Here is a 288358-nt window from a genome sequence, read left to right as displayed (position 1 = left end):
TGCATCGAGAAATGGCTTAACCGTTTTCCTCTCCGGTGCCGGCATTTCTCAATATCAGTTCCAAACAAGCATGCAGTTTGATTTTATTACTTTCCTTAAAACCACAGTCCTCGACATAGTTATCCCCACATATATGCACAATTGCAGAAGACAAACCCCTCGCCAAGCGCAACGTGCACTTTGGAAACTATAGGAAGACATTTTCCGGCGAACGGCAGAATCTCTTCGGTCGAGGCTAACGGAAAATTCTCACAAAACCACAAACATTCTTGCCCTCACCGATCTCATTCTTGGCTCATTTCCCAAGGAAAGTGCGCTCTTGAAAGTCGTCTTTAAACGTCGTCGTCGAGTAGGTATGGCGTACCGGTATCAACGATGACGACACCGACCAATAGCCAGTCGTACACGTGTCGCGTCCTCATCCTTACTGGTCTTACAGCCGTATTCCCGTGGCGAATGATTTCCATGCTCGACAGGGGCAGCAGCCATGGGCGGAGCCAGGATTCTCATCAGATGGGACTAATTCTCGCAAAACGATAAACTTTTGCACTCTATTTGTACGAAACATTGAACTGTAATGGACATTAACCCTTCTTTTTCTCTTTGATTCAAGTGAGGAAACAAAGAGTGCCGCCAATCGTGGTCAGCTGTTCCGAGTTTTGAGAATTTAGGCAAGAGATCTTGAACTCCATTAGGGAACATTTCCAGAAACTTGGAGAAAAATTCCAGAACCCCACTCAGTGGCGTCGGTGCCAAAAGTGGGGTCATGGTGCAAAACATTGCCGCATGGATGCTAAATGCATGATTTACGGAGTTTCTTCTCACGCTAAGGACGTCTGTGCTGTCCTATTTAAAGTAGAACTCTAAGAATTACTCAAAGAAAATATAATGACGCCCCCCTGACTACGCTTATGGCAGCAGCAGCGTGCATTGCTTTTGCGGTCCTCCCAGTGACCCTTGAGACAAAGCTGTGCGAAGGTACGATAACGATTTGCATTCAACACTGCTAGAATCGAGGGAGCTTTCTAAGGATGCACTGCTTTTCCTTACCACTCTTTATCAGTTGATGCTATTAGTACATAAAGGCATAATCTGCTACTAGCGATGTCACAGTTTACGGAATCGTAAACTGTTTCATCTTTATACTGCTTAAAAGTTCTCTAATCTAAATCATAAGCGAACATCCCTCTAACCGCACAATGCCAATGCAATAAACCAGAAGTTTCGGAATACTCCCAGCACATTATCTCTAGGTTCAGAATATCAGAACAATCGTGTTCGCTCTGGAACCCAACTTAACTGTTATCGAAATCCAATATTTTTTGCTAAAACGTACAACGGGAACAGTCATAAAGACGTTCTAACCAGGAAGTGCATCTTCTCATGGAAATCGCATTAAATAAGACTGTGATTCAGTTGGTAAATATGCGAAGCGGAATGGCTGAAATAGAATTATGCTGCCTACGTGACCAACTGGTTGGTGAGACAAATGTGGAAAATCAATAAGAAATGAATATGAATGAGAGATGAACATAACATAATAAACCGTCATTTTGATGGGCAGACATGACTGCTAATACACTTTCATAGCTGCCTATTTGCCTTTTAAATGCACTGGACAGCTAGTACATCTGCTTCAAATTAACTTGCGGAATTATACTCGTAATAAACCACCTTTTTTATTGGAGACTTTTTTATTCCTTTATTTTAGAATCACATTCATATCTTATATCTAGGCGTTCTGAGATAGGCAACACAAATGTGTAGGAAAACGTGATTTTCATTGATTATCATAGTCTGTATATGAAAAAATAGCTAAAAAGTGGAAAAAAATCATAATTTTACCGATGGGATATTTTAAAACCTTCCTACAGTTAAATCTCCCTTACTCGATATCGTATCTCGATATCGACTCAGAGAACCATAGTAAAAGTTCATGGCTAACTCGATGGTCCCTTAGATCGCAGTTGCACTGGTTTTGTGTTCTGTAACTCGATACCTCCCTAACTCGATGGTCCCTTCAATATCGAGTTAGGGAGAGTTGACTGTATTATGACAATATAACCCAATTACTTAACTCTAGCGGAAAAAACGAGGTACATTCGATTTGCATAATCTAGACGCCAGACATAGCGTGCCTCGTAGATCAGCAGAAGGCTTAACTGTTACAATCGTCTAGGAAATTATAGACGAGAGTGTCCATCCCGGGACATCCCGGTACAAAAAATCCTGGGATTTGACCAATTTCGGGATTTCCCGTTTCCCGGAATTTTATTTCTGATATCCCGGGAATCAAGGAATTTCCGAAGTGTACGTAGAATTTGATGAAAACCACTAAATTCCGATAAAAACAATAAAATTTTTACTCACTATTAACCCATATCCGCCCAGCGTCCTAAAAATAGGACAGAAGCCCCGAACGCCCAGCGTCCTATAAATAGGACAGTACTTGTAGTGCAAATATCTTGAAAATAAAGAGGTTTAGGAGAAAACTGTCTTCTGCAAAGTTGATCCCAGGACTACTGACTTCCACTTGGTAACTATTTTAATTCAGAATTAACTCACCAGGTGGCGCACAGACGCCAACAAATGTCGCATTTATAAGCAACATATGAAACAACTTTCCAGCGTACAAATATTTGCTTCGTTTATATCTCAGTCCAGCGATGAGATACAAAAATGGTGTCTTCGACAAAGTTGAACAACTAAATAATACCTATTCGCATAGAACCTTACAAATTCGGAAAACACTCCTAAGATGGCGCTAGTGAGCCAAAACTTTATTTGCTTATATCTTAGCCCAGTTATGAGATACAAAAATGGTGTCTTCGACAATGTTGAACAACTAAATAATACCTATTCGCATAGAACCTTACAAATTCGGAAAACACTCCTAAGATGGCGCTAGTGAGCCAAAACTTTATTTGCTTATATCTTAGCCCAGTTATGAGATACAAAAATGGTGTCTTCGACAATGTTGAACAACTAAATAATACCTGTTCGCATAGAACCTTATAAATTCGGAAAACACTCCCAAGATGGCGCTAGTGAGCCAAAATTTTATTTGCTTATATCTTAGCCCAGTTATGAGATACAAAAATGGTGTCTTCGACAATGTTGAACAACTAAATAATACCTATTCGCAAAGAACCTTACAAATTCGGAAAACACTCCCAAGATGGCGCTAGTGAGCTAAAACTTTATTTGCTTATATCTTAGCCCAGTTATGAGATACAAAAATGGTGTCTCCGACAATGTTGAACAACTAGATAATACCTATTCGCATCGAACCTTATAAATTCGGGAAACACTCCCAAGATGGCGCTAGTGAGCCAAAACTTTATTTGCTTGTATCTTAGTTCAGTTATGAGATACAAAAATGGTGTCTTCGATAAAGTTGATCAACTAAATGAAAACTATTCGCCCAAAACCTTATTTGTTCGGAAAACACTCAGAAGATGGCGCTAATGGTCGAACATTTTGATTGTTTATATCTCAGTTCAGTGATGAGATACAACATTAGTGTCTTCAACGAATGTGTTCAACTGAATGAGATCTATTCGCCCGAAAACTTATTAGTTCGGAAAACATTCACTGGGTTGCGCTAGTGGGCAAATATTGTATTTGCTTGCATCTAAGTTTTGTTATGAAATACAAAATTGTTGTCTTCGACAATGTTGAACAACTAAATGATACTTAGTCACATAAACCCTTATAACACTCACAAGATGGTTGGTTGGTTGGTTTGACTTTATTAACGAGATTTTTAGCCCTGGGCTAGTTCATCTCGGGACCAACGGCTTTACTTCTCTTCCGAAGGAAGTCGTCACTATAACTTTTTACGTCATAAGTGACTATGTCGGGGATGGGATTCGATCTCAGGTCCTCGGCGTGAGAGGCGAGTGTTCTAACCACTACATCAGGTCCGTCCCCCCACTCACAAGATGGCGCTAGTGGGCAAAGATTTTATTTGCTAATATCTCAGTCAAGTGATTAGATACAAAGTTTATGTCATGGACAATGTTGAACAATTAAATGATTCCTATTCGCCTAAAACCATATTAGTTCGGAAAAAACTCACAAGTTGGCGCTAGTGGTCAAATATTTTATTTTTTTATATCAGTCCAGCGATGAGACTGAAAAATATCGAACTCTCGAAATTGGTATCTTTGACATAAAAGGAGATATTTTGGCAAAAAAACATACTAGCTGGGTATTGTATTATGTGCGAAACATCAAGGAAACAACCAATAAGAAATTGGTCAGCCTAGATAAAAACAATGGATACTTACTATCGATCCGAACAACAATCGCTCATTTCGGATGCAATGCTCCTTACATTTTTAGATGAACCTTGACACCATTTAGATCTTTTGATCTTTTGAAGGGAGTATTGAACGAAAAAAATGACAAATTGACTTATCCATCCATGAACTGAACTCCAAGGGTGAAGGGCGGCTGTCAAATGAGAGTAAAATTGAATAGCCGCCAACCTAAGTCCAGAACCAGTTTTATGACTTAAACGTGGAAAAGTAAAAATTATTTTTCGCAAAATTACAGGTAATAAATGCACTTGAAAGATATTGTTTACAAGCAGTTATTTACTACGCGCTACTGCAGTGCGTTGTTGCCAATTTAATCAGAAAATTCTACTTAATTCCCAAAATGAATGTTTTCGAGAAAATTGATTACGCCTTCACCATTGTTTGATCGTAGTTTTGTATGGTTGTTTCTTTTTAGAACCAGCGACGCATTGAGGTAGCAGTAAAGAGCCTTCCTTGCTGAACTCACTAAGACCAAGAACTGTGACATTTGAGCGGGCACGCTTCAGTATGGTATTCAGGCCAGCTCTAGTGTCAAAAATCTTGGACCACGTGGATTCGGTTCTATCGGTATATATGTGAATATATGCATCAGTGATGCAGTAACTTTAACGTTATAGCCGAATAATGTTGGCTTCAAGTATTCACATCTGTAAAGCATGTAATAGTTGGAGTCCAATATTTGACTGTCATTGAACTGAAGAACTAACTTTTGATCAGCACTAACGAAATTCTGATATTGCCAAATATATATTTCAATCACTGTCAGATCCGAGTCACATTGTATACTAATAACTTGACCCAGAAAAACATATTTTGATAGTTATGTTTCCATTATCAGCTGGCAAGTTTTATATAATCTTTTTGAAGACTATTCTGAAACATCTGTAGGTTTTTTTCTAAATCAAAGTATTTGATGTAAGATTTTATTTTGTTTTGGTATAAATGGTTTAAGTGTGCATAGTTGTACATGTACATGTATGGAAGTGTATGTATATCTGTATCTTTCTTACGTGGTAGAGCAGAAATTGAATCGAAGTCACTAAATGATTTAGTTCTGGCATGAACCTTTCGCCTCTGAAATTTTTATTCTTTATGGTGCAATTTCTTTATCAAGGTACGTCCATAAATTACGCCACGCAATGTTTTGCCATATTCATCCTCCTCAATTTTCCTCTGTTTCACACTTTTTGTATAGATTTCAATTTTTATACGGGTAGTCACGTTTCATTGTAACCCCCTCCTTCCTCTTCTGTACGTGACGTAATTTATGAATTACCCCTCACCAGCAGTTTTTTCCAACTTGTTTGCATTGTAATGGGTCGAACTGCATGAAAATATATTTGATTATTCTCGAAAATAAACTTATAGAACAGCTAGATATGGAGGACACACTTTCAAGAATTTTTTTGGATCTCCACCATAGACTTGATTTTTTTTGGTGAATTTAGGTTTAATTTATGGGAATACGACTATGAATAACAAAAACGGAGCTGAATTCCAATTGTGAGATACCTTGGGCGTTAACGGGTTAATCTTATTTGATAAAGTAGTAAAGCATAACGAAAAAGCAAATAAACAAGTAATTATTTTCTTGTTAATATCAAGTGAGAAACACATATTTTTATATGTCTAGTTGCAAAGTTTTATTGCTTTTCTTTTCAACATTAGCCGTTTTTATAAGCCTATGCTGAGATAACAAATTTGCAAGTACACCAAAACTGTCGCAAATCGCAAGTCAGTACCATCTGTGAAAATTAGGAATTGAGAAAATTTACTGAGAAGTTTTCAATCTCGTTTTCCATAAAAATATTAAAAAAAAAATCCAGAATATTGAAACATGTTTCAATCTCAATGAAACTGATGGGACTGACTTGCGATTCACAACAGTAAACTTCAGTCAATAATTTTCAGTAATTAGATTTTAGCATAATCTACAATACCTTCAATGATCTTTGATCGTTTCTTTTTTTCTAAAGTTTTTATGCCTTTTCAAATGTTTGAAGCAAATTGCTTTAAAATTATGAATTGAGTTTTTATCATACTTCCATTCATAAGTGTTAAAGAGAATTTGAAAAAATCCGTAGCAAACCCGTAATTAGTCGAGCTAAGTTTTAATTTTTGTTAGGGCATTTCATCAGAATAAGAAAGTCTTATCTGAAATTTTATTTACTATAATTAACATATTATTTTGAAAAGTTACATTATCTGTTTATTTCATTGAAAAAAATGTGTTGTTAAATATGTATTTCCATTTCAACCGAAATTCTAGTTTTATTGAAAATTTGATAAATCCCGGGGTTTCCCGGGACCACCATAGATATTTTGTCCCGAATCCCGGGACGAGCAAAATGGCCGGGAAATGGACCCAGTGAACCACGTATCGTATAAGAATGTGCATTCAAAATCACATATTCTTGCGTCCAAAATCAGAATCACACAACATGCCATATTAAGCGATATCAATGTCAATACAAGTTGTATATAAATCCCCAAAACGATTCATATACGACAATCTGTGTTGACAACAAAACATGTCGTAAATAGTGCAACATAGGGTTCATTCAAATATTACGTAACGCAAAATTTGTCAATTTGAGACTCCCTCCCACCCCCACGTAACAGCTTTTGTATGGAAAATTTTAAATTTTTGTATGGACCGTAACACTATGTAAGACCCCCTCCCTCCCCCTGTTGCGTTACGTAATATTTGAACGGACCCATAGAATCGCATTATGTTATATAAACTGACAGATCAAATATGAATCCAGAAAGCATCGTATGAAATCGCAATAACTTAGCAAAAATTGCCATCCAAACTTTGTCTATCTGCTGACGATGGGCCTCAAAGAACAACAAAGTATGTGTCGCTGTACATGAAACATGTATTAATATTCGCAAATAATCACCCATCGGATATGTAACCCTTGGTGGTACAGTGAGACCAGGTGCCTGATTTCTGATCCAGAGGTCCCGCGTTCGAGACTCGCTGGAAACCTTTATTTTCATCCAAATTTTGTGGCATCGTATATCTGATCGCGAAAAGTCCGAAAAAGTCGTGCCAAGTACGCATATAGCCTCCACTTTGGTAGGTATATAGCCTTTTCGTGCATTCTATACGATTGAATTGATTCATATAGAATGATGTATAACAAGAGTTATACCAACCAAAATGTTGACTGGGGACACACTATTATAGACCAAAGACTGATATCTAGCCGGAAAAAACCGAGGTACATTCAATCTTTATAATCTGTTGGTTTAGACATAGCGTGCGAGGGTATCAGCAGAAGCAAACCTCCTTTCCCTAAATATCAAGACGTGCGGCAGATACGGCATATGTGTCCCGTGGTCAGGTGAGCATTCAAAAAAGTCCAACCAATCAGTGAGCCAACTTACAGTGAGGAATCCCGATCGATCTACCCCATGAGCTACTATTCGCCAAGAGCTTTGACACCCTCCATGGATGAGATACAGAAACTTATCCATCTACGCGGCCAAGTCACCCACAATGTCACGTACATCATTCGTAGCCTGGAGGAGGCGAAGGATGACCTATCCAAGACGAGATCCTCCCTGCTACGAGCGTACGAGAAGGAGCTGGATATGTACTATCGAGAGTACATCAACCTTCATCAGGAGATCCTGAAATGTATTCCAACGACGAAGTACGATGAGCATGATGAGCAACATCTAAGGTTCGACCAGCTGCACACCGAAGCCCTGCTGAGGATCACGTAGCTATCCGCGAGTTTAGCTGGTAAGTTAGTAATAGGTGAGAGTGAACGCCTAGTTTTGGAAAGCTTCCAAAATAGGCAGCGGTCAAAGTACGGCCATGAGAAGTGCTCTGACATGTCCAGCGTGAAAACGCCAAATCACGTTGCGACTTCCTAAAATCAAATGGAGTCCAAGCACTCTCATCAGTCCAACAGGAAGCAACCGTACCCCACTGGAATTCCTAGCAAGCCACCAGCCGAATCACGAGATAGACTGCTGTCAGAGTCCGCTCAGAGAGAGCTCTCTGACACACCAAGAGCAAAGACGCCGTACATTGCTGCGAAACCTGAGATCCTGTCGGAGTATAATCCACAGCAACTCAACAAGCCGTCCAGCGTGCGCACGTTCGTCGAGTCTACAGCAAGCGAAAATCGATTTTCGGGGCCCAGATAGCTGTAGCGGTAAACGCGCAGCTATTCAGCAAGACCAAGCTGAGGGTCGTGGATTCGAATCCCACCGGTCGAGGATCTTTTCGGGTTGGAAATTTTCTCGATTTCCCAGGGCATAAAGTATCATCGTACCTGCCACACGATATACACATGCAAAAAAAAGGTCATTGGCATAGTAAGCTCTCAGTTGATAACTGTGGAAGTGCTCATAAGAACACTAAGCTGAGAAGCAGGCTCTGTCCCAGTGGAGACGTAACGCCAGAAAGAAGAAGAAGATCGATTTTCGGATAGGATCCGGAATTGTGACAAGACGAACTCTGCTCAGAGAGAGTGCTCCAACACGTCTTGCGCAGATGTGCTGAGGAAAGCAGTGCCACCTGCTGGAGTAGCCAAGTCTCATGCTAGTGAAGTATCCCGACTTCCGAAGGCATCCCGGATTTATCGTCTGCCAGTACCCACCGAAGAGGTCTCCGAGTCATGCAGGGTCGACTCACTCGAAGGCATCCCGACCAACATCCAATCAAAGAACGCTTATGAGGAGCAAGTACTCTCCGATTCGCCCAGTATGGATACACCGAAACGTACAATGACGTACATGCCAGCTATCACGGAATCTCAGCTAAGAGATTGCCACCGTCAGGAGTCGACTCGAGAGGAGGCATCCGAGCAGCCAGATGTGGATTCATCAATCGTTGGAGTGACATGTGCCAACCAATTGGGACCCGCTGCCAAGGAGCAGTCCGCGCATTCCAGAAAAGAGCAGTCACACCAATCAGCCACTGAGACTGTGAAATCTGCAACCATGATGAATCAAGAGTCCACATTGGATGACTGCTCTGGCTCGTCCTGAGTAAATGAAGCATTCCTCATAGAGACTAACGCAGACTTTTCTACCATTAAGCATAGTCAGCCATCTGAGGAGGTGGAGGAGGATTCAGAGTCCGTTTAAGAGGAACTCTCTGATCAGTCCTGTGCAACTCATGTTCTTCACGAGGTGACATCTGTTGTACAACAGGAGTTTTCTTCACGGTCAAACTTCCATATAGTGGAAATCCGTGGTTTGGTTAATCCCAACCAAGTGAAGCTAATTGCAGAGGAGCACGGCAGACTGTCGTTTGTAAAGCCCCCAACTAGGTGTTCCGACAGTTACGGTGCTACGACAGTTACGAACCAAACGGAACTCACTAAGAAGGAGGCTTCGGAGCAACCAGCGAATGTGACATTACCAAGTATGCTCTTCACTCATCCGGGATTCGATGTAGAGGCCCGTATTTCTCAAACCGGAAAGAAGTGTCCTACTTCAGGAAATGTGGATTTGCATGCTGACACATCCAAATCTGTTGAGTTTTTTCAAAAAAAAAATTGCGATGCTTCGGATGAGATTCCATAGCTCTATCACCTGAAGGGAACGCAGAAATGGCACACAAAACCAGCCAACCACCTGCTGTGACTTTTGCGAGCCATCCGAGATCTGCAGAGCACACTGGATTGTTCAACTGGCTAATGCAGATTTCTCAACCTGTGTCTCCCTGAACTGGTCAAGCAGTGGAGCAACCCGCCGTTTGAACTGAGTCTGCTGAACAACGATGCGACTTCTTCCAAGAAAATGAGTCCAACTGACGAGAAGGATGCCAACTCAGAAAGCCCGACATCGAGTAGCAATGGTCATCGTACTAATGCTCCCGATCAGCGTCAGTCTGGCGACCGGAGACACCGCAGGACATAGCTCGACGTGTCATCCAGCGATGAATTTTGTGCTATAAACCTGATTCTATACGTGCTACAGTCCAGTGAAGTGGAGAGATCCTACAACGGCGCAGCCGTTAGACTAGCTGTGTTGCACTTTCCAGCTTCATAGAGAACTCTGAGAATCCTTACTGTACCTCGAAGACGGACAAACCTGGTGTGTAGCTCACCGAATCCTCGTGGAAAAATTTCAGGAGACCTCCGAATGGTCGATGGGGAATCTTCCATCATCGGAACTGAGTAATGGAACTTGCTGTTTTGTGATGGACATAGACATTGCAACCAGGATAACTCCTCCATTGGTCTTGTACCGCTTTCTGTCCTTCAAACGACGAAGTATGCCAGTGCTTCGATACGAGTTCTTGCCAGCCCGAGGGGAATATGTTCGCGCCCGAATCGACAGCTCTGGTGGAAAAATTGTCCCACTGTCCCCTACAGCAAGAAGCATGAAGAAAAACATGACTGCGAGATGATCAACATACATATCAGGTTTCTCGTTGAGCACGATTTACCATCCACTAACCACGCACCAAACGTGAACAACAGTCAGCAGTAACGATACCGACCGACGACTCGCCCAACTGGTATTTACAGCTGTCAGTCACTGAACATCATAGGCCAGGGGAAGTGGTTCACCCAGAGTAAATTTATGTCAGAGAAAAAGTAGATTTTGTATGAGAATTGACAGAAAAATGAATGACAAGTTCATCCACTTCTCCTGGCCTATCCAGATGGCACTCAGCAGGGGTGTACACGGAGCTACAAATTAACCCAATTTCAACTTCTTTTGACGCAATTCGGCTCTTCCGTGGGATAACCAAAATTTGGGTTAACTGGTAATACCTATTATTAGGTAGTTTTTATTTGACAACTGCGAAGAAACAACTCAGCGCAAAAATAATCTACCCAGCGTTGGCTTTCGAAGGCTCCGTAGTGCGTAAAAACTACTTAACATTAGATAAACTCGAAAAAACCCAAATTTGGCTTATTCCATTGAACTTTGACGCTGCGTTGGTGCGTCTCTATCTGTTTTTGACAACATTGCTATTGCGGGAGAGGCAAAACAACCCAACCGTGGGTAATAAACAGCATTAATTGTTTACCCAAGTTTGAGTTTAAAGAACTTATTTTTTGGGTAGTCCGATTTCTCCGTGTACATCGACTGATAGAGTGAGTGACTCGTGAGTTACTCTGCTTGGCAGTGCAGACAGACATACGCATTATTCTGGAACATTCTAGTGTAGAAAGATTTGGAATGTTCTAGAATCAGATCTGAATGGTATAAAAGCAGTGCAACTAAGACCAAAAGAACAGTATCATCTGACCCGGCAAACGGTCAAGTTGTGTGAAGTAAAGTGAGATGTAAAATAGTGAAGTGAAATAAAGTGTTAGTGGAACAGTAGTTCCATCTGTGTGTTTCTTTCCTGCGAGAAAGAAAAATTCCCGTTTGAGGCACTACGGCGCCACAACTTTTGGTCTCTCGAATCGGATCCCGTGTGTTCTTTCTTGCGAGAAAGAAATTCCCGCTTGAGGCATTGCGGCGCCTCAACACTTCTCATAGTGACAACATGTCTACTTGAAGGTTTCAAATGAAGAGCTTTTGGTTTATGTATAAATATTATTAGTTGAGTTATGGAAGCATTAGGAGAAATATTTCATTTTCGCAAGTATGAAGAAAAAATATCCGTACGTTTTTGCAATCTACTACAGATGACAAGCAGGCTTCGTCCTTTGACTGAGAAGCCTATGTCATCCGCAAACAAGGATTTTTGAAATCTCTGAGGTAACTCAGGTAAGTCAAATGTGAAAATGATGTGAAAATAATATTGTCCCCAAAATCCTGCATTGAGGAACACCAGCTCTTAGAGGAAGTCTTTCAGACCTGGAGTTTTTAATTTTATAATCAAGTCTTCATGCCAAGCACTGTTATACGTAAAAGTTGATGAGTGGTCGAATGTCCATGTGGGAATCCGAAGTGTTCAATGGGAAAAATTTAATTTTAGTTGATGTGGGCCATCATTCTGTTCAAAATGACTTTTCAAAAAGATTACTGATTGGAGAAAAGCAAGAAAAGATTACTGATTGGACGATAGCTAGAAGCTTCTGCAGGATTTTTCTCCGGTTTTACAATTGGTACATCCTTGGCATTTTTCCATTTATCATAGACTTTCATATGATACATGATATGATTGAAATATAATCATACAAAATCAATAGGTAAGTGTACCAGTTATGGACATAGTGGTTCCCTATTTCGCCATACGTGATTCCTTCAATGTCTTCAATTTTTTTGAATGTTTGTGTGTTGCAGTAGTAAGATGAAATATATTTGTTGATGTTAAAGCATTCAAAAAAACTTAAAATGTGAAAGTTATCAAAATGTTACATATGGCCAAATAGGGAGCCATTATGACCATAACTGGTACACTTTCCCTATATATATATATTTTCAAATTGTACCAGTTATTGACATAATGGTTTGGTATCGAATATATCTTGATGTGAAAACATTCAAAAATGTTCAAAATGCGAAAGCTTCCGAAAATCCTCATATGTCCAAAAAGGGAACCACTATAGTCATAACTGGTACACTTGCCTTATTTCCAAATATAAATAATTAACATGGTCGCATAAAGGCAATAATTTGAGAATTGTGAATTTATCGGCCAAGGTGTCCTGTACCATGCAGTGAATAACGCATTCCTAATAATAGTGTTAACCAAAACGCAAAATTTAAGTAAGGGAAAAGCTATTAAAACAAAATTTTGTATTTTAATAATCGAGTTTTAAATAAAATTCATGCAACGACTTTACCTTCACCACCAAGCAGCGATGGAATCATATTCCGATCACAACACTCACCCACCGCGAATTTGGGATTAACTACAAGCCCACGCACCGAACCGTATTGTTGTTTGGCTAAGCCGGATCTGTTGGCGTTGGTTGGCAGAGAGACGACTTTTGTGTGTCCTCCTAGCCTAGCGCTCTGGATGGCGTGACATGATTTACTAAAATATGCGAATAAATTTGCTCTTTATTTTTAACGGTCATGCTCTCTACTCTTCTCCGGCATGGCATTATTCGTGGTTGGCATAAGCCAGGTAAAGGCTTGCCCGCCGTCGTGGCTTTCCAATGACCTTTCATGTTGGATTGGTTCTCGCACACGGTGTTATCCCTGCTTCATCGTTGTCGGCTGACCGCCACCGTTAGTCCCTACGAAGACGACTAGTCACTAAGGTGGCCCACTTTTATATGGAACAAAAATTGAACTGTAAAAATATTAAGTGTCATAGCCATATTCAAGCCTATTTCATCATCTACCCGATGGGAAAGCAGAAGGGAGAGAATGATGGGATGAAATAGGAGTGGGGTCCCTTGAAGAGGGAAAATCGCATAGGCAAAGCGAGAGCATATAGCTTCATACTACAATGTGTCCCAACAGCGCCATGTATAGGGCACTGTAAAACGCATGAGCGTAAAGAGAGCCTATAGCTCATTACCACAGCGGGTTAAGAACAACAGAATGTCCTGAAGATTCAGGCTTCTGAATTCAGTTTCACTTAATAAGTGTTTTCCAAGTTATTTCTATTCATTTGCGCAAAAACTGGACAGTTACATATAAGATGATACGCAGTTCCATAATAAGAATCACAACTATCACACAAAAATGAGTCAGCACGCTAAATATTTGCATGTGATACTTGAGTCGGCAGTGATTAGTCAACGCTCTGACCATATGACTGCAATTCTGTTTTGACAGATTTGTTAAATACTTCGGCACCCTTGGAGATAGTTCAGTAATGTACAATTTTGCTTGATGACACGATTCGGAACTATTCCAATATTGGAGCAAGGACAATTTTGTCCCAGTTCACCAAAAGTGGAAACAACGAAGCGTGTGTTGTGTAGATTAACTACGAATTACTGGATTTTTCTCCAGTAGATCCAGTAGCCATAAACGGTAAGAGCAAGAAAAGGCTTCTTGTTCAATATGTATGTGTTGTGGCGTAACGTCGAAAAGAGTCTCGAGTGCTGCCGTAGTCTTAGAGAACGCACCACCCAAGTAACAATTTCACAGCAATTTGGCATTCATGTGGATTTATTAATGTTTTATGACAGTTACGTGAATGCTATGATTGCTAGAGGCGACATTTATCGTTGCTAGAAGATGATATTTTGTAAGTCAGCTCTTAGTTGTTTTCAAAACCTTTCAGAGACAAACCATAAAGTTAAAATTTTGTGGCTACAAATCCAGCTTTATAGCAGCATATAATACATCATTTAAACTGCATATGGTGGCTGCATGAAACTTATTTGTGACAGCTATGATAAAAGATTGATATAATACACCTTGTTCTATTCTACTCTATTCTAAGCGCTTGCAGAGCCAATATTGAAAAGCATCCTGGAAACACCGGAAATCTTTCGGGTATTTTCTTGTCAGTATTAATATTTGTAGCACATCAGCAATATGATACAAATATTAAAATGGCCAGGCCCACTGTGCAGACTTCAGTATGAAAACAACTCAAAAATTAACGGCTATCAGATTATTCACTTGTGAATAGCATGATAGATGGAAGTTTTCAAATTTGCATTAGGAAGAAACGGAGACAACCGTACCAACTGTTTCATTAAGGGTCGATAGACAATATCGTTGGGAGTGGCGTTGCTAAAAATGTTAATGCTCACTCCATTGTTGTTTCCTCCGCCTTTCCTGGGATGAGACACAGGTATTTCTTCCTCATGTCCTGGCTCTTGAGCCTAGGCTTAAGCGCCCTTACTCGCTCTCTGAAACGATACACACTTAATCTCAGAATTTTATTTCGGTAAAGTGAAATGACGAATACACTCGGTAGAGCTAATTTTTACTGAAATCTCGTTGAATTTAGACAGATAAATACAATTTCAAAATTCAAATTGACGAACTTCGGCAATTTACACATAGAACCGAAACTCGGCAATTTAATTTTCCATAATTATCAGTAAAAGATTGATTTCTCCGAAATTCGGCAAAGCACATGTGTCAAAATCGAAAACAACGCTGTCCCTGTTGAAAACACATTAACATGTGCTACTCAAAGTTCAATGTGTAAATGAGAGCATCTGATATTGGAAGATGTCAACAAGTAAGTAATTTACTAATAATAATCATAATTATTCGTGCGTATAAATGATCTATCCAGTTCCTTAGACATTCATAGCTTTATTTTATTTTCAGGTAATGTGCTGGAGCATCTCTTTGCCTAGGAGAAGAACGGCAAACATGAATGTTTAACAGACGTCTGAAATTTGGTTTCCCGTGACCCGTGCATCAATTACCCGAAGATCTGTGTACTTGAAATCTAGGATATATTATGACTTCCTGTGACAAATTGCAAAATAAATGTATTATTCAACCATCATGTTTACTTTCAGTTCTGCTTCTTATTTTTCTTCCATCAAATAAACACGAAAATGTTTTGCTGAATTTCGGTAATAACTGCCGAGATTTTCGGCAACGGATTACCGATCTCTTCGTAAAATTTTGACAGCTGAGCTGATCTTCTCATTTTGCAGTTTAGTCGGCACTTCGAACTTTTACCGAAATTTTCGCCGAGATCTCAGCTGTTGGGTTCTCGGCAAACTATTTCGCCGGCCTCGGCGAGATAAATTAAGTGTGTACGAAAGCATATTTGGCCTCAACCCTATATGTAGTTCCCAGCAAAATAACATAATTCAATAAATTCTGTACACGGAACATACTCAAATTAAATATAACATGAAACGAGCCTACGAAGTATAAACTTGAATGTGATCCTTTCCTCATCTCGAGCGTTTTCGAATATCAGGTCAATAATCAACGCAGTTTTTTGCCAATAGCTTATCGCCCAAGAAGGTCAAAAGCTGCGCAACAGAATTCCACATAAATAATTTCTCTGAACGATACAAAATTAACTATCTGGCTTTCTCTTTTTTCACATACATCTGGCTGTTTTGTCCTCATTGCACGCGGAATCGAAACAAACACGTCAAAAAATAGATTGATATAATACACCTTGTTGTCATAAAAGCTGCTTTTAAACTGATTGACTTGTACTTGAATCTCGATAACTTCCCAAGTAACAATTTTAGTTTTACGAATTACTTCCAGGGTATACGCCCATAAAGCCACGGTTGCGTCACGTGTAAAGAGGAAACGCCCAGAAGCTGGCAGCAGGAATGGGATAACTCCACTAATGGTAGATGGACCCATCGGCTAATACTAATTGTGTCAGATTGCTATGGTGAAAGCCATGAGGAAAAGAACTTTCACCTGACGCAGTTTTTGTCAGGACATGGTTGCTATAGACAGTACCTGCATAGATTCGGGCACTCAAAATCTTCTGCGTGCCCCAATTGTGCTGGTGTGGAGGAAACAGCGGAGCATGTCGTGTTCGATTGCCCCCGTTTCATTGTTGTGAGAGGTCGCATGCTCGTTACATGCGGAGGCGACACGTCCTCCGACAGTATAATAGAGAGAATGTGTGCGGACGCCGAGTGCTGGATTGCAGTAAAAGATGGTACACAAATTATGTCACGCTAAATTTCAACTTTTTCGATCGCCCCCCCCCCCCTTTGTCACACTTTTTGTATGGGTTCTCCGAAAATTTTGTAAGGCTTGTCACGCTTGGCTTGACCCCCTCCCCCCCTCGGAGCGTGACATAATTTGTGCATGACCTTTAACTATGGATGTCACTCACATTATGCTAAAATTGCAGCGTCTAAACAAAAGCAGTTAATCGACTACTGCGCACCTTATAGCCAAACAATTTTCCCAAATATTTTGGGTGGTTTAGCCACCCTCTTAGAGTTGACCAATCCCGCTAAATTTTTCACAATAGCTTCTAGGGTTCCAAATGTGCTAATTATTGTGGGGAACTTAAGATTTTAGTAGTTTGATCATTATGGGCCACCCTACTAGCCTCTTTTGGGCTTACTATAGCGACTGAGTTTTATGATTATGAGTGTGTGAGTTGGTTTTTGGATTGCACCCTTCATACGGGAAACTCACTTTTCGCAATTTACAGGAGGCATTCCTTGCGTAACGGTTACGCTTTGGTCCGGTGCCTGTTGAGTTCTACGGTTTGGATGGACGATACCTGGGGACCTTTGGACAACGTCTGGGTGCAACGGTGCAATGTTACGAACGGAGTGCAGAATATGTGTGTGCTAAATAGTGGTTACCTTTCTAACTCGCAAACACGTCACAACACACAAGCTGCGGCAGCATGATAGCAGAAGACTGCAACCCTTCGGTGCATTAATTATGGAAACTCTAAAAGCTATTCGGTGATGTATAGTTTCAAACGATTCTATTGAGTGAAACCCAAATTTGCGATCCTCTTTGAAGGCACGAAAGGTTCGCCACATTATTCAGTTTGTGGCCGATAAAGAAGCTGAATCATCTTATTGGAGAAAATTGGGATCGAAAGACCTACCTAGAAAAATAACAAATAACAATAATAGCAGTGTGCATTGTACACACATTTCTTTCTTTTGACTTAATGTTTGATATTATCTAATATTGAAAAATAGTACTTTTCAGTATTTTTTTTATATTTATTGATACCTTTTCTATACTTGATATGACTAATTATGGAAACAGGTGCCACCCAAGTAACCACTAAGCACTAGGACCAGCATTCATACTTCATTATATGCGTCCGAACAGCAACGAAATTAATGCTTATTCAACGTATATCTGCATTTAGTGCTCCTCCGGAGCAGGTTTTAGCGAAATAACGTGCTGCTTTAATGCTAGACCTTCATGAACGTTGCATTTGACTGTCAAAAAATGTAACGCCTAAGGTAAGAGCAGAACAAAACAAAAATATGTTTACCCTCTTTTTCTCCCCCACGACGCTGCTTGATTTGGATGTTTTTTTCTGGTGGAGTATACTTTGCTTTTGGTATTCGTATTCGGACTCGAACAGATGACCTGGAGATTGATAACAGAGTTTGGATGATGGTTTTCCGCGCTACAGGATAAGCTAGAGACGTTGTATGCTGCAAGAAGATTTTTTCCCTATTTAAGGTGCGTGCGGTTTGCCTAGGTTCACGATGCTGCTAATTATATACGAGCATATTATTAATGTTTCTGGTGCAGAATATTACAAAATGAGGTTCGTTTGAGATCAGCTGGTAAACCAAATTTGTCCTTAGAGAACTAACGCATTCCCTCTTATGAAAAGCAAATTAGAGAGGTTTGTACTGGCTAATTTTCCAATCAAATCAATATCAATGGCAACAATTCGGGAGTTCGAAGTTGCTGTATGTTGTCCTGGGTTTTGTGCGACAAAAACAGAGTGAAGTGTTTATTTGTGTTTTTTACACACTTGTTGACAGTTCCTTGCGTGATTTTTCATTGGTGCGAGTGCGATTCAATATCTCTTTCATCGTCGAAGTCGCCTAAAGCATCATTCTATGGGTATGAGAGGGACAAAAATAGTGTCAAAGCAGTAACATATTATATGTACTTCTCTTACGTGGAATTAACACAGCAACAAAAAAACATTCCAAGTGTTCCGTACCGAAGACACCTCGTGCAGTTGAAATGCTTCACACTTAGTTTTGATTACCGAAGTCGGTAATTTTTTACTGGGTTTTTGAACAGCAGAGTTAACTCGGTAATCTTTTTTACTACCGAACACTCCGCAAATGCGAAAGCTCCTGTCAATTTCAAAATGCCGATTTAGTCAGTAATCATTTTTTCTCCTTTTTACTGATTTACTCAGTAATTTAAGTTTTTGTTTACTTTGGATTTGCTGATCTTTTCAGTTCTAGTAAAGATTCGGTTTCTCCCTCATTATTGTTCCATAACCCCTGAATTATTATTTCATACAAATCTAACATTTTCTTTCAGTCCTTTTCCCACATCCATCATTTTCGATAATTGCATTTCGGATGAGTTCTTGTCATTAAAGGAAAGTTGAATATCTTTGACGCTTCTTCTGCTCTCAGCCTTTTCAACTCGCAAAGTAGGATCGGCCACCAAAAGTAGTTGTTGAACTTGCTGTAGATCCGCAACAACAAGTGCATTTCCAACCTCCATCTACTGTTGAAACCGCAGCTCAACACAAAACGGCAGGTCGGTCAAGCTCCTCAATGTCTGAACTAGGAACTGTTCGTCGGAGGAAATACTTACTTATATCAACCGAAACGAAATGATTCAAAATGGAAAATGGATATTTCCTTCCAACTAGGAGCAAACCACCATCGTCATGAAGGTCGATCGTAGAATATTTTCGTTCTATCTTGTTTTCTGGAAATCTCAGTAAAAAATATTTATTACTGAAGATTCGGTACTTTCTCTTTACTGACTTTTAATTATTACTGAACGTTTACGGTAAATTTCAAATTTTGCAGTAAATCAGTACTTATAATTACCGACTTCAGTTCAAACAAGACAACCATAACTGAACATCAGTAGTTTCAAATTAGTTAACTGAAATATCGGTATTTTTGTAAGTTTGCGGTGTGAACTCCGTAATAAAAATTACCGAACAGAGAAACCGCGATTAAGTGTGTTGTAATTGACCAAGTGTCTTTGAGTAGAATTGTTTTTGCTAACCAACAACAGCTATGCAATCAAACTGCTAGACTAGGACAACAAGCAGTTCAAATGCTGACAGGGGTCAGCTGTAGAGCCTATTTAAATGCTTATTGGTTACCTGGACAAGCTATCTCGAATAACAATCGTTGGATCTGGACTCGTCAGGCAGGTCCAAAACCATTGCAGAAAGTTACATTAATGCCAAATCTTTTAAACTTAGCAAATGCGATCTCATGGTTCAATTAATCAAAGGTGGCAATTAGGTCAATATTTTTGGGATGATAGCAATGATTTTTTTTTTAATAAAGGACGTTCATTAATAGAGGGAAATCATACTCCAATAGTGATAATAAAATGAAAGTTTTACCATAATTTCAACATCTTAACAGTTCAGTTCGAATCAAAGAAATCTGATATTTTTGCATTTAACTGTTAAATATTTGAAAAATCAAACTTAATTTATAACTTTTGCTCAATTTATCGTAATCCGTTAAATTAACTTAAATTTTAAACATTAAAGCAGCAAACTCGCCACGGACGAAAATGAAAAAAAGATTAATAATAATAATATAATAGTGACACAATCATTGTGAATTATCCCATAATTCAAAAGATCTTTTATTCCTTACATTTTGAACTGTTAGTAATATTTGCTTTTTCGTATTGTCATCATCAATACACTCTTCAATTAGTATTCAGTAGAGTTCTGATCGGATTCACCAAAAAAAAGTTTCCTCTGTCAGATTCGTATTCGTATGCCATGTTTGATTCCGTGCCTGTGTCTACGTCCCGGTGAGGTTCTGTGTTTGCCATTATGAATGCACATTAGTTTTAGTTTTAGTAGCTCTACTAGAGTATTCTTTTTTTTGTGCTGCTATTTCCCCCAACCGGTACGAAGCCATGAGTTTGTACTGGCTCGTTCGCTTTTCCATTTCAATTGAACCAAAATGGATTATTTCCTGCACACATTGGGCCATCATCGAGAGCGTATCCTGTTTCGCTACGCTTCCATTCATATTCACAGTCACACACACGCCCGCTTCCCACGAAGGTATCAATGTGCATTTTGGTTCCAGTTCGTGGTTTAGCTGCATCTGTTGCAGTCTCGGGTGGAAATGGGTTTCCGCAGCTTTTTATTTTCCAATCGTTTTCTATCCTCCAGGAAGAGCCGGTCGCACACAACAAACGGTACGGTGGGTCGAATGCAATGAAATTATTCGAATTCGTTACGCTTTACAATATTCACAAGAATGTTTTTTTTTTAATTTCTTTATTAGTATCATTCCAAACATTACATTCATTTCTTATATCTAGGTGTTCTGTGTTATTAGACAACACTATCATCCTAATTTGGTGAAACAAATTTAAGATTTAATTAACATTTTGTTGACAATATTTAACATTTCATTTGCCGTAGCAGTTCAGATTTTTTACAGGTGAGTTGATTTCACCTGCTTATAAAAGAAAAGATAAACGCTTTGAATATACTTAACCTAACTTAACCTAAACATATAACGCATTAATCGTGGCAATAGAAGATTGTAACGATTTTTGCCTGAAATTATTAATAATTTTATTTGACATTTGTTCCAATGTTTCAACATTGGATATTATATGTAACTCATTGGTACTATACCAGGGAGGAAGTCTCAGAATCATTTTCAAATTTTTATTTTGAATTCTCTACAGGAGCGGTTCCACGCGAAATCGTCCATAAAATGCTGAAATCTGACATGTACCATTCCGATTTGGATGAAACTGCGCAGATGTATTAAGTATATGAGACGAAAATTATCTCATATAATTGGGAATCGTTTAGAATCGAGAGTAACTTCTGATAAGGGCGTATGTATTTTTGGCACCACCATTTAAAAAAAATTGTACCTCGGAAATCGTTTGTTATAGAGAAATAGTGTCTGAGGAGGGATGGTAGACAATCAAATAGGCTTTGTAAAAAAAAAATATACACTGAAAAAAAAATACTTTTATTTTCATGAAAAAATCGAAATTAAATCTTAAAACACAAATTGCAAAAATAGGTATCTTCGATTTTTTTCAAATTTTTTCTGTAAAATTTCAAAGTAAAACCAGATGTTTTGAGCACAATTTCAACATGGTGCAATATAAAATAAAAAAGTTTTTCTAAGAGCAACTTGTGGTGCATTTCTGAAAATTCAATTTCTGGCCGTAGAAAAGACGTTTGATGCTGTAATATGATTCTTCATCCAAAAACAATTCAAAATGCTAATAACAATGATCTTCCTAAAACTAGCCGTTTTCTAGATATTTAGGATTCAATTGTATTAATATCATAAAACTTAAGAAAATATGCCCGTTTCATAAGTTACTCCAGATACTCCACCAACAATGTTACGTTTATCTCTTTCCACATTAATATCCCATGTTTTAAGGGCAGTTTCAACATGGTGCAATTTAAAATATTTTTTTTTTTTTCATTATCAAAACACACCCAAGCCGCTCCCATAGGGGACGTTAGCCACAAGGAAGTGACGTTTCAAGTAATACTGTTTCATATGGTATGCCCTCTTCAACATCTAATCCAATTTCTCTCGCCGTTCCCTTACGGTAACTATCTATCTAGTATTCATTGCTTTCTTCTCCATGCTCCCTCTTACTTAGAGCAAAATAGACCGATATGCCGATAAACAAATTCAAAATCTAAGGGCAACTTTTGGTGTATTTCTGAAAATTCAATTTCTGGTTATAGAAAAGGCGTTTTGATGCTGAAATATGATTCTTTATCCAAAAACAATTCAAAATTCTAAGATCAATGATCTTCCTATAAGTAACCGCTTCAAGATATTTGGGATTGAATTATATTAATATCATAAAACTTAAGAAAATACGCTCGTTTCTTGCATTATTACAGATGCTCCATCAACAATGTTACGTTAATCTCTTCCCACATTAATATCCCATCTACTTTTTCTTTGGCATTTAGACGGTTGGATGAACTGTCCAAAAGATACAGGATGATTGTTGGAATATTGTTGAGAATTAATATAAGTATTACCACAGACAAACAGACGTAACACTGGATAAATTTCCATCGCCCACGAATTTAACGATCAGTTTAAAATACAACAGTTGTCAAGTTCAACGTTTCGATGATAAACATTTTTTGTTACTCTTCGGAAACGGTCTACAGCACTTGTACACTTTTGTGAGATCCATTTTGCTCTAATATTGAACGTTAACTGTTTATCTGTTTAACTGTTAATCGCTTCTATATGCTATAACTAGGTACCTAGTGTAGGGAATATTTGTAAATTTGTACGGTCATGATTTGCCAGCATGGCCAGGTATACGCTTGTACGGGTTAGCAAAATGGGAGGTACTTCGAGTAAGAGAAAATTGAGAGTGGGTAGATAGAAAAGTTCGATAGAATCCGCTATAAAAGGCAGGGAACGATCAGGCTCTGGGCATTATTGTGTAGATTGTGGTCGATATGTGACGTACGGTCACGACACCTAGATAGGAAACGCATATAAAAAATCTAGTTCAAGCACTAAGAGAACAAAGAATTCGTTGAAGTATGTATGTATCGTTATGTATCCGCTAGTGTTTCGAGCGAAACAGAGAATGTGCCCGAGCGAGCCGAGCGCTTGATCAACTATTGTTTTCATTGGATATTATTGCGCATTTCATTCGCCACTGGACTCCGCAGTTAGTTTTTATAAGTGAGGGAAGGAAAATAAAAGTGCGATTCTGCATCCAATCTTGTTGATGTCTTCAGCGCACTCATTATAAATTGTAGAATAAGTGCGCTGAAGATGCAGGATCGCACTTTTATGCATATTCTCGCACTTATGAAAACTGACTGCGCAGTCCAGTGGTGAACGAAATACCCAATAATGTGGGAAGAGATTAACGTAACATTGTTGATGGAGCATCTGGAATAATGCAAGAAACGGGCGTAGTTTCTTAAGTTTTATGATATTAATATAATTCAATCCCAAATATCTTGAAGCGGTAACTTATAGGAAGATCATTGATATTAGAATTTTGAATTGTTTTTGGATAAAGAATCAGCATTAAAACGCCATATTTTCTTAAGTTTAACGATATTAATATAATTGAATCCTAAATATCTTGAAAAAGGCTAGTTTTAAGAAGATCATTGTTATTAGCATTTTGAATTGTTTTTGGGTGAAGAATCATATTATAGCATCAAAACATCTTTTCTACGGCCATTAATTGAATTTTCAGAAATGCACCACAAGTTGCTCTTAGAAAAACTTTTTTATTTTAGATTGCACCATGTTGAAACTGTGCTTAACACATCTGTTTTTACATTTAAATTTTACAGAAAAAATTTGAAAAAAATCAAAGATACCTATTTTTTGCAATTTATGTTTTAAGGGTTAATTTCGATTTTTTCATGAAAATAAAAGTATTTTTTTTTTCAGTGTATATTTTTTTACAAAGCCTATTTGATTGTCTACCATCCCTCCTCAGACACTTTTTCTCTATAACAAACGGTACCCGAGGTACACTTTTTTAAAATGGTGATGCTAAAAATACTTACGCCCTTATCAGAAGTTACTATTGATTTTAAATGGTCTCTCCACCAGTGGAAAAAAACTTATTCTATTATATCGAAACTATGTGCAAAATTCCATTTGAATCCAAGGAAGTTGAGTTTCATCGTTTACCGATTTGGCGTGGAACCGCTCTGCAGAGCTTTCTTCCTGGTATTACAGCTAGTCCATATTGGTACAACATGGCTGGCCTGAAAATTTGTTTGAATATCAAAAGCTTGTTCTTAAGACAAAGTTTTGATTTTCTATTAATAAGGGGATAGAGACATTTTACATATTTATTACATTTTGCCCTCAATGTGATTTTTGAAAATTAAATTCTTATCTTGTATGAGCCCTAGATACCAGGGATTGAATCCTGAGAAAATTGAGAGAATCTCTCACGTATCGCTCTCTGTAACTATCATAACATGCTGCACATTATGAGAGACTGTTTATCGTATACTGCTACAAGTTTGATCAGATTGGGGGGATAGTAGTGCATGATAAAACCCCTCTAAATATGCTCCAAGCCTGGGGGACACTGATGTTATTGGAAGTTCGTGGATTGTTTATCGTGCCAGTAAAGAAAAACACCTATCCCCAACGGTAAACAAGCGAGAAAAAGGGATTTTATCATCGTTCTCTCGTTGGGGCTCTCGCTCGCTGCTTCCATTTATCAGACTTGTTACACCTTGCGATACAATGACGATCGTGGACCGCAACAGATGGGATGTTTTTCTTTGCTTGCTTTGATCGTGCTTCATTCTCAAATGAGAGCGAATTCTGGAACGCCTGCTAGATACTTAACTTCATCTGACCAATTTATTGGAACCCCTCTCATCGTGACAACATGTCTACTAGAAGGTTTCAAATAAAGAGCTTTTGGTGTATGTGGGAATATTATTAGTTGAGTTTTGGAAGCATTAGGAGAAATCTTCCATTTTTGCAAGTATGAAGAAAAAATATCCAAACTTTTTTGCAATCGACTACAGATGACACGCAGACTTCGTCCTTTAGCGGAGAGGCCTGTGTCATCCGCAAACAAGGATTTTTGACATCCCTGAGGTAACTCAGGTAAGTCAGATGTGAAAATATTGTATAATAATGGTCCCAAAATGCTGCCTTGAGGAACACCAGCTCTTACAGGAAGTCTTTTAGATCTGGAGTTCTGATAATTAACCTGAAGTGTACGATTTGACAGATAACTTTGAATTATTCAACAATGTGTGTTGGAAAATTAAAGTTTTTTTTTAATTTTACGATCAAACCTTCATGCCAAACACTGTCGAATGCTTTTTCTATGTCTAGAAGAGCAAGACTAGTAGAATAGCTTCCTCACTTGAATCAAAGAGCCTGGGCTAGAGGCTGCTTCGATTTGGTGTTCGGAAAATTTGTCTAGAGCATCGAACTGATTGCTCATTTCGATACAATTATTCATTTCACCCTTGGAAGAAAGTTCGCATTCCGGGGAAACGTCCTTTCTTCCATTCTTGCCACGTGTAGTGACAGTTTTGAAACCCACTTTTTTGGAAGGAAGTAGTGAATTCAGAGATTCACCCTTCCTTTTGTTTGTTGTTGATACCATCACAGACAAACAGACGTCACACTCTCATCACTGTCCATCGATCACCCTTTTAACGGTCGAATCAAAAATATGGTAGGTGGCCAATCCGCCACCCGCAGCGCTCGCATCATTTTTGTTCGTGTTTGACGTTTACACACTACCGCCATCTGTTGGCCTGTCGGCCAAACACACCGATTTTAGCATTGGGCGTACATGTCCTCGTGACTATGATTTTGATCGGGATTTGTTCTAAGTGTTACGTCTGTTTGTCTGTGATACCATGTTTAATTAATAAACGAAAGAAGAGGTGACCTTCGAGAGGTTTTTTTTCCCAAGACGGTGTCCAAGAAGGATTACCACCGCTAGCTTTCGCCAACGGGTCCAACGAAAAATCGAAGGCACGGGTCCTAACAAGGATCGTAAAGGGATCAATAGTAGAAAAAGTACTGTTTTAGTAGCACTGAAAAGTACCGGTTTTAATTTTAGCACTGGAAAGTACTGTGTATGTAGCACTGAAAAGTACTGTTTTATTGCTTTAAGTAGTTTTTAAGAAAACTTCCAAGAGCAGAGAGAATTCGTGTGCGCACAGCACGAAGGTACGATGCGCACTGATTCACAAGAATGTTTTTTCATATCATTTCCTTTTATCGAGAGTTTTTGCGTTAGGCAACACTATTTTTTCTATTTGGTTAAACTAATTTAGGCTTCTTTCTTTTCTTTTTTACAATGATTGCTTGTACTGGGGAAAATCTAAGTGAATCATATATTCCATTTTTGATCTCTTCAGGTCACTTGAGAGTAAAAACATGTTGCTTCTTCTCTTCAAGATGTTTGAGAAGAAGTTCGCGATCTTTAAAAGTTTCCGGCAAAACGCGACAGTCTCCTTTCTTTGCGATTTAGAAGAAGACCTTGATTACGCTAAATCAAATCCTCCAAATTCGGAACAACTGACCACGATTGGCGGCACTTTTTGTTTCCTCACTTGAATCGAAGAGCCTGGGTTAGAGGCTGTTCCGATTTGATGTTCAGAAAATGTGTCTAAACCATTGAACTGATTGCTCATTTCGATAATGTTGGAATTGATACACGTCGTGATAGGTTAAGTTACAATAGTGGAGTGAAATTTTCTTAAACGTCTAAAACGTGTTTGATCCTAATACTTCTCTCTAATCCTTGATGCCAATTTGTATCTTAATCGCCTTCAAGTTCGGGTGCGGCAAAGGTGTGGTCAAACCGTCGGCAGCTTGTTCTGGTGCTGACGAATCTATGTCAAAAGGTCGAAAATCTATTTTCAAAGAAGTATAAATTTCCCACCAAGCAAATCTTTTGCGACCTTTTATCCTTTCGACCTTTTGTCCATAAACCGGTGTTGACGTACTTCAGCTCGACCACACCATTCTCCAGCGAATCGGGCACGAAATCGCAGCGATGCTGGAGAAGTTCTGAATGTCGAATTACTAGGGACAAGTCGATGTGTCAGAAAATGCAGCAAGAAGAAGATGCCCCAGCTCAAAAACTGCGTACATCTAACTTCCGATGGCTTACCTGTAAGGACCATCCTTCATGCCATCTTCTTATTGCTGCATTTTCTGACACATCACGTCGTATGAATAAAACTGAGTACTTGCTCATGCTTAACCCGATTTAAGCAAAGTAAAGTATCTGAGCATTTACTCGGAACCGTATGAATAAAACAAAACATGGCTCAGAGTAAGTTCGAATTTCGAACTAAGCTTTTACTCTGTCAAAAAGTTGTTTTTGTTATGGGTATCAGATTTTTGGGAAACAGAATCATGCAATTAGTAGTTATTTGTGCGGATCTTTATTCGTATTAGGAATAGATTTTAAGCTGTATAGTTTGCTGCCGGCCACATACCCCGGAGAAACCTATGTCGACATCTCGTCTGCCTTGGATGCCGCCGGTGAGCACAATAAAACCCACCCTGTGCCGCATGCAACTTGTTGTTGTTGTTTGAGAGGGACTTTAACCCGAAGGTCATTCGTCCCTTCCCCCATGCAACGACAACAATCGGTACGTTCGGAATACGGTAACCGGTCCACCAGCAATAGTAAGTGTTTTTCATTTGTCTTGTGTTATTTTGTATTTAAAAAAATGATTTCTGTCCCTCTATAGCAAGGTGAATAGCAAGGTGACATCCAACGGAATCGGTGTCTAATCGATAGTTCGCGTCGATTATTGATAAGCTGAGCCATACTGGACAACAAAAAACTGGGACAAGGATCAAACTGATGAGAACATTCGAGAATAATTCAGCTGCCATGTTCTCCACCCTCCTGGCTGTTGAAGAATTACATAAACTAAGCTACAAAACTCAATCAGATGTTCAAATTAAGTTATTAGTTGTACTCCAGTGAAGCAGATAGAGTTCGTTTATTTAAAGATATTACAAGATTTTTTCTAGGGCAGGCCTGTCCAACGTATGGCCCACCGCCTCATTTTGTGCGGCCCGCGAACATATTAGAAACCCTTCTTATGTCTTGCCGTTTTCCTACTCAACCAACGTGTTGTATGATTTTTCCAAGGATAACTGTTACAATTTTTTATTCTTCAATATTAAGCTGGTTTACTTTGAAGATTCTTTATAATTTGTATATCTTTCAAAATTTGCTTCATTTTTTGGATGATTTATTGAGGGTTATATACAAGAAATTTCTCCATCAAATGGGCAAAACTTGTCTAACAAATACTGTAAAAAAATGTGTAAGGCACTTCAGAAAATACTTCAAGATTTTCAAGCTAATTTCTTGAAAAATATCTCCCGGAATTCCGTTAAAAATGCTGAAAATTGTTTAAAATTTCTAGAATGTAGAAATGGTGAATCTAGAAATTCAAAGGTGTGCTTTGAAGGAATCTCCTTCAGAATTCATTGATATTCTGTGAGAAGGAAGTAATGTGGATTGATTTTGGTTTAATCCGTAAAAGTAGTGTATCTTTCTGGTAGAACAAGTATCTGGAGGAGAACCTGCAGAAATTTGTTGGCGAACTCTTGGGATGGTTATAAAGTCATCCCCACGGGAATTCTAGGATAAATTATAGATAAAAGTTTGTCGTATCTCCAGAGTATTTTTTTGTTTGGGGAATTCTTTATGAAATATCTGCCAGATTTTTTTAGGGACCAAGCACGACCAAGTGTTCATTTGTGACACCAACCCAACCCTTCGTAATTCATTTTGTAAGTATATATTTTTATGATTACAAAGTGTTATTTAGAAAGCCGGATTCTATTAGCATTTTTGATTCACTTCGGCAGCAGGAACTTTCAAAAGCTAATGATTTCATATTTAGCCACAAAAATAAAACACCGACACGTTAATGCTTCCAGTGGACAATTTGCCCTTTGAAGGAGGCACCACACTAGGCAACGGACTAGCATGCATCGCCCAGTAACACAGTCGATGTCCATTCCTGACGAAAAGTTTTCTGGGCTGAAGCGGGAATCGAACCCGCTGCTTGAGTCGATGCTGCTAATTGCTTGGTAACACTAATCACACGACCACGAAGCTCACTCCCATTCTTAAGAATGCTTCAAATATTACATAACGTTAAATTTGACAATTGGGGGTCTTACGTGGGATAAAGATGGGTCCGGAAAGGCTGGCCATTTGTCTGCACCGGATGATAGGCACAATCTGGGAAACAGAACAGCTACCGGAGGAGTGGAAGGAAGGGGTAATCTGCCCCATCTACAAGAAAGGCGACAAGTTAGATTGTGAGAACTTTCGAGCGATCACCATTCTAAATGCGGCCTACAAAGTATTATCCCAGATCATCTTCCGTCGTCTGTCACCCGTAGTAAACGAGTTCGTGGAAAGTTATCAAGCCGGCTTCGTTGACGGCCGATCGACAACGGACCAGATCTTTACTGTACGGCGAATCCTCCAAAAATGTCGTGAATACCAGGTCCCAACGCATCGCCTTTTCATCGATTTCAAGGCGGCATACGACAGTATCGACCGCGTAGAGCTATGGAAAATCATGGACGAGAACAGCTTTCCCGGGAAGCTCACGAGACTGATAAGAGCGACGATGGAAGGTGTGCAAAATTGTGTGAAGGTTTCAGGCGAACACTCCAGTTCGTTTGGATCCCACCGGGGACTACGACAAGGTGATGGACTTTCGTGCCTGTTGTTCAATATTGCGCTAGAAGGTGTTATGCGGAGAGCCGGGCTTAAGAGCCGGGGTACGATTTTTACGAGATCCAGTCAATTTGTTTGCTTCGCGGATGATATGGACATCGTCGGCCGAACATTTGAAAAGGTGGCAGACCTGTACACCTGCCTAAAACGCGAGGCAGCAAAAGTTGGACTGGTGGTGAATGCGGCCAAGACAAAGTACATGCTAGCTGGTGGGGCCGAGCGCGACAGGGCACGCCTAGGTAGCAGTGTTACGATAGACGGGGATACGTTCGAGGTGGTCGACGAGTTCGTCTACCTTGGATCCTTGATGACGGCTGACAATAACGTTAGCCGTGAAATACGGAGGCGCATCATCAGTGGAAGTCGGGCCTACTATGGCCTCCAGAAGAAGCTGCGGTCAAAAAAGATTCACGCCCGCACCAAACGTACTATGTACAAAACGCTCATAAGGCCGGTAGTCCTCTACGGGCATGAAACGTGGACGATGCTCGAGGAGGACCTGTAAGCACTTGGAGTCTTCGAACGTCGGGTGCTAAGGACGATCTTCGGCGGTGTGCAGGAGAACGGTGTGTGGCGGCGAAGGATGAACCACGAGCTTGCCTAACTCTACGGCGAACCCAGTATCCAGAAGGTGGCCAAAGCTGGAAGGATACGATGGGCAGGGCATGTTGCAAGAATGCCGGACAGCAACCCTGCAAAGATGGTATTCGCTTCGGATCCGGTTGGTACAAGAAGGCGTGGAGCGCAGCGAGCTAGGTGGGCGGATCAAGTGCGTATCGATTTGGCGAGCGTGGGGCAGAACCGAGGATGGAGAGATGCGGCCACGAACCGAGTATTGTGGCGTGAAATTGTTGATTCAGTGTTATCTGTGTAGATGTTAACTAAATAAATGAAATGGGTCTTACGTGGGGTAGTAACAACTTTTGTATGGACATTTTTTTTATGAATAGTAATACTATGGAAGACCCCCTCCCTTCCCCTAATGTGATACGTAATATTTGAACGATCTCTAATACATACTTCCAGGAAATTGATAAAAAGAGAGATAATTACAAGAATGGTTTTTGAGATTTCTCCAGAGTGTGTGAAAATATTACTCAGCTAGTTAAAATACGTCCTAAAAGTATCCCAACCTTTCTTTTTAAAGTATAAAACATGACTTCTTCACTTATTAATTTTCAAGTGAGCATGGTCAGTAGGTGACTCAAGATTTCCTGAGCATCTACTCAGCTTTTGCCGCTTTATTCATACGAAATAGGATGTTCGAAAAGTAAATGCTCAAGTGCTAAGTTTTATCATACCAACTTGAGTAAATGCTCAAGAAAATAATCAGACAGGTGGATTTGAGTAAAGCAAAAGCTTTTGCTCAGTTTATTCATACGACCTATCATCGACTTGTCCTAGTAATTCGCCATTTAGAACTCCAGCATCGCTTCTGTATAATTTTCCTGATCCTGAGACACAACTCACCTTTAACTCGATCCCTTCTAATCCGCAGGCCCAAGCAGTACTTCGCCTCGCTAAGACGGTTTTCAGCTTCTTGTTATTGCTGAACAGCAAACAATTTTCCACGTATACAGTCAAGAATAGTATTTTGTCGCCTTGAACCTTGAAGTAAAGGCATGCATTCACTTTCCGCCGTTCCAAATCGAAATCTCGAATGGCCGATTCCAGCTGCTGGTTTCATAGCCGAGTCATAGTTGTTTTTGCTCCTTCGATTATTCGGTCATCACCTCTGACTTAACTGGATTGTGTTCGACAACCATCGCTGGTGCCTCTTCGATCCACTCTGGAAACTCGATATCAACAAATTCAACTGGATCCGCTTGGGCACCAAATTCGCTGCGTTTCTCATTGACAATGATAACTTCACGGCTGATGATAATCTTGTCTCTCTTCAAATGGTCCAGGTAAGGTTTCTTTCCTGTTCATGCTTCCCAAGAAGTAATTTCTCTTTCTAACGCTCGTGTTGAACTGCGGTTGATTAGGTAAACCCTTGGGTAAACTGCCGTGTTGATCGCCTCGGCCTAAAATCTTTTGGTCGCGTCGTATCCAGCTTTTTACGCTAGCCATGCTATAGAATCTTTGACAGAAGCTAACTGTCACCACTGAACTGAAACTCGAAAATAAATCCTTGGTAACTAATCACTCACTGAAATAATTTTCGTTGCTTTTCTGTCACTCAAACTTCTATTCTAATTCCAATTTGCATAGATAACACTGCGGAACACGTTTTTGTCTCCAGCACCAAAATACCGCTATTCACTTAATTAAGGGTTGCTGAATCCATTGCCGTTTCCAGAAATATCATAGCACGTCTAGTTTTTGAGATATTGACTGTTGAAAATGCAAAAAATGACTATTTCAGCCAACTTGCATGCAAGTTTGCCAGCTTGTAAGGTAATATATTGGCTTAATTTGCCACAGAATTCAAACTTTATGTGTATAACAATACTTATTATCAAAGTTTGTAATACTTTCGATGCGGAAAGGTTATTTTTTGATGGTTTAGAGAATAGTTGTATTTTGCCATATAGAAGAAACGAAGAATTTTGTATGGAGACTGCAAGCATGTTAAAAAAATCGGTTTTATCGAAATTTAATCGCGCAATTTCAATCAAATTATGTCTGAAATGAAAGTTCAAGTTCTATTTTGCATGTTTGGCGGATTAGGTCACAAAAAATTTGACAAATCGTACTTTAAATTTCATGTAAACATGAATAAAACCAGTGTTTTATACAACTTTGACGACCTGTAGCTAAAAATTGTGACGTGCTGGAACATTTCTGAGAATGGCACCAGATTCAGCAACCCCAAATATACTAGAGACACATAATTTGATCCTTGAGACACGCAAAAATGTCATTTTTGTTACGCTGTGTAATGGTTTAATCGCTTAAAAATCATTCTCTTTTGTTTTTAGAAGGTTTCATTTAGATTGTGGTGATGCATTAACCGAACTGCATTCGCGTGAATTCGAAGAGTCAGAACGGAGTTATAACGGCCGTCTTCGAAATATCCTCCTCTTCAACCGGAATCTGATGGTACGCCCTCTCCAGATCAAGTGTGGTGAAAAATGGCACAGTCACCTGGTTTGGGTATTGATAATCTCCTACGAATCTAAGCCAACTGTCTCCTATCTCTCAGGTCCGCATGACCCGGCAATCCAAAGCCGCTTCGCTTGATCCCGATCTTGTTCCGCTTCCAGCCTCTGCGCCTTCGGGATTCTTCATCTTGGAAAGAGCTTCTCTGCTTCTTCAGAAAATCTTCGGTTAAAGAAAAACTGCTTGAAAATCTTCTGGCTATGTCCCGTTTTGCTGGGCTCACAACTTATCGGAATTGAAACACGTCTTGGAAGGTTGATTAATGATAGTGAAATGAAAATTTATTAAACTTCTAGTCATCATGACATACTACAATTGGTTTAGTTCATCGTGGACTACATTGATTCCAAGAGATATTACAATTACCAACATTATCTGGGAAGAGGGGCCCAGAAAGCCATAGCGGTAAACGCGTAGCTATTCAGCAAGACCAAGCTGAGGATCGTGGGTTCGGATCCCTCTGGTCGAGGATCTTTTCGTAAAGGAAATTTTCTCGATTTCCCAGGGCATAGAGTATCTTCGTACCTGCCATGCAAAAATGGTCAATTGGCACAGAAAGCTCTCAGTTAATAACTGTGGAAGTGCTCATAAGAACACTAAGCTGAGAAGCAGACTCTGTCCCAGTTGGGACGTAACGCCAGAAAGAAGCAGAACCTTGGAAGATAGCGCGCATTCCAGAGAAGTCCTTTCTTCCATTTTTGCCATGTTAAATTACAATTTTAAACCCCATTTTTTACGGAATTTGTGAATTCAAAGATTCACTCTTCCTTTTGTGCGTAATTACAATCATGTTTAGTGAATAAACGAAAGAAGAAGTGACCTTCTAAGAGTTTTTTTTTTCCAAGACCAAGCATGGGAAAATTCATTCACTCATCCGAACGCTACCGAAGAAAATAGCAAAGTATCTGCTGCCACCGAAAGTTCAGTGACAGTCGAACGCTACTAGGGTAAGCGCATTCCCGACGAATCGCAAACGATTGAGATAACCAGAAAATCAAGAGATTCATGGAGCGGAGAGAGAACCAATCCGCTCTTGACTGGGAGGCATGTAAGAACGCGTTCAGAATCCAGTCACTCAATGTATGCAACCAGGCTCGAGAACTGTGATCACAATGGATCATTGAAGGTAGTTTTTGTGAGTGCTCACCGCATCAAAACAAAGGCGCCACTGTATATGGGATTTAAGGTGAAGATGAATCGAAGCCAAAGCTCAAATTTTCAAGAGCACGGATTTGGAGAACCAAACATCTGTTTGAGTTGAAAACCTAATCAATTGGTCACCACCAGCTAGTGACCAATCGATTCGGTTTTCAGCTTAAACGGGAGTTTTGTTCTCCAGATCCGTGCTCTCAAAAATTTGAACTTTGGCTTCAATTCATCTTCATCTTAACATTGTGACAGCATTGCTGTTCTGTCAAACACAAAAGGCTACGGTGACGCTATCTATGCTTTCCATAGCGGCCGTTTTGGCTATTTTAATGATCCATTTGCCACAGTTCATCGATTCTGCCAGTCAACCAAAACACAACGCAGCAGCAGCATCAATTCGCGATGACGGAGGCAATTACCACAGTTGACCCTATGCGTGAAGCTCCGATTTCTTTACATGGCAAAGCATAGGAAGTCAATTTTCAAATGCTTCTAAAAAATTCAAAACTAAATTTAATCAAATTCTGTTAAGTGTACGGGATTAGATTTATGAAAAGCTATAGAATCCGTATACCGTGCACCCCCGCTAATTTGAACGGTACCTCATGCAAACCATCGGGGTTCATTTTTAATTTGAACATCTAGTCACCCTAGAAACGTATTTCTGGTTACCTCTTTCACTGTTTTGTTTTGATTCTGCGTTCCGTTCCACAGCGTTCCATCTCACTTCACTCCGTTCCATGAGCTGAATGACGTTTGAACCATTTTTAATCTGAACGATGTGCAAATTAGCGGGGTACAGATTAAAAAGTGTTCAGATTAAATGTGGTCAAACCAACGGGGGTACCCGGTAATATTGAGGAAAAAATATAAAAATCAAAATAATGTGTCTATAATGTAGCCCATGAATAGTATATCAACATGTACTGAAAAGAATTTAAATAGCTATTGTAATTAATTTTATACAAGCATTTGAAATTTCACTTCCTATACCTTGCCGGGTTAAATTTTCGACGCTTCACGCATAGAGTAAACTTTTTCCAGATGGCAGCACCGTATCTTCGTTAGAGCGAATACCATCAGGCGTTGCGCTGCCAACGGTTCACACACTGTTTGACTGTTTTTGTCTCTCCACTATGACCGTTTCGGGGAGCCATCTCGAGGTGAATGATTGAAAATAAATGTTAAATGATTCAATCGCTAATATTTCGCGTGTGTTCTCAATTAATTGAAATCTTTTAGCGCTAATAGCAAGAGCACAATCATTCCGTTGCGATACATATAAACAAGTTCAATTTCATGCTGCCTTTATCGAGCAAAAATGCAAAACCCCGAAAAGCGGAAAAATCGTGTTACCACTGTGCTTGAGTCATTTCGCATTCCGGTTTGAAAAAACGTTAGGAAGAAGAAGATTACAGTTTTGAAGAGCCGTCACATTTTTTTGTTTTGAACGGTCATGGTTTGCTTTGGATTTTGATGGTCGTGTAGAAAAATGTGAATGTCGAGGTGGTAAATGTTAGCGACAGTACATTTCCCATCACTGTATGCAACTGAATGAACGGATTTCGCGTTCACTGAATCATTTCGCCGAGTGTATTTCCATTCAGTGAGCGCTCATCGCTCGGCGAAAAAGTAGAAAGCGCATTGGAAATCGAAACACTCAGCTTGGTAGGAGAAACGGCAACCTCGATCTTGACTGTGTGTGGAAGTGAGCGAGGAGAACGCAACAATCGAGTGAGTGTTTCTCAAGCCTGCCCAAGACCCCAAGTTCCCAAGGATTACCACCGCTAGCTTTCGCTAACATGTCCATCGAAGGCGCGGGTCCAAACAAGGATCGAAAAGGGCTCAATAAGTAAAAAAGTAGCACTGAAAAGTACCGTTTTTGTAGCTATGAGAAGTACTATTTTATTGCGTTAGGTAGGATTTAAAACTTCCAAAAGTAAGTTAAAACTGATGAATAACTCATGACGTACCCAACAGCCAACAAAACACACACAATACAGTGGGTGAGATCTATTAAACCGTTTTTTTTTTTTAATTTTAGATGTATTCTCACAAAGTTAGTCTAGTCCAGATAATTACTGAATCTGTTTGTTTCTATATTTAGAATATTTTCTTATGCCAATCCCACCGTGAAAACTTGAAAAATACTTACAGAACAGCATCCAAGTTTCATTGCGCTCTGTTATGCTGTATGGTAGAGCACGTTGCCTCGTACGGGGTCTGCTATTTCCCAGTCGCACAGCCACACGACTAGTAGCTACCCCCTCTTTTCAGTACAGAATGGACACTCAGTCGATCTGTTTCGTCCAGATTAAATTGCATTTTTATTGATATTTTACTGTGCTTATCATCGGGTCTTATAATTAACTGTCGCCACGATTGCGCCATTTGTGTTAATGCCAGCATCCGAATAAACCCCAACCGCAATCCGCCAGTTACCGGACAGTATCTCCAGTTGGTTGACGATGATGGTGATGGGTATCAATGTGATCGTATTATGCCACGCTTTGTTAGCTAAGCTAAAACGTCATTTCCACGCAAAACAGTGTATCAATTTGCACACATAAAGCCAGCAAAGGCAAACGCATCTATCGAAGTCATCGCCACGGAAGCGCCCACCACACACAGCCAAGCAAAGGCGGTTAATTGAGTTTCCGGGTGTGCATTTCCGCTTCGCTGCGCCTAGGCAAATATCAATTAACGCTAATAGTGTGTGCAGATTGACAGGTGCTCGCTAGGTGGCGCACTATCAACGTCCTCTAATGGGACATACCTTGCAACAATAGTCACTACAATGATAATGCAGATTTTCGGTCACACCTCGCAAGGAGCCCTTCAGTAATTGTGTTAGACGTTTTGCAATAATTTTGAGTCAACTTTGAAAAAATTGGAAAATTCAACAATTTTGGTATTACGCGCAAACTTTTAGATTTTTCTTCACATTGAACTTTTGACGTAATTTATAAACGACCCCAGGCGCTAAACTGCAGTGAAGGAAGTACAGCTAAGGTTTATCATTATTGATGGTGTTATTAAACGGGTTCGCAACTAGCCATTCGGAAAAGTGGAATATATTTTAAAGAAGAACATTCATGTTCATATTGCGTTAATGTTGAGAGACAATTTTTCCATACATAAATAAATAAGAGCAATTCTGTTCTGCTGAATACAAATATTCTTGTAGCTATTCATAAAACCCGTTCACTCATAGAAAGCAAGGCTTCTATTCTGAGAAAATAGTTCGCTAATTTTATAATCTGCATGTTTTCTCATAACGTATGGTCGAATTAATTCAAAATATTTTTAGAAGAATCACATACGAACAGAGCATTTTAACGTTTCGGTCGTCGTGCGAATTTTTGTAACGCGAGTAGTCGCGCGTTGTACTTTGTATAACACCCTTGGTTTTGCGAATATCCCAGCAGTATGAACACTTAGAAAGATGACATCTTCTCGGCAAATTGTTCAGTAGCTCAAAGTCTACCATTATTTGAACCATGAAATTCGGGATCTTGCCACTAGGCGGTGCTAGTGAGCATGAAGCTTTTGTTTCGCATATCTCAGGATCCTGACCACTTAGAAAGATGGCGTCTTCGGCAAAGTTGTTAGATAACTCAAAAACTATCATCGTTTGAGCTAGTTGATTCAAATTGTTGCCACTAGGCAGCGCTAGTGAGCATAAAACATTTGTTTCGCAAACATCTCAGGAGCCTGATCACTTAGAAAGATGGCGTCTTCGACAGAGTTGTTCAGTAGCTCAAATTCTTTCTTTGTTTAATCCTTAAAGTTCGAGATTTTGTAAAATAATGATAGCCCCTGAGCTTCTGAACAACTTTGCCGAAGATACTGCAATATCCGAAAAACAAAAATTTCATGCTCACTAGCGCCGCCTAGAGGCAAAATATCCTATTTGTTGGTTCAAATAATGATAGCCCTTAAGCTACTGAACTACTTTGCCGAAGACACTATCTTTCTAAGTGGTCAGGCTCCTGAGATATCTGCAAACATAAGTTTCATGCTCACTAGCGCCGCTTAGTGGCAAAACTTTGAATCAAATAGCTCGAAAAATGATAGTCCTTAACTTATTGAACAACTTTAAACAACAACGAAAACACCATCTTTCTAAACGAACAGGCTCCTGAGATATCTGCAAAACAAAAGTAAAACTTCCATGTCGAATTGCGAATTAAATAAGATACCATCAGATAGCACTTCACCTCCAGAACAACTTTACTAAAGACCCCAACTTTCTATACTGTCTGGATTTTGAGATATAATGATTTCAAACTGTGGTTTCCTTGAACCGTATATAGTGCGTTCATTATTATGCGACTTCCATGTATATTTGTTGATTTTACCGTATTATAAAGGGCCAAACTGTAAATATAAACTGTCGAGTATTGTTCTTAAGAAGATTCTTGAGGAATACATTTTGGTTTGGTGTCGATAGATATCTTTGTTGTAAAATGATAGCATATAAATCACAACTGTCGTACAAAGTACAACAGCGCGACAGCCCGAAGGTTAAGAGCGTTTTTTGGAAGAAGCTCGGAGAAAATATATGCAAAACAAAGCTACTTTACCGGCAGCACTCTAACGAAAGAAGATTGTGAAGTCGAAAAGCCGTTCCTATTTTGCGAGTGGGCTTCGTGGCCTTGCGGTTAGCGGCGTTAGTCGTCTTGTGCCACGAAGTGTGTGGGTTCGATTCCCGCTCCAGTCGGTGAAAAATTTTCGTCAAACGATGATTTACAAGTCATGAAATTCATAAATTGGTTAGACCATGATATCAGGACGACAAATCATGGTTCCTGGAGTCATAATCATGATTCTTCATAAACGCGACAACACAAAGCGGTGCACTTTGCTTCAAGTCATTCGCATCGATCACCCATCATTCATCACGATAGATTAGTATCGTGGTTAAGTACATGGCTCTCAATCAGAAGGTTCTTGTTTCGAATCTTGCTCTTCCAAATTATGTTTTTTTTTTGTTTTCATTTTATCGGGTTGACTGACAGAAATATAAATAGATCCGAAATGGATGCGCGAACCATGATTTTCGAGCATTCGATGCATGATTTCGAGCACTCAGCTGCATTGTCGCATTACGACAATCTGACTCATGATATCGTGAGTCCAAATCATGGTGTATTTTCATAAGATGAAAACACACTGGAATCATGATATCCGGGTGCATAATCATGATTTTGGATTCTGATTTCTACCCGTGCGTTAACGTTCCTGTGCTGATGTGTTTTTACAGTTGGCTTGCAGGGCCTGACACCAACCCTCTAGATTTCCGGAGGACCATTCCTCCTAAATGTTCGGAGGGCCATAGTGCGTAGTTTAGCTTAGAGCCCTTCTCTGGCACTCAGACGATGATCAGCCGCCCCTGACATGGGGAACAGACGCTGTTGTGAGCCGCTCCTAACATGGAGTACAGACGCTCCAGGTTTGCAAAAGCAAATATGGTATGGAGCTACATGCTCTCATATCGCTTATGCGATCTTCCCTCTTCAAGGGACCCCACTCCTATTTCCTCCCATCTTTCCCTTCCCTTTCCTCTCCCACCGGGTAGATGATGAAATAGGCTCAAATATGGCGATGGCACAAATCTCCCAACTTCTGATACCTGATACAAAGACGCATCATTTGTGAAAGTTGAGGCTAATACGGGTTTCAGAAGAAGCTGCGGTCGACAAGGATTCTAGATTATCTACGGGTACGAAACGTGCACTATGCTTACGGTGGACTTGCAAGAGACCGTTTTCAATGGGATTCAGGAAAATGGCGTATGCCAGCGAAGGATGAGTCACTGGCTCGTTTTTTTTTTTTTTTTGAATACATCGAAAGCAGAAAAGATACAATTGACAAGACGAATTTGTTATTTTAGGTGAGGATAATATCATGATTTCCCTCAATGATATTACGGAAATTATGTAATGGTCAGGTTCAACTGCTTAATGATTTGAAACAATTAACCCGTAACAGAGAAGTTTAAAAGTTATCAATTCCCAAACAATTAAAATGGTATGATATTATTTGAAAGGTACACTTCGTGATACTTTTTTCAATACTCTGTAAGCTCTACTTTTTTTTCTAGAAATTCTTCTACTATTGATGTGGTCTCAACCAAATAGTCAATTTTTTAACCAACTGGTATCTCACGCTGACTTTTTTAAATCTCTTTATTAGTATAATTACTAACGCAACGCGTGGTTTATCACGTGATATATCTAGAATGTGACCGCTGTAAACCGGTGATATGGTTCTACCAAAAAAACATATCTTTCATTCTCCGCATGTAACCCCCAACTGACTGTCTGTTGACACGATGCGGTTCACAACTGATCGGTGCTATGATAAGTACATGTTTTTAATTATTATTTATCACACAAACGGAAAATTACTACAAACGGCGTAATATCGATAGTGCTCAGCCACGGAATGGCACCCGGGGTGGAACATATTAAATTTTACTGTTGAATGCACTGTGGATGTGGCCGTTTGATACACACAGTTGGTAAGTGTGTTGTTTGAAAAAAAAATGTTGTTAGTATGTATCATATAATTAAAGTTACATAATTGTTCGATTATGGGCTGCACTAGTTTCTGATGAAAATGTAATTACTGAGTAACATCTCTTTATTTTAAGCATAAAGCTCTACTAATAACAAAATTTCACCGTTGACTACAAGAGTGACTAGAGTTGATTAATTTTTTGCATTTTTGCGAGTCAATTTTTGCAAGTCAGTTTGTAGCAAATTAACTTGCTGCCCAGTGCATTGTAAAGGCAAATAAGTTGCTATGAAAGTATATTTGAAGAGCTGTGTTTCAACAGAAGCACCCAAAGTTTGAAAAAGTTTGGTTTCAAATGACAAAAAAAGTTGATATTCTATGCGCCTATGAATGATGATTGCAACTCCACCAAATGCTACATCCACTCGATTATTATGATATTACGATAAAAAATGAGCTGACATAAATGCTGATATGAACATTAACATCACTACTTACAATTAGCGAAAGGCCTTTTGTAACAGTGTTCGACAACTCCGATAAAATCATGAACAAGAGATGGTTGATTTCTTTTCCTTCCTTTTTCTTCATTTTCTTTTATTTCCTTTTCCTTTGGGTGGATAATGGTAACATCAATCTCTCAATTATCACGCCTCTGTGGCCGGCTTTCTGGCATCAAAGCGTTCTTAAAAGTACAAAAATGATAAGAAAAAGGAAATTACTGGATCATCAACGTTCATCAAAGCTGTTTTTGAATTCAATGACCATATTTCAAAATTGTATTATAAATTTACTGGATGGCTGTTGCGTTCGTGTCGAACCTAAAAGTGTATCATTTTCAACAGCAGTACAAGCACTCATCAATGCCGTGCACCATGACGAAGGAGTTATTTTTCCGTGACATGTCACATGATGCAATCTAATTTCCCTAATTGTAGGCCAAAGGTCATCACTGCACCATCAGCATTGCAAACAGCAGTAACCCATATTTAATAATAATACGACCTGCTTAATACATGGATCATTACCACTGAACACCACCGTTTATCCCCGATGCGATCCCATACTTGGTCTGGTCGCGGTTCGAAATGAGCTTTCGATGTTGTGTGCACTCCTTGTATCTTCCGCAGTCTCGATTACCATCATCATCACAACCGACTTTCCCACACGAAACCGATCCATATCCACATTCGGGTACCGTAAAATGGGATAACTTTGATAGTATATTTATGAATTCTATTTTGAAGATTCTCATTCTATATTTTTAAAACAAAACATTGCTATTGAAGCTGAATTGGGGAATGGTAATAGAGAACGTGGATTAAATTTTATTATTTTAAGTAGGGTAGGTGTACCAGTTATGGCCATAGTGGTTCCCTATTTCGCCATAGGTGATATCTTGAATGCCTTCACATTTTGAAAAATCTTTTGTGTTGTAGCAGTAAGATAAAGGATAAATCTTGATGTTAAAACATTCAGATAGATTTTTTAATCTTCTAAAAGTTATCCATATTTTGCATATGGCCAAATAGGGAACCACTATGGCCATAACTGGTACACTTTGAGTATACCCCATTAGGCATAAAGACGTTAGGCATAAGGACGTTAGGCATAAGTATGTTAGGCATAATGGACGTTAGGCATAAAGACATTAGGCATAATGGATGTTAGGCATAAAATACGTTAGGCATAATAGACGTTTGGCATAAAATAATTCTTATCATATCGAAAATTGTTCGGGTCTAATTACAAATTCCATTACATTGATGGGGGTGGGTGGGTGTCCTTAAGATGTAACAGTTCGTAAACAATAGTGGAAAATTCATACAAAAAACGTTACGAGGGGTGGGTTAATTGGTTGATTAGAAATTACTATTTCCGGTGGTATGAAATTGACAATGCATCCATTATCGCAAGATATGGAAGAAGATTGTTATCATGGTCATTGTTATCATTCTAAAGTCCAGTTCAATCCATTTTTGTAAGTGTCCATTTATATTGGCGATGTGCAAGTGTTATTTACTTCTAGCGAAGTTTAGTTTGGTGAGCATATGACATTTTTTGTTATATTTCTCTTACATAATTGTGTTAATTCTGAAGAAGGGAAATCTTCCATGAGTATACCCCATTAGGCATAAAGACGTTAGGTATAAGGACGTTAGGCATAAGTATGTTAAGCATAATGGACGTTAGGCATAAAGACATTAGGGATAATGGATGTTAAGCATAAAATACGTTAGGCATAATGGACGTTTTGGCATAAAATAACTTGCGAGTGTCTCTTCTCGTATAGAAAATTGTTCGGGTCTATCTACAAATTCCATTACGTTGATGGGGGTGGGTGGATGTTCTTAAGATGTAACGGCTCATAAAAGATAGTGGAAAATTCATACAAAATGCGTCACAAGAGGTGGGTTGATTGGATGGTTAAAAATTACTATTTCGATAGATATGGAAGTGATCGCGCCGCGGTTAGGACCCGTGTTGCGTTGTGTGATATTGCGATTATGGAATAAAATACGATCAATTAATTGGCCATCCTGCCATGGCGGAGGCATGTGAAATACTGATTTATTTTCTTTTATTTATTGTGGTGCTACTCATATGCGGTAGTAGTAGTTTAGCGTAGTTGTACATATTCATACCATTTTGCACAAACAGGAAGATATGGAAGAAGATTGTTATCATGATCATTGTTACCATTCTAAAGTCCAGTTCAATCCATTTTTGTAAGTATCCATTTATATTTGCGATGAGCAATTGTTATTTATTTCTAGAGATGTTTAGTTTGGTGAGTATACTTATGGCATTTTTTGTTATATTTCTCTTACATAATTGCGTTATTTCTAAAGAAGGAAAATCATCCATATAATAATTAGTACTTAAAATGCAAATAATAAACTTGAAGACAACAATCTAGAGTCAAGTCAAAAATTCATGACATGATAGGTGATATAATCTTCAACAATAATAAGTATGCTGATAGTGTGACGCCAATAAAAGTCAATGAAAACAGTTCCTTTGCCCCTTCTTCCAACAATTTTCGATGATTTTCAAACAATTTTGATCATATGAGAGCATTGCCGAAAGCACTTTGAAAATATTTGAAATTCGTCGAGTTTGAAAAGTAAAATTTGATTTCAAAATCAATTTAACAGTCAAGTTCAAATTTAACATAGCATAGCACTCAGCATTTAGCATTGCTTGCATTTTTGAAGGGAATATTTACATCTACAATTCCAATAACTATTAGAGCAGCAAGAATGCACAAAACAGCATATTATTAGAAGAAGGTTCCTTTCTTACAGTTATTAAATCGACCGTATAAGTATAAAGAATAGCCAATGATTTAAAGAAGGGAAAATGTATGATGGAAGTATTAAGAGCAATAGTGACATTATGTTTTGAATAAGTTTGTCTCGAAAGAGCAGTTTTATTATAAAAGAAGAAAAATTTTCGAATTAAGCATTAGCAGCACTAATTCCAATAATTTATAACGACAGTATAACTATAAAGAACAGCCTTCAATTTAAAGAAGGGATAATATCTGATTGGAAAATTTGCCAATAGGTGTACAACCATACTCAAAAGATGAGCAGCAGTTACAGCGTCGTTCATGTTCTTGGCATTACGCTCCAACCCAAGCTCTTAGCTTAGTGTTCCAGAAGCCTTCCACAGTTATAATCCAAATGTTTGCTTTGCCAAAGTGGCCATTTTGCATTCTTATTTGTGCATGATACATGAATACGTTTGTACTTCATAGCCAAGGATCATTTATTTATTTATTTATTTATTTATTTATTCAACTTTCATTCATCTGACGCAACATTGGTCTTAATGAAAACCTTAACTAATTAAACTACTACAAAACTTAAATCACGTATGAAAAACAAACATTAATGAACAATTGAATAACATTTAACGCCTCTGACACAATTGAAATCTAAAACTATCACAAGACACATTAAAATCGAAAAGATCAAATACTGCATTAAAAGAAGAGCACATATATCTAACAGGATCATATTGACCGTACTGGGCATTACGCGCACCAAGCTGAAGAAAATCACGTTGTCGAAGTCTTCTTTCTGGTGCGTACAAATTGATTTCCTGAAGAATCGGTGGAGAATCGATTTCACCCTTCAATATTTTAGCGACAAAAATTGCTTGAGCATTAAAACGTCTTCGTTCCAGTGTGACTAGCCCAAGAAGGCGACAGCGATCTTCATATGAGGGCAGGTTCAATGGGTCGAGCCATGGAAGACCACGGAGGGCGAACTTCACAAACTTCTTTTGTACTGCTTCCATACGCGTAATCCAATTTGCATGATGAGGGCACCACACCACGACGCTGAATTCCAAAATAGGACGAACAAGTGAGCAAAATAATGAGCGTAGGCAAGTTGGGTCGCGAAATTCGTCAGAGATCTTGAAAATGAACCCAAGCTGTTTATTGGCTCTACTGATAATGTCGTTGTAGTGAGTGCGAAACGTAAGAGCACTATCTAGAGTAACGCCCAAATCTCGAACTTGTTCCACTCGCTGAAGAAGATGGCCATCAAGATGGTAATCGAACATTATTGGTTTGAGCTTCCGATGAAATGAAATCACCAGACATTTACCAATACTTAGTGTGAGGTTGTTTCGTATGCACCACGTTTGAAAACAACTCAGCCGACTCTGTAATTCCATGCATTCGATGAGAGATTTGATCACCATGTAAATTTTTACATCATCTGCATAAAAGATCCGACATCCTGGCGGAAGGATCATCGCAATTTCGTTGATAAAAATAACAAAGAGCAGAGGCCCGAGGTTGCTACCTTGAGGGACGCCTGAGAGGTTGCTGAATTTCATCGATTTTTCTGATCCAATCTTCACGTAAAGTTCCCGATTCGTGAGGTAGGATTTAAACCAGCAGACGAAAGGTGCTGACATTCCAATTTTCTCCAGTCTGCCTAACAAAATGGCTAGATCCACCCGATCAAATGCAGCTTTCAGGTCGGTATATACAGCGTCAATTTGATTACCGGAATCCATGTTCCGTAGGCAGTCAGAAACGAAGCTCACCAAATTAGTAGAGACAGATCGTCTGGGGAAAAAACCGTGTTGATCCGGTGAAATGTAGTTTTTGCAACTGGCGAATAACGCGTCGTTGATAATAATCTCAAAGACTTTTGATGTAGAGCATAATGAGGTAATACCTCGGTAGTTCTCGATGTTTGTTTTATCCCCTTTTTTATAGACAGGGAACATTTCTGACAACTTCCAAGCCGTGGGAAATTTACGTTGCTGCAAGGAGGCATTGTACAGTAATACAAGCGGTTTGACGAATGCATTAAAACATTTCTTCAGGATGCAAGATGGAATCTGATCCGAGCCAGCAGAATAGGAAAATTTCAGCTTATCAATGGCGTCCTTGACGTTGATTTCAGATATTCTGAACATATTGAAATCGATAACGTCTCTTGGCGTGTTGGTGAGTGCTTCAGTGACATGTGATTCGGATGCGGAATCGGTGTTAAATGTGCGCTTGAAGTGGTTGGCAAATAAGTTGCACTTATGCAGCACCGTAGATGCGGTTTCACTTTCAAGATACATTTCAGCAGGTAGACCATTTTCTTTCCTCTTGGTTTTTACAAAAGACCAGAACTGCTTTGGGTTGCGGCGAAGATTATCTTGAGTGCGTAATACATACCGTTTATACAGCAAACGATTGTAAAGCCTGTATCGGTTGCTAGCATAGTTGAACAATCGTTTCTGGGAAGGACATCGCGATCTACTGTACTTTCGAAGAGCCTTTGCTCTCAGACTCTTCAATTTGCGCAAATGAGGGTCGGACCATATTGGTTTACAGGGAGGTCTTCCAATAGGAACATTATCAGCAATTATCCGTTTCACAACGTCGGTGTAGTATTCCACTGAATAATCAATGTCGGTAGCATTCTCAAGGAATTCCCAGTTGGCTGCGGCAATTGCATCATTCAACGCTTCGTAATCCGCTCGCCGGAAGTTCAGGTTAGGCGATTCCGGAATATCTTCGAAAATAATTGGTTTGATCAACTTGATCGACACTTCTAGAGCAGGATGAACAGGTTCTAGTGCAATCAGTGGTTCAATAGCTTCAGAAACAGAACAGATTTCTAAACCTGGTTCATTGGTTAGCACCAGGTCAAGTAGTTTTCCATTGCGATTGATTACAGTGTTGATTTGTGTCAATCCATGTAAACTAAAACCATCCAAAAGAATTGAGCAAGGTTCGTTTACGTTGGATTTTTGAGCATCGATTAAGGGATAATTGCATAAGTGCGTGGACCACACGATGCCGGATTGGTTATAGTCGCCAAATTGAAGAAAAATGTCTGCAGACTTCAATGTGGAAGCAACCAAACCAATAGATCGTACATGAGCTTCAATGTCCATACAGTTTGACTTTCGGTTTGGTGGAAGGTACAGTACTCCTACTATAATGTTTCTTCTTGGAGTTTTAATTCTAATCCATAACTGCTCCAGTGTTTCGCAGATAGGAGACGGGTCAATGCTGCATGATAAACGCGTAGAAACAGCAATTAAGACGCCTCCTCCTCGAGATTTTGCACTATTAATCTGATTGCGATCATTTCGAAACACCGTGTACTTGTCGCCAAAAAGCTGAGCTGAATAAATTTTGTCATCCAGCCACGTTTCGGTCAAAACTACTATGTCGTACGAAGATTCAGTGGCGTCCAGAAGAAAGTTGTCGATCTTGGTACGGAGTCCTCTAACGTTTTGGTAATACACCAACAGACGATGATCATCTCGACATGTTTTTATTGTTTCAGGAATAGCCAGTTTGCTGTGGGGATAAGATCCATCAGAGCGGAAATCGTTCTCAGCAAGATTGTACTTGCCTAGTAGTGGACGTTGGAACCTTCACTCACCCCAAGCACAGGACCGGGACGACTGAGGAACGCAGGCTGGAAGGTCTGGACTGTGATGGGGGGCTTTGGGGCTTCCATGGTGCCAAGTGTCGTGCGTCCCGGATGAGAATCGGATTCATTGATTGCAACAGTTTGAACGGGTCGATTGAACCCTGATGACTGAATAAACCGGTCGGAGTCATCACAGAAGCTGTTGGACGGAACATCATCAGAGCAGATAAAATTCTTACACATTGTGTACTTGCCTGATAGCACAGGCTGGAAGACCCCTCTACCTGTTCCCAACACAGGACCGGGACGTCTGTTGAGCGCTGGCAGGAGGGTCTGGACTGTGTGGGTAGGCATAGAGGCTTCCATAGTGCTTAAGGTGGTGCGTCCCGGGTAGAAATGGCCGGTGGTGAAAGCTTGCTGGGCTTGTTGTGCAAGCGAATCGATACTTTCCCCCGAGCTGTTGGAAGTAGTATCATCAGAGCCAGTAATGTTCTTATTTGATGCATACTTGCCTGACAAGAAGGGTTGGAAGACCCCTCCACCGGACCCAAGCACAGGACCGGGACGTCTGATGAGCGCTGGCTGGCCGATCTCGACTGTGAGGGTGGGCTTTGGGGCTTCCATAGAGCTAGTCGTCGTGCGTCCCGGATGTAGAAGAGTGGACTGTTTTACTGTGTGTTCGGAAGAAGTACAGCAGATCCGTTTTTTTGGTTGGGTTCGAACAATCTCACAGAAATTCCCTCCGGCCAATACCAAGAGTCTCCAACAACGGCTGAAGCTGATTGGCAAACAGTGACTTTAAATGATACAAATGAAAGATCCTCAATACGCCTGCCGCGAGGAACTAGCTTGGACACTTTTACGAGAGATGCATGAAGATTAGAAATGTCCATAACATAATTTTTCACATCGTCTTCACTTTGATTCGGCTCAAATGGAGTGACGTAGAACGATTCGCTGTCAGCAGTTGCTTGAAGATTAGTTGCTACTTTCAATTTGGTACGATTGGGTTCGGAGTAGATGTTTGAATTATTTCCATTTGTGGTAGAACTAGAACCGTGGATAGCTGGAGGGTGACGTTTAGTGGTGCATTCTTCGATACTATTGCTGTTGCCATGAGAAGTGCTAGCTTCAACATTTTCATCAAAGTAGTGTCGTTTAGCAGCAGGTGTTGAAACATCGATGCGTGCCTTATTGGTTGAACTTTTGGAGGCTTTCTGGCGGCTAGCAACGATTTGGACACGTTTGTCGGATCCAACAACAAATTTGTCCGGAACATTTGCAATTTAGTTATCTATTTCATCAAGGACCTCGAAGAAAGAAGTTTCTTCACACGATCTAGAACAATTTGTTGTGTCATCTAGGGTGTCGTCTAGATTAAGGTCATCAATACTATGACGAAACGTAGTCTGCTTCGTGTGATTTGGCGTTTTTGAGTTCAAGAGCATACCAGAAAGGGTCTTGTAACCCAAATAACATACCTTCTGCTGGACTTTACTCTACGGTCACTGAAGTTACCACAAGGCTAATGAAGGCAATTAACAGCATTTTCATGCTAATCTTGTCCTAGAAAGTTTTGTCCTAGAAATTGACCTCGAAGGATTCACAACTATGAGACGACCGCTTTTGATCTTTGAAGCCCTCCACTTTTCACACAAACATTTTAATTTTTTTTTTTTGGGAATTATGCCTATCGTCCATTATGCCTAATGTCCATTATGCCAAACATCCATTATGCCAAACGTCCATTATGCCTATCGTATTTATGCCTATTGTCGTGCACCCGTACACTTTCCCTACATAATTTATGTAAAAAAAACTCACAACGTTGCATACATCTAGGCGTGTAACGTTATTTGAGAATTTCTGACTTTGATTGCAAAAATAGCCCCAGTTTGTAAACATGTTTTTTTTTGCTGAGAGATTTGAGACCGACTTTATGGTCCACTATAACTAGGCTATGATGGATAAGTGACGAACTCTTTGAAACTTCATCAAGTAATGATTGTTCTACGATTGTTTGTAAGTATTTCAAAAATGCTAAAATTCCCTCAATTGAATTTTTGACTTTTGACGTAACTGATTAACAGAAATTATGTAATTTCGTTTAGTATGCTATGGATCCAGCATTATCAAAGATACCCCCTTTAACGGTACGCCAACCGAGCCAATGCTGGTTTTCCATTACTAAAATTACAGATAAAACATTCTTGTCTGTTGGTTTATGCTCGAATCCCATGGCTGCTCTTTGCGCGCTGCAGGCCCACAGAAGGTGGGACTGTTGATGATGGGTGCGAGCTAGTGCTGTTTTTACTGTTTTATGTCACATGCAACCGAAATTCGTTGGAAGACGCTAATTAGAACAGTTCATTGATATGAAGATTAGTTTTTCATGGAAAAACAACTCTTGAGACCATTCATCGGAATTTGCATTCCATCGAAGAAATTGACAAAAGAGCATGCATATTAGACTGGCCCTTAAACAAAAAAGTTGTAAAATTCAACGGGGCACCCCCTAGATATGTGCCTTAGGGTAAGAAAAAAGCTCTCTCAAAATTTCAACTCATTTGGTTGCTCCCCCAGCTGGCGCATTCAATTCAAAATTTGTATGGAATATTCGTCTCAAATATATTGAAAATTGACCCTATGTCACTGTTTCGTCGCATTCAATTGAGCCCAGAATGACAAATTCACTAGTTGATACGCTAATGAACATAGTTGCCGAAGGTTGTATCTGGATTTAAGCTCATTTTCATTAAGCTTTCAGTTGTTGAAAGTTAGGCTTAGATCAGCACTCCCGTACAATCACACATGTGCATGCACCTTGTGTCGCAGCTCGCCCAGCGTCATAGGTGGCTATGATGCGCTTAGTGGCTACCACCCAGCTAAGTTGAAGGAATACTATGCAATATTGCAAATCTACTTCAGATAGTTAAAACACCAACTTTATCAAGTTCAATCATCATACAACCTTCTACAATATTGTTTGCTATAGTATCAAGTAGTGTTTTTGACATTCTGGGTTCAATTGAACGCGATCAAGAATTTTCCTGACTCAAACAGGAGATGATGTGCTGTTTCCTATATGTTGGAGCTGAAAATCCCATATTAACTTCAATTCAATTGCGCCAGCTCATGGAACGACCAAATGAGCTGAAATTTTCAGGAAGTCTTCCTCTAACTCTAAAGAATAATCCTGGTGGGTGCCCCGTGGAATTATACAACTTTATTTTTCTCCCATACTAAGGTGGGCCAGTCTAATGCATATTATTTTGCGTGATCTGAAAATGTCTTTACCGAGGAAGGCATAACTCTTGGAATTGAAGCTTTGCGTACTTTTATTGTATTGAAACCCAATTTTCTTATAATCTTATTTTGTCTTAAAAAATTATATGTCCTAGCAAGATGTGAGATGCAAGATATCCTAAAAGATATAATTATTTTTGGATCATCAGTACGTAGTGTACCAGTTCATATTTGAAAAAAAGTCTCCCTCAAACTAGTGATTTTCAAGAACCTTGAAGCACAGACCTCAACCAAACTATGTTTAAACGTGTTCAATCATAAAGTCGTGTCCGACAAAAGTTCGTAGAATTGACTAACTACTATGTAGAGGTATTTCCGATAAGTTTTAATGTTCTGTTCAGTAGTTTTGAATTTTCAAAGCTTGAAAATAGTCCAAAAACACATGATTGGTTTGAAGCACATCTAAATTTTCTCCAAATTGACTGAAATTTTGACCAGAAGTTCATTTTGACATGAAAAATCAAAATATTGGGTGGCTGAGGAACTTCCAGACATTTGAATAGGTCTAGTACGTAGTCATCATGATTGTACCCCGTTTGGCATAAAGTCGTTTGGCATAAAGCCGTTTGGCATAAAGTCGTTTGGCATAATGGTTGTTTGGCATAATTGCTGTTTGGCAAATGACCGTTTGGCATAATGGCCGTTTGGCATAATGGCCGTTTGGCATAATGATTGACTTAGAATGGATATCGGCATTTTCGAGCTTTTACCGAGATCAACACCACCGTGCCCATATCAAATAAGCGTGGTGGTTGTTCAGAGGTATTCCAAGCTATGAATGTCAAAAATTGTAGTGAAATTAGAGAGCATAACTAAACAAAACTCGTAACGGGTCTGGTGGAAGGTCTTTTTGGAATAATAGTTTACTCCACATCCCAGAACATAGAATATCTTTGAGCTTGTTGCGATATACATATTTGAAAATAGTAAATTGGCAAAGAAAGTTCTCAGTTATTAATAAAGGGAACGCTCATGAAATATTTCGCTGCAGATGAAGCTCTGTCTCGTGTCATCGGAGCGTTTTTTTTTTTTGCGTGCAAAGCAAAAATGTTACAGGTAAACCTTGATTTAAGGGACACTTTGATTTCGAAATTGTTCAGAAAATCGAATTGTAGATAAAATCGAAGCATTTTTTTCTCACTTTTTGTTTTTGAAAGTTCATTAAAAAGTATTTGTTGTATCATTATCGCTCAAAGGCTTATTTTTGACACAAGGCACAGTTTTTCGAAGCTGACTAGAGCTATTTTTTTTTATGAAAGCTGATCGCCATTGTACTACTTTAATGACAGTCAGCCTTCATAAAAAATGTGTACACGTTTTCAGTGAAATACCGTAAAACAAAAACAACGAATTGCTTTGATTTTGTTTAACTGATGTAGGGGAAGGGGTGGTATAGTGAACACCTTAAGGATATCATCTTGTTTCTAATAGAAAACGAGGATGAATAATCATCTAATAGAAAATTTGGGATGTTATCTAAAGCAACGACACGAACTCAGACTAAAATAGCTAATTTTTCACATATTTTTATCGCTAGAAATAAAACGAGGCAAATGTTCATTTTACCTGCACTAGGTGAGTAAAATGAATAGCTGTTGGTGGTAAAATGAACATCATGCAAAAAACGTGAGCAAAACACATATTTTTTAAAATTTGCATTGCATTTCCGAAAATATTTCCATTAAAGATTGTAACCCATTCAAAAAGAAATATAAAGGTATCAGATTTGACATTATATCACAACGATATTCACCTCACTGAAACACCTCATGAACTCCGAGCGAAAACTTACGTCAGTTCTTATTTTCAAACGTGATTTTCTAAATTCTTAGGTGGGGAATTGGTGGGGAACGTGCCTTTGGAGCCGGCCTTCTGATGGTTTAAATCATCCGCACGTGATAAAAATTAATTGAAATTTGTTTTTTCTCGGTAAAAGGCAAGGTGTTCATTAGTATGGGACAACATTTTGATTCTCGCTCCAGTCCACTTTTTGGATTGCATTTAGGTCCAATAACAACTGCTCGATCCGTGAAACTATATTTACGCGCCAGCCATTCAAAGTTTGTATGGGATTTACTATGGGAAAACTTACTTTTGCAAAGAAAAATCGCCAGTGGTCGCTCATTGACATCTATAAAAATGATGAATACAGACCTCGACAGGTATATCTACGATGAAGAATATTGCCGTCGACCGAGAAACAATCAGACACTTGTGCAAAAAGTTATTCAGATGAAGCTCTGTCTCAGTTTGGACGTAACACTTGATGAAAATAACTTGGTAAAAAAAGGGAAAATTTATTTGCAAAATATTAAAAGCTCTTATCCAAAGATCTATTATTGCAACATAATGCAAAAATAGCCTATATACGAGAGCAGATTATTTTTCGTTTAAAATGTTTGAAGCTCTAACGCAAAAAGTCTTCTCACGGCATAACTCAAATGAACAATACATTTTTATAAGAAAATATTTGTGGCAAAACCTATTTTTTTTAAGTGTACGTAAAAACACTGTCTATCGACAGTATGCACCGAAAGAAGGCGTTTGTGATTGAAATAATATGTTTTCGAATGGAGATTATGTGTTTGCAAAACAAAAATATGTGGAATATTGGCAAGTTCTAAAGTAATTATCATTCAAACAACCCAAGAATTAATAAATCTGCAAAATATAAAAATACTTCACATTTGGCTTAACTAAATAATACAATTTAAAACAGTATAAATATAAAGAAAATCCTATTTTTGAAAAAAAGGCAAAATTAATGGTTAAACCAATAAAAGATTGGACGCCAAAAACTATTGCGGCATTATTATAAAACTAAAAGTTGATGTCTTTTGCGTTCAGAATCATCGAAGTGATTGTGCTATTTTTTCCGCGAATGTCGTTTCTCCGAATGTCAGTTCCCCGAATGATCCTTTTACCCGAAAAGTGGTGCAGTAATGCTATAATAGTCTTCAGTAGCTGGATGGTAAACGAGAATGAACGATAAGCAATCAAAAGAAGGAGGTATTCTGTCATTCTCGGCTATTCACATGTTGGCAAAAATGCTGAGGATGGTAAAACTCGAATGATCCGCCAATTAAACTAAGAAGGGTGCATACCAGATGGCCAGTTCGTTCATCACCCTGAAATGTATGAAGTTACGACAATTATGAATGCCAAAAACTTTTCGGGGAAGTGGGTTATTCTGAGAAGCGGGATATTGGGGGACTGGCGTTCGGGGTAACGACATTGGGGGAAAAGTAGCACAACCCATCGAAATAACTGCAGTAATCAATTTCACTTTTCGCTGACATCTTGAGCAGATCGATGTTATCGTTTACCACCCTTTTGTCGGTTGGAAACAAAAATATATCTTAAACATATAGCCCCAATGAACAGCCTAGGTATAAAAGAAGGTGAAATTCATTTAAATTTCAAATCAACAGTGTTTATACCTATAATTATGGTTACATAATATTTAGAAAAAAAAACATTGAATGTTTGAAAGAAGGGTAAATTTGTGCTAAATATATAAAAATCTTCAGTGCACAAAATTTATTCCAATAGCGGAACTCAAAAGAAGAATTAGTATTTGAAAGAAGGGTAATTTCTGGATAAATAATAAAATACTATCGGCAATAACTTTCCTAATATGCTTCAGTTTATTCAGCATATGATTGTGGAGAGTGACATATCAATTGGCTTCACAACAAGCCTGTTATCAACAGAAAGATTCAATAGAAACGTAAAAACGAATGTCATATTAAGAAACTCTTGGTTTCAGTCTCATTATGCCAAACGACTATTATGCCAAACGACCATTATGCCAAACGGCTTTATGCCAAACGACTTTATGCCAAATGACCTACCACCGTCATCATTCTTATATTTAAAACCAGTACCCGTGCATGGGACCCAAATAGCCGTAGCGATAAACACGCAGCTATACAGCATGACCAAGCTGAGGGTCGTGGGTTCTAAGACTGCCCCGTTGTTTTTCAGGCGATAACCTTGACGATACAAAAGCCAGTGCTACCGTATCCTTTTTAAGCAAATCTTGTAAACAAATTCAAATATAAAGGCTGATTGGTTTGTATTTTTCACAATTCATTCATTCAGTGCAATAGAAAATTTAAGAAAAAACAGATTTATATTCAAATTCAGCGATATTTTTAGAGAAAATTGACACAATTTCCATTATATTGCACTTAATTAAATAATCTTAATTTATTTCAGCATTGTAGGAGTACATGAGGTGAAGAATATTAATAGATTTTAAACAATATGATTCCACGAAAAATTTCCAAACTTTTGATGAAAACTCTTATTTATGCACTAGCAACAAAGTGCCCTGTTGCAATTCAACCCTTTGATGTGAAAGTAAGCTTTTGCCAAAACGACCAATGAGAAGTACCGTTTTGACTCATATTCCGAACACTTAAGACTGACAGTGACTTCAAATGCATCTGAAAGGCATAAATTTCCTGATACTTGTGAAAATTTCAATTTCTTCGCAAAGTCTAACTGTTAGCTGTTGGATGTACCGATAAAATTATATAATTAACTTGTTTAGTATTGTTTGAACGTTAAAGTAGAGGACAACATTTTGATTCAAATGCCGAACACTGTGTTAATTCTGTCTCGTATTCCGAACACCTTGATTCAAATTCCGAACAGCACGAATAAATCGTATTCAAATGAATAATTTCACAAATAAATTTATCTGAGCTAGTTTCACTGGTCTCAAACTGGATAATCATCACTACTCCAAGGGTATAAAATAGATTAGAAGATGTTTAAATTTAATTTCAATTGACTGCCATTTCCTTGTAGATTGATGACATACTTCTGCGAAACATTTCAACCAAATCACCATACATAAACCGAGTGTTCGGATTATGAGTTTGTTCGGAATTTGAGACAAAACGGTAGTCTTTTTTGACAGGCAATTGGTTTCGTTTTTGTCTTTTGACCTGACACGTCTTATTTCAGAGCAAAAGCAAGCCAGATTATTTCTCTAATTACCGGAGTAAAAATTTTGTTTTTCGTTTCGCGCGTTTTCCTTTGCAGCTTTGCACGAGCTCTATTGGGCAGTGTTTCGTGCAAGTCATAGCAATCGTGTTGTTTTCGTGTCATCGGAGCGTTTATTTTTTGCGTGCAAAGCAAAAATGTTACAGGTAAACCTTGATTTAAGGGACACTTTGATTTCGAAATTGTTCATAAAATCGAATTGTACATAAAATCGAAGCATTTTTTCTCACTTTTTGTTTTTTAAAGTTCATTAAAAAGTATTTGTTGTATCATTATCTCTGAAAGGCTAATTTTTGACACAAGGCACAGTTTTTCGAAGCTGACTACACGGAGAAAATGAAGTACTCAAAAGTGAGTTCATTCCACTCAATTCCGGGGGTTCGTGCGTTAACCTAATTTTGAGTTGATGGGGTATAAGTTGTTTGCATTTACAGCCATGCGAAAAAATACTTACTGGCTAAGTTGTTTTCACTCAATCGGCAGATCAAATAACTCAACTTCCAGTACTGTGCCACTTACTCAAATTTGAGGTAACGCACTAAGGTTCGGTTTTTGGGTTGTTTTGCTCTTCGCTCTCTGACAACAATAGAAGGAGCGAATGAAATGGGGAGAGAAAAATAACTCAAAAGTGAGTTAAAAAATACTCAAATATGGGTTTTCCGTTTTCTCCGTGTAGAGCTAAATTTTTTTTTATGAAAGCTCACCGCCATTGTATTACTTCAATGACAGCCAGCTTTCATAAAATAAATGTGTACACGTTTTCTGTGAAATACCGTAAAACAAAAACAACGAATTGCTTTGAACTGATGTGGGGGAAGAGGTGGTATGATGAACACCTTAAGGATATCATCTTGTTTCTAATAGAAAAACGAAGATGAATAATAATCTACTAGAAAATTAGGGATGTTATCTAAAGCAGCGACACGAACTCAGACTAAAATAGCTAATTTTTCACATATTTTTATTGCTAGAAATAAAACGAGGCAAACGTTCATTTTACCTGCACTATGAATAGCTGTTGGTGGTAAAATGAACATCATGCAAAAAACGTGAGCAAACACATAGTTTTTAAAAATTTGCATTGCATTTCCAAAAATATATCCATTAAAGATTGTAATTCATTCAAAAAGAAATATAAAGGTATCAGATTTGACATTATATCATAACGAAATTCACCTCACTGAAACACCTCAAGAACTCCGAGCGAAAAGTTACGTCAGTTCTTATTTTCAAACGTGATTTTCTAATTTCTTAGATTTCGTTGATATTTTCACATCAATTGACCCCCGTATTAACCCGAACGCTCCGATTTATGGTTCAAATCATCCGCACGTGATAAAAAATCATTGAAGTTTGTTTTTTCTCGGTAAAAGGCAAGGTGTTCATTAGGGTGGGACAACATTTAGATTCTCGCTCCAGTCCACTTTTTGGATTGCATTTAGGTCTCATAATCAGGGTTGGTAAAAAATCTGAAACTCACTCTACAGTAGCCAAACAAAGCCAATCACAGTCAGCGAAGCCAGTGAAACTCACGCCCATCGCTGCTGTAGGCAAATGCCTTGGAAATTGCAAAACACCCGTTGCTAAGGGCAACCCGAAATTACTGTAGAAAAATGTTCTATTTCCCGCTGCATTTCCCGCATTTAGAGCCTTCAATGACACTCATGATTTAGAAAATTCGTGCACCCAACAGAGGCTACTTGATGAGATTCACGTTTTTGAACTACTGTACTGGGAGAGCCACGTGATTTTCGCGAAAAGTCAAGCCTACTACTATTACCATTCCCAGCACTGCTCATAACAACTGTGCAAAATTTCAGTCCGATCCGTGAAACTATATTTACTATATTTACGCTCATTGACATCTATAAAAATGATTAATACAGACCTCGATAGGTATATCTACGATGAAGAATATTGCCGAAGACCGCGAAACAATCAGACACTTGTGCAAAAAGTTCCACGAGTTCCTTTTGAAATTGTTCCAAAGATTCTCTCATGAATTCCTGCAGGAATTTCGTCAGAAATTATCCTACCAATTTCGCTAGAGATTACATTAGGCAAATACCTACCAAAAATTCTCTGGTAAAATCTCTGCATTGATTCCTACTGGAAAATCTTTTTATGGATTTCTACAGAAATTTCTCCAAAGATAATTCCAAGCAAATCTTCAGAATAAATTCGAAAGGGGATTTATCCAGCTTTTTTCATAAATTCCTCCAAGGATTGCTCCAGAAGATCTCTAATAGTTTCCTGATTAAATTGTTTCAGAGATGCGCTGGAAGAAAATCGTCTGTATATTTTGCTTTTCGTCGACATAGCCGTTGGAAAAAATAAAAATGCGTAAGCGTTAGCGTAGTTATGGTATACTTCGTAAATTGGATACTAGTAACATCCAATCTTAAACAAGAGTACCAAAACCATGAATATTGCTAGTCCCGGCCACGCCCATCTTTACCGTAACTTGGGATAGAGGGAGGAAATGTTGATGTAGCACTTACTTAATGAGAGGCCACCGACTCAGCGACACCCTCATAGGTGCTAAGGAGTTGGGATGGGAAAAGGTATTTGGTCAGGATTCGCCTGAAAAGCTGACGATAGACACAGAGCATTTGATGTTTAGGGTAAGTGTTCCCTTAGTTGTGGGTGTTCCTATAGTTGCGGTAGTGCCGTTTTCACTGATTTTATTACACTAGCCGCAGAACCGGCACTGCCAATCGACGTATTGGCTTGTTGATATACGGAATAGTCGAAAAGAGCGTTCAGATTGCTTTAAAACTGCTGAAATATCACTAAAATTGCTAAAACTTTTCTTGCTTGTACCAATAGTTGCGGTAAAGTGTTCCTATATTGGAGGATCCCATATGAAAACAACGGATACCGCAACTATAGGAACACAAATTAACAATATACCGCAACTAAAGGAACAGTATACCAATAGTGGAGGTATTATTTTTAACTGACATGCCATGGATTACTGCGATGAAATATTTTTTCTCATTAAAACAACGGTCGTTACTTCCCGTTATAACATTAACATGTACATTAATTGCGCTTCTTGAATTTATGCGGTTAAATGAAGTTCAATCGTGCGTAGTACCTCCACTATTGGTACATCTACCCTAATGGATTTAAATTTAATCTTTTGAATGCCGGCAATCAAAAGAGCTAAACAATGCTTTATTTACAGGATGGACCATATTGTTTCCGATGAAAAAAAAATGGAATGAATGATCGCGCGTTTGGTTGTGACATTCTGCTTGGTAAAAAGCAGAACCGATCCCTCCAGGGTCATGGGATATATGCAAAAAATGATAGAATATACAATCCTGTCTAAATCACAAGAAACGAGCGGCTGTCTACAACGCATGAACCAAGCAATAAAAAAAGGCCAACTTTGCGACAAGCGACTGATTCATCATTGATTACGTCTCCCGCCTCCATAGGAGCAAGCAACACAATCGAATGACAAACACTACTACGCACTTCGCGATACTTTTCCGTATCCGTACAACGCAAAAAAAAAACGAACACGATCGATCACGATTCCAGCTCTTGCCCTCCCGCAGGAGCAAGCAACACAGTCGAATGACACTATACCCACAGCCGATTTTTTTTTCAACCGTCTGGCCGAAACGCGTGAACTGAATAAACATGGATTCCGACCATGCAAATGCATTCCGTAACACCGCTGAACACGTTTTTGTCTCAAGCACCAAAATACCTCAATTAACTTAATTCAGAGTTGCTGAATACATTGCCGTTTTCAAAAATATCATAGCAAAATTTTACTATTTCAGCCAACTTGCATGCAAGTTTGCCAACTTGTATGGCAAATTATTTGCTTAATTTGCCACCTAATTCAAACTTCATGTGTATAACAATACTTATCAACAAAGTTCATAATACATTTGATGCTCGAAATTAATTTTTTGGTGGTTCAGAAAAGTATTGTATTTTGCCATACAAGAGAGAGTCTCTCTCTCTGAGAGACCAATAATTTTGTATGGAGACTGTAAGCATGTTGAAAAAATCGATTTAATCTAAATTTTATCGTGCAATTTCAACGAAACTACATCTAAAATGAAAGTTTAAGTCCTATTTAGCATGCTTGGTGGATTCAGTCACAAAAAATAATGATGAATCACACTTAAATTATTATGTAAACATCGATGAAACTAGTGTTTTATACAACTTTGACGACCTATTGTTAAAAATTGTGACGTGCTGGAATATTTCTGCGAATGGTATCAGATTCAGCAATCCCAAATCTACTTGAGACACATAATTTGATTCTTGAGACACGCAAAAATGTCATTTTTGTTACGCTGTGTAAATAAAAACACGAAAAAAACCACCCGTGGAACTTTTGCCATGGTAAAATGGAATAAACTGGATTGCCTGTAACATACGCAATCTTCTCGTCATCCGAATCCCAATGGCCGAAAAAAATAAAATAAAATAAAAATGCGTAGCCGAAAACCATGTTTTATGCTCCATTCAGGAATTCCTGAAGAGATTTCCTCGGGAATCCCACTATAAGCGCCTACAAGAATTTCTCCAGGATTTTTTGTTCAGAAATTTCACCGGAGATTCCTCCAGATTTTTTCAAGAGGTTCCTCCAGGGATTGCTCCAGGAATCCATACAGGAGCTTATCCAGGGATTTCTTAAAAAAAAAAACTTCAAGAATCTAACAAAATTCGGCGTGGAAACCTTAGTGGACTTATTATTTATGACGAAATCCCTAGAGGAAATCATGAGCGAATCTCTGTAGGAATTTATAGAGGAATTTCCCGGAGGACTTTTTTTTTGAGGCATACAGAATTTTTCATGCCTTCTACAAAGTTGTTTAACATCTTAAAACGCGTGTTTTTGCTGAAAATTGTACCTCTCTATTTCTTAAAGTAAAGGAATTATCGGTCGAATTCGTTTTAATAAGTAAATTCGAGTAATTCATCAATAACTTTGTTACTTCAATAGATGGCGTGATGATATATTCTGCAAAAACATGGGTTTCTACAAACAACTTTATAGAAAACGCAAAAAATGTTAAAAATCTTGGAAAAAAGTTATGATAAGAAGTATGATTTTTAGGGGCCATTCACATACAACGGCATATATCTCCAAAAGTATAAGGGATAGAAAAATCGTGTCTTCGACAAAGTTGTTTCAAATTGCCAATTCTACAACTTTATTCAAGACACCATATGTCTATCTAAATGTTTTGAAAAAATAGTTTTTCTATCTCACTGCTAGGTGGATTGGTCACAAAACTTTTTGCGTCAAAAGTTGCACTTTAATATACCAAGAAACTTCTCCGAACAAACTATATCACTAAAATCAACGGTTTGGGCGCTATTCAAAAAGCGCATGAAATCGAGAAAATAAAACACAGTACACCGGTTGAAAAGGCCTGAAATAGTTATGAAAACGGTCGTTTTATATGAATTTTGGTCGTAAGAAATGGAACCGTCTCAAGATTAACGGTTGCAAAATTAGTTGAATTGTACTGCATATACCTAATATTAGATAAATGAGAGTGTAAAAATTCGACCCAATAAATGCATGAAATCACTAAGACGATCTTCCGTCTTCAGAGGTGTGTCACTAGGGCGATTCAAAATTAAAAAATGTTTGGAAATCCAATCTCCCACACCTTCTTTACAATCGCCCTAGTGTGTCACCCATGTTCCGAAGCATCTTCCTTAGTACTGAAGGAACCCTCTACGAAAAATTACCCTGAAATCATGCAAAAATTAAATTGCTGTGAAATAATCTAACAAGCTTTAATAGAGTCCATTTCAAAAAGACGTTACAACAGCCAGTGTTTCCAAATAGAGACTTCACAAAGAACTCCGGTCAAACACGGTGTTGAAGAGTATTCATTTCCAGTCTCAGTGAGATGATAGTGTAATTCTACGGCACATTTACGACAGATCAACTGGAAGAGGCGGGGTTGGAAAAGGAGCTTGCTTCTACAGCAACCATTACGTGGCTTGGTACATCCCGAGATAGACACTGCATGCCCTTCTTCGCAACGCTGTATTTGCGGTACTGGAGTGGAAAAAGAACACTTCCGATTTGTTCCGCAGGCGAGCATAAGGACTGTTCATTAGCCTGGTACACGGTTATATGAAAAATTTAGATTCTCGCTCCAGTCCACTTTTTGGATTACATTTAGGTCCCATAACAACTGTGCAAAATTTGAGCTCGATTGGTGAAACTATATTTACGCGCCAGCCGTTCAAAGTTTGTATGGGATTTACTATGGGAAAACTTACTTTTGCAAAGGAAAATCGCCAAAGGTCACCCCAGTTTTGCACAGTTGTTATGGGACCTAAATGCAATCCAAAAAGTGGACTGGAGCGAGATTCTAAATTTTATATATAGTACATACAAGGCGACCACTTTATAAAATGAACAGTCCTTATGTCCGCTACTTAGATAACGGTAGGTGATGGCACCAACAGGCAAAGGAAGCAATTGTCTCCGTGAAAAGTACAGGGGTGGGTACGAGATTTGAAAACATGGCAGCGATGGCAACTCGCTCGGCGTTCCATTAGAGAGCAGAATCTATCGGTATGACTTTGGTGACCTTACTTTTACTATTGTGTGATAGAATTGAGACACTCGGAAAATGAATTACGTCACTAGATTGTTCATTTCACACGTGAAGCATTCTTTGTTTTCCGCTTTTTCTCTCATTATGTTCTTATATTATACCTAATGAAATACCATGAACAAATGACTTGTTTCACTAAAACGTGGAATCGAAATCATTAGCTGGAATGATTATGGCTACAATTATCGATAAAAATCAACCAACAACAAGCACACTGTTAAATACACAAGTTGAACACGCTCCAAGTCGTACGTAGAAGTTCTTCAATGAAATTCAGAATGTTTCCTCCTTCCAATCGTCAAGGTATTTTTTCTCCGATTTGTATTCAGCACTAGTGTATACAATCATCTGTTTCGAATCAGCATGTACCCACAGTCGCAGTCTTATCAAAGCGAGAAAAATATGGGCTGCAAATCGGTTCTGCCATCGTTAACGTGAAGATATTTTGCATTTTCCGTTCCACAGTGGTAGAGGCGCGTTCATGAAATGTTTTACATAGCTAGGTTTAGCGCTTTCATAGGCAACGTCTAGACAGGGGCTGATGCCTACACATTGTATAGTTGAGGAGCACATGAAAAATGTTAAATTTGATAGTTATATAGTTATATAGAGTGCAAATGCTATTAAAGAACCCAGATCCATATTCACGAGAATGTTTTTTTGTTTTCTAAGCAACTTTGCCGAAGACAATATCATTCAATATGGTTTCAATTTCTAAATATAACACATCCACCAACAACAAAAAGTATAGAGCTACGCCAACGCCATGTTAATTTTTACCACATTTATCATACCTTCATCTCTCTCTACCAGCGAATTGATTGAAATGAATTTCATTTCGCAAATGCTTCATTCCAACGAGTGTTCAATTGGAAGATCATGGACGAGAACAGCTTTCCCGGGAAGCTCACAAGACTGATTAGAGCAACGGTGGACGGTGTACAAAACTGTACTCCAGTTCGTTCGAGTCTCGGCGGGGACTACGACAGGGCGATGGACTTTCGTACCTGTTGTTCAAAATTGGGCTTGAAGGTGTCATGCGGAGTGCCGGACTTAACAGTCGAGGCACAATTTTCACGAGATCCGGACAATTTGTTCGAGCGAATTTCAAAAGCTATAAAATTTGGCGCTTAGGATACTTTTGCATATAACGCGTCTTGTCCAGACAAACAAACGTTCAGAAGACACCAATCATCCTACCTCTTATATTTTTCAAGTTATTAATTTATTCCACTTAATTTCGTTTCTTGGAGCAATGTGCAATGTAAACAAAAACATAAAATATCTTGGCAAGAATATGCGTCGAACGCGACTCTCACTCGCTAGATCAGAGTTCAAATCCTGGTCAAACTTTCACATCTCTTCCGTTGACTTCCCAAACTGGTTCTATCGATTGTTAGACCTACACGCAATCGCTAACTGGTTTCATACGTTTAAAATATGTAATTGTACACCATCTATGCGACCGAAGTGATGTGCAGCTAAAATGACGTGATACAGTCAACTCTCCCTTACTCGATATTGAAGGGGCCATCGAGTTAGGGAGGTATCGAGTTACAGAACACAAAACCAATGCAAATGCGACCCAAGGGACCATCGAGTTAGCCATAAAAACCAACTTTTACTATGGTTCTCTAACTCGATATGGAGATACGGAATATCGAGTGAGGGGGAGTTAACTGTATTACAATTTATTGTTTTGCTGTGTAAATTGCTTACAGTAGGTCTGTTCCCTATTAGAATCCTAAAAGAATTTATTTGCCTTGTCTGAGGCCATTAAGAAGATTTCACCATCACGCTAAAAACGAAATTTTTAAAGAACAATACAACACATTTTGACAATTTCTCAAACCAGCAACTGTGTTTCGTGCGCAGCAACATCGTAAGTTTTTATCAAAAGGGTGTTTTTTTCTAAATTTGATTATTTATTAGTGTTTTCATATTATAGAAACATCTCACGGAAGTATATATGAGTTGGATCGCTGAAATACTGGGATTATGACGTCAACTTCTGCCTGAAATTAATTGATCGTGGAATGTCGCACCGAAATTTAACTATTTGCGAAGGTTTAAAATAATCATTGTTTCAGTACACCTTTGGGGAAACTGAATGGGCTTTATAGCAATGGGGATGAGACTTTGAAGACAATTTGAGGGAAAAACCAAGAAAATTTATGTAAACTTGACGATAAATGTTGGGTTTACATATTTTTTCTCATAGCTCTTCAATTTTCAGTATAATCTTTCTTTTAAGTGGATTTATCATACTTGTGAAACATCTTAGATATCTTTTTGTCTTGTTTGCATCGTTTTTTGTCAATATTTTTCAGTTCCGAATGGTTTTGAAATCATGTTCTTAAAAACAAGTTATTTCAATTACAGTGACCCAATGTCACCCCCTCTATGGGGTGAGATTGGGTCATTTTTCATTCACTTGTGGTGCCGCGGTGAATAAATATTTGTCTTTAATTTTTTGAACAGTTGTTTATGTACCATCAAAGTACATACACACCAAATTTGAAGTTTATTGGAGTTAAATTGCGATAGTTATTCAAAAAATAAATCGCACATATCCCTTTTTGACCCATTGTCACCCCCAACGACGGTATATAGAAGGCTGAATAAAGGTCTAGCATGCGCTTATTCAGGCCTCTTTCAATAACCATAATTCTATTTTTAGAACAGATGGCAACCTTCGAAAGCTTAACGATCGCTTATTCATCCATTATTCAACAATTAATAAAAAAAAATTAAAAGTATTTACAGGTTTATAGTTTTGGGTTTTATCAACGCAACTAACAATTTCAAACACATAGTGTAGAAAAGTGCCGGAATTTAAAGATGAAGATTAGTAAATATGTGCCATTGAGATTTGAACTGGGAATCGCTGATTTATAATCGCTTACCTTGACATCTGCTCCACATGAGACTGTGTGAACATCATCAACAGCAAGGGACTAACATATTGTTTTGTCTGAATAAGGGCTATTTTAAAGGCTGCATTGAGGCTGAAGAAGTGATAACAGCGCTATGCAAAAACACTTGAGTTAGCTGTCAAAGTGTGTTGTGATGTGATTTTTGTTTAAAAATAGAATCCTCGGTAATTTTTAATTTCTGCTATTCAATTGTTGTCAATGCAAGTTGATAATGATTTCGATTTCGTACAGTTGATTAAAAATGCTACGACGAAATCTGCGTCATCGAGTGTATTGTTCTATCTTGTTGTTACACAAGGTCATCGATGCTGGATTCAGGATTTTTTTCGACAAATGATAGGCCCGTGTGCGTTTACAGCATGTCTGCTTCGGGATGTGAAAACTTTGTTGTTCGATGAAACAGTTTTATAATAATTAATTTAGTATTCGACCCAATGTAGGTATATATTTCGGTATGTATATTTTTATCAACATACAGGTGAACAATTTTTCGATAATGGCTGTTGATTTGATTAAAGCTTTAAATAACCTTTAATCAATATCATTCAGGTTGGTTGAACAAAAGTTAAAACTGTAGATGAAAAATAGTTTGTTCAACTCAATATTCAGCTTTGAGTATACTGCTGAATAAGAGTGTTTAATAAGCTTTTCTTCAAATTATTGTTCAGCTGTCACGGTGTTCAGCCTTGTACACCATTGATCAGCCAATATTCAGCAAATACTCTTGCTGTTCAGCTTTCATTGTTACTTGGGTAAAAGCGACTGAGTGCCTTAAAAATAGGAAATCAGAGGCCTCTTGCCTGAAGAAAGAGGACGAAAAGAGACCTAAAAGTAATCAGAAACATGACGAAAAGAGACCAAACTGGAACAAAGAAATCAAAACGATTCCAAATAGGAGCCAAAAAATAAGAGTTTGATTCTTCATCAGAGAAGACATTTCAAGCACTTAGACTTTTTGGATCAACGTATTACTGTATGTGTTTTTTATGATTTTCTCAAGGAATTCCAGCAATTGCTCCAGAGATTCTTTTTAAGATTTCTACAAAAATTTGTCCTGTATTTCTTTGACATTTTCTCAAGTAAGTCTTGAAAGTTTTTTTTTAGTGGAATGTTTCCAGGGATGCTTCTTAAGAAAACCCTGAAATAACCTCATATAAAACTAATGGAAGTTTCAAAGTCACTCTCAATTAACAATGATTTCTGAAATAATGCCTGGCCTCTTGAGAAAGTTTTCAAATATTTCCTAGATAATTTGCTAAGATAATCAAAAAACAAATCAATCGAATATCGGGATAGTATTTTGCAGGACATACTAAAAGAATTTATCGAAAAACATTGAACAGAATCTCTACAAAAATTTGTATTGAAATGATTGGGAAAATAGCTGTTGTATTAGATAGTGTGAAAAGTTAAATAATCTTTTGAAGATAAAATTTGGTTTTTTGAGAAACTTTTTAAAAAATATTTGGAAAAACTGCAGAAGTAATACTTTGACGAAATGCTGGAGAAATTTCTAGAAAAAAATGCATATTTTAGAAGAATCCCTCAAGGAATTTTAGATTTCTAGGATAAATTCATGAAGGAATCCACATGAACGGGTGGAGGAATTCTGGCAGGGTTTCTTAAAAACTACACAGCTTTTATTTTTCGAAAACTCTGAAATAAACCTTTAGGGATTTCTTCGGGGGAACAACTGGAAAATTCAGTAGAAGTATTAGTGAACACATATCTGGTGAAAATTCTATAAAAAGTAATACCTGAAGAAATTTGTGGAGGTAGTAGCTTTGGAGTTCTCAAAGACATCCTGAAACAATTTCTGCCTGGATTCTTCTAATCACCTTTTGAAAAATCTCTGAAAGAATTGATAGAGAAATCTTTCATCTAAAGAGAATTCTTTCTCCTGGAGAGATCTCTAGGGAAGAACCTGAAAAAAAAACTAAATAAAATCACCATGATAATTTCTAAAGATTTTCCTCTGAGAATCTGAGACAAAATTCTTGAAGAGCTTATGGACCCGTTATAGTCTTTCAAAGTTCCTCTGGAGCGTGTACAATTTTGCATTTTTTTTTTATGCAAGCAGAATAAAGACAACACTATCATCCTAATTTGGTAAAACAAATTTAAGATTTTTTTTTACATTTTGTTAACAACATTTTTCATTTCATTTGCCGTAGCAGTTCAGATTTTTTACAGGTGAGTTGATTTCACCTGCTTATAAGAGAAAAAAAACCGTTTTCAATATACTTAACCTAACTTAAACTAAACACATTAATCGTGGCAATAGAAGATTGTAACGATTTTTGCCTCAAATTATTGATTATTTTATTTTTATTGTTTCAATGTTTCAACATTAGATATTCTATGTAACTCATTGGTACTATACCAGGGAGGAAGCTTCAGAATCATTTTCAAAATTTAATTTTAAATTCTCTGCAGAGCTAAAAATGAATTGCGCTGCAAAACTATAAATGTCTTCCGGGTATTACAACAGCTAGTCCATATTGGTACAGCATAAAATATGGCTGGCCTGAAAATTTGTTTGAATATCAAAAGCTTGCTCTTAAGACAAAGTTTTGATTTTCCATTAATAAGGGGATAGAGATATTTTACATATTTATTACATTTGGCTTGCATGCCCTCAATATGATTTTTGAAAGTAAAATTCTTATCTAGCATGAGCCCTAGATACTTAACTTCATCTGACCAATTTAATCCAAAAAGCTTTATTCAGGATTTATAATCAACATTTTAGCTGAACAAGGTGTTGTTCAGCTACCAATGTTACTTCGATAGTGTCCACTTCAAAGGACAAATCGTCCACTGGAAGCATTAAAAAGAAGATACCCCTGACAATTTATTATCGACAGAGTCCAAAATTTCTTAAAAAATCGATTAGAATTTTTCTGATGAATCAGTAAAATAAATTTCCTGAGGAATTCCTGGAATCAAATAATAGAGAGATTTTCATGATCAATCTCAATTTTGGGAGAACTTTTCGGGTTAATTCTAGAAAGAAACTCATTGTTGCATACCCTGAAGTTTTATTGTGTAAAAATCCAGAATAGGGTACTATTGTTTTGTTTGATAACACCATAGAACGTGTTCTTGCAAACTATCCCGCTCATAAACGGCTAATTTACAGTGGCTCAATCTCATTTTCGTACGGGGCACTGTTTTCATATCAAGTTGGTAAAAATCTATTAAATGGTGCATGGACTTCGATATACTTTATCAATAATGAAGGTTATAGGTGTCATCTATTGTTTGGCAATGACAAACTATATTCATTTGCATAAATCTTTGGAATAATGGAAAAGTATTGAGATTGTGTCTATAATTGACCCAATTCCATATTCGTACACCTAACAAAACAGATATATACAGCATTCAAAACTAATTTTTAATGGACTAGATGATTACTTAAGCTCTTCGTTGTGTTGTTCAGATGCAGTAGAATACATTTGGAAAATTTAAAAGCGGACATATTTTAAACTTAAGTAAATTTAAGAAAAATACCAGTTTTCCCATGTTTTTTGCTAAAATATTCGGTAAGTCGAACAATAAATTGCATTTTTTTCAACATCACTTCCTTAATAATGATAACTGCGAATATTGAACAAGTTTCAAAAAAGTATAATCAGTTTTAGAGTAGCTAGGAGTGGATATCGACAACTTATACTTTTGAATCTTAGGTAGTATAACATTTATAACAAATCCAAAACCAAAAATTTTAGTCAATTTCTTTATGTTTGGCTCCTAAATGTATATACATAATCCATAGTTAATGTTCCTATCAAAACATTGCGTAATTATCATTTTTAATTTACATTTTACTACCAAACATGATTATAGAGATTTAAAGAATAAATATTATTGCCATAACCGCAACACAAACGTTTTTTAAAATGATGAAAACAACAGGATATATTCTATTAAATAGTATATCAATGCTCTCTGCTCATTCAAGTTATTTTGTATTTTTCTTATAAAATCAATAAATTGCAAAATAGGGTGCTATTTTGAATATAATTTGAATATTATTTCTAAGATAATTGAATATTACGATGACATCAATTATGTGGAGGTATGTACAGCGTAGTTTAGGGTACTTTATTGTAAAACGAAGTTCGTAGTTCAAATTATTTTTACAGGCAAATTCAAAATTAACATTTACCTGTTGTTTAGAATGAAAATTTGGTTTACATTGATTAAAAATATCATTTTAGAAGAGTTTTGAACTTATGGCACAACAATTTTCTGAACTCAAAAGGGATAAAAACTGTTTATGATTTCTGTAAACTATATATATTTCAACTAAATTTCTATCAGAGCTTACGAGTATAATCTATAGATTGGATCCAATGACAAAAATAAACGTTATTGTTCGAATTGTAGGATTTAATAGCAAAAATCATTCGAAAACTGGCATTTTTCATAACTTTACCTAAATTTCATATATGTCCACTAATAAATTGTCCAAATGTATTTCACTACATCTGAACATTATAATAAAGCATTTCAGTAATCAAGTAGAGCTTCTAAATTTAGTTTTGAACGTTGTGCGTATGAATTTTGGTAGGTGTACGAATATGGAATTTGGTGAATTTTAGACATCAATTCAATACTTTTCTATTAATCCAAAGATGAATGTAAATGGAAACATTTTGTGATTGGCAAACAATAGATAACACCTGTTACCTTCAATGTGGATAAAGTATTTGTAGCTCAATACTTTATTTAATAGTTTTTTACTAACTTGATGTGGAAGCAGTATCCTGTACGAATATGAAATTGGACCACTGTATAATAAACTTTAATTAAAACAATACCATAGCATGAACACTTGCACAAATCGTAGGTGATGTAGCAAAGATGAGCATATTCACTATACTGCATATTTCGCCAAAATGTGCAATGTAGTAGACTCCTGCTCTTCACATAACTGGTCACGTCCTTATAAGTGCTTTTATTTTATAATAGCCCTTACGCCTACTTACGAAAGCGCCCAGAAAAATAAGTGCAAAATAAAAGAGAATATGATTATAATATCAAGATTATGGATGTTTGTGGGCCTCGTGGTCGTGCGTTTAGTGTCGTCAGGCATTTAAGCGCAACGTGTCATGGGGTGTGGGTTCGATTCTCGCTTCAGCCATTGAAACTTTTCGTCAGGAATGTTCCTCGACTGTGCCACTGGAGCAAGCTTGTCCTTTGTCTACTGTTAAGTTTTACAGTCTGTGCATCTAAATGGCTGAAATCGGTGTCCGACGGTGTGTTTTTTAATATAGGAAAGATCTCTCCAAATTCTTGATCCATCATTCGGTATTTCCTTGCATCATTGAGTAGCTGTTATCACTTATAATCCTGCACACTGAATACTGGAATTAAAATTTACCAGCAAATGTAATCCTCACTTTCTCTTGGGCAACTGCGCGCAAAACGAGTTCATGAAGTATACAATAATTCACCAATCCTTTCACAAATGCACTATTCATAGTAACATAATTGGGCAGTTGATAATTTTTCATGTTCACTTCGTCAACAAAAGACCGACTAAAATTTTGATTTTGCCATAAACTATCTTACATTTCTAAAGGTGCATGGGAAATAAATCCACAAAAAACTTGAGTTCAAATCTAAAAGTATCGCATGAATAAAAAAAAAACAAAATAATGTTGTAATCTGTAAATATCAGTGGAAAAATTTCTTAACATTAGTATCAAATACTATAGTAATTCGATCAAATAAATTTGCAAACAAGTTCGAACACTGTTGCATGTCATACGTTGGTCATTGGGGCCATGCACAAATTATGTCACGCTCCAAGGGGGAAGGGGGTCGAGCCAAGCGTGACAAGCCTTACAAAAAATTCGGAGGATTCATACAAAAAGCGTGACAAAGGGGGGGAGGGGGTCAAAAAAGTTGAAATTTAGCGTGACATAATTTGTGTACCATCCCTATTGTAAAATAATATATTTCTAGATATTTCTTTATATTCTATATGAATTCAATCAATTATATGTTCAATACATCTCGTGTCTCGCAAGAGATATAAGATAAATTTATTATTTTCTATGCGGTGTTAAAAACATGAGGCACCTATGCCCAACCCCAACTACGCCTAGGCAAACATGATGCCATCGCAAATAAGATTTCGACAGAATCACAGGAATCACTATTTCTTGAACACTGCCTTCGTTAGTGATTTGAAAGGTATACATACTGACGAAGGAAAAATCCTCATGAAGATACACAGGAAAGAAACCAAGTCCATTCACCTTCCTGCATTTGCAGTCGTCGTCTTCGTCATCATAGTCGTCTTGTGAAGTCCGTAGCCCTATAGGGCCCTAACGAGCGCGTCTGTTTACGATAACTCCCAGGTTCATTCGCTTCGGAATGCATTCTTGCCTGGCAGCGAATGCGGCCAAGATGGCTTCTCTGAGCTGCTTTTTCTTTTCCCGTAAGTAAGACCCTTCTAGCTGAGTTGTTCGAAGCTACACATATCGATGAAGATCCACCACAGCGTACAGGCACTAACAAGAAGGTGGGAATCAATTTAGTAAGGGAAATTTATTGCTGTTGTGATTGCATCTACTGAGTTCTGCCAGCAAACCGACAGAAGACCAGCGGCTGCTGATTCTATGGTATTGTGTGTTATAAATTAAGATTAATCAGCGCACAACGAACGGTCTTGTCCATGGTAAAAGTAAAAAATGTCTACATTTAAAATCGAGTTTCCAGACAAGGATCCTCCTTCGGCAACGATTTGTCGTTGATTTCAGCGGTGATAGTAATTTCTTCTAATGATAGAATCTCGAAAACAACATGTAAGTTATGTATCTAGTTGTGGAGACGCGTGGTATTCCGTAATACCTGTACAGGTCGGACTCGATTATCCGGAGTATCGATTTTTTTTCACTCCGGATAATCGAATCCTCCGATTAATCGAATCACTAGAAAAAACTTGAAATCTTCGATAAAAGAAGTTAAATATTATCCTTTTTTTTTTGTTGTTTTATTTATATGATGCGGTGCCGTAGCCAGAAATTATTGCTAGGAACAGTAGGGGTCTTTAAAAAAAAATTGGACCAGCATACACAAAAAAAAACACTTTTTTAAACATAAAAACGTTCTTAGATCTCACCAAAATAGATTTTTTTGCAAAAATTTGCTGGTTCTCAAGTTTTAGTTAGGCTGATACAAATATTAAATTTCTTTTATGTCACCCATTTCATTTTTTTGACATCAGAAAGGTTTTTTTTCCAATTTTTAAAGTACAAAACAAGTGAAATAATGATCCAGAGGACGTTTGAAAAAAGTTAAACAATTATCGTTAAAAATAAATTTTCGAAAAAAATACTTTTTTTCTATTTTAATTTTTTTGTTCCTGTCGTGTCTTGGGGTTTGGGTTTTGGCTTCGTTTCCTCGTCACTAAAAAAATCGTTTTTTTTTTTTGCGTCGTCACGTCGCTGATGTTTTTTATTCCCGTTTTAGTTTGCACGCGTTCTGAGTGCAATCGAGTTTAGGTTCTCGCGTCGCCGAAGTGATATTTTCATTTTGTGTAACGAGCATGCAGATTAAAGTAGCCACAGCTCCTCAATCAAGGATGGATGATGATCAATTTGGTGAGCTCGTTCCATGCTTTTATTTTAAATGTAAAATATATTATGGAACATCTGTTTATTATGACAACGGTGGCAATGTTACTTAAATGAATCGACTGAACAAAACATGAACATTTTGTCACTATAAGTGTTGACATAGACTATTGTACATTAACATTGAAAAGCCTATACCTTTCCTTTTACCTGATTTTTATCATTTTAAAAAATAACCTTTGAATGGTTCGGCGCTAAATGAGTGATGGTGATTTTTTGAACTGAGTTTGCATGCATCGCATCACTTATCAAGGTGAATCCTGATTGTTCGGACCAGCACCTCTGGTACCACTGCCGGCCGACGAAGGAAACTTGAAGGAAGAATAAATGTGATGGAAGGGAAAGGCAAAACGTCAAACAAGATTACGGGCAAAAAATCAAGAGCCGCGTGATCAAGATAGTTTGAATTTATTAGCAGTTAACTATTTTATTTGAAATTTGAGAAGTTTAAGTTAGAAGTGGGCGATATAACAACTACTGATTAGAGCTAGAACACATATGTTGAGTTGATTAAAGCTACGACACCACATTAAAATTACATGCAAACAGAAAAGGGAGCTAAGAGCTGTAAATCGTGAAGTAAAAAGAAGAAAGTGAAAGTCATTGACAGGAGGGAAACGAAGAAACTAATCCTCTGATCTGCTTTGAAGTGGCAGATTTCACGGATTTTTTCTTCAACTTCGACGGTTTCCGAACAAAATCAAAGAGTTACGCAAACCTAACCTCAAAGCATGGCTGTTCAGGCTCCAGAAGATGGTAACGAATGACTGGCGACTTGTTTGATGTGTGGTGGACCAGAGGATGATGATTTCAACATGGTGAGTTGCAATGAATGCAAGATGTGGACTCATTTCAAATTCGAAGTAACGAATGAAGTTAAAGATGCCGATTGGTTCTGCCAAGACTGCACCAAATCTCACGAGACATATTTGCGGGTCTCGAAGAAAAGGACCTCGAGGAAAGGCAGTTTCTGAAGGGAATGAGTGCTATAGAGTGAAACAAAAGGTGGCTGCAGTTACGTTGGCTTATAAGTGATGCTGGAGTCTTTCTAAAATCAAGTCCCAAGGCAGTTCATCATATATAGTGAAAGTTTGATCTTCATCAACTAAAGTTTTCCGCCTACAATTACATTCCGCAGTGAATTCGTTGAATAATTACTGCTAAGCACTACTACGTCAAGTCCCCTTCAGAATTGTATGCCAATTGGTTACTCTCTTCAGTTTGTCTTTTGTTCTTTGACAAAATGAATCAAAACAAACCACTCACTCGCTCCACATCTTCATCGTCCTCTTCGTTGAACGCAATCGGTAAACAGCAAACACTTCAACATAACAATAATGTGGAATCGTTAACTGACCTATGGGATAAGATTCAGGAAATGTTTGCGCAGTCGAAAAACGATATTGAAGCCAAAATCGATTCTTGCAAGACGGACCTGGAGAAAAAGATCGATGCTCTTGAACAAAAACTATCTGATCTCAGACTGGATTGCGGTGCAGAAATAGAAAAAATTGCTAATGTTGTTTCGGATGTGGAAAACGATCTAGCTTGTACTAAACGAAATGTTGTTCGGCTGGAGTCTTCTCATGAGCTAATCGTTTCTGGAGTACCGTACACGAACGATGAAAATCCAATGTTAATCTTCCAGAACATTGCTAAGGCTCTATCCTACTGTGCGACAGCTATACCAATGGTGCATGTCAAACGGCTTGCAAAACTTCCAATCAGCGTTGGATCATCACCGCCTTTACTTATTCAATTTGCGCTACGGAATCTACGTGATGAATTTTACGGGAGGTATCTACGTGAGAGATCGCTCAACCTTCGGCACATTGGATTCAACAATGACAACAGAATCTACATGAATGAAAACCTAAGCCAGGCTGACAGGGAGATCAGGACGCAAGCAATCAAACTTAAAAGACAAGGACGGATTCATCAAGTATATACACGAAGTGGAATGGTTTATGCACGGATAAAAAACCAGGATGATGCAGTACCGTTACAATCTTTGGAACAACTTTTTTCGTACGTCAACTAACCTATCCTATGAATTTCTTATTCCTGCTCATATTATCCATGTTTCACTTCCATGTTAATCCATGAAACCCAGTCCGCTCCTAAAAGTCACTGAATCGAACTGAATTGCCGAATTTTCCCTTCCTTGTTATATACACTTTTTTCCTACCAAGCAAATCCATCAATCCGATCCCAAGTTGTCCTTGTCTCCATCCTTCCTGAAAGTTAATGGAAGAACATCGAGGAGATCACATCGTCGAATTTAATTATGGTAATGCTGCTGCTGGTGCTGAATGGATGCTGCTGTTGACGGATTGCTGATGCTGTTGCTGTGATTTTTTTTTGCTACTCAATTGAAGATGACACTGATGATCTATTGTATATGGCCTACTTGAAACTCGATACTGTTGTTTGCGATACTGCTGTTATTTTTGTGCTTTACTATTGAATTAGCTTCATAAGCCAATTAGACTGCAACTATTGTTTATTGAATTCATGTCCAGAAACTTAATTAGGTTAGGATACTTCATTGCTGATACTGTTTCATATCTGCTGCGACTGTTATATGGGTTTCTTTTGAAGTTCGTTCTGTTTTTCGTATACGATAATGGCTAATTCACATAACAATACCTCTGCGTCTATGTTGATTCCAAGAGCAGTTTTTAACACAGTTTTAGACAAAAATGCAATAAATATTTGCCATATAAACGTACAAAGCTTATGTGCTAGAAATTTTTCCAAGTTTCATGAACTCAAAGCTAATTTTTTCAACAGTAAAATGGATATAGTATGCATGACGGAAACTTGGCTTGGTAATGTCGTTATAGATCAGATGATTTCTATTGAAGGATACAACTTATTGCGAAATGACCGTGATCGACATGGTGGAGGTTTGTGCATATATATTAGAAACAATTTGTCTTTCAAAATACTACAATCGTCCATTCCATGCAATCCAATGAATTCTACATCAACAACTGAGTTTCTGGTGATTGAAGTGCGGAGTGGCTTAGAGCCATTCTTGTTATCTTTGTATTACAATCCTCCCGATAATGACTGCTCTGAACTCTTAAGAGTGCATTTCGAACAGTATACCGTCAAATACAATCATACATTTTTTATCGGAGACTTCAATACAGATCTTTTAAAAAATAATTCTAGATCTCATCGTTTTCGGGACACGTTGTCTTCCATGTCGTACACATGTCTCAATAGTGAACCAACGTTTTTCTATACAAGTGGTTGCTCTTTACTAGATCTTATCATAACTGATTCTCTCAGCATAGTCTCAAGTTTTAACCAGGTTTCAATACCATTTGCTTCCAGGCATGATCTTATTTTTGCTTCGTTAAACATCGCCAAGGCTGATGATAAGATAGATATTTACAGAGATTACAAAAATTACAATGAACGGAGCTTGCATGACGCATTTCATAATATGAATTGGGATTCCTTTTATAGCATCACAGATAGTAACATTCTTCTTAATGTATTAAATAATCGTTTAAAATTCTTACATGATGAATTCATTCCTTTACGGAAGCAAAAACATAAAACCAATCCTTGGTTTAACCGGGATATCGAGCTTGCTATTGTAGACAGAAATATTGCTTATTCTAACTGGATACGCAGTAGGGATGCTTCTGATGAGCTCCATTTTAAACGACAAAGGAATAGAGTAAATCTGTTGATACGTGATGCCAAACGACGATATGATTCCAATAAGTTTAACGCAAGTTTGCCTTGTAAGCAATTATGGTCTAATATAAAGAAATTAGGAGTTTCAAAAACTAATTCTTTGGAAAATAATCTTGACTTTTGTGGAGATGATATTAATAGATATTTTACAGAGAATTTCACAGTAGATGATTTATCTACACCGACTGTAAGTTATAGATCTGAAGGATTCAGATTTCGCTTGGTGGATGACACTGAAATAATTTACGCCATCAATACAATAAAATCGGGTGCTGTAGGTTTAGATGGAATTCCTATAATATTTATCAAAATAATGCTACCACTTATGTTGCCGTATTTTAAGCATTTGTTCAATACTATAATTTCTAGTTCAAAATTTCCGAGTGGTTGGAAAGCAGTGAAAATTATTACTATTAAAAAGAAACCTAGACAAATCTCGATCAGTAACCTTCGGCCTATCAGTATTCTGTGTGCTCTTTCCAAAGTTTTTGAAAAACTGTTAAAAACGCAAATTTCTGCCTTCGTTTCTGAGATGGAATTCCTACACCCATTTCAATCAGGATTCAGACAACATCATGGTACAAATACAGCCTTAATGAAAGTTCATGATGATATTGCCAAAGTTTTAGATAAAAAAGGAATCGCTATTTTGCTGCTGATTGATTTTGCAAAAGCATTTGATCGAGTGTCGCATCGAAAGCTTCTATTGAAATTAGGAGAAGTGTTCCAGTTCTCTCATGCGGCAACTAAGTTAATGCATTCATACCTAACTGATCGATATCAGGCTGTTTTCTGCAATGACAAGTTATCTCGCTTTGAGGGTATTATATCTGGAGTTCCCCAAGGATCAGTACTAGGGCCATTGCTTTTTTCATTATTTATTAATGATTTGCCCTCCACCTTACGCTACTGTTCAGTTCATCTCTTTGCTGATGATGTCCAGATATATTTGTGTGAATTGGAGCCAAGTAATTATGGTTCCTTGGGAGAAAAGGTTAATTATGATCTACAAAGAATTTTAGATTGGTCACAGCGAAATTTGTTACCAATCAATCCAAAAACTAAAGCAATGCTGATAAATAGAGGTAGGAATATTTTTGAGTGTCCGGATTTGGTAATGGATGGAGAAAACATAGAATTTGTTGATCGTGTAGAGAGTCTAGGAATAATCATAACGTCTAAACTTAATTGGGATGATCAGATAAACTCACAATGTGGTAAAATATATGGTTGCCTAAAAAGATTAAATTTAGTTACCAGACATTTTAGTATCCCTATCAAACTTAAACTTTTTAAAACTTTACTTCTCCCTCATTTCATTTATGGTGATTTTATTAATTTGAATGCGTCGGTTGCTTCGCTAGATAAGTTGAGACTTGCTCTAAATTCTTGTGTAAGATACGTTTATAATTTGTCGAGATTTTCAAGAGTGTCTCATCTCCACAAAGAACTCATTGGTTGCAGTTTTTCAAACCTTTATAGATATAGGTCATGCATAACAATATTCAAAATTCTATTGTTGAAAAAGCCAGAATATTTGTTTACAAAACTTTCTCCTATGCGATCCGATAGAAATAGAAGCCTTTTAATTCCTCAACATCGTTCTGCATATTACAGTCAATCTTTGTTCGCAAGAGGTATTGTCTTCTGGAACCAATTGCCACTACATATTAAAACAAATGTCTCAATGGTGAATTTTAAAAGGGACCTAAAACAGTTGTTGGCAGCATGATTCAGGGATTTTATGAAGTATAGTTTGAATTAACATTGAAAATTAAATATTAGAATATCTTTGGCGTATTATTTTCTTATCAAGTGTAATGATTTACAAGGCTTTTAGCCTTATATTACATGAATTCACAAATAAATAAATAAATAAATAAATAAATAAATAAAGGGTCTACAAAGACCGTCGCTGCACATGTCGCTGAAATAGAAGAAGAACTACGTGCGAGGGAGAGTGCTCTATCGGATCAAATGGCTCTCATATCGAAACACGCTAAACTTGTCACGCTCAGAAATGAGTGCTGAGTACACAAAATCAGCCCCTCTTCATGCAGCACAGATTCTGTGCACTGTACACAGTTTTGAGCAAACGGTTGTAAACAAACCGAATGAGTGAAATGCGCACAGAGGAGGAACGCTTGGAATGCGGAATTCGCTTCCATTTTTGTTTTGCTTCTGAAAACATAAAAAAAAACATTCAAATTTTGTAGCTTTGGGCAAAGAGGACAGCGAAATCATGCTCTTGTGTTGACGGAGAAACCAACCTCAGTTCATCCCAAAAGCAATGATGATGTGTTTGCAGAGCCTCGCAGTAAGCTAGAGCTGTCAAATGGAAGATGTGCGTTTGGATAGAGCCAACGTTTCTCTCCACTCTCTCAGCCACGGATTATTCAACCAACAGCGAATGCTGATTCATAATTGTTGTGAGCGTACGAGATCGCTTCATCTATCAGATCAAGATGAGCAGAATAAAGCCTGCTTATCATTCGTTGAGGTCCTATCAGTTCCGGTTTCAGGAACTGGTCCTTTTGCATACGCTCCACGGAAATACTTTTTCGGTGACGAAGCCGACTGCTTTCGATGCGAGAGCCAATTTTGAACCTTATCTTTACTGAATTGTACCTCCTGTCTAATTGAGTCTCTTTTCTTAATAAACTCTTGCTCGGCCGCCAGCTGACAATCCAACAGCTCTCTTCCCTGTTTCAGCTGAAGCTCGTGTATTTGTTTCCTCAACTCAAGTTCCTTCTCACGCATTTCCTTCTCCATTCGTAACTGCTTCTCATTCCAAATACGGGTAATCTCCAAACACGCTAAACTTGTCACGCTCAGAAATGAGTGCCGAGTACACAAAATCAGCCTCTCTTCATGCAGCACAGATTCTGTGCAAAGGGGGCTGTACACAGTTTTGTGCAAACGGTGGTAAACAAACCGAATGAGTGAAATGCGCACAGAGGAGGAACGCTTGGAATGCGGAATTTGCTTCCATTTTTGTTTTGCTTCTGAAAACATTAAAAAAAAAACATTCAAATTTTCAAATTTTCAATTCCGCACAGCCGAAGGCCAACACATCGGCTACACACAGCATGAGTGCGACTTACACAGAATTTTCACTCAGCCAGAGAGTCCTGCATTGGTTGCCTCATTCTGTGTAGTTTTAACACATGGGCTGCGTTGAGTAGGCTTAGCGTGTAGCTTTGAGTATACTACACTGAGGCAAAAAAACTTAATAATTTCTCAAGGAACAATGATGATTTGGCGCCACAACGATTATTGTTGAAATTTTTAAGTTTTACTTATGATTTTGGTGAAGAATTTCACTACTAAATTTCATAAGTAAATCAATGGAAAACAGAAATAAACGCAATGATAAATGCTCACTTTAAATTATCAATCACTACTAACGATTGCCTTCTATATCAGGCAAGCTCAAAAATTGACATGTTGATAACATGTGAACTACAGTGGGATTCCGTTTTTGGCAACAAAGTTGAAATTTTCAGTTGCCAAAAACGGAACCGTGCCAAAATCGGAACCCATATTTCAAATTTTATTTTTCAAATATTGGTTTTGATAACATCATTACAATGTTAATACATCATTTTTATGGAATCATAAGGCGTTGAGACTTCGAAAAGGTTCACTTCGAAGCATTTTCCCGGAGGGTTATACTATGATATGAATCTATAGCTCCGTAATATTAAATCTGGCAAACGATTTTCTGGTCGCGTTTTTACGCCTCAACGTCTTCAATTTTTTTAGAAGCCTAATGCATAATTTTTGTATAAGAGGGCCTTGTAAAACCAATAATCGCATAAGTGACTTTTATTGAAGAACTGGACATTTTCTTAAAACTATGAGAGAAAACGAAAAAAATGTTTTCTTTTAAAGACGTATTTGCGAATCAAAAGCGCTGGGTATTGCAAAACGGCATAACCTTTTTTTCTAATTAAATAAACATTTAAAATCAGTTCAACTTTTGGACTTAAGCGTAAAATTTGAAAAATTCGGTGAGTTTAGAATTGCTCCTTCAATTTAAAAGTGAAGCATTTTATAATGAATGGTTGACAGTATCAAAAGGGCAAACATAAACATAAGAAGATGCATAAATGTCTTGTAATTGTGTAGAATTTAAGGTGAAGATGAATCGAAGCCAAAGTTCAAATTTTCAAGAGCACGGTTCTGAAGAAGCAAACATCCGTTTGAGCTGAAAACCTAATCGAATGCTTATCACCAGCTAGTGATCAATCGATTGAGTTTTCAGCTTAAACGGATTTTTGGTTCTTCAGATCCGTGCTCTTGAAAATTTGAAGTTTGGCTTCGATTCATCTTCACCTTAATTTTTACTTGAAATAATTTTTAATTCAGCTAGATATATGTTTTACACCTGCCTTATGAAATCAATTGAAATTTACAGAATCTTGTTATGAAACCTCAAGAACCTTATAGGAATCTTCAGGTTCTCATAAGAAATCTACAGAAAAAACGCTTGAGCTCTGAAGCATCTTGCCAAGCATCCGTAGGAACTCGCAGAGCGTTCTCAGGATCTTGCTAAAGATTTTGCTATGAGTTAACATCTTGGAATTCCGCTGCGATGTTGCCGAAAATTCTCAAGTCTCCGATGAAGAAATTTAAAAGTTTATTATTATTAGGCTACCACTAGCACACCTCAAATTCCTCTGAGAACCTTTTCAAAATCCTCAAGCTTTCGCCGAAAATATTAAAAAAAACAACTAAAAATTCACATTATCCCGCTTAAAATTTACAGGACGCCCTAGAGTTTATTAGGAATCACCAAATTTTGGACATAATCCTTCATAACCAGTTATACACTCTAAAGATCCCTCAAGAAGCTCTCAGTGTCCACTTGGAATCTGCAGATATCCTCATGAATTCGTTAAAATTTCTGAAAAGTCCCACAAGAACGAAGAATCACTTAAGGATTCTCCAGGATACAGTTAGGAAACTCATAGACTCAGCTCGTGATGATGTTGAGACCCGTATCCTTGATTAAAAAACTTGTACAGAATTCTGGATAGTCTCTTAACAAATCTAACGCCTTATAGAGTCTATAGAAATGAGAGAACGTAGCTTTAAATAGTTGACGCAGAAAGATCAATATACACACCAATACCTCAGACAAAAAGTAAAAACACTCTCAGTCGTATTTATCGCACGCTTCAATGGTATTATTGAAAATAAATTGTAGTTTGGACTGTATTCGCATTTGTCATATTATTTAATGAAATTTAAAAAAAAGTTATGATACACGACATTTTGCTGTACATATCTGTATCTATTATTGCGGTGTGTTTTCACATACGCAATGTATGTAAATCCTTAATAATAAAGACAGCGAGACAAAATTTATGATTGTAACTCTGTGTAAGTCATAGATTTTTCGTTGCTCTTATGTGTGCTTTGTTCGAACAAGCTGTTCCAAATCTGAAGAACAGTGTTTTTTTTATTGTATCACCTACTGGCAGACTCAAGTGGGCTGGTCACTTAATATGAATGCCTATGAAAAAAGGGTGGTCTTAAGTTGAGATACTGGTGGAGATTATTGGTGTCATGAAACGTTGCCTATGTATGACCAATGACCATTCTGAAGTAAATAAGCGCGTACGCGAGTCCTTAGTAGTTGGTGAGATTTGAGGAAACATCGACGAAAATGGAGATCTGGAATGTAATCGGTGTGGAGATGACATGCTTTTCAAGTGACTAAAGCAACAGACACGATAATATTTACAAAAATTTACAAATTTTAATGGTATTGAAAAATGTTGCCAAAAACGGATCCATTTTGTTGCCAAAATCGGGGGGTGCCAAAATCGGAGCATGCCAAAAACGGAGCATGCCAAAAACGGAATCCCACTGTACTTTCGATTAACTTGTACCCAACATCGAAAGCGGAGTAGTTTTTCTAGCGATTGCTATGAAAATTATTTCAAGTTATGGTTCTTAAATATTTCAAAGCTCTCACTTATGAAACTTATGATCCTATTTTCGAAATGGTTAAGCGTTCAATGAAACCATAATTTGGTTGATTCATAAGTCTTGATTTATGAAAAATCTAAGTATTTTTTCCTCAGTGTACTCAAGCCTGTGGGTTCTCGAATATCGACAATCTCAAAAGACTGCAAGACAATTTACAAGGAGACGCCTTGGAAGCGGTAAGAAGCCGGTTGGTTCTCCCAAAAGCGGTACCGGATGTTATACAAGATTTGTGAAATCTATTCGGTAAACCGGAAAAACTTTTGAAAACGTTGATGATGAAAATGCGCAATGCATCACCACCTAAGGTCGATCGCTTAGAGTCGTTCGTCAACTTCGGGATAACGGTAAAACAGCATTGCGACCATTTTGAAGCTGCTCAATTGAAAGATCACCCGAACAGCCCAATGTTAGTTCAGGAACTTTGAGAAAAACTTAGATTGGGTAAGATTCAAACGAGGTAAAAATGACACCCCGCTCAGAATGTTCACCGACTTTATGACGGACATCGTTTCTGATGTGTCGGAAGTTTACGATTTTACTGATTGGTCGCATAATGATGTAGCTCAATCTGGAAAAGAAAAATCCCGGAAAAAAGAGTTCATTCATCTGCATAATTCAGGTAAATCATGCTGGATTTGCAACGGTAGCGACAATAAGATTCGGTACTGCGACGATTTCAAGCGTATGAATCAGTTGACAACCATCAGTCGTAGACAACAGACGTGTGCAAAACTTCTCTGCTCGATTTCAAAGTGCTTTGTGCTATGGCGAATGTACGCAAAAATACACTCGTTGTTGACTTCAGCGTTCTCCCTGTGCGACCGGAGGCGGCGACAATACAAAAGTTCTTGTATGAAAATATCAAACTGCAGCTGAAGGACGTTGCATCCATCCAGTTGCATAGCATTCGAAACTGCGTGTTTGTCGAATTGACTAGCGCAGAGTTGGCCTCGAAGTATCAGAATGGGAATAATTTGAAGCATGTCATCAATCACGAAGGGAGAGCTTTTAAAATCCCAGTTTACGTAGACGATGCTGCTGTGACTGTCAGGATTCACGATCTCTCTACGGACATCCCCCATACTGTGGTGAAAAAGCATATGGAGGACCGATATGGTTTTGTGCTCTCTATTGGAAGAGAGCGATGGAAGCATTATTTCCCTGGTATCCCGAATGGAGTACGATTGCTGAGAATGCATCTTACTAAACCGATACCCTCGTTCATCGAGATAGAAAACCAACTGACGACTGTGACTTACGAAAATCAGGTTAAAAGTTGCCGTTACTGCCAAAAACCTGTACATCCAAAACGTAAGTGTACCGAGCTTCCCAAGGAAACAGCATTTCCTCACCAAAACGAGACTGTAACGGCAACACCAACATCTCTGTTCAACGAGAATGACTTCCCCGCACTTGCTTCGGTGGCAGTTTCAACCCCAAACCAGTCATCGCAAACAATAGTACCTACTGCATCTATCCAACATGAATCGAATCAAACGAAAAACAACTACGCTGATGCCGACTACGAGAAAGCAGAGACAGCCAACAACGAAGACGAAACGACCAGCAGTTCATGTGAGGAAACCGAAACAAACAAACGTCGATTGTCAACTCGCCGCCAAATGATACGAAGAAGATGTGTATTCCTCAGGGTTGCCAGAACGAGGGCGAAACCGTTCGTACCGGTGTGAGAACTCGTTCACATGTTGTTAATTTTTCATCTAAATTGAAAGATCGTTCAGCATCCAAATAAATTTGCGATTGTAGTTATGTTTATTATATAAGCCATTATGTAATTAACAAAAAACAACGGCTCCGTAATGCCTTCAGGGCGGATGAGCCTCTTAAATAAACAAATAATTAAAAAAAAAAAGCGTATGAATGTGGCTGAGCATATCAAGACAGTAGATAAACTAAAGCTATGCAATCTCTGCTTGAATTCGCATGGAAATAGTCGGTGTACTACTGCGTTGTTCCGTGAAGGACTGTGGAGGAAATCATCATTATCTGTTTCATCGAAGGGAAGAATCTGTTCAGCTGACTGAAGTTGGCTGTAATGCACACAATAACTTGTCACGTGGAGTGATATTCGCATTGTGCCGGTAACATTGTTCGCCGGAAACTTGAGCTTACAAACACTAGCTTTCCTAGACAAGGGCTCTTGTAGCACACTAGTGGACGAAGTTGTCGCTAAGCGATTGAAGCTGACCGGTGAACTCGAACCATTGATAGTAACCTGGACTGGTGGAATAAAGCAATATGAAAATTGTTCACGCAGAATTAGATTTATGCTGTCTGCCGACGGTTGCGAAAAACAATTCACACTGGATGATGCCCGTACAATGTCCGAACTAATGCTGCCGAAGCAATGCGTGCGATTTTCTGAAATAACAGCTTGTTATCCACATCTCTCTGACCTGCCAGTGGCCGACCATTCATTAGAAGATCCGAAAATATTACTAAGGCTAGATAATTTGCACCTATTCGCGCCCCTAGAATCACGTGTTGGCAATCCTGGTGAACCCTTAGCTTCAAGATGGACAGTATATGGACCGGAGATACATCGATCAACCACTGAAACGTTTGTCAACCTACATTCAATCAAACCAGCAAGTAATCAAGAACTTCACGAAGTTGGTGTCACTTCGTTTGGAGTACCGGAATCTGCTGAGGATCAACGGGCACGAACAATACTGCAGGAGACAACAGTGCGAATCGGGGATCGCTTCCAAACAGGGCTGCTTTGGCGACAATTTCCCGATAGTTTCCCAATGGTCTTCCGTAGGCTAAAAGCCCTGGAGCGTAAACTAGAGAACAACTCGTTGCTGAAAGAAAATGGCCTTGTGCAGATCGAAGAATATCAAGCCAAAGGCTAAGCACATCAGGCCACAACCAACCCCCCGCGAAGTGACAGATAACGCAATTTTCACGTACCTACTTTCAACGTAAACAATGGGGCCATCCAGCGCTTCCGGCACAATTTTTCACTATGGCACAACAGAGGAAATTGCAGAAATACAGTCTTCTAATGTTTGGTACTTGCCGTTAAATGTGGTTTTGAACCCTCGAAAGCCTGACAAAATCGTTTAGTGTGGGATGCAGCCGCATCCGTTGATGGCGTGTCGCTAAATTCAGAATTGCTAAAAGGACCAGACATGTTGGTTTCACTTCCTCAAACCAGCGATCAAACGAGCAAAGGAAGTACAATACATTCACGCCAAAGGCAGGTTTTGTATCCGAAATTAGGTCTCCAATTCCAGAGCTTTTCTGGATGATATGGGCGAGAAAGAAGCATGCCGGAAAGTGCACTTCAGCCACGATAACGACAACGAATATGAACGAGTTTTGGGCATTGTTTGGGAACCCCTACACGATGTATTTTCCTTTGCTGCTTCATCTGTTGCAGGCATCCAGCAAAGAGATGAAGAAAGTGATCATCCTACAAAAAGAATGGTTCTAAGTCGTGTAATGGCTCTTTTACGTTGGTACGACGGAGAAATTCGGGCGCAGTTTAACCATCATCAGATAGTGGTCAGAGTGATCACTACGATAGGTCCTGATGTCGATAATGTCGGAGAAGTGCAGTCAATCAATCAAAACGTGATCGATTTGTGATTATGTCTGCCGTGATGATCTCCAAGTTTATCGGTATGCAAGGCTGTGCTGGAAGTAGGTGCCACGAATGGCCATATTCTTGGAGGTGGCGAAACCAATTATTCCTAAGCCATTTTAGTTAGTCAGTCGGTGGACGCTGAACTTTCCTATAGTCCATTCAGAAACTCTCCTGGCCAACCTGCGCGTTTAGATCTCCTATGATGATTTTGACGTCGTGGCTTGGGTAGCTGTCGTATTCGCGTTTGAGCTGCGCGTTAGGAGCGTCTTTATCATAATCAGTGCTTCCGGAGTGAGTGCTGTGCACGTTTATTATGCTGAAGTTGAAGAACCGGCTTTTGAGCCTCAACTTGCACATTCTCTCATAGCCCAGGAGAAGTGGTTCACCTAGAGTGAGTTTATAGCAGAGAAGAAGTAGATTTTGTATGAAAATTGACAGGAAAATCAATTACAAGTTCATCCACTTCTCCTGGCCTATTGATCACCATCCGATCGCGCGCCTTTGTATATCACCCATCACTATGAAAGCTGTTCCCAGCTCGTTTGTGTTGCCACAGTTCTGGTAGATGGTATGGTTACCTCTAAACGTTCGCACCATTGATCCCTTCCAACACACTTCCTGCAACGCTACTATGCAGAATCTTCGGTACTTCAACACACCGGCGAGTATGCGTGTGCTCCCTATGAAGTTGAGAGATATACAGTTCCACGTACCGAGCTTCCAATCGCTAGTCCCTTCACGTCGCTGTGTTCTTCGCCTATTGTCCCGGTTCGTATTATCTCGTTGATTATTCGTTTCTTCAAGGCCTGACACCAATCCCCTAGATTTCCGAAGGACCATTTCCCCTAAATGTTCGGAGGGCCATAGTAAACAGTTTAACTTAGAGTCCCTCTCTGGCACTCGGAACGAAGATCAGCCACATGGGGAACATACGCTGTTGTGAGCCGCTCCTAACATGGAGTACATACACTCCAGGTTTGCAGAAGCAAATCACCTCTTCCCTGTCAAAGTTTCCACCGGGGTTGATTACCCGATTTTACCTAAGGTTGCTCGTCTCCCGGCCAGTACCGAGAGGAAGTAGGAAAAGATGTTGCTGGGCAAGGGGCTAAGGACCACACAAGGGGGTATATGTTATTCCTTCAGGTACGTGAGGTACACCATGCCCAACATTTACCAACCAAAATCAAACCATGTGTATTCAATAAAATCCGAGCTAAGATTTTGAAAGGTATAATTAAGATTTACAGTTGAAACAAGTCTATTTGTTTAAAAATATGAAAATATTTATTTTCATACAATTTGTCATTTTTCTTCAATCATTTCATGAGTAGCATTTAATTCATCTAGATGTGGAAAGTAAAAAGCTCCATCAATTCCCCTTCAGTAACAGGCTCATCTCCTTTGCAAAGTTCAATATTAATTTATTCGATTCATTCACGATTCAGATTATTCAAATTTCTCGCCCACATTTTCACTTTGCCTTCCGTGGCCAACGTGATGACGTGTTACCGGAATCGATTTTGACGAAGAAAACCGCCTGTGTATATATACGGCATTAGGTATATTCGAACTTATTCGAACGGGTTGTAGAGGCCAGGCAACGCGAGCTAAGGACTAAAATTCAAGAAGGCATCCAGAAAAGCTGTGGGAAACAACCACCCTTAATAGGAGGAGAGTAAAAGGTAGCGCAAACATTTTTCCAGACTGGCGGAGCAAAAATCTCATCAGCTACTTATTCTAATTAGCTGAATGCAAATTTACTGCCATACTTACATTAGCATGATTTTGAGCGCCGTAAGAGCGTTATCTTGTGTTCGGATCGGGTAGACCTGTAACCACCGATGATTGAAGAGAATGGAAGCAACGAATTGAAGCATAATGTCAAATTAACTATATCTTACTGATCTGATATGATTTTTTGTTTGTTTTACTTACACATTATACGACACTTTGAGTTGGTTTATTGACAGAATGTCGTGAGTTCGATTCTCACCGAGAAGACGTGTAATTTTCGCAAATTTCACATCAATTTGTCCATTTAATCCAATTGCAAAGTACAGTACTGGACAGAATAAAGTACGCATTGGCCGTTTTCCCATACAAAATGGTCAAGTTTGAAGATCTGAATCTCAGCTTTTAGTGTTCCGATTGATATGAAATTTGCACCACAGCCTAGATATAATATAGATTTTACTCAATTAAAATATCACTGCATTTGAAACACAATCTTTTAAATTATTAAAAATCTCTCAATTTGCAAAAAATTGCAAAAATTAATTTTGAAAATATTTTGAAAACAATCAGTTTTACCGAAAAATGATGTTCCGCAAATTTGTGTGTCTTATCAAATTGTACATTTTTGCAGAAGGACATATTGCTCTAAATATTTTCATTTGAAAATTATTTTTACTTTAAAATTTTGTCATTTTTATCAAAATTTGAGATTTGCGATAACTTAAAAGTTCGTTAATGAAAAACTATGAATTTCTAGCCTAGCAAATTTGAGGTTACTTTCAAGCTGCGGTGAAAATTTCAGGTCAATCGGACAACTATAAACCGAGATATAAGACTCCAAACTTGATCATTTTGTATGAAAAAACGGCCAATACGTACTTTATTCTGTCCAGTACTGTATATGTAATGTTTAGTTTTTCGGTAGTTGTCAAACTTCCACTCGGCTGGTTAGCCGTAAACCACGAATCACAATTAATTAAAACAAGTAACATTTTTTGCCAATTGGGTCTATTGTAGTAGTTCAGCTAAGTATGCTGTTTCGCTCAAGAAAAGTAAAAATTTCTTTTCAAGAAATGGCCAAGGAATTTTCTACAGCGAGCTCTATTTGAAATGACTTTTCTTTTCAACTACGTAGTGCAATCGAAGACAAGTGCTTTTCTTGAACATTTCTGGAAAGAAATTTCTCACGCATCGAGATCGAGGCGCTTTCTTTTCTGTTGAAGGGTGTACTTCCTATTACAACATAAAGTAATATCTTCAATTTATTGAAAAACAAAAACTTTAATACTCTTCGTTTATTAATATTCAAAATTTAACTTGATATTACTGTAATTACAAATAATTTCCCACCTAGGGGTACAACTATTGTAAATTATTACAAAACAAAGTCATTCACATAATAAAGATATTAAATTAAACAGCGGGAATAATCCAATATAAATCACCTAGGTTGCACTGCTACTACACGCTGGGATATAATTTTGTATTGTCTCTATACAGTCGTTGACCACAAAATCTGTTAATATGACCTGCTCAGTTTGAGCCAGCAAAAATAATCCACGCAAAAAAAAGTCCTATGGCTACCTATCAATACCGCACTATAGCCAACCCCATCTCTTTCCACGCAATCTGCTCTTGTCGCGGTCTTTGGCTGGCATTCGCAAAAGCACAGGAGTTAAACCTAATTTAATTAGCATTCGGTGCGTGCTGTGCACAACTATACCTACATGTATACTTACCCGGACTTCATTTGAAACCACCAAACATGGGGATAATTAAAAGTTCGAATTGATTAAAAAATCAGCCGTCATGATAATGAGCTTTGGAAAAAGCGCCAACGCGGCCGAACAAATCAACGGAACGCACCCGGTACAGACCTGCAACGAGAACACAGATTCCGGGATTCAGTGCTTTATATTTTATATGAATGGGATCGAGGGTTGGGCTGATGGCACCACTATGCACGGTTTCTATATAATCTGGTGGACAAAAATATGTTTGCCGTCTTATGGTAATGAGGTTCGTGATACGAATTTAAAAATCAAATTTCGAGATACACTTTTGAAAAATACCTATAGTGAAATAATTAGTTTTTTACTAATGGTGAACATTACGAAAATTACTACACATATTAGAATTTATATTGAAATTTTAAACTGTTAAAACAGATTTTTTTAATAATGTTTCAATAAAAAAAGAGCAAATGTTTGTAGCTAAGTTGTTCGTAAACTTAAGTTTAGATCTAAAACCACCATTATAAACACAGCTCGGAGCAACAAAACTAACAACGATCTTACTCTGATGTTCCCGGAATACCTATCTCAACAGAAGTATTTACTATGATAATGATAAACAAGATAGTCCTATCAGGGCAGTTAATTTTCTTCGATTTTTTGCCACCTGATCGCCCATAGTGTGCCGCGGCAGTTGAAAATGCTTTCGGGATTACGTTGTCGTCGTCACAGTTGTTGAATATTGTAAGCTCTCGGGAACAAAAAATGAGCGTTGGTATTGGCGTGTTCCCTGAAAATAGCGTTCTCGAAGCGATTTCTCTTGAAGGATTCTTCCCGAGAAGATTGCATTTCGGAACGCACGACCCCATTGATAAATGACCGAAATATTATTCATGCAGAGTAGCAACGCGTAGCGCGTCTTTTCAATTGAAAAGTTGTGTGAGCTTTTGGGAAAATATGCCAATAACATCAAATAGGAGAAGGTGATGTTTTTTGTCATAGCGCTAGTCTATCAGTCTATCAATACGAAACACGGTTTGAATTAAACTGTATGGCTACCGCAGAGCATAGTCATTTAGTTCAATTCGAAATGGAAAATGGAAATGTCTCCTCAATGATTTTCGCGGATGATAGTAGGCAAATTTGTATGTTTCGTGGTTTCCTGTTCTTTTAAATATACATTTCATTTTGAGCGAATCTTTTGATAAAAAAAACTATTATCATTTGAATGGTTCATTTTCATTCATTTAGTTAACATTGTTAACCTGCCCTGCCCATCGTATGTTTCCAGCTTTGGTCACCTTCGGAATACTGGGTTCGCCGTAGAGTTGGGCGAGCTCGGGGTTCATCCTTCGCCGCCACACACCGTATTGCTACACACCGCCAAAGATCGTCTTGAGCACCCGGAGTTAAAAGACTCCAAGTGCTTGCAGATCCTCTTCGAGCATCGCCCATGTGTCATGCCCGTAGAGGGCTACCGGCCTTATGAGAGTTTTGTAAATGGTACATGGCATAATAGAAATATAAGTAGTAGAACTCTAGTGGCGCTGTTATCATTATTGAAACTTTCGATTGTTGGTTTAGTGCCCTGCTGTAGAGAAAGTTTTATTTTGAATAAGAAGTCGATACTATCGTATGCCGGTGAAGAGGTGATGCGTTGGGACCTGGTTTTCACGATATTTTTGGAGGATTTGCCGTACAGTAAAGATCTGGTCGGTTGTCAATCGGCCGTCAACGGCTTGATAACTTCCTACGAACTCGTTTACAAAAGGTGACAGACGACGGAAGATGATCTGGGATAATACTTTGTAGGCCGCATGGAATCGCTCGAAATCTAACTTGTCGCCTTTTTTGTAGATGGGGCATATTACCCCTTCCTTCCACTCCTCCGGTAGCTGTTCTGTTTCCTAGATTGTGCATATCAGCCGGTGCAGACAAATGGCCAGCCTCTCCGGGCCCATCTTTATAAGTTCAGCTCCGATACCATCCTTTATTATTATTTATTTGGTTTTGCATCAATTATCTTGATAAAACCTCGCCAACAATATTTCGCCAATTCACTCGGTTCATGGCCGCTTCTCTCCATCCTCGACTACGACCCACGCTTTCCAAGTCCTGGTGCTCCTGGTCCATCCACCTAGCTCGCTGCGCCGCACGCCTTTTTGTTCCGACCGGATTCGTAGCGAACAACATCTTTACAGGGCTGTTGACCGGCATTCTTACAACATGCCCTGCGCAACGTATCCTGCCAGCTTTAGCTACCTTCACGATACTGGGTTCGCCGTAGAGTTGAGCGAGCTCGTGGATCATCCTTCGCCGCCATACGCCGCCGATGATCGTCCTTAGCACTCGGCGTTCGAAAACCCCAAGAGCTTGCAAGTCCTCCTCGAGTCCACGTCTCATGCACGTAGAGGATTACCAGTCTTATGAGCGTTTTGTACATCGTGCATTTGCTGCGGGAGTGAATCTTTCTTCACCGCAGTTTCTTCTGGAGCCCATAGTAGGTACGACTTCCGCTGATGATGCGCCTTCGTATTTCCCGACTAACATTGTTGTCAGCCGTCAACAAGGATCCGAAGTAGACGAACTCGTCCACCACCTCAAAGGTATCCTCGTCTATCGCGACACTGCTTCCAAAGCGGACCCTGTCGCGCTCAGTTCCACCAACCAGCATGTAGTTTGTTTTCAACGTATTCACCATTGTTGCTTCGCGTTTAAGGCGGGAGAACAAATCTGCCACCGTTTCAAAATTTCTCCCAATAATATCCATGTCGTCCGCGAAGCAAACAAATTGTCCAGATCTCGTGAAAATCGTGCCATGACTGTTAAGTCCGACTCTCCGCATGACACCTTCAAGCGCAATATTGAACAACAGGCACGTAAGTCCTTCGCCCTGTCGTAGTCCCCGCCGAGACTCGAACGAACTGGAGTGTTCGCCCGAGATCTTCACACAGTTTTGCACACCATCCATCATTGCTCTAATCAATCTTGTGAGCTTCCCGGGAAAGCTGTTCTCGTCCATGATCTTTCATAGCTCTACAGGTCAATACTGTCGTATGCCGCCTTGAAATCGATGAACAAATGGTGCGTAGGGACCTAGTACTCACGGCATTTCTGGAAGATTTCCCGCACGGAAAAGATCTGGTCCTTTGTCGAGCGGCCTTCGATGAAACCTGCTTGATAAGTTCCCACGAACTCCCATGCTGCAGCATTGCAGCCCGCGCTGCATTCTGCTCCATCAAAAACCTCATGGCACTCTTCGTCTAACCAATCGTTTCTTGAGTTCCGTTCCACATATCCGATACCATCCTTACCAACAGCTTTATTGTTCTTGAGCTGATGAAAGGCATCCTTAACCTCCCTCAAAGTGGGGGCTGGTTGGTTTGCATCGTCCGCATTACTGACGAAAGCATTTCCTCCGTTGCCCCGTCCTTCATTGCCTGTGCTCTCAGCGCCATTCAGGTGTCTTCGACGAACACCTGCTGCTTCCACCTTTCGATCATCTCACGCTCGTCCGTCAAAATGCTCCCATTATTATCCCTGCACATCTCGACTCGCGGCACGAAGCCGTTGCAGGATACGTTGAGCTTCTGATAGAACTTACGTATTTCTTGAGACCGGCACAGCTGTTCCATCTCCTCGCACTCCGTCTCCTCCAGGCGGAGTTTTTTCTCCCGAAAGAGGCGGGTCTGCTGTTGCCGTTTCCGTCTATAACGTTCAACGTTTTGTCGGGTCCCTTGCTGCAGCATGATCGCACGCGCCGCATTCTTATCCTCAAGAACCTGCCTGCATTCCTCGTCGAACCAATCGTTCCGTCGACTCCATCCCACGTACCCGACATTGCTCTCAGCTGCATTGTTGATGGCTGCTTTCACTGTTCTCCAGCAGTCTTCAAAAGGGGATTTATCCATATATTTTCGGCTAGCTTGCAGGGCCTGACACCAATCCCCTAGATTTCCGAAAGATCAATGCTCGGAGGACCACATTGCGCAATTTAGCTTAGAGCCCTTCTCTGGCACTCGGACGATGATCAGCTGCCCCTGACATGGGGAACGACGCTGTTGTGAGCCGCTCCTAACATGGAGTACAGGCGCTCAAGGTTTGCAGAAGCAAACTACAACACACCACCTCCCCCCCCCCCCCCTTCCATACAACTAAAGATCCCACCGGGGGTGGTTACCCGAGGTTCCCTAAGGTTACTCGTACCCCGGCTGGTACCACGAGAAGCTAGGGATAGGAGTTGCTGGGCAAGAGGCTAAGGACCACACAAAGGAGTATATTTTATTCCTGTAGGTACGCGAGGTACCAATGGTACGCCATGCCCAGCCATTTACCGTGCCACAGGTGTTACACGACCTGGGGTGCCCAGGACTAAAGGTAATGAGTAAGGAAGGACCGTATAATGACAACTATTTTATTCATTCAAGTCTTGGCTATCATTTTGCGACGCAAATGGTGAAATCCAATAACGGATTTTTCGCGAAATTGAACATTTTGAAATAAGCGATTAATTACGTGCATACGGTAATCTATTGCAGTTAAGTTCTGCGTTAGTGATAAACTACATCAAGAAATTGATTTAATACGTGTTTGCATATCACAAACAAACATCCTCAACACTTTTTTTTTGCTAAAATAAAACAAGAAACAACAATTTAATTCCGTGTCCTATAAGTGCTAAATCGATTCGACTGAAAAACATAATTCCCATTAATCAACTGTGTATGAGCAATTCCAACTCACCCGCCAAACCGACCGCTTCGCCATCTGGTGCATAATGATAGACCAAAAACGGCGTATGTTTCCCGGAATTAATTTGTCGCCATTCGATCGATAGATTAGATTTGCTAAACCACACCTCATACCCGACGGTGCACCTGAAACGGTGAAAATCGAATTCGGTTGAATTTACACGTGTCCAATGCGTCACCGTCATCCCTCAGCCCGCTCGTTCTTACCTCACATCTGTTGGCTTTTCGTGCCAGAAAATAATAATTTCGTTCGCGTTGATGTTCCTAACACTGATGTTTAGGACTTCGGTAGGCTTCGAAGACTGCAGGCTGCACATTCGAACGGTTGCTATCCAAGGTGTTCGTAGATTCAGCAGCAGGCTGAATTTCTTCCAGGCAGGGGGTAGAATGGCGGGACCTTCGATAATACTTGGAAATTGGACGGATCGCATTTCTTCAAATTGCGATGCAGTGGGATATGGTGGTTTTCCATCATAATTCCAGACATTAACTGGGCTGTTCAGGCCACCTTGGAGCCCCTCAACAACGTATCCAATAGTTTGGCCTGATAACTGGTTATTCGTGGTAAAATGTAAAGCTAGTTTTTGTCGCTTTTCCATCGATTCAAATGTATCGTTCGATGATATTAATAGAGTACATAAGTAGAACGGATTCACTTGATATGATACCACATGACTGATATTTTCGCTGTTAGAGTTGATATCGATTGCCATCGATCCTAAGCTGGCAAGAATTCCTAGCGTTGAAAAAACTGGCTTAGCTACATACTGAACATGTCGCGGATGAGTGAGATTCATTTGAAAACGTGCCAGCAGAGTCCTCTGATCAAACTCATATGGATGATAGCTGAGAAATCCATTATCGTGGGAAATCGACTCCAAATTTGTAAAACGTCCGTTAAATAAGGCAGACCAGTGCTGCAACACTGTTGACGCCAACACTGCTCCATACCTTAGGTCAGAATAAAACTCACGTGGCGTTGACCACCCGGAAATTGGGTCTGCTTCACTGTAAAAGAATGTTCCAATATTTGATGTCTAATTAAATGTCACTAGTTTATACTCATTTGAAAACGAAAGTTGGCTTATTTTGGGAAACCTATCCTTGAAGTGCTCCATTAGCTCCAAACCACCTTGCAGAATTTCATCTGCACGTAAGCCACTACCTTTACGATGGAATGTTATAGTTTCAAAAGGACACTTTTTAGGTGAATCATTACACAGCTCAATGATCTTCCAGCAAAATGGATGGTGGTCCTTCGATTTGAACAAACCGGCTGGGCCCCGTAGTGGCAAATGAATGTTGTTTAGAAGACGACCTGCTGCATCAAGGCCGAATCGGATCGAATGAACATGGGTGATATAGTCTAAAATTTGAGAAGAAAATTAAAAAAAAAAACTCGTTCGAATGATTTATAATTCCTGGCTTACCATCAATCGTGAAATTCAGAACATTGTAGTTTTTGAGATCTGGTTCATTCCATGTTTCTAATCGCCAGTTTGAAACATACTGTATCCCGTATCGACCTATACGAAAGTTTATTAATTAACAGCTATCTCACTACAACAACTGCTCCGAGGCACTTACGCAAATAGTGAGACGCAACTTGCATTGCCAGATCGGACCAAAAGTATGCGAAGCGATGTTTCCGTTCATTGTCGTAAACGCCAGCCGGTACTCCCATGAATTCAAATCCGGGATACAGTCCGAATTCACGTATTTTGTCCAAAAATGCATCAAGGCGAGAGAAATCATAGGATATTGCCTTTCGTTGGTCATAGTGCCTGAAATCAGTGTTACAAATTACAATAACGCTGTTTTAAGAATGTTGAATTGTCTTTTTTATTTCATTTGAGATATTTGCAGTAAAGACTGTTAAGATTTTTTTTTCAAAAGGTTTAGCGATCCTTGAAGTCATCCAAATCACTAAAGTGTAAAATTCTTGGAGAATCCTTCCAAATATGTATCTGAAGCAGGCTACAGAAATTTTTTCAAAGGTTCATCAGGGATTCTCGGAAGATTGCTCAAGCAAGAGTTTCTCCAACATTCTGTAAAATTTCTTTAGCGATTCCTCAAGGAATACTCCAATAGTTCCTAGGTACTCGAAGTTCTTAAAAAATCATTCATGCCCCTACGATGAATACTCTAGTAATTTCTATTGACGTGGGTTCAAAAATTCTTCTCGAAAAACAAGAAAAAGTTCTCTTTAGGACGTTTGAAGGATCCATGGACACAACGAGCTTCTACATAAATTCTTGCAGGTATTCCTCGATATATTTTTCAAAAAAAAAAAAATATCCGGGTAGCATTACTTTACTATTAATTTCTGCAAGACGTTTTTCAAGAATTCGTAACCTACGGCAATTCTTCCAATAATTAATTCCTATGATGTAACTTCCGTAATATATTTTAGTAAAGAAATTCTCCATAATAACTTATTATCCAGATTTTTTTCAGAAACATTCTTGAGCAGCTCCATTTTTTAAAGTGTTCCCAGGTATTTCTTTAGAAGATCCGGGATTTGTTCTTGAAGCTCCTCCGGGATTTGTTCTTGAAATCATCTTGGAATACTACTACCACGAAATCTTCCACTTTTTGCAAGTATGAAGAAAAAATATCCAAACTTTTTTGCAATCGACTACAGATACACGCAGGTTTCGTCCTTTGGAGGAGAGGCCTGTGTCATCTACAAACAAGGATTTTTGACATCCCTGAGGTACTCAGGTAAGTCAGATGTGAAAATATTATATAATATTGGTCCCAAAATGCTACGTTGAGGAACACCAGCTCTTACAGGAAGTCTTTCAGATCTGGAGTTCTGATAATTAACCTGAAGTGTATGATTTGACAGATAACTTTGAATTATTCTAACAATGTATGTTGAAAAACTAAAGTTTTTTAATTTTACGATCAAACCTTCATGCCAAACACTGTCGAATGCTTTATCTATGTCTAGAAGAGCAAGACCAGTAGAATTGTCTTCAGATTTGTTGGAACGGATCAAATTTGTTACACGTAAAAGCAGTGTTGCTCAGACTCATTTCCCCAAAAATAACATTTTCCGAACTACGAAGCCACGAACTACTACAACCATGATCTATCCTCCTAAGATAGAAAAGCAGATGGTTAAGCTTGAGTACTGCACACAAAATCGATCAATTTTGATCCCAGAGAGCCACAATTCAAGTTTCGGTGAAATGAAATGAGTGAGTGAGTGAGTGCGAATCATTTCACCGAAACTTGAATTGCGGCCCACCGAGATCGAAACTGTCGGATCCCATGTGCAACACTCAAGCCCAACCACCTCCCCCTTCATCTCAGGAATACACCGCACAGTTATAACAGTTCATGGCTTCACAATTCGAATTTCGGGGAAATGAGTCTGGTCAACACTGCGTAAAAGTTGATAAGTGGTCGAATGTCCATGGCGGAATCCGAACTGTTCATTGGCAAAAATTGAATTTTCGTTGATGTGGGCCATCATTCTGTTCAAAATAACCTTTTCAAAAAGTTTACTGATGGAGGAAAGCTAACTGATTGGACGATAGCTATAAGCTTCTGCAGGATTTTTGTCTGGTTTTAAAATTGGAACAACCTTAGCATTTTTCCGTTTGTCAGGAAAATATGCTAATTGGGAACATTTGTTAAATATATCAACTAAGAATGATAAGCTTCTTTCTGGAAGTTTCTTGATAAGGATGTAGAAAATTCCATCATCGCCAGGAGCATTCATATTTGTAACTTGCAGGCCGTGTTACTCCCAGCCTAGATGAGACCCCCGTCTCCAAGCCTCAGGGTCGGCGCTACGCTCGTGACACTCCGCGAAAGAAAACACTTACAGATCGGCTCTAGTAAAACTCCCTCTATTTCGTGGTCTATGTGCACACTTATATTTCCACTTCCTTGACGTCCTACTTCCTGTTCTACTCCTGACCCTCTCCTAATATTTCCTTCTCTTTACTTGCGTCCGTCCTTAACACCGTACGACGCCTCCCACTTTCTTATCCTACTCCTACCTTACAATTCCTTCACTTCTTCGGGGCCCCGTTCACTGCAGCACCTTCTCCACTCCTCCTTCACCGTTGCTCCTTCACCGACCGCTCAGACGTCTCCTTCTCTTCTGGCCAGGGGTGACGATGCTTCCTTCTCTATTCTTCTTCGGCTGCAGCCTCTCGTGGACCTCCTGCCTGTCCCGTGCGCCCCTCGAGTGTGGTGACGGACTCGAGGCTTCAGTGATCCGTGGATTCACTGGAAAGCCTGGGTTTCCAAGCGCACTTGGTTGTCGTTCTGGGGTACAGGTCTTCACAGATTCACTCCTGAATTAGCCACCTAGGGTCAACGCAGGTAGGCTACGGTGGAACGGCTCAAACGACAATGGCGATTTTAAATAAAAACCGCGAGGTCCTGGATGTCCAGTTCAACTTCACTTCCTTTCTCCTCTTCAAAATATCTAGTTTCTTAAACTTCTTCAAACTTTCTCTTATAACTTTATAACTTTTTGGAAAGCACTTCTGCTGTCTTCAACGATCACCAGGCTTATGATGTTTCGTTTTGGTGATCGTTGACCCCGAACCTCTGGCCGTTGACCCATGTCCATCTACGTCATCGATGATCCGCCTCATCATGGCCACCCATTTCGCCACCCCCATGGCCGCCCATTCGTGTGGTTTAGCGCAGCCCTGGTGGTAACTAGCGGTACTATCGTCGTCCTGATATAGGGTGGAGCTGTGTTGGCTGCGTTCGTGGGAGCTTTCGGGACATCTTACTTAAACCTATCTACAAACGTTTTCTTTTTATTTACAAAACATTTACGAAAATGAACGCGACAAATCTCATCAACACTAGACATCACACTGACACTGGTTACATATTTTTGATTTTTTTTAATAATAGTTCTCACACTTCTCAACACCGCTAGCGCATGACGGCTCACCATAGTAGCATGTCCGAAAGAACTTGAAACTATTGAGAACCAGAGCTACAGGTCCAAAGCCCTGATAAAGGTGGATGGTTGTGATGGCTATGACCGTGGTCATCATGTAAAGAACAAGCGGACGATGCTGTATCGTGTCAGCATCGAGGAGGCAGCCCCTCTAGCACGATGTAGGTAGCGCAACCCTGGTTAGGTGGCCTATCGAAGACTCTTCACCAACCAAGAAAGGCAAAAGTAGAGCAAACGGATTGATTTTACGGCAACAGACGCGGCAACGAATAAAGGACAACGATTGGAAAGTTGGATCTTGGAACGTGAGAACTTTGAAAGAACCCGCGCGTGTTGGGCTCCTGGCTCGTGAACTGCGGAATGTCGGCGTGAACGTGGCAGCTATCCAGGAAATACGCTGGCCGAGAACCGGAGAACGCGAATTCCGAGCGGTGGACCCCATCGCCAACACTTCATTCAAGTACCACATCTACTACAGCGGTGGCAACAGAACAGAACGTGGGGTTGGCTTCATAGTGATTGGGAAGCAGATGAAGCGAATTATTCGGTGGACACCGGTAAGCGACCGAATTTGTGTGTTGAGAATGAAGGGCAAGTTCTTCAACTACAGCCTGATCAGCATATATGCGCCAACGAACGATAAGCCCGATGACATGAAGGATGAGTTCTATGAGAGCCTGGATAAGGCCTACGGAGAGTGCCCAAAACAAGACGTCAAGATAGTCATCGGCGACGCAAATGCGCAGATCGGGAAAGAAGATTTCTTCCAACCCGTCATTGGAACGGAAAGCCTTCATTCCGTTACCAATGATAATGGCCTGCGGCTAGTGTGCTATGCACGCATTGATGCAAAGCATACTTCTTCATTAATTAGTCACAGACCCACATGGGCACAAACGAATACCACGGCGAAGCACGCATTAGCAGCTTGTACCGAGGCACTCGAACGGTGCGCATGTTTTGCTGATTCTACTGTTTGAGTCCGTTTATGTTTACATACAAAAGCGGCAATTGCCAAAATATCGTCACCGCCGTCCCAGGCGTCTTTATCTATCCATTAAGTTCAATTCTCGCGGAACATTACTAAAGGACCTATCTAACATTGAGAGGCTCTCTTTGTTTACTTTCTCTTTCATTAATAACTGTGTCACATTAACCTCTTCTGTTGAGTTTTTTGTATGAAACGCTAGTCAAGAAAATTGACTTTTGATCTATACTGAAAAACTTCCCAAAATTTTTAGTATTCCACTGTTATAATCGAAAGAGAACGAGAGAGGAGAGAATCTCTCATTTGTACATAGGTCCTTTAGTAATGTTCCGCGAGAATTAATTGACATTTTCCAAATAAAAGGGACAGAGGTTCCACCACCAGGGCAGTCTTGTTCTGGCCTTCGACTCACTTGTTTCACTGCATTCTAAATGCATACTGAACGTCCCTGTAGCACTCTGGTTCCCAGATACTGCTTATGATCTGAGGTTGGCAACAAGAAAGCAACTCTAAGGGCTAAAAGACCGAAGTCTTTAACCCCCTACTGTTAGTCCCCGGACGGACTTTCAGATGGCGACCGGACTTTCGAACACGCAATGTTCGGATAGTTTTGTGAATTTCTTGTGAAGAATTAAGGTGAAGTGAAAACACGTAGAAGCCCGAACTGAACCGAAACCAAGTGAAAATGTGGTTGTGTGCAGTGACCATAGTGATCCTACTACTGGTAGCATATCAGTTGTTTCTGTTTATAAAACAGGAATTCACAGGAATAGTCCTGTTGAAATAATAACCCAGTGACCACCTGAAAAATAAAGTGAAATTGACACATGTGAACTTGGTGAAAAATATTTAAAAATGGGGTCAGAAGAATCGAAGGCTCATGTCGAGCATAACGGAGATAGCCGTATCGAAATAGTGAATGTGCAAAGCGAACACACTACAAAATTTAACGAACAAAAAGTGATATTACAAATCATACTAGTAGTGGTAGCAATCCAACTCTGTATGACGACATACCGCGAAATTAAAGGGTATATGAACAGGAAGGCCTCGAAAAAGGCAGAAGAACTACTTAGTGTTGTCTCCAAAAAGTGAACAATAAAAACAAACAGTGCATCCAACGGCTGATTATAAAGCTAAAGTGAAGAAGGCGTCTACCTCGCCATAAGAAGGTATACAGTGAAGAAAAAAAACAATATGTCAGAAATAGCAACTATCATCATAACCCTCAGGAGAGGCATAGCAGAGAAGAAACCTGTGAAGATAACAACTCATACGAAGGCAGGAAAACAATTTGTAAACATTTTACAACGTGAGCAAAGAATAAAAAACGTGAACAAAAAACAAGCACTTTTCCAATCTTCAATGTGTGACATCACCAGCGTGGACCGAACACCGGTAGGAGTTAACGAAATTCTATTTTACGCAAGTGAACAGCTACCTAGTGTTACGGGCAGCCTAGTTATATCAACACACCGAGGAATAATGACGCACTTAAGCGCAGTGGAGAAAAATTTGGGTGGACGTATAATCGCCCGAATCTTCTGAAAATCCAGCAGCGAAGTAAAAATCCAGCAGTTCTACCTAAGGATTACGACATCAGCAGAATCATCGAGATAATCTACGGTGAAGTGGTGAGAGATTTTTTTTTAACGGATGTGAATGTCTTTTTTTTTATAAACTGTATATTCTTTAAGCTTACTATGTCATTCTTGGTGTTATAGACAAATGAATACAATAACTACAGTCAATACAGAATATGAACATCTTGGACCTTGAAGAAAAGTTAAAAGAATTATTAATTCTAGAATCAAACTTAAAAAAATCCATCTATAAAAAATTTCTGCATAAAACTTTGCTCGAGAAGCAAAGGTTAAACAACCAACTATATGATTATGTACAAACAGGATTAATAAACTTAGAAGATTCTCTATCAGAATCAAAATTGACTTATTTTGAAAAGGCTTCAAGACAGGCTTTTCTGTGTGTCCAACAAATCTTGAACACCAAATTGGCGCACACAAAACGAACCATTCCTTTTAAAACATTAGTATCTACCATTATCATTTTAAGACGCTTAAAACCCGAACCAATCGTACTAAATATACAAGAAAACATGGCAAATGCCACGGAAATAATAAAAATTGCCTCGTCCCTCATACCCCAGTATGATGGGAACGGCGAGAAGCTTAACAACATAACCGCGGCGTTAAAAGCGTTAAAAACTGTTGTTACAGCCGCAACGGAACCTGTTACAATACAGATTATCTTATCAAAATTAGAGGGAAAAGCAAGATCAGCGGTTGGAGATTCACCCGTTGATATCGAGGCGATCATCAATAATTTGACTCGGAAATGCAAACAGTCTATGTCATCAGATGTAGTGCTAGCAAAACTAAACGCAACCCGACAAAGTGGGGCGCTGAATAAGTTCACTAGTGAGATAGAGGAACTCACTAGCCAACTTGAGGCAGCCTACATAGGAGATAATATCCCATTGGACACAGCAACGAAGATGGCAAATAAGGCTGGAATCAAAGCCTTATCCAACGGCTTGAAAAGTTTGAACACTCAATTAATTGTGAAAGCAGGCACATTTAGTACACTAAATGAGGCCATAGGAAGAGCAGCGGAAAACGACCAGGAGGAAACACCGTCAATGAAAGTTTTGCATTACGGACAAAGAGGAGGAATGTACTCCTTTAATCATGACCAACGGTATAGATCCTTCTACCAGAACAATCATCGAACAAATTCAGAACAAAGAGATAACACCTCGCGGTTTGGAGGTTACAACCAAAATTTTCGAGGAAATAACAACTCGAATTCAGAACAAAGAGACAATACCTCGCGGTTTCGAGGATACAACTCAAATTCCCGAGGTGGTAACAACTCAAATTGGTACAGAGGTAATAACAATTCCAATCGAGGAAATGGCAGAAACTATAGTTTAAACTATAGCAATGGCCATCGAGATCAACATCAGGAACGATACAACAGTAACAGACATAACCCAAGTCATGGTAGGATCTATCATGCTACGACACAAGAGAACGATTCTCCTCTTCAAAACAATCGCAATAATGAATGCGATGACAGACGCGTTGTACACGCTCAAGAAATCCAAACTGGAATTTTTGTTGGTAATACAATCATTTCCAAGGACGAACCATATGCAAAATTTATCAACACTACAAATGAACCAGCTTTTATAAACTATGATCAGATTAATCCTATTATAGAGCCTTTTGACAATTATCATGTCCTGAAAACTATGCAGAATACACTTACAAGCACCAATCGTCAAGAACAAATTTTTAATGAAATTGATCTTTCGGATATACCTAGCTTTGTACAACAAGATTTTAAAAATTTGATCACGAACTATGCAGACATCTTTAGTTTAAAGGATGATAAACTCTCTTCAAATAATTTTTATAGTCAAGACATTCATCTTACCGATAATGCCCCTGTATATATACCAAATTACAAGCAAATTCACTCACAAACAGATGAAATTAAAAAACAAATTGATAAAATGCTTGAAGAAAATATAATTGAACCTTCTATTTCGTCATATAATTCACCAATTTTACTAGTCCCGAAAAAATCAAATAATGACAATAAAAAATGGAGATTGGTTGTCGATTTTCGGCAACTGAACAAAAAAATTTTGACAGATAAATTCCCCTTGCCAAGAATTGATTCAATTCTGGATCAACTTGGTCGAGCAAAATACTTCAGTACTCTTGACCTCATGTCAGGATTTCACCAAATTCCTCTTACACCAGAGTCCAAAAAATACACAGCTTTTTCAACACAATCAGGTCATTATCAGTATACGCGAATGCCATTTGGACTAAATATCAGCCCAAATAGTTTTCAGCGTATGATGACAATAGCCATGGCAGGGTTAACCCCTGAACACGCATTTATTTATATTGATGACATTATTGTGATAGGATGTTCTGTAAAACATCACATTTCAAATTTAGCAAACGTTTTTAATCGCCTCAAATACTACAACTTAAAATTAAATCCAAGTAAATGTAAATTTTTCCAGACCGAAGTTACATATTTAGGTCATAAAATTACCGCTAAGGGTATCTACCCTGATGATTCAAAGTTTATAGCAGTGGAAAAATTTCCAGTTTCAACAAATGTTGATGACGTTCGCAGATTTGTCGCCTTTTGCAATTACTATAGGAAATTCGTACCAAAATTCGCAGGCATAGCAAAGCCATTAAACGATCTACTTAAAAAGAATGTTAAGTTCGAATGGTCTGATAAATGTCAAAAAGCCTTTGAAGAATTAAAAGCTCATCTATTATCACCACAAATTTTAAGATATCCAGATTTCTCGAAAGAATTTACCATTACAACGGATGCTTCTAATGTAGCGTGCGGTGCAGTGTTATCTCAAAACTTCGATGGTAATGACTTACCAATCGCTTACGCCAGTAAGACGTTCAACAGCGCTGAGTCAAGAAAACATACTATTTATCAGGAAATGATTGCCATTCATTGGGCGATTAACTATTTTAAAGCTTACGTATACGGCAGAAAATTCAAAATTAAAACAGATCACAGACCGCTCGTCTATCTCTTTGGAATGAAAGAACCTACAAAAAAGCTTACACAAATGCGTCTGGATCTAGAAGATTACAATTTTGAAATTGAATACATCAAAGGCAGAAACAACGTTGGAGCTGATGCACTCTCCAGAATAGCAATCACGTCAGACGAATTGAAGCAGATGTCAATTTTAAAGGTAAACACTAGATCAATGACTGGAACGAAGACGAAGGAACCAAAATCAGATGATTTGACAGGTGCGCAACTGTCAATCTACGAAACGGATTCACCTTCAAAAACCTACAAGTTACCAAAAATACGCACAACGATAAATTCATTCAAAGAAATCACAATTATCATAACGGATCCAAAAGAAAGTAAAGAAATATATGCAATCACAGCCGATGGAACTCAGACGCTAGAGTCAGTTTGTCTAAGGTTGAATGATATGCTTCAGAAAATGAAAATAAACAAGCTTGCAATGTCGACACAAAATGAAATATTCACAATTCTACCAGTAGAATTGTTTAAAAGGATCGCGATAAAAACGCTAAAGAACGTGGAAATATTATTACATAAACCACGCAGAAAAATTGAAAATTCAGAGGATATTCAGAAAATACTGCATGATTATCATGTAACACCTATCGGAGGGCATATTGGGCAAACCCGATTATACAAAAAACTACGAGACAAATATGATTGGAAGGGTATGAAAAAAACAGTTAACCGATTCATCGAGAACTGCAGATATTGTAGAATCAACAAAGTGTACAAGCATACCAAGGAACCAAACATAGTAACCACTACCCCAGCTAAACCATTTGATGTGATATCAATTGATACAGTAGGACCTTTACCAAGAACCAACAGTAGCAATCGATATTGCATAACTATACAGTGTGATTTAACAAAATATGTTGTCATAATACCTGTATCAAATAAAGAAGCTTCGACCATAGCAAAAGCTTTGGTTGAACATTTCATACTTATTTATGGAAACTTTCTTGAACTCAAATCGGACCAAGGAACAGAATATAAGAACGAAGTACTGAATCAAATTGGAAAAATACTAAAATTCAAGCAGAACTTTGCTACGGCATATCATCCGCAAACAATAGGTGCGTTAGAAAGAAATCATAGATGTCTCAATGAGTATCTACGATCTTTTTCAAACGAACACCATGATGATTGGGATGAATGGATAAAATTTTATTCATTCGTTTATAACACCACCACACATACCGATACTGATTATACACCTTTTGAGCTTGTATTCGGGAGAAAACCTAACTTACCACAAGATATTTTTAAACCCAAAATTGATCCAGTATATAATTTAGAGCAATATTGTAATGAGTTAAAATATAAACTCCAAAAATCCCATCTGGTAGCAAAAGAAAACCTAATTAGAGAAAAACAAAAAAGATTGCAAAGTTCAAATAAATATACAAACTCGATCAAATTATCCGAAGGAGATTTAGTATACATAACGAATGAAAATAGGAAAAAGTTGGACCCTCACTATATTGGACCATTTAAAGTAAAGAATGTACAGGCACAAAATTGTAAGTTGCAAGAATTGAATTCGAGAAAGTTGATTATTGTACATAAAAACAGAATAATAAAGATGTAAAATTTGTTTTTAACTTATAAATGTAGACTAAGTTAATGTAGCGCCGGAGCATTCAACAGGCAGCGTTTGAAATTTGGATGTTTTAGACTTTTAAGTTAAGGCTATGAAATAAAATACGTAAAAAAAAAAATATACCGAACAAAAAAAAAAAATTTTTTTAAGCTGCTTATATGCATTATAAAATATTGTAAAACCCGAAATATTGTAAAATTTTATCTCAAAGGCATCTGGGACAGGCAACCGCAAGAATGATTCCATTTCATTTTCTTTTCCATTACATCATTCTCTCAAAGGGGGAAGGTGTGCTATGCACGCATTGATGCAAAGCATACTTCTTCATTAATTAGTCACAGACCCACATGGGCACAAACGAATACCACGGCGAAGCACGCATTAGCAGCTTGTACCGAGGCACTCGAACGGTGCGCATGTTTTGCTGATTCTACTGTTTGAGTCCGTTTATGTTTACATACAAAAGCGGCAATTGCCAAAATATCGTCACCGCCGTCCCAGGCGTCTTTATCTATCCATTAAGTTCAATTAATTGACATTTTCCAAATAAAAGGGACAGAGGTTCCACCACCAGGGCAGTCTTGTTCTGGCCTTCGACTCACTTGTTTCACTGCATTCTAAATGCATACTGAACGTCCCTTTAGCACTCTGGTTCCCAGATACTGCTTATGATCTGAGGTTGGCAACAAGAAAGCAACTCTAAGGGCTAAAAGACCGAAGTCTTTAACCCCCTACTGTTAGTCCCCGGACGGACTTTCAGACTAGTAACCTTCGCTGCTGCTAGAGGGATGGCAATCAGCAGTACATACTTCGCGCGAAAGAATATCCGCAAACACACCTGGCGAAACCCGAGTGGAGATGCCTGCTCCCAAATAGACCACGTGCTGGTTGATGGGCGACATTTCTCAGATGTCATTGATGTCAGGACCTTCCGAGGCCCTAATATCAACTCGGACCATTATCTCGTTGTAGCTAAAATTCGGGCGCGGTTATCCAGCGTTACGAGTTCCGCAACACTCAGAACGCTACGCTTCAATATACAACGCTTGTCGACTGATGAGGTAGCTGCGCAGTACCGTCAGCAACTAGACGAGAAGTTGGGAAGAGTCAACGTTGCTGGAGACGTCGACAGCCTGTGGGACCCTATCCACGAAGCTGTGACAACAACGGCGCGGGAAGTGATCGGCACTGGTTTCGTCGTTGACCAGTGCCGATCACTTCCCGCGCCGTTGTTGTCACAGCTTCGTGGATAGGGTCCCACAGGAACGGAACGACTGGTTCGATGAAGAGTGCCAGAGGGTGACAGACATGAAGAATGTCGCCAGAAGTCGTATGCTTGTGGCTGGTACCCGACAGAACAGAGAGCGGTACAGGGCAGCGAGAGCCGAAGAAAAGCGAATCCACCGCAGAAAGAAAAGGCAGCACGAAGAAAGTGTGGTAGCTGACGCACAAGAAAGCATGAACCGGAATGATATGCGGAGATTTTATGCAATGGTCAATGGTGCGCGGCACAATACCGTACCAGTGCCCGCCATGTGCAATGACCGAGAAGGGAATTTGCTGACCGATAAAACGGCGGTGGCTGCCAGGTGGAAGGAGCACTTTCAGCAATTGTTGAACGGTGAGAATGGAAATGTAGCGAGGAACAGGATGAACATACATGATGACGATCAAGCTGTGGACCCACCGAGCTGAAGAACTGTAAGGCTGCTGGGAAGGACGAGATCCCGGTCGAGCTTCTCAAGCACGGAAGCGAGCAGCTTTACCAGTCGATCCACCGAGTACTTCTGAAGGTATGGGAGGACGAAGAATTGCCCACCGGCTGGTTGCCCAGACAACCGGAAATCGCATGAAAGTTCACGTTACAACTCGTTTATTCATACTAATTACATCAAACCCGCAAAACACCGTGGATAAACTCGTCAGTTTGATAAGTTTCCTCGCATAAAACACTTCTTTTCTGAGTTCTTTTATACATTTTGTTTCGTCTCGTACACTCGAACAAAGTAAGTCGCATCAATCCGTAGCAGCTGTCAAATCAACATTTGTTATCATAAGTTAAGTCGCATAAGATCAGGCTCCTACACAGCTCCCGTCAAATTTTTCAGATTTCGATTTTGAATTTCTTAATTGATTCAAATTTAAATTCTGTTGTTTAGTGAAAAGGTGTGAGAAAGTGACTAGCCTTGCTAAGAAACATCATTTTCCGGAAGGATTTGGAGTTCGCACAGGAGAAAGGATTTGGCTGTTGTGTACACCAAAAAGAAGTGCAAAGTGCCCTCCAGCAAAACATCCAATCACTGGCAATAAAACACAGGCGGAAGCCAATATCCAGGAGGGGATTCAAATGATGGTAGACGACTGTAATATGGTGAGATCATTCATTATTAGTATAGTCTTATGTTTTGTTAATTTTCGAAATCTCCTTCATTTATGAAAGCTGTTTCTGTTCCGAGCGCTTTCTCAAGCATTTGAAAGGACTATTATTATATGAATTAAATTTTACATTAATCGATGCATCAATGCGCTGAATGCATATATTTAAATATTTATGGGCGTTGAAGACCTGACCTAACAAAACTATTGTTTTCAAACTATCGTAATGTTTGAATTCTATATACGATTTGCGATTATATATGTTCTGCAAATAAAAAAGGGGTGGGATAGTCAACCTTAATGTTTTCTTCTCGTTTCAGAGAGCGAGTAACGGCGCTTTAGCCTAGGCTTCCGAGCCAGGATATAAGGAAGAAATACCTGTGTCCCATCCCTGAAAGAAGAGCATCGACAACAATGGAGTGTGCATTAACTTTCTTAGCAACGCCACTCCCAACAATTTGAACTTTTCCCCTGAAATGAGACGGTTGGTACGGTTGTCCCCGTTTCTTCATTAAAACAATTCAAACATTTACGTCTATCACATTATTCATAAGTGGATAATCTGATCGCCGTGAACTTTAGAGTTATCTTCAAGACCAAGTCTGCACAGTGGGCCTGGCCATTTTAATATTTGTGTAGTATCACCGATATTCCACAAACATTAATGCTGACAAGAAAATACTAGAAGAAATTCCAGTATTTCCAGGATGCAATTCAATATTGACTGTGCAAGCGCTTAGATTAGATTAGATTAGATTAGATAAGTTAAGTCGCATAAGATCACAGGTTGGTTCGGTAGAATATTTATACACTCGCATTGTATGTTATTATTCATCACATAATATATGCACGCATATCGCCTCCACTTTTGTACGTAGAAGGCCTTTTCGCGACATCTTATAAGTGAAATTTTGTACATATAAAGCTTCCAGGTGATTTCGTTATACGTACATTTTGGTTGTCTGGGTGGATGGCCTCATCCGCCCTATCTACAAGAAAGGGCACAGACTGGAGTGTGCCAATTACAGAGGAATTACCCTGCTGAATTTGGCGTACAAAATTCTGTCACGCATCCTGTTTAACAGACTGAGACCGCTCGAGGAGTCCTTCGTCGGCGAATACCAAGCTGGTTTTCGTGAGGGCCACTCGACAACGGACCAGATGTTAAGCTTGCGAATGATCCTAGACAAATTCCGGGAGTATAACTTGCAGACTCACCATCTGTTTATTGATTTCAAGGCGGCGTACGACTCAGTGAAAAGAAATGAGCTTTGGCAAATAATGTCTGAAAATGTTTTTCCGGCGAAACTAATTAGGCTGATACGTGCTACGCTGGATGGTTCGAAATCAAGTGTTCGGATCGCAGACGAGGTGTCAACCTCGTTCGTGACGTTAGACGGATTGAAGCAGGGAGACGCACTTTCGAATTTACTGTTCAACATTGCACTTGAGGGTGCTATTGGGAGATCTGGCGTGCAAAGAAATGGCACTATTATCACAAGGTCGCACAGGCTCCTTGGCTTTGCGGACTATATAGACCTGATTGGAATCGATCGCAGGTCAGTGGAAAAGGCCTTCGTGCCTCTGAAGAGGGAGACAGCGAGGATAGGCCTGACCATCAATTCTACCAAGACGAAGTACTTGGTTGCAGGTAGAGATAGAGTCAGGCATGGTGGTGTAAGTGCTGAGGTAGTGTTTGATGGGGATGTGTTTGAAGTTGTTGAAGAATTTGTTTACCTTGGAACACTTGTGACATGTGACAACGACGTTTCCCGCGAAGTGAAAAGACGTGTTGCGGCTGCGAATAGGGCCTTTTATGGACTACGTAACCAGCTTAGGTCCCACAGCTTGCAAACCGAAACAAAATTCGCCCTGTATAAAACATTGATTCTTCCGGTGGCTCTCTACGGGCACGAAGCGTGGACGTTGAAAGAGTCAGACCGGAAAGCTCTCGGTGCTTTCGAGCGTAAAGTGCTGCGGACAATACTCGGTGGGAAACTCGAAAATGGTGTGTGGCGCAGACGCATGAATCACGAGTTGTATCAAGTGTACAAAGATGCGAATATTATCAATCGTGTAAAATACGGCAGACTTCAGTGGGCTGGTCACTTAGTGCGAATGTCGGAAGAAAAAATTGCGAAAATAATATTCAGCAGAGAACCAGGTAGAGGTCGGCGGCTTCGGGGAAGACCACGAATACACTGGCTGTACGCAGTGGAAGAGGAGCTGGCGACCCTAAACGTTCGGGGTAACTGGAGAAGTTTCGCCCAAGACCGACGAAGATGGAGCTCTACAATACGCCCGGCAATGGCGTGATGCTACGCTGTAGCCATCAAGGTATCAAGGTAAGTTAGGTATCTCACACTTCTCACTCCCAGAAATTTTCGAAAACATTCTCTTGATTGAGAATATTTTCGAAGTCCTGAGTAACTTGGTTTTCAATTGGACTAGTAAGTCCTAAATTAAAATTGTGCGTGCTTTCAAACTGCATAGCAAGTTTTTGAGCTTTTTCGCAATTAGTTAGTAATAATTTGTATTCCTCTTTCAAAACCGGTAAAGGCTTCTGAGGTTTTTTCAAAATTTTAGATAATTTCCAAAATGGCGTAGAGCCAGGGTCCAATTGAGAAATTTTATTTTCGAAATTTTTGTTTCTTAATTGTGAAAAACGTTTTTTTGATTTCTTTCTGCAAATCCTGCCAAATAATATTCATAGCAGGATCGCGAGTGAGTTGAAATTGCCTTCTCCTCACGTTTTTAAGACGGATCAAGAGTTTAAGATCATCGTCTATAATCACGGATACAAATTTTACTTCACATTTTGGAATTGCAATGCTCCTGGCTTCAACAATGGAATTTGTTAAAGTTTCAAGAGCATTGTCAACATTAGGTTTTGTTTGTAAAGAAATGTTAACATCAAGATTAGAGTCAATATATGTTTTATGTGTTCCTGTCGGCTCGAAAATAATTGAAAGTGGAGCTGATAGAACTGAAAATCGCTTCATGTGATATTTGAAAGTAATAGGTACATGATCAGAATCAAACTCAGCATGAGTAACTAATTGGCTATAAAGATGAATGGAGTCGGTTAAGACCAAATCAATCGCAGATGGATTTCTAGAGGAGGAAAAACACGTAGGGCTATCAGGGTATTGAATTCAGAAATATCCTGAAGAGCACTCATCAAAAAAAATCCTGCCGTTGGAATTACTTTGAGAATTATTCCATGACCGATGTTTGGCATTAAAGTCACCAATGACAAAAAATTTGACTTATTGCGAGTCAATTTTCGCAAGTCAGTTTGGATCAAATTAACTTGCTGCCCAGAGCATTTAAAAGGCAAATGGGCAGCTATGAAAATTTATTTAGCATGCTGTGTTTCAACAGAAACACCTAAAGTTTCAAAAACTTTAGTTTCAAATGACGAAAACAGTTGATGTTTTATACGCCTATGAATGATGATTGCAACTCCCCCACATGCCCCATCAAGTTGATCATTACGATAAACAAACAAGTTAGGAACTCTTTTGAGTTGGGATGCAGGTTTCAAATACGTTTCAGTAATAACTGCTATATGCACGTTATTAGCTGTAAGAAAATTAAACATCTCATCCTCTTTACCATTCAAGGAACGAGCATTACAATTTAAAATATTTTAAGTATTAATTGGATCCATTAGAAATTAATAACAATTTGATTAGTAAATTTTACACCAAGTTGGACTGCTTCAGTCATAGTGGTGGCTTTGAACATTGCATCAATCATTAGATTCAATTGTTCAGTTAGAAAATTAAAATCAGAGGCAGACATATCACTTGAAGTGGGTACATTTGGTGATTTTCCGTTAGAATTTTCGGTAGACAAAGAGGCGGAGTAGGAGTTACCTGTGGCGGTAAGGTTTTTTTTCCATTTGATTTGAAACAAGTAGAATAGGTACTCATAGTACGAACAGGGGAGGAGTTCAAATTACCTGCTACGATATCGGCAAAGGATTTACCGTGGGTAGATACATTCGAAATTGAAAAATTCAAACGGCTACCCGACGGATTAAAATTAGTTTGTGAATGAGCATGATTATGATCGTCCTGATGTGCATGATTCATGAACAAGCGATCGTTAACTGAAAAATGAATATTGTTCGATACTCTACCAGGCAAACTCCGGAAACGATTGTTATCGTAACGGATATTATCTTTTATCTGCCTGGCACGAGCATCAACGTCTCTCTTGCGCGATGGGCAATCCCAAAAATTGGACTTATGATTGCCCTTGCAATTGGCGCATAAGAACTTATCGGTATCTTCCTTCACTGGACAGACGTCCTTGGCGTGAGAAGAACCTCCGCAAATCATGCATTTAGCATCCATGCGACAAGTTTTTGTACCACGACCCAACTTTTGGCACCGACGGCACTGAGTGGGGTTCTGGTAATTTCCACCAGGTTTCTGGAAATGTTCCCACGTCACACGGACATCGAACAAAAGTTTTGCTTTTTCTAAAGCTTTAATATTATTTAGTTCTTTTTTGTTAAAGTGAACTAAATAAAATTCTTGAGAAAGCCCTTTCCGAACAATGCCAGATTGGGTTCTCTTTTTCATAATGATTACTTGGACTGGGGAAAATCCAAGTAAATCATTTATTCCATTTTTGATCTCTTCAGGTGACTTATAGTCACTTGAGAGACCTTTCAAGACAACTTTGAACAAACATTCAGTATTGTCGTCATAAGTAGAAAATTTGTGCTTATTCGCTTCAAGATGTTTGAAAAAAAGTTCGCGATCTTTAGGTGTTTCCGGCAAAACGCGACAGTCTTCTTTCTTTGCGATTTGGAAAGAGACCTTGATTCCCCTAATGGAGTTCAAGATCTCCTGCCTAAATCCCGCAAATTCGGAACAACTGATCACGATAGGCGGCACTCATTGGCAATTTGGCAATCTTTGCTTCCTCACTTGAATCAAAGAACCTGGGCTAGAGACTGCTTCGATTTGGTGTTCGGAAAATTTGTCTAGAGCATCCAACTGGGGGGGGGGGGGCAGATAGCCGTAGCGGTAAACGCGCAGCTATTCAGCAAGACCAAGCTGAGGGTCGTGGGTTCGAATCCCACCGGTCGAGGATCTTTTCGGGTTGGAAATTTTCTCGACTTCCCAGGGCATAGAGTATCTTCGTACCTGCCACACGATATACACATGCAAAAGTGGTCATTGGCATAGTAAGCTCTCAGATAATAACTGTGGAAGTGCTCATAAGAACACTAAGCTGAGAAGCAGGCTCTGTCCCAGTGGGGACGTAACGCCAGAAAGAAGAAGATCCAACTGATTGCTCATTACGATGCAAATATCAACATTATCCATTTCACCCTTGGAAGAAAGTTCGCATTCCGGAGAAACGTTTTTTCTTCCATTCTTGCCACGTTTAGTGACACTTTTAAATCCCACTTTTTGGAAGGAAGTTGTGAATTCAGAGATTCACCCTTCCTTTTGTTTGTTGTTTCAACCATGTTTAGGGAATAAACGTGACCTGACGTGACGTGACCTTCGAGAGGTTTTTTCCCAAAACGGTGTCCAAGAAGGATTACCACCGCTAGCTTTCGCCAGCGGGTCCAACGAAAAATCGAAGGCACGGGTCCAAACAAGGGTCGTAAAGGGATCAATAGTAGAAAAAAATAGTACTGAAAAGTACTGTTCAAGTAGCACTGAAAAGTACTGGTTTATTGCTTTAGGTAGTTTTTAAGAAAACTTCCAAGAGCAGAGAGAATTCGTGTACGCACAGCACGAAGGTACTATGCGCACTGAACCTCGAATTCATATTGACGATGATATCAAGGCGGTTGAAGAATTCGTATAGATGGACTAGATACGCATCGTGGCTGGAAATCGTGTATACTTTGGACACCGCAGAACTCTTCGTTCGAGCGAAGTTCGCAATCGAAGTTAACATCTACAAGATGTTGATTAGAACGGTAGTCCTCAATGAGAACGAAACATATACCGACCTGTGGGGTGACACTGGGTCTAGGAGGTAACTTTGACCCCCTCTTTATAGTCACCCTTATGGACCAATGTCAACCCACACGACGGTACCATACGTGCAGAGGAACAAAGCGCCCTTTGTACTTCCGAAAGGAAAGTGTTGCGGATCATCTACGGCGGAGTGCAGATAGAATATGGAACGTAGAAAAGGCAATTGAACCATGAATTGCACCAGCTGCTGGGAGAACCAACTATCGACCACTTCGTAAAAAATGGGTGGTTGCGGTGGGTTGGGTATGTCACCAGAATGTCGTATAACTAGGCTCACTCTACGAGTGGTGTGGGGTCCTAAAATTTTTAATGAATTCTTGTTTTTATTTGATAACACGAAAGAGCATGTTACTGCAACTCCTTTAGCAATTTTTCCCGCTGAAATAAGGACTATATCATGTTTAAACTTTAATTTAAAAATTTGGTCCATGAATGAACCTTGACACTTTTGATCATGTTTGACGTTCGCTTAGTCGTCAAAACACCACAGGGCTTTTAGTTTTAACACTGGGGTTGTTCCTATCTGACATTTCGGAAGGAACACGGAAAACAAAATATACCCAAAAATTTGAGTTTAAGCCAAGGGGTGTGACAAAATCTAAAGAAACATAAAAAATGGTTTTCGGGCTTAAACCAACGGAGAACATTAAAAAATTGAGTAAACATGTGATTTTGGCCTAAACTTAAGCGTTTAGCACTAAAATTGGGACAGGGCTTTAGAACCCTATGGTCTGTCTCGTATAGCGAGGTGACAATTCTCGACTCGAGTGAAGTGACTCTCCATTTGGTTTACACGGCGAGTCACTTCACTAGAGTTGAGAATTGTCACCTCGTTATACGAGACCGACAATTCTCATCTCACGCTACTCGTAGAATAAACACAAACAACCCGGTGAAAATGGTTCCCGAAAACAATCCGACCGGCACAGGACGGCGTGGCGTGGTGCGCAACGAGTAAGATGGGTCGACCAAGTTGAAAATGCTCTGAAGCTCCCTTGGTAGAATGTGTGGCTGGCAACGGGCAGCCATAGACCGATTCGAATGGAGACGTCTCATATATGTATGAGAAGACACCCAGACCTTAGCCTGACTGGTAAGGTATGGTATGTGGTAACATCAATGCTAAAAGATTTTATGATACACTTGAGCCCACAATATTCTAGCCTGCCCATGGTCGACGTAAACACCAGCACTATCTTTGCTGTGAAAATGCGTTTTGTTTTCCCAGCTGCATTCTTGGATCTTTCAAAAATTTCGGTCAAATGATCTGTGCATTTGCTAAGGATTGAAATTAAAAGTTGACTGGGGAAGACTTTTTGATTAATTTCTTACTTTTGTCATCTCCAAACGCATACGTCGTTTTATCTGCCTAATCAGTGAGTTTGATGAACGATTATATTGAAGAATTGACGTAAACACCAGGTCACTGTCATAGCAACCTCGTTTATACGCTAAAATATCCGATTTTTTTTTCGGATAAGTTGGTGTATGTAATCATGTCAATCCGTTTTCTTTTTACAGTTCAAATATTTCAGAACAACCAAGCTTTGTTCGTATGTCAAACCAATGTATTATTAGGTAAAGAATGCATATCAATGAAACAATGCATTCTGGTCATATTGGCACTTAAGTCGACAATGCAAATATGGACAGTAGCATCTCCAAGCTTCATGATCATTTTAGAATTTTAGTCCAATATATATCCTACTACATATACCATCTCACTATCTGCCGGCAATGACTCTAGTTCGTAAAACCAGGCATTGCAGAATTCGCTCTCATTTGAGTATGAAGCACGATCAAAGCAAGCAAAGAAGAACATCCCATCTGTTGCGGTCTACGATCGTCAATGTATCGCAAGTTGTAATAAGTCTGATAAATGGAAGCAGCGAACGAGAGCCCCAAAGAGAGAGAGAGCGATGATAAAATCCATTTTTCTCGCTTGTTTACCGTTGGGAGTAGGTGTTTTTCTTTACTGGCACGATAAACAATGCAAGAACTTCCAATAGCAATAGTGTCCCCCAGGTTTGGAGCACGTTTAGAGGAGTTTTATCATTCACTACTATTCCCCCAATCTGATCAAAGTTGTAGCAGTATACGATAAACAGTCTCTCATAATTTGCAGCATATTATGATAGTTGCAGAGAGCAATACGTGAGAGATTCTCTCAATTTTCTCAGGATTCAATCCCTGAACTGAAGCTTTGAGTGGTTCACGATAATTTAGCCCAAATTTGTCATAAAAATTTGACTCACGTCGTGGTGTTTTTAGTCTTAGCTTATAAGTTCGATAAAACTTTGTTGCTTAGGGCCCTATTTTATAAGTCGAGTCGATCAAAATGACTCGACTGGAGTCACTGTCGACCGATAAATTCGCTCAACTCAGCTCTGTCACTCGAGTTTTTCGACAGTTGTCACTCTATGTGACTGGATTACTATGGGAGTCGACGGGTGACATCTGAAATATGCTGCTTACTTTGATCGACAATGACTACAGACGAGTCACGTGAATTCGCTCGAGTTACAAAATAGGCCCCTTAGTTAAATAATTTGCGTCCAAAAGGTTGGAATATTAGCATAATTGAGAATTTGCTACGTTTCAAAAATTAGACAATAAAATATCCATAACCAAAGTTCTGATATGCAACGTTTCGTGGAGAACCTGAGAAAGTACGATGATGATATAGTCGTTACAAAATATACTTACGAAAAGTTGATCATGTCAAGCAACCAATGAATCCTGACGTATTTTAGCCCTTGATTTGGCAGCGATCCAATGATTTCCAAATTCAGTAAACTATCCTCCGATAGCAAGAATTCGGAGGTTTTCTCCCGCGGTGCAGGAGGGCACAATCCTGTACTAGTCCAAAATCTTGGCAAAGGTTTACCTTGTTGAAAAACTTGTTCTAAATCAACTTCGACTTCATAAAACTTGAATGGTTCTGAAACGTATATAGTCGAAACAAATAGCACTAGTAAAACAAACATTTTTGTGTTCAGCTTCTACAGTAAGTTTATTGCAATTGTCGTTTTTGTTGTTGCTTATCGTTCCTTGTTTCTCACAGCATGACTAGAAAATTAGTCTCTTTAACAACATCCATAAATTAATACCGTTTATTGTTTAGTTTTTTTTTCGAAGAGAGTATCACACTGGGACTTTGATCTCACTAACACACGGAATGGTGAAATATTTGTTCGTTATTCTAACACAAGCTGCAACTTTCCGCTGACTACCACTGCAACCACGGTGGCTGGTTGATCTCATGCGGCGCAACGAAAGTCAAGTTCACCGGCAAATTGATAAGCGCGTAGCGAAGATGTAGCTTGGCAAGCGTTTTCCGAATGATTAGTCCGTTTTTGCCCAGCAGGAAAGCAGCCGGTATGTTGGTGTCTCGATCGGTTTTGTCGTGGATCATCTCAATATAGTAATCATAATCGTCCGAGCCGGAATCGACCTCCGTGATGATGACCGCACGACCGCCGACCTGCTCGACGTTTATTGCTTTGGTCAGGAATGAGCATTCTCTGAAAGAAATAGAGTTAGGTTTATCATTACTAAAAAGTATTAGGGAGTTCTCAACAGTATCGCGTGTTAACATTCCACACAAAATTTGAATGTTCATCACACAAAATAAATGCACATTTGTGTTGACTTGCTTCAACAGGGCAGGGCAATCTATGTGTTCTTGCAGAATATCGGCAGTAAACAAAGCGCTAGCTGTATCTCTGTGGACGGACAGGGGTTCCAGGCGAATAAGTTGGCAACGGCTTTCATAGCTTTGCAGTAGGCCGTCCCTTATTTTTCGAAAATTCAAAATGTTATAAGTTCGTCATTGTCAAGTGCTCGTTTTGGTAAGAAAAAAAAATTAAGTAAACATTTGAAGTACGTACGTGTACGCTATGTGGTCCCCCAACGGCCCTGAAGGTTTTAGGCGTAGATGACCCAGTGCGCAAAGTCGAGCTCGCTGCACTAGTGCACGCAGCATGAGTACGAAAAGCCACCATTAACAAATTGTCCTGCGCGCGTTGATAAACAGCATAGAAATTTGTTTTCTTTGGGATGATTCAAATATGAAATTTGCCAATTTTAGACCCCCACGTAACAGCTTTTGTATGAAAAATTTAAAAATTTTGTATGGACCGTAACACTACGGAAGAACCCCCCCCCCCCCCACCTCCCCCTTTTGCGTTACGTAATATTTGAACGATCCTCTTGTAGTTCTGAATTTTAAATTTTATATCAGCATGCAGTGTTATGAAGATATCCACAGTATAAAATATAATTTAACCACAGACAAACAGACGTAACACTTAGAACAAATTTCTTCAAAATCCATCGCCCAGTTTACACTATCATCATCTGGTGAGCATGTTGCATGAAAAGGTGTTTCATGCAACAAGACCGGCAGATGGCGGTAGTGTGAAACGTCAAACGCGAAGAAAAACGATGCGCGCGCCTCTGGTTGTCAGATTTGTAACACAGCGAATTTGAAATGATCGTTAACTGAGTGGTCGATGGAATTTCGTCAGTGTTACGTCTGTTTGTCTGTGATTTAACTTAGAATTCTATGCTGATTATCAATTTGTTACCAATAGCTTTTCGTACTTATGTTGCGTACACTAGAGCAGCGAGCTCGATTTGGCGCACAGGGGTCATCTACACCTAATACCTTTACGATCGTTAGGGGAGCACTTAGCGTTCACGTACGGACTTCAAATTTTTACCTGATTTTTTTTAAACCAAAACGAGCTCTTTACAATGACGAACTTATTTATAACATTTCCATTTTCGAAAAATAAGGGACGGCCTACTTTGTAGCCGATAGGGGTCCACACAGTAGTCTTCGTAGTGAAAATCTCCTTTAAACGGATTCAACTCTCTAAACTTTCTCGCGAATTGCGATTTCCCTAGTGTCTCGTATCATAAAATGGTTTGAAAAACGTCTGGTTGTTGATCGGAAGCGAAGATCCCAAAAAAAAAAAAAATCGTCGAGTCAACAAGAACGACCACAAACGCGTAATTGGGACCTTTAAATGGATACCGAACGCCTCAGTTCAACATGAGGCTAAAAAGTTACATATGAGCAAGACTTTTGTGCAGTATACCAAACCTCGAACCTGCAACATAGGCTTCAGGTTCAGAGGTCTCCAGGCCAAGACGAGAAACAGAATACGGTAGAAAAATGCCGTGCCAGAAGTTGTACGACCAGAAATTAACGAGCAAAAGAAAATGAAACGATCTCGATTAAAACATTTGTAGATCTTCTTATCACATATTTTGTGGATTAGTGTAAGATGAGCTAACACAGTGCGAGACAAACGAAAGGCATTACGACTGAACGCAAACGTTTCACCGTATTATATCGATTTAGGGTGCCGGTGCCATTAGTGGACTACCTAAGCTATAAAAATCATAACAAAATAACGAAAAGCCCTAACAGAGATCTTTTGGCGTCAACAGAAAGATTTCAAGCTCTATTATATGGGAAAAATATAAAAAGAGTGATAAAACTATTTTTTCAACATAAAATCGCTTGAGCCACTATTGGTACACGTGTTCCAGTAGTTGCGCTAGTGCTCCAGTAGTAGACGTTCGGGAACGATACAAGGAATTTTTAACAAAATGATAAATTTTTACATTGGTTTAACATTTTTCCCTCGGAACAACAACTAATATCTTTCGAATGAATCATAAAGATCATCTCTGGGACTTTTCTTCATTTTTATACATCCATTTTAAAAACTGCTTCCAACCGTTGATCCATTACTGGAACAGGACGGCAACTATTGGTGCAAGGGAGCCAATTTTTTACGTAAACTTTATTATTTATATGACTTTTTGATAAAATAAAAAGCTGAAATTTGGCACATCAACTAAACTAGAGGCGATCTATCCACCAAAAATAGCGCATGCCGTTTTTATCGAAAAATGTACGTTTTATTCCATAGTCCAATCTACTGGTACATTACAACCATTGGTACCGGCACCCTATAGCTTATATTTCCCACGACCTTATCGACGAATAAACATCTATAGCAATGTCTGTAATAATTAAACATGAAATCAATAGCTATACTTGTAGTACTGCTATTTCCTCGCATACAACAAAGTATTCATAAGTTAAAATAGTCTTTCTACTCACCCACGTTCCACCAGGACGATATTTCCCTTCAGGTCCTTCTCGTTGACAAAATCTGGCTCACAGGCATCGGATGGAATCGCAGGAACTAGTTTACCTTCCTTAACTCCGAAGGAAGCCGACTCGAACGATGTCCCAAAGTCTTTCGCTGGCCTTATGCGATAGGTGTACTCTAGCTCCGGTGGATCGACAATTTCAAAGAACACGTCACCAGCTATGATATCCTGCGTACGAATCCCATCGTACATGTGAAGATTGTTCGCTGCGAAGCAAAATAATTTTACAAAAAAAATCTCTAATACGAAACTAGCTTTACAAACCTCCACTATGGACTATCACAATTGTACTAAGTAGCAAAACTAGAGCGATCAAAGCTACTATCCTGGCCGAAATCTTCACAGATAGGAACATTGTTTTGTACCATCACCAGCAGACCCGACTGTTGTTGTGATATTCATAGCTATCTCAACACCCGGTCAAGTAACACTATGCCAGCAAGGCTGCAAAAATGATAAGAATATTATCTTACCAAAACGGTAGCGAGAAAATTCATAGATTGTTAGAGCAAAATGCTCCAGTTTAGCAACATACGATTTCGATGACCACTGCCAATCAGATCAAAACACACCGTCAATTAAAAAGAAGAGAGAGTGTGTCAAAAAAGAAAATGACGGAAACAATTCAGAATGGAATATTTCCGGCTGAAATGTTGCATGAAATATGTCAATCAGACGAATGAAATTCCAATTGGAATTTTTTACGAATACATACACTGAAGAATACTGTTATGTTGAGAAAAAAATGGAATCAGTTTGTTTTTATCCGTTTTACCATCTAATTTTCAAACTAATATTTGATTTATCATAGCAAATTAATATTGCAATTAAACCACAAAACACAGCTTCGATTTTCTTCTATTCCCTCCTATCTCTTCACCACTTCTTCAACATGTCTTATAATCTATAGAGGTAATCGTTGGAAATTAGTGTTCCGAATAGTTAAATAAATTTCTTTTTCAAATGATATTCACCGTACCACCGTTTTTTCTCGATCGAACAGCGTATTTAGCTTAAGGTAAAGATGAATCGAAGCTACTCCTCAAATTTTCAAGAGCACAAATCTGGAAAACTTGGCCGATTAGTCACTCGCTGATGGTGACCGAACCATCAAATTTTTGAGCGTGATCGATTGTCTCGTTTTTCAGATATCTGTCTAAAGCCAACGGCAAGCTACGGCGTGGATGCACAAGGCCTCTTTTGGTCATCGAGTCCCAGGGTCGTTGATGCTTATGGTGAGGTTTTCGGACCTTGCTAGTGGTCACAGTTCAGAAGTTAATTTAGACACCTTATTACTCACGGATTTTGGATGCTCTAGACTTAGACTTAGGTTGGTGGAACGTTGCGTGAACCGGACTTTGGGTTGAAGCTTCAGAGATAGATCCGCGATGAACACCGGTTTTCCTGCTCCATGCGACTCTCTCAACAGACGAGTGTAGGTCATTCGGTGCATAGTGTACGACACTCGCCTCCAAGTCAGTTGGGCTTACTCTACGAGTGGGATGAGGTGAGAATTGTCGGTATCGTATAACGAGGTGACAATCGTGCCTATTCTGCGCGGCGTGTGAGGTGACACGAGTCGAATGAGGTGACAATTGTCGACTCGCTCCCATTTGATTAACATTAGTCGTCTCACGTCACTCGCGGTGAGAGCGAGTCGTCTCGACTCACACGCCGCGCAGAATAAGCACGAATACTCGACTCGAGTGAAGTAACTTTTCATTTGATTTACACGACGAGTCACTTCACTCGAGTCGAGAATAGAGTTGTTTAGTGAAGAAAAAATCGTACTTTTTTGTAACTTGATCGAAAGAGCACATTTTTCTAAGTATAACACCATTTATCACACTTCAATATTTTAATGTTGATATTGTAAATGATTAAAAAAGATTTCAATCCGTCAACTCAATGACATTTCAATTTACATAGTGACAGCTCGTTCCGAAGTAAAATTTACCGAGGGATGATTCAAAAGTGATTTCCATACTAGCTTCAAACGTGTTTTAAAAATAGTTCCTGGTCACGAAAAATTTTGAAACTTTGGATTCTTGTTCAATTTTTAATTAAGATTCAGGATATGTGAAAAACTGGACACCCTTAAGGTGATTATAAAACGAAGCCAAACTTCGAATTTTCAAGTGCTCAAAACTGGAGAATCTGACAACAGTTCGCGTTGAAAACCAATCAAATTGCTTGCTTGCTGGTCGTGACCAATGGGATGAATTTTCAACGCGGAGCGCTTTTTGGTTCTCAAGTCTTGTGCTCTTGAAAATTTAAGGCGTGGCTTCGTTCTATAATCACCTTAAACAAGCCAATTGTCACCTCGCTATACGAGACCGACAATTCTCACTTCACCCCACTCTTAGAATAAACCCAAGTGTTAGCCCAATCCGCCACTCCGCAACTATACGGCAATAGGGACACACAAACGTGTTGTTCGCATTCATCATTCAAAATACAGTCGAAACGACACATAAACTCTCCCTGCAGCCCCTTCTTGATCATTGTGTGATTTTTTTTTTTTTTTTTTCATTGGTATCATTCCATATCTTATATCTATGTGATCTATGTGATATGTGACAACACTATCAGACTAATTTGGTTAAACAAATATAAGATTTTATTAACATTATGTTAACAACATATTACAATTCATTTGCCGTAGCAGTTCAGATTTTTTACAGGTTAATTGAATTCATCTGCTTATAATAGAAAAAAACACGTTTTCAACTTACTTAATCTAACTTAACCTAAATATATAACGCATTAATCGTGGCAATGGAAGATTGCATAGCCCTCACTCTGGAAGTACTGATGATGACATTTTACGCGCAGCTTGAATACGAGTACGACCGGTGCCCAAGCCAGACGTGAAGATCATTATAGGTGATTTAAACGCTCAGATTGATCAGGAGGAGGAGTTCAGATCGACTACTGGAAAGTTCAGCGCCCACCGGCTGACGAACGAGAACGGCCTACGACTGATAGATTTTGCCGCCTCCAAGAACATGGCCATTCGTAGCTCCTATTTCTAGCACAACCTCCCGTATCGGTACACCTGGAGATCACCTTAGCAGACAGAATCCCAAATCGACCACGTTTTGATCGATGGACGGCACTTCTCCGACATTACCGACGTCAGAACCTATCGTGGCGCTAACATTGACTCCGACCACTACCTGGTGATGGTGAAACTGCGCCCAAAACTATCCGTCATCAATTATGTACGGTATCGACGCCCGCCCTGGTACAATCTCGAGCGGCTGAAACAACCGGATGTCGCCAATGCGTACGCGCAGCATTTTGAGGCAGCGTTGCCGGATGAGGGCGAGCTCGATAGGGCCCCTCTTGAGGATTGCGGGAGGACAGTCAAAGCAGCCATTAACGAAGCTGCCGAAAGCATTGTCGGATATGTGGAACGGAGCTCAAGAAACGGTTAGTTCGTCGAAGAGTGCCATGAGGTTTTAGAGGAGAAGAATGCAGCGCGGGCTGCAATGCTGCAGCATGGTACGCGACAAAACGTGGAAAGATACAGACTGAAGCGGAAACAGCAAACCCGCCTATTCCGGGACAAAAAGCGCCGCCTGGAAGAGGTGGAATGCCAAGAGATGGAGTTTCTGTACCGTTCTAAAGAAACGCGGAAGTGCTATCAGAAGCTCAACACATCCCGCAAAGTCTTCGTGCCGCGAGCTGAGATGTGCCGGGATAAGGATGGGAGCATCTTGACGGACGGACGGGAGGTGAACGAAAGGTGGAAACAGCACTACGATGAACACCTGAATGGCACAGAGAATACAGGCACAGAAAGTCAGGACAGCGAAAGCGATGGCTACGTCAGCACAGCGGAGAGTGGAAACCAACCAGCTCCCACGATGGGGGAAGTTAAGGATGCCATTCAACAGCTCAAGAACAACAAGGCCACTGGCAAGGATGGTATGGGAGCCGAACTCATCAAGATGGGCCCGGACAGGTTGGCCGCTTGTCTGCATCGGCTGACAGTCAGAATCTGGGAAAAACGGAACAGCTACCGGAGGCGTTATATGCCCTATCTACAAAAAGGGCGACAAACTGCGAAAATTATCGTGCAATCACTATCCTAAACACCACCTAAAAAATGATATCTCAGATTCTCTTCCGTCGTCTATCACCTATAGCAAACGAGCTCGTGGGAACTTATCAAGCAGGTTTCATCGACGGCCGCTCGACAACGGACCAGATCTTTTCCGTGCGGCAAATCCTCCAGAAATGCCGTGAGTACCAGGTCCCTACGCACCATTTGTTCGTCGATTTCAAGGCGGCATACGACAGTATTGACCGTGTAGAGCTATGGAAATTCATGGACGAGAACAATTTTCCCGGGAAGCTCACAAGGTTGATTAGAGCAACGATGAACGGTGTACAAAACTGCGTGAAGATCTCGGGCGAACACTCCAGTTCGTTCGAGTCACGACGGGGACTGCGACAGAGCGATGGACTTCCGTGCCTGTTGTTCAATATTGCGCTTGAAGGTGTCATGCGGAGAGCCGGACTTATTTGTTTGCTTCGCGGACGACATGGACATTGTTGGGAGAAAATTTGAAACGGTGGCAGATTTGTTCACCCGCCTTAAACGCGAAGCAACAAGAGTCGGGCTAATGGTGAATGCGTCGAAAACAAAGTACATGCTGGTAGGCGGAACTGAGCGCGACAGGCCCGCCTAGGAAGCAGTGTCACGATAGACGGGGATACCTTCGAGTTGGTGGACGAGTTCGTCTACCTCGAATCCTTGTTGACGGCTGAGAACAACGTTAGTCGGTAAATACGAAGGCACATCATCAGTGGAAGTCGTGCCTACTATGGGCTCCAGAAGAAACTGCGGTCAAGAAAGATTCATCCCCGCACCAAAAGCACGATGGACAAAACGCTCACAAGACCGGTAGTCCTCTACGGGCATGAGGCGTGGACTATGCTCGAGGAGGACTTACAAGCTATTGGGGTTTTCGAACGCCGAGCGCTAAGGATGATCTTCGGCGGCGTGCAGGAGAACGGCGTATGGCGGCGAAGGATGAACCACGAGCTCTCTCAACTCTACGGCGAACCCAGTATCGTGGGAAGGATACGCTGGGTTGGGCATGTTGCAAGAATGAAGAAAGGTTTTATCAAGCTAATTGATGTAAAACCAAATAAATAATAATAAATAACAGAAGATTGTAACGATTTTTGTTTGAAATTATTAATTATTTCATTTGACATTTCTCGCGTTCAGTATCATAAGGGCGTAACTGCAATGATCGATTTCTCTTCATCGATTTTCTCTTTAGTTAATTGCTCGGCCGGGCGACTGCTTTTGATCGCTTTTTTCAAGTCAGTAGCAAGTACTCATCGCCCTTCGTCATGTTACATCGAAAAATGTTAACAAAATCGATTGAATTTCCTGTACTAGTCCAAAGAGAAAATCGACGAAGAGAAATCGATCAATGCAGATACGCCTGTATGATACTGAACGCGAGATTTCTTCTAATGTTTCAACATTGGATATTCTATGTAACTCATTGGTACTACACCAGGGAGGAAGCTTCAGAATCATTTTCAAAATTTTATTTTGAATTCTCTGTAGAGCCTTCTTTCTGGTATTACAACAGCTAGTCCATATTTGTAGAGCATACAACATGGCTGGCTAGAAAAATTGTTTGAATATCAAAAGCTTGTTCTTAAGACAAAGTTTTTGTTTTCTATTAATTATGGGTATAGAGAAATTTTACATATTTATTACATTTGGCTTGAATGCCCTCAGTGTGATTTTTGAAAGTAAAATTTTTATCTAGCAAGAACCCTAGATACTTAACTTCATCTGACCAATTTATTGGAATGCCTCTCATGATCAATGTGTGATGAATACCTCTAAGTTGCAGGAATCTGTGGTATTTTTAGGTTTCGCCTTCAACCATATTCCAAATCTTCATCTGCTCGATAACGGTAACTCCGGCGTAGATGGATTAATCGGCATCTGTCAACTCTGAACTCCATCTGAATGTCTTGAAATCTGCAACAGCTGATGCAGCCTCTCCAATGATTCCGCAAATAATTTCAGGTCATCCATAAAGATGGTGAAGGTGAATTTTGAACTTTTTGCCCCCACTCGTTCTTTGGTAGCCATAGTTGTATTACTTAAGTATTCTGTTAAGTGGGTTCATGGCCAGGCAAAACTTCAGTGGACTAAAAGTATCGCCTTGAAAAATCCTCCAACTGATGCTGAGAGTCCGGAACCGTAGCACAGCTGTACTGTCGGTAATGTGCAGGGATACACGTATTACATTGGCTTGATGACGTTCCCATCTACCTTATACAACTGCAGTACTTGAAGAGGGTACGAGTGCGGTAATAAGTCGTATGTCTGTTTTTAGTTGATTGTAAAGCTTTTCTTGTGTCATATACTTCGCGATAAAAGAAATCAACTCAGAGTAGTTTTTCAGATTGTGTTAAAACTATACACATGATGTGTAGGTCCAGAAGAGATTGATTTTGTGCGAATCGTACTCTATGTTGTGTAGCTTCGTTTAAGCTTGTACATTTCATGACCTGAACTTTGCAGCATTGCGTATTTCTGCGGCACCCTTTAGGTTCCTCATTCATCACGTTGTTGGCGTCACAATGGTCTTGAACCCTGCTCGTTATTATCGACGATTGCACTTTGTAAAGGTTTATATGATTTTGTATTTGCATCTACTTTTTTGCTTATTCGAAATAAAAGTATAAAACGGACTCACCCATTGGCAATCCATCGTCGATTGTGCATCTACCAATCACTTTCACAATTCCCAGGAATTTCGGATACAATACAATCAAAAAGCGGAATTAATGAATAAAATATTGTTTTCTTCATTATCTATGTATATGTATACTGTTATATATTTTTATCAACCATCTACTTCTCTATACTTCCATCAGTTGCCTCAGTTTGATCATCTAATAAACTGTTTCTCTCAATCTATCATTAAGTCTGTCTCTCGTAAATGTTACCAATCGAGATGGATTCGATTGGCTATATCGCTGATTGAGTTGCATTCAAAATTGATTCAAGTTTGTGTTTCTTGTTGTTTTGTCAACCTTATGTACTGGTAATGAACCTAGAAACAGGGACTTTCGCTATTGCTACTAATCAAAGGACCTATGTACAAATTCACAATACTTTGCGTTTGTGGTTGTGATTTTTAATTTAAATTCATAGAAATAACTAAACTATGCCTATCGAATCAGTGTTTAAACGATTAACAAAAACCGGATAAATTGAAAGTTTGCAATCGTAGGAAGTTCGCCTCTCAAGCCATGCGTTGATTTTATCGAGACCGAATCGTTGAATAATGGCATTTAGGGGACTCGTTCCGACGTCCATTTCACGCTTCCATATTCACTTTGTTTGAAACCCAGGTGATTAAAACTCGGAATGATCATGTTTGTTCTATTGGGTGCTAACGATTAACAAAAATACAATAAAAAGGAATAACTGCTTCGAGCTTTAATTATAGTGTTTCAAGTTGCATTAACATGGAAGCTTGAAATGAATTGTAGAAACGGTAACCTTATTTTAACTCAATTATTTATAATTGACGAAAAAGCAACTGGGATGCACATTGTGCTCGAAAATCCGATTTGAAGATGAAACACGTTGGGCGTGAAGTTAAAAATCGAAACTTTTTTATATTAAAAGTTAAAATAATGTTAACTATTAAAATGAAACTCTAAAAACATGGTTCAAAAGAAAATACATATGTACAAATGCCAGGAAAGTAATAACATTAATCGGTAGGCTAAAATGGGCGATATTATCCTAAATGCTGCGCTTTCGGAGAATGCTAAGTTAGGAGAGGCGTCGGCAGACTTGTCGTTTATTGTTTTGATTGGAAGATATTGCGTTTATTTGCATGTGTGTAATAAATATTTAAAACACAAACAGTTGGCGAACCATATTTAGATTTACTTACATTGGTACCATCGGGATTTATTCTGCATAGTTTCTCAGCTAAAATATGTTTCGCTGTTTGATTTGAATGAAGTATAAATTAGGTTTTGGTTAAGTAGATCCCTAACGTATGATATTTAAACGCTACTTTGAACTTAACCCTATGAAAAAAACAAAACTATATGCAATCGGATAACGAATTTTTGTATAGCTGCACTTGATCAATTTTGACACATTGATTACTATCGCTGCCTACTCCAGCATCCGACCGAACAAGCTATCGGCCCTAATTGCACAGAGTGCTTCACTCACAGTTGATAGATTGCGTATCTCATCGATTCTCTTTTTATAACCCTGACTATCTACACAGCTTTTCTGATATTTTTTTACATTTCCTATTAGTTATGTGAGGGAGCCATAGAATTCACTTTCTATCGTAGGGTTTCCCTAGAACATGGACCGACATCGGCTTATCCTCACCTCACCGTTTGAGACGACTGTTGACACTGGTGGTGCTGTAGCCGCCGTTCCCCCTCTGTCATGCCCCCAGGCCGTCCGAGTAGGAGGAAATACTGCTTCGGGTCGATCCAATTTGCAGCAGATCATGCGCCTGTGGAGACTGCGGTGGCATCGGTACCACACTGTTGCCGTACAGTTGTTCCATTTCCTCGTGCTGCTGAGCGAAGGTTTCCTCGAGGCGCTACGTGGATCAGAGCGAGATAAAGTTAATTATTATAAATTATGGCTCGATTGTAAGTTGTACATCGGTGTCACATTGATAACATAAGATTGCTCTGGGAGCATCCCATATATTTTAGTTTCTGTCACCGCCCGCCACCCAAAGCATCCTTGTTAGTTAAATGTTAGAAATTAACTATGTTTATCTACCTATGCAAATCCGATTCTCAGTTATTTTTAACTAAGTAATACTACTGTGTTCACTGATGTGTGAGATTAGATTCACTGCATGTAAAATCACAATTCAAAGTTCATCAACAGTTTAATTATTTTATTGCTGCGCAATTGAACGTCGCCATAGAATCCACTAAAAGCTAAAAAACGCCATGGGATTCGCATACATACATGAAGTACATATCTTTTAGGAGTTTCAGACAGAAGTGCAAGAAGTGAATAGGATAACTAGGACAATGTCTAATGTACGAAAATACCAGGCAACTGGCGATTGAGTGTCTATGAGACCAAATGTTTGAAAATAAAAAAGGTATTTAATAAGAATACTCGAAGAGGTCAACTATGAAAATAAAAATGGAATGGTGTTTGTATGTCACGAGTTGGCTTGAGAATGGGTCAACGGGTCAACTTTTACTGATGCAAAAAGTTTCGAAATTATCCAAAATACTCATTAAAACGGAAGAAAACTAATTTATAAGTTTGAATATGAGATAGCATTCCATTTTTTAACAGTCTACTTCAGGGGGTTTCAGCCTTTTTGGCTCTCGGAGCAGTTTTTGAAAAAAATTGAGGCACGGAGCACCTGTTATTCATATCCGTTTGAAATCAGATCGAGACTGTAATTCCAACTAAAATCATTAAGTGAGATTCACAGTCAGTGACAAAAGTTAAGCAATCAAATGCTGATTTTCCATACAAAATGCCCATACTGGTGCTCTGTATCTCAGTTTATTGACTGAAATTTCGATGATGAACTACAAATAACCTGCAATTTTGTGAATTTATTACAATGAGTTTCAGAGAGTTGTTCGAAGGCAAAAGTAAGTAATCGAGTTATTTTTTATTTATCTTTCAAACGGGTCGTTGGTTTTTCTGTAAATTAGCGTGACTTCTGAAAGTGAAAGATTTCGCCGAGCAAACCAATCGTTCACAACTAACCGTTTTTGAGCCAAATTAAAAAACAATCGCTCGATTACTGAATACTGATATACTCGATTATCGCTTTACTTATCATCGAACAACCCTCTAAAACTCATTGAAAAATAGCAGCATTGTAATGAATCCACTGAAGACGAAATTCCAGGTTATTTGTAGCTCGTCATTAAAAAATCAGCCGATTCGGACTACCAGAAGCTGCAATACAGAGCCCCAAAATTAGGCATTTTGTTTACTAAGTTTTGTCACTCACTGTATGTTGGCCAATTTTTCGTTATTTTTTATTTCAATTTAATCTCTTTGTCTATTCTCATAAAATTTATTTTTTTTATTTAGCAAGATTTTTTATTTAAAAATTAAACTGTGCCAATTAGGCATCTAAGGGTTCATGTACAAATTATGTCACGCTCCAGGGAGGAGGGGGTCAGGTATTGAGTGACAAGCCTAACAAAATTTTTGGAGATCTAATACAAAAAGTTCGACAAGAGGGAAACCAAATGAAACTATACCTATTTGTTCTTTTGTCAAGTATTTCAAAATTTGTGCCTTGTGGTGCAATTGCTTTGATAGGGAAATTTTCCTACATTTAATTTTAGTTCGAACAACTGAGCGAGTTTCTGCAGCGAAATTTGTCTTTTTCGAGTCTTTAATGAAAAATTAGCCACAAGTTCAACATTCAAAGAAATATTAGTAAAATCCGTGAAGTATTCCTAATTTTGTATCACGGTGTCTAAATTTCGACTTGTATCGATGTTATCTCAGTTGTGTTTTCGACGAGAATAAGTATCCCAACAGGTACGATAGGCAAACAGTTTCAACACTAAATAAATCGCACTCGCTCTTTCTGTGTGTGTGTGTGTGTGTGTGTGTGTGTAGGAACGTGAGATGGATGGATATGGGTTATGAAAAGGGTCCGCGTGGTCTGTAGGGATTTGAATTCTAAACTTGTAACCAACTCAGTTATTGGGTCACCAAGTGGCTCGGTAGCATAGTTGGTAAAGCACTCGTCTAGCATACAAGAGTCCTGAGTTCAAATCCCAGCCGAGCACGTGGATTTTTTTTCATAATTTCACCCATAATTTGTCCATCTTTACCACGCGTAATGAGTTAATTAATCCCAACAAAACTTTCACACCCTGAAAGTTTAAAATTATTCTTTCGTTAAAAATTGGATCTAAATCTAGGAAAACTGCCAAAAGGATCCGTCATCGTAATCATCGAAACTTCAAAAGCAGATTTTCTGCTTAAAATTGAAAATTGTTAGATGAAAATATGTTCACCGTTTTTCGGCTAGAGAATAGAATACAGTGAACACATTTTCGTGTAAATTGTCTTGATTTTCAACGAAAAAACTGCTTTTGGAAATTTGGAAATCATTGACGGATTCTACCCCCTTAAGACTAAGTGACCCGTCATTCGTTTTGACAGCACTGTTGATTTTGCAGTGGATGGTGTTTTAATATAATGTTTTAATTGTGTTGTTTGTGTTGCGTGTCAGTATTTTTCCAAGTCAAGTTTTCGCGATTACGTCAGCAGTTCGGCGGATAATCGTGCCTATTCTGCGCGGCGTGTGAGTCGAGACGAGTCGCTCTCACCGCGAGTGACGTGAGACAGCTAATGTTAATCAAATGGAAGCGAGTCGACAATTATCACCTCATTCGACTCGTCGCACCTCACATAATAAGTATTTTTTTTTTCTTTTTTTTTTCATAAAAGCACTGCCGGTTCAGTGGGCGATGGATTGTACACACACACACACACACACACAAACACACACTGTTGATTTTGCAGCTTACAATTTAAAAGTGATAAAGCCATCATAAGTAATATTGATTCAGAAAAATATAACTACTTGCGCTTAAAATATTTCAGCTATGTCAGTGCAAAACGACGGCCTACTTCGCCTCAATTAGTACAGACGTGTAAGATAAAGCTTATTCATAATTATTTGATTGTATGTACCCATAAAATTAATCAGGAAAGTCCTCAATAAATAAATAATAATAAATATATATATTTTTTTTAGAATCAAACCCTTCAATTATTTTCTTTGTTTTTCAGGATTTCCTACGAATTTATTGTTCAGGATTTCTTAGACTCTTCCTTTCCCACAACTATGATCGACATTTTTTTCACAGAAAAATGCTTTTATCAAAAGTGCTTGGAAAAGCAATGTTTCAAATGGGTTAAAAACGTGACGATCCATATAAATTTACTTAAAGGTTCCATCTAAAAAGTGTGACGGGATAAACAGGGGGATCGATCGGAAATAGGTATTGTTCCATTATTATGTATGAAATTCTTTGACAATTTCTCCGAGTTTCTGAAGGTTTAGAAAAAAAAACCGTTCGAAAAGCCCTAAAGCCCTGGAGGTCTCGCGTAACAATTAAAAGGGCCAATGATCAAATTGTAATTGTAACAAACCGGGTTTTGATACCATTCGATAGCATCTCCCAACACCCATAAACTATGCAAACGTTGTCAATATAATCAGAAAATTCATCGTTATAAACTCGATTTCCAAATCATTCATCGGCCCCTGCTTAAAACGCCTATAATCGGGTCTCTCCATCAAGAAGGCCTACAGTCGGAAAATTTCGTAGACTGTCATTGGCTGTAGCATTCCCTGGCTCATTCGTTTAAAAACCAAATCGGCGGCCTAGCCTTGCACCAAAACAAAATTACCAATACCTGATTCGAAAATGGGCCAAGTATTTAAACTCATAATTTTTTCCGCAGTCTTCAGAATAAAATCGGTTATTAACGTGTAGTAATAGTAATTCATCGCTTAGTGATCAATAAATCACATTGATTAATTTCAGGGTGTCGACTCAATTTTGAAAATAAAATTCCCTGACTTTCCCTGACCTTCCACTCGTTTTTCGGGAGATTTCAGACCGAAACGAGTGCGATTTTTGAATATTTGACTATTTGTATGAATCATATGCCGTAAGAATAAACTGAGCAACTTTTATTTTACTCAAGTTGTCTTACAAACTTTCTTGAGCGGTTATTCAAGTCTGTTCAAGGTAAGATTTTAGCCATTCCTGAAGAATCATCTAGGAGAATCGGTGCAAAGAATTCCCTAGAAATCTCTTTTAAAAGTTTTAAACGTATTTTTTTAAATTTTTATGAGATTTCCTCCAGACGCTCCTTTTCTCCCGTTTTTTAACTATAATCTATATAAATAAAAATGGAATGGTGTTTGTATGTCACGAAATGGCTTGAGAACGGTACAACCAATTTTTACAATTCTTTCACTGTTGCATTCGTTCAGGGTTCCGACGTGTTCGTACGTAGAAAAAGTTTGAGAAAGTCTTCGGAATAGTTAAAAAACGGGAGATATTTAATGTGTCATTTTGTACGGGACATTGCATGCCATTTAACAACAGCCTACTTGATGGCAGGACGAAGTTTGCCGGGGCCACTAGTATGGAATAATTTCATTCATTGTTTAAAGAACTTTTACATTATTCATCCATAAACAAATCCAAAATGTCTTCAAGAATTACTTTAAATCTAAGAACCACCTTCAGGAGATTCTCTAAAAATTGCTAAAAATTTCTTTCAGCTATTCCGCTTTGGATTGCTCCTAGAATAGCATTTGAAGTTACCTAGAATGTTTGATGAACACTGATAAAAAATCTCATTAATAAAGAAAGAACAAAAAAAGTTTTCTTATGTCTCTCTTGCGTTTGTCGTGCCTCCAGCAATGCTCTAACGACTCTGATGTTCTATTAAATATCTCCAAGAGCTTTCACAAAATTTTGATGCATTATTAAGGAGATTCCTTCAAGACAAATTTCTAGAATTTTTGCTTTCTATGGACTTTCTAGATTAGCAAATAAAAATGACTTTCGAGTAGTTATTCAGAAAGCTTTGTTTTTTTGAGGAATTATTCAGAAGGGAATTTCATTAAGCATCTTCAGAAGAATCTTTGAAATGGAGGTTTCGTGAGTATATTCTTCGATAAAAAATGAACAAGAAGGAAATAGCTCCTGATTTAACCTAAAATAACATTAGGACTCTAATCCAGCAATTTACAAAAATTTCAGGAAATTGGAAATTATAGTCAATTGTTTGAGTTTGAAAACACGTTAAATTTTCAGGAGCACTTGGAAAATTGAGATACGGTTTAGATTAATATTCACCTAACTACAAAAACTTAATTTGTTTTCCTCTATATATCAAGTTATCAGTTTTATTTTGAAGTTTTGAGCAAACTTGTGAAGATTAACATGATTGAATGGGGTTTACTGCATTTTGAGAAAAACGTGAGAAATTGTACAATGCGTTGATCTAGAGCACTTAAAAACTAAATATTTTTAAAGCAATCAACGTCAACGCTGGAGAGGTTGTTCGAGTTCTTCAATAGTGCTGATGTTTTTTAATCCAGAAAAATTAAATTCTGAGGTTAATTATAGGTAGTAAAGTACAGTTTACTCTAGTATGGATAAGAGCGTTTATTCAATAACAAGCTGCTGTTTTGAATTTCGTACAGAAATCGTATTCAATGTAAATCCTCGATTCGGATGAGGTGAGTATCGTTTGAATTACACTTCATTCGAGTCGAGCATTGCCACCACGCTATACGAGACCGAGATCTCTGTTTCAAATTCGGAAGATATTCCAGCTACAATTTTGTCTGCAGGAATTTGGGAAGAATTTTTTGTAAAAGTTTTGAAATAATTACTGCAAACATTAGAGAAGAAATAACTGAATAAATTGTTGGTGAAAGAATTATTTTTATGGAAAAACCAGAAGAAAATTTGAATCAATACGTGGTGAAAACCCTGGAGGAAATCCTGAAGAACAAACATTTTGAGGAATGTTTGAATGAGTTTCAGAAGCAATCGCTATAACTTTTCCAGGAGAAATCCATTGAATGATTTTTAAACGACTTCTCAGAAAAAAAAATGAGTGGAGTTATTTCGAAACTGATTTACATTACTCAAATTTACAAATTTGGTAATGTAATTTGTTGTGCTTGTGTTTTTAAAGACAATTCACACCGTCGTCAGCAAAAGGCTGCAAAGACTGAACGATCACTAATATTATGCATCGGACAATACGGAACACCCAAAAGAATTTTGCGTTAGGCGAAAAGTTGTCTCTGACTGAAGCGGGAATCAAACCCACGCGTCATTTCATTTAGTTTGCTAAATTCTTCTAAAAATTCCTTCACTCCATAAATTACTTTAGGATCATCTTTAAGATCAAATCCACCTCATAAGTTACCTTAGAATAATATAAAAGTCTTTGGTTAGATAGTGCTAAAATATCTTATAATGGACCAGCATCCTATATAAATCATAAACCACGCGTAATTAGCAGATAATTACACCTCCATTAACCGCCTATTAGATTGCAAGGTACGCATAAATCAAACAACATCGAACAATACCGGTTTGCACTATGTAGGTACAAGCCCATCAGTATGCTACTTATCGACAATTCGTTTGGCGCTCGAAGAAATTATCAATGAACTTGAATTTTAATTCTAACGCGCCTAGCGCACGCCCGACAACGCATATTTGCTGAACCATTGACGGACGGGCGGCGATATTGATTGATATGCTATCGGAACAACTAGTGTGGCAGAAGGTTTCTGGATAGATGGATATCTCTTGTCTGTTCTAATGACTTCGACAAGCAGTGTCGCCGTCCTTATAACTTGACTCATCGAAAGTATACCTAGAAGAAGCGTTTAACTAATCGAAAGTGTTGTAAATGTCTTACTTAGTTTCTGAAACTAGGGTGGTTCTTGAATAAGTATTTTTCAATCAATCAGGATTTATACTAATGAACAGTACACCTTTCTTGTATAAGGAACTGATTGTCCTGGCTGTATCGGGTCCACGTCATTTGGCACAAAGCCATTTGGCTTAACAATTGATCATCAACAAGAGCCATTCTTTGAAAAAAGGGATCATTTGGAATAATGGCTATTCGACATAACCAGCATGAGGTTATGTCGAATAGCCATTATTCCAAATGATCGTTATGCCAAATGACCCGCTCCCTGCTGTATTGTATCGTAGATGTTGTTAAGCTTGTTCAAACAGCACCATAGAATCAAACTTCAGCCTATTATAATGCTAGTCCTCAAAAATTTTACTGAAATCTTCCAGGAACCACCCTAAACCAGTAACTACATCCTAGATTGTCCCACGGAGCACATACAAACACGCACACATCCACATGTTTCGTTCACACCAGAGGTGATGTCGTCCCGCAAGAGAACCCGCGCTGTCAATCAGTGTCGCAATGTCTACGCAATCGGATCGTCGCGGTCGTTATCGCGATAGTTTACAAGCGTGGTCAACTATCGCCGTACTTGTTATCATAATACTCAGTAGCGGATTAGCGCAGGCTAGGCAAACAACGGATTACTGTCGGGCCGGATTGTGTCCCCGGGGGACTCATCACATAGCCTGCAATGGGAACAACAAATTCGGAAAAGATTGCAGCAGCCGGCCGATGCTGATCAAAATGACTCCTAAATATGTGAACCTGATACTGAACTATCACAACTCCAAAAGAAACCGCTTAGCTTGCGGATCTATGCGACGGTTTGCTTCGGCTACCTCAATGCAGAAGTTGGTGAGTGAAATATGACCGGCGTGTGTAAGCTCGTGGAGATAATAAACTGACTCAAATGGAGCTTATTTCACTGCACTGTAGCCTGGTCAGAGGGTGTTGTGAATACTTTGATACAATGTTGTGGAAAACTGACTTAGATGAGTATTTTAAAGTAAGCTGCTCCTACTCGTACAGTGTCTTATTCCGTGGTTTGGTATCTTCCATGCTCTTATAATTGAAGAACATTTAGATGGCATTGTTATCAATTTCCCACCATAATGATTTTTTAAAATGATTCAGTTGCAATTTTTTTTAAATTGATTTCTCGACTGTAAAATTTTTCCGTACTCTTGGAAATTTACCATATTTGTTTGTGTTTAGCTATGATTAGTCATTCTATAGTTACGTCTAACTTTTCTCGTCAAAAATATTTACTATTTTGTTCATAGAGTTTTGTTTATTTATCGGCACAAAATGTTAGATTAGGGAACTCATGATGACTCAAGTTGTTTTGTTTATGATTTATCTCTGATGAGGCAGTAGAGTAAATTGTATCACCATCATGCCCGAAACAATCACAATGGGCTCGATTTTTGAATTTTGAATAATTTGAAACCATATGTAAAGAAAGGGTCATTTCCACATGTCGGACATTATAACATAATTTTGCATTTAATGCTGAGATTCATTCTACATTTATCATTCATCTAAATTCATCTACAGGAGAGGTTTTCAGTCTTTTCGGCTCGCGGAGCATTTTTTGAAATAAAATTGTTGCACGGAGCACCTGTCCTTCATCATCACTCCGTTCGAAATCACAATTTTTTATACGCTTAAATCGACAATATAATTCCTACGAAAACCGTGAAGTAAGATTTATGTTAGTCAATCTTTCATTGTTTCGATTTTATTTTTAAATTTTCATTCCAATTTAAAAAAGATATGTTTTGTTGTACAAACTTTTTAAAGGTTAAATTATGACAAATGCAAAGGAGGGTAAGTGACATTTTGAGTTAAGTTGACTGCAAAATTTTACTATTTCCAAGCTTTCCAATGGTATGCTTCTATTCTTAGAAGATTGCTTGCTACATTTTTATGAAATAAATTTTTACAATTTTTCTCATTTTTTTCAATTTGATTTCTTTAAGACTTTTTGACACTCACATCCCTTTGCTTCTAACCCCTTATTTGGTTTTCATCAATTTTTTTGTTTAAGCTTTCATTGATGTGTCTGAATGGATTAACCACAAGTTCAGCACTTTCGCAATTATTCATAATTTAGATGAAACTCAAACTCTTTTAAAATTTTTCAATTACAACATATTAGCCCACATGCCGAACGTATTTATAAAAATATCCGAGGCACATGATAGTTCAATAATGATCAAGATTTTGACAAATAAAGAGAACAAAACAGCTGTCTTAAATGAAAATTCTATCGATAAGTCGCATCCAATTACGTTACTAACCGATTCAATTTTCAGCGCGATCGGTTGTTTTGTTCTTTAAATTTATTGTCTTGAAAATCATAGATATGAATTACATAACTAAAAGCGTATTTCAAAGCAAAAAGTTGAGAAATTTCAAGGAATTTATACAGATTTTCAAAACTGTCGCGGAACACCTGCCAAGGCTTTGTGGAGCACGATATGAAAACCGCTGATCTAGAAGATTTCAACACTATTATTGTAAGCTCGCTAAAGTTAAACATATTGCTCCGCATGACAAATCAACTAAAAATACTGTCCTAACGAAAATCATTTTTTTTACTTACGAAAAATGAAACGGATATCACACCTTAACGTTTTTTTTTACCAATGGTTCTCAATCTTTTAGAAGTTACGATCCTTTTCGAAGGTGTACAATAAACCCACATACTTCTGAAAATGAATGTTTTAAAAGCCGAAATTTATGGAAAAGAAGAATTTGATCATGTTATTATCAATCAATCGGATATTCTCAATATTGCCATGAATAAGAACCAAACTAAAATGTCTCAAATCGCTACAACTCCTCAGACAATACTACAACTCCTATCACAACCTTTCTTAAATAAAGGATCTCGGAAATAATCTGTCAATGATAATGCCAGGCACCTAACAAAATCTAGAAAATAACCTGTTTGGAAGATCAGGAGAAATCTGCCAAAGAACTAAATATGGATCGACAGACATGATTGGCAGTAACTATCATGGATCACGTCTGCAACTCTCAACAGTATGGAGGGGTCTTCTGCCTGGTGAATCATTAGAAAAAAAATTTACAAGCTCTAAATGATTCTCAGGTGTCCTGAGGTCCAGATAGCCGTAGAGGTAAACGCGCAGCTATTCAGCAAGACCAAGCTGAGGGTCGTGGGTTCGAATCCCACCGGTCGAGGATCTTTTCGGGTCGGAAATTTTCTCGACTTCCCAGGGCATAGAGTATCTTCGTACCTGCCACACGATGTACACATGCAAAAATGGTCAATTGGCATAGAAAGCTCTCAGTTAATAACTGTGGAAGTGCCATAAGAACACTAAGCTGAGAAGCAGGCTTTGTCCCAGTTGGGACGTAACGTCAGAAAGAAGAAGTGTCCTGAGGTATTTCTTGAGAATTTCATTAGAGATCAGCGAAGATTTTTCCAAGACGTTTTCCAATGTTACTGTGAAGTAGATATTCACCAAACCAAGCATTGTCTTTGGACATTAAAGATACTAAGGATTACAACAACATCTTTAAGAGGATTTCGCTAATAGATTGACTGGAATCAGTGGAGAATTTTTGAAATTCGAGAAAATTTCGAAAAATTTCTCAGGATTATCCCAGAAAAGTAGTGACAAAGTTCTCTAGAATAATCTGACAAGGATTAGCCAAACATATGCACCTAGGAGTCGAATTGCGCGAGTCTTTTGGGGTTAGAAATTGTTTCGACTTTCCGGAGAATAAAACATATTTGTACTTGATACTCATTTAATATTAACAGCAATAAGCCAGTCTCTGTCCAATTGAAACCCAACTTCAACTTCAAAGATTTATTGGATTCTAGATACTGTTGGAGGGATTAGTTAAAAAAAATCTGTGAGATCACTAGAAAAATTTATGGACGCTGCCTAAGGATTGGGTTTAGATGTTGATCCCATATACAGCCATCTCTCCATAACTCGATATTACGTATCTCGATATTGATTTAGAGAACCATAGTAGAAGAAAACCAACTTCTACCTCGATGGTCCCTTGGAGCGCATTTGCACTGGTTTTGTGTTCTAGTACCCCACTCGATGATTTATTTTAGAACTAAACAGTGCAAAGCAAGGCCATAAAACACAAATAATGGTCTTCGAAGGAGCCCATATAAAATTTTTTATAGATTAGAAAAATTGTGTTTAATTTTACATACGATATAACCGCACATAAATGATATATTTTTGCAGCGCTGGAACGACGAACTGGCCCATTTGGCTGAGTACAATGCCAAAAGCTGCAACTTTGCGCACGACGAATGCCACAACACCGATCGATTTCCATTCACCGGGCAAAGCATCGGAATGAAGTGGTTCCACGGCATGAACCTAACGGCCACCCAAGTCGTTCGAGATCTTATTCGAAAGTGGTACCTGGAGCATAAACTAACCAAGCAGCGAGATCTGGATCACTTCGAGGCGAATGACCATAGGTGATATTCTATTTGCAATGTTTTAAGGTATCCCATTAATGTTTCGTTCCCATCATTAACTAGCTTCGTGATCGGTCATTTTACCCAGATGATTCACGCGGACACCACAGAAATTGGTTGCGCATTGGTACGGTTCTTCAAGCATAACAACAATCTGCAGTTTTTGCACTACTATTTGGTCTGCAACTATTCGGAAGGTAATATCCAGGAACGACCCGTCTACCGGAAGGGCAAACGATGCAGCAAATGTAAGAATGGTTGCACCAGAGGAAAGTATCGGTGCCTCTGTCGCGATTGGAACAATTTGTAATGAGAGTCGAAGCCATCCATTTATCAATGTCGCCGTCGAGTACCTGTCTGTAAATAGTCGAGGTGTGCCGTAGATAATAAATACTTTATATATGTACTAAGATAATAACCGATAAAATAGTGAAAATATATTTGCTTGCATAAGACACGCGAATGCACGAGAGGATTAACAGTGAGTGTTTATTGTTATCGCGGTTTATCAACGGCCTGTATGTACGTGATTGCATTCGAAAATCACTGCCGTGGGTAAGCTGATTCAAGTCCAGCGCACAAACGATAATGCTGCTGGAGGGCTCAGCAGCGTATAGGAACATTCAAGGTTAACGGGAAGTGGTTTCATCGGAGCGGAAGGACGTAACAGGCGTAGAGTTAGTCTTTGAATAGTTGATGTAGATTATCATTATTTCTTATGTGTCTAGTGTATGTCTATATAGCGGTAAAATAATACTCTAAGTTTTTCACAGTTCAAAAAGTGTAACAGATTTAACCCTCTAATACCCAAATTTTTATTTTCGATTTAAGTATTATTTTTCGTTATCTAAAATCGTTCTAAACACGTTTTGGGCATTTATTTATTTTTATTCGCAAATTTTTAAATTTTGGTTTTTGATTTTTATAATTTTTATTTTTGAACATCCCTAGCTTTTTTCATTTTTTCTTGAAGCCTTTTCTAGTTGTTGATTTTTGGCAACAATAAAAATTTAAATTGTTACGGCATTTTTAAAAATATTAAATTTTTAATTTTTTTTCGGAGCGTATTTTATTTTCCGTGTAACTAACGGAAAAACAGGTTTGAAATGATTTTAATACCACCAGGCTCTTCTTTTGTGATAGGTTAATCGTAGAAAAATATAAAAGGTACGATTTTTTATATTACACGTTAAATGAAGCCCAGGCATTTGTAGGTTATATAAGAATGCAATTTTTCAAACAATTTCTAAAAATACAAAAAAGTTTCAAAAGTCATAAAAAACTTTTCTTATATGCGTGTTATGAGTCAAGGTATAAGCCAAAAATAAAATCATTTTGATTTCCGTGCTACGAAAAAATACACAAAATTCCAAAGTGTACCCCGTCTAAAGGCGGGGTTGGGTATTAGAGGGTTAATATAAGTTGTAAATAATGTAATGTAATGTATTGCTCATCGTTGCTTCATATTAATGACAATAAAAACAACCTTCCATGAAAACCTTCCTTTACATTATTTGTGCCCTCGACGCTTTGATAAAACATTGATTTCTGATTCCAAGCTGTTTCACCTTAAATGCATTGATACACCGTGGTAAAATCAGTAGTTAAATAACAATTTATTCAGCTAAAACATGATTCTTGAAAGAGATTTCTTTTTTTATGCCGTTATCAAGAAACACACAAGTTATGCCGTTATCAAGAAACACAAGTTCTATCATCGCATGTGAGGTGATTGAAATATGGAAGCAGCATTCGGATGGACACCTGCATGGCACAGAGAGCACGTGTAGCGAATATCAAAATAAAAGGTACAATTCACACGTACTGTACAGCGGACAATGAACTTTTTTTTGTCTTTATTTAGGTATGTGAATTTTATCACATCCGGCTAGTTCTTCAATCCAGTGAAATCACTAACCCACGCTTCGAGGGAAACACAGAATTTCATTTAATATCTTAAGAACAATAAAGTAGTTGGTGAGTAGGGTATTAGACTGGCCCAGCTCAGTATGGGAGAAAAATAAAGTTGTATGATTCCACGGGGCACCCCCCAGGATTATTTCTTGGGGTTAGAGGAAGCCTTTCTGAAAAATTCAGCTTATTTGGTCGTTCTATGAGCTGGCGCATTTGAATTGAAGTTAATATGGGATTTTCAGCTCAAACATATGAGCAACAGCACATCATCTACTGTTTGGTTCAGGAAAATTGATGATCGCGTTTAATTGGACCCAGAATGTCAAAAACACTACTTGATATAATAGAGAAGAATATTGTAGAAGATTGTACCACGATCAAAATTAATAAAGTAGGTGTTTTAACCATTTGAAGTATATCATGTAATACTGCTTGTATTTATTCAACATAGCTTGGAGGTAACCACTAAGCGCATCATAGCCACCTATGACGCTGGGCGAGCTGAGGCACATGTCGCATGCATATAAGTGACTGTACGGGAGTGCTGATCTAAGCCTAACTTTCAACAACTGAAAAAGTAATGAAAATGAGATTGAATCCAGATACAACCTTCTGCAATTATGTTCATTAGGGTATCAACTAGTGTATTTGTCACTCTGGGCTTATTTGAACGCGAACAATTAGTATACGGAACGAAACAGTGACATAGGGTTAATTTTCAATATATTTGAGGCGAATATCCCATACAAACATCATAACGATTGCGCCAGCTGGTGGAGCAACCAATTGAGTTGAAATTTTGAGAGAGCGTGTTTCTTACCCTAAGGCTCATATCTAGGGGGTGCCCCGTTAAGTTTTACAACTTTTTTGTTTAAGGGCCAGTCTAGTAGGGTATGCGGGCTTAACTACCGCTTTGTGGCCATGAGTGCTTCGTGAAGCCCAAGCAGGACAGTTCGGTTTTGCGTCGTCCGATAGATTTAGCTCACGGTTTCGCGCGTGTTTTCGTCGCCGGAGATTTTTTTTCCTGTTTTGGAGCGTCTTGCTGGGTAGTGCTTCGTGAAGCCCAAACAGGACAGTTCGGTTTTGCGTCGTCCGATAGATTTAGCTCACGGTTTCGCGCGTGTTTTCGTCGCCGGAGATTTTTTTTCCTGTTTTGGAGCGTCTTGCTGGGTAGTGCTTCGTGAAGCCCAAGCAGGACAGTTTTTACATTCAGAAATGAAATAGTGAAAAGTGAAAAATGAAAAAGTGATTTGTTTGATTTGTGTCCTCAGTACTGTTGGTTTTTGGCTGCCCTAAGTTCACCGAACCATCCGGAGGTGACAGGCAGCACATAAATTTAGAGAATCAATCCGGTGAGTTTGTTCCAGTATGATACTTTTTCTTTTGTGAGCCTTCCGGATCGTTTTTGTCCGCGTGGAACTTCTGATCGTTTCTTGAACGGAAAATGTTATTTTCGGAGTTATTCGGGCGGGTGTTACGCAACTAACAATCGGTTGTGGATGCTTTTTAACCGTTCGATGACCCTGGAGGGATCGATTCTGCTTTTCGTATAATTTTGAGCAGAAAAACCGACTGTTATCCTAGGGTGTTTAGTTCGAACGCGCTTCCTTTCTTTTTTCGATTATCTAAAAATACAGTACCACCCAGTACAGTTTTTCAATGGGCACAGTACAGTTTTTCAATAGGCGTGATTTTTTTTTACGCGTATCGTTATTTTATACAATCCGATGACCCTGGAGGGATCGGTTTTGCTTTTTACTGGTTATTGAGCAAAAATATTACTGCACAATCGACAAGCATTTCGCGAAATACTATTTATACTATAAATAAGCTATTCTTTTCTCTTTTGATTGCCGGCATTCAAAAGATTAATTTGAAAACGCTTAAACAACAAATGTTTATGATCTATCGCCAGCTTTCTAGGCGAATCCTGACAATATACCTTCCCCAAACTCCAACTCCGTAGCACTTATGAGGGTGTCGCTGAGTCGGTGGCCTCTCATTAAGTAAGTGCTACATCAACATTTCCTTCCCCTATCCCAAGTTACGGTAAAGATGGGCGTGGCCGGGAATAGCGATATTCATGCTTTTAGTATTCTTGTTTATGATTTGAACAAGGTATACTCCCCTGCCTTGTTCTTGAAAGTAGTCAGGATGAGATTATTAAAAAGAAACATGAATGTTGCTAGTATCCAATCTACGAAGTATACCGTAACTACGCTAACGCTAACGCTAACGCTAACTACCGCTTTGTGGCAATGCACTTCCTACGTCTATTCGTTAAATATGGTTGCTATCAAGAACAAAAGGAAGGGTTAATCTCTGAATTAACAACTTTTTTCCAAAAAAAGTGGGGTTTAAACCTGTCACTAAATGAGGCAAGAATGGAAGAAAGGACGTTTCTCCGGAATGCGAACTTTCTTCCAAGGGCGAAATGGTTATTGTTGAAATGAGTCATCAGTTCGACGCTTTGAACGAATTTCTCGAACTTCAAATCGAAACAACCTCTAGTTCAGGCTCTTTGTTTCAAGCAAGGAAACAAAGAGTGCCGCCTATCTTGGTCAGGTGTTCCGAATTTAGAGGATTTATGCAGGAGATCATGAACTCCATTAGCGGAATCAAGGTTTCCTTTCAAATTGCAACGAAAAAAAACTGCCGCGATTTTCCGAAAACTCTTAACCCATTGTCTGTTTTCTGGAGTCAATAAGACTTCAGAGAACTTTGAAGGGTTGTATCTTTTTTGCTTGTTTTTTGCGATTTTTTTTCATACAATCGATAATTACCCTCAATTACAACATGTGTGCTACTTGGATTCTCAAACATGTTGAAGAGAAAAGAAACATTTTTTTACATATGGAGACCATAAGTCTAAATTTGAATTGCCCTTCACGAAAACAAATGGTTGAGGCTTGTACCAGGGAGATGATAAACGGCCACTTTTGTCGCACCCGGAATCCCCCTGAAAGAATCTCCTATAATACTTATTTTTCAGTTATCGCACGCTATAATCATACTCATCATCAGGTAAACTATAATCATACTCATCATCAGGTAAACTATAATCATGGTCATTAAAAACATGTTTTCCTTTGATTTTAATTTTTCAACTGAACAATTGTATCAAATGATTGATGCAATATTCATGCATGACTGTGGCTGAAGCAGTCCAAGTAGGTGTGGAATTACTAATAAAATTGTTGTTGGAATACGTTTCGCTAATGGATCTAAGTGAGTTGTCGGTGTTTGGTGTGTTTCGTACATTTACGTAACTTCTGAAAGTGAAGAACTTTCCTGAACAAACCAACCATCTATAACTTAACGTTTTGAATTAAACTAAAGAGTCTCTCGATTACTTACTTTTGTCTTAGAACAATCCTCTGAAACTCTTCTAAAGATAACTGTAATGTAATGAATTCACCACAGCCATAACTTCAGGTTAGTTGTAACCAGAAGCTGAGATACAGAGCCTCAATCGTGGGAATTTGGTAGGTAAAACAGCTTTTGAATACTAGCTCTTGTTACTGGCTGTATTTAAAATTATTTTGATTACCAAAGATAAGAATACAATCCCATCAAAATCTAAAAAAAAAATACTAAAGGGACCATATCGGTCCAACAAAAAAGACTGAAATATTTCCAATAAAAATAGTGACTTGTACTAAAATAGTGATCAAGTCTCTATAAAGCCTCTAAGACCTGTTAACAGCAATGCCAATTCCATCGAGGTAACCGTGAAAAAAAAACACTTTTGTATGTATCGAACTAAATGGCTAAATTTAGCTATATCTGGAGTCTTGCTAAATGTTTTATTCACTAAAAATAATTTCAATGTTGTTTTGTTGAACAATTAACTACACGAAATTCAGCATAGTCGCAGATTTCGTCGTTGGGTGTGTGTGAAACTGATTGGTGAGTGGTCTATAAGGTAACATGAGTTGCAAAGTTGTGAATAATGACATGAATCTTTTCGCCCAAACCCCCATAAGTCAATACGTGGAACAGAGAAGCTGACAAGTCACAAACGACATTATAACAATGGCAACCCAGATGCAAACTATGAACAAACGAAACTAACGGTGAACCAACATTGAAACATAAAAAAACTACACTTATCGATGACCACTGAACAGACTGAACAAAAAAATTGTGGAGAAAAGGAGTTTAACAAACCTTGGTATCATTCTCCTCTCGAACGATCCTCTATTTCTTGCGGTTTACCTAATTCGACTGCTTCAAAACGATACTTTCTGGAGTACTCAATATATAATCCCAGCCCTTATGTGTTGTGGTGTGTGCTCAGGAATTCATTGCAGCGATATTATGTGGATTCTTCATGGATAATCTTGGACCGGTTTTGTTTTGTTGCGGTGTTAGTAATTATTACGGCTTCGACGTAGGCGATGATGCGTTAGTCAGATGTTAGTAGGAAGCCGTCATCTACAGGTTAGGATTGGTGTTACGATTGATGGATAGGGTTAGTGCACATAACAGTGCATATTTAAATTCAAAAGTGCAGCTGACTTGGCAATTATTGGTCAGTTCTCGCTTCTTGTCGAAGCTGATGCAATAGTTATGGTGGTGCAAAATATGCGGATGTTTATTTGTATGCATGTTTCGAACAATCGTACTTTTTCACTAAAGGGGTCATTAGTGGGGGGAAGAAGGAGAAACGCGTATACACAGTTTCAACGCCTAGATTAAGCAAATTTTTCTATGTTGAAAATTTCTAAGAATAATGGTTCGTCTAGTTCTAAATAGTTTTATCCTAAACAGCTGAATCACTTCCTTTTTCCGGCGACAGGATGATTGGAGTGGAAGGGGAAAGTTTCATGCCTGAAGTAGGCAAAGCATCATGCTGGTTTCTATCGTCACCATTGTGATGTTGGGAATACTGTTGCAGTGGAAGACCACCTCTAGCTGAACTAAAAGTCGTTAACCTATTAATATTGGCATCTGAAGAAAAGTTATTGGCACCGAGGCGGCTAGATCCCCAGCCGGAAGTGCCACCTCTAGGCATCGTGCTTCCGCCACTGTACGAGGTAACACCGGACGAAGACCGATTGGACATTGCTTCGAAAAGATTTCCTGGTTTTTTGACTCTAATGGGAACAACGCGATTGGTTGGCTCGGAATTTTGCCTGGAATGGCTTTGAAGAGGTGGCAAACTCGGAGTGTTCCGAGTACCGTTTGCCTGATATGGCCTATTGGGGCTGTTTTTAGTTGGAATTTTCGTTCTTCTACCCGAAAGTACATCTTCAGATTTCCTACGCAGATGCACCCCATCATCAGTGAAAATGTACTTGATAGCTGATTGATGCTCTCCCTGACCTGTCTGATGAGGTGCCATATTCTCATTCTCGTTTTCCTCCAGCACCGAATCGTAGGACGATGCCAGCGAAAGCTTATGAGCCGAATTGGGAGTATTTGGAACGGAACGGCTTAAATCTGGCACTGAACTGTGTATACTGTTGCGTCCATTGGCCACCGGTAGCGCGAGGAAGGTGCGGGACCGGGAAATACTAAGCAAACCACCATGTAGTCGATAGGAACGGGAATTCAAGGAGTTGGTGCGATTCCGGATTTCCGGGGGAACTACAAAATCACCATCGAATTCGCGTCGGTCTACTGGACCCCACTTTATCTCGTACTCGTTCACCTGCCCGTCAAGCTCTTGCTGTATAGCCTGCGTGGTCGAGCAGCAGCAATGGTGTAAGGAGGGTCGCACAATCCAATGGTATTTTTTGTAAGAGCGAGCAGCAAGAAAAATAAAACGAAGGGAGATGTTAAAGGTTGTTAGTTGGTAGGTAGTTCAATACATACTTAACAAACGGTTGCAGTATTATACAAGCCAATTAGAGGTACCGTCTTACTAATACAAACGCCACATGCTATTTAAACTGCTGAGTAGACATCGATTCGGAATATTTATAAGTAATGAAGATAAGGACAAATAATTATACTAACTTTTCTTATGTATTGGGGTAACTTTCGGCCCATAGTAATGAAGTTACAACTTTGTATATAAAAAAGCTAAATTCAGAGAGAAAAACCCTAAACCTAAGTGAGGAAATTTTGGCTGATATGGGACTATTGGATATTCTAATTTAGGCGCTGCAGTCGTGGGCAGACGACTGTTTTACATTTTCCCGACGTTTCGACTATAATCCGAGTCTTCTTCAGGGGGAGAATTCTGATTAGTCGTATTTCGTATGATCTAACATAAAACTGTCGGTGTCAAGTTTGGGGAAATTCATCGGATAATTCTATTAGGTGGACTGCAGCCAATATTTTTAAAGTTTCACTTAACCCGTATCCGACTAGCAAATGGAAAAAAAAAATGCAAATTGACGTCATTCCGATTTGACGGACTGCCTTCAGTTTAGCTCGATTCCATTCGTATGGATGTTTATTTTTTATATCATCAAGTCGGGTAAAAATGATGAAACCTAAAACCCAAATTTCGACAGTAAAGAAGCAAAACAAAATTGACCTATATTTGGCCGGTTCTAAGGAGGTCCCTTATATAACCAAAAAGATACCCAAGGTCAGATTGGTCTCAGTAACTAATTTAGTTCTCACATGACGACGTCCGTAGACGACACTGGGCAGACACGAAAAAAAATTTTGAGAGTTTCCTCCATTGATTTTTTGAGGAATCCCAGCAGAGATCTCTGGAGGAATTCATGGAAGAATCCTTGGAAAAATGACAAATGAATCCTAAAATTTTCTGAAACAATTTCTGAAGCAATGATTGGAAGAATTCCTAGAGAAATCCCAGGAGAAATTCTTGGAAAAATCCATGAAGTAATTTCTTGAGAAATCCCTGGAGGAAGTTCCTGAAGCAATGTCTGGAGAAATTGCAGGAGAAATCTCTGGAGAAAATCTTGCAAGAGTTCCTGGAGGAATTTCTGAAGAAATTTCTGGAAAACTTTTTGTCAGAAAAATTTCTGAATGATTCCTTGGAGGGATTCCTGGAGATATGGCAGATAATAAGTGGAATCCCTGAAGAAATTCCTGGGGAAATTCATGGAAGAATGTCTAGAGGATTTCTTGGTAGAATCTAAGAAGGAATCCCTGGGGGAATCTGTGGAGGAATTTCTGTAGGAATATCTGGAAGAACTGTTGGAGAAATTCTGGAGGAATTCTTAAACAATTCCCTGGAGAAACTCCTGAACGATGAACTCTTGTAGGTATACCTGGTGAAATTCTAGGAGAAATCCCTACCAGAATTTATGGAGGAATTCCTAGAGGAATTGATGAAGGAATTTCTATAATAATTACTGGAGGAATTTCTATAAGAGTTGGATATATTTTCTGGAGGAATTCCTAGAGGAGGAGGAATCCGCTGAGGAATCTTAGAGTTACTTTTGGAGGGATTCCTGAAAAAAAAAACTCGGGAAGAATTGTTGCAGGAATTCTGGTGATTCGGAATAAAAATTATTTGAGCCGTATCATATGAGCGTATGAAATTCTGAATATGAAATGTTAGTGTTTCTTCTGAGATAAATTCCAGGTGCCCTTGTGTCCAGAATGGCCAAACTTACAAGAATTTTCCAGGGTTCCTTTCTAAAGTTGTCGATCATGATTTTAAAACGCTTCCGATCAACGAAAGATACGGATACGGATACGGGTAATATCGGTTGTTGCGGAGAGGTTCGCCAACTGAAAAATCACATTCCTACGTTATTGTGATTGTGGCATTGAGCAAATCACATTCACGGTCATTACTGGTTCCGCTGAGATCACCGATTCGATATCTACTCATGGCATTACATTTGATTAGAAAAATATAGAAAATCAAAAAGCAGTTAAAAGCAAATTTGTTATTTCCGATCGGAAACATAGTTGAACTCCAAAAGGCAACAGATTTAACTCGACCAGAGAAAACACAAATGAGTCAAAGATTTTAAAATTTACAACAGGGACTCAACTGTAGACTACATAAAGATCTCTCTGACTCATACATATTTCAACGATGAGACGAAAGCGATATCGGAAGAACGGTCAGCGTATGCCTATGTCAGAGCTTACCTGTTTCCTCGGCAAAAGCTGCGATTTCCACTCGCGCAGTTCCTTCTGTAGCGCTTCGTCGCACTCGCGCAGTTTGGCACTTTCATGCTCCAGCAGCTGTTTACGCTTTTCGTTTTGCAACTGTTCCAGCTCCCTACGTGTGTTCATGACCGGGAAGGAAACAAAATGAAAATTTCGTTAATTATGGGATTTGAGATTGACACGTGTTGAATATGCATTAGCTGTTTTTACTAAACTGACGTTACTCAGTTTGTTCGTACAAAGTAGACGATAACAAATGGCGATTTTAAATATTTGTCACTGACTAATTTTTATACCTAATGGAACCGTCTGAGGTAGCTCGCAGCTCTTCCAGCTGTTTCATGTGCTTCGTTTCGAAACGAGCCTGCTCCTGGTTGTACCGTTTCTTCTCTTGCTCCTGGAACTGTGGACGACAAATTAAATTTTTATTTTAGACATACAGGTAATGAACTAAGACCGCTTACCTTCTTCAACTTCTCCCGTTCCAGTTCCGGATCCGTGGTCATCGAAATTCGCAACGACTCGCGGAACATCATATCTCGCGCTTTCCGCTCGGCCCGTATCCGCTTTGGCAAGGCTCGCCTTTCGATGGTTTGTCGCTTCAGCAGTTCTTCTTCTTTGCGGGAAATCATTCTAAAATCATGTAATGGGTTTTGTAAATCACACCATTCGAATATCAAATATTCGCATTAAAACGAACCTCTTGATCTGATCCAATTCTTTTTCGTGGCGAATGATCATTTGGTGTCGCTGCATGAAGCAGATGTCCTTCACGTGTCGCTTCGCCAGTTGGTGCTTGTCGTGAATGTGCTTCTCCTCCAGCTCCCAAAGCATGGCCTCTCGAGTTCTCATCGCCTGAGATGGGTAAGCAATATCATTAGACTTGACCTCATAAGCAACAAATGTTTCTAAACTCACCGTTTGCTTCTGTTGCAAATACCCTTTGTCGGCAGCGGAAAGCTTCTCGCGATAGATTTCACTGATCCGTCGCAGAGCGAGCTCGTGGTTCTCCGACAGGGTGGACAGGAAACTCTTCTCTCGTTCTTCGTGCTCGATTTCCATCGCAGTCTTACGCTTCCGGAATTCATCTTTCCGCTTTTCTTTTGGTAGGAGGTCGACTTCCTGCTTGAGCAGCCTGATTTCCTGCTTGAGGCTGTCGCGGAACTGTAGAAAGATAAAGGCAAACATTCCATCTTAATGCCTGATGTCAGGTATTACTCTGAATATTTCATTCAGTGGTTGTCAAGTACTTCCTTTCAAAAATTGAATTTGGATTATTTCTAGGAATAACCACTGACTGAAATAACTCCAGAGATTGTACCAGGTAGTTTTACAGAAATTCTTCAGTACTATTTCAGAAATTTCTCAAACGCGTCTCTAGGTATTCATCCAGTAATTACTTAAGGATACGTCCCAGAACGAAAAGATTTTCTGAAGGAAATCCTAAGGTGATAGTTAATAAAATTCCTGTAGAAAAAAAAAACTGATGAACTCCAAGGATATTCAAAAAACAAAAAAAACTTGAACTATAGAGTCTTTGAGGATTCTCTTGATAAATTGTTAAGACACACAAACAGGTAATGCAGGGGCTTAGGTTTCTGGACTGAAGTCAATGTTAACTTTATATTTCGCTCAAGACAATTGTGTCAGTTGATTTTTTTGACTGCTATCGCTCAAACTTTAACTCAAATAGTACAACTGGAAAGAACAGCCTATTACGCAAAGAAGGAAAAACCATTGATTTAAATTTTTACACTGGCATTATACAATCTTTGAATAAAACATCACTGATAGAGGGTGCAGGTCGTAAGGCCGAAAGGGCCGTTAGGCCGCAAGGGCCGTTAGGCCGAAAAGGCCGTTAGGCCGAAATAATATTTGATCATTTACCAATATTTCAAATGGCTAACACATTCATTAGTGTTTTTTCCTAGTCATATTGCACAACCGATATTGTGGCCTTCTAGGTAGAGCAAATTATCCTGATCTAACAATTAACAATTCATTGAACCTGCAAATCCATTCGGCGGCTTCTAGGGGTAATGCAAATTATCCTGACCTATCCCTGTTAGTTACCTATTAGATTTCACGGTTCATTAGAACTATCTTTTATTTTCGGCCTAATGTCCCTTTCGGCCTGACGATCCTTTCGGCCTAACGGCATTCGGCCCAACGACATTCAGCCTAACGGCATTCGGCCTAACGGGATAGAACCCTGATAGGAATGCTAGTAGTTATTACGCCAACTATTTTTTTAATACTACCAGGAAAATCTCGCTTGTCGTACACGTACAAGGAAGACGGGTTTTAGGCTCAAATTCGCGAGCGTCTTTGAAGAATTTCTTGAAGTGCATCACTGACTTTCGGGGAAGTGTCACAACCGGTGAACTGGGTTCTGAGGCATTTGTGTCATTCGAGGAACGTTGCATTCGGGGGGTACTGGTTTTCGGGGTAATGGTATTCGGGAAAGTGTTATAGGACCTTTCAGTGTACACCTTCGAGAACTCCATACATTACAAATTCAATATGTCGCCGGCTACACCTATGGTGATGAACCATACAAAGATTATGAAAATACAAAATCAGACAGGCGCGTTTTGTGCCTAATGTTCACTAAGTCCACATCTCACCCACAAAAGCTGAACGGAACTGAAAAGGACATTCAATGAATTCATAAGATTCCAACAAAAACTCCCGCCAGCAATGTGTCTCATACCACAATATTCCTAAATAATGGAAGCAGTGGTTAAAAGGCTCTACAGATGAGGAAAAAAATGTGTCGTAGATATTCCATACTTTTTTTCATTTAAATGGAAAAATAAACACTGTTCGAGTGCATCTTAACCCTCTAATACCCAACCCCGCCTTTAGACGGGGTACACTTTGGAATTTTGTGTATTTTTTCGTAGCTCGGAAATCAAAATGATTTTATTTTTGGCTTATACCTTGTCTCATAACACGCATATAAGAAAAGTTTTTTATGACTTTTGAAACTTTTTTGTATTTTTAGAAATTGTTTGAAAAATTGCATTCTTATATAACCTACAAATGCCTGGGCTTCATTTAACGTGTAATATAAAAAATCGTACCTTTTATATTTTTCTACGATTAACCTATCACAAACGAAGAGCCTGGTGGTATTAAAATCATTTCAAACCTGTTTTTCCGTTAGTTACACGGAAAATAAAATACGCTCCGAAAAAAAATGAAAAATTTAATATTTTTTAAAATACCGTAACAATTAAAATTTTTATTATTGCCAAAAATCAACAACTAGAAAAGGCTTCAAGCAAAAATGAAAAAAAGCTAGGGATGTTCAAAAATAAAAATTATAAAAATCAAAAACCAAAATTTAAAAATTTGCGAATAAAAATAAATAAATGCTTAAACGTGTTTAGAACGATTTTAGATAACGAAAAATAATACTTAAATCGAAAATAAAAATTTGGGTATTAGAGGGTTAAAGAAATACCATAACGAATTCACCTAGTGAAGAAAAAAATTATAATTTTTAAAAGCAACTTCAAGTTTTGACCATTTAGGAAATCGTCCAAAATGGCGGATGTTTCAAGCTATCAAAAATGTTTGAGATTTTAATATTTTTTTCTTATTTGTTTAAGCGAAATGTAGCAAAACTTTTTATTTGAAAACAGTCTGTCGATACTCTGTTACTATTGAACTAATAGAAAAAATATATTTCAGTAGGTTTTCAATGTTTATCTTTACATAATAGACGCATTTCTACCTGTAGGTCTCTTTGTTTCTATTCGCCCCACTTTTTCTATTCACCCCGTTTTACAGTACCTTAAAAAAATGCAGGAGGAATTCCTGGACGAATGCTTAAGAGAATTGGCTATGGAATTCTAAGAGAAATTTCGGAAGGGGTCCCTGTAGAAGGATCAGAATATATTCTTCAAGGAATCTGTGCAAGAGCCACTGGAAGAATTCCTCAAATTCTGCCTCGAAGAATCGGTTCAGGACGTCCTTGTAAACCGGGGAATTAGCCGCGTAAGGTTCTGTTGGCCATCAATGATTTACACAAGTATTCTCACGATAATGCTTCCACGAAATTTCTTGCAGAAATTTACAACGGGACACGGGGATTTTTTCGGGTTGGAAATTTTCTCGATTACAGAAAATTTTCAATAAAACGCAAAAAAAGATCTATTAGACTAATAGTATTAGTAAGGAAAGCACTCAGCTGACAAATATGAAAGTACTCATATCTGATGAGCAGACTCTGTCTCTGGGACGTAATGCCAGGAAGAAGAACTCTGAATCAGAATTTGATGTGAACAAATGGTTTCCCAGGAAAACTGTCATACAATGAAATTACTTACCAATTTCAAATCTCGCTCCTGTTCGGCACGAATTTTCTTGGAGGTATTCCTAAGTTCAGTCTCTTGTTGCTGTTCGTACTTTTCCACCGTTTGCCGGTGCTGCCGCGCCAACACGTCCATGTCGGCCTCGAACGTTCGCTCCAGCTGAAGACGTTCCTGCTCGAATTTCTTCTCCTGCTGCTCTTTGGCGATGGCTTCCTTCTGCTGCAGGTCGTAAAACTGCTTCTTCTCCGCCTTCTGGAGCATCTTGAGCTCCCGCAGTTCCTGCTTGCGGAACAGATGATCGTCGTACAGTTTGTTGTTGTCCTCATCGCTGTAGATCACCTTGCTGGTGGTGGTCGTGACTTGAACACCGTCGATCTCAAACTTTCGCGTCCGTTTTCGCGTTTTCTTCTTCAAATTTTGCAAGTGTATTTCTTCCTTGCTGAAATTCCGCTGCTGCTGGCTGGGCTTCGTTCGGACGTTGCTGTTGACGATTGGCGGAACCTTGTCCTCTTCGACTTCAGCGGGCGGAGGCTTTCGACGAAGTTGAACTTCCTCTTCTACCGACTGTTCGCGGCTGTCGTGACTAGTTGTTGTTGCTATGCTTTCGGCATCGCTACGATCCAGCTGTTTGCCGCTAGGCGCATGCTGCTGGTGATGTTGCGGTTGTTGTTGTTGTTGAAGGTGATGATGCAACGGTGTACTGGCCGATCGTACCGAACCTCCACCATCCATCGATCCGACACTGCTGTCGGGCGAAATCCTTTGCTTTTCCACAACTTTTCGCTTATTAACTATTATACTGACGTCTTCCCGACTTCGGTTGAAGTCGCCATTCAACTTAGTGCTAGAACCACTTCTCAATGGCGATGAAATCGACGAACCTGACGGTGATCGTTGAGCAAAACCTCCGGTAGCCGTAACTGTGCTGCCGGTACTGACGCTACTCGTGCTTGTAGTGCCACCCGTCGGATGTGACAGCATCATGTCCACCACCTTAACATCATCACTCGATTCGCTGGGACCACAACTCACATTGGATAGATCGCTAATGGAATCATGGTGATGGTTCTGCAGATGCTGCTGCTGTTGCTGCATAAGAAGATGACTGGTACCACTGTTGATCAGATGCGAAGAGTCCTTGACCTTGATCTCTTCCTCGCCAACGGTGACCACCGAAACATGACTAGTGTCCAATAGTTTACTGTTACTATGATTATTATTATTATTACCTGAAAGTAGAAATGTACAAACATAAGTAATGCAATACATAGGCAACAATAAATTTATCCTGACGATTTAAGTAGGGCTGGTAGCGATTGAGTGTCTTAAAATAGGAACATTAGAGACCGCATACCTGAAAAATAGACCGAAAAGAGAACGAAAAATCATACGATGAAGAGTGCCAGATATGAAGTATGTCGACAGAAGTCGTATGCTTGTGACCGGTACCCAACAGAACGGAGAGCGGTACAGGGCAGCGAGAGCCAAAGAAAAGCGAATACACCACAGAAAGAAAAGACAGCACGAAAAGTTTGGTAGCTGAAGCACAAGATAGCATGAACCGGAATGATATGCGGAGATTTTATGCAACTGCCAATAGCGCGCAGCACAATAATGTATCAGTGCCGAGTGTATGATCGAGAAGGGAATTCGTTGATCGAAAAAACGGTGATGGCTGGAGGTGGAAGGAGCACTTTCAGCAAGTTTTGAACGGTGAAAATGGAAATGTAGCGAGAAACAGCATGAACATTGATGATGACGATCAAGCAGTGGACCCACCGACCGTAGGAGGGATTAAAAAAGTTATCAGCGAGCTGAAGAACTATAACGCTGCTGGGAAGGACGAGATCCCGGTCAGCCTTCTCAAACACGGAAGTGAGCAGCTTTACCTGTCGATCCACCGAGTACTTCTGAAGGTATGGGAGGTTGGATGGCTTCATACGCCCAATCTACAAGAAAGGGCACAGACTGGAGTGTGCCTATTACAGAGTAATTACCCTGCTGAATTCGGCGTACAAAATTCTGTCACGCATCCTGTTTAACAGACCGAGACCGCTCGAGGAGTCTTTCATCGGCGAATACCAAGCTGGTTTTGTGAGGGCCACTCGACAACGTACTACATCGATACCTTGAGAATAATCTTAGGTATATTTAGAGAGCGTAACTTGCTGAATCTTTATCTGTTTGTTTACGTCAAGGCGGCGTACGTTTCAATGATGAGAAATGAGCTGTGGCAGATAATGTCTGAACATGGTTTGCTGACGAAACTAATCAGACTGATACGTCCTACGCTGGATGGTTCGCAATCAAGTGTTCGGATCGCAGACGAGGTGTCAACCTCGTTCGTAACGTTAGACGGATTGAAGCAGGGAGACGCACTTTCGAATTTACTGTTCAACATTGCACTCGAGGGTGCTATTAGGAGATCTGGCGTGCAGAGAAATGGCACTATTATCAAACGGTCGCACATGCTTTTTGGCTTTGAGGACGATATCGGCCTTTTGAATCAATCGCACGTAAGTGGAGGAGGCTTTCGTGCCTCTGAAGAGGGAGACAGCGAGGATAGACATGACCATTATTTCTACTAAAACGAAATACATGGTTGCCGGTTGAAATAGAAGCAGGTTTATTAATGTACGTGCTAAGGAAGTGTTTGATGGAGATGTGTTTGAAGTTGTTAAAGAATTTGTTTACCTTGCAACACTTGTGACATAAGACAACGACATTTCACGCGAAGTGAAAAGACGTGTTGCGACTGCGAATAGAGCCTTTCAAGGACTACGTAACGAGCTTAGGTCCCGCAACTTGCAAACGGAATCAAAATTCGCCCTGTATAAAACATTGATTTTTTCGGTGGCTCTCTGCGGGCACGAAGCGTGGACTTTGAAAGAGGCAGACCTTCGGTGTTTTCGTGCCTAAAGTGCTGCAGACAACACTCGGTGGGACACTCGAAAATGGTGTGTGGCGCAGACGCAGTTGTATCAGGTAGGGCTGTGCAAATACCGATGATATCGATATCGATAATACACTCTTATCGGATTTGACCGATAATTAAAATCGTTAGGCATACCACGCAGATAAATCGAATTCAATTGAATGGTAGATGACCACTGGGTATAGCATCTGATTTCAAATGCGAAAATAATCGTCTACTGGGTAACCTTGCGTTTGACGTTTCGACTTCTTAGCTCTTTGTGTTTGTTCGTGCTTTTTTGAAACATTTTCGTATCTGTTTTTCTTGAAAACAAATTTCTCGTTCGTAAAAACAATGTCCGAAGTGTGGAAATATTTTTTGAAACAAAGTACATCTTTTGCTAAGTGCCAAATATGCAAAGAGGAAGTGTCTCGTCGTGGAAATACCACAAATCTGATGGTTCATTTGAAAAAGCATCCTAACAAAGAGAAAGCTTGTTTTATGTCATCAGGAGTCTGTGCCTGTCGCCGGGAGTTCGGCTTGTAGCATAAAAACCCAAAAGCCGTTAGAACATTTTCTCAAGGAGAGTGAAGTATGGGCAGGTAAATAATCTCAAGTTTTGTATTAATAATCTTAGACACGAAAGATTCGCGTTCAGGGATGAAAATATGTTCATTAACTATTTTTCAGATCACGGTACGAAAACCAATGAGATTGACGATGCAATCGCTTTTATGGTGGTCCGAGACTATCAACCAGTTTCGGTTGTGGAGGAAGAAGGCTTTGTTAACCTGCTCAAGTTGTTGGCACCCAAGTACAGAATTCCCCAACGAAGAGTTATGACAAGAATCATTGACGAAAAATACGAAAAAGTTGCCAAGAAAACTAAGGATGCCATCGGTAAGTCCAACCTCACATTGACTGGAGATATTTGGACAGATACCCATACCACCCGCAGTTATTTGGGAATGACATGCCATTACTTCGATCGATCGATTTCAAATGATCTACAAACCATTGATCTGGGAGTTTATCCGCTCTATGAACGACACCAAAGTTCTTATATTTCGTCATGCTTCGACGAAATACTCAAGAAATGGGAAATTTCTGACGAACGGGTAAGTCTTGTTGTCACTGACTATGCTGCAAATATGGTTAAGGCTGTATCGGACACGTATGGCGCGGAAAAGCACATCGGATGCGCGGCACATGCTATGAACTTGGTAGCCAAAAAAGGCTATTGATAATGCCGCAGGTTTGTCTGGCCCAATCGAAAAAGTGAAGAAGATTGTCGCTTTTTTCAGAAGATCCACGACTGCCAGTGATAATCTGAAAAAAATCTCAATTAATTCGGGGTCAAACTCCGCTTAGAATTTGTTCATTTGTTCCAACAAGATGGAACTCAAAACTTGTTATGATTGATCGATTCTTGAAACTTTCTGAACACATTGAGTACGTCATGAAAGATCAAGACCGATTGAGTGACATGGTTTCACTCAAAAATAAGGGCATTTTGGAAGAAGTGGTCAGAATTTTGGAACCCCTCAACGAGGTAACAGAAGATCTCAGCGGCGAAAAATACTCAACTCTGAGTAGAGTAATTCCGATTATCAACTGTTTGGTGAAAACTGTCACAGACATAAGTCCCAAAACGATGACAGGAAAAAAATTAAAATCTCGCCTAATAAATGAACTCGAAGGCAGATTTGGTCACTTTAAGACGTCCTCGATTTACGCCCCGACAACTCTTCTTGACCCAAGGTTTAAGGATTTGCATCTGAACCTCGAAGAAGTGGAGCTGGCCAAGGATTCAATTGTGCAAATGATATTAGCTGAACCACAGGATGACGATTCTGGAAAGAACTACGGTGCAATACAAGAACCTCAAGCCAAACTTGTGAAACGATCTGGAATTTGGAATTATTAGGGGAAAGTGGGGCAGTTTGGCCAGCTTAAGGAAAAATCGATAAAACACTCCGTGCAAGAAGATATAATTTTTTTAAGAACATTCTAACAGTCAAACATCATCATTCTGAAATGATGAAATTTAAATGAGCCATTTCGGGGCAAAATGGGCAGTTTTTTTCGAACATCATTTATTTAATTTTCTTTGAGTTTTGAACACTGGCTTATAACATGCCTATTGCCTCATTTCCTCTTCAGCTTTGGGGTTGCATGTTATTTCAGGTGAAATTTCAAGAATTTATGCAGTTTTCAAGGGGTGTCCATTCCACCCCATTGGCCAAACCGCCCCGACTACCCCTATCAAGGAATGATGTAGCACCATCAACAACGATCAGTTTCTTCTGAAAGTCCAGAATCAATCAGGAAAGAACTCTCTTTGTACCTTGCCAAAATGGATTGCAATGTATTCCAATACTGGGAAGAGAAAAACAAATGCTTCCCGATTGATTATTTTTTAAATTTTAATGAAATTGCTTCCATCACTGGCTACGTCGGTTCCATCAGAGGCTTTTCTCAAAAGCTGGTCGCATACTTTGCGATTCCCGTAGCAGTTTTGACCCCGAACGTGTCAACCGAATCACATTCTTGCATAACAACAGGTGATGTATTCAAAAGTGTAAAATAAAAGCCTGTTGTTGTTTTTTATTTTAAAATGCATTTTTGTGAATTATCGGGTATCGATTCGATATCGATAAAGCCATATCCGATATATCGCCGATACCGATATTGAATCAAACCTATATCGCTGATACCGATAAACCCCGATGGTGCACAGCCCTAGTATCAAGTGTACAAAGAGTTTGTCACTTAGTGCGAATGTCGCAAGAAAGAAAGAATTGAGAAACGAAACTAATATTCAACAGGGATCCAGGTAGATGTCGGCGACTTCATGAAAAAACACGAAGACGCTGGCTGCACGCAGTGGAAGAGGCGACCCTAAACGTTCGGAGTAAATTTGAAAACTTTAGCCAGTAGACGATTTAAATCGATAAATTGAATCATACTGTGGACAATGTTTTGTGTATTTACTCAAATTACCTTACTTTTTAAACTCGTGAGCGGGCTACTGGAACATGAGCGGATACTGGTACGTTGACGGTACTCAAGAAATGTTTGGAAGACCAACAGGAGTAATTCCTGAATTTAATGCTGGAGAAATCCTAGAGCACGTTTATAGTTCATTTTTGATCGATCCGTGGAACACTTTATGGCATATATTGTGGATGAATTCTTAAAAAAATGATGGAAAATAGGCGTAGGTACGCCTAGAAGAATTCTTGTAGGATACCTGGTAAAATGTATAGATATTATTTATTTAACTCTGGAATAAACCTGGGTGCATTTTCTTGGAAAAACTTCTGTAAAAATCTTTGGAAAAAATCCTAAAGTTTCAACTGGAGAGATCGGTGGAAGAATTAGTGAAAAAACATTTGAATTTCTGGGGAGTTTTCAGAAAAAAATTTGTGTTCAAGAAGTGTTCAAGTGTATTGTAAAGTCTCTTGTAAAATTCGCTGGCGGAATTTATGGACGGTTTTGTGTGAGTTTATGGAGGAAGGAGAGCAATTTTAAACGACGGCCCTGAAAAGAGTATCAAAAAAAAATCTCCGGAGAATACATTCGAAGTATTCCTAAAGCTATTACTCGAGGAACCTGAAATCTCTAAAGGTTTCACTAAAGGTTCTGAAATGTTCACCAGGACCAGAAAAAGGAAGAAAAGTGACTTAAAAAACCTTTTGATAAATAGGTAGATTTTGCATTATAAATAGTGACTTTTTGGAGACTTGAATTAAAATAGTGACTAAGTCTCAACGAAGATATCTGCTACCAGCCCTGTTCAAAAGAATAATTAAATATTCAACCAAATTACCTAAATGTAGCTCATCATTGATGAAATCGTCCTGCTCCTGCTGCTGTTCGTCCTGATCCTCGCCAATGAAGACCGGACTCACGATCAGCACTTCACTTTCATCTAACTTACGTGCTATCTGCCCACTGCCGGACCGTTGCAATTGCGGGTGCTGTTTCCTATACTTCGGCGAGAGGTTTTCCAAGCTGTCCAACGATTGGAAGTCATCGTCCGTGGACGATTCATTCACGTGGGTTTTGTTCAGCTCGTTGGAAACGATTACCACCTCGTCACCGCCGCCGCTTATTTTTGGCGTTATCACCCGTGATCTCCTTTGAGACGACCCGAAGGATTTCGTTGACGAGGCGGACGACGATGAGCCGGATGGTACCACCGAGTTGTCGATTATCACCGGCGGATGGCTTGTAACTACAGTTATCTGACTTACGTTACTGGCAAGACTGTTGGATGGATCCGAAAGCACGGTGTCGTTATTGATAGTAATGGTCGAAGTGTTGTTGGTATTGTTAATGGTCGTTTGTTTGTTGGGTGTCGATGTTATCCGAATTTCGTCGTCGGGTAGAAGTCGCGGTGGTATGGATGACTCATCGTCAAATTGGAGCGGAGGTTTTGGAATGGCAACAGTGGTATTTAAAAGTTCTTCATCTTTGGGCTTTGGCGATTCGATTCTTAGATCAACTGTGTCGTCGTCTGGAATAAGTCTTCTGCTGGCAGAACTTGTCACCACTACACCGTCATCTTCATAAGGTTGTGGCGATGAAGATGGACTACCCTCTTTCGGTGAAGATTTTGGAGGAGATGGAGCGTGTTCCTTTTTGGGTGATTTTACAAGTTCGTCTACGCTTGTTTCGCGTTCCAACGTCAACGGGGAAGCTGGTTTTGAAATCACTGTAGTATCAGGGCGATCAACGCCTTTGCTTTCCGGACTTTGTGGGGTTTCTGGAGGGGTAGGAGGGATAGTTGTGTGAGAAGATGAACTAACTCCGATAGAACTAGGAGTATTTCGACTGCTTGGCGATGAAGGAGTGTGAGGAGGTGGAGGAGCCGGTCCTTTCTCCTTTTTGATGACACCTTTCTTTTCAACCTCAGCACTGCTGCTGTTGCTACTGTTACCACTTTCAGTCTGTTCACCTTCGCTTTCTTTTGTAGGTCGTTGTGCGGTGGGTGGTAATACTGGAGCAGGAACCGTTGTAGGTGATTTCTTGATATCACTTTGTACATTACTATTACTATCACTAGCCACAGACGTTGTTGCAGCTGTCGCTGACTGAGAACTGGGCGCCGAAGAATTGACGACATCAGAAGGCGATTGGGCTGCAGCCGTGGTTGCGACTGCGACCGCTGCTCCCGGTTTCGCTTTGCTATCATCTTCAACAGGAACGGGAGTCGATTCTTTTGAATCTCTGGATGATTTCGATAGGGATGTGGGAGTATCTGGAACTTGACAAAAAGAATTTCATTAAAGTGCATCCGTGAATCTTCATTCTTAGGGGCAATGCACATTGCATTGAACTTACGTTTATAGGTTTCTTGACTTTGTAGAGACGATGAGTCATCGTCCAAGTCGAGTGGGAGCGCAGAATTGCGGGGTTCCTGATGACGGATTGATGTAGCAAATAACGGAAAAAAGATGATAAGGAAAAATGTAATTAATAAAACGTAAGCTCGTAACCCAGTCAGATGGAAAATTGAAACAAAAAACAATGTATATACTGTAAACTAAATTTGTACTGAATTAACTTGTCTCAATTGGATTCCGGTTGTTTAAAATAATTATGTTTTCAAACAATGCGTAAAACACATTTGGAATCGAATTGATCTGAAACTAATAACAAAACAATGAGAAACGATACAAATTTTCGATCGAAACCCAAAATCTAGCGAATTGAAAATGCACAACAAAAGTTGATTTTTCTACAAACTAGTGAACAATTGCCAGACTAGAAGTTTACACGCTAGATGTACATTCGTTCTACTTATGCATCAAAGAGAAACAGAGATAAAGAGAGCTTAAAAAAGTGAACATGAGTGACGCCGTTGATGCCGGGCCATGGAACGGAACGTATTTACAGTAAACACACCGAGCGAAAGATGTGTAGAGCAAGAACCCCGAACCGAACAACAGAGGAGTGCTGCTCCCGCGAATTGATTTGTAATCGAATCGCTAAAAAGTGCCAATTCGCGCAGCATAGGGAGGCTTGAACACTCTCACGCACAACAACAACTAACAATTTGGAAGAAATTTAGCTTCAACCGCAAAGGTCATTCCACCTTTACGGTTGACAATTTTATACATATCTTTTCTTGGTTCCAAACACTCTAGTCTGACAAACTTACCAACCCTCTGATAAAGCGATCTACGCTTCGCTTGTCTTTTAGCTTTCTAGTGTTTTTTAGTATTTAATCGATTGCAATTGGCCATTCGAGCAGCGTGTAATATATTAAGGAAAATGTATTGCACAGTTTTGTCACGAATATTGGGTCAACATCGCCAAAATAAACTCTTACCTCTGCTTCTTCATCCACCAATTCCTCCTCAACGACATCTGCTTTGTATTCAAGCAACAGGTCTTTGATTGGCTTGGAATCCAGATTACCAGCGATAAATGGATGTCCCATGAGAACGTCCGTGGAAGGCCTTTGTTGAGGATCCTAAAATTTAAAATGTATTTTATTATTGCTGCTTATCTTAAAACAATTTGTGTCAATCTTACTTTTACTAGCGCTTTGGCCAGAAATTCATTAAAACTCTTAGACCACTTTGAAGGTTGATCTAGTTTTGGTGGTTCGCTTTTCTGAATCTTCAACAGGACCCTCATTGGAGACATTTCGCTATTCGGTGGCTCCATCTGGGCAAACTCGATCAACGTGATGCCCAGCGACCAGATATCCACTTTGAAATCATACGGATTATCCCGAAAGGTCTCGCACAGTACCAGCTCCGGTGCCATCCAGTAGGGCGTTCCAATGAAAGTATCGTGTTTCTGAAGCGTGTGTTTGTTTTTCGCAGAAACACCGAAATCCGCTGTAAAAACGGTACATATCACATATATCAACCGGGTTGAAGAAAATTAAACTACATTTCCTGTTGTATCAAACTTACCCAACTTGACACCACCGTCCATCGTCAGCAATACGTTACCAGCCTTCAGATCGCGATGTATCACTTTGTTCTTGTGTAAGTGGTTTAGCCCAGCGCACATGTGCTTACATACGTAGGCAACTTGTGGCTCGGTTAAGGGTTTTTCTAGTTCAACCATTATGCTATCTAAGGCACCACCATCACAATACTCTATCAGCATCTGCAATGAGAAAATATAATAACATAAGTATATTAGTGACACCTTCTCTAGAATATTCAAAAATAGATCTGCCAATAAAAACAAACAACATTATTTCATTAATTTAATAAGTGAACGCAATGATATTATGAAGGTAGTTTATACGGTACTTTGTAAACTTGTAGCACTGTGAGCGTTTGATTGATAATCAGGGTGGCCACTAAATATCCATTTCGAAATTCCCGCTTTTTTCCCGGTTTTCAACTTTCAAAATTTTCTCGGTTTTTATTTGAGGGGCCCAAACGCAAAAGGGTGACTCTTTGGTCGATTTTTAATTGAAATTACTGAAAGTAATCTACTTGGCCAACCGCACGCTACGGCACTGGCTACACTTACACGCATGGTTACCAATGGCTTTTAGGGCGAGATCATAAGTTATGCGAGATCTGAAATAATTGTTTAAGGCCCAAGTAAAAATGGAGCAAATGACAAAACTGAAGAAGCAGAGCGGTTCCATTTGAATTCGAATGTCAGTTTACTTTTGTATTTTTTGATTTGGCTGAAATTTGGCATATGCTTTCTTTATACCCAAAAATGCCTATTTGCATCATCTTCCGCAAAGTTTTAGGTTATTGTTGGAACTATCTGGAAAAAATATACACAGTAAAAAAAAATTGTAATTTTTTTTATTTGGAAAATAAAGCTTAAAAATCCATTTTCACAATAATCGTTTTCTTGATTTTTTTTTATTTTTTTATATTTTAAAGTAGACAAAAAATGGAGTCTTTTGTACAGTGGGTCAAGATGGAGAAATCAAGGACAAAAAAGTTATGATTTTTTGAAAAAAGGTGAATTTTTGAAAATGGTCATAATAAATGTTTCAAATATTTTTCAACTCGATTTTATGAAGGTACGCAAAATTTACAACAAAAAAGGTTAACGGAAAAATCAGGCTAACTTTTACCGTTTTAAAGATACAGCGATTTTAATACAAAATTATGATATAATTTTCAATTTTCGGTCATTATAATATAACTTAGAAACGGTTTGTCCGATCAGTTTGGTGTCTTCCGCAAAGTTTTAGGTTATTGTTGGGACTATCTGAAAAAAAATATACACTGTAAAAAAATGTTGTATTTTTTTATATATCGAATATAAAGCTTAAAAATCAATTTTCTCAAAAATCGTATTTTTGATTTTTTTTATATCTTTATATGTTGAAGTAGACAAAAAATGAAGTCTTTTGCACAGTGGGTCAAGATGGAGAAATCATGGACAAAAAAGTTGACTTTAAAAAAAAAGGTGAATTTGTTGAAAATGGTCATAATAAACTTTTCAAATGTTTCGATAGCAATTAGCAAAATTTTCTCATAATACCTTTTTTGTTGAAAATTTTGCGTACTTTCATAAAATCGGGTCGAAAAGCAGATGACTAAAAAAAAATTCCAAACAGAGTACTTAACCTAATATCTAACAATGAATTTCATTTTTTCCTTCAATAAAAAAACAATCTGTTTTGTTCTAAACGTGTAGATAAGATAAGAAAAAAAAATAAAAAATATTGGTGATTTTTATTTAATTTCCACGAAAAATAAGAATGTTTATCAAATGATCTAAAAGTGCCTTTATGATTAAGTCAGATATAAAAAAAAAATTCAATCTTAAGAAAAAATAGTTATTTCCTACTAATTGTTCTCAAAATAACAATTTTTGAGACCTCTTGCTTGAAAAAATAAAAATATAAACCAAAACGAGTTCTTACATGGATTACGAATACAAAAAGACACCTAACAAGAACCACGACATGAGAGTTTGATTCCTAAGTAGAACAGACATTTTTATAAGATTGTTTCTAAAGCTTTTTTTTTTTTGAATTCCTCGTGACCTTACAAGTATTACTGCTCGTTTTACTATAGATTTCATTCAAATATTACCGATGATCTCTTCAGGAGATTGTTCTGAGATTTATCAAATTTTAAAATACCTTCAGAAATGCTATCTGGAATTTTTCACAGAAATCAAGAATCCCTCCAAATTAATTTTCTCAAAAAAATATTTTATTGATATCCCTAGGACTTCCTCCTTTATTTATTTTTAAAACTCAAGGAATTCTTTAGATTTTTTTTACAGTCATTCATATAGGGATGTCTCGAGCGAAATGTCAAGGAAATTTTTCAGATTGTTGTGGAGAAAATTGTTAAAAATATCCGCGAAGAATATCGAAAGAAAATCTTAGAGTAACCTCAGATGAAACTTGTGTGAGTTCTAACTATGCCTTGATAAATTTCTACAAGGATCTCTGAAACAACTCCTATATTGTTTATAATATTCTTCCTAGAAATTTCTTGATAAATTGCTAAGATAACTAAAAAATACAATCTCTGAATAATGTCCTACAAGACTTTTTGATGAAATTCGGACAGAATCCATGCAAAAATTATCAATGAATGATCGCAGCAACAACTGTAATAATTGTTGTAATATTAACTTTATTAACTATATTAACTTGAATAAAGTTTTGAAGAATACATGGGGATTTGGAAATATTATTTGATTTCTTTCAGAGAAATGTTGAATATAAATACGCAACACGGTTCAAGGCAATAATAATATTTTGATGGGAAGCTGGGAAAATGCCGTGAGAAAGTTCTGTAGGAGCTTAATGAGAAATTAACGTTCAAATTTACCAAGGAATTCTTAGAAAAGTTTATAAAAGATTTCATCGAACAATGCCTGAAGGATTTTTCGAGCGAATTTTTAGAGTAATCTAGGATGAATTAAAAAAAATCAGAGGAGGTTGTGTACAAGACACGACCGCATGGCGTAAACTACGCCATAAATTAAAAAAAAAAAAACGACATAGAAATTATTGTTGGGTTTCTTGAAAAAATGACGAAACGATATTTATTAAAAACTCAGTAATAAACCTTTGCAGAAGAGCTCCTGTAGGATCTGTGTGAAATCTTCTAGAAGTAACAACTGAAGAAATCAAATCGAAAGAATTAGTGCAAAAACACCTGGAGGAAATCTTGGGATAATCGGCAAGATTTTTTATTCAGGGTAATCTTTATGAATATTACTGCAAGTTTTTTTAACTCTGAAATAAACCGTTTTGGACGCGTGCTATAAGATTTTCTAGACCAAATTCTGAAGAAATTTTTCGAAGCATGCAATGAAAAATAGCTGGTAGCCTTCTGGAGGAAATACTAGAAGCATTCTTCAGGATCTGATAAAAATATCATTAAGAACTTGTGTAAAAGTCGCGTAATAGTCTCTGATGGTTTCTCTTGAGGTTGAAGTTTTGCACCAGAATTCACTGCAAGCAGATTCATTAATTATATAATTAAATCAATAGAGACTTGCATAATAGTGAGCAACTCTAGAAAATATACTCTTTTTTTTCCTTTTGTAAATTTTGCTCTCTTCATACAAAGTTTATTTGGAGGTGAACCAGCGTTCGGCTAAAAGCCTCTTAAATAAAGACAAAACAAAAACAAAGTTTATTATCATTGTACAACAGGCAAAAAATAAATTGAAAAAAAAATGGAATGTTTCAAACTATGTTTCATAAGCTCATGTACGACACTCAACTGGAACTGTGCTTGCCTTTACCAACATGGCAATCTTAAGTTCTGCTTCCTTGTCTAAACATGTTTTGTGCTGAATATATTACAATCGTTAAAAGGACTAAACATATCATTTAGCGTTTTGATAGCGGCGCAGCCAAACATTTTCTGGTTGAGAAGATTTGGTGTCACAAAAACGACATATTCTACCATGTACTACTGCTTTAAAATAATTTCCCTGAGTGTAGCCGAAATTCCCTGAGAATTCCAGGTTTTTTCCAGGTTGAAATAAATTCCCTGATAATTCCAGGTTTTCCAGGTTTTTTCAGGTAGTAACCCTGAATAAATCAAGCGCAATCACAATCGTTTATCCCAACTTGCAATCTGAAGAAAAATTGTCATGAAAAACACCAGAGCCAACAATGTTGGAACCTGTTTAACTCGTGATTATTCAGTCATTTTCATTCACAATTTTTTTGTATGGTTGTTATTCTATAATCAATGTGACAAAGTCCCAACGCACGTCGTGGGCGATAATTGTTATATTGCAGCACAATTACGTTTATATGAGACGAATGCCCCTTCTGGGTAAAGTCTCTATAAACAAAAGGAAAAAAAATGGGTTTATTGAACGAAAAATATTATCTAAATTATCAAGGAAAAATTTTACTTAGAGTGAGATTCTTTACAGTACTACCTGTATCGGGAATCCGCTTAGGCGTGATTCGCATCTCAATTATCACCACCTTATCCCACTAACCCAATATCCTTTCCATGACAACTATGGAGATTCGATCTCTAGTAACAATGGATGCCTAACTAACATTCCTTCCCTTCCCTGACGACCGAACTGGGCGTAGCCGGCGCTGTTATTGAGTTTTAAACTTTAACCTCTCGATTTGTGCACATTGAGAATGGTTAGTTAATCCCAAGCCCCATTCATTAAATCTCTGTGCAACTTCGATTGTTCTGGTCTATAAAGTAGTGCACTTACGAAGCGACCATCCATGCTCATGATCATGTAGAAATCTTCTAGAGCAATAACTGGAAATTAGTAGGAGTAGTACCTCAAGGATTTCCTGGAGCAAAATCCAGAAAATAAAAATTGTAAGCATCCCTTGAAAAAACATTGGAAGAAATTCTGCGAGAATCTTTGAAGGAATCTCTAGAGGAGAGATCCCAGAAAGTATTTCAGAATAAATCTCCTTAGAAATAACTAGAAAAATTGCTGAAGCTTTTTCTCGAGGATTCTGAGAAGGAATGTCCATTGAAATAGAGATTTACAAACCTTCCAAAAAAAAAGGGACTTAAGAGACTTACACCAAAATAGTGACCAAGTCTCTGACGAAGAATCTGATACCTACCCTGAATACTTAAAAGACATTTCAATGATAATTGAAATCTTTTCACAACACTTCACACATCACTGGGGGAAATCTAGAGGCTTAATAATTACAAAAAATAGGTTTTATGTGATCTTGTTACCCATCTATGATTAATATTTGATATTTGTAGCATATAAAAATAAATTTGAAAATATAAATAAATTTTGACATTGCAGTTTAATATTCTAGTACCAAATTAGCCAATCATAAAAGGTGGCATGGTTAGATTTCTGTAAGTTTGTACATTATCGAGCTTGAGCTAGATTGGCCGTCCGTGGTAGCTACTCCAGTACCGCCAGATCAGCTGCACTAAAACAAGGAACCAATCAGATAACTGCTTGGGATTAGCACGCAGAGACAACTATTTTAAAGTCAAATATATTCTGAATCATTTCAACAAAATTTCTGCATTATTTGCCGGCTCATAATTGCATTTTATTGTTTTAAGAACTACTAGTAAGTTGGTTTAAACAAAATTAATTTTTGATTTAAAAATTTATTGCTTTGAAACAACGATATTTTTGCATTAAAATAAAAATTTTCGTTTTCGAAACAATGTTGTGTTCTTTTTTGATTTTACAATATTTTTATTTGAAATAATAAAACCTTTTTATTGTTCCCAGCCCCCTCACACTTCATTTAACTTAATGTGCTTGTGTTTATATTTCTATGTGCTACAATTCACTAGGATAATGCAGATAAAAAAAAACTGGCATTTCTAAATATATAAACGACGGAGCTGGACTCATAAACTCAGTTTCCTTCCGCTGAGTAAGGTTCAGCGGTTCAAGTGGGAGTTAACTGCAATCATGTAAAATAACTAATTTGATTGAAAATTTGAGAAAATAATATTTATAAATATGCCGAATAATTGAACATCTTTTATGGAAATTTTCTCAACATCCGCGACCGACATTTTTACGTTTACACTGTTTAGAGCGAGAAACAAAATGGCAGGTCAGCCTGAGTTTAACTTTTACCAATATCAACAATGAAGGTATTTGAAACAAACAGATCTTCAATTTGAAATGATGATTTTTGTTGTTGTTTCAAAAATAAATCTGATTTAAAATGCAGTAAAATCAACAATATTTCTGTTTGTTTTAATCAAAATCATAGCTGATTCAACGCAATTTGTTTGGTTACAACAAATAGAAAGCGCTTATCAAAAACAACAAAAATTACTATTGTTTTGAATAGCTATTAACTCTCTGCGTGAACTGACACCCTCAGTGTATAAGTGCTGGTGATCTTCAATTTCTAGGCAACAATGGCGCCTGCCACGTCAAACTGCACACCAATGAGAGGACGGGGGAGGAATTGATGATGTATTGAACTGGCTCCCACTGAGACCGGATATACCCCTGCATCTACGCCAGTTCATGCGGGAAGGTGTAGGGCTGGCAGAGAGGCTTACTGTTTGGTTAGCAGACTGATGGAAGAATGGAAGTGTAGCGAAACGGTTGTTTTGTCCGTCTCTGGTTATAGCAAATGCTATGAACTGTGATAGATTAGGAGTGGACGAGTTAGAAGCAAGTGAAAGATACTACTATAAAGTACGAGGAAAGGAGCGGGCCTGGCGTTGAACCCATGACCTTCTGTTTACGAAGCAGAAGCGGTAACCATTCGACCACCAACCCCGTCTTTCTGTAAGTTTGTACATTATCGAATGTTTTATTTCAGAAATAGTATTTCATAGCCAATTCAATGCATTTGCAACATTTACAAGACCTATTTGAGTTTTACCTAATTTGTAAGATGTCCATCAAAAAACTCTTTTAAATATGATGAAAAAAAGAAGTTGTACGACGTTGTTTTGGATGTTTATTATTTTTATTTTTCTTGCATGTGTTATACCATGATCGACGTAATTCATGGAAAATGAATTTATTTTAAGATACTTGTATAAAAGTAATTAAGATATCATATAACAAATCAAGCCGTAAGAAACTTCTCATATTCTAAATATGTATTAATTGCGTTCAATATGAAAGAGATACGTCAATTTTTTTCGGTTTCATAACCACTTTTTTAAAATGGCATGCATATTTCAAGGATGTGTTATTCTACACAAACATCACTCCATAATGGCTTTCTAATTCAAATATTGATTGGACCATGATTTCTCAAATTTTCAATGTTGGGTATTGGGTGCTGTCATGTACTGGGGGACCTTCTCCAATACCATTATTGTTAGAAAAAAAAATCACACATTTCGAAAGGTGGGCCAAAGTACGATATGTAGTTGTGAAAAACTAGAAAAATGCAAGAAAAGAAACATCTCAATCGCATTTTGTAGTTGTCCACTTACGTTTAAATGCGTATAAAAATAGAAATTTAAAAATTAATCATTTGACAATAGGAGCGATCTCACCAACCTCGCATTGTACCTGTTTTACAATATTTAAAATTGATAGGGAAGGTGTACCGGTATTCGCAATGTACCAGTATTCGTCACCCCGGATTATTTACCGTTTTACAAGTGATTGGCAATTGTTTAATGTTCATCAAATTGTTTCAAAATGATACAGAAACATTCTTAGAAACCTCAAAGTTTGTTGAAAAATAATAGAAAAAATGGCGAATGCTGGTGCAAGTGGTTCAGTATTCGCCACCCTAATTTTTAACACAAAAACAAGGTTTGTGATCAGCTTATATATTTTTCCTGTTGAACATGGATTGAAAACTTTCGTTTCACGACAGTAATCAAAGGTCTTTTGATTTATTTTAAAACAATATTTTTCCTCACGGTGGCGAATACTGGTCACCTCCTTCATTGTTACACTACCGTAAAAAGGGGTGTTAAGGGATGAAGAAAAATTTCAACTCGAATTTCAAGCAATTTATAGTATGTCAATAATTGAACAAAGAACAGCCTTACCATTCTCTCATATAAGTATAAAATCATTTTAAGACAATTTACGATGTATTGATAGTTCCCAAATAGGATTAATGACTATGAAACATTTAGCAATTAAAATAAGACGGTTTGCTTTTGCAGGAGTTCCAAGTTCAATAATATTGATGTAATATCTGGTTAGGGTTGAAAAACCTATGAAATTGAAAGAAAGCATCAAAATTTTTTACCAAAAAGATTATGTTTTGTTGTTGGCAAAATATGGCTTTATTTACGAACCTCAAATTCCTTAACACCCCATTTTGAATTTCCGTCAAAAATCGCACATTTTCATGATAATCTCAGAAATCTGTCATAGGATCCTCATAATTGTATTTGGCTTTTGAAATACACGACGAGAGAATGGTTCTTCTTCTTCTAGGCATTTACGTCCTCACTGGGACAGAGCCTACTTCTTAGCTTAGTGTTCTTATGAACACTTCCACATTTATTAACTGAGAGCTTTCTTTGTCAAAGTTGCCATTTTCGCATTCGTATATCGTGTGGCAAGTTCGATGATACTCTATGCCCAGGGAAGTCAAGGTAATTTCCATTACGAAAAGATCCTGGACCGACCGGGATTCGAATCCAGACACCTTCAGCATGGCTTTGCTTTGTAGCCGCGAACTCTAACCACTCGGCTAAGGAAGGCCCCTTAATGGCATAAATATTGATACAGTCGACTCTCGACATCTCGATGTTCTACATCTCGATATCTCTCTCTATGTAGATGATTTCATAAGTCCCTTCAGTCTGCATACATTTTCACTCTTCATATCTCGATATCCTCCCTATCTCGATATCTCCATATCTCGATGTGTTTCTGTTGATTTTTCGTTCCCAATTTTCTCTCCGTATGTCGATATGACCATTATCGAAGGTTACTAGACCAAAGTTTTGGGATTCAAAACAAATTAGGAGCGCAAAATGACGTTTGTTTGTGTATCACTTGCTTGGCAACGGAGTGTTTTTCAATCTAGTATTCATCAAAAAATTGTTCTTTGTCTCGATCTCTCCCTATCTCTATGGTCCTTTCGATATCGAGATGTGGAGAGGCGACTGTAGTGATTGTTTGGGATAATTCGTGAATTTCTAGTCTGCCAAGTTCAAAGCGATTGCGTGGGCATCTATCCAAGCAACATCTGAATAGAAAAAAAGAGCTTACTCCGTGTCTGAAAGTTCTGTTATACACGTTTGGCAGCTAAACATTGAACCTTGAAAATGCTTTGCATTTTTAAATTCTACTATTTGAATGGAAAGGATGGTGATAACATGAGAATAATCCATAAATTGTTCATGTTGAACGGGATTGGCACCACATACAATATTACATAATACATCTGCAACTTTTTCGAATTTCCTATAAAACACTCAACTTTGGATAGCTTAATCCCTCTACCGGCAGCTTCATTTTTTACCGCTAAAACAATATTCAAATCGCGATAACTTTTTTGTATCTAGATATTTTTGCACCATTTTTTTCACAAGCCCTCAAAAAACAATTCTAGTTTAAGAATATTTGTCGATATTGATAACTAGTCATCTGGGGATCGCAGCAAGCCATGTGCGCGGGCGGCTGCGTTTTGAGTTTTGAGTCATGTCTACCTCGTCCGCGTTCTTTTTTTATTTTTATTTTTTTCAAATCCGTTGGTGAAAATGAGATTCGGCGGTGGTACGCCACGTGCAAAAGTTCTATGGAAACATGTTTTTTGAAGTGATAGATGTGTTTTTTATAGGAGATTATATCTGAAGATGTTTTGTGAAGTTTTGTTTTATACTTTTATTCGATTTGCTTGCGTTTTGCTCGAGAGTGCTCTGTAATGGCACCATCAATTGAATTCGTTTCGCGTGACTTGTTTTTTTATCTCCCGTGCGTGTTGATTCAAAAATTGGTTCGTAGATGTTTGGTTCGGGATGGATTAAGAACTGCAGTGCGTGGATTTTGATGGACAGTGCTAAGTTACGGCTCACACTATTGTTAATTATTAGAGGAGCGACAGACCGCGCGCATTTTCGAAAAAGGAATTTGGTGAGTTTGTTCTAATCAGCAGCGCATGATCGCAATGCGTAAATACTAACCATTTGTCGGCCAGAACGTCTACCGAACGTATCCCATGGCACTACCCTTCCCATCAACATTCCAAAACATCCCGTAACACTTACAGGGCTGTTACAAAAATCTTAAAATCGTATCCGCGAAAATCGCGACTTCACAAATTCGATCCGCGCCTAGGTACTTTAATCCGCGCCTCAAAAAAATCTGTTTCATTGACATATTTACTAGGGTCGATGTACCAATAGCCGCATAGCTAAGAACAAATATTCGTATAAAATCGAAAAATAACGCTAGCGTAATTATTTTTACATCATCTGACAGCTTTTTATCTTGGTTTTGTGGGAAAAATATGAAAACTGCGAAAACTCATATGTTTGCATTTATTATCGCTTGTGCCACTATGGGAATACATGTGCCTATAGTAGCACTATTTCTAATTTCTGTTCCTATAGTAGCACTAGCATCACGGCGTTGGCAAAATACTAATCAGAACCGTATTTTTACAAAGCTTTTATATTTTTCCTTGAAAGTGTGGATCAAAAGCTTTCGTTTGATGTAAAAAAAGTACTTAATTCATTGATTATTTCGTAAAATAAAAAATAGTTTCTCTCAGTAGTGCTACTATAAGAACAATAGGTTAACTATAGGTGCAAAGGAGCTCAAATTTTAAGCAAAACTAATTATTTCGATCATTTTTTGAACAAAATCAAGCTGTGTATCAATGGTACTTAGATAAATAGCTCCTGACCTTCATGTCAAAAAATATTTTGAAAAGATTCATAGCAAAACGGCCGTAGAAGCCACTAGTGGACGGTAGGGCGGTTCAAAATTTAAAAATGTTTGAGAATCCTATCCACTGGACGGTCCACTAAGGGAACACTGACCCTACTCATTATAATGAATGCGTAAACGTGCTTGATCAAAAACTAGTTTTTAATGGTAATAGGGTGCCGGTGCCATTAGTGGACTACCTGAGCTATAAAAAATCATAACAAAATAACGAAAAGTCTTAACAGAGATTTTTTCACGTCAACAGAAAGATTTCAACCTCAACTATATGGGAAAAATATAAAAAGAGTGATAAAACTAATATTTTAACATAAAATCGCTTGAGCCACTATTGGTACACGTGTTCCAGTAGTTGCGCCAGTGCTCCAGTAGTAGACGTTCTGGAATGATACAAGGAATTTTAAACAAAATGGTAATTTTTTACATAGGTTTAACATTTTTCCCTCGGAACAGCAATTAATATCTTTCGAATGAAGCATAAAGATCATCTCTAGGGCTTTTCTTCATTTTTATACATCCATTTTAAAAACTGCTTCCATCCAATCATCCACTACTGGAACACGACGGCTACTACTGGTGCAAGGGAGCAAATTTTTTGCATAAACTTAATTATTTATTAGACTTTTGGATAAAATAATAAGCAATTTAGCAAATTGACTAAACTAGAGACGATCTATCCACCAAAAATAGCACATGTCGTTTTTATCGAAAAATGTTCGTTTTATTCCATAGTCCAATCTATTGGTACATTACAACCATTAGTACCGGCACCCTAAGTGATTATTTTCGCCTTAAAGTATCTACAATTGAGCAAGACAAATTGGTATACGGATTTCTGTCAACACTAAGGGTAGTGAGTTATGAAATATATTTGATTTACTTAAGTTGCGCCACTAAGCAGTAAAAAAGGTAAAAAGCCTAAAATATCCCATAATTCGAGTTTTTCATGGAGAAAATCGTATTCAACAATATCACTCGAAATTTATTTGTCATCAACATTTCAATATATTTTTATGAAAAATCATGCAATTTGATAAATGGTAGTGTCACTACAAGCAGAGAGGAGACCTAGTTTGCAACTATACTTATCGCAATTCGATGTGATCTTTGCATACAATAGGATATGCAAAATGTAGTTATTAATGATAACTTAAGAAAAAAACATACACAGTAGTTTTACATTGTCAATTAAAAGCATACAAAACCTTAAATTTCGATTTTTTGAGCCACCTATAAATCAATTTTGATGAAATGTTAACAAGACCTTATTTATATATTAAAGTAGTGAAAGCCGATTTTCATAAAAAATTCTCAACTTGGGCATGCTGTAACTTAGTTTTCCTATGAGCAAAACGCATGAAATTTTGACAGAGAACTCTAAATGTCACTTCAATTTCATTATACCAAAATTCGTCATAGTACTACACACTTAGGAAAACCCTAATATTATGTACGTAACGTAAATTTGATGATATTAAAACATAAAAATACGTCATTCTTGTAAAATAACGTCCAATGTGACTGAAATTTTTTGTGATTCAAATAATTTTCAGTCCATTGTGACGGAAAATTACGTCATTTGTGACTTAGATTCACGTCATTTTACTTGCTTCAATATGTCGGGAGCATATGACGTAAATTTCAAAGATTTTTTCTAAGTGTCTGGTTGAAAATAATAGTAGCTTTTATATCAGCTGCATTATGCTTTTTTAATTTTTCTTCACTCCTCGGTGTTCAACAGTTTTCTCCAAAGTTGCAAATTTATAAATGATCCATTTTTTATTACAAAATTGTTGCTGAATAAAAATTCGCCAAGCAAAACTACTATTATTTTGAGCGATTTCACCAGGCACTAACTTTTTAACCGGTTTGTTGTGGTGGTGATTCAATCGTTGCACTGGTTTTTAAAGCAGATCGTAAACGGTTTTATCAGCCAAAACTGCAAGAGGTTTTATTTAGTTATATTTACATCAAATATAACATTAATTATACATACAATTTTTAGTGCTGCCTTTAATTAACTCCAAGTAATTTGTATCTTCTGGATTTACAATATTTATTCTTCACTGACAAAACTGCTAATTTGACTATGGAGCTATCTATTGCTTTAAACTTTTCTATCGATCCTAAGATTTTATAGGGTAACCAACTATTACTGCAGCGCCAACACTCCGCCAGAGTGCCCGCATATTATCCGTACAAACTTTGAATGCATGCATTTATGTAATCAAGCTGAACAAATTTAGCATTCCTACACGGTTTAATATTTTGACATATTGTATCCATGATCAGTAATTTTGACACATTTCTGATTTCAAGTATTTTAAAGCCAAGCCAAATGTGCTGAGTGGTCTTAATGAGCGCCATTTTCTATGATTTTCAACAGAAGATAAATTTCCTTCAAACTTACAGGATTTGAACGGTATAATTTTCTATTTCCAGTTTATCTTAAAGTCAAGAACCTATATATCGCCGTCAATAGAATAGAATTTTAGATTAGTGTCATTAAGAATTTAGGGAGGAGCTATCTCTTGATTGACTAGCGACCCTCGAGAAAAATGACTCCAAATAAAATGAAAATGTTACTGCTTTTTATATTTCCCTGAACAGTATTTTTGATATCAGTGACTATACTAACTGAACTTTACTGCTCTCAAGGAAAAGACTTGGATTTTCTGTTTTAAATAGAAATTTCCTAATTATGAAATCACGACTGTATGTATATAACTAAAATTTTTGCCGCATGATTTGGGTAATCCGCGATTTCCGCGACAGAATTTTATCCACCCGCGATTTTCGCGCTTGGCTGGCCAAATCCGCTACAAATCCGCGAAAATCGCGAAATTCGCGCCTGTTGTAACAGCCCTGCACTTATGAGAGGTCGTAGAGTTCTCTGCATCTTTCTTAAGTAGGTGTTCAATCAATCATCCTTTCCCATTCCCCAGCTTTCGCAAGGACGTGACCAGGACAGCTCTCGATTATTGGAGGATGCGTCAATCTTGTCTAAGAGTTAGAGGTTAGTCCCAAATGTCTGACTTTGGTAACGGACGAGAAGGAGGCAACCCTCCTCATACAATGGTCTAGGACTGTACCACCTACGAATTTGTGCGAAATGCTTAATGCTAATGCTAATGCTAATATTGATAACTAGTCATCTGGATCAGGAGATATTCAAAAATTTCTTGGGGGACCGACCCGTAGCCATAAATCCACGTAAATATCTCAGGCTACAATTTTTTATCGTATTCGGATATTCACTCCACGGAATGATACATTAATGCGAGTATGTTGTGAAAAAAATAAAGCAATTTGGTGCGACCATCTTTGAGTTATGAGCATTTATGTTTCTGGTACCTTGTTGGACAAATAAAGATCTTGAAAACTCTTAAAAACCTCAAATCAAAATTTTCAGATTTCTCCAAGAATACTGAACCGATTTGTATTATTTTTTTCAGAGTAGCACCTTATTACCCGGCGTTGTATAGTACTCATTTTATTTTTTTGATAAATTGATCAAAAACAAAATAGCCTCCAAAGACATTTTATATGGAGAATGTCGGTCCCCCAAGGAACTTCGGAATGTCTTCAAAACTAGATCGCCAATGGTTAATATCAACACGCATTCCTAAACTAGAAGAGTTTTTTGAGATCTTGTGAAAATATGGTGCAAAAATATCGATAAACAAAAAAGTTATCGCGATTTGAATATTTTTAAGGCGGTAAAAATGAAGTGCCGGTAGAGGGGTTAAGGACAGATTTGAATGAATATGGCCCACTCCGGCGTATTTTTTTAGTGTTATAATGCATAAGAACAGCAAACATGTGTTTATTGACGAATTTGAATAAGTTACAAATTTGATACGAACGCTGTGTGTTTTATATTTATTACAAAAATGTCTGCCAGTACCGGTATTTTACCGGTACTACCTGTACTGTACAGAAAAAAATATTTTAATTTCAATGTGATGTAAACTGAAGTCTACTGTAAAAATTAATCAAATTCGTGTGTTTTTACAGCATCATGTAAACTAAAATGAATATAAATTCAATTTTCAACTAAACATGATTACATTGAATTTTCAACTAAACATGATTACATGATCGTGTAAATTTAAAGTGAATTTGATTGAAAAATAATGGATTGTTCGTTGAAATTTAGGTTTATTTTGATGCTCCAAATATGTCCATGAAAAAAAACTTAAATTTACAACATTTTTTTAGCTGTGTGAGAGTTACAGTACCGTGGAACCGTCAAAAATGGTCGGTATTAGGTACCCTAAGCCGCATCAGTAAGTCAACCAATTGAACATTTTTCACTAAAACCGTAAAAAGGAATAAAACATATACAAAATGTATAGGTTATTTATTGAAAAGCAGCACGTAAACTTTAAATAATTGACGAAATTGTAAATATGTTCTGTTATTATGGTTTTGCATGGTAGAAAACCATTTCATGAGATGGAATTGTTCCCCGCAATTTCTTAATTTGGTAGATAACATATACTGCCCATAACTGCATAGGTATTTGTAACATTCGACAAAAGTAGGCATTGAGTAAATCGAATACCAAGTGTGCATTTTATAACAGTATGAGAGGAAACTAAAATTTCTAAAAATTACCACGAACTCAAAAGTGCTTATTTTAGGCTGATATTTCGTACAACTCATATCGCATACTATAGGAATAGTCAGAAAATAATTCTGATAGAAATTTCATTGTTATTACATTACGAGGCTCATTTATAATCTCAATGTGACTGTTATGCGGATATAATTACCAATGTGACAAAACAACTTGGTATTTTTTTCTAATTTTCTAGAACAATCTCTCAGATTTCAGTTAGTTGATCGAAAGTATTTATCATTTGGTGGTTCTCCCCGGTATTAACTCCAATTTGTCAGCCGAGATGAACTAGCCCAGGGCTAAAAATCTCGTTAATAAAGTCAAACCAACCAACCAATCCAATTTGTCAAAGATGTCGAATGTGACTGTTATGCAGTTATGGGCAGTATAAAGTTCAATAAAAATAGAAAAGTAAATCGTTCTCATGACCCATTTAAACTGTCATCTATCTCTGTGTTTAATTTTGAATTCGTATTTCAAAAAATAAAAATAATTAGAAAAATAAGACATTTTTACTACCTCTTAAACAAGTATGTAATTTGAGATTGATCTTTTATGGTAAAAATCATTTGTTGGAATGTTTTAGTGCTAATCCCTAGGAAAATGTTTGAAACGCGTAGGAGGAGTTTTGATTCTGATGCCTGTTTTAATATGTCCCACACAGATAAAAATGTTTAAATGTCAATGTAGTGTAAACTGAAGAGTACTGTGAAAATAAACCCAATTGATGTATTGTTACAGCATCATGTAAACCTAAATGAGTATACATTGAATTATAAACTAAGAATGTGTGATTTAAATTTAAAGTGAATGCAATTTAAAAATAATAGATTAGTCGTTGAAATTTACGTTTATTTCGAAGCTTCAAATATGTGCATGAAAATAAACTTAAATGTACAACATGTTTTTAGCTGTGCACCTACCCCGGGTAAAAAGATATTTTGGGGTAAGTTAGACCATAGAAATTGTCATATTAAATGAAAACAAAATACCTATTTATAGTAAGCATCTTGTAATAATACTTAAAACTGGGACTTACTGATGGTAATTCGATTTACAACTCAATTATTCTTCGCGAGTCAATGCAAGACGTGAAACGTGTCACAATTTACCATGCAAGTTGAAAATGGTGCTGAATTGACAACTGTTACATGGACCACATAGTAATAAAAATAACAATAGATCAATCTCAATGTCTTACTTTCCATAGTTGTTAATATAGTTACTTTAGGTTTTAACATATATTACAGTCTCCTACAAGTTTCACTTTTCGGTGGCAAATGCAATGCTTCATAACGTCTACTTTCTGCTTGTAAATTTTGCGAAAATGAAGCTAGAATTAGATTGTTTATACCATTGTTACAAAAGAGGTATTCCTTATTATGGCAATGTTAAAAATCATATTAAAATAAGATTGTTGCCACTTATTTCTGCTCAGTGAATCAACTAGTCATTTTTCACATAGTAACCCGACTAGAGGCTTGTAACAAAAACATAATAAAATTTTTATCAGAATATGATATTCATATCATATTATGATATAATTTTGTTAGGCTCCGTTATTCACAAATGTTTTTATTTATTTTGAAAATATTTTTTGTTTATTTTAAAAGGTTGTTTAAAATAACAAAATTAAATACATACTTATGCATTTCAATAATATACAATATTTTTAACTTTTTCTTATCTTTTAGACTAACGATTATTTGAAATAATAATGTTGTATCCAACTTGAGTTTTTGATTTACAATGCAAAATATATTTTATTGTGTGTCCTTGATCACCATTCTTCATTATTTTAACAAGGCAAGGCCTCATAACTTTTCTGTCGTTGTCATTGAAATGTATTTCATAATACACTATACATTCAAAATAAAAGCATGGAACAAGCTCACCAAATTGATCATTCATCCTTGACTAAGCTGCCAGAAGCTTATTTATCAGCATTCTTGATATACACACAAAAAATCACTTCGGCGACGCGAAAACCGAACTCTCTGACTTGGGCTTTCAAACAGTACTCGAAAGCTTTCATTCCATGTTTAATAGGAAAAATGTAAGAACTACTCAGAAACATTGTTTTTGTATTGAAAATTGGGGTGGTGAATACTTGCACCAGTATTCGCCATGTTCTTAATTTCGGTTTCTGAATTCATCACCTACGTTGATTTCTTATGGCGAGTGGCGAATTCAGAAACACCGTGGCAAAAATAGATGCGAAGCGACACAAAAAAAAAATTAAGGAAAATTTTATCGGATTACACATATTTAGAAACTCAAATTTTGTTCTATCAATGGCAACATGAACAGATGATCAATATATAGAATCAGAAATATCTTAAACTAAAGACTAGTAAAGTCAAAAACCATTGGCGTTTTCGTACTTTTCGTCATGAGAGGTTTTCTAAAATATGTTATACAGCAGTTACACTATCATGGTTCGCCCACTCTCATGAGTCATTCTTATTTGGTTTTATGTAGAATACAGTGACTAATACTTGTGACAAGGTGATCCACAGCTTTTGTCTATAAACGCGATACTATATAACATCAGGGTGTCCATTCAAAATCAGTTTTCCTATTCCCGGATTTTTCCCTGATACCCAAACAATTGAAACACATGACCAAATGATCCTGCGACATGATTTTTTTTAATTTTTTTTTTCATACCAAATAGTAAAATTTAGACGACTTCATTTAACTTATTTATAAATAATTTTGATAACAGTCGAAAAATACTGTTAGCTTAAAACGATTTCAATTTCGAGATAATTCAAAGAAAGATCTATTATATAAGTTACCGCGGGGCAAGTGGGTAAATGGGGTAGGTGAAAATAATTGGTATTTAACTGAATATTTGAATTAACGTTTTGAACTCATACGTAAACCTTTGAGGCCATTGAGAACATTAGGATAGGTAAGAGATTTCTGAGATTTTTCAGCCATTATTGCATAATAGAGCGAAAGATTGTTAACCTGTCAACTATCACTCCGTAAAAAGTTGGCGGCGTGCAATCTTATTTTAATGTTTCAGTGGAAAAAAAATTGCAGAAAATAATTTTCTGTACCACTTCTAAGTTGTCCCCCCTGACAGTTTTAAAATACAATGAAAAAAGTTTTACAATTAATTCAAAATAGGGTAGATGTACCAATAGAGGAGGTACTAAGCACGATTGAACTTCATCTAACCGCCTTAATTCAAGAAGCGCAATTAATGCACATGTTGATGTTGTAACGGAAAGTAACAACGATTGACTTAATGAGAAAAATGATTTCATCTTAGTAATCCTTGGCATGTCAGTGAAAAATAATACCTCCACTATTGGTACACTGTTCCTTTAGTTGCGGTATATTTTTAATTTGTGTTCCTACAGTTGTGGTATCCGTGGTTTTCTTATGGGATCGTCCACTATTGGTACAAGCAAGAACGGTTTTAGCAATTTTAGTGATATTTCTGTGTCGGTTCTGTGGCTAATGCAATAAAAGCAGTGAAAACGGCACTACCCCAACTATAGGAACACCCACAACTAAGGGAACACTTACCCTAGACCTAAGAATAACTGGGGCAAGTGAAACGTTTCTCATTAGAGATTGAATTTGTGTTTTCTCTTTAAGTAGCTATACACTACCCGTCATAAATACGGACTCACTGAAATAAGTATTGCAACACTCAGCTGAATAATGAATCACCCTCAAAAAGTTTAGCATCACCTCAAAACAGGTTAATTCACATTGATATATCTCGAGATCCTTACGACTTGCAAAGAAGCGATCTTCAGCAAAGTTGCTCAGGGGTTCAAGGACATCTGGAAAGCGATTAGTTTAGTTCGCGATTTTGCCGCTATGTGGCGCTAGTGAGCATGTAAAATTGAGCATTTTGAACAAGTTCTAGTTTGTGATCCATAAGAGATAGAAAGTTCGGGTCTTCGGCAAAGTTGCTCAGGGGTTCAAGGATATCCGGAAAGGGAACTGTTTAGTTCGCGATTTTGCCGCTAGGTGGCGCTAGTGAGCATGCAAAATTGAGCATGTTGAACTAGTTCTAGCTTGTGATCCAGAAGAGATAGAAAGTTCTGGTCTTCGGCAAAGTTGCTCAGGGGTTCAAGGACATCCGGAAAGTGAACAGTTTAGCTTGCCATTTTGCCGCTATGTGCCGCTAGTGAGCATGAAAATTGAGCATTTTGAACTAGTTCTAGCTTGTAATCCATAAGAGATAGAAAGTTCGGGACGTCGGCAAAATTGCTCAGAGGTTCAAGGACCTCCTTGAATAACGTATTTAAAATCAATAACGTATTTAAAATCTTTTTATGTGGAAAGACCTACACCCCATTTTTATGTTTTGAACTAGCTTTACATAGACATTCCACGAGATTTCCGTGTGTTCTCTAATATTGCAACATTTCAGTCAACGTCTTCCTTTCAATTGGCTGCCCGAAGTAGACATATTATTATTGTAATGTTTGGCAACATCTTTTAGAGAAGTTCCATGATTTCTAATAGCTTTTAACGCTTGAGTATAGTGTTTCTTGAATTATCAGCACGTTATGTTTTTCTATTATAATTGCGAATCATGTTTACTTATGGCTACTTAAAGAGAAAACACAAATTCAATCTCTAATGATAAACTTTTCACTTGCCCCAACTGATAAGAAAATTGACGGTGTTTAAATTTAGTTATTTTTAGGTCTGCGTCAAAAAAAAATTCTAAAACTTTTTTTATTGCAGTTTGAAACTGTCACAGAGGACAACTTAGAAGTGGTACAGAAAAAAATTTTCGCTCTATTATGCAATAATGGCTGAAAATTCTCAGAAAACTCTTACCTATCGTAATGTTCTCAATGGCCTCAATGGTTTACGCATGAGTTTAAAACGTTAATTTTTTTTTAAGTTAAAATTCAGTTTATTTACAGTCAGTTCAGCGGTTTACAAAACAGTTATTTACATATCCAGGACAAACAGTTATTTACAAATCAAGATGAAAATTTAGTGCTCTAACATCGATGCCATCGTTACACTCGTTAACAAAAGTGATGTACTTTACTAACATTTTCAAAGCAAAAACACGTCTACGTCTATTTACTCTTTCCAAGGCAGGTCTCGCCAGGTCCTCGAACGTCAGTCTTCTCCATCCATTCATTTCGACTGCCAGCCTCTGCTGTAGGACCGTCCAAGCCGGGCCGACACGAGCGCAGTCGCAAAACTTATGGTGGAGCGTTTCCACTGTTCGTCCGTTGCAGTGTGTGCAAAACTCGTTGTCTGCTCTCCGCATCACCGACAGCAGTTTGCGGTGCTCCCACTTCTCATTCACAAGCAGGTAGAGCTTCGACCGTTCCGTCGAAGAGAGTAGCTTATCGCCAATGTTTCGCCACGCTCGTGGCCAGTCGATCGTCGGATGACTTCGTTCCACCTTGGGCAAGTCCGTCTGCGAAACGAAATGCCGGTGGATGAGATCGGCGGAGGGGTTTCCTTGGATAAGGGGTGGAATGTGGGAATAGTTTGATAGGATTATTTTTAGGTCGGGATGATCTATTGAGATTGTTGGGCGGGGATGGTCGTGAAAAAGAAGGGATTTATAATAGGGAAGGGAATCGATCTCCTTAAGATGACGGTTGATGGTGAGTGATTTTGCCTACAACGCTGGAAGATGAAGGTTTAATCCCCCATGCTCTTTGCTGCGCGCCAGCTGCATCATCGGGACGCGGGCGGGAATTCCTCTCCATAGGAACGCGCCCATCGTGGAGGTGATTTTTGCCGTGTGTATCCCTAACGGTGGTAACACGGACGAAACGTACCACAGCTTGCTGGTGCCGAACGTGTTCAGCATGATGATTTTCTGGTGCAGGGTCAGCATGCGCAGTGAGTGCAGCCACATTTGTTGTGCAAACTTCCCCACCAGCGCATTCCAGTTCAACGTTGTCATCAGCCGTATGGAGTTTGCGAATGTGATACCCAGAATTTTAACTACATCGGCTGTCTGTAGCCACTGGGTATTTATCACATTGCCCTCATAAAATCCAACGTTGATTGACACCGTTTTGCGAAAATTTAATCGCGCGCCGGCAACAGCCTCAAACCGAGTGAATATCCCATTCATCAACTCGATCTGCCCGGCTGACGTCACGATGACGCTGATATCGTCGGCATATGCGACCAGCAAATCGTTGCCACATGCTTGCTCGAGTCTACAAACCAGGGGGTGGAGGTAGAGCACGAACAGATGCATGGACAACGGGTCACCCTGCCGGACCGAACGTTGAATCTCGAACGGACGTGAGAGACGCCCGTTGATGAGCAGCCGAGAGGTGGATCGACTGGCAATGCGCGAGAGAAGAGCGATGAGATCCCGATTAAAACCGAGCGAGCACATGGTGTCGAAGAGGAAAGAGTGCCGGACCCGATCGAATGCGTTCTCCAAATCAAAGCTAATTAGCTTGCCGGCGCGCCGGTGGTGACGGAGACTCGCAATCCGATCTTTCAGAGCAAGAGTGGCCTGGAAAATGTTACGCTCCGAATTGGAGCATTTCTGCCCGTCGCTCAGCACGTGGTGGGCTCGCATGACGCACTCCAGCCTGGATTTCAGAATGCGCGAGAGAAGCTTGTAATCGCTGTTGAGCAGCGAAATGGGTCGATACGATCGGGCTGTGTTGTCGCCTCCCTTCTTCTTCACCAGCACGATGATGCCCTCCACAAAAGCAGGGGGAAGGTTGCCTGCTAGTGCTTCATTGAGCAGGAGATTGAGCTCCCGATGGATCACATCGAACATGCGGAGATAGAATTCTCTTGGGATGCCGTCATTGCCGGGGGAACGCCGCGGGGCACTCGATCGGATGGCAGAGAGGATTTCTGCTGTGGTGATCTCGTCCGTGCAGGCTTGATTGAGGGGATCATCGGGTGGGATCACACGCTCGCATGTAAACCCGTCATCGTTGTTGTTTGCTGCTGTTGCTTCCTCCGTGTAGAGACGCGAGAAGAAGTTTTGCAGATTCGTTTCGATCGCTGCTGGTTCGGCAACGGTCTCATTCTCCTCTGTTCTTAACTGGGTGATGACGGTCCTTCTCCTTCGTCTCTCCCCCAACTGAAATATCGAAACGGGTTCTCCCGCCACGTGTGTTACGTTCATTCGCATAAATATATGCGAAAAGTTGCGCTGAAGCGCTAACATTTCGCCTTTTAGACGGTTGATGGTGGATAACATTTCGGGATGCTGGTAGTACCCGTCGTACGCCAGCCGCAGCTCCGCGTATAGACGCTGGTGCGCGTCGTGGAATTCGTCAAAGACGATCCGCGATTTACGTTTGAAAAACGTTTTTATTCTGGGATTAGCATACGATATCCACCACTCGATACACGAGCCGTAGTTTCTACGTTGCCGGGTCCAATATTACCACTGTGTTTGAAACTCGGCAACGTTTTCGTCGGTGAGCAGATGCGGTCGAAGGGACCAGAAACCACGGCCCGGCTCATGTCCTAGCTGGGGGAGGCAAAGACGAAGTGTTAATGCTTTGTGATCCGTGAACGAGCAGACATGCGTATGCGCGGTACGCAAATGCTCCCGCAAACCGCTGCTTACATAGATGCGGTCGAGGCGCGATTGTGCGTTCCGGCAAACGTACGTGAAACCGGCATCACGGGGGCGCAACTTTTCCCACACATGGTGGAGCTGCAGCTGCTGCACAGCGGTTTTGAGGGCCGGGCTGGTATTGGGGCTGGACGAATCGCATGCTCGAAGCACGCAATTAAAATCGCCAGCGAGAATGATGTGCTGAGTATGATGGCGGAGATAATAGGCGAGAGTGCCGTTGAAAAAATCCTCACGTGCGGCACGCTGTGCAGAACCGGAGGGAGCGTAGAGGTTACAAATGGTCGTGTCTTGCACTCGCAAAGCAATCAAGCGGCCATCCAGGCTTTTCTCAAAGTGAGATACCTCAATGTACTCCTTCAGAGCAACAGCTGTTCCTCTTCTCGTGTGGTCTACATTCGTGTATACGACGAAGCCAGGCAAGGAGAGCTGGTCGTTTTCCACTTCTTGCAGACACACAATATCGAGGCTTTGGCTGTTGATGAAGGTGCGCAGCGCTGCTAGCTTCGTTGGGTTGGTGATAGTGCCGATGTTGACGGACGCGATATTGTAGGATGTGAGAGCCATTACGCTTGGTGATCCTCATCCTGCTCGTCGTCATCGTCTTCTCGGCGGGGCTTTTTACCGGGTGGTCGGCCTCTGCTTCGCCTGCTACTCGTGGATGCCGATGATTCATCGGTTTCGTTGCCGTTCGCATTTTTGCTGTGCGATCGTAGCGCGTGAACCGGCTTTTTAAACAAGTCAACCAAAGGAACAGTGGGTTGGGTAGCTTCGGTGGCTTGTTGAGTCGATCGGTGAGACGACGACGAACCCTGCGTACGATGCTGTTGCGGGCTGGGGGACGCCAATAAATCAATCTTGTCGGATTGACTGTTGCTTTTCGTCGCCGCGACAGACTGTTCGGTCCGACTCGGAGGTTTCGGCAACTCGGGGAAAGCAGCCGACGATGCGAGTGAAGGCGCGGTAGGAGCTACCGTTTTCGTGCTCGGTGGTTTCAGACCGGACGATTTTTTCGGTGGCGGACGATTGCCACTCTGTTTTGCTACGTTGGCGTAGCTCTTCTGCACTAGAAGTTTTTTGTTCTGGACACATGATATGCCAGAGTGTGCCTGCTCTTTGCAGTGCTTGCACGAAACCACCTGCCCCTTGTATACCACATACGCTTGCAGCCCACCGATGGTGACCCACGAGTCAATGTTGCGATGGAGTAGCATTCGTACCGACCATATGCCGAGTGGCACGCCGGCGAAGTCGTAGCTCTCTCCCCACGTTAGCTCGTGAATCGAGACCACTTCACCAAACGCGCGCAGAAAATCCACGATCTTCTCTTTCGTCACATTTTCGGGGAGGTCATGCACCTTCACTTCGACACTTCCATCCTCGATGGTTATGCGAAGCTTGTGCTTCTTCCCATCTATCTCCACTTCGTGGCGTCCGTCATGTTCTTCCACTATTTTCTGTGCGAGCGCCAGGTTGCCGACCTTGACGAATGCACATTGTTCACCTCTACTGCACTGGAGTCTTTTCACATCGTCCTTGTTCAGGCCGAGAACTGTACGGCAAAAGCCGTGCACCTTCTCGAAAGTCGGCTTCGCGGGGAAGTTCGAGTAGTCGATTCGGAAGGTGTTTTCTCGCCTCATCGCGTAATCACCACACACGCGACGCGGCACAAGAAAACAATCGAAAAGCGATCAGAAAAAAATGCCTGACTAATGAGGAGCGCAATCGTAAACACGTCTATGCGTCTCAGAAGCTGAGCGATAACTGGCCGCTATGTGGCGCTAGTGAGCATGAAAATTGAGCATTTTGAACTAGTTCTAGCTTGTGATCCATAAGAGATAGAAAGTTCGGGACGTCGGCAAAATTGCTCAGGGGTTCAAGGACCTCCTTGAATAACGTATTTAAAATCAATAACGTATTTAAAATCTTTTTATGTGGAAAGACCTACACCCCATTTTTATGTTTTGAACTAGCTTTACATAGACATTCCACGAGATTTCCGTGTGTTCTCTAATATTGCAACATTTCAGTCAACGTCTTCCTTTCAATTGGCTGCCCGAAGTAGACATATTATTATTGTAATGTTTGGCAACATCTTTTAGAGAAGTTCCATGATTTCTAATAGCTTTTAACGCTTGAGTATAGTGTTTCTTGAATTATCAGCACGTTATGTTTTTCTATTATAATTGCGAATCATGTTTACTTATGGCTACTTAAAGAGAAAACACAAATTCAATCTCTAATGATAAACTTTTCACTTGCCCCACCTGATAAGAAAATTGACGGTGTTTAAATTTAGTTATTTTTAGGTCTACGTCAAAAAAAAAATTCTAAAACTTTTTTTATTGCAGTTTGAAACTGTCACAGAGGACAACTTAGAAGTGGTACAGAAAATTATTTTCCGCAACTTTTTTCCACTGACAATATTAAAATAAGATTGTATGCCGCCAATTTGTTACGGAGTAACAGTTGAAAGGTTAACAATTTTTCGCTCTATTATGCAATAATGGCTGAAAAATCTCAGAAAACTCTTACCTATCGTAATGTTCTCAATGGCCTCAATGGTTTACGCATGAGTTTAAAACGTTAATTCACATATTCAGTAAAATATATCAATTGTTTTCACTTACCCCATTTACCCACTTGCCCCGCGGTACCTTACTCAAAGAAAAGGGAGTAAAGAACTTTCCATTAATTACGTAAGAGGTAATACGGGGAAGAGGAGTTGATATTTTCTTACGCGCCATATAAATGATTTTAAATTCCATACAAAACATCTAACTATGGGGGGAGGGTGAGTCAAAAACCGCTAAAAATGTCTTACGTAATTAATAGCCGGTCCTTAACGAAATAAGTGGAAGAACATGATCGATACAATCGCAAGCGAGCGACGATAGAAAAATGAAGAGAAGTTGAAAACTACCATATCGCGTGCACCGAAAACAGTCAATCAATTTCAATAATGATAAAACATTATGTTGAATCCATATTTTGTATAAAATCCTTTAATTTTGTTTTCATGGCAAAAATAACAAAACAGTTAAAAATATACAAGTTTCCCTAATTTATGGAATCACGAAAAGAAATTGATCGTTTTTTTAGGATAACGATAATCTGCTTGGAATGTGTATTTGTAACGACCACACCATTGAAATCAAGAACAAAAAAAATATAACTCACCCATAGCTTATCATCGATGGAAAACGCTTCATATAGTTCCACTATGTTCTCGTGCTTGATCTCCGACAGAATATCGATTTCCACCATATGATCACTTAAATTTTCTTCATCCTCCAAAGTGCACATTTTTGCCGCCGCCAGCTGTTTGGTTTCCTTATTTTGAGCTTTATACACTTTACCGAACGCACCATCCCCTAATTCACCAATCATATCCCAGTAATCATTCGGATCCGTATCCATCCGAATGTTGTTGAAGATGCGCTTCTTCTTGGCCTCCCCACCGCCAAGGTGGAAGACCTTCTTCAGGTTGTTAAGGAAAGACATGTTGTCGCGTGGTGGTTGTTTTGATCTCACCTTCAAAATAGACCCCCTTGCTCACTCACTCACTTTCAACAATTGCTCGCGCTCACTCTGTACACACTTCTGCTATTCTCTTACTTCTGTGTGAGACGCCTTCCACTTCACATGCAATTATTTTACAATTTGGCTCTCTTGCATTCCATCGTTTCTTCGTTGCTCTTCACACTTTAATATCTTACTTATTTCCCCGCGACTTTTGCTCTTGTTGTTATTTTCTTGGCTCTTCTTGCTTCACTTCTCTCTCAGATCAAGATTTCAACTTGCATTATACTTCACATTTTGCTTCTATACACATTCAGGAAATCTGGTTATTCAATTTATGCTTCATACATATTCCGCACACTGGTTCTGTGAGCTTCTTCTTTCTCTGCTTTTAAATATTCTTCCACATGCACTGATAACTGGGACACAGCTCTTGCTCCGCACTTCTTGAATCGACAGGAGAATAATAGTGTTGGAGCGTAAAAATTGAGAAATGAACAAAAATCACTCAAGTGAAACCCATCTTGGTAGAGTAGCCGGAGTACAAAATATACACACACAGGAGACGAGGAAACGGTTATGCGATTTCCTTCGACACTTCACTTAACTGCCACCGCATCCGCCACTTGTGAGGCTTCCACTGCTAGTAATAGAAGAAAAGCTTGCCTCTGCTTATTTCCATCCACTTGGCTAGCTGCACTGATTGCCGTATATACGGAGTGTGATGAAGAATTGCGTTTCGCAGCACCTGTGTCGACGGCCTTAGGGTGGTTGCAGAATGCCATTTTTTCCCATCTGCTGGTAGCAAATTCGCTACCGGTAACAGTAGTCGTCGGCGAGAGAAATACCGGCAAAGGCCTTGGGGAACCCGACGACGATGGTCATCGAATTCCAGAAGCCGTGCGCTCTTTGCTTCTTTTTTCGGCTACGAGACCAGTGTCGGGAAAATGTTTGTTTGTTTTCGATGAAAAATGTCCGAATAAATTTGGCGTTGGCTAAATATTCTCACGTTAGCCCATGATTGTTTTTGGAGGGATATCCAATTACAAACAGCTATTCGGTTGTTTGATCTGAAAAGGATGAAAAAGAAATGTGTTATTAGATGAATAATACAAAAAATAGGATTAAAATAAACGTAGATATAAATGCTCAAGCTCAAGTACATGATTTCTCGTTTCAAAATTTCCAATCAAGTATATTACATATATATGTAAGTCATTTTTCATAGCTTTGCAACATTGTAAAAGAAGGAAACTACTTTTTATTAAAAATATTTTGAATCTTCAAGATTATGCATATGTGTACATTAGTTGGAATAGGTTTTGAATCACCAAAGAGGTTTTCGACCACCCATAAAATCACATTCGGTGTACGAGTTAACTGTAACAAATCACCACCGCCGGGTGCAATTTGTCACGCATTGTCACGCTTGATGTCGTGGTGGGCGACATTCAGAAGAGGTAGCAAACCGAGCAACAGGAAGGCCTATATATTTATAGTTAGATTTGAAAACAAGCGCGCTTCAGCGAAGTGGACAAGAACGTTGAAAACAACCAACAACGGCGATACTTTCTTCATGATGCACTAAGGATTGAAAAATATAGGTACACAGTATCAGAATAGGAGAAATTGGGGAAATTCAAGTAGAGCACGAAACTCAAATTAGCTTCCATAAAAATATACGTGGCGCCTTCCTTAGTCAAATGGTTAGAATCTGCGGCTACAAAGTAAAGCCATGGGTTCGATTCCCGGTCGTTCCAGGATCTTTTCATAATGGAAGTTTCCTTAACTTCTCTGGGCATAGAGTATCATCGTAATTTCCACACGATATACAAATGCAAAAATGGTAATGTTGACAAAGAAAGCTCTCAGTAAATAACTGTGGAAAAGTTCATTCAGCATTAAGCTGAGAAGCAGGCTCTGTCCCAGTGAGGATAAAATGCCAAGAAGAAGAAGAAACATATGTGTTAAACTGAAAATATACATATAACTCATTTTCAGAGCTGGTAGCAACAGAGTTTTTGAAGAGCAGGAGACCACATTACTGAAAAAGAATACGAGTAGAAATTAAAAGAGTTCTCGCAGGAATTATAACACACTCAAAGATTTTTTATAAGGATTGCTCAGAGAATTCCACAAGGCATTTCTCTTCTCAGATGAGACTTTCAAAGAGTTCGAGAATGGCTCATAATATTATACTAGGTAATATAATTCTCTCACGTTTTTCTTCTTCGGGAACCTTATACAAATAAGTCAGGTATCCGTCTAAAGTTTCCTTCAGAAATGAGTATGAAGATTTCTTCCAGAATTCATCCATTGATTGTTTCAAGGATTTCAAAAAAAAACCTCCAAGATTTTTTGATAAGGTTTTTTTTATCAGATTATCAATTTATTCTAAAATAATTGTTTATACCGATACTTGTAGTGACGAACTATTCAAAGTTTGTTTGAAAATTACATAAACGTAACGTTGCCACGATGAAAATGAGTTATCAAAAGCATGAAACGAGCTCACCACTTGGTAATCCATCCTTGTCTGAACACGAATATTTATTCGCTCTCGCCTAAGGCCAACCGGACACGATTGTTCTTGATTTTATCGCTCGATCCAAAGGAGCATGCAACAGAACAAAAAAACACATTACTGGCGCATTTCACGATACTTTTTTCGCACTCAAACAACACGACCTGCCCAGCGAATAAATCTCAACCGATAACGGGAGCACGAAAACGAACGAAGCGCAAGCCGAAAAAAAAAACAAAATCACTTCGGACGCGCAAAAGCGAACATGAAAGCTGGGTAATGTTAAAGGATGATCGATTGAACACCTACTTAAGAGAGATGCAGAGAACTCTACGACCTCTCATAGGTGATACGGGATGTTGTGGAATGTTGATGGTAAGGATAGTGCCATAAGATACGTTTGGTAGACGTTTTGGCCGACAAATGGTTAATATTTACGAATTTATCAAAATATTGTTCAAACACAAAAAATGCTTGGCAAACATGCGTATTTTTTGTAAGTGAATGACCCACAACCTCACATTTTTTTAATATGAAAAACTATGGACTATCTACTGACTTGGGTTTTGAACAAACTTCGGAGCTGAAAAAAATAATGGCAATGGAATGAAATAGCTGAAGAGAAAATTTTAAGTTATTCGTTGATCAATTTCAAATTTCTAGTAGTTCAAAAAGTCAAAAAGTTAAGATTCAGGCCACACTGAAACTAGTGCATTTGTTTACTAACTTTTATGACTGACTTATAAGCCCAGTAGTTTTCAAGGAAAAACAAAAACTTCTTCGACTCACATGTGTGACCAAACTCGCGAATTTTATTTTCATAAAAATTTTAGGTCAGTGACGAATTCACAAAAAAAGATTCAAAAGTCGTTTTACTGAAGTATCATCCAAAATAAGGAACCAAAAAATACAGCACACGTCAATCCAACTACTATCAATTATTGGTTTTGAATTAATGATATCAGTATTACAATCACATGAGGAAACATCAATGAAAACAGTTTTCGTAAGCGGCAGTTCCAAAAAGGTACACGATTTTTATCGTAGCTGATTTTTCTTTTTTTCTGCGTGTTTATTTTTGAAGCACACAAACTTGACGTTTGTGTTTATTTTTGTTTCCTTTCACCGTGCTTTGCGCCCACTGCTAAATAGCTCATCGTGTATCAGCCGATCCAACAGCCAGATCTGTCCATTTCGGTCCAGAATATACACTGTAAAACAAGTCACACCATATTACAAATTAACGCATAGTACACTTTTGAGCCAAAACAAAATTTCTCCTACAATTTCGCAAAGCTAATGACAAACAGATATGCTTATCATTGTTGAGCTACTATCACAGGAAATGTTATCAAGATCAGATGAGTGCCAAAAAGGGGAAATTGTCAGCATTTGTACAACTCACAATTTTTTTTTTGTAATTGTTCTATGTTGAGATTTACTGAATTTTGCGTTACTTCGTTTTACCATGTATTAGATGTGGTGTGGTCCCTCATTAGCGCCTGACTCACTGAGAAAAAAAAAGTGCAAGAAGGCAGCAGCGTATTTTTTTAAATGTTGCTGCCAATAGACAACGTGTTAATTAGACTTATCAAAATCCCGGCCATGTGTAATGGATCAACGGGTGCAAAATGTGAGCTTGAAAGTGACTTCCAACAAACTGTCAATTTTACGTAACACCCATATCGTAAGGACACAAAACAAGTCAACTTTTTTCTAGCAGCTTAGCGACGTCGCGCGTACGATGTCAGAATAATTAGCAACCACATGATAAGTTGTTCTCCATTGCTGAGTGTCGACGTGCTCGATTCATTTATTCAGCGAATCGATCGAGAAGTGGCCCAGATAAACGTTGTATTACAAACCACTATTTAGCTATCGTGCTATAACCATATGGAATGGCAACTCGACTGCAGTTTCTATATCAACCGGTGGACTCCAGTGTTGCTACACTTCCGTGCAAAAGTTTGGAGTCACTCCTAAACACCGTCCGTACCTCTGCGTACCTCTGCGATTACACGTCCGTACCTCTGCGATACCTTTTGTCCGTACCTCTGCGATTACACGTCTAATTTAAACTCTCCATGATTCATTTGAAAGGCGATATGTTAATCTTACTACGCACGTATTTTTACCAAACAAATTTAATTATGTTTACTAAATTTTACTTGAAGTTATGGAATTTTACAAAAAAAAAGTACGGTCAAAGCTCGTTATAACGATAACTTTTTACTGCGACAAATCTCTCTATAACGACAGTTCCAATGGTCCATTCAAATTTCCATATTAATTTTAACTTTTATAGCGACATTTCTCTGTTTCGACCGTTCTCTATTACGACATTCGAGTCATATTTGGTAATCACTTAGAATAACGACATTTTTTGCGTTCGTTGAATTATTTTAATACATATTATGACCGTTTTCTTCCTCAATTCTTCTTAACGATATCCACATTATTTAAAACAACGTCATTTATAGCGACATCTCCTTGTAACGACGGTCCCTTGCGATGTCGCTATAACGAGCTTCGACTGTACACTTGGTTTTTCAAAACCTAATCTTGGTTAATTTTTTCAGCATTGGATGAACAATACCACAGTGAATTTCAACAAAATGTGTAATCACAGAGATATGGACAAAAAACTTTTACACGGAAGTGTACCTATCTGCTAACTTAAATGCACCGTTTTGTTGCGCGGAAAGCCGCCACACGGTGGTGGTGATTGTGTTTGGATTTTGTAATTTTAAGCAGGTATTTGAACATACGTGATCATTTTATTTAATTGCAAGGAGTTCTCAGATATTTTTAAACCGAGGTATTCGTAATCACTTTTGCGATCGGGGCATTCGTAGAATAAATTAAAGCGCATTACATTCCAGCGGATGGTTGCAACAAGTTGTTACCGTTTGGTAGGATTAGCGATTAGCGGTAATATAAACGATTTTGTTTTTGATGAATATGGGTAACTTGGTAACATACCATAAAATGTCGTAATTTAGCGCAGTTAACACCTTAATTTTGCACTATTGAAATATTATAAAAAAAAATGAATTGGCATTATGGCTCTAATGAACATGAGACAGAGACTCACTAGGCTCACTAGGGTCGTAAACGTATTTTTTAACAAATCTCGAAAACTTATTCAAATAGTCTCAAGTCAGAAAAGTAAACAAACTTACTTTATCGATCCTACGTGTTTCGCAGACGAAAATCCACAACTTCCGCTCTCACCCAACTTGGTTTTTCATTTTTAGAACGTTTAATTCCGGAATTACAAAACGACGTATATAAGAATTTCAAAAACTACCTAGTTTTTGAACGCGAGCTGATTGTATGCAAAATTTATATACACGGCGAAAAAATGTTAAAAGGGTGATTCATTTTTAAACGGTTTTAGAAAGCAGGTTGTGATTTTTCTTAATTAATTTTCTCAGAACCGAATGGAAGTTACTTACGTCGTTTTAAAAAAGTAATCGAGGAGTAAACAAAATTTTGAAATCGACCCAAAGTTGCTCTTAGAAATTGAAAAAAGTCGCATTATAAAATTTTGTTCTAAACAACTATTTTCTATCAAGATTCTACGATGAGAATTTTGAAAAATATGTGAAATAGAAGTTTTGTGTAACTTGGTAACATATATAGTTTTATTTTTGAGTTTTTCATGGTAAACAATATTTTTAGTGTGTTTTTTTTTCTTGTAGCCCAAACGATTCAGTACAACTTATCCATAGAAAGTTTTCCTTTAAAACCAGCGGTTTCGGGATCAAAATCTGAAAAAAATGCGTGTGCAAACAAATAGGCTATTTGCAGTAAGTTTTTCTTGAGTCAAAATGATCGATATATCTGTGGACAACACTTATTATACCAGACCGAAAACGAGTGCAAATCGAAGGTTATCGGGCACGAAAGCTGATTTATGAACGCGTGAGAGTAAGTTATTGGTTTCCCATTTTTTACAGATTCAAGGCAAATGAGTTCCATGGGATTAAGAGTGTCCACTGATTTGCAAATTTTTGACAACAAATTTGGTTTGATTGTATATACACTATCCGCCAAAAGTAAAAAATCGGTTGATTGAGTAACAATGTAATGTACAAACTATAATGTGCTACTAGTCAGTTACAACGAGGTATGTTAAGTTGTTTACCAAACTATCCATTTTTTCTATTACAATTTCACGTTTTTTATTAATTTTGATTTTCCGATTTCATGTGTAGCTACCAGGTCTACAGCTCTCGAGCCTCTGTTGTTATGTGACACTCCTTCCCTAATTTGTAAGGTAAACAACGGTTCGCGTCATCAGCACACTGGTGGTCGGTGACTGATTCGTATGCAGAGCTAGAAGCTTCAAACTCGTCTCCAAAGAACAAGAAGAAGATGTACTTAAATTCGAGAAGAACGCTTCGCAAAGTGTGGCAGCGGAGACGGATTTGACCAAATATTTCATCGAATCATTTTTTTTTGTAGGTTGATAGGATTATTTGTTAGCATCTTTGCGACACGGACCGAGAGAGAAGCTGCGGAGATTCGTTCGTAATCGAATTTTAACACGATCTTGTGAAGGACGTTTTTTCTTCCCTGGCGTGGCTTTGCCGGAGCAGTCTTCTATATCGAATGAATTGGTTGAAGTTGTGCGCCGCTGACCTGTGTTGTCAATGATGGTGGAGTGGATTTTGAATTTCACGTTGAAGTATTGATTTGAGCTTGACTGTGTTGGCCAAGTGAACTTGAAACACTTTAGTGGTATATGAACAGATCTTTTCATATTAAAAAAATCTTTGAATCAGATAGCCAAACTATATTAATCTTTTAATTTTAAAAAACGATTTGTACATGGCGGCAGCCAGATAGTTGTTCTTATAATGAATCTCAAAAGCCGAACTCATGAAAATTTGATCAAGTTTGAATATTATTTAACGAGTTAAAACGCCGTTACTAGGTGGTAAATCGAATTTGAAAAAAGAAACTGTTCAAATGATAGTTTTAAACTATTATTTGATTTTTACTTCAATTTACGAATTTTGTGAATAGAGGTGAGATTGTTAGAATTAGTGCTCATTTCCCGGTCTGTTTTTTGTCCCGAGATTCAGGTCGAAATTTGAAGGTTATCTCGTCATATTTTGATAAAAATAGCATGTTAAATTGAATTGAAGTATAATTTCAAATGTATAATGTTTACAGTTTGAAATTCAAACTTTGAATATATGGAAAAACGTATATTCATCTACACTTAGCAAATAAGTTGTAATATCATTATGTACTTGGATATACATTATGTGCTTAGATCCATTTTAATAAAGTGACAAACAAAAGTCAACCCTTATTCTAACTATTTTCAAACATGCATAACTAAAGTGAAAAAACTTCATTGGTACTAATCGTTTCAGAAAATTCTAGAGCCAGAAAACATCGATGACCAGAACTTTTTTTTGTAGAACAGGTTGAACAATTGATGATTTGACTCTTCTATTTATGATTTTCATGAGCTGTTCGGGATTCGAATCAAATGCCCGGGATATGAGGCAGAAGAGAGGAAGCGCCTGGAAATAGAATCATGAAAATACCACACATTTATATTTATTTAAAAATTGTTCAGCTTCCTTAACCATTCAAAATTTTAGTGTTTTGAAGAGTCGATAACGCGAAGGAATCATACAGAACGATTTATTCAATATGCTTTTTGTTCGCACCTTGCCAAACATGACGTCATCTTCGGCAACTTCGTGAACTTTCTGCTCACCGAAGTTGGCATTGCACAACTACAACTACTAAACTAAAGTTATCACACCTCTAAATACTCCACATCGACTAAGACCCACTTATTTGTACTTGATGATGAGGAGGTCGAAGTGGAAAAATTACTCAATCAGCACCTGAGGCTGGTTTCAATTCGAGAGACAAGTTCTCTCCGAGTTCAAGTACTTATCTTTCGATATATACGAGGTAAACGATTTTGAATCAGCGGAGTGGCAGACCTCCTAAAATAAGCTTATTGTTTCAAGAATTCTATATTTCTTACTCGATGAAATATGTTCGCAGTTACGAAAAACGATTTTGAACTTTATAAGTAGAAGCAATAATTTGATACGCTAGAGTACCGATGATGCATGGTCAAAAACAGTATCATTCAACCAGCTTAACAGTCGAATCTAAATGAGGGGCACGCTTTTGAGAGTTTAATGATGACAAACTGTTTTATCCAAAAGGTATAAATAGCGATATCTTTTTCTAAAGAGGTTCTATGTAAAATGGTAAAAAAATATATTGTATAAAAAACGACTACTTCGTTATTTCTCAATAGTAATGGAGTAGAACAAAATGCACTAAACAAAGGACACGGGTATACCATAAAAGATCAAAGACAACCTGTCGCAGTGGTTCATCCCGAACAGAAACAGTACAGTACTGGCTGCCGACATCGAAGTTTGAAAAATCCGTAACTTCACCATCGTTCGCTAGATTTTAATGAGATGCGTTATGTTTTTGCTGCATGCATTGAAAGTTTTAAATTCGGTAACGGTTTTAGTTTTAGGTCCAAATTTGTTGGGGTGCCTAAGGTATTTCGAAATGAAAAGGAAGAGAAAATGTAAAAAAGCTTATTAATTAAAAAAAAACAGTTGTAAGTTGTTTTTTTGGACAGAACGCATCACCTGTTGCAGTTTGAAAACTATCGCATAAAAATGCAAAAAAAATGTCAATTATTTATTAAAGGAAGAAGAGGAAAAATAAGAGATGGTGTCAATGACTTGTATGTGTAAAATCATGAAATTCAAGTCTACATACGACTACGGCAGAAAAAGTTTCGAAATTGGTTATTAGAAACCCTATCGAAACCAATAACCAAGTATCCAAATATGAACCAGAACCAGTTTATAATTGACTATTATATGACACAGTATTTAACTACTTCTGGGTGAAAAATCATGGATTTTGAGTCAACGAAAGGTATCAATGCATGATGTTCTGGGAGTGTCCCTTCAGGGTCCCTACCGGAACCGATATCCGGTGAACATTTTCCTGAAATAATCACAAAAGTGCCCAAACTGAAACAGCGGATATATTTTATCAAATAGATTATTGGTTTTAGAAAGTTTTTGATGAGTTTTTTTTTGCAATTTTTCCATAATTTCCATCTCTTACCCTAGTTACCCCAACAAATTCTGACCTAAATCTGGAACCACTATCGAGAGGTTATTGAGAAAAAAGGTTTAAAAATAATGATTTTTTAAACTTTGGCCGCTCATATCTCAGACAGAATTGTATATAAAATTAAACTTTTTTCGGTAAAAATTTGCAATAGGAAAAGGGCAACTATATTACACCTTGGGTATTTGGGAATTTGACTGTATGATGGCGCTTGCGAAAAAATTTTGTTTTCTAACTTCCCTATGCGACTATGTTGTTATGTAACTAGATTTTAAAATGATTCTAAATTTTGATGATTTGAACTATTGATGTCTTCGGCAAAGTTGCCGGTGGAAAAGTTGTTTGACAGGCACCCCTTGCGGTGCATGTCTGATTTGTTCGATTTTGGACTAAGAGGAATTAGTGAGTTGAATATTTCAAAATCTTGTGTATCGAAATGCTGTTAACTAAGTTGTAGGTATTGTGGACAAAAATGTTAGTTGCTTCTCAGTTGGAAACCATTGAATTTTGTGTTTTAGGTTTTGGAAACCTGTGTTATTCGTTTGCTTCACCATATTTCCGTAATGCCATATTATGGAGCAACCACATTTGAACTCGATTTAATTCGATAATGGCGACTAAAGTACAACTTTTCTCACTAGCAACATATGGAACAATCATTTTGTAGCCATCGAACAATTGAACAACATTGTCAAAGAAGACTAGAGTTCTAACATAACTCAAACTTGAGACATATATGTTTGAAATATCTGATACTCAGAAGCGCCTCCTAGTTTGCAGAGTTAAGCAGATATGCAGCTTATAGCCCTTGATTTAATATGCAACTTTGCTGAAGTAATCATTCTTCCCAATCCTCAGTATCTTGAGATATAGAACGTCATAAAAAATATATGAGCTCCGTTTAGTAACATTTTCAAAGCCAGCTCCATCATGCGGGAAAATTCCCAAATAATTAATGTGTACTTTGTTGGTCCTTTCCAAATCTTCATCAGAGAAAGTATGATTTTATATATGACTGTCTTCTGAGATACAAGCGTCCATAGTTTCAAAAATTATCTGTTTTTGGACCTTTTTCACAGCAGTCCCTCCCCGCGATGAATAAGCCGCCTTTTGAATTTTCTTATATTTTTTAGAAAAACTCAATGGAATTTTCTTTCCAAAACTGCAGAAAAATCGAAAATCCGTTTAAATTTTTCGAAGTTATAGCGATTTTAATTTGGGGTCATTGGTCAAAACTGGGATCAAAACCTCAAGGCACAGACAACGAATTCATGAAAATTATTCTAGAAAATTATTTCTCAAGATAATCGAAACAAACCTTGCGCAAATCAAAAATCTCGCTGAAACGCACCAACGTGTGAAAAAAGTTACAGCCCTTCAAATGTGCTCTGCGGTCATATTGATCCTAAACACAGACAAAGGGTTAACTATCCGCATTCATGAAGTACGTAATATGTTTTAAACGATACTTTACAATCTTGAACTCGCTGATTGATTCGAAGGAGCTCCGCCAACACGTAGGTTGAACGAACTTACCATAAAAATGCATAGAGGGTGGAGTTAACACCTTAAATTTTGGCTGTCAATCTCGATCGAGAAGGTCAGCTCTGTGGTGTTCGGTCACGGAAGCAACAATCTGAAAACCTTGACTGTTACAAGGAAATGAGTTGTGATGGTCGTCTCAGTTGACCGAGTCCACTGTAGCGAAAACATTGGTTACTAAGCATACATTTTCTCCAAAGATGGGTGGGTTATGCTTCCGCGAAGCTGTGTCAAATAATAGAAAACTTCCGAGTTGGACTTGAAACTGATATCGATTCCAGAACGCAAAGCAACGAGCAAAGAAAAAAAAGCAGATCCGGATTGAATGACCATCTCCGCCTGTGCGGCGTTGGATATATTATTACGTAAATCAGATTATGAGGCCGCCCACCACATGCATGTAGTTCTACATACGTGGAGGTTCCAGATCCAGACCCATATTGGTGCACACGAGTGTTACAGGGAGAGACGATACATGGTAACGGTAGGTGTAGTAGAGAGTGACAATCGACAAGGTTCAAACACGTGCGTCTCACTGTCGTTGTCGTGGCTTCGATGTCCATCCCCAGAGATTAGATGTGACCAGCCAAAAAGGGGAGACGGGGCATCGGGAAGTGATAACGAGCGCGTGAATCGAACACCAAGGCCACAAAAGGCAGATGCTCTCACGCCGCCAGTGAACACCAACACAGGTATCGCGAACTTACCTGTTGGCTGGAAATGTAGGTATTTACTTGCTGCTGCCCAACGTCGAATGATTCCAGACGCGGGGTGGATGATTTCGATGACGTAGGCAGAAAATGGCCATGGTGATAGCATACCGTACCAATTCACCTGTTGTTATAACTGTGGTTTATGTGTGGTGCCAATTTGAATGGGCAGGGTGGGTGAAATGGTTATTGAAATTGAGAATAGGTCAGCAGGCGATGTTATAACCCTCATTGAGGTGAAGATGAATCGAAGCCAAACCTTACATTTTCGAAAGCACAAATCTAGAGAACCAAAAAGTGTTCCGAGCTGAAAAATTGATCGTTTGGTCGGTCACCATCAGCGAGTAACCTAAGGATCAAATCTTCAACTTGAGGGTTCTCTGGTCCTGTGCTCTAAAAAATTCTTGGTTTGGTTTTGACTTATCTTCACATTAAATACATCCAATCAGCGGCTGCAAGATTTGAATACAAATATTGTATAATATAGTTAACCTATTCATTTACACTGTGTACAGTATACAGTTACGGATAAAACAATAACAATAAGCAGTATGTGAACTTTGAAATAGCGTGTTAAACTTCCTGTGTTTTAAGCTTTTAACGTGAATCATCCTGTCACACCTTTTTTCCATTGGCCGTTAGTACTTGAACGAATTTTGATAAATATGACAGGTTAGTCATTGACTGTTATCAATTTTATGGCTTTCTAAATATTGTTCCGGTAGAGAAACGTTTACCGAATTTTCAACTGTCACTTATAATCTACGATAGTCACTTATAATCTTAAGGCTATAATGGTGATTCCCATCGGAATGGAAGTAAAGCAGTTGGTTCCGAGATGAACTAGCCTATGGTTGAAAATCTCGTAATAAAGATAGAAAAGATTTACAATATTGATATTGTATTTTACACTCAAAATATTGGTATTGTATGATATTTCACATTTTGTGACAAAAAAAAAGATCTTGTTTTAGATGTACAGTATTGGACAAAACATTTGCAACTTTTTCGATTTTCCATACAAAATGACCAACTTTGATAAACTATATCTCAGTTATTTATGGTCCGATTTGAATGAAATTTTCACAGAATATCAGACATAACTTGAACTTTAACATATATTTTTGAGTGATTTTTCCAATCACAAGTTGAAAAGCAGTAACGGTTATACTAAAGTGAATTTTTTGACGATTTTTCATAATTGACATAACTTAACATATTGAAGGAATAGCTTCATCGTATGTTCAGCAAAGTTGTAGATTTTGACGAGATGAATAAGTTTGCTGAAGACAGTTTTTGTGTAAGGCTATCAGATTTTGAGATAAAAAGTTTTGAATTTTTCGTCGAAAATTACACTTTAGTCAAATCGTTATTACTTATAAACTTGTGATTGAAAAAAATATTCAAAAATATATGTTAAAATTCAAGTTACATCTGATGTTCTGTAAAAGTTTCATTCGAATCGGTCCATAAATAAGTGAGATCTAACTTACCAAAGTTGGTCATTTTGTATGGAAAATCGAAAAAGTTGCAAATGTTTTGTCCAATACTGTAGGAAATCTTTGTGAGTTGTTGACCATTTTCTGCTTGAGCTTAATTGGCCGCCCGTGGTTGCTACTCCAGTATCGCCATATCAGCTGCATTTACACAAGGAATCAACCAGATGACTGCTTGAGACTAACAGACACCCTCAGTGCATAAGTGCTTATGATCTTCTATTTTTAGGCAACAATGGCGCCTGCCACGTCAGAATGCTTACCAATGAGAGGATGGAAGAGGAATTGATGATGTATTTAAAACTGACCCACAGTAGACCGGATACCTGCATCTACACCAGTTCATTTTAGTTCATTTTTTGCGAAGAAAGGCTTGCTTTGGCTGCCTATGTATCAGGCGTAAGGAGAGGCGTGATACAATCATGAAGGAATGGACGCGGAGGGAAACGTTTTTTTTTGTCCGTCTCTTGTTGTAGCAAATGCTATGAAAGAAAAGATTAACTGAAGAGTGTCAGATAGAAGCAAGTGAGAGTTTGGGATTGAACCCATGACCTTCTGTTTATGCAGCAGAAGCGGTAGTCATTAGACCATTGTGAGCTGTTGACCATTTTGTATGAACAATAGAAATTTTTGCAAATGTATTATCCAATATTGTGGTCCAATTGATCAAATAACGAAGAAATCTCTTAGTTAATAACTGTGAACGTGGGGTTTGTTTATCATGCCAGTGAAACAAACCACCTACCCTCAATGGTAAATAAGCGAGAGGTTTTATCATCCCTCTCTCTTTTGGGGCTCTCGTTCGCTGCTGTTATTTATCAAGCTTGTTACAACTTGCGAAACATTGCCGATCATGGACCGCTAGGGATGGGATGTTTTTCTTAGCTTGCTTTAATTTGGGTTCGAAATCAAATTAGAAGGAATTCTGCAATTAAAAGGCTTTGTCTCAGTTGGGACATAGAACCATAGAGAAAAAAGGATAAATGATGGCACAAATGTTCAGTGAACAGCATTTTTCTACACATATTTTTAACACTTCAGTCATCGCGCTGTTGTATTTTGTACAACACTGTTGAAAAAACCTCGCTTTTCCTTCACAACAGCAGCGTGATGGTTCTGACGGTGGCAAACCGCGCGACGACTGGAAGGTTAATATAATTCAGTAAGACTACAAGTAGTAGTCTGCAAATGCTTCGATTTAATAAATTAAACGGCAAGAGATACAGACCTGGGAGCATAAAAAATGATTAAACATGTAAAAGCGAATTGTTTCAGCATTTTTCCAGTATCGTGATAATCATAGCTGTTAAATGTCACGAATATCACGTGAATTTGACAATTGAATATTGCTAATATCATCCTTCCCCGTGGAAAAGTCATTGGGAAATGTTTTTTTCCAGGTGACTTTTGCCGAATTACAGTCGGCAATATTTGCCGATACAATATTTCGCATGGGAAGGTGTTACAAGCATTTTAAAGTTTCTAAAATTTTGACATTTAACAGCACTGGTGATCAGGCTTGATAATTCTCCTCAACATCATCAGAGTTCGGTGACATACTCTAGAGCAGCGTGCTGCCAGTGCCTCTTTGCGAGGGAGCCAAAAAATGCTAAGCAGCGAGGCAACGAAAAATGAGCGAGGAAGATGCAGCACAAAAAAAAACGAGTTAAATTCCATCAAAAAAGGGTGCTCTCACAACTCCCCGAGGACTGTCTGTTCGGGCGGCAGACTCGAGAGTTCGTTTGAAGTGTGAGTGATGGTGAGCATCGCAACGAGAGAGAGAGAGTGTCTGAAAAAATCCTCGCATTTCTCTGCACTCTCACTCGAATCGCTTGAGGATCTGTGTTGAAAATTTTGAGTTTATTTTTTTCTCCTCAGAAAAACGGCAAAATCGCCTCCTCTTTGCATCACAGAGGAGTTTCTATCAAGCCTGCTGGTGATACTGTACAAAGACAAAAAAACAACGTATATTTTTCCATAGCATGTTTGCATTTGTCGTATAAAAATAACCTTCACGAGACTCTCCTTGCTGCATAAACATCGTCCAAGCTGGCGAACGTTAGTACACTTGGCAAACTTGAACGTTGCCGTCAGAGATTCACAATGATCGCAATCCTTTGTACGTACGTCAGCTTGGGTGATGCACGCAGGTGTAAATGTATATCCATAAAATAAACATCAGTGTGCAGTAATTCCTTAACAACCATCTTGTACCGACAAAGATTCAAAGCTTGAACTCCACGATCGATGCTGCTTTAGGTATTATCTGCCGAGTGGACTCATCACCTATCTCTGCGCACATGACTCATGCATTCAACCACGGTACAAAGCGCGTTTCAAATGTGACAAAACTGTTCATAACTGTTGCAACTAATGTAAACATTAGATTCTCGACATGTCGTCTCGGCACGATCATCACCATCGCATGACGTCTTATACTACCATCATTAGTATACACATTAAGATTTTTTTCTTCTCGTTGCCTAACACTAATTCATGATGACTTCTCTATACAGGGATCGTCACCTTACCGTCTGGTGCGGTTTAGCAATACGGGTGACCAAGTCGACCGTTCACTTATCCATGAGCTGAGTGGTTTCTCGCGGCCAGACAAGGGAATGGATGATTTCATGGTTAATCATAGGACCGTCGTCGTCGTCGTCGTCGCACATCGCGATGCGGCGATGATGAAATTCAGGCCTCACATTGAGGGACCATAGTGGACATACCAGAGATGTTTGTTATTTTTTATTTCTAATCAAGTTGAAGACAACTTGGTTTGAAGTATGATCTTCAGATCGTGTTGTTTGTTGATCATTATGTATTTTTTTAGTGGAAACTTGGGTTGACTTTTATCTTTATTCTATCCTAATAAGAATTCCACTATTGAGCTCGTGTATCGATATCTTATTTGACTTGTGCGTCGAAATATGAACATTGAAATGTTTAATGTGTTATTTTAGTGGGGCCAAACGGCATTTGGACAAATGGCCGGACACCCTTTGATAGGGGGCCTTCCTTAGCCGAGTGGTTAGAGTCCGCGGCTACAAAGCAAAGCCATGCTGAAGGTGTCTGGGTTCGATTCCGGGTCGGTCCAGTATCTTTTCGTAATGGGAATTTCCTTGACTTCTCTGGATATAATTGATATTTCTACGACGAATAATAGCGGAATTTGGGGCAAGTGTGCCACTTTAAGCAAATTGTTCTCTAACTTTGCCTAAAGCTTATAAAATTCACCAATTTAGCCTCATGGTGTTAGTTTCACATCTTTTCATAACCACTGTGCCATTTAAAAAGAATATAACTTCAAAAAGTATTAGTTTTGGAGCTTCTCAAATATCATCCAAAATAACCTATTTTTCGACACTATGGGGCAAGTGTGCCACCCATATGGGGCAAAACGGCCACCGAATGAACATCGCATGTAATTCCACTTGTAATTAAATTTTCTTTATTTCCTAATAATATTACTTACAAAGCAGACGCAAATCGATAAATTAAAAAAATAATTTAAGTTTACCGTAATAAGGGGGTGCTTTATAACAAGGTTAAAAACATGCGTAGCTCTCTATACTCAATTCGAATAACTAAAATGTTTGTTTTTGTCTCCATTCAATACAATATATGTATTACCCTTATATTACGGCGAATATGTATAATATTATACTAGATCAGCACTAAATAACGGTAAAATATTGATGTAGATATGTAAAACGGTATTTAATAAGCCGAAAACAAGTTATTTTTGAATATTAAAAAAAAAAACACTTGGGGGCAAAAATGTTAGTTATTCCCCTATTATACTTCAGAAACCACTGCTGGAGCTTCATTTTGGTTTATTATTATCATTTTGTTGATGATGTTAACATTTTTATTAATTCACTCCAACAATTTTCGTTTACTAAATAGGTGGCACACTTGCCCCAAAAAATATAGGTTTCAACCAAACTGGATTTCGTATGTAAAACTAAATACTTTTTTCGTTCAAATGCCACAATAACTTACACATTTTAATAGTTTCACGATGTACAGCACGTTAGAAAAATCTATTAATAATTTACCTTTTACCATGCTATTTAGAAACAACGAAATCTTATAAAAATCCACTCAAATTTGGTTGTCTTTGCAAAAGTCGATGTAAATACGTGAAAAATAAAGCAACTTTCATCATATTTTGATCATTGTATTGTGAACTATAAGGGAACATATTGTTAAGCTCAAAAAGAAAATATACATTGCAGTTTTTATTAAAAAAAACAGGGGTGGCACACTTGCCCCAAAGTCCGCTATTGTCGAAGACCGCGAAACAATCCGACACTTGTGAAAAAAGTTATTCAATGAAAACCTATTGGCAAGGCGACGTTGATTCACACGTAATGGAATAACAATAATAACAAAATCGGGCAAAATTTCCAAATAGTCTTGCTTAATAACTTTTTTCACAAGCATCGGATTGCTTTACGGTCTTCGGCAATGTTGTTCATCGTAGTAATACCTATCGAGATCTGTGTTCAGAATTTTTATAGAGATCAATGAGCGACCTCTGCCGATTTTTCTTTGCAAAAGTAAGTTTTCCCATAGTAAATCCCATACAAACTTTGAACGGCTGGTACTAAAATATAGTTTGTCCGATCTAGCTGAAATTCTGCACAGTTGTTATGGGACCTAAATGTAATCCAAAAAGTGGACTGGAGCGAGAATCTATTTTTTTTTATATAACCGTGTCCCAGGCTAATGGAGTATCCCTTTAAGGAATTATTTGAACCATTCTTGCAGATATTCCTGGGGAAATTTTTGAACGATTTTACAATTTTTTTGACGAATTCCCGCGGTATTTGGTGAACAAGTCTTTTAAACAAATCCATGAATAATTACAGGATTGTTACATTGAAACAAAATTTTGCTGAAATCTCGTGATATATTTGAAGGTATTTTAGGAATCATCTAAAAAATCCATCTTTTTAACATCATACAAACACCCAGAACGGAATTCCCAAAGAAACGTTTCGGGGAATTCTGAGAAATATCTGTGAAGCAATTCACCAATAAATCGCTAGAGAAATTCCAAAAATACAAATTGAAGAAACCCTAGAAGATACTTCCATAGGAAAAATTCGGGTCACACACTTGGTTGAATTCTTAGAGCAATCCCTGGTGGAACTGTTGGAGAAATTCTTGGACAAATACTTGAATAATTACGAACTAAGTATATTCTGGGAGGAATTAGGCAAGAACAGATTTCTTACGATATTTCTTGAGAAATCGGTTGAGGAATTACTGAAGAAATGTCTGTAAGAAGTCGAGTACATGGTGGAAATATTGTAAAAAATCCGTGTGAAATCCTTGGAATCATTTCTGAAGGTATTATTCAAATACAAGAGAAATTCCTCGACAAATTCCCAGTGGAAATCCTTACCGAATATTTTTAAAAGATTTCCTATGGAAGAATCCTCATAATTCCTGAAGGATTATCTGGAGGAGTTCTTGCATGAAATTCTGGTGGAGCGTATTGTGAACCACTGTTAAACCAAAATCATAAATGATAATCATGTGTTGGGCGCCGTATCATTGAATTGGAGAAGGGCTTTCTTTTGTTCAATTTCGGTATCTGAAGTGAGAAGGGTTCCGAAGAGTAACCTCCTGTTCAGACCGAAAGACCGCCAGAGTTAGCTTCCAGTCAAAGATCGATTGTTTATTGATTTCCTTTTGGCTTATATTTGGTACACTTCGTAGATAGGATAATAGCAACATCGATGTTTTTTTATGAGCTTGAGCTTGAGCTTGAGCTTGAGCTTGATTGGCCGCCCGTGGATGCACTCCAGTATCGCCAGATCAGCTGCACTTACACAAGGAACCAACCGAATGACTGCTTGGGACTAACAGGCATCCTCAGTGTATAAGTGCTGGTGATCTTCTATTTTTAGGCAACAATGGCACCTACCACGTCAGAATGCAGACCAATGAGGGGAAGGGGGAGGAATTGATGATGCATTGAACTGACTCCCACGTAGACCGTATATTCCACTGCATCCACGTCAGTTCATGCGGGAGTGTATGGATTGGGGGAAAGGCATGGCAGAGAGGTTTACTTTTGTGGTTAGCAGACTGCCTATGTATCAGGCGTAAGAAAGGCGTGCGCGTGGAAGTAGGAAGCGTTAGGGGAACGGTTTCTTGTCCGTCTCTGGTTCTAGCGTTTGCTATGAACGAATAGTTTGAGTGTGGTATATTTAGATTGGAAGATAGAAGCAAGTGAGAGATATACAACTACAAAGTACGAGGAAAGGGACGGGCCTGGGATTGAACCCATGACCTTCTGCATATGAAGCAGAAGCGGTAGCCATCAGACCACCAACCCCGTCTAATAGCAACATCGATGTTTTTTTATTTTGATAATCTCATCTTGATTGCTTTCAGGAGCAAGACTAGGGAGTGAACCTTGATCCAATCGTTAACAAGAATACCAAAACCATGAATATCGCTATTCCCAGCCATGCCCATCTTTACCGTAGCTTGGGAAAGGAAGAGGATATGTTGATGTAGCACTAAATTAATGAGAGGCCACCGACTCAGTGACGCCCTCATAAGTGTTGGGGGTTGGGAAAGGTATTAGGTCAGGATTCGTCTTGAAAACTGGCAACAGACCCAGGACATTTTAAGTTTAATTGTTTTAAATTTAATCTTTTGAATGCTGACAAGCAAAAGAGAGGAACAATGCTTCATTTACAATATGAACAATATTGTTTCCTGTGAAAAAAGAAAGGAATGATCGGAAGGTTCGACGATAGTGACATTCTGCTTAGGAAAAAAAAACAGTATCGATCCCTCCGAGGTCATCGGATTTCTGCTTATTTAATATGCGGATTTAATCATACGAAACGAGCGGCTGTCCACAACGCATAAACCGAAGAATAAAAACAAAATTGCTACGCATGGCCAACTTTGAGACAAACGACTGATTGACTATTGATTCCAACCGTCCGGCCGAAACGCGTAAACCGAATAAAAATTCCGACCATTTCAAATGCATTTCGTAATCGAAAAACGCGAAAAAACGATTAGCGGAACTTTTGCCATGGTAAAATGGAACAAACTCACCAAATTTCCAGCAACATCCGCAAAACTCTTTTCGCAGATGCGAAATACCGTCATCCGAATCCCATAGGCCGAAACTCATCTTTGGTTACAGCATGGATGGCACAATCTCACACCAGGGTGGCCACCAAAATCCAATTTTCAAATTCCCGCTTTTTTCCCGGTTTTCCCGGTATATGTTTCAGTATTTTCCCGGTTTTTATTTGTGCTAGTAAGGAGATTTTTCAGTTTTTGCTCACTTTGGTAGGCTTTTTTTAAAGCTACTGAACCCATATTTTTCAACAATACGCTTCTTGCTTAGGTGTATCTTACTGTCAAGACAATTGCCCCAGATGCCAAAGTAAACCATCCAGGGTCCCAAACAGTTAATGAGGTTGAAGATATTTCCATAATTTCGATTATTTCTTCATGAGAATGAAAGGTTCTCTAAACCAAATAAGTTTATGATGCAAAACAGGACAGATAAAAAACTTTTTTAAGAGATTTACCGGCCGAGGCTCTCACATCTCTTGAAAATGAAACGAAGCCACACAAGTAAAAGCATGTATCTGTACTTCATTTATTCTTAGTCGATTAGTTAGCTTATATCATATTACAAGCTCTTATAAAAAAGGATTGTTTTCAATAACATCTGGACTTATTTTCAATGCGATATTTTTGAGTGCTTAAATATTCTGAAGTTTCTCAACTTCGATGTGAAACTTTAAGTTAAATAAGTTATAGAGAAGTCCAAAAAATGTTATCCCTGACAGTAAGAGGAAATATTAAAAGTAAATCGAAACATCGTTAACCATTGGTAAAATAAAACATTTTAAAGAATTGTCAAGTCAAATCATTAATATTTAATAAGACATATTAAATGTACTATTAGTGGTGCACCTAAGGGAAAACAGCTGAAACTGTCTGAAGTAATCATAAAATATGTGATTTTAACTAACCAGTCCTTCTATTATTTAAATGTATGAAATTACGATTTATTCAAAAATTCCCTGCAAAAACCCTTGCACCAATTTTAGGAACACTGTTCCTTTAGTGGTGGTATGTTTTAAGCATGGTTCCTTCAACGGCGCAATCCATTGATTACTTATGGGACCCTGCACTATGGGTACTGTTGCACCACTATAGGTGCAAAGAAGCAAAATTTTCGAGAAAAATAATTGTTTTAAATAGCTTAGCAATTCAATTTTGTGGATATTGTTCGATTGCTTGTCTCATTTTCAAATCGTAGATCATAGAAAAGTATTACATAATCATTTGTTAGAGAGGAACATGTCAAAACACACTACCTCCTCTAAGAAAGCGTTTGCCCTATTTGTACAAATTCATAGATGTTTCGTTACAATACAATCAAAGCTGTTATTTTAATAAACAACTTTTAATGATGTTCAAAGATGTTCGTTCAAAACTGATTTTCCCGGTGACCGCTTCAAATTCCAGGTTTTTCCCGCTTTTTTCCCGATGGATTCAAATTCCCGTCTTTTTCCCGCTTTTCCCGTTTTTTCCCGGTTCGGTGGCCACCCTGTCACACGTTTTTCATTTTACACCACTAATCACTATCACTGAAATAAATATAAAAGCTTTTTTTATTATTTTTCGCATCCGGTATCCTGGTGGAGCGTATGCAGAATGCTTGGAGAAACTCTAGGATGTATCCTCAGAACAATCTCTGCAAGGATTCTCGATAAAATAAGAAATCCTGGAGAAATTCTTAGAGAAATACCATGACGAATTTCTGTAAGAATACCTGTAGGAATTCCCAAAGCAATACCTGGAGAAATATTCTAGAGGCAGAAAATACACAATCCGCGAAGTTATGCTCAATGGCATATCTCCCGCCGCCGATTCCTTATTTGGCGTCGGCGTCTCGAATTGGCTGTGCGGTGGCACGTGGCAGGTGGCGCAGGACAATGTCCAAACCGAAAAATCCAAAAACTTATCCCTCATCAAGTTACCCTATTGTCAGCAACCTTCGATATGTCACTGATACCATATCATTTGAACGTGATATTCAAACGTTAGCTAACAGTAACCCTCGGTGAATTTCTGGACAAGTCTAGATGAGCTACTCGAAGCCTTGACAATTGATTTCTATAGTGTTCTTTGAGATATCCGTAATAGATTCGACAAACATATCATGTGAAATCAGTCAACGATCATAAAAGCGTTTTGTAAAAGATCTGAAGCTGAATCCACAAGAATAATGTACAAAAGATTTCGTCCAAGAGTTTGAAAGCATTCCTCATAAACCTTTCAAATTTACCCAGGAATTCGCAAGATTTTTATAAAATCTCCAGTGGAGATTTTTAGAGGGATTATCTGAGAAATCTATCCATTTTTTAAATAACCTGTACAAGAAGCTTAAAATGGACTTATATAGAAACCAGCATGAGCTAATTATTTCTCTGAAAATTCTTCGCTGGAGGATTCAATAGATTTCCATTGGAAGATGAGGATCTCGGAACAAATCTATAAGGACTGTTCATTTAAGAAAGTGGACACCTAAATATTAGCATTTTGGTGTAAAAATTCCATAAAAACAAATAAAAATTTGTTTCAGTGTGATCTCAAGTGTTTATTTTGACAGCAGACAAAAGTTGACATAGAAAAATTATAAATTCTAAACGATGGGTCGAATTGACAAGGCGACTCTCAATTTTTTCTGCACAAATGGTGTACAGAAAAACTGCCGTTTCGAGATTTGGCTTAAATCACGAAGTGTCCAAATTGAATTTTTTCAACGCTGTGGCCAAAACAGATATTCCTGACGACGTACGATACATCCCAACAGAAAAATTTGGGAAAAATGGTTTGGTATGGCAAGCAATTTGCTCCTGCGGTATGAAAGTACTACATATTTCACGACGGGTTCAATCAATGGCGAAAATTACAGAACTGAATGCATTAAAAAATGGCTTCTGCCCATCTACTGAAAGCATACCATGCCTCCATTGTTTTTGCCAGACCTAGCATCGGCTCATTATGCTTCAGCTACTTTGGAGATGCTCAAGAAGGAATAAGTCGAATTTGTAGAAAAATGATCGAATCCATCAAATTGCTCAGAACTACGCCTCATTGAAACATATTGGGCAATAATCAAACGGCATCTTAAGAAGGATGGAAGAGAAGCAAGCTCCATCGATTTTTTCAAGAAAATGTGGTCAGCAGTTCAAAAAGCAGTTCGAAAAGTTCCGAAAAAAGTTGTGCAGAATTTTATGGGAGGTATCAAAAGAAAAGTAAGAGCATTCTCCAGCCATGCTCCAAATTTATGTGAATTTGATCGAAATTACGTTGATTTCCATGTATTTTAGGTAAACTCATGAATTTGTTCGAAAATAAACAGTTTACTGTAAAAAACACGTGTCCACTTTCTTAAATGAACAGTCCTTATTCGATTCCAATTCGAATACATCTCGCAAAATTCGTCAATTGAAGCAAATATTACAGATACTTCTCTTTCTGGCAGCCTGTTTCTCAGCTTAGTGTTCTTATGAGCACTTCCACTGTTATTAACTAAGAGTTTTCTTTGTAAATTGACCATTTTTGGAAGAGTATATCGTTTGGCAGGTACAATACACTCTATGCTCTGGGAAGTCGAGGAAATTTCCAACCCGGAGAGATCCTCGACCGGCGGAATTCAAACCCACGTTCCTAAGTTTGGTTGCTTAATAGCTGCGCGTTTACCGCTACGGCTACACATATTGAAAGAGATTTTTTTTAAATACTGGAAAAATCTGTTAAGGGTTTCATATAGAACAAGCTTATAATGGAGAAATTAGGAAAAATACCAAGAATCTACCCACAATCATGCCATGTCTCTCACTAGGAGCTTATATAGGAATATCCTAAGATAGCTTTGCAGGAGACCGACAAGAACCTTGCCTAATATTTACTAACGGGAAAATTCACCATGAAAAAAAAAACGGATGAATCATGTATATACCTTTAAAAATATATAAACTTTACATTGTTACCATTAGAACTCACCATACTTTGTACGGTCAGTGATGTTGATAAACTCAGTTAGCAAGTGTACCTTACATGCTTGTTAAAGATGATTATATATTACCTGCAAAAAAAAGGAAAAAAAATCTATTAGAATACATAATATTCTGTTAATTGTTTAACTATCTTTATGCAAATTTGTAATTTAATTATTAGTATTTGATTAGATCGCTCCATAAAAAAAGATGTTTAAAACAGGTTCCACTTCCAAGACGTCTGCTACTGTTCCACTGAAGGTTACTTTCCCCTAGATATTTTCGCGTATTGAAGTACTTTTAATCAATTTTGATCAGTTGATGGTGCCCATTTAAAGCTACCAATGGTGTTGCATTCCGACTACGCAATAACCAGGCGGAGTACCCGCTACTCAACTGCAGAATATCAGAGTTTGCCGTTTATCGTTACGCATTGATCCGTTTGTCTTGCTGCGCCTCGCGTTTGTTAAGTGTTCAATTTTCGTCCATTGTTATCGACCGTCAAGCCCCTAATGATTTGCTTGTGTGTTCGTGAATATGAACATATCCATTAGCAGACAAGTGGACGGAAGAGTCGCCGTTGTCATTACAGTTCGTACCGTCCTGGTACAAAAACCGTTCAGATGAATATTTCGCCATATGAATAGTTTTAAGTCGACCCTATATCAGAGTTTCTTGGTTTATTATTGATTGAAACAAGAAGTGATTTAAAATTCTTAAACAAAACATAAACCTATTTATAAGGTTTAATCACCGCATGACTTTATTATTATGAAAATTTATTGGCTTTTATTCACCGAAAAAAGCCAATAAATTTTCATAATAAAAAACATAAACCCTTTCAAAAATATTGGAAATCTTCAAAAGATTTCGCCAAGCACTTTTGAATCACATTTGGTAAGATTCTCTAAAAATAAATATAAAATGACCAACGAATGAAGAACGGGACATGTAGTAGTCTAGAAATAGAAGCAGCATTGTACATGAAGGCGGCACGAATCTTCAAATGCAACAGCGCACACCATCGACGCGCCGTAAACATTAACTCACGATAAGTGACACAACAAGCTGGAAAAATAAGCCCTCATTCACTGATTTACTGATAACGAGTACATGACACAAATTTCAAAATAATTGCAATTTAGCATTTGAAACCAATGAAATGGATTATTTTCTAATTACACAAATTTGGACTCTTCTGGAATAATACATCGCAATACAATACAAAAGTTTTTATACATATTACGCCACATTCGTAATTTTGGAAAATTATTCAAAATTTCGTAACTTTTAAAACACACAAATAATATGACATATTTTCAGGAAAAAAAAAAATTTGTTTTATCGAATCATACCGAAACAGCTTGGATTCTTTCAATTGACGTTAAAAAAAAACAACAACAAAAAATTAAAAAAAGGAGAAACGGTTTTGACAAGCACTGTATTGGGTTGAAGCACCGATGTTAGTTGAGAAAATTGAGAATTGAGAATAATTGAGAATTGAGAATAAGAATAATTGAGAATTGAAAAAACAAAATTTCCTGGCAATAGCGAACACGTTTGTTACCTTCATACTCGATTATCTGTATTATCATTTCTGTAACATGGAACAATCATGCTTCTTGTTGTAATCTTGTTTGATCCATTTTTGATATGAGAGTTAGAAATGTAAGATATACTTTAATTCTTCTACTTTATACTTTCTTGTTTATTGAAAAAGACCTTCTCAAAAACATATCCAGATAACCAATGATAGAAATCGACACACAAAAAAAACTGTTAAACTTGAGCAAAAATATTGAAAAGCGAAACAGATGGGGTGCAGAGCTACTTGGGCACTCCCATGATTCACTTTGGCATGGGGGGTTTTTCTCGGCAGAATTGTCTCAAACTTTGCAATAAGAAGCAATTCAATACGACGCATATTGTGGCCAAATATAAGCTCAGTAGCATTTAAAAAACCGCACTGCCGAAGTGAATCAAAAGTGCCAAGAATAGGATCCGGCTCCCTATCGCGTTTGAGATATTTTTTGTGGTATAAAAGATGCTGTCGATAGAGGAGTCAACAGCAGAAAAATGGTTACAACAGGGGTAAAGTGATGTTGTCAACTGCATTATGGCAAACGAAAAAAAAATTGAGGTTATTTACGAAATATTATCGGAAAGCAATTTTTCCCTTAACCCAGTTCGGGTTGCACGTTCAGGAGTTCTGTTTGATCTTTCGACCTTGACACTTGCTTTTGCCGGGGCGAACGACGAGGGCAGGATCAAACATGTCGCGCGTTGGTCTAGTAAGTGAAAAAGTGGCGTGATCGGTGAGTTCGGTTGGAGTAACTGAAAAAGTGCCGCGATCGGTTAGTTCTGTTTGATCTTTCGACCTTGACACTTGCTTTTCCCGGGGCAAGCGCCGAGGGCAGGATCAAACAGGTCGCGCGTCGGTCTCGTAAGTGAAAAAGTGGCGTGATCGGTGAGTTCGGGTGGAGTAACTGAAAAAGTGCCGCGATCGGTTAGTTCTGTTTGATCCTTCGACCTTGACGCTTGCTCCTGGGCAGTGCGTCAAGAAAGCCCGAACAGTTTTTTTTTTTTTTATTATTCTTTTTGGGTCGCGCGCTTATTTTTTTTTCCTGAGTGCTTTTTTATAGCCGAGCAAACGAGTGAAGCCGAAAGTGGATTGTGGCTGCTCAGTCAAGGATAACGGATCAATTGGTGAGCTCGTTTCATGCTACTATTTCTAATCTATAAAATATGTATGACTGCACATTCAATCGTTACAATGGTGGGATGCAAATATGATTTTTCAACAAACTATGGATGGTTCGTCACTGTGAGTGTCGACACAAACTCTGATTCATGATTTATTTATGTTTAACATTTTTTTTTCAGAACACCTCTTATATACCTTTATTTTTGTAATTAAAAAAACTTTGAATGGTTCAACACTACAAGTGTAGACTTGCGAAAGGTTCACTTTATTCAACAAACTTTGGATGGTTCGCCACTGTAAGTGTCGGCATAAGAATAAGAGTGTTCTATGATGTCCCAACCAATCGAGTTTTTTGTTTCTTTTCAAATGAGTAAAATATAATAACACATGCTTTCGTCCTGACAGCTGTAGCAATGTTACATTTAGGTATTTGTTCAACAAACTTTGAATGGTTCGTCACCTCAAGTGTCGGCATAATTTTCCTCTACATAGAAATTGTTCATATCAAATGAAAATATTATATTTACGTATAAGCATGTATATATCTCACAAATCATTGTTTATCATGGTCTAATCGCTTATCAAAGTGAATCCTATGACCCAACGATCCTCCCCATTAACAAACATCCCTCCCAGTAACCTTTGTGGAGATGCAGAGGCAAACACGGTCTCCAAAAAGCAAAGGTTACACACTAACATTCCTTCCCCCAATCCCACCTGACTGCAAGGACGTGGCCGGCGCCGTTATTGACCCTGTATAAATAGAGGCACTGAATTATGCACACTGAAGAAGATTATGGCCAATCCCAGCCGAACTTCTAGTTGATTCTTTGTGCATTTTCACTGACTTCGGTCAATCACGGAATAGCAACCATTGATATGTGTAGTCAGTCTAAGCTAAGCTAAGCTAACCCAGTTCGGGTTGCACGTTCAGCGAAAATTTCTATCGAATTCGCAATCAGCTTGCGATCTATTTTCGACATATCATGTTTCTGGTTTGCGTGAAGAAAACGAGAGCTACCGTCCGCCAGCCAAGTGGTACCAACCGTAAGAGCTGCCTTTTCCTAAAAACGAGTTTCGAAGAAGGCATAGACGAGTTTTTGCAAACCTACTTCAGCACACACTGCCATCCAAACGCTGGACCCGGTGGCCCGTCCAGCAAAGTTCGATAGCCGCATGCTGTTTGCTGCCGACTGCTGTGTATGGTATCAGACCAATTCTGCCGTAATCTGGCAGATTGACCTAAGCGCCATTTCAATTTTCGCAACATTTTTGACTATCAAAATAATAATACCATTGATTAGTTGTGGAAAGTTATCCTCCAAAATAATGAGTATTAGTTGTAATCTTATGTTACTCTTATCCCTCAATTTCATTGTTCCGTAAATATGTGCCAAATCAAGCCAAAAATTGGAGTGGCGCTTACGTCACTTCGTCAGATTACGACAGTGCCTGTACCTGCTAATATCCGAAGTGAGACAGCACACTCCTTCCATTCATATAAACACATCGCAGGGTCTCGTTTTCCACCGGTTACGCATTATTGGCACATTGGAATTTAATTTTATAGAAATTAATTTCACTCTGTTCGGCGAATTGTAGGGATTGTTCGAAATAGCGGCGAATGGCGCGCGCGAGCTTGCTCTCAGCTGGACAATGATTGCTATTGGAATGGGATTTTGTGAAGATAAATTTTAAGCTGATGGAGGAGAGAGTAAACACTCAAGTTGAAATTCACCATTAGAACTAGCGCAGTAACCGAAGAAGACCACTATGCAGAAGAGACAAATTGACAGTTCATGGAAGGGTGGAGTCGAACTATCATTTGAAATCGGAGAAGGTAGTAATTGAAATTTAAAGGTACTCCAATCTACTTTTTTGTTTCTTTATTGAGATTCTGCTCAGAGGATTCGAGAATATTAAAGATAGACCATTCAGGTGTTTCTAGAAATGCTGTTTCCATCTTTCAATTATCACACATATGTCAAGATGATCTGATCCTTACCTTTGCAAATAATTCATAACACAAAGCTTTTTCGATATATATTTGATTGAACATTTGAATCTGATTGAACATTTGAAACATATAATACGCTAATTCAAAGACATGATTTGTGATGGTGTTGTTTAAAAATATATTTCAATTACTCAAAGAGGAACAAAGTTAGAACATGTCGAACTATTTTAACACCCATTACAACATCCATCTGTTTGTTACAGTTTTTGTATGAATAATAAATCTAGGCACTAGTCAAAAATCCAAAAATATCTGATATCGATCATTTCGTAAAACAATCATTCATCGATGATTTATGGAATCGCGTTCCGTCAAACATATCATCTGGTGCAACGTCGTTTTTGCTAATGATATCATTCGCTATCATTGGTAGTGATTCATGTCCAGATATGTATGGTGGTGCCAGTCGCAAGACAAATTTGCCTCAATTAATGCCTTGAATGCAAATTGTGCTAGCGCATCGTCCACGGTTGCTGTCAGCAGGGCAAACAACGACCTCGCCATCTGTCTCTGTTCAGCTGCAGTATGGTTGCGCGACAATATTCCCAGGGATGATGGAGTCATAAAATTATAGATATGGCAACGGGGCAACTACTTAAAGTGAAACATTGCTAGAACACATGTTCACGCTGATATGAATTTGTAATTATTTTTACGATACGGAGTTCTCTCACACAAACGGTCCAGGCACTTCCCCTCTAACCGTTACCGTTTCTCGGGTTTGTGTTTGTTATGAACCATTTTTCTCGGGCTCTCATGCTTTCTATGCAAAAGGCAGCAGCAGCAGCAACCTACTCGTCTTACTCATTTCACATTCCGGTCTGCTTCCAACTGGAATTACAGCATTCTGGTTTTGGAGCTAACTGACTTTTGGTTCCCGAGAGTTACGGTACCATGATGACAGGAGATATACTACTACCCACAGCGACGATGGTGGTGGAACACGGTAAACTCCGGTAAATAAACTCGTTACCGGTTGATATTTGCACAGAACCCAACCCGTGCCGGCCAAAGTTGACGACGATGCAGCAAAATAGGCAACATTTCAGGCAGACGCCACGACGAGAACGAATTCGTTTTGTTGTTGGTGGAGCTCTATTCGAGTGAAGCGTGAAAAATTTAATTAACTGGAGCAAACATCTATGAACGCCTGAAGGTGAAGCAACGACCGTCTCAATCAAGGGAAATGGAAAGCTAATTAGTTGAAAAGTTGTTTTTTAAAGCGCACGCCGAATGGCTTAAGTTTTGAACGCTGCACGGTCCAAGCGAAGTATTGGCTGAATCGAGTGGTGTTCTTTTGTCTTAAAATCTCCGTTCAAAAGCAACGCATTTACTCGGTAAAGTAATATGCGTACCCGCTTTTTTTTTGTATAAGGTTTCCAAGTGTAGTTTATTTCAGATCTATTTTGAAATATACTTTCATTTAGTAAAAAGTGTTGAGAGAGGAGTTGTTTTTACAATTTTAAACATTCATTTTCCACAAATTTCGCTTTCATATTCTGCTTTGCAACTCATATTATTGTTATCCTTTACAATATTTTTCTTGCGATTCGTCCCAACTTGAGCTTGATTGGCCGCCCGTGGATGCTACTCCAGTACAGCCAGATCAGCTGCACTTACACAAGGAACCAGCCGAATGACTGCTTGGGACTAACAGACACCGTCAGTGTATAAGTGCTGGTGATCTTCTATTTTTAGGAAAAAACGGCACCTGTTACGTCAGAATGCAGACCAATGGAAGGAATGGGGAGGAATAGATGTTGCATTTAAAACTGATCCGCTGTAACTAAATACACTACCCGTCATAAACACGGACTCGCTTGAAAAAGTATTGCAACATTCATGATGCTATATCTCGAGATGCTGATGATCTATAATGGTGCAGTATTCAGCAAAGTTGTTCAGCAGATCAAGGACATTAGAAAAGCAAATAATTTGGTTCGGAATTTTACTGCTAGGTGGTGGTAGTGAACAAGTAAAATTGAGTAATTTTAATAAGCATGTTCTATCTTGTGATCCAGGTGAGATAGAAAATTCGAGCCTTCGACAAAGTTGTTCAGAAGGTCAAGGACATTTGGACAGTTTGGTTCGCAATTTTGCCGCTAGGTGGCGCTAGTGAGCATAAAAAATAAAATAAAATTTAAAGAAGTTCTATCTCATGAGATCACATCACATGAGATAGAAAGTTTAGGTCCTCGGCAAAGTTATTCAGAATGTCAAAGACATCCGGTAGACAGGTAATTTGATTCAAAATGTTGCCGCTAGGTGGCACTAGTGAGCAGATAAAAATGAGCACTTATCTCACCATCCAGAAAAGATAGATAGTTCGAGTCTTCGACAAACTTAATTGTAAGTTCAAGGACATCTGAATTGCAAACAGTTTGATTCTAAATTTTGCCGCTAGCTGGCGCTAGTGAGCCTGTGAAATTGAGCATTCTTAACTAGCTTTATCTATTGATCCAAATAAGTTAGAAATACCGTGTCTTCGTAAAAATTGTTCAGAAAGTCAAGAACATCCGAAAAGCAAACCGTTTATTCTAGTAAGCATATTTAATCACAAAAATTCTATCTTGGGAATCAAATGAGATTGAAAGCACGAGTCTTCGGCAAAGTTGTTCAGAAAGTCAAATGTATCCGGAAAACATTTTGTTTTATATATTTTTTAACTTTATACAAGTTCTATCTCATAATTTGGATAATGTTCAATTTATGGGCAAATTTGTTCAGAAGGTCAAGGTAATCCGTAAGGCAAACAGTTTTTGCCGTAATTTTGTCACTAGGTGGCGGTAGTGAACATGCTGAATGAAAAATTTTAAGCTAGTTCTGTATTGTGATCCTAATGAAATAGCAAGTTCGAGTCTTCGACAAAGCTGTTCAGACAGCCAAAGAAATCCGGACGTCACTGTTACTGAGGTCCGAGGTTGCCACGAAAACCAGCTGTCACTCTGGTTGTTAAGATATGGAACATCAAGTTATGAAGGGTTGACTATTTCTAAGGGGGCAGGATCTGTCATTGATTTCGGAATTTTCAAAAGTAGTTTTTTCATACAAAATCAAGAGTCAATCAAAAATATCTATTGTCGACATTTTTTTTTGACACAGATCAATACTCTAGGTTGCGGTAGAATCATATCCACAATTTCGGACACATTATTCGCAGGAATAAATCCACTATCTAGTTGCAAAAGGTCGTGAACTGTTACAAAAAACACGAATTATTACGTGAAACTTCTTGAGTTTTCCATAATTCACTCTCAACCAACAATCTGGATGGCGTAGCGCCAGCCAATATCGGCAGAATCGCGAAAAATGGGAGTGCGAATAAAAGCACGCGGAGCAAAATAAAACACGACCGTTTGCAACAAAGCCTGCTGCGTATCTCATACAAAATCAAGAAAATTTACACGAAAATGTCCAACCCAAACTCAGTGAACACACCTTTTCATCAAATAATTTTTAGTTATGAACCGGAAAACTGCTTTTGAAGATTCAATGATGACGATAATTGCGATGACGGAGCGTTGAATGCTAAAACACATGATTTAATAAAATATAATGTCCAGAAAATTGTTCAGAAAGCCTGTGGCATTTGGAAGTGGAAGTGATCAGAAGATGGAAGATCAGAATCATATCAGTGATTCAGGTCAAATCCATTGCATATTCAAGTGTTTCAGATCTGTTGCATTTTTTAAGGATTCGGATATGTTTTACCCGAGTGATTCATGCCTGACGCACATCATATTCAAATTACACAGCGAAACAAAAATGACATTTTTGCGTGTCTCAAGGATCAAATTATGTGTCTCGAGTAGATTTGGGGTTGCTGAATCTGATGCCGTTTTCGGAAATGCTCCAGCACGTCACAATTTTTTGCTACAGGTCGGCAAACTTGTATAAAACACTGATTTCATTGATGTGTACATGAAATTTTAAGTATGATTTATCAAACTTTTTTGTGATCTAATTCACCAAGCATGCAAAATTAGACTTTAACTTTCGTTTCAGACATAATTAGGGTGAAATTTTGGGATTGAATGTGGATGAAATCGATTTTTTCAACATGCTTTCGGTTTCCATACAAAATTCTTCGTTGCTTTTATATGGCAAATTACAATACTTTTCTAAACCATCAAAAAATAGCTTATGAACATCTAGAGTATTATAAACATTGTTGATATGTATTGGTACACACATGAAGTTTGAATTCTGTGGCAAACTAAGCAAATAAATTGCCATACAAGATGGCAAACTTGCATGCAAGTTGGCTGAAATCAAGACTAACAATTCAAAAGGCCTCATCTCCAAAAAGTAAACAATGAGAAAAATGCAATCTTGTTTTGTCGAACAATAAATCAAATTTAAATTATGAATTTAAGCATTTTATGTTATTTTATTGTCCAGAAAGTCGATGGATAAACTGATTTATAGCTACACTCTTAAAAATAATGAAAATTACTCTGGACGTAATTCTGGTTATGACTGAATGAAACATGATGTAAGTGATGGAACGACACGAAAACGTGTCCTTGAAGATGTATTGAACAAAAAATGTAATTTTACATGTTAAAGGACACGAAAACAATGGAACTGTGATCGACATTTCCCGAATCAGACACTAACGTATTTGAAATTCGACACAAATTTACGTCATTCGGCTCGCTTCTTTTATGTGCATCTCAAAAGACGTAAATCACATTATTTTTTGGTACTGTGTATGAATATTCATTACTATCATTTTAGCAAAAAATCCTGCTAAAAAAACGAGTCAAAAGAAATGAGGCTTTTATTTCACCAAAAGCTATGCAGCCCTTTTCATTTGTGCCCATAGACGCCGGCCGACGCTGATGAGGCCTGTGAGTTGACGCCTTTGTTCACTCTAAAATGTGTTGAGGCCTTCTAGTTGTGGCTTGTTTTTTCATCATCTTCAGATGTGGCCTTTTGAAAATCATTCAATATTCATGATAAAATACGATAATTGAAGTGTAGAAGAGTGTTACGTGGTAAAGCAAGGTACATGGGATCTCTGCAGCAAGAGGAGATTCGTGCGGTCGATTAAGTATGTGATTTATTCAATCATCGTCATCGATAAACATAATGGATGTGCTAAGCGAGAGTGTCGTCGAGCAATTATATGGAAATATTTGTTCAATTGAAGTAATATTTCAATTGAACGTTATGTTTCATGTAATTGTAACGAAATCGTGTTGTTATCAATAAGTCGTGAAGTACAGACATGCTGACACAGGTATTATTAGGTAGTATGATACAAAATAAATCACTCCACAGGAACCCGACGAAAAATTTGATTATGTTCGCTGTTGAGACTATCGCTGTGTAAAATAATACATGCGGAGCGGCTGAAGTATAACTTGTATCTGCTTAGTAAATTTGAAACATTTTTTCGTAATTTTAGTTGCAATTTTGATGTTTGTTTAATAGGCCTCAACTCGGTTTCAAGTAAATATAGAAATGGGGCCTTTTTGGGAAAAGGCCGCATTTGCGATTAATATCCTAATTATCTGGAAATGAGATGGGGCCTTTTAGAAAAATGATAGTTTTTCAACTTTCATGCATATTTTTGCATGACTATTGTATGATATAGTAAGAATAGGCTCTTATACACTTAAATCAGCAGAAACCCGATTTGTTTACATTTTGGACTTGAGGCCTTTTCAATTGTTGGTCTTGAAAAAGTCAAATTTTGCGTTTTTATCAGCCAATATCTTCAAAATTAGACGTGCTATGATATTTCTGAAAACGGCAATGGATTAAGCAACCCTTAATTAAGTAAATAGTGGTATTTTGGTGCTTGAGACAAAACTGTGTTCCGCAGTGTTACTCGAGTCAGAAATTCTTCATATCCAAGTGATTCAGGATTGTTTGACTTTATATTCAAGTGATTCATGTTGATTAACTTCATACCCTAGTGATTAATGTCTTATCCTCTTTATATTCATGTGCTTCAAGTTTGATTCATTTTATATTCCAGTAATTCAGGTTTGATTCTCTCCAAATTACATAAATCATGTTAGATTCACTCCATGTTCAAGTGACTCATGACTGATTGACTTCAGTTTCATGTGATTCAGGGTTGATTCACTTCATATTCAAATTATTCATTTCCAAGTGATTCAATTCGCTTCATATCCAATTGATTAATACCTGATTCAATTAATATTCAACTGTTTCAGGTTTGATTCACTCAATGTTCAATTGATTTCAAGTGGTTGATGTCTGTTCCACTTTATGTTCAAGTGATTCAGGATTGATTCACTTCATATTCATGTTGGATTCACTGCATATTCAAGTCGTTCAGATCTGATTCACTTGATAGTTATTCAAGGGATGCAGGTCTGAATTACTTCATATTCACCTGTTTCAAGTACGAAACACTTGATATTCAAATAGTTCAGATCTGATTCACCTAAAATTTGGGTCATTTAGTTCTGTTCTACTGCATTTTCCAGTTGCTCAGGTATGATTCGCTTCATCCCAAGTAACACGCGAAACATCTTTCAAAGACATGCATTAAAAAAATGGTTTCAAATATGTATCAATAAAAGCATCTGTAACTTACCTAGTTCTAGTTCCGTTGCATATTAATATCAAAAGCTCATATATTTTCATTATCGTTCCAACAAACTTGCATTTCACCCCTTGTTTGACGTTTAACTTTATCGAAACAACGAGATTTGCTGCAAATGTATTCTGCGAACAGCAATGAAGTCAAGTTTATCAAGATGTATTCAGTAACTTTATGAGCAAACTCTTGATTTATATTGAAATCTCTTTATAATTGATACTGATTCGCTATATTAAAATGTTTCAGATCTGTCATATTAACCTTCCTTAATTGTGACTTAGGGTCGTTTTCGACCCGAAAATTCAAGCAGCTCGCAAAAGTCAGTGTGTTGACCGAATTTAGTTCTGTTGGGCTTAAATGATAGGCACACATTTCATCGAATTGTCCAGATTGGCCACCTTCCGGGACTCCAGGAACCGGTTCGGCATGGACCATACTGGACCGAATTTTTCAGGAGACGTGCACCGGTAAGTGGTTCCTTATTACAGAAAAAATATGCCAAAATATCCATCAACCGAATACTACCAATGTGAATACATATACAAAACTGCGCTGGAAACTTACTTTTTGCAATTCCTCATCATAATAAACTGTTTTTCATCACGCCAATCTGTCATGAAACGACCTATTTTCCTGCACTGAAGTATGCAGTGCGGGAATAGTCATTACCTAACTGAAACCAGTGCTGTAATGATTCATTACGCAACGCTTTCTCATTACGCAACTGTTTCCAGTTGCGTAATGAATCATAACACAATCATTTCTCAGAAATTGTAAAATAATGGTGGATGCATTCCGATATAATTTCTGATACCTTAAGTGGGCTTCTACGAAATTGCAAAAAATGTTGTAAGTAACTCGTTTCAGAACTCGATTTTTACAGCACTCGTCGTAATTATCTTACTCGGCAAGCCTCGTAGGATAATTTTACGACTCGTGCTGTAAAAATCATCATTCTGCAACTTGTTCCTTAAACTACTATTTCGGATGTGCCGGGTTTCCGGAACCGGTTATGAATAACTAAGTGATTTGATAATCTTTATTCACAGTCCACGTGAATACCTATTCAACAATATGAGGACGGTTCAGATTACTTGTTTAGTTACGAAACTACAGGTTGTCAAAGTAAGGGTTTCTTAAGGGACTTTTTCCGGATCTCCGGGAGGGTTTCTGAAACTAGACATGTGTGCCTTTCATTTAACACCAACAGAACTAAATTCGGTCAATACACTGATTTTAGCGAGCTGTTTTAATTTTCGCATTACATGTTACACAAATATTGTTTTAAACTACGCTTAAACAACCTAAGATTAAGAGATTTCATTTCATTTGGCAGCGAGTTATACATTATAATTCCCTGATAAAATAGATTTTTCCAGCCATATTGGGTCCTAGGACAGTTTACAAAGATCGAGTTTTGCTGTTATGTCGACTATTGTAATGGAGCTGCTACCAAGAAGGTACAGTCAAACTAATCGTTTCCTATTTACGCGTAAACAGGTCATTCAGGTCAACAGGTCGAAAAAGACCCAAGGTCAGGTCAGATTCACGTCATAGTCAAGTGATTTAAGTTAGATTCGCTCTAAATCCAAGTGATTCGTGTCAGAATCATTGCATATTCAAGTGCATTACTTCATTTTCAAGTAATCCAGGTCTGATTAATTTCGAGTTGATATTAATAATTTTTGCTTAACTGCATTTTCCAGTGATTCATGCCTTCCGAACAGTTAAAGGCAAATTCACTTCATTTTCTAATGATTCAGATATAATTCACATCATGTTCAAATAATTATAGACTGATTCACTTAATTTTCAAGATATTCTGGATTGGTCTGCTTAGTTTATTACATATCATATATCATATATATAAAATCCCAGCGTTGTCTGTCTGTCAGTAACGCTTTGAAATGTTTCATCGAAAAGTTTCGTTGAACACTACAACAGTAATTTAAGAGCACTACAACGGCCAATTTTAATATCGAAACATTACAATTGCAAATTGTAGAGCACTACAACAGCTTTTTGACAGAATATTCTGGAGTTCTCTGGAACTTTGTTCATTCCAATTCATGGAATATTCTCGAACACTTCATCATTGTCGTCTGTATAGGAACTTGGTTGGTGCCTATAACGTGAACAAATCAACTTCAAGCAAATTGCAATTTGGTCGAACTTGAATCGAATTGGAGTTGAAAATGTGAAACGGGTTTCTCCAGTTTCAACTAAGATTCAAAAACGAGTTTGACAAATTTAAAAGCAAGATAAAGATGAATGAGACGAATGTTCGCCAAATATACGATTTTATTAATTTACAGCGAAATCTCCATGATGTTTAATGACTCGATATCGACTATTAGATGCATACTTAAGGCTAAGTAGCCCGTCATTCATTTTGGCAACAATGATGGCTTTTCAGCTTGCATTTCAAAGTGATAAAACTCAGTCTTGATAGTTCATATTGACTTGAAAATGTAGCACTGTACGCGCTAACATGCATAAAGTATGCTGATACTTTTTCAGCTGTGTCAGTGCTAAACCAACTGATTTTCTTTGATTCGAAATCGTGATATGAATTAACAACAATCATCAACGACGCGTACAAATTTCAATGACGACCTACTTCGCCTTAAAACAAATTGTAGATTTCCAAAACATTCCTGTTCCTTGACTCGATATTCTTTTCGATGGTCTTTTCACCACAACTGTGATTTAGAAAAATATCAATGAATCATACTACTTTGTAGCAGCTATTCGGGAGAATATGATAGAAGATTCTGTAACCTTTAAAATATTTCACAGCAGAAGAAACACTACAACAGCATATAAGGGTATAATTTTAGATTAGAACACTACAACACTATTGAACCCACGTTCTCGATGGAGTATGGCCAGAACATAAATTTAGGCGATTTTGCGGTCATCAGTATCTTGCGATTTGAAAGATTATACGTAGCATTTTGCTCTAAAATTTCGTTGGAACGTGGCTAGCCACGTCGGGTAAGCTAGTTATGTTAGATTCACCTTATATTTAAGAGATTCAGCTATGACATCATACTGATTCACTTCATTTCCTAGTGATTCAGTTCATTTCCTAGTGAATTAAATCATTGGATATTCAAGACTCCAATTTTATATCTTATCTGGGTCGAACATATCGTCCCCTTGTAGCATTAAGGGGACGATATAATTCGCTTGAAATTCTTCATTTTATTTGCTTAATAGTGGTACCAGCCGAATTTGTTTTAATTAAAAGGTCTGCTTTCCGGATGTCCTTGATCCTCTGAACAACTTTGCTTAAGATCGTTTCTTTGCATATCATAAGGATCTCGAGATATAGCAATGTAAATTTATCTATTCTGAGGTGATGCTAAACTTTTCGGGGGGTGATTCAATATTCAACTGGGTGTTGCCATACTTATTTGAGTGAGTCCGTATTTATGACGGGTAGTGTAAACACCAGCATCTACACCAGTTCATGCTGGATTGTAAAGGTATTGGGGGTAAAGCAATTTTATGATGGCAGAGAGGATTTCTTTTGATTAGCATTTTGACTGTATGTATTTCTTTGTAATAGAACTGTCTGCCGGAGTATCAACCGTAGGGGACTAGGCCGAGTAGCACCGATCGTGACAAGCTACCAGTTTTGGGTCGTTGGGGCGCCAGTTAACCGGAAGTCAACGTCCAACCGGAATCGGTGGACCGACCTCGGTATCCAACAGGTCAACCAAGAGACTTGGAAAACAGCACTTCGCCATCAAGTTGTCGCAATTCAACGGAGGATATTCAGCAAGCGCAGAAGCGACCATTAGAAGTTGTGCAAAACTTCGGCGTGATGCCCCAAACGTTGAACTCGTTGTCGCTCTGAAAGCTGTACAATATTCCGACGAGATTCAACCGCCAATGAGTAAAACGAATTGTCCCAGATACACCGTACAATTGTCGTAGTGACCAGAAACGTTGACGACATTGAAGCACCAACAGCGATCAAGCAGTCCCTACGGCTATTTGAAGAACCAATAATTTGAAATGTTAGGCATTAATTTCTATTTGATGCCTTTTCTTAATTTGCAGTCCATATTACAAACATTATCGCTGCCTATAATCACTAGTTTCCATCCAATTCAAACAACTTCTAACGTGTGTCTGATTCCCCATTAGCTAGGTCGCAACTGAGAGCTTTTTTCCAGCCTGACTACGACAGCCTCACGCTGATTATTTTGTGACTCACGCAAATGACTTCCGAGCTTCGAACGAAAACCATCGCTACCGGGCACAAATTCCTGCGATCTTACGCTCCTCGCCTTGTGCTCGTTCCATTTCCATCGATCGAAGAAGACGACGACAAATTGACTACAGGTGTATGTAGTTCACAGGTGTGCCCCACCGGCAGAACAGCACTTTCTGCACAAAAGCTGCTTGCTCAATGAATCGCGTGCTGCAATTCAAAGCTTTTCCTACTGGGTGGTAAATACCCCAGACCCCCCCCCCCTTTCAGCCCGCCATCCAACCGATCAACACAACTCAAGCTCATTGCAGCAACAGCCGCCGCACCCTCAGAGCCGTATAGGCGTTTCATCAATTAAGAAAGGAAAAAGAGTAATACCTTTTCTCACACACAAACGCACTGTGATCGCACATACCCGCTTTACGAAGCTTCACGGACGGTCATACGTTCCGAGCGAAAATCTCTCTCCATTTGCGATCATTCATATTGATTCATTCAATTTTTACTTTTCATTTGCTCGTGCCAAAACTTCGGTAGGCTGTAACTGCCAGTTCCGAACAAGGCGCACTGAACTTCGCTCATTTCTCGCATCACAATACAAAAGGGCCAATCCCCAGATCGTTAGGTTTGAGAAAATGTGATATGAATATTTTTCAGTACATTTTCAATTCGTTTTTCTCAAAATTCCAATCGATCAGTCTGATTTCTTGCTTTTTGAGCGACGATCAACTGTAGGTACACATTTTTTTCATCTACGTGAATTTTGTGTAATTACACTTGAATAAACTGAAAAGTGCCATAATGTGGAAAATATATAAGTTTCAATGCTTATTCCATTCGATTTTCAATCGCTCATTGGTCCGTTTTATAGGCCAACTTGATGTGCATAGGCCCAATGCTTGGCCCTTTTACTTACATCGAATGATCAAGTTAGTCATTAGCCGTTTTTCGGAGAGAGAATTTCTCTCTCCATGCTAAAGCCACGAAACTTTTCGATTGTAGGCCCTCTTGATGAAGAGAGATGTGTTCATTGGCCGTTTTAAGGAGGGGGTCTATGAATCATGAATGCTGTCGAATGGTTTCAAAAACAGATTTGCTGACATTTTGATCATTGGCCCTTTAGAATTGTTACGCGAGATTTCAGCGAACAGTAGTTGTAGGTTGGGAGAGTAGCGGCGGTGCTGTCTTCTACGTTTCCTCTGGCTCTCTTAAGTCGGCGAGGAGGGGCTATTAATGATGATTGCTTTCCACATCGACGTAAATCGGTTTGCGATCGATTGTATAGCGCAAACGGTTTGTTTTATGCGATTTCTATGCGCAATCTAAGAGTTTTTTTTTTAATTCGCATCTTAAAGATTTTCCACATTAAGAAAAACCCTAAAATATATGTACTTACTATTTTAGAACATTTTCATGATAATATTTTTTTGATGAAACGCATAAATGTTGAAGAAAATTAACTTGTCAAAATCACTTACACCATGAAAGTTAATTTTCTTCCATCACACAAAAATACTAAAATAAGCGTATCTGAAGCCTTCATCGACATCATCATCATACAGCCGGTTCGGTAACAATCGTCAAGATCATCGAACATTATCATTACCGCCGCTCTCATTCCACGAACATCGACTTTGCGAAAATTACAACTCCATGGTAGAGGTGCGCAAGCGATTGAACTGGAAGGCGAACGGCCATCAAAACAAGTGTAACTTTGTTTGTTTGCAGTTGGATTTTTTTTATTTATGATCGGTGTTGATTGCTTCTCCTTTTTGTTGCAAGTTGTAAGCGGTCTTTGGTGAGGCCGGAACAAGTATTACAACTTACGCTGATCATGACAAAGATCAACTAACTAAGAAAAGCAGAATAAGTTTTTTCAGGTTTTCCATATGTATTCTCCAAGGAGGCTTTGGGAACAAGGGGAATCTTTTAAGAATTCCTCAAGTGAATCCTTCAGAAAAAAAAGTACAGGAATGTCTTCATCCATTATTCCTGGTATTTCTTCAGGGATGGGTACTGTTATTCCTTGAATAGATTCTTTAAGCATTTTTTTATAGATTCTTAGGGTTTCCACAGGAAATTATTAAGGGATTGTTACACGGTTTTTGGAAATAATTTCTCCAGGAGTTCATTCAGTGATTTCACTATAAGATATTCCTCAATGATTGCTTCGAAAATGCCTCCAAGTCCAAGGAAGAACTGCAGTAGTAATCCTTGAATGAAATCCTGGAGAAATACCTTGAGAAAATTCTCTAGGCACTTCATGAGGAATTCCTTATCAAATTTCTAGAAACGCTCGAATTAGACTCAAGATTACCTTTATAAATGTGCATATTATGGTTGAAAACAAGTGGACGTCGAGGTAAACGCGCCGTATTTGATCATGTCGAGGTTCGTGGGTTGCAATCTCACCGGTCCAGATCTTATTGAATTGGAAATACAGTATCTTCGTGCAGGCTACACGTTATACAATGTTCTTCTTCTTTCTGGCGTTACGTCCTCACTGGGACAGAGCCTGCTTCTCAAATTAGTGTTCTTATGAGCACTTCCACAGTTATTAACTGAGAGCTTACTATGCCCATGACCATTTTTGCATGTGTATATCGTGTGGCAGGTACGATTATACTCTATGCCCTGGGAGGTCGAGAAAATTTCCAACCCGAAAAGATTCTCGACCGGTGGGATTCGAACCCACGACCCTCAGCTTGGTCTTGCTGAATAGCTGCGCGTTTACCGCCACGGCTATCTGGGCCCACATATTAAAATGGTCAATTGGCAAAGAAAGCTCTCATGGGAAGTATTCATAAGAACACAAGCTGAGAAGTAAGCTCTGTCCCGGTGTGCACGTAACGCCAGAGAAGATGGTTGAATTTCATGCAGTTTCATAAACCTGCGATATTTGCATAATAGGTCTATCTCTATTATCTAATAGCACACATCAAATTATATCAAGTTCATGTAACTTTTGGAATTCCTAATTGAATGTGGAGCTCAGCAGGAGAAAAAATTACATTGATAGGAAATGCATAACGTTTCTTCCCTCAATACCAACCCAATGATTGGAGTAAATGTGCGGGCCATCGGCATCTTACACGAACTCGGCACCACATCCGGAGATATGATGCTTTTTTTTCTCGATCGCGTTTCCTATATCGATCGAGTTGCATTCGAGGCTGAACATTATTAGCTATCGGCATTGCCAAACAGATTCCCAATGAAACTCTCGTATAACATCCAAAATCAAATTGAAAAAAATCGATGCAACGAGCTTTAAATTTTATTGGGAAATTTGGTTTATTTGCATTTTGCCATTTCCCCCGTAACATTGCGCAACGGCACATAACGCTTCCGTAACCGTCCACGTTACAGTATTGCGCGCGAGACCTTGTTTGTCGGCCAATCCTCAATCGCGTCATCTGCCACTGGCACGGTTTGTAGGGTAGGTGTAGCAGTATTCGCCACTCTAAGGAAATGTATTTTTTTTTATAAAACAGTCAGAAGACTTCTGAATATTTACTGTCAATACTTTAAACATAAGCTTTTAATTCATGTTCAGCAGGAACTGGTCACAAATTTTGTTTTTGTTTATAAAATTGTAGTGACAAATACTAGAGCACCTGCACCAGTAATCGTAATGGTTTTTAATTTCGGTTCCCGATTTCAACCTACATTGATTTTCATAGAAAGTGACGAATTCAATAACACCATGGCAAAATAAGGTGCAAGGAAGCTACAATTTTAAGAAACATGATTTATCTCAATTATTTTCACTGCAAATTTTGAGGTTTCTGATAATGTTACTACACCATTTGAAAGTAGTTTAATAAATACTAAACGAATTATACCTATTTGTGTCGTAATACAGTATATGGGCTTCGTAGCCGTGCGGTTAGCGGCGTCAGTCGTTTAGGCGTATTGTGCTACAGAGTGTGGGTTCGATTCCCGCCCCAGTCGGAGAAAACTTTTCGTCAAACGAAAAATTCTTCATTGGTCCACTGGTCGTTCCGTGTGTCCGTTGTCTAATGTAAGTTATGTTCAGTCTGTGCAGCCTATGGCTGAAGACGGTGTAAATTGTCTTTTTATAATCTAGGGTGACGAATACTGATACATATACCCTATCAATCATTGGCTCATTTTTTAATCAGCGCAACCGGGCAATCAGTTTCCCACCAGTCCGAGTGAAACCAATGTGCCCCAATCGATCATATTTGGTCATTTCTTTTCGAACTGCACATATGGCCAACCAACCTGCCCGCCAAAATGGATCAACTATGGAAGTGGGCGCGCGCATTAGTAGCTCTACGCAAACGCGTTTTGCAAACTACTTTCTGTCCATACGTGGTACATAGTTAGAGTTTAAGTTGCAATAGCCATCGGGCATTTCATTGCAGGTCGCCACAGTTGGCTCAATCGAGCAGCGGTAAAGGTGCTGAACCGAAAAGCCTGTATTGTGGATCGCCACAGATCAGGGGCTCAAATCGATTAGAATCGAAACAAGTTTTTTTATGCTAAGCAGGCCTGAATTACTAAACAAGTTCTTCTGGTTAGTTATGTTCATTACATATACCACTAGACATTTTTTTATTTCAACATTCTGAAAATAATATTCAAGCTATTAATTATGTTATCTCGAAACAGTAATTCAGGTAAATTTCTTATATTCTTATTGTGTCTGTACAATCTTCTTCTTTCTTGCGTTACGTAGCGGTAAATGAGCAGCTCAGCAGCAAGAGCATAATGGGAGTAACGGAACGGGTTCGAATATCGGTTTTGTTGTGGATTTCTTAGGGTTGAAATTTTTTCTCGACATTCCAGGGTATAGAGCAAAAATAGTCACTTGACAAAAAAAAAACACTTAGTTGGGAAAGTACCAGAATGGAGAATACTACAAATTCATGATTATGCATAAGCATAAGCATAAGCATAGATGACTGTACAATTCGTAGTTGCTACTCCGTGATTGACCAGAACAATCGAAGTTGCACAGGGAATTAATGAATGGGGCTTGGGATTAGCTTACCATTCTTCAATGTGCACAAATCGAGAGCTCAAATTTAAAAGTCAATAACGGCGCCGGCCACGTCCTTACGGTCATCGGGGAAGGGAAGGAATGTTAGTGTGACTACCGTTGTTACTAGAGACCGAGATCACCTCTGCATCTCCACGGTTGTCATGGAGAGGATATTGGGTTAGTGGGATAAGGTAAAGATCTGGGAGTCACCAATGTTTGGTGATGCGAGCCATGATATAATCACGCCTAACCGGATTCGCGAAATAATTCGATAATCGCATTAAACGCCGAACAAGTGTTCGTCACTCGCCCACGCAAGAGCAAGCGACGCGATCAAAAGATCAAACACTACTAGCGATCCGCGGCGCTTTTTCATTTCTCTGAGCGAACGACGCGCGACAAGTTTGATCCTGCCCCCATCGCCCGCCCCCGCAGGAGCAAGCGTCAAGGTCGAAGGATCAAACACTACTTACGAACCGATCACTTTTTCACCGCTTCACTACCGACGCGCGACATTTTTGATCCTGCCCTCATCACCCGCCCCAGCAGGAGCAAGTGTCAAGGTCGAAGGATCAAACACTACTCAATTCAAAAGATGTTTTTATTAATGACGAAAACTGAAAATTACATGTATATATTTTAAATTATATGAAACAGGAATAATGCCGACACTTGTAGTGACGAACTATACATAGTTTGTTTGAAAATTACATATGAGTATTACGTTGCATTTTGTCTCGATATGGTACAAGTTTTAAAAAATACGTCAACATTCACAATGTCGAACAATTCAAAAGATAATTTTTAATAACGTATAAAAGAGACAAATATATGTATATTGAAATTGTATAAGAAAAAAGCATAATGCCGACACTTATAGTGACGAACCATACAAAGTTTGTTTTAAAATTACTTAAAAGTTACGCTTTCAAGAAAATATGTATTATCACAAGAATGAAACGAACTCACCAGTTGGTAATCCATCCTCGACTGAACACAAAACTGATACTGACAGCAAAACTTCTTGGCGTCCCGAAAACAAACCGTCTTGCTTGTGCCTTCCAAATACCTACCCAGCAAGACGCTCCAAAACAGAAAAAAAAATCTTAGGAGCCGAAAACACGCGCGAAACCGTGAGCCAAATCAATCGGACGACGCAAAACCGAACTGTCCTGCTTGGGCTTCACGAAGCACTACCCAGCAAGACGCTTGAAAACAGGAAAAAAAAAAAATAAATAAATAAATAAATAAAAAAAAAATCTCCGGCGACGAAAACATGCGCGAAACCGTGAGCCAAATTTATCGGACGACGCAAAACTGAACTGTCCTGCTTGGGCTTCACGAAGCACTACCCAGCAAGACGCTTGAAAACAGGAAAAAAAAAAATCTCCGGCGACGAAAACATGCGCGAAACCGTGAGCCAAATTTATCGGACGACGCAAAACTGAACTGTCCTGCTTGGGCTTTACGAAGCACTACCCAGCAAGACGCTTGAAAACAGGAAAAAAAAATCTCCGGCGACGAAAACATGCGCGAAACCGTGAGCCAAATCTATCGGACGACGCAAAACCGAACTGTCCTGCTTGGGCTTCCAATACTACAAATTCATGATTATGATGATTTAAGTGTGATTTCGTCTTATGATTGAAGCTTATGAAGAATCATAATTATGACTCCAGATGAGCATGTGTAGTGTAGTCCAGAACTCATTCTCCTTTTTAGGTTTTGTTGAGTATCAGAGAGGTTAAAAACTATTTTCTATTGACAAATAAGAATGAGGTTGAATTTTGCAAAATCTGTTTTGAAAATTCAAAATTGGCTTTGCCAGACTGACTGATGAAAATGTAGGAAAAAATGTTTTTTATTAGAATCTTGACAAATTTTTCATCATTTATTCTACTGCAAGTCAGGATTAGTTAAATCAATTCCTAAATTTTTATAAGCATGACCCAACTTTTATTCGTTAATTGGGAAGTGTTTTTTTTTTGTTCAGGTTCTCTACAATACTTTACCCTGACATTTTCTCCATTACAAAATTCAAGCAATCTAACGCGAAATCAAATACTAAATTAACGTTGAAATTTGTTTTGATACACTGATCTGTCATATTTTTAATTACAATTACCTATAAAGATATATAGGTAGTTTCTATGCGTATATCCATCACAGTGTTATGCATCAGCGATTTTCCACCTGTTGTTTGGCTTCATTTGGGTGTGTACTGTTGAATCATTTCCGTTTCGGAATAAATTTGCCGAAAAACAAAATCTCGGGCGCCGGTACAGGAGTGATACCAAACCTCAAACCAAGTTTATTCGGTACGTATCACGAGCAGATGTGTGCTTGTGTTTCGTGGAAATGCAATCATCGTCAAACAATTTTATCTTATCATACGAGCACCTGTGCATTGTTTTTTGTATGGTTCATCTTTCTGCCCAGATAGTATACTGTATACTTCCAGATAAGATCACAGCATACACTATGTGGCTTCGCCAACGCCAATTTAAAATTGGCAATGCTTCATGCGACAAATGTAGGAAGTGCTCACCGGACGTTTCAATAGAACATTTTTAGCTCAAAACGCAAAATCGCTTAGATCCTACATGCTAAAATTTTGTTACTCATACTTTTTGTTGTTGTTTTTTTCCCTTTTTCTCTCTGACATTACATTCAAACTGGGACAAATCATGCTTCTCATCTAAATGTTCTTTTGAGCACTTCCATAGTTATTATAGCTGTTTCTGTATACCGTATGGCTAGTACAAAGATAGTCAATACACAGGGAAGTCGAAAAAAAACCTCGTTTAAGCAGTCATTTCTACAGAGATGCCTACACTGATTTCTTAGAATTTCATCCAAAACAGTTGCTCAGGATTTCTTCAGAATCGGCTAATGTCTTCAAGAATTCCTTTAGGAAATATCCATAAATTCCTCCAAAATATTCCAGAGAAGCTCTCAAAGAATTTATTCAATTTTTTTTTCAGAAATGTCTCTAGAAGTTATACAAGATATTTTTTTAAATTTTTAAAGTAATTAAAACAAACAGGAGATATTTCTAAGACAAATCCTATAGTATTTCGCCACTGACAAAACGCCTGCAAGAAAGAAATCATGTACTCCTGAGGAAGTGTTTTTGGAATTTCTAGATCAATTGCTAAGCTTATAATGGGTGAATATACAATCGGATCGCAAGAAGGAATTCCTCAAAAACCTCAAACGAAATCCTCAAAGATTTTTTTTGTAGGGATTGCTGGTACTACAAAAATGATTACTGCTGTAAAAACTTGAACGAAATTTTGAAAAACTGAGAAATTATATATATTTGGAAAAAAAAAACTTCAGAATTAATTCCTACGGATTCATAGAAAAAAAAAATTGGAGGATTTTGGAGAGGAATCCCAGACTAACTTTATTGGTAGATTCCTGAAACTAGAAAAATCGACGTACAGGAGATAGACAAAAATTTGCCAAAATTCAAATGCTCATATCTTTTCGAAAACTGGATGAAATTGGGTGCAAATTTGGTGATTTCGGATAATACACTACCCACCATAAGTATGGAATCGAGTATCGCAACACTCATACTGAATATTGCAACACTTTGAAAAGTTTAGCATCACCTAAAATTAATATTATCTTGTGATTCTGAATTGCTAGATTAATGTATTTTTGAGGTCATCTTAAAAAATACGTCTTTGTGCCCCTGCGATTTTTTATTTTTGTTGAAACAACGTTTATCCCTGGATTTTGGGTGATGCTAAACTTAAAAGTGCTGCGATACTCAGTATTGCAACGATTCCATACTTATGGTGGGTAGTACATGACAAACATGACTGACCATTAGTGTGGAACAAAATTTAGATTATCCCTCCAGTCCACTTTTTGGATTGCATTTTGGTCCCATAACAACTGTGCAAAATTTCAGCTTGATCGGTGAAACTATATTTTAGCGCCAGCCATTCAAAGTTTGTATGGGATTTACTATGAGAAAACTTACTTTTGCAAAGAAAAATCACCAGAGGTCGCCCATTGTGCTCTATAAAAATTTCGAACACAGACCTCGATAGGTATTTTTACGATGAAGAATATTGCCGAAGACCGCGAAACAATCCGATACTTGTGAAAAAAGTTATTCAATGAAAACCTATTGGCAAGGTGACGTTGATTAACACGTAAAAGAATAACAATATGACGAAAAAAAAACACCCGGGCTGAAGCGGGAATTGAACCCACACTTCTTTGATCGATGCAGCTAGTTACTTTGCAACACTACACGCACTGCAATTAAGTCCAGATTTTAATTTTTAATATATCAACTTAAGTAACTCTTAAAATGCATGATTTGGACAGTATATTGTTTAAGGTAAAAGAAACAAAATGATTTTTTTTTTCATAGATTGCTTAATAGTTTATTAAAGTATTTCATTGTACTGCAATAGTTTAAAAATTCCCAGTTTAAAACGCATCTCGTTCATCAACATAATAAACAACATTTTTTGCGAACAATACAAACATGGGCTGGATACATCAATAGTATGCGTGCGTATCAGTTCAAATACTCTGCAATTCAGAAGTAAATAGTAAGTTAAGGCTTTAAGCATCAGTTGTCCAACTTCATAAATATAATATCAGATATTGAACCAGCATACATTGTAGAACACCAATATGGATTATCGCGTCAACATGGTATTGGCAGATTATCGAAGCAAGGGGAGATTCAAAAATTACGTCCATTGTTGTTAAATCCTCTCACGCTTTTTCCCAAGCCCCTAGTACATGCACTATCACACTTTCGTACACCTAAATGATTGACGTAATTTTTAACGTTCCGAAAATTTAGCTACTTCTTAAACTTTGCTATAGGAGATTTAAAACATTGAATGTGATTCAAAATCTATTTCAAACATGGACTCATCTCGTAAGAAGTTCAAATCAACATTTATTGATGGAGCATTTTCAAAGCATGAATGGTGCTTCGCTCTGACATATCCATGAGCTAGCCAAAATTAAGGTTTTTGTGAAAATTGTGTTTAGTTTATGCGTAAATTTATCAACTTTTCGAAACAATGATTTCTATCATTATGGATGATGCTAACGAAGATTCATGTCTCACGAGAGTTCTACAAACGCAGGGTGGCCACCAAACATTCATTTTAAAATTCCCGCTTTTTTCCCGGTACAAGTTTCAATATTTTCCCGTTTTTTTATTGAGGGGCCCAAACGTAAACGGGTGCCCCTTTGGTCGGTTTTTGAGGCGAATATACTGAAAAAATCTACTTCAAGCTTTTCAGTGGCTTTTTAAGAAGATTTTTACGACCAATCGGAAAAATAATATTGTTGGTAGAAGATTGACTTGTTTTTTGCTTCCACACAATTAGTGTGGAATGAAAATTTACTGAAAAAAACTTAAAAGTCTAATTTTTCAAAACTAGGTTTCTGTCACTTATACCCTCATTTAGCTCAATTGTGCTATTCTATTCTTGGCACTTTTAATTCACTTTGACAGGGATTTGTTTTAAAAGCTACCACGCCCATGTTTACCAAACACTAGTTGTCCCGGCAAACGTTGTATTGTCGTACACTAGGCATTCAAAAAAAATTTATATTATTCATTTCTCAACTTTCTCGGAGGATTTTGAGAATTATTATTCCACACAAACACGTCGGAGCCCTTGAGGAAAACAAAAGTGAAAGAATTATTCAAGTCGATCATCTTGTTCTCAAGCCAACTCGTGACATAAAAACACCATTCCATTTTCATTTATATAGATATGCCCCTTTTGAGCATCTACAATATTTAAAGGTATTTCAATTCATAATCTTTTATTTTTTTTATCTTCATAGAAATGAAGAGTTTACTAAAGCAAATAAGTTCAAGGTAAGGATGAAATAAAGTGAACAATGCCAAAAGTGTTGAATCATGTATCTCACCTTACTTATACAACTTTTGGTCAATTAGATAACGAATGACACATTAGAAGCTCTTATGAATGATTTTCAAGAACAAGATTTCAAATTTTCAAGAACATTTGGATTTATTGAATTATTGAAAGCAACTAAAGAAAATTTTGAGTGCTTAAACTGTTTGTAAAAAGTTTTGAAACTCTGATTCAAAACTTCGAGTCAGATAAGTTAGAGAAAAATCAAGTCAATAGTAAGAGGAAAACAATCATAAAATATTTCGAAGCATTGCTAACCAATGAGTGAAGTGAAACAGTTCTAAGAAGTATAGTGTAGTAGAGTAGATTATTTCTACAAGAAATTGAATCATTGTTGTTTAAAAGTTGTTTGTGCATAATTACACATGCTCAATGGCACTATCATCAACCGTAACAACTTTCTACGACAAATTTTGGTGATTTTGTAGATTTAGAGCTTAAAGATCTTCATTCGGAATTATTTTCCCGGTGATCATCTCAAATTCCCGGTTTTTCCCGTCTTTTTCCCGATGGATTCAAATTCCCGTATTTTTCCCGCTTTTCCCGGTTCGGTGGCCACCTTGAAACGATATTAGTAGGGGAAATGCGATTGTTACTAGAAAAGACATCGCTGAAAATGATTCCGTTGTCAAAAATTTCATAAATATGTTCAATTAGGTAACATTAACAAAATACTATTATCAATGTAGAAGTACCTTAGGAAATTGCCTACCTTTAGGCGTAGTCCGCGGTTCAATGTGTTTTTAATTTTAAAATAACTTAAAAACTAAATGACTTGTAAGAGTTTGGCCTAAATATTCGGCTTCAGGGGCCATGATTAAGTAATTAAGTAATTAAGTAAGTGAAGACATTACCAATATAATGTAATATAAACGTTGTTTATATCAGCAGAAACGAAAAATCACTTTAATTTTTTTTAAACATGCTTAAATCTTTAATAAAACAAAATACACTATAAAGTCACAAGCGGTGGGTATCATTACTTGTTTTAAAAATATAAAACTTGCAACATTTGCATTTTCAAATGGAACATTTAAGAAATACAAAAAAAACTGATCAATGTTACCCCGGATTACGGTACACAGTTTTTGTACGGTACATCATTTTTATGATTCGTATGTAAAAACTCATTCATGATTTAATGGAATATTATGCACTATTTTGGACATTAGATCCATATTCAGCCGATTAACTTGATCAAAATGAATATTGGTAGTCCATAACGAACATCGACTGGGTAAATACCGACACCAGCACAATTGTTCTGGTCCCAATTTATCCCTCTAGAAATCTTAGCTGTGTGAATTAGTTCACATTTGGTCTTAGCCATTTCAAAGAATGACTCTTTCGCTTTCGATTCGTATTTGTGCATACCTATAAAAAACGAATTAGTTGAAAAGTTGCGACAAAATTTTTTTTTTAATTCTTACGGTGTTTGTATACATTTTGTTTACCTTAATCTGGTGTCTTCTAAACACGATGTAAACAAAAGATGTTGTGCTTAATTACAAGTATCAATGATAATTTAATAATCGAAATAAAAAAAAAGTTTGGTAAAACAATGATTTATTGGCTAAAAGAATCATCCAATGCAATGGGTGCCGAACAGTACAATTGTGCTGGTTCGTACCGAAAGGGATATGTTCAGGAACCACTTTACGGAAATGGCCGTAATTCGGAAGATATCCAGCGAATCTTAATGCATCCAACGGTAAACAATTTTCAAAAGGATCTAGTTTCTTCGAAAATTGTGCACATGTATACAACTTCACACCGCACAAAATTACAAGCGACAGAAAAAATGTTATTTGGACCTGACCTCGGAAAATCCGGAGCAACTTTAGTGTCCAAATACCAATATGCATGACCAAACAAATTGAAATTAGACCAAATTTACTTTCGGATGCATCCAATTTCTTCCATCTGAATTTAGGCAAATTTTTGCGTACCTATCATTTTGCAAATCCCCAGTAAGAGCTATTAAAAGAATTATTGTTGGGTTTACTAAAAAAACGCCAAAACGAACCTCTCCAAAAAATTCTGGAATAAATTATCAAAAACTTTCTGAAGCTAATAAAGCAATAGATGGAAAAATAGGTGAAAAAAATATTTAAAGATTATAATAAAATATCTTCGAGCTGTTTAGTAGAATACCTATAAGTATGTATGTGTATGTATGTAGGTAGCCACCAATCCTTGCTTGAGTCTTGCTCTGCATGCGGCTCCACTCAACAGTAAGGTCAAATTTTATTACCAATCTGCATTCAACATACCGCTGTATGAAGGGCCAAAAGGGGGGTGGCGGACCCGTAAGCAAAAACACTTACGCGAAACCCGCGGGAAATAGAGAATCTCCTTCCAGCCATATGATCCAACAGATTGAGTATTAGAATTTGCAATACTTGTCGAGCTTTCCACGGAAAGGTTTGTTAGAAGAAGGGCGCGTCAAATCTTTTACAACTGTTGGAGAGAAAAGTACTAGACGCGAACAACTAACACTTTTCCTCCTGACTCCGATTGGCACTCCACTTCATTGTCCAGTTGTAACTTCAATGATGCCCTGATGCTCCCTCCCTTCCCAATATATGGTTCATATAAAGCAATATTATGTAATATGATACAACATGATGTAATATAATAAAGAATATATAATAATACAATATAATATAGTATGATTTAAAATAATATAATAAAATGTGATACAATACAGCCAGCTCTCCCTTAATCAATAAAAACTGAAAATAGGAACGTATCGACTTGTTATGAGTTGAAGGCATGCTTGATTGATTCGCCAATTACATTAAGTTTAGAGGATATCGACTAAAGGAGAGTTGATTGTACAACAATATGATATAACACAGTACAATATAATATAACACAATATAATATGGTATAATCACAATAAAATGTAACATCTGCCAATGCATTACATTGTAGAAAATCCAGTATCATGGGTGTCTATCTGGCCAGCGTCCTGCGGTAGAATGTTTATCATAAATAATTCTCAATTTTAACATGGTGCATTTTGCATACTTTTAAAATAGAAATTATGGTTTTAGTTCGGTAACCTATTCGTCCATGTTCCACCTATCCTGGAGAAAGATATATTATAAGTGATAATTCATTATGAATATATCATTCAAAAAAGTTGCGAATGATATACATTTCCACTCCCGAATTGCCTCCACTTCATTGTCCGTTTGTAATTTCAATGAGGCCCTGGTGCTTTTTCGTTTGTCAATACATGGTTCAAATAATGTTATATTTCATTATGTAATTTAACATAATATATTACATTTTAACAGAATATAATATAGTATAATATAAAACAAGGTGGTATAATATAAAACAGTAAAATTTAAAAATATATGATATTTTATAATATAATGTATAACAGTACAATGTAATGTAGTATAACACAATACAGCCAACTCTCCCTCGACGGGGGAGAAAACAAATAGAATAATGAGAATTGCGATACTTGTCCAGTTTTCCACGGGTTGGTTTGTTATGAGAATGGCGCGTGCTATGGATCAATTGTTGGAGATCAACCATCTACAAAGATGTTACATTTCATTCTCCTAAACTCCGGTTAGATGAAGTGCTAGCTGCAACTTCAATGATGCCCTGTTGCACCCTCCAAATTCCCAACCTATTATATACAAAATAAATACGATGATATGTATAAAAATAGGAAAGTTATGTCAATGTATGTGAAAAATTATATATCAAAATAAAAATATAGTATTATGTCGAAAGAATGAAATTAATATTAATTAAATTAATATTAAATAAATTATTAATAATATAGTAGAATACCTATAAGTAGATGAAAAAACGAATTTAGTACTATACCATTTAATTCCACTAGAGTTAACTCTAGTGGAATTAAATGGTGTAGAACTCAATTTGATTTTTTCATCTAGCGTTGGGTTTCCTAATGAAAATTCTAAGTATAATATTTACTTCTCTTGAAAAAACTCGGGACGAATTACTGGACGAGTTCCTGGGATAATTGGAGCAGGTTCTACAGGAATTTCTGATGAGAGTCCTTGAAAGTATTCCAGAAGAAATATCTGCAAAAACCACTAGAATAATTCTTGAAGCATTTTCTCTAATTATCAGAAGAAATTCCTTATGAACCTGTGGAATAATAGCGTTAGTGTTTTTGGCAATTTTCTAAGGGCCTCTAGAATTTTGCACCAGGAATTCTTGAAGCTTTTTCTCAAAGAAGAAAGACAGTCTCTTAAAGAGACAGAAAAAAGTGACCATAGAGACCGTTTTGTTTAACAAAACAAAACAGACCGGATCTAGGCTCTAAAAGCTTTCCATTGAAAATTGAATTGGCATCTCACAGACCTACGACGAAATAGTGACCAAGTCTCTAGATTCGGGAAACATTCATACCGTGACATGCTCTATTACCGTGAGGTTAAAAAAACTCTAGCTTCAATCGATCAGATAAAAATAACGTATGATTATTTTCAACTCTTTCATGTTTTATATAGTAGACCGTTTTAGACGATTTGCATAAAAATATGATTTGAACCATTTTGGAAATTTTAACCATAGTTACAGTTGATATTGTTAAACATACCAGTGTTCCAAATACCGTGCATCTGACCCCGACCGCCGGGTCACATTTTGAAACATCTCTCAATTGAACGAACGAAGCGCATCAAAAATAAAACTTTTGTATCAAACAACGTATTGAGGTTTGCATCATTGATTCGGGAAATAAAATTTATATTTCACTTCGCCATTTTGGAATTATAACTAAAACACGGTATTTGGAACACATAAACAACCGTGTGTTGGCACCAGGCGATTGCATTCAAACATTATTTTTGTTTGCTTGTGTGTGCAACTTTAGTTCAAGTTTGTAATGGCTTTCTAAATACTACTTAATGTGCTAAGGTTTGTGACTGTCATTTAGAAAAATAAATAATATAAAATGCTAGAAATGCACATAATTCCCAAATACACGGTATTAGGCAACACACGGAATTAGAGCAGGTCACGGTATACAAATTCTTGGTACAAATATTCTAGCTTCAAAAAATGTAATATCGTAATGAGTATTTAAACTTCCAAACATATTTTTATATGAAAAGGGTGGATAATGCTCTACATAAACATAAATGGAAATGTATTCTTTCATTGATGTATTTAACTATTAATGCTATTAAACAGAAACTTTGGAATGATGTATTTAGATCAGTGGTTCTCAACCTTTTTTCAGTTGCGACCCCCTTTGAAGTTCTACAAACATCCCGCGGACCCCTAAAATGGTCTCGAAATGAAAGTTTATGGAAGGCTTCCAGAGATCTCATTGTGAACCAGCAGATACTCTTGTCTGGTACACCCAAAAGTCGCGTCTGTAATTTATTATAAATAGCAATTCGCATAAATTCGTAAGTACTGCGTTTTTAGTAGAGATGGGCAAAAAAAAATCGGAGCTGTTCAAAAAATCCGGATCACTCAAAAGAACGAGTGATCCGTGGCTCTTTTTTGGTGAAAGTCGGTTTACTTCATCCCGTGCTGATCAGACAAAAAGTTACCCGAACAAAGAACGAACCTCTTTCGATCGTTTCTCGACTTTATTAAAACGCTTGTCACGTGTCTTGCTTTGCGCGCCACGCCAAGCACATTTTTCTGCTGCTCCGTGCTCTCAGCGCTCTCAACATAGACAGACAAATTTGCCCCACCCACTTGAATACAGATAGATGAAAGAGAGTGAATGATAGCGCACATTTTGTTTCTTCTTTTTGGTTCGGGTAGGAGAAATCGGCCGGGTACATCGTGAGTTTCTGGGGAAGAATGAGAGAGTGAATGAAACGACACATGTCGCGCAACAGGGAGGTAACCGCTCTTTTTTTCCCATTTGCTCGGTTCAGTTCGCTCTTTCTTTGCAAGCAACTGAGCCACTGAACCGCTCAAAAGACCCGGTTCACTAAAATGAGTGATTCGGATCGGATACGTTCACTAAAATGAGCCGTTTTGCCCATCTGTAGTTTTTAGACTGATGAATGAAAGTTGCGCCCTTCCCTTCCCTTAAGTCAGCGATTTGTGATTAACTCCTGACTCTCACACAAGATCGACGCATCAAATGACTACGTCCTTTCAAAATCTGAGGAATAAAAAAATGTGATGTAATCTCCTGCTTAAGATAAATGCAGAGAACTCTTCAAATTATCATACGTGTGTACTTCTGATAAAATCATTTGGAGTCCATTAAATTTACTAAAAATCTTGCCAAACTTCTGAGAATGAACTTGCAGAAATCAACAGAAAATCAAGTAGATGAGATACTTTCAATAAAAGTTTTTGCTGACTTGTTGAAAATATTCACAATAGTACAACGAAGTTCTGTTTGAAATCCAAATATTTTAATATGAGTTGTAAGATTGCTTGGGTTTAAGATTACCCATAATAATTTTCGAAATCTTCGCCATAAAATTTCCCAAAGAAAGGTTAGATGTCCTCCATGCAAGCTGCATGGATCTCCCATCGAGAATCTTCGCAGATTTTTTTGCCTTAGTGATGCAGATATACGTCAGAAATCTTACTCAACCTATGCTAAAGACTTCGAAAAGATAAGTTTGATTATTTAGAAACAGAAAAAAATTCAAATGTTTCTAATTCCCTCAATATTTCGCTTAGGAACTTTCAAAAACTTTACCGATGGTCTCGCCAGGAATCTGGAAAAACCTGCCAATGATATGGCCAAAATTATGTCACGAATTTCCTATGAATACATAGTAGGAACAAGATTAGGTTCTTTGGCACACTTGAAAAAAAAATCATGAGGAAAAATTGGTATTGAAACCTCTTATTGGCAGAAAACATTTTTTTTTAATAAGTAATTGTCTACATAAAACTGATCAATTCCATTTTTCAATATTTGCAATATAAAAATTCTGAAACACGCTACTAATGTTTTATGCAAAAGAACAATGTTGAGATTGTTTGCATTTATTTAATAATCATGGAAAATGACACATTTACAATGGCTTCGCGGACCCCCTGAGAAGTCGTCACGGCCCCCTGGGGGTCCGCGGACCACCAGTTGAGAAACCCTGATTTAGATTATGAAACAAAATTTGCAAAATTTTTAGGGGTCTATAATTATATAACCACTGCTATTACAATGCATATTAGGCTACCATACTGATCTCAAAGAACAACTCAAAATGTTAACTCAATGTAAAGTAATAACGGTAAAGCTTGCAAAAATGATACACTACCGAAATTCTACATTCAATTTGTCCACAAAACAAACTATTCATCCATTTACCAACAACGATTTTATCGTTCCCTATCACACAGGAGGGTGAAACTCCGCCCTGGGCCTTGTAGAACCCGCCGACAAATCCCGGTGTAGAGTTTCAAACGGTCCCGACTCGGAATCAACAACCTGATGGCTTGACACCGTTCCAAAAAAAAAACACCCGAAGAGAGGCGGAGAAATTGTCACATATAGAGAAACCGACTGCCATAGCCAGACCGGATCTAGGTTAGTGACGACGGCGACAGCTACGCTTACGGGAGGTAGCACTTTTTCTTTTCATTCCACTTCTGGAGCCGCGCAGCAGCCACGACACCACACCTCCAATAAGATAGCGCTAATGTGTGGTGGCACCTTAGGGTGCAAAATTCACATGAGGGACCCAAACTCAAAGGGGTGTAAATGATATTAAGGTTGGTTTTGAGCGAAAAACTCTAGCCGGCTTGATAATTTCACACGAACTTATTTACTACAGGTGACATACGACGGGAGACGATCTACGATAACACTTTGTGGGCCGCATTTAGAATAGTGATCGCCCGAAAGTTCTCACAGTCTACTTTGTCACCCTTCATGTAGATGGGGCATATTACCCCTTCATTCCATTCCTCCGGTAGCTGTTCTGTTTCCCAGATTGTGCCTATCAGCCGGTGCAGACAAATGGCCAGCCTCTCCAGGCCCATAATTATGAGTTTAGCTCCGATACAATCTTGACTAGCAGCTTTGTTGTTCAGGAACTGGTGAATATTTCCCTTAACCTTGAAGAGGGCTTATTGATTATTCTAAAGTAACATCTGATGAAACTTGCTTCTAGTTCTAAACTAAAGCTTTATTAATATCCATAAGGATCTCTGAAAGAAATCCTGGGCTCTTGAAGGCATCTTGGGAAGATTTCCTAAACACATTGCTAAGATAATTGAAAAAAAAACATCAAGTCTAAGGATAGTATCAAGCAGGAATTCCTGGAATATTTTCGGACGAAATTCCTGAAGAAGTTTGAATAGGAATGATCAGAGAAATTACTGAAATTTTGACTGTAGTATTAGCTTATGTAAAAACCTCGATGAAGATCCATATAGGGTTTACTTGAGAAAATGCACAAGCAATGTTTGGAAGAACTGCAATAGTAATTCTCGCATGATGTATAAAATTTTGAGATAATCTCTGGGAAGCTACTGGAAGTAGAAGCGTTGAAGTACCCAAGGATTTCCTGGAGCAAATTCTGAAAAAATCTTCCTGAAGATTTCCGAAAGAATTCCTGAAAGAATGTCAAAGAAATCATAGAATTGCTGAAACTTTTCACCGCAGAACTAGAGAAGAAATTTCTGAAGAGCCTGTGAAATAGTCGCGTAATAGGCTGTATAGGTTTCTCTACAATTTAGAAACAGGATACACTGCAAGCAAAATAAGGAAAAAAAAGTGTCTTCAGAGACCATTTTAGATGAAATAGAGACTATAGAAACCTTCCGTTAAAAATAGTGACTTGTTAGAGACTTGCATTGATATAGATTAATATAAAGACCATGTTTCGAAGAAGGAAGGTGCCAGTCGTGCAACATGAATAGTTCTACCAATTTTATAAGTAATATTTTTGTTTCTTCATATAAGTTTTCATATGAACCATTAAAATCTTTGGGACACCTTTAAATCTTCTCCAAAATGACTGAAAACTTGATAAAACTTTATTCTCATTAGAATGATTGCAAGAAAGATCATATGAAAGATAGAGTTTTCAAACTTCTTAATATTTTGAACCGCCCTAGTGGAACCTTCCTCCAGCCAACCAAGTTGAGACTCTAAGCCCCATGTTCGTCACCCCGTGCTATCATCGGCGTCATCAGCATCAGTGATCACTACTAGGCAGTCAGTCGGGTGTGAGATGGAATAAGAAAACAATACAAATTCATAGACAAATAAAAGAAGAAGAAGAAGCGTAAAAAAAGAAAAACCGGACGCGAACGTCGGGATGAAGTTGACGACGCGAAAGAAATGAGATGAAATAAAAATGCTTCAAGGGAAGGCTGCTGTATGGAACAGCCAGAGCGATAGCAGCAATAGTAATAGAGTACCCAACAGAGTGCACCACAGTAATAATAGTGGTGGTGCTCATTGTAGGAGAAAATACTTGGGACTGAATGTGTCTATGGTTGATGCATGATGTGTGCAGTCAACGATGACATCAGCAAAGTACCTAGATAACTGCTGCACTAAAGCTACTGCTTACTATCGACAACGAATCCCCGTCTATAAGGCCCCGTAGTGTTGATGATGATGATGATAGCAGCGCATCGGGCTGTATAAATAATGACTATGCGGCTGCACAAGTGCTTGCTTCTCGGGCATTATTTCTATGGTAATAGGTTTGAGTACTTTCGAAAGCTGATATTGATGGATTTTTATTTTGCATAGTTGGAGAAAGGTATGGATTTGGTTTGACAATCACAGCTGTGAACAATTCATATCCAGCAAAAGTCGACGGCACCGTGGGGTCGGTGACCGGATGAGATACGGATAAAGCGAGTAGTGTTTAGGAAGGAGTGATGAACAGTGTTTGGAGTTTAACGGGTAAGATACAAAATTATTTGTACTTATGAAATTAGACACGTAATACACCGACTTGATAGCCAAGGTTAGCGCTTTCTGAGGAATATAATTCCATGTCCAGGACATTGTGAGAAACTGTTAATGGAACTCAAATAGCCGTAGTGGCGCAGCATTCTGCAGAAGCTCCTTCATGAAAAAGCTTTCTGATATAGTGAATTAATCAATGAAATGTATTTCGACGTGGATTATTCTAGGATATCTTCCAACATTCTATAATGAATTTGTTTGGGAACTTCAAAAAAGCAGTTGTACAGGATTTGCAGAAATTTCAGTATTGTTTAAATGATTCTCATCAAGACCTGCCCATGACTTTTTCGGGAGATTTTTTCAGAAATTCACTAGTTTCACGAATAATCCGGGAATTCTTAGAGGTGATCCTCAACGAATTACTTCAATGATTGCATCTAGGTTTTTAGGCTTTCCCTTCCCAATTTTCTTCAAAACCTCTTTTTGCGAATACCTTAGACCGTTTCCATAAATTTCTTCATATAATCTTGCCGAAATTATCTTATATTTCCTCTCAGAGAACTATGGAAAAGCTCCTTCATGGATTCTCTGGAACTCTAGATTTCATTTAAAATAAATTCGGGTATTCTTGTGTAGGTTGCTCCAAAAATATCTGTATAAGAAAGTTCTTCCTTGATTTCTTCAAATTCCATTAAAATTACTACGTGTTATCTCAGAATTGCTTCACAGATATATTTAAGAACTTCTATGGGCGTTTGGTGCAAGAATTCTGTAGATGAATTTCAACAGTATATTTCAAGGATTCCTCTATGAATCCTTAAGTAATTCCAGCCAGAATTTGTCTTCCTTACTCATTTTTTTAGAAATTATTCTAACAGGTTCTTCAGAAAACAAACTAGTTATTTTTTTCAGCAAATTGCTTCAAGGAATAAAACAGCATGATTAAATGCCCGAAAGCAATAATATAAAAATCGTTTGATTGCTGTAACGAAGCAGCAATCTCAAACCGTTTTCACTGATATCTAGATTCAAATCAAGAAAGAGCAGAAATTCCTTTTAAACATTGTATGAAAAAATATTTTTCAAGTTTTCCATAAAGATCTCATTAGAAAATTCCTACCAAATGTTCAAACTGATTTCACCCAACATTTCTCCAAGAATTGGGTTGTTTAGTGATGAAATATTTGCAGTGTTTTGTAGCTTGTTCGAAACACCAAATTTTTCTAAGTATATCACAATTTTATTGCGCTAGTCTATTCTGAATAACTTTTTTCACAAGCATCGGATTGCTTTGCGGTCTTCGGCAATGTTGTTTTGATTTTTCTTTGCAAAAGTGAGTTTTCCCATAGTAAATCCCATACAAACTTTGAACGGCTGGCGCTAAAATATAGTTTCTTCAATCGAGCTGAAATTTTGTACAGTTGTTATGGGACCTAAATGCAATCCAAAATGTGGACTGGAGCGAGAATCTAAATTTTTCATATAACCGTGTCTCAGGCTACTGTCCCAGTGAGGAAGAAGAGGCCAAAATTGTATGAATGGGTCGAAAATTAGTACTAGGTCGAAAATTGGTGCTCTTCCCCTACTACATCTAAAATTGATCAAACAGCACAGATTTATGAATTACCGTTTTGATTCATATTACGGACAGCTTCAAATTCCGGACACTCTACTTTGTATGGGAAACATTTCACAAGAAATGTTTCAATTTTTGTCGTTCAAAAGTTCTCACTTTCAAGGCTCGTTTTAACAAGCATTTTCCATAGATATCTATGAAAATTTATAATGCCAAACTTCCTTAGGCGACTCTCTAGTGGTTTAACGATTTGATTTGATGATTTGACTTTTCTATTTATGCTTTGTTTGACATGTCCGGAATTTGAATCGAAGTGTCTGGAATATGAGGCGAAAGTAAGGAAGCGTCCGGAATAAGAATCAAGTAAAGTCCACACATTTCTATTTATTTAAAATTATTTGTATTTCGGAGCCGAAATCTTCACTCACCATTCGAAAGTTGATGAGTTCGAAGGTTCTATAACGCGGAGGAATCGTATGGAGTGATTTATTTTACATGCTTTTTTATGAGTTATACTTCACTGAGTCCTTAAGTGTCCGTAATATGAATCAAAACGGTACTGAATATTAAATCTCCTAAGATCGGTTGAAGGACTCGTTGTGATATTAATTCAAAATTTTTCCCAAGTATTCTTTTAAAAATTCCTCTTGGAGTTTTTCTTGAAGAATCTAGCCAGTTATGCTTTCTGCAAGAAGTTTTCTTGGGTATTTTAATACATTTCTTTTGCGATTACACCAGAAACTCTTCAGGAGATTGCACTATGTGTTCCTCTAGGAGTTCTTCCAGAACATTATCCTGCAATTCCATCGAGAATTCCTCTAAGTCAAAAATGGTATTAAGCTTCATCCCAGAACTTTATCAGTAATGCTCATGAAAGTTTTCCACAGATTTCTTCGGATTTTTTTCCAGAGATGTTTACATGTTTCCATATATTTCTGTTGGTATTTACTCACGTTTTGTTCAATATTTGATCGATTGATTACCTCTAGCGAATCATCAAGTTTCCAGCGTGAAAAAGTCTGTGGTTTTCTAGATTTGTGCTCTTGAAAGTTCAAGGTGTTGCTTCGTTGCATCTTCACCCAAAGCATTTCTGTGCCATTCTCTGATAATTAGATAACTTCAATACATTTGTTCGCTTTGCCTCTGCAAAAAAAACAATCCGTGTATTCAAAAGTATGCCATTCAATTCAACCTATTTATCAGGTCGTAAGAGAATTATCTTATCTAACAACTTGTGAAAACGTGACAACATCGCGATTGGAGGATTTTTTGAATAGTTGACACCCTCGCTTGGCTCCTGTCATCCGAAACAATGTCTACGCGTCTGCAATCAGTTAAATAAGTTCAACATGCACACATGTGCCTCTTCGCGATGTTAAGGGGGTTGTTACGCAAATTGATCTTAATCCGATCCATTCTTGGAATGGAATTGTTACATGAAAGAAGAGTAAGTAACAATTTAACAATACAAAATGGTATATTTGACGTCGCTATGAAACGAAATAATTCGACGTTTTCGCCCAACAGAAAACGAATTCTTAAAAAGCACGATAAGTCACCGAGCAAAGCCCATTCGTTTCCCATGACTCATCGATCAAAGATCTCATTCTCATTCTCAAAAATCCAAAGGTCTCCAACCAGGTCTCACAGGAGAAAAACTTATAAACGGTTATTGGAATTGCGAAACACTATTGGGAGCCATACTTATCGTTTGTGAAACACAAAAATGTTACGCAGTTGAACAATTTCGCACACATTCGAATCGCTAATGTTTCCAATCAAATTGCAATGTTTGGAAACATAAATTCCACGTATTGCTGTAATGGATTCCATTTTGTCTCAAAACGTTGTAATGACGTCCGCTTTAGTAGCAGCAAAAATATGCACTCATACATACCTTGCGGCTACAACGTGTTTTGTCGAAACCAATTTCTACTGCTACTTTGTGGGCAGTGTGTTTTTTTTTGCATGTAACGTGCAAAAGCAACATTTCCAGCAATAATGCGGAGGTAAATGTTCCGAAACCATTTAGTACAGCTCGACGCTGCTGTAGCTGGATGGCGTTCAATATTTTTGCACATTTAAGCCGAACGAAAGTGAAGCTCGCTGTGGTTTCGATGTACCAATCCATTTTGTGCGTTATCAGTTGGAGTGTACCGTCGTAAATGTTGCGACGGGTGAAAAGTGTGCACACAATTTATCACGAACAAAAAACCACTTACCGGCGTCAAATAAGTGGATGTTTTTCATACCATGTTCAGTGTGTCATCTGCCGCTTGTGTCTGGCGTTATTGATTGGTCATAATTGAATTATATCTGAGTTCATCGACAGCATTTTCCGCTAATGGTAATGTCGGTAGGTACTCACACTTTATTGTTATTGAAAGTGTGCCGCCAAAAAAGTGGTTTTCTGCGAAATACATTCAAGTCCAATTTGATCAAGATCAATATATTTCACACTTCTGGGTTGTGCTACTTTTTCCCGAGTACCGATTGCCGGAATGTCGTCTCTCGAATGCCAGGTTACCGAATAGTTAATTTTCCCGAAAAGTTGAACGTACTCATAATTGTCATTACTTTATACATATTAAGGTGGTGAACGAACCGGTCATCTATACCATTCTTTATTTGATAAGCGGTTTCTTCGAGTTTCACCGCTCTCACCGTTTTTGGTAATACGTTTCCAGTCGAGAATGATCAAATATCTGCTTCTGATTCCTTATAGTTCATTCTAATACACCACCCAGTCACTGAAGGATATTTTACACTTTTTTGAGTTGCAGCACCTTTCGGGGAAACGGGTTGTTCGAGTAACTGTCATTCGGAGAAAAGTAGCACAATCTTCAATTCTATCCCATCAAGCTACATCGTCGAAACATTGAAAAAATTGGTTGATCAACAGATTGATCAAACGAACATAAAATCATACTCTAAAACAAAAAGTGAAGATAAGTTAGAATGGACTGACATTATTTCTTTTGTTACGTCACTCTCAACGTTAATGCAATTATTGCATTTACACTTACACCAAATCATCAAATGTGGATGACAATAAACATTGTCATGCCATAAAAGAGATCCACCTCAAAACATTTTTAGAAGGAAAGTTTAGATTCTTTTGAATAATTGTTCTCGAAACCGTATGAACTTTACTCACGTCCAATTGATTATTAGTCGGAACTTCTTCACACTTGCCTCAGCAGTTTTCACATTTCCGCTTGGCAATACTGATGTGTACATCATCAGAATTAACGTTCAACAGTAGGAAAAGCAGTCAGCTTTGATTGTTTTGCCGGCAGACAGTTGCGTAACGACATCAGATTCTGCACACTAGCCCAATTAAGTCGTACCAAGTTAAAGTATTCCATCGCACCCGCTAAAAAAACAGAAGCAACAGCATAAACAACAATAACAGCAATCACTGTAAGTGGTCGGACCTCCTGAAACACAACAGCCATCGGTCCGACCTTTGCGTGACGACATAGCAAAACGCAGCCGATCGCTTCGGGGTCTCTTCGGTCCGTCGTGTATGAGCTTTGCGGAGGAGCAAACCATTGTATATGTAGCACCTTCTATCAAAATCAACGCAACGATCCACATTCGATGGAGTTTTGCGGTGTGTGGTGAACAAGAAAACAACATCCAATACTGGAAGTAGGTAGTACAATAAAAAGAGGAAACGTCCGAACCAGAAGGAAGGAATCCAATATGGAAGAGTGTTGAGTGATTCCAAGCAACAGCACCAAAATTTGGGAAATTTTTTAATTCATTTTTTTCTATTGAGCTGAAACTTTGCACAGTTTTCCAGTTCCATCTAAATCGTCATTTTCCGATATCAAATCTTCAAGTTGAGTCACGACTAACTTTTCAAAAGGGTGTATGTGAAAATGGTTCAAAAATATTCAAAAAACTGCACAGCAAAAACGATTCGTTCGATTGTTAGACAACTAAAGAAACAAAGTTAGACAACTAAATAAAGATTCCAAAAAAATACACACAGTAAAAAAAATTGTTTTTTTTGCATAAAAAACATAATTTTTGACACAAAAACTCAAATATCTCAAAACCCTATCGGAATTTTTTGAGGGAAAACGGTCCATTATATTAGCTATCTACCATAAAAATTTGGTGATGGTAAACCAATAAACAAAAAAGTTATGACATTTCAAACATGTCACAATTTTCACATTTAGTAGAAAAAAAATTTTTTTTTCGGTGTAAATTATTACGGGAACCGCAGTTTGTTGCTGATTTTATTGTTAAGGGCCTTGTGTGAATTAAACAAGTCGTTTTTATGTATTCATTAGTATTATGTATATTATATGTATAAATATTATGTATATGTATAAATATTATATGTATATGTATATATGTATAAATTAAAATGAATTAACAGATTACACGAAAATAAAAAAAAAATTTACCAGGATATTTTTTTTAGAGTATGATCGATGAGTTTCTAAATGTTATATATAAACTTTAAAAGTTTTGGATTTGGGTATGCGTTATGAGATCATGAAAACATTTTATTAATACTTATTTATTTATTTATTGTTATTCAATTTTTTTACAATATCGAACACTTTTGCATCATTATCAGTACAGTTCGAGTATAGTTTTGCTTTAATTTTATTTTCTGACAATGGAATGAAACAGTGAAATTTTTGGGTTCCTTGGATCGTTTTCGCGTTATTATATTGCTCGCTGAGCTCTGATGCCGTTAATTCGTACTCTTCAGTAGTAGTAAAACAAAATGATAATTTTGTTAAATCTTCTTCTTTTCTGCGATTCGCCCAATCAAATAGTTCTTTTGCAGTTTTAATTGGATGCTCACGTTCTTTGGCTAAACTTGCTCTTGTGGCCATGCGCTTTATGGTTCCTCCAATAGCATCACAAGGACCTTTGCCATGTGACGTAGCAAAGAAATGCCATTCTGCATCAATTCCGTACTTTGATTTAAATTGACATAGGCTCGAAAATTCTTACGGTTTTTGTACTGCGATGCTGCTCCATCAGACATGAAATATATCTTTCTGATTTCTTCATCCTTATCAACGCGTAAAAAGTTAATCATTTTGGCAATGAACAAATTTACAGATACTGAGTCGTGTCTTAAATCTTCGGAAATTACAATAAAACTAAAATGTTCAATTTGCGTACTTCCATTGAAATAAATAACGAATGGATGAATTGTAGCTTGTTGTACGTTCCAGTGATGGGACTGCACTTCATCTTGCAATACAAAGCTATAGTTTTCAGAAAAATCACAAATGACTAAAAATTCACCATCTTGTAATGTATTTTTCGTATTTTTTAAAAAGCGGGATTGCTCTGTTTTAATAAAGTCGTGAGGAATTAAACTTTCTAATTTCAAGCAAAAAAATGACACAAACTCATCTACAGGTTTTACAATAGTTTCTAGGTCACACCTATCCGTGGTCACCCATTGCTCAAATGATAACTGATCAATATAATTTTCTTCAAACTCAGCGAATAAAGTATTTTCCAATGATGAAGAATCTGGACAATCCGAACAAGATCGTAGATAGCAATTTGATGTTGTATTTTCACACAAAAGACTACCAGTTAACATTTTAATATCCTTTGATAAATTGATTCTTTTCAAACTATGTAAGATTAGGTTAATATTTTCGTGTGTTGTGCACACACAAACATTATGTGTTCCTGAATTGGATAGAAGCTTGCATTGCCTTGGACGAAGGCTTGCAAATGAGGAAAAACCTACCTTAATATTTTCGTTAATTTCCTTGAAGCGTGTATACGCTTCTTTCAAAGTAGTCATCATTAATCGTTTTTGGATTGCTTGACGCTTTCCATCTTTTTTTACAGATACATAATCTTTTTGGCCAGGCATAGCTCTACTTACTTCATCGTCTTCAAAATATTGAATTATTTTTTCTTTTGTCTCATCTGTTAATGAAGTACTCGACCTAGCATTTTTGGTTGCAAGACAGTTATTTTTGAATTGTTTTGCCTCTTTTGCTGTATTTCTATTGGTTTTGAACTCATCAATGGCGTCTTGAATAGACCACGAGCTTGGCAGCATCGACAAAATCAATAATTTTTCTTTCCTTGTCGTGGCTATATTCGAGAACCTTTCCTTCATATTCATAATTACCTCATCGTAGTCTGTATTTTCCACATCCTCAGGTCCTAATTTGAAGAGGTTTCTTCGTACAGCTTCGTTGATTTCACGGTATTTTTTCTCGGGATAATTGACGTAACCCATCTTCGTCCATTTAATCGGAGTCACTTTTATTCCAGCTATCCCTTCGTTGAAGCGTTCGATGTTGACCTTCTGGATGCACTCATCTTCTGATTGATTTGTTGAAACAGATGTCGCTGATGGTACCGTGGCAAGACTATCTGCACTTGGTACTTCTGGTAACTCCTCAGTTGTTGTCGGTGCATCTAGTAATTCCTCAGTTGTTGTTGTTTTCGAACTTCCTGCAACCTGATCCACCGATGATGTACAGATTGCCCGTTTGTCAACGTTTAAACGGCAGGACGTACAAATGCGTAAATTTGTATTCAATGTAGACATTGGAGCATAACCAGCCGCTTTCAGTTTATCTATGGTGCTTTCGGTGAGATTTCGTAGCTCTTTCGAACACTTTTTTTCTGCAAACGGCCTGCAACAGTTGAGAAAGCGACTACTTATGTTGCTCGTTAGATTTTAATAAACAAAATCACTTTTAAGTTTTTACTGACTAGTTTGGAGTCGTTTGCTTGACTGAAGAAAAATTTTACAATTAAATCTTTTATAACCATAGTGGTAGTATATTTTTAGCTTTTTCGTGAGTATGTTCATGGTATGTACCTATCATGTTTTTGATGTTGTTGAAGTTACTCGCTTTCTCCCAAATATGATTAACAAAGTATATTCTCTACCAAGGCGGGTCTATACCCAGGTGTAATCAGATTTTAACTTTGTGGAGAAAATCAGCGCCGAGAAAACCGACCTGCTTTACGTATACTAGATCACCTGGGTATAGACCCGCCTTGTTCTCTACGAGGTAAACTTTTTGCAGGTAAACTAGTCGTATACCTGTATAGAAAACTTTTTTTGTAGCTTTTGTCTTCAATATTAGATTTCTTATAGGTTTCTTTTATCAAAAGGTTTCAACACTATTGAGAGAATTTTTCTTCAGTTACGTACAATAAAAAATATGACACTATCAAGACTTTAGATCACAACACTGGATCGCGTCTAACTTTCTAATAGATGCTATAATAGTTATGAATAATTAAATAAAATATCATGAAAACAACTTGTTAACCTCATGTGGTACCCTTAACAAAAAATTCAGCAACAAACTGCGGTCCTAAAAAAAATAATGAAAATAAAAAAAAAAAATTTTTCACCAAGTGTCAAATTTGTGAAATATTTGAAATGTCATAACTTTATTGGCTTACCATCACCAAATTTTTATGGTAGATAGCTAATATAATGGACCGTTTTCCCTCAAAAAATTACGTTGGTATTCCGATAGGGTTTTGAGATATTTGAGTTTTTGTGACAAAAATGATGTTTTTTAATGCAAAAAAAATTTTTTTTAATGTGTATTTTTTTTGGAATCTTTATTTAATTGTCTAACTTTGTTTCTTTAGTTGTCTAACAATTGAACGAACCGTTTTTGCTGTGCAGCTTTTTGAATATTTTTGAACCATTTTCACATACACCCTTTTGAAAAGTTAGTCGTGCTCAACTTGAAGATTTGATACCGAAAAATGACGATTTAGATGGAACTGAAAAACTGTGCAAAGTTTCAGATATTTTTGAAATGGTCGATCAGAATCGACTTGCATGCCTCCGTGGAATCCCTCTGTTGGGTTGATGTTTGTAATGTTAAGCTTTTGACTTAAGGTATACCGTGAATGAAGTTAGTGTTGAACAATGAGATCTGAACACCGACTGTTTCCTTCAAGAAACAACTTTTTGTGTTCAAATTTACTCCAAATAAGTTGAATACTTTATAAGGAGTAATGTTGATGCAAACAATTCTTGATAACTTGATATAAAAGTGATAATCTAGTTCTTCTTCTTTCTGACGTTACATCCCAACTCGGACAGAGCCTGCTTCTCAGCTAGGTGTTCTTCACTTAGCTCGCTGGTTTTGCATTGTAGCATTGAAAATGAATTGCAATTTTTATGTGTTTCTAAACTTATTTTGTTCAATTTTTTGCTACACAAAATCTGATGAAATACCTTTCATTTTATCATTTTGTCATTAAAAGATTTAATTCGTTCTATTTTCCCTCTTCAAATTTGTCCTATTTTTACAAGAGCGAATGTGAAAATGGAGAAAATATAGTTCAGGGAAGTGTACATTGGAAATTTCTTTCATTCTTTTTCTTCTTGGCATTACGTCCTCACTGGGACAGGAGTCTGCTTCTCAGCTTAGTGTTCTTATGAGCACTTCCACAGTTATTAACTGAGAGCTTTCTTTGTCAAACTTGCCATTTTCACATTCGTATATCGTGTGACAGGTACAATTATACTCTATGCCCAGGGAAGTCAAGGAAATTTCCATTACGAAAAGATCCTGGACCGACCGGGAATCGAAACCAGACACATTCAGCATGGCTTTGCTTTGTAGTCGATTCTAACCACTCGACTAAGGCAGGCCCTAAAATTTCTTTCGTATTTTCAGCTAAACCTTGGCAGATTTCTGGCGAGATCTTCGAGAAATTCGTTGGGGTTCTGGTAAACTATTGGTGGGATTGGAGAAATTTAAAATTGTTCATTATTTGCACTCAAACCATTCGCCGAATTCTTTTGAATCGAATATTAGAATCAGTAATTTTCGACTGATATCTATAGTAGTGGTTTTTGGTAGATTTCTCTCAAGAATTTTGACAAATATGGTTTTCGGAGAGTTTTTGGTGAAACTTTCAAAGATATTTTCCGTAGATTGCATAATTTCTAGAATTTGGTTGAAATTTTAATAAGTACTGGCTTCTTTTTCTTCTTTCTGGCATTACGTCCCAACTGGGACAAAGCCTGCTTCTCAGATTTATGTTCTTATGAGCACTTTCACAGTTATTAACTGAGAGCTTTCTTTGCCGATTGACCATTTTTGCATGTGTATATCGAGTGGCAGGTACGAAGATACTCTATGCCCTGGGAATCGTGAAAATTTCCTTTTACGAAAAGATCCTCGACCAGCGGGATTCGAACCCACGACCCTCAGCTTGGTCATGCTGATTAGCTGCGCGTTTACCACTACGGCTATCTGGGCCCCTCCTGCATGATTTTCTGTAGGACTCTGGCAAGATCCTTTTGGAAAGTTCCCTATACGACTCATTATGAAATACTTGATAGTCTTTTGACTAGAATTTTCATGGAATTCTGCAGTATGTGAGCTGAATTCTTATATATATTGTAATGCATAACCTACGTGATTTTTTATTGTACCATTCAAGTATAAGGTAAGTGTACCAGTTTCAGTCATAGTGGTTCCTTATTTCGTCATACGTGTAAATTTGATAGTTTCCATATTTTGAATGGTTTTGTGTGGTTTAGTTGTGAGATGTCAAGTACCATTTTGATTCAAAGTGTTCGAATGCTTCGAATCCCGGACGACGGCCTTAAATCACCCAAAGTTTATTTTTTAGACAACTTTATTGCATGTAGAACTAGAAAATATATCCTAATTATGGATTCTAGTCGAAAAATATCAGAATTTGTTCCAATAACACTGTGAATCAGGCTGGTGTCCGTCTTTCGAATCGTTCGTCAATTCGATGCATGGTTCATATCGTTATTTTAAAATTAGAAATGATTCAAATCTTGGAAGTGTTCGAAAACATCAGTGTGGCCACCATAACTGGTACGCTTTACATCTGTAGATGCATTCTGAGGTCTTCAAAAGGTTTCTAAAACTATGATATCGTGCACATTCATTTGCAGAGGTCTGTGGATCGTTCGTTGAACTTCCATGTTTCAGAAAAGTTGTGAACCACTGGAATAGAGGCTAAGAGAATGACGGTCGCTTTTAGAAGTTATCGAGCCAGTTTGACAAAAAGTTCTAAGTAAGGAACTGGGAAAAGAATACATGAATTAACATGTTTTTGTGCTACAGCAAAAAAAAAATACTATATTTTGCTTCACTAACAACAAATATTACAGATTTTTTTAATCCTTAAAAAAATGTATTTAAGTGCTCCGCAAAAATCCAGAGTGGTTATGACCAGCCTTGAAGACGCGGAAAAACTCGTAATTTTTTTTTAGGATTCTGAATAAAAAAGTTAATGTTTAGCAGTTCACGAACATTTCTAGAGCATTCTGGTCGATTTCGACTAAATGTATTGATGAATTCTTTGAATAAATTCTGCGAGAATCGAATTTTCATGGAAGAATTTTACGATAAATTTCGCAAGAATTCTTTCAAAATGTATGAAAGAATTCATCAACATTCATTAAGACAATTTAATAAAATATAAGAAATATTCTTGAAGGATTTCCCATGGGAAAGTTCCAGAAATAGCAGGTAGAACTATTCGTGGTATTTTTGGGAAATTCGGGGAATTTCGTCAATTTTTGGAGAAATCCTAGAATATTTTTTTGTGATAAAAAAAACTCTGTATTTATTCGGGAATTTGGAGAAACAACTGGGAAAACAATTGAGAACTTTCTTAAGAAATTGAAGGATTTCTCTCTACAAGAAATTCTTTCAGACATTCAAGTAGTACTTGGTTCTAGAAGCAGAAGTTTCAATGAAATTACTGTAGTCATTCCGAGAAGAGTGTTCTTCATGTTTTTGAACGAATATCTGTACGATTTTTTAGAATAATTCCAAGAGCATTCCACTAGATGGTTCCTAAAAAGCATCGCTGAAAAAAATCATGAAAAATTGTTGGAATAATTTTCGAAGGAGTCTCTAGACAAATCCTTACATGAACAATTTAAAGGTGTCGTATGCCTGCGACAGTAGGAGAATCAGTAGGACAATAGTAAAATTCACTTAAAATCCTGGACAAATTACTTGATGAGGTTCTTCATCAAAGGCATAGCAGAATTCATAGATACATCTTTTGAGAAACTATTGGAGAAACTCAAAATTCGTGAGTTCAAAATTCCTCAAATCCAGAAAAAAAATAGGGGGACTTACGGCTTCGGCACCATTCGACTATTATCGGCAACCAAATTTCAAACGCCAAATACACAGTTTTTTTCTATCAAAACACACCAATGAAACCATTCAGATGATTCTTTGTTCTGTCAGCTTCCCGCTGACGAGATTTCCGAGACGGAACAAACGATATCGCCGAAGATGTCATCAATTCAAATGAGGACGCCTCAAAATGTGACTGATTTGGAGCTGCCGAAGAGATTCACCAGCAGTTGTTATGGGAAAGTTGCCGAAGAGAATGAGGCTGCCGACAATAGTCACACTGACAAGGGATGTTCGCAGCGTTATAAAAACGTTTACAAAAGCATTTTGACAAGTCTGTCGGTGTGAATCGATAGAGGATTGAGCAACGCATAAATGTAAACAGACAAACACGGAATATGTCTGCTGATGTCCGAGAAAATTACAAAAGATGCACGGCATCGGCCTAAGCTGCCGAGAATACGTAAGTTCCCCTATTTGCTAAACATTTTCCGGGCGATTTTTTTTGTATAATTTCTGGTGGAAATCCTGGAGAAATTCATGGAGGAATATAGAACTATTTCTTGATTTTTTGAACTACAGGAGAATTTTCTGATAGAATTGCTCAAGGAATCCTCAAGGCGGGAATCCATTTAGTCGATACTTTTCAAGTGTTTATGGGAACTTTTGGAAAAATCACTTTGGAATAAAGGTTTGGTGGAATCCTTATAGATATTTCAAGAAGTTCCATCGATAAATTATTCAAGGAATCTCTCGAGGCGTCCTAGGAATGATTTCAGTTGGAATCCGTGAAGTAATTCCAGAAGAAACACCAAATTCTTAGAACTTATTTGAAGAATATCTGAAGGAATTCCTAAACATAACCTTAACATTTTTTTGAGCATTTTTTGGAAAATATGTTGTTGCGCATAATAGCGCATTCTAAATTTGAACCTTTTAGTATAAAAAAGTTATACAGCATCCCTAGATGTGCGCAAAATAGCGCATCTCAAATTTTAACAAGAATTGCAATATTCAATCTGACAGCTAGCAATCTTAAGAAATCTGTCCAGTGTAAATAACTATGAGAAGTCAAACTGCATTGCTAAGATGGAGGTGCGCGCAACTAGGAATCAATTTGTTTTCCTATCAATAGTCACCGAATTTGTAAGTAGCTTTAAGTATATTTCATTAATTATTTTAATAAATATTATTTGATAGCTTTGTAGCTGATCACAGACAAACATGCTTGTCTTTTGTTCTGCTGAAAGAGTCGATGTCTTCAAGCACCTTCCGCAATCGCAACACTACAAAGAAATTCGGTGAAATTATGTGAAATACATCACGGTCCCCTGCAGACACCTCCTCTCTACAGCTATTCATGTTTACTACTGTCTGTGAATTTGATGCTTTAGGCATACTGTAGTCAATTGAGTTGTGCGGTTTCTAGGGATGCTGTATAACTTTTTTATACTAAAAGGTTCAAATTTAGAATGCGCTATTATGCGCAACATTCCCCCCCGTAACACTTCAAGCCTGAAGAAGTTTTACAGTGTTTTTAAATTTGAATTTTGGATATCGACACATACATAAAACAAATTATGGCGACTAATTGCAGTTGAACATACCTAAACCATCACTAAATTAAAGTAAATGAACGAAACGTTCATTGGATCTGCATATAACGAATTGTAAGATTTTGTACTTATGAAGGCTCGTTTACACTACATGATAGAACAACTATTATAATTTGGAGAACTGACTATGCATACAAAGCGCTGCGTTGGTACTAGTGGAACCGAAGCGAATAGAAGTTTGTGATAACGTTGTCTTCTGGAGCAACACACGTTTTTCCCGCTGACCGGTGTAATCCATCTCCACCGATGCAAATGCTTTGTGCACTTACCTCGTTACACGTATTGTTGTGTTGGCTTTTGCTCGCGTTGTCTTCTAACTCACTTGTCGAATAATAGTCATTCTAAACATTGGTTGGTACTCCTTCGGCATATAATAACGAATCGAAGAGGCGAATCCCAAACAGATTATCGTGCATCTCGCGGTGATCTTCTAATTTGAGATACAGTCTCTTCGGCTGGATCAGACGCCATTGGAGCAATAAGTTCGTTTTATTGAACGAATTTCTTTGTAGTGTTGCCGTTGAAGGAAGCGCCGGTGAACACCGAGTCTTTCAGCAGAAAGTGAAACATATTTGTTTGTTTCTGATCAGCTACAAAGAAATTCGTTGTATGCATTCAACGAATTAATTTCTTGATGGCATGGAATGATTCAACCGTAAAGAATAAACCTCAGCTCAGATCTTCAACGCGAGATGCACGAAAACCTGACTGAGCTTCATTTCGGTCCATCATTATATGTCAAAGAGGGATCGGCACCAGATGTGGCTATTGTTCGTCATTGGAAATAGAAGGCAACGCGAGCGGCAGCCGTTATCACACCAATTTGTGTAGGTATCGAAGTTGCTGCACATTTTTTTCGAGCTGCGTCATTTATCGATGTACAAAATCAGCGTCGATGTGACGTTTAGTAAATCGGCGGTGACAACGTGACCCGGCAACACATTGGTTCAAGCTGAGTTCTAACAAGTCTTTTTGAATGCGAAGTCAGTAATTATTAACTCAGAAGCGAATGCATAATGTAGGAATAAAGTGTCGAAAGTAAATTCACCAATAATTATTGAAGTTTTCATAGAAAACTGAAGTAGCAGGCTTGGTTCCAGCAGCACCGTTAATCCAACAAATATAATGAAGGATGATACTTTTCATACAATTATACGACAATGAGAAAATATTTGTTTTAACATTGGTCCATTATATAGCTGGCTATAGCTAACTCGATTTCGATTTATGAATCTATTGAGTGACAGCAAACGCTTGTATTGGTTTTGGTTGGTGGTTGATTCTTTAAGAATGTTTTTTAGTTTATAAGTCATGTTTATAATGAAAACTGCAAGAATAAAAGGGAGCCAAAACAAGTTACGTTATACAGAGGTTACGTTATATTGAGGTATGACTGTATGACTTTTTGTCCCCAATGCCTCACTCCGAAATTTTCGAGACAAGTTTGGAATTTGGGGCAGTCCGAAAAATATTCAACAAAATCTGAAGTTTGTGGGTTTGTGGGACAAAAAGTTAAAAAAAAAATATTCGTGTCGACCTTATGTTATAATGAATCAACAGCCAGTTTCCTTCCTGATAGAATTACCGGTTTGCCAAATATGATAGTAAAAGTAATTGATCAAAAATATTATCAAGAATCTGGCTGGATTCACTTAAACATATAATCGAAGATCTTACTTAGATCTTATTTGATACCCAACAAGGTTTATTCCAAGAGCTTTGCTAATTGTAATTTTAATACAGTACTGACCCGATTTTGTCTGCCCCCGATTTTGTCAGCTTTTTGACCCGATTTTGTCAGCCTATTTTAAATTTGTAAAAAAAATTGTTATCGTCATGTTTTACCACGTTTACATTAAAATTGATGATGATGTTTGATGTCATGCACGCATGGGCGTAGCCAGAGGGGGCAATGGCAATGCCTTTTATCAAGTGTTAAAAATCGATATTACCAATATAAGGGAGGGGGAGCCCCTGATAAAAAAAAACTGACTACTCCCATGTCCATCGCGCTCTTAAAAAAAAAAACATGGACCATGTAACACGTCAAAATTTGAAAAACAGGAACCTATTTTGTCAGCCTAAAATTCATCGAGGGGCTGACAAAATCGGGTCCTTACTGTATAACACATTTCAGCCCATTCTAAATCGGTAAAAACCTGCTAAGGGGTTCTGCTAAGCACAAAACAAAACGTATTCTTAATCTACGCAAAAAAAGTTATATGACTAAATTAGGACACCATTCCAATGATTCATCCTATCGCTCACAACTAAGGGTTAAGCGCAGTATGTGTCGTCTTTTTTGATTCACTTTTGCTAGACTAAACTAAGCACAATAACGAAAAAGAGTCGAATCAAACGTTGCGCAAAACGATAAATATAGGACCATAAGATATTCTGTGGATCAGTAATCCTATAATTGAAATTTACCATTTATTCTGTTAGAAAACCAACGATCAATCAATTTTAATCTAGGTTCAAACATTGTTCAAATTAAACATGTTTCCCATGTTCACTGTATTCAAAGTGCGTTCCTAATCCAAATGCCAATAAACTCCTTCATAATTCATTACGCAACAGGATGTTTTCGTCAGAATCTACGTATGATCTTAACACTGCCGGTTCACACACGATTTCAAAAAATTGAACGTACACCCGATTCTGTTTTTGCACGATTTTTTTTTTACACGGCTGTGCAAAAAAGTTTCCATACATTTTTTTTCGCCGAAACCTTATTTTTGTATGAAACGCCGAGAAATTGTGGTACTTTTTTTGCACGGTACGCATCCCCGTGCAAAAACAAAATCGGGTGTATTTAGAGCAAATTTGAAAAATTGAACCATTTTTAAGATCTGTACAATATTGAACCTGCAGCAATTGGATCGTATTACCAGAGCTGTTAAATGTCATGAATTTCACGTGACTTTGACATTTGAATATTGCTAATATCATCGCTCCTAGTGGATAAAGTCATCGGAAAATGTTTTTCCTGGTGACTTTTTCCGAATTACTATCGGTTGCTAATACTTGTTGATGCGATATATCGCATGCAAGTGAGCTATAAGCATTTGAATTTTTCCAAAATTTTGACATTTAACAGCACTGCGTATTACTGTTGGTTAATTTTGGATGCAATAGGGAGCCAGATCCCATTCTTGGCACTATTGATTCACTTCAACAGGGATTTTTTTAGAGCTGCTGAGTACATTATGTGGCATAATATGCGCATTAAAATGCTTCGTACTGCAAAGTATCCAACAATTCTATCGAGAAAAACCACCCAGGCCAAAATGAATGTCGGAATTGCCCAAGTAGATCTTAGTCCTATTTCGTAAATCAGACTTTCAATGAAGATCTAGAAAAGTCAATAAGAACGTAATAGTTCAACTCATTGAAACATATTTATAGTTTTAATTTGTTAATTCTTTCAAGTCTCAGCGTCTTGCAACTCAAAAATACATCCCATAACAAAATTCCTTAAATTATACAATATAGTAGCATTTGAGGGTACTCACCTTTCGTTCGAAAACTGTACACCAAATTGACTCCTCTGCAAATATCGATACTGGCAACGATCGACTTGATGGACACTGGCTTCCGAGTTGCTAGTTTATTCAATATAGAAATTGTTTCCCATACACATAATATCCAGTTAACAAATTACACCACAAAACACTAGGTTTTAAATAAAGGAAATTTACCACGCAATGTTTACGTCGCACTGTTTTTTTTTTTCTTGTGTAGGTATGTATTATGCACTTGGTTTTCGTGTCCAGCTCGTCAGCTCACAGCGGTGAAGTCTGCTTCTTCTGCTTCCTCTGCGTCCGCACTTTGTTCCGTACACTTCTTTTCCTGTTAGCTACTCCGTTTTGACATCACACAGACACTCCATACTCTTCTTCACTTTGTTGGCTGAAATTGGACAATCACTTTTCTTCCACTGTAGTGGCTCACTGGCCGTTCCGAAAATTACATCTTTTCGCTCTTTCCCGGCTGGTTCGCTCCCAACAACATTCGGGGCTTCGATTGCTTTTCGCTCCGTATCATTCGCTTATTGGCCACTAAAACTGCGTAAAATTGAAACTATTTTCACAATTCATTAGTGATATTATGGACGGTGTTAAGGCAATCCAGCACAGTACGTAACCATATCTAGTTGTCCATTTCATTCAATTGCACACGTACACATCATATCTTCTGGCCTATAATAGATCACTTCCGGGAAAAATCCAATCAGTTTTCGAGTGGCCCACAACCTGTTCTACTACTGCCTAAGACTCAGTTCCGTAATCCGAAAAATGTCTGGTTTCAGATTTCACTCAACAAAATGTAGGTAGTTAGTCCACTTCAACTCGACGCCTCACGACACACACTGACTGACTAGTGGTGGCCTCTCCTCATGCCGTCGTATGCAGACTACTGACTACGGGCTGACGAGACTCTATTACTGCCTCTGGTCCACACTGGATCTGGCAATGGATGTGTGCTGCAATAAGTGTTCTACCCACTACGGTTACCGTCGACGTATAACATTGTGGAAAGAAATTCGATTTGAAGAGTGTTGCTGGTGCCTCCGGCCGATATACACATGTAAATGCCGTTCGAACCGTGCTTGGGTGTGTGTATATGGTAAACTCTGATGGGAGTCGCCAGCTAGCAGTCTTGGAGGGTGCAGTGCTGCCAACAGGTGTATGACCCAGTGTACCCAACGGTAAATGTTGAGGTATGAGGATTTTTCACATTTTCGCTCAAGATTATTTCAATCATTATTCTTCTTTTTAGCGGCACGTCCCTGCTGAGACAGAGCTTGCTTCTTAGCTTCTACAACAGTGGTTGTAGCAACTGATTATTTCAGACAAAACGAAACGAGAAAAAAAAACACAAAAGATTGAAAAGAAACCAAGAAAACAAAAAGAAACTTACAAGGAATCATTATGCAAAAGTCTGATTCGTCATAGAATGTAACCAGTAATTTAGCTAAGAATATTTTTAGGATTTTTTTATAAATGATTGTTTAGTGTTAGTACTGGCAACCCTTCCGAGTTCGCTGGGCTGAAGTTAGCAGCGATACATACCATCCGTCATTATGACTGCTCAGGAGATGTGTCAGAAGATGGAACAATATTCGACGAGAAAAGACAAAACGCACGTTATTTCTCACCTTAAAGTAATAAGTGAAATTTAAATACTATTGTTACTCCAAAAATTTAGTAAATAACATTTTTTGAAGTCCAATTTCGTAAGCGGTGAGAATTAATAAATTGAATTGCCCTATACAAGTTGTTTATACTTAAAATTTATTACAGAATTCAATTCGCTATACTCTAACCTAAATTGTTTGTTTGAAGAACGAAGAAACGATAAAGCACTGAATTTGTAAGATCCTTTATAATTAAACTAAACCTATATAACTAAAATATATCTAAATTGCAGCTTGAAGCACTGCGCTGACAAGAATCGTGTCTTATTACTCTGTTCTCGAACAAAACTTCAAGAAATTCATGATGTCCGAGCAGCATGAGAAAACTCCGGATAACAGCAACATCTACAGCTGTGTTGCATGTCACCGACCAGACTCCGCCGATAACATCGTCGCTTGTGACAAATGCTCTGACTGGTGGCACTATTCCTGCGCCGGCGTTACTGATTCCGTAAGAGCGACGAAATGGTATTGCCGAACTTGTCTCCCGCAACCAGCAAAGTCAGTTTCCAGCGCCTCGACGTCGGCTTCCCGGAGAGCTCGCTTAGAACTAAGCATGCAGCGCCTGGAGGAGCAGCGAGAGCTAGACAGGAAACAAATGGAGCTCGAGTTGGAGAAGAGATACATGAAGGAGAAGTACCAGCTATTAGAGGAAACGTTACATGAGGAGTTTGAAACTCGAAGCGTACGAAGTCGGATTGACGAGATTGAGTCTCGAGCAAAGCACACAACACAATGGGTTCAGGAACAAACGGTCGCGAATGCAGCAGAACTTGAATGTAGTGGTCCTGTCTCCACAAAGGAAATTCGACAAGAGGTTGTTCCCACAGGAGTACCGGCTCCAATCGTACACGTCACGGGTGTCGAAGAAGGAGCTGTAGGAGGAATTGAAGGTGTGATTAGAGATCCCCAGATTCCCCCAGATGGCAATGCATTCTACAAATTACAGCAAATGCTACAACATTGCAAAAAAGATCAACAACCAACTCTGCAGCAGATACAAGAACTGCAGGAGCAGCTACAGCTGTGTCAGATTCGTATACAGCAAGAATCAACACCTGTATCTTCACGACTACCGACCGTTTCAAAAGGAGCCATTCGTAAAACGAATATGAACGAAACCGTCAAACTGGCTGTTGACGCTCCACATCTCGAATTATCCAGTCCCATGGTTCCAATGACGCTGGGTTCCCAAAGGAATCAACAACAACGAGAGGCACTTCAAACCCAAAATCTTTTCTCTCACTCTTTACCGACCGTACGTCATACCGTGAATCCGCCTGGTCCCATTGGTTCATCGATCGTTGATCGTCAAGGTCCGACTCCGGAACAGCTCGCCGCAAGACAAGTTATGCCTCGTGATTTGCCAGATTTTTCCGGCGATCCCGAAGAGTGGCCGCTGTTTGTAAGTTGTTACAACAACACGACGAATGCTTGTGGATATAACAACGCCGAGAACCTTTCTCGACTCCAGAGGTGTCTAAAAGGTAGTGCGCTCAAGTCAGTTAGGTATTACCTGATGTCACCGGAATCGGTTCCAGATGTTATGAGGACCCTGAAAACGCTATTTGGCCGCCCTGAGATGATAATCAACAAACTAATCAGGAATGTTCGTGAAACTCCCCCTCCAAAACCGGAAAAGCTAGAATCGCTGATTGAGTTCGGGATGGCTATACGGAATCTCACTCAGCATCTAATCGCCGCCGGTCAGCAACCACATCTCTCTAACCCAATTCTGTTGCAAGAATTAGTGGACAAACTGCCAGCCGGAGTTAAATTGCAATGGGCCCAACATCTTCAGCATCATCCGGTTGCTTCCTTGCAAATTTTCAGCCAGTTCATGTCGACTGTTGTGGATTCAGTCAGCAAGGTAGTAGTGTACGTTGGTGAACCGACCCAGAGAAACGACAAGCGCCGGGAGAAAGGATTTCTTCACGCACACGCCGAATCAAGTGGAACCAGCGTACTTCAACCGTCAGTGAAACGATGTCCAGTTTGCAACAAAGAAGGTCATCGCGTACCAGAGTGCGCGACGTTCAAGAAGGGCAGTGTTGAAAACCGATGGAAGAACGTCCATGCCCTGAAACTGTGCCGTTGCTGTTTGAACATTCATGGCCGACGAGCATGTAGGAACACCAATCGATGCGGAGTCAACGGCTGTGAATTTCGTCACCATCCAATGTTGCATACGTCACCTCCCCCGCCTCCAATCGAAGGTGGCAATCAGCGTTCCAATCAATCATCCGAAAACCACACGTATCACCACTGTGGACAATCGGTGTTGTTCAGAATCCTTCCAGTGATACTTCACGGGCCTACTAGGTCTATGAAAGTTTTTGCATTTTTAGATGAGGGTTCGTCTTCAACTCTCATCGAACATGAGCTTGCCGGACAATTGGGAGTTGAAGGGCGAAATTCTCCGCTGTGCTTAACGTGGACGGCAAATATGTCTCGATTGGAGTCAAAATCACAAATGATTTCCATAGATGTATCCGGAATTGATCAGCAAAAACTTTATCACCTGCCAAATGTTAGAACCGTTGAAATTCTCAATCTTCCTGGTCAAACTTTGCGTTTCGGCGAATTGCAAAGACATTTCAAACACCTAAAAGGTCTCACAGTTGAAAGCTACGAAGATGCTGTGCCGCGTCTTTTGATAGGACTTCGCAACCTCGAGCTAGCAGTTCCACTGGAAACCAGAGCAGGAGATCTTGGACCGATAGCAACTAAAACACGTTTAGGTTGGTGCGTTTATGGAAATCTCGATTATCAACACGAACGTGAGCATGTCAGCCTTCATATCTGCGAATGCGATACCAACGGCAAACTGGAATCGATGATGAAGGAGTATTTCAATGCAGACTATACCGGAGTTGCATTAATTGAACCGCTGATGTCCGAGGAGAACAAACGTGCTCAACGGATTCTTGAAGAGACGACGCGTCGAGTCGGAAATCGGTTTCAGACCGGATTGATCTGGCGGTATGACGATGTAGATCTGCCAGACAGCTTTCCGATGGCTCTCCAGCGTTTAAAATGTTTGGAACGACGGATGGCGCGAGATGTTGCTTTGAAGGAGAATCTTCATCGTCAGGTGCACGAGTACCAGGCAAAGGGGTATGCCCATCGTCTAACTCAGGAAGAACTGCTCGAGGCGAACCCTAAAAGAGTGTGGTACTTGCCCATCAGCGCTGTGACAAACCCAAATAAGCCGGGAAAAGTTCGCCTCGTTTGGGATGCGGCAGCGAAAGTCGCCGGAGTTTCTTTGAATAGTCTCCTTCTACCAGGACCAGATCTGTTAACACCATTAACTCATGTCCTCTTCCGCTTCCGGCAATATCCGGTGGCCGTCTCTGGCGACATTAAGGAGATGTTCCACCAGATCGGTATTGTGGAAGCCGATCGCCATTCGCAACGTTTTCTATGGCGTGATAACCCCGAGCAAACTCCACAAATCTTTGCGATGGACGTTGCCATTTTTGGTGCAACATGCTCACCATCGTCCGCGCAATTTGTGAAAAATAAAAACGCGAATGAGTTCGCATCCCAGTACCCAAAAGCAGCAAACGATATAGTAAGGTGTCACTATGTGGACGACTACCTGGGGAGCTACGAGACCACAGAAGAGGCGATGGAAGTTGCTGAGGGTGTGAGGAAGGTGCATTCGAAGGGTGGATTCGAAATCCGCAATTGGGCATCGAACAACCAAGCTGTGGTGCAACATTTGGGCGGAGAAGCAGTGAGCGGCACAAAAGAGTTGATTTCAAAAGGTGACAACACCGAGCGAGTACTTGGATTGCTTTGGCAAGCTGAAGCAGACGAATTGCGATTTTCAACGACTTTCCGTAAAGAAATTTCTCAACTCATTATCGACGAAGTCAGGCCAACAAAAAGACAAATTTTAAAGTGCATCATGAGTCTATTTGACCCACTTGGAATATTAGCAGCGTTTTTGGTGCATGGTAAAATTATGATGCAACTGGTGTGGAGAACAAAAATTCAATGGGATGAACGCGTTGACGACCACATCTACGATCTTTGGAAGAAATGGATCTCCCTATTCGGCAAAATCGAAGAACTCCGAGTGCCACGTTGTTACTTCCAGCAAGCAAGCGCTGAAATGTACTCGACCCTTCAACTCCATATCTTCGTGGACGCAAGTGAGGACGCGTACTCGGCAGTTGCATATTTCCGGGTAGATACTCACGACAAAGGTGTTCAGTGCACATTAGTGGCAGCCAAAACAAAAGTGGCTCCAATACAACACGTCACCGTCCCGCGTTTGGAGCTAATGGCAGCTGTATTGGGAGTCCGACTTGCAACCCTCATCGCTGATGGACATTCTTTGCCAATTTCACGAAGAGTCTTCTGGTCCGATTCAAGAACCACACTAGCATGGATCGGCTCCGAACATCGTCGTTATCGTCAATTCGTCGCCTGTAGAATCGGAGAAATACTATCTTCAACGGTCGTGGACGAATGGAAGTGGGTGCCGAGCAAACTGAATGTTGCCGACGAAGCCACCAAATGGGGTAAAGGTCCCTGCTTTGACGCTAATAGCCGCTGGTACCATGGGCCTGATTTTTTATACGCTGATGAACTATCTTGGCCGAATACAACTCAAAACATCATAACTACCGAAGAGGAACTGAGACCATGCTACGTTCACCAAACGTTGAAATTTCCGCTGCTTCAGTTTGAACGTTTTTCCAAGTGGAAACGTTTGCTACGGACGGTAGCTTATGTAAGACGCTTTGTGAGCGTTTGTAGACGACGAATACAAGGGCACTACATCAGCACAATGCTGACGCAACCAGAACTGCAGGATGCGGAAATATTGTTATGGAAAATGGCTCAGTACGACGGATACGCAGACGAGCTAGCCATTATTAGAAAAAATATAGATCTGCCTGTTGATAAACGAATTCCGTTGGAGAAAAACAGCGTTCTATACACACTAACTCCGGTATTAGATGAGCAAGAAGTTCTCCGCGTTGATGGTCGCATAGGCTCCCTACAAATAGCCCCTGCGGACATGAAAAGACCAATCATCCTTCCAAGGCATCATCGAGTGACTTTCCTGATTGTTGATGATTATCACCGCAAGTATCTTCACGCCAACTCAGAGACGATTGTAAATGAGGTAAGGCAACGTTTTTATATACCACGACTCCGTGTGTTAGTCAGAAGTGTGGCAAATAGATGTCAAGAATGCAAGATTAAGAAGGCGAAGCCATCTACGCCTAGAATGGGATCTTTACCACAAGGAAGATTATCACCATTTCTTCGTCCATTTAGCTATGTTGGGTTGGACTATTTTGGTCCTATTATCGTGAAGATAGGCAGGTCCAACACTAAACGTTGGATTGCACTCTTTACGTGCCTTACCATTCGAGCTGTGCACGTAGAGGTTGCTTTTGATTTATCCACCCAGTCTTGCATTGCATGCATTCGAAGATTTGTCGCTAGAAGAGGTGCTCCTGTCGAGATTTACTCTGATAACGGGAGAAATTTCATAGGGGCACAACGAGTTTTGAAAGAGCAAGTTGCTCGTATCTATGAGGATGCGGCAGTAACATTCACCAACGCTCAAACTAAATGGCTGTTCATCCCACCTTACACCCCACACATGGGAGGCTCATGGGAGCGTTTAGTAAGATCTATCAAAGTTGCCATGCGTAGCCTACCACAGGAGCGTAAACTGGATGACGATGCGTTGCATACTATGGCAGTGGAAGCGGAGGCTATCGTCAACACACGGCCGTTAACATATCTACCGCTAGATTCTGCGCAGCAGGAAGCCCTTACACCAAACCATTTTTTGCTGGGGTCTTCTAGCGGCGTTAAACAACCAGCAAGCAACATGGCAGATACTCCACGAGCAGGTCGTCTAATGTGGAATTTGATCCAATATAACCTTGATCATTTTTGGCGGCGCTGGATCAGAGAATATTTGCCTACATTAACAAAAAGGACCAAATGGTTTGGAGAATCGAGAGCCCTGCATGTGGGGGACTTAGTTATCGTAATTGACGATATGAAACGGAATGGCTGGATTCGTGGAAAAGTGCTGGAGGTCAACCCTGGAAAGGACGGCAGGGTGAGACAGGCTGTAGTCCAGACGTCTGACGGGGTGTTCCGGAGACCAGCGTCCAAGTTGGCCATTCTAGAGGTGAAGCAAATCGATAAAGACGAGCATGATACCCATCTTTATGAGGAGGGGAATGTTAGTACTGGCAACCCTTCCGAGTTCGCTGGGCTGAAGTTAGCAGCGATACATACCATCCGTCATTATGACTGCTCAGGAGATGTGTCAGAAGATGGAACAATATTCGACGAGAAAAGACAAAACGCACGTTATTTCTCACCTTAAAGTAATAAGTGAAATTTAAATACTATTGTTACTCCAAAAATTTAGTAAATAACATTTTTTGAAGTCCAATTTCGTAAGCGGTGAGAATTAATAAATTGAATTGCCCTATACAAGTTGTTTATACTTAAAATTTATTACAGAATTCAATTCGCTATACTCTAACCTAAATTGTTTGTTTGAAGAACGAAGAAACGATAAAGCACTGAATTTGTAAGATCCTTTATAATTAAACTAAACCTATATAACTAAAATATATCTAAATTGCAGCTTGAAGCACTGCGCTGACAAGAATCGTGTCTTATTACTCTGTTCTCGAACATTTAGAATGTTTAGAAAGCAATGCAGATACCATCAGTGCGCCAGTACCTGCTCATGTTCAAATAAACCTAACACATAAAAAGATGAGTTTAAACAAAGTAAATTTGTAAACTATTGTAGCTGTAGGTAATAGCCGCTGTCCATTACAAATCGACACATTGAAGTATATTGTGGGCAATTATTCACGTATTTACTCAAGTCTCCCGCTTACAACATATTATAACAAGTAATATCTCCAGAGATGCATCCAGGAATTTCTCTAAGGATGACCCGGAACGCGGGTAGTTCATCTCTACGAGGTGCGTTACGAGGTAAGATCTACCATATTGTACTCTTGTTATATCTGTTAATACTTATAGGTTACGATAGGAAGAGTATAAAAGAGTAAAAAGTCACTTAGATTCACTTATTTTTTCTTTAACTTGTCCTTTTGAGAGTTTAATGGTAACAAACCATTTTCTTCAAAAGGTATAAATACAGTCGACTCTCCACATCTCGATATCTAAGGGATCATCGAGATAGGGAGAGATCGGGACATAGCACAAATTTTTAAAGAATGCTAGATTGAAAATCATTCGGTTACCAGGAAAATTAAAAACAAACAGACGTCATTTCGTCTTCGCAAAATGTTTTGAACCCCTAAAATCTAGTATAACAACGTTTGATAAAGAGCATATCGACATACGGAGAGAAAAATGGGAAAGGCAATCCCATCGAGATATGGAGACTGAAAATGTATGCAGCAGAATGGAGGGACTGAGATAATCATCGATGTAAGGAGAGATATCGAGATGTGGAGAGTCGACTGTAGCGATATTTTTCTCTAAAGAGGCTTTTTGCAAATTGTCAAGGATGATTACTGTATGAAAAAAAAACAAATACTTTATCATTTCTTATAATTAATGGAGTAGAACGACATGCACTAAACAAAGGACATGGGTATACCATATACGATCAAAGAAAACTGGTCGCAGTGGTTCATCCCGAACAGAACCAGTTCTCTACGGATATTTTCAAGAAGTGCAAACAACAGTGACTCCAGAGAGTAATTCAGGAATTCCTCCGGAAATTCTTTGAAATATTTTTAATGGAAGCCTTTAAAACAATTTCCAAGCATTCTCCTAGAATTATCTTTATGGAATTGTGAAGGCCTTTTTTTTCTAATTATCAGTGTTTTTTTGTTCGGGTAGTTTTCAAATTTATAAAGTAACCCTTGATGAACTCCAACAAAGATCACTGTAAGAACTCTTTTGGTTCTTGCGAAAATCTTAGAGGATTTTTTAATGCGCTCTGCAAGAAGAATCCATGGGGCCTACCTTAGACGAGTGGTTAGAGTCCGCGGCTACAAAGCAAAGCCATGCTGAAGGTGTCTGGGTTCAATTCCCAGTCGGTCCAGGATCTTTTCATAATGGAAATTTCCTTGACTTCCCTGGGCATAGAGTATCATCGTACCTGCCACACGATATACGAATGCGAAAATGGCAACTTTGGCAAAGAAAGCTCTCAGTTAATAACTGTGGAAGTACTCATAAGAACACTAAGCTGAGAATCAGACTCTGTCCCAGTGAGGACATTAATGCCAAGTAGAAAAAGAAGAAGAATCCATTATCTGAACCAGTAAAAATATAATAGCAACAACAATTAACCCTTTCTTTTCCACAGCTTTGTTCTATCCATGGAATCTATGGAAATATTGCTCATAAAATACTCGAGAAACATTTGGAATAACTAGTAGAACTAGGCGACTAGGCGGGGCCCAGATAGCCGTAGCGGTAAACGCGCAGCTATTCAGCATGACCATGCTGAGGGTCGTGGGTTCGAATCCCACTGGTCGAAGATCTTTTCGTAAAGTAAATTTTCTCGATTCCCAGGGCATACAAGTATCTTCGTACCTGCCACACGATATACACATGCAAAAATGGTCAATCGGCAAAGAAAGCTCTTAGTTAATAACTGTGGAAGTGGTCATAAGAACACTAATCTGAGAAGCAGGCTATGTCCCAGTTGGGACGTAACTGATGATGGTTTATAATAAAAATTTGATTTATTGTTTGACAAAACAAGTTTGCTTTTTTACGTTTTGGAGATGAGGCATTTTCAATTGTTAGTATTGAGTTGTTATGGGACCCAAGGGAAATCCAAAAAGTGGACTGAATACGTGTATTTCAACCTCAATGTTGTCCATTTTTTTTTTGTTTTTTTTTAGAGTGCAGGTAAAATGAACATTTACATCATTTTTTGCCAGCGATATATGAATATATGTGAAAATTTTGATATTTAGTCTGAATTCGTGTCGCTGCTTTAGATAACATCCATATTTTCGATGTTGTGCGAAAGAACCATACAAATTCCTCGTTTTTCTATCAGAAACGATAATATGCTGGGGACGGACCTGGTGTAGTGGTTAGAACACACGCCTCTCACGCCGAGGACCTGGGCTCGAATCCCATCCCCGAGATAGTCACTAAAAATTTCAGTGACGACTTCCTTCGGAAGGGAAGTAAAGCCGTTGGTCCCGAGATGAACTAGCCCAGGGCTAAAAATCTCGTTAATACAGAAAAAAAAAGATAATATGCTTAAGGTGTTCGTTTTACCACCCCTTCCTCTATGTTATTAATCGCCCAGAAAGACGCTGAACAAATTGATAAAGATTCGTGTGGTTGATTATACATGTTATTTATTGAATCCTTCGTCTTTAATGAACATAATGTATGTGCTACGCGAGTTTGTCGTCAAAAAATTGTATGGAAATATTGGTTCAATTGAAAATATTGCAATTGAAAGTTATTTTCCATGCAATTGTAACGAAATCGTGTGTTGTGTTAAAGTCCCTTTAGAGACCCTTACTTTGACAACCTGTAGTTTCGTAACTAAACAAGTAATCTGAACCGTCCTCATATTGTTGAATAGGTATTCACGTGGACTGTGAATAGAGATTCTCAAATCACTTAGTTATTCATACCCGGTTCCGGAAACCCGGAACATCCGAAAAGTAAGTTTCCATCGCAATACTGTATATGTAATTCACATCGGTACCTGAGAGAGACTCGCGAAGAGGAAAAATATCAACGTCATATGCAGCCCAGATTCCACTGTCACGAAACGTCAAATGCAGCCCACCGATTTTATGGCTGCAAACGTGAAAAGTATTGTATTCAAAATAAACTGTGAGTGAAAATCTCAGTCAGCGGAGCTGTTTTTTCCAAATTAGCTGATTAATCTCTACATAAGATTAATTATTTCTAATGTCTGCTACGTTTGCTGCCATAAAATTTCACTCAAAAGGCTATTTATGATTCGGTGTGATGCAAACGCAATCATTTTTTGCTGAGAGGTTCATGTGAAGGTTTGAACGGCTTGCGCATGATTGGTACACGGAAAAAAATATACCCCCGATAATTTGAACGGTACCTCATGCAAACCATCGGGGTTCATTTTTAATTTGAACATCTAGTCACCCTAGAAACGTGTTTCTGGTTACCTCTTTCGTTGTTTTGTTTTGATTCTGTGCTCCGTTCCACAGCGTTCCTTTTCACTTTACTCCGTTCCACGAGGTAAATGACGTTTGAACCATTTTTAATCTGAACGATGTGCAAACTAGCGGGGTACAAATTAAAAAGTGTTCATATTAAATATGGTCAAACCAACAGGGGTACCCGGTAAAACTTACTATTTTAGCTGACTACGCCCATTCTTGAAACTACCATGGAATTTCAAACCAATTTACTATGTTTACGGTCCATATCACCACATTACTGGAACATTTGACATAAACAATTTACATACAAATGTATCGACCGTGATAATTTTTATTTTGAATTTATTTGTCGGCATATCGGTCTATTTTGCTCGAAGTAAGAGGGAGCATGGAGCCGGGGGCTGTCTTGGTAGTGTCATTCTCAAAACACACCCAAGCCGTTCCCATAGGGGACGTTAGCCACAAGGAAGTGGCGTTTCAAGTAATACTGTTTCATATGGTATGCCCTCTTCAACATCTAATCCAATTTCTCTCGCCGTACCCTTACGGTACCTATCCATCTAGTATTCATTGCTTTCTTCTCCATGCTCCTTCTTACTTCGAGCAAAATAGACCGATATGCCGACAAATAAATTCAAAATAAATAATTTACAACAATCTGATTTCGACTACAGACATGGTAAAATCAAGCGCATTTCTGGTCTGCTGAAAATTGCCGGTGCGAGCGCTTAAGTTAACCCCCTAAAATGGTAGTTTTTACCGCACAATTTTTTTTTTGCGTGTATAAACACAAAAGGAATAATAAAAAACTCAGCAATCACAGAAAAAGAAGACCGTCTTTGCGAGTCTCTTCTCAGATAGGTACTATTTGGTTGATGGATATTTTGGCATAATTTTTTTCTGTAATTAGGAACCAATAACCAGCGCACATTCCTTGAAAAATTCGGTCGAGTGTGGTCCATGCGGTACCGGTTCCTGGGGTCCCGGGAGATGGTCAATCTAGACAATTAGATGAAATTACTCAGATTTCAACTCTAAAACCAAATGAATTGTGTCCAATTCTTTATGATTTATTATGTTTGGATGTATTTTGCCGAAAAATGAATGGATGGTTATTCTGGTCCTATTGGAGCACCGGAATGGCCACCGGGAGACCCGTAATATGGGACCTCAAAGTTTTAGCACCAAAAGTAGGCATGCGACGGCTCAATCTCCATGATTTTGAATCCCTGTGACTCTGCTAGTTCAATTATTGATGAATGACCACTTGGGTTCTTCTGGCCCATCGAAATAAACCAGGAATGGCCACTGGAGATGCCCGTATTGTGCGTCATTTCAGTTTTTGTACCAAAACTAGGCATGTGACGACCCAATCTTCATGATTTTGAATACCTGTGGCTCTTCTCGTTAAATTTTTGAGTGAATGGCTACTCTGGCTCATTCTTCTTCTTCTTGGCATTAACGTCCCCACTGGGACAGAGCCTGCTTCTCAGCTTAGTGTTCTTATGAGCACTTCCACAGTTATTAACTGAGAGCTTTCTTTGCCTAAGTTGCCATTTTCGCATTCGTATATCGTATGGCAGGTACGATGATACTCTATGCCCAGGGAAGTCAAGGAAATTTCCATTACGAAAAGATCCTGGACCGACCGGGATTCGAACCCAGACACCTTCAGCATGGCTTTGCTTTGTAGCCGTGGACTCTAACCACTCGGCTAAGGAAGGCCCCTCTGGCTCATTGTTATCACGAAATAATCCAGGAATGGCCACCGGAGATACCCGCATTTCAGTTTTTGTACCAAAACTAGGCATGTGACGGCTCATTATTCTTCTTCTTTCTGGCGTTACGTCCCCACTGGGACAAAGCCTGCTTCTCAGTGTTCTTATGAGCACTTCTACAGTTATTACCTGAGAGCTTTCTTTGCCGATTGACCATTTTTGCATGTGTATATCGTGTGGCAGGTACGAAGATACTCTATGCCCTGGAAATCGAGAAAATTTCCTTTACGAAAAGATCCTCGCCTAGCGGGATTCGAACCCACGACCCTCAGCTTGGTCTTGCTGAATAGCTGCGCGTTTACCGCTACGGCTATCTGGGCTCATTCTTCATGACTTTGAATACCTGTGACTCTTGTTAAATTATGGATGAATGTATATGAATCATTGATACAGATATCGCAACATTCCCAAATATCCCACATACTCAATGATTTGGCAACACTGCACCTCTACCGAAGACCTCCATTTCACTGCTGTTATTATTATTGGTTTCTTGGTGCTGAGATGGAATGGAGCCGAGCCCCGAAGCACCCAAGCAAGCTCTGACTGTGAAGACTGTAGACGTAGAGCAAAAAAAATCTCACTTTTCCAAATGCAACTTTTCCCCACGAATTGGCACTTTCCGTTTTCGCAAACTAGCACAAAAGCCGCCCCTTATGGACGCGAATCGTTTTTTACCACTTTAGGTCACAGATTTCCACTTTCACCAGCACTTTTCCACGTTTGGAAAAATCCACTTCATCACCTCCGACACCATCACCGTTCAAACATCACTCAACAATAATTTTGCTGCTTCGTTTTCCACCACACTCGCACTTTGCTGCGTATTTCTTCTTGCGGGCTTCTTGCTTTGATTGCGTTGATTCCTTTCGAGAAATCGACTGCAGTTGTTCGGGTCCGTTCACAAATTGCATAACGTTAAAATCAAAACTTTTTGTATGAAATCTCGCGTAACTTTTCAAAACGTCCTAAGTAACAAATGTAAACAAATCGAGATTATCATTGCAAATCATTTGCGTTGCACCACTTAGCAGCACACTAGAACACTCGTTCTGATATATTAACAACGAATTAATCTATTAAAAGCTTAACAAAAGGACCAATGTTCAAAACTGCATCGCTTTTAATCAATTGTTACTTTGGACCTTTGATCAGAGAACCAACCACATGTCCTATGTAACATTTATGAATAAACACGATTCTAATGTTACATTGCACATTCCAGAATAAAGCTTTGGAATGGAGTTTAAAAGGTAGAATGATTTGTAGAAGCGTGTCTGAGGCACTACTTAGATGTATAGAATGCCATAATAACTGCTTCTCAATCATTTCATTCGATATTTTCAGAGTCGCACTGCCTCGCAAAATTGGAAACGCTCAAGTGACAAAAAGAGAATGAGTTATACAAAACTGTATTTTGGTCTTTTTGCCAAACCATGTTTTACCGTTTCGCTGGATTGGATCAGCTGCAACTTCTCTTTTCATATTATTAGCGCATTGCGTGCATATAGGGGAATGATATTGAGCACAATTTTGAGCATCATGATGTCATTGTATCAATCTGATTCAGATGCATGGTCGATCAAGCATATAAATATGCTTTCCGGCAGCAACACGAGCAACGTGCATGCGCGACTTGCTCACACATATTTGCAGAGCGATCAATCACCGAAGAGCGGAGAAGCTGTATGTATTTGTTAGGCGTGGGCTCCTTTCTCGAGTTCCTACAACAAGATGGACGGCGTCGTCATCGTCATCATTCCCCACCGCAATTTCTTGTTTCAACTGACGGCTGGTGCTGATTGCAACACAGCCGTCACCACCACCACGTCATGCAGTGGGAAACTCACACATGATCATGTGGGCGAAAATTGAGGGAGAATCAGTGAGAGAGCAAAATGTCCTACATACAGCTCAACGTTTCCCCTCCTTCTGTTGTTACATAGGACACATAGACGGGGGGGAAGAAGTGACGTCGTGGGATTGAATGAATCAAAACAAAGCACAGCTGGTGTCTCCGATTAGCACACCGCAACAAAATGTCGATATTTTCAGAGTAGCTCTGCCTCGCAAAATTGAATACGCTCAAATAACAAAAAGAGAACGAGGTACACAAAACTGTATTTTGGTCTTTTTGCCAAATTATGTTTTAGGCTTACGCTGGATTGGATCAGCATTCGCTCAGCTGCCAGTTCTTTTTTCATGTTATCAGCGTATTGAGTGCATGTAGGGAAATGATATTCAGCATCATGATCTTATTGTATCAATCCGATTCAGATCCATGGTCGATGAAGCATATACATATGCTTCACGGCAGCAAAACGAGCAACTTGCATGCGCGACTTGCGCACATATATTTGCAGAGCAATCATTCACCGAAGAGCGAAGAAGCTGTATGTATTTGTTTGGCATTGGTTTCCTACAACACAATCGACGGCGCCGTCATCGTCATCATTTCCCACCGCTATTTCTTGTTTGCGCCGACGGCTGGTGCCGAATGCAACACAGTCGTCACCACCCGTCGTGCAGTGGGTAACTCACACACGAACAAGTGTGGGCGAAACCAGCATTGAAACGGGGGGAATATTGAGAGAGAAACAGCGAGAAAGCAAAAAGTCCCAAATACAGCTCAACGTTTCTCCTCTTTCTGTTGTTACATAGGACACATGGACGGAGGGGAAAAAGTGACGGCGTGGCATTTAATGAATCAAATGGTTGTTGTTCGTGAGAGACTTTAACCCGAAGGTCATTCGTCCCTTCTTCAAATGAATCAAAACAAAGCACAGCTGGTGCCTGCGAATATCACCGGAACAAAATGAGCAGTTCAACTTGAATGTTGAAGCAGTTCAACGCACGTGGATACAAAATGAAATAAAACATGCTTGTTGTGTGCTCAAATCAAAATGTCCGATGTTACTATAACTGAAACAAAATGACCGAAATGAATGTCCAATGTAACAATTGTTGAAACAGAACGACCTATGTGATTTATCCTATGTACATATTTTTGGTCAAAACGTCCTATCTGATGTTTTTATAGATTTCAGTGTAATTTCCAAATAAATTGACAAAATTTCATTTCATACGTTGAACTCTATTACATTGCTTCCCTCTACAAGCAACACAGTGGGGAAAAATTGTTTCATTTTGATACAGTTTCAAAATATATTTTCACAACCTTCAAGCTCGATTTACTCGAAATGTGTGAATTGTTAGATAGGCCGTTTTGAAAAGTTACGCGAGAAATGTCTCACTTTTTGTATGGCATGTAGTGTTTGTCGATAACGTACTTCGTCTGGAAAACTGACATAATTTTCGAACGACCCCATTCTTTACACTCAAACTAGCAACTCGATTGTGCGACAAGAAGACAATCTCACTCACATTTTCGCGCTGGCAGCAACAAACGGGTTTGCGTTTGACGTTGGTCGAATGGGTATTGGTGTTGTAGTGGTCCGCCTACAAGCGAAAAGCCACATAGTGTGCGTGTGTAAAGCAAGGATGCCATCACATCAGAAAAGGGTTCAGCGATGTTGGTCGAAGTGCGACTATAATCGCAGGACAGATCAAGTTTATACCGTACTGCATCGAATTGCTACCACGGTTAAATAATGAAATCTCGAAAGCTTATTCAAATAATCTCAAGTCAGAAAAGTGAACAAACTTACTTTATCGATCCTACGTGTTTCGCAGACGAAATTCCACACGTTCCGCGTA

The 288358-nt window shown here is 38.4% G+C and overlaps 4 protein-coding genes and 1 long non-coding RNA gene across 30 annotated transcripts; 2 read left to right on the top strand and 3 right to left on the bottom strand.

The window, feature by feature from the left end:
• Positions 1 to 89641: 89641 nt before the first annotated feature.
• Positions 89642 to 118397, bottom strand: LOC5564727 (alpha-L-iduronidase). 3 transcript variants are annotated; one of them, XR_002501716.1, is made up of 8 exons: positions 118098 to 118397; positions 96433 to 96629; positions 96276 to 96371; positions 95908 to 96211; positions 95053 to 95853; positions 94838 to 94971; positions 90089 to 90238; positions 89642 to 90012 (listed from the first exon to the last, which is right to left on the bottom strand). XR_002501716.1 is itself a non-coding variant. In XM_001649019.2 (7 exons), the coding sequence occupies exons 1-7, from the start codon at positions 118376 to 118378 to the stop codon at positions 90162 to 90164; spliced, it is 1890 nt and encodes a 629-aa protein (XP_001649069.2). In that variant the 5' UTR covers positions 118379 to 118397; the 3' UTR covers positions 89642 to 90161. The 3 variants fall into 3 exon arrangements, 1 of the variants encoding a protein (XP_001649069.2); XR_002501715.1 differs by having other exon boundaries at positions 90101 to 90238; XM_001649019.2 differs by having other exon boundaries at positions 89642 to 90238.
• On the bottom strand, positions 118386 to 122209 carry LOC5564726 (PRADC1-like protein). 2 transcript variants are annotated; one of them, XM_001649020.2, is made up of 4 exons: positions 122122 to 122209; positions 121851 to 122030; positions 121534 to 121792; positions 118386 to 118915 (listed from the first exon to the last, which is right to left on the bottom strand). In XM_001649020.2, the coding sequence occupies exons 2-4, from the start codon at positions 121939 to 121941 to the stop codon at positions 118621 to 118623; spliced, it is 645 nt and encodes a 214-aa protein (XP_001649070.1). In that variant the 5' UTR covers positions 121942 to 122030; positions 122122 to 122209; the 3' UTR covers positions 118386 to 118620. The 2 variants fall into 2 exon arrangements, with proteins under 2 accessions (XP_001649070.1, XP_011492924.1); XM_011494622.2 differs by having other exon boundaries at positions 121851 to 122153.
• Positions 122210 to 128420: 6211 nt separating this feature from the next.
• Positions 128421 to 285511, bottom strand: LOC5564725 (serine/threonine-protein kinase 10). Of its 23 annotated transcripts, XR_002501711.1 has the most exons (18): positions 285226 to 285496; positions 271010 to 272001; positions 191995 to 193406; positions 165745 to 165943; positions 165356 to 165666; positions 165150 to 165293; positions 164983 to 165024; positions 164159 to 164234; positions 162642 to 164081; positions 155911 to 157124; positions 152492 to 152737; positions 152274 to 152428; positions 152038 to 152206; positions 151870 to 151976; positions 151553 to 151685; positions 149126 to 149204; positions 147692 to 147958; positions 128421 to 130225 (listed from the first exon to the last, which is right to left on the bottom strand). XR_002501711.1 is itself a non-coding variant. In XM_021851543.1 (17 exons), exons 3-17 carry the CDS (start codon positions 192316 to 192318, stop codon positions 130128 to 130130), a joined length of 4737 nt encoding a protein of 1578 aa, XP_021707235.1. In that variant the 5' UTR covers positions 192319 to 193406; positions 271010 to 272001; positions 285226 to 285496; the 3' UTR covers positions 128421 to 130127. The 23 variants fall into 23 exon arrangements, 4 of the variants coding, with proteins under 4 accessions (XP_021707235.1, XP_021707236.1, XP_021707238.1 ...); XR_002501700.1 differs by having other exon boundaries at positions 147692 to 149204; positions 271010 to 271561; positions 285226 to 285511; XR_002501695.1 differs by having other exon boundaries at positions 147692 to 149204; positions 285226 to 285497.
• Positions 137457 to 142223, top strand: LOC5564732 (venom allergen 5). Its single transcript, XM_001649022.2, has 3 exons — positions 137457 to 137976; positions 141366 to 141607; positions 141671 to 142223. The coding sequence occupies exons 1-3, from the start codon at positions 137641 to 137643 to the stop codon at positions 141915 to 141917; spliced, it is 825 nt and encodes a 274-aa protein (XP_001649072.2). The 5' UTR covers positions 137457 to 137640; the 3' UTR covers positions 141918 to 142223.
• On the top strand, positions 137983 to 141331 carry LOC110678541. The gene is made up of 2 exons (XR_002501714.1): positions 137983 to 140249; positions 140535 to 141331. It is a non-coding gene; the product is annotated as an uncharacterized LOC110678541 (long non-coding RNA).
• Positions 285512 to 288358: the final 2847 nt, after the last annotated feature.

Source organism: Aedes aegypti, chromosome 3 (assembly GCF_002204515.2).
Source record: "Aedes aegypti strain LVP_AGWG chromosome 3, AaegL5.0 Primary Assembly, whole genome shotgun sequence".
In the NCBI taxonomy this organism is placed as follows: Eukaryota; Metazoa; Arthropoda; class Insecta; order Diptera; family Culicidae; genus Aedes; species Aedes aegypti.
The sequence above is the reverse complement of the archived record's forward strand: the minus strand, read 5'-3'. Positions and strand labels throughout refer to the sequence as shown.

Excerpts from the sequence above, each read along its gene's own strand:
- LOC5564727 (XM_001649019.2), bottom strand. The coding sequence starts at position 118,378 with ATGTTTGTTTTACTAGTGCTATTTGTTTCGACTATATACGTTTCAGAA. Across the intron at positions 96,212-96,275 it reads TCTGAATTTCACGATTGATG|ACTATATCACCCATGTTCAT; the intron begins GTAAGCCAGGAA and ends CTCAAATTTTAG. Across the intron at positions 94,972-95,052 it reads GAAAAGCCAACAGATGTGAG|GTGCACCGTCGGGTATGAGG; the intron begins GTAAGAACGAGC and ends TCACCGTTTCAG.
- LOC5564726 (XM_001649020.2), bottom strand. The coding sequence starts at position 121,941 with ATGTTCCTATCTGTGAAGATTTCGGCCAGGATAGTAGCTTTGATCGCT. Across the intron at positions 121,793-121,850 it reads TGTGATAGTCCATAGTGGAG|CGAACAATCTTCACATGTAC; the intron begins GTTTGTAAAGCT and ends TTTGCTTCGCAG. Across the intron at positions 118,916-121,533 it reads ATCGTCCTGGTGGAACGTGG|AGAATGCTCATTCCTGACCA; the intron begins GTGAGTAGAAAG and ends TATTTCTTTCAG.
- LOC5564732 (XM_001649022.2), top strand. The coding sequence starts at position 137,641 with ATGTCTACGCAATCGGATCGTCGCGGTCGTTATCGCGATAGTTTACAA. Across the intron at positions 137,977-141,365 it reads CTACCTCAATGCAGAAGTTG|CGCTGGAACGACGAACTGGC; the intron begins GTGAGTGAAATA and ends ATATTTTTGCAG. Across the intron at positions 141,608-141,670 it reads TTCGAGGCGAATGACCATAG|CTTCGTGATCGGTCATTTTA; the intron begins GTGATATTCTAT and ends ATCATTAACTAG.
- LOC5564725 (XM_021851543.1), bottom strand. The coding sequence starts at position 192,318 with ATGTCTTTCCTTAACAACCTGAAGAAGGTCTTCCACCTTGGCGGTGGG. Across the intron at positions 164,235-164,982 it reads GTAGATCGCTTTATCAGAGG|GAACCCCGCAATTCTGCGCT; the intron begins GTTGGTAAGTTT and ends ATCCGTCATCAG. Across the intron at positions 152,207-152,273 it reads GAATTGGATCAGATCAAGAG|AATGATTTCCCGCAAAGAAG; the intron begins GTTCGTTTTAAT and ends ACATGATTTTAG.